This window comes from Leucopleurus acutus (genome assembly GCF_964270905.1).
Source record: "Leucopleurus acutus genome assembly, chromosome: 10".
NCBI lineage: Eukaryota > Metazoa > Chordata > Mammalia > Artiodactyla > Delphinidae > Leucopleurus > Leucopleurus acutus.
Genome location: NC_139153.1, coordinates 79,866,824 through 80,155,181, shown reverse-complemented (window position 1 = coordinate 80,155,181; position 288,358 = coordinate 79,866,824). Strand labels below are relative to the sequence as shown.

The 288,358-nt window shown below is 45.2% G+C and overlaps 3 protein-coding genes across 5 annotated transcripts; 1 reads left to right on the top strand and 2 right to left on the bottom strand.

The window, feature by feature from the left end:
- Positions 1-59,083: 59,083 nt before the first annotated feature.
- Positions 59,084-134,364, top strand: TRAM2 (translocation associated membrane protein 2; the record flags this gene model as incomplete). 2 transcript variants are annotated; one of them, XM_082847842.1, is made up of 11 exons in its annotated part: positions 59,084-59,312; positions 98,102-98,165; positions 115,740-115,849; positions 116,289-116,405; positions 121,945-122,003; positions 123,153-123,237; positions 123,762-123,832; positions 126,361-126,465; positions 126,659-126,802; positions 127,566-127,729; positions 128,827-134,364. In XM_082847842.1, exons 1-11 carry the CDS (start codon positions 59,193-59,195, stop codon positions 128,898-128,900), a joined length of 1,113 nt encoding a protein of 370 aa, XP_082703968.1. In that variant the 5' UTR covers positions 59,084-59,192. The 2 variants fall into 2 exon arrangements, with proteins under 2 accessions (XP_082703968.1, XP_082703967.1); XM_082847841.1 differs by lacking the exon at positions 128,827-134,364 and adding an exon at positions 128,154-128,230.
- A 2,622-nt stretch (positions 134,365-136,986) lies between these two features.
- EFHC1 (EF-hand domain containing 1) lies at positions 136,987-197,183 on the bottom strand. 2 transcript variants are annotated; one of them, XM_082849170.1, is made up of 11 exons: positions 197,052-197,183; positions 188,809-189,030; positions 180,610-180,897; positions 175,986-176,135; positions 174,640-174,832; positions 165,864-166,084; positions 159,974-160,114; positions 156,365-156,578; positions 155,869-156,016; positions 138,596-138,806; positions 136,987-137,197 (listed from the first exon to the last, which is right to left on the bottom strand). In XM_082849170.1, the coding sequence occupies exons 1-11, from the start codon at positions 197,112-197,114 to the stop codon at positions 137,126-137,128; spliced, it is 1,923 nt and encodes a 640-aa protein (XP_082705296.1). In that variant the 5' UTR covers positions 197,115-197,183; the 3' UTR covers positions 136,987-137,125. The 2 variants fall into 2 exon arrangements, with proteins under 2 accessions (XP_082705296.1, XP_082705297.1); XM_082849171.1 differs by lacking the exon at positions 188,809-189,030.
- Positions 197,184-214,262: 17,079 nt separating this feature from the next.
- Positions 214,263-215,342, bottom strand: PAQR8 (progestin and adipoQ receptor family member 8; the record flags this gene model as incomplete). The annotated part of the gene is made up of 1 exon (XM_082847561.1): positions 214,263-215,342. Exon 1 carries the CDS (start codon positions 215,325-215,327, stop codon positions 214,263-214,265), a length of 1,065 nt encoding a protein of 354 aa, XP_082703687.1. The 5' UTR covers positions 215,328-215,342.
- Between the last annotated feature and the right edge of the window lie 73,016 nt (positions 215,343-288,358).

Genomic DNA, 288,358 nt, shown 5'->3' with positions numbered 1-288,358 from the left:
CTGAAAGTAGAAATCTTCTTGACTACTTTTAAAAAATTGGTTTGTTCATCTTTTAATTATTGAGTCATAAGAGTTGTTCATATATTCTGGATACAAGTCCTTTGTCAGATATGTATGTTGTGAATATTTTCTCCCACATATAGTTTGCTTATCCAATGCCCATTTTTTTTTTTTTTTTTTTTTTTTTTTGGCCTCGCTGCACGGCTTGTGGGATTTCAGTTCCCTGACCAGGGACTGAACCCGGGCCATGGCAGTGGAAGCCCAGAATCCTAACCACTAGGCCACCAAGGAACTCTCGTCAGTGTCTTAACAGGGTCTTTTGATGAACAGAAGTTTTAAATTTCGATTAAGTCAATTTTCTCAATTTGTTTCTTTTATGATTAGTGCTTTGCGGGTCCTGACAAAGAAATATTTGCAAAGATAACCCTCTGTGTTTTTTTTCTAGAAGCTTTATGGTTTCTGCTTTTATATTAAAAGCTATGATCCATCTCAAACTATTTTTTGTGTTTGGTGTGAGGTATGAGTTGCAATTGATTTTTTTTTTCCCTAGATAGCCAGTTGTTTCAGCACCATTTGATAGAAGTAGTTTTTTCCCTTATTGAGCTTCTTTAGTACCTTGGTCAAAAATTAATACATGGTTCTACTCTTATACAATGTTCTGATCCAGTGATCTGTTTGTCTGCCTTTATGCTAATACCACACTGTCCTGATTACCATAGGATTTTAGCAATCTTGAAATAGTGTATATCCTCCAACTTTTTTTTTTCAGAATTGCTTCATCTCTTTCAGACCCTTAAAATTTCCATAAAAATTTTATAGTCTATTTGTTAATTTCTACAAAAAAAAGTCTTCTGGGATTCTGATTACAGTTGTGTCAAATCTTTAGGTCACTTTTGGGGAATTGACAGCTTAACAAGAGACAGTAAATATTTCTCTCCATTTGTTTTTGTCTTCTTTGATCCTCTTAGCAATATTTTGTAGTTTTCATGGTATATATCTTACATATGTTTTATTAAGTACATATCTGACTTTGGGGTTTTTATGTTATTCTAAATGGCATTATTTTAAGCTTAATTTTTCAAATGTTTATTAGCTAATATATAGAAATACAACCGAGTTTTGTATATTGATCTTGTATTCTGAAACTTTCCTAAATTCACTTAATAGTTCTAGTAGCTTTTGTTGAGTTGTTTAAGGTTTTCTATGTATAGGATGATGTCATCTGCAAAGATAGTTTTACTGCTTCCTTTATACTTTTATGCCTTTTTTTTCTTGTCTTATTACACTGTTGAAGACCTCTACTAGGAGTGGTGAGAGTAGAATACTTGTCCTGATCTTAATCTTAGGGGAAAAAGTTTTAATCTTTCACTAGTATGTTGCTAGTTGTAGATGTCCTCTATTGGGTTAAGAAAGTTTCCTATTATTCTGTGTTTGCTGAGAGGTTTTATCATGAATGAGTGTTATATTTTGTCAAATACTTTTCCTGCGTCCATGGAGATGATCACATGATTTTTCTTCTTTATTCTGTTATTGCATCAATTTGTATTCAAATGTTAAACTAGTGTTGCATTCCCAGAATAAACCCCATTTGATCATGATAATTATTCTTTTTCCATGTTACTGGGCTCAATTTGCTAAAATTTTGTTAAGGACTTTTTAATCTATGTTCTTGATAATATTGGTCAGCAGTTTTGGGGGTTTTTTTTGTAATGTCTTTTTTTGGTTTTGATATAAGAGTAACTCTGATCTCATAAAACAAGTTTGTAAGTGTTCCCCCCTCCTCTATTTTCTAAAAAGGATTGTGTAGGATTAGTATTATTTTCTCTTTAGATGTTTGAGATAATTCATCAGTCAAGTTTTTTGTGTGTATATGTAACTTACGTTGTTTGTTTCCCTTCTTTCAGGAATTACAGTCCTCCCAGACTATTGTCCAGTGTCTATTTTATATACTGTACCTAGTTTTGTGGTTGTTTATAGTAAGAGGGCTGTGTGGTACCAGTTTCTCCATCATGGCTAGGTCAGAGGTATCTAGTAAGAAGCTTGTCTAAATTGATGTTATTATTAGGGAAATTCTAAATTCAGTAGATTCAGTATATCGCCCCAGTACTGAACCTCCCGCAATAGATTGTCGTAATTGCATTTCTATTGAATCTATCCCCAAATTAAATATTAATGTATATTGTAATGTAATTGTAATGTAATGTATATTGTAATGTAATTGTAATGAATTAGTATAATTCAATATTAGCAAAGACTAGTACAATGAACAGAAGTCTAGATTCAATATTAATAACATTGCTTTTACTTACTTCAATATTGATACGCTTTCTTGTAAGGAGTGCAAAGTAGCAAAGTTATAGGTACAATTATTTTGTATAACTCTGATATGCTTCAGGAGAGTGTTTTGCATTCCATCTATTATGCTTATTAATAGAAGATTAAAAGTTTGAAAGCCATTATTTAGAGACTTACATGTTTCAGACAGGTTATTGCTTAAATGTGCTAAACTTTTCTAATAAAAAAGTGTGTATAATTCTGGTATCTTAGCAGAAACAAGGTGTTTCCCAGTAGAGAACTTTGCCATTACATCTTCTGTGTGGCTTTGTTCCTGCTGCTTCTCATCACGGGATTAGACCATGTAGAAAACATTTTACAAAATGATACATAATATTTAGGTTAAGTGGATTTTTTAGGCTCATATCTCTCTGCATAAGGAACCATGCTGGAAAATGAATACTTTGCTTATGAGGCCTATTTTGGGCCTAAATCTACCTTCTTAGACAATCAAATTACTTCATCTTCCTTTTTGGAATTAAGTGGCAATATTAAACAAATGATAAAGTACAATTAAAAACTACTTGGCAATTGTGGTTCTTGCCTTCAGTTAGGATAGGTGAAATAGTTTAGCCTGTGCTTGCTTAAAGCACCCCACCCTTTGGACAGCCCCAGGGTCTGAAGTCTGCATCCCACTTTTGGGTCCAAAGGAAAATCCTCAGAACTAGGGGTCACCATAGCTATTCCAGTGGGAACTTAGAAGCAGGAGTAGATTAAAAAAATAAAACCCTGACATTACAGATTGTACATATTGTTATAGTGACACTGTAATTAAGGGTAATGTTACATCCTTTGAAAAATCTTCTATGATATTGCAACCGGGAGAACATGTAAGAACAGCCAACTGATTAGCACTGGGGAAAACTGTTTTTTAAAAAACACATTATAATGAATTGAAACAATATATCCCTTTGTTGATAGCACTGGTGAATTCTGACACTGGTAAATTTTAGCTACGATTACTCTAGACCTTTTCCTACCATCTGTCCCCATCAAAATTACCACTAGAGCCATGGAAGTTCAAAGAGTCTTGTTAATCTCTGCCAACAAATTCACAATAAAAAAAAAAGACTGATGGTTTATTTAATGCAGTGGATTACAAACCGCTGGTGCTTCAGAATCACCAGGGTGCCTTTAAAAATTTAAATGCCCTGGTCTCATGCCCAGATATTTGGATTTGATTGATCTGACTAGAGACTAGTCATCAGTATTTTTTCATAGAATTTTTTGAGATATAATTTACATACCATAAAATTCACACTCTCAAAGTATGCAACTGAGTGGTTCTTAATGTCTTCACAGAGTTGTGCAACAATCACTACTCCCTAATTCCAGGACATTTTCATCTCCCCCAGAAGAAACTTGTACCTATTGACTCCCCATTCCTTCCTCCTTCTAAATCCTGGCAACCACTAATTTACTTTCTGTCTCTGTGGATTTGCCTATTCTGGACGTTTCATAAAAATGGAATCATACAGTATGTGGCCTTTGATGACTGACTTTTTTCACCTAGCATCATATTTTCCAGGTCATACTTAACTGTAGCATGAATCCCTACATCATTCCTTTTTATGACAGAGTAATATTCTATTGTATAGATATACCACCTTTTGTTTATCCATTCATCAGTTGATGGACATTTGGATCGTTTCCATTTTGGCTATTATGAATACTGCTGCTATGAGCATTCATGTACAAGTTTTTGTGTGGATATATGTTTTCAGTTCTCTTGGGTATACATTTAGGAGTCAAATTACTGGGTCAGATAGTTACACTATGTTTAGCTTTTTGAAGAACTGCCAAACTGTTTTCTAAAGTGGCTGCATTATTTTACATTCCCACTAGCAGTGTATGAGGGTAATAGTTTCCCCACTTTCTCCTCAGTAACACTTGATATTATCTGTGTTTTCAATTATAGTTTCCTAGTGGGTATGAAGAAGTAGTATCTCATTGTGGTTTTGATTTGCATTTCCCTTGTGACTAATAATGTCAAACTTCTTTTCATGTGTTTATTGTGCATTTGTATATCTTCTTCTGAGAAATGTCTATCCAGATTTCTCATTCACTTTTCTATTGAGTTATATGTCTTTTTATTGTTGAGTTTAAGAGTCTTTATATATTCTTGATACCAGAGTATAGATTTATTGATATATAATATCTAATATATGATTTGCAGATATATGATATACAAATATTTTCTCCCAGTTTTTGGTGGGTTGGCTTTTCATTTTATAGTGCTCTTTGAGGCACAAAAGTTTTTATTTTTATTTATTTATTTTCTGGTCGCGCTGCACGGCATGTGAGATCTTAATTCCCTGACCAAGAATCAAACCGTGCCTCCTACATTGGAAGCACAGGGTCTTAACCACTGGACCGCCAGGGAAGTCCCAAAAGTTTTAATTTTGATGAAGTCCAATTTATCTGGTTTTTCCTTATTGGTTGTGCTTTTGGTATCAAATCTAAGAAACCATTACCCAGTTCAAAATCATGAAGATTTACACCTATGTTTTCTTTTATAGTTTTACCTCTTACATTTATGTCTCTGACGTATTGCGGGTTAATTTTTTATATATTTATTTAATTTATTTATTTTTGGCTGCGTTGGGTCTTTGTTGCTGCGCACGGGCTTTCTCTAGTTGCGGCAAGCGGAGGCTACTCTTCATTGTGGTGCGCGGGCTTCTCATTGCGATGGCTTCTCTTGTTGCAGAGCATGGGCTCTAGGCGCGGGCTTCGGTAGTTGTGGCTCGTGGGCTCTAGAGCGCAGGCTCAGTAGTTGTGGTGCAGGGGCTTAGTTGCTCTGCAGCATGGGGGATCTTCCCAGACCAGGGCTTGAACCCATGTCCCCTGCACTGGCAGGTGGATTCTTAACCACTGGGCCACCAGGGAAGTCCTGGGGTTAATTTTTGTATATGGAATGAGGTAGGAGTCCAACTTCATTCTTCTGTGTGTGGATGTCCAATCATCTTAAAATTCTGATTCTGGTCTTACTTTCGATCACCAACTACAATTCTGCACCTAATTCCAGCGTGTGAGTTTTCCCCCTATGTCACCAAGCAATTCTCTGACACCAACTGGGTGTCCTACAATTCAACTCAATATCAGACCCACAAGTTAAGGGCTCAGTCCCCTAAGACTGCCCCCTCCCTAATTTCAGATGCTAATAGCATGTCCGGATTATCACCTGGGCTCTGGCTATACATCAGAGATTCCCACAACGCCTGCTTGAGTTCTAGTAATTGCTGGAGAAGGTCACAGAACTCAGGAGGACATTTGCTTACTAGGTTACTGGTTTATTATAAAAGAATATGATAATGAAAAAAAAGTCCTCTCCATCTGGTTCTACAAAAATTAAATCACTAGCCACTGTAGTCACTGACCTTTAACACACCCTGAAAGGAGTTCAGGATGGAGATCAGAAATGAGGCACTCTTTGCTCTGGAAAAACTGGCAGAACGGGCCTTTAGATAGTTAGATATTTTCAGAAGAAAGTTTTATGAACCCAATTTTTGCATCTTCTCATATCAAGAAAAGCACTAAGATCACTAACAGAGACATCTGCTCCTTGTTACTAGCAGCAGCCTTCCACCGAGATCTGTGCTTGATGGCATGTACCCCCTTCACCAAATCATGAATATACTGACCTCCATCCCTACCTCTTTGGAGCAGTTCCTCAGAGGCATCTGAAAGGCTGTCTCCACGGCTATAGTCCTCATTTTGCCCCAAATAAAACTGAACTCACAGCTCTTGAGTTGCGCACTCTTTTTTCAGTCAACAGATATAATTCAGGAATAGCCAGGTGGAAGAGATGCCCAGGGCAGGATACAAGTGGAAAAGGGCATGGAAATTCTGTGCCCTCCAGGCGTGCCACCCTCCCTGCTCTCTGGATTGATCCCTTGATCATCATGTAGTGTCCTTCTTGGTCTCTTGTAACAGTCTTTATTTTTAATTCCATTTTGTCTGGTATAAGTATTGCTACTCTGGCTTTCTTTTGATTTCCATTTGCATGGAATACCTTTTTCCATCCCCTTACTTTCAGTCTGTGTGTCTTTAGATCTGAAGTGAGTACCCTGTAGGCAGCATATATACGGGTCTTGTTTTTGTATCCATTCAGCCACTCTGTGTCTTTCGATTGGAGCATTTAGTTCACTTACATTTAGGTGATTATTGTTATCTATGTTCTTACTGCCATTTTGTTAATTGTTTGGGGGTTGTTTTTGTAGACCTGTATTTTTTCCTTTCTTCTTCATTTGTTCTCTTCTCTTGTAATTTGATGACTATAGTGTTATGTTTGGATTTCTTTTTTGTGTATATCTATTAATAGATTTTTGGTTTGTGGTTACCATGAAGTTTTTATAGAGTAATCTATCTATCTATCTATCTATCTATCTATATATATATATATAGGTGATTGTTTTAATTTCAAATGCGTTTTTAAAACCCTGCATTTGATTTGTACTCTCCTCCCCTCACAATTATTGTTTGATAATCATATTTTTCATCTAATTGTTTTATCCCTTACCTGCTTATTGTGGATATAGATGATTTTACTACTTTTGTCCTTTAACCTTCCTACTAGCTTTGTGCATGGATTATTTCCTACCCCGTCTGCATGTTTGCCTTTACCAGTGAGCTCTTCCATTTCATAATTTTCTTGTATTTAGTTGTGGCCTTCTTTTTTGCCTAGAGAAGTTTCTTAACATTTGTTGTAAAGCTGGTTTAGTGAATTCTTTTAGTTTTTGCTTGTCTGTAAGGCTTTTGATCTCTCCATCAAATCTGAACAAGAGCCTTGCTGAGTAGAGATTCTTGATTGTGGGTTTTTCCCTTTCATCACTTTAAATATATCGTGCCATTCCCTTCTGGCCTGCAGAGTTTCTGCTGAAAAATCAGCTGATAGTCTTATGGGAGTTCTCTTGTATGTTATTTGTTGCTTTTCCCTTGCTGCTTTTGATAGTCTCTCTTTATCTTTAATTTTTGTCATTTTGATTACAGTGTGTTGTGGTGTATTCCTCTTTGGGTTAATCCTGTATGGGACTCTCTGTGCTTCCTGGACTTGGGTGACTGTTTCCTTTCCCAGATTAGGGGAGTTTTCAGCTATTATGTCTTCAGATATGTTCTCAGTCCCTTCCTCTCTCTCTTCTCCTTCTGGGACCCCTATAATGCAAATATTACTGCCCTTGATGTTGTCCCAGAGGTCTCTTAAACTGTCCTCATTTCTTTTCATTCTCTTTTCTTTTTTCTGTTCAGTGGCAGTGATTTCCACTACTCTGTCTTCCAACTCACTTATCTGTTCCTCTGTGTCATTTAGTCTACTACTGATTCCTTCTAGTATGTTTTTTTTTTAATTTTTTAAGTTATTCTTTTTTTTTTTTAACATCTTTATTGGGGTATAATTGCTTTACAATGGTGTGTTAGTTTCTGCTTTATAACAAAGTGAATCAGTTATACATATACATATGTTCCCATATCTCTTCCCTCTTGCATCTCCCTCCCTCCCACCCTCCCTATCCCACCCCTCCAGGCTGTCACAAAGCACCGAGCCAATATCCCTGTGCCATGCGGCTGCTTCCCACTAGCTATCTACCTTACTACGTTTGTTAGTGTGTATATGTCCATGACTCTCTCTCGCCCTGTCACAGCTCACCCTTCCCCCTCCCCATAACCTCAAGTCCGTTCTCTAGGAGGTCTGTGTCTTTATTCCTGCCTTACCCCTAGGTTCTTCATGACATTTTTTTTTTCTTAAATTCCATATATATGTGTTAGCATACGGTATTTGTCTTTTTCTTTCTGACTTACTTCACTCTGTATGACAGACTCTAGGTCTATCCACCTCATTACAAATAGCTCAATTTCGTTTCTTTTTATGGCTGAGTAATATTCCATTGTATATATGTGCCACATCTTCTTTATCCATCCTTCTAGTGTGTTTTTTCATTTCAGTTATTGTATTCTTCATCTCTGGCTTTTCTTATATTTTCTAACTCTTTGTTAAAAACTTCTAAATTCTTGCTTATGCATCCATTCTCCTCCCAAGTTCTTTGATCATCTTTATGATCATTACCCCGAACAGTTTCTCTGGTAGATTGCCTATCTCCACTTCACTTAGTTCTTCTGAGGCTTTATCTTGTTCCTTTGTCTAGAACATGTTCCTCTGCCACCTCGTTTTGCCTAAGCTGCTGTTTGCATTTTTATGTATCTGGTAGGTTAGTTACGTTTCCCAACCTTGGAGAAGTGGCCCTCTGTAGGAGACATCCTATGTGTCCTAGCAGTGCACTCCTCTCTCGTTCCCCAAGATATATGCTCTCAGCGTTCCCCCTAGGAGGGCTGCGTGGGTCCGTCTGTTGTGGCAGGCTGACTTTGTGGGTGGTCTGGTAGGCTTGCTTGGCCCCTAGTCTGGTTGGTTACTAGGCCCTGCCTTGTGCAGAGGCTGCTGGCTGCTGGGTGGCAGGACCAGGTCATGAGGTGGCTGACTGCAGAACCTCTGGGGCTAGTGCTGGCTCACTGGTGGGTGGATTCAGGGTCTAGAAGACTCCAGGACAGTTTCCCACCCGCTGGTGGGTGAAACCAGGTCCTGGGATTAGTGCCAGACTACTAGCAGGCAGAGCCAGGTCCTGGAGTCTGGCTGCAGGGCCCAGGGATCCCAGAGCTGGTGTCAGATCTCTGGTGTGGGGGTCTGATTCCTGACACAGTTGGGTGTGGAGTCCAGGGTGTCCCAAAGCTCGAGGCCATGGCCCAGCTGGTGGCAGGGCAGGGTCTGGCCTGCTATGGGCAGTCTGGGTCAGCAGGCTGTGGGACTGTGGTTTTCTTGTGGCTTGTGTCTACCTCCTGGTGGGCGAAGCTGGTCCAGGGGCTAGGGCAGGCTTCCTGGTGGGTAGGGCCATGTCTAGAGGCATATCTAGTGGTTGCTGTGGGCTCAGGAAGCCTTTGGCAGCCTGCATGCTGATGTGGGGTGGGCTGTGTCCCCTCCCAGTTAGTTGTTTGGCCTGAGGCATCCCAGCACTGATGCCTGCATGCAGTTGGGTGGGGCCAGGTCTTGGTGCTAATGAGTATTTCACAGTGGCGCCTGCCAGCACCAGTGTCCATGCTGTAAAAGAAGCTCCCAAGATGGCTGCGGCCAGTGTCCATGTCCCCAGGGTGAGCCACAGCCGCCTACTGCCTCTCCGAAGACTCTCCAATACCAGCAGGTAGGTCTGGCCCAGGCTCCTATCACATTACTGCTTTTGCCCTGGGTCCTGGAGAGTGTGAAATTTTGTGTGTGCCCTTTAAGAATGAAGTCTCTGTTTCCCCCAGTCCTTTGGGACTCCCAAAATTAAGCCCCACTGGCCTTTAAAGCCAAATACTCTGGGGGCTCATCTTCCAAGTGCAGGACCTTCAGGCTGGGGAACCCGACATGGGGCTCAGAACTCTCACTCCTGGGGGACAGCCTCTGTAATATAATTATTCTCCAGTTTGTGGGTCACCCACCTGGGAGTATAAGACTTGATTATATCATGAGTATGCCTCTCCTACCCATCTCGTTGTGGTTCCTTCTTTATGTCTTTAGCTGTAGAAGATCTTTTCTGGTAGGTTCTGGTCATTTTCATTGATGGTTGTTCTGCAAATAGTTGCGATTGTGGTGCGCTCGTGAGAACAGGTGAGCTCATGGTCTGTCTACTCCTCCATCTTGGCCCCATCTTTTCTCTACTCTCTGAATCCTGTCCTTTTGGGGTTTTATGGAGGCTTCATTGCTTAGACATGATGGATTAAATCACTGGCTATGGACAATCGATTCAACCTCCCTGGAGTTCAGGGGAGTGGGACTGAAAGTTCCAGCATTCAAATCACAGGGTTGATTCTCCTGGCAACAGCCACCATCCTTAGGTGCTTTCCAAAAGTCTCCTCATTAACATAACAAAAAACCTTTATGGCTCTCATCACTTAGGAAATTCCCAGTGTTTTGGGAGTTCTGTTTTGTCCAGCAAATTATTCTCAGAGACTGAGATTGTCTTTGCCAATAATTCATTTAACACAGGTTCAAGGCAGTAATATAATTTATAATAGTAATATTTCACAAGCCAATAGCATATAGGATAATGTCTCAATAAGCCAATAAAGAGATTTCGTACTTCAAACCAATGATAGATGAATTACACTACTGCCCCAGGCAGAGGGGAGGTGAGAGAAGTAAGTCCAAATTTAGTTGAGGTGTACCTTTCTACAAGCTGGTTCTCAGTAGAGTCAGCTTAGTCACCTAAGAGCAGATATCCAGCTGCCAGCGCAAACAGAAAGTCCCTTTTGTTTCTAGAGCTCAATGCTAGTGGAGTGAAGGTGCCAGTGTTGGCCAGTAAGGTGGGCTGCTCCGGGGACCCTTACACGACTTGCACCAGTCCTCTGAGGAGTAGCCTCGCCAAGGCAGGAACAGATGTCCCTTCTTTTCCTGAGTCTGCTGCATGGTTTAACACCACTGCTGACCTGGAGTGGCCATGGCAGGAGCCAGTGTCTTAAGCTCTTCGGAGAGCTATTTTGTTCAGCAAAGAATAGCCTTGCACAGACTGAATCCTCTCGGTAAACCTTCAGATACTCGGTATTTAAAGTGTAAATGTCCATCACGTGTTAGCCACTCTTCCACATGTTCTGATCCATGACCCCTCAGCGACACCTCTCAATAGCTGAACTACTGCATGCTGATCCACAGCAGACGTCAATGACATCATCTTGGCACAGCTTCCTCAAGATAAACAAAGTCACCCTTAGATCAAACGACTTCACTAGAGTCATAAACAAGTGGATTTGAAATCATAACCAATCCACAAGTTTTGTGCCAGAAATGGGGATGAAGACCAAACATATCTTAGTGTGAATCACAGTATCACACGTCCTATCACCATTTGTTGAAAAGACTATTCTTTGCCCACTGAATGTCTTGGCAGTCTTGTCAGCCGACCATAGACACGTGGGTTTATTTCTGGACTCTCAATTCTATCCCATTGATTTATATGTCTAACCTTATGCCAGTACCCAACAGTCTTGATTTCTGTAGCTTTGTAGTAAGTTTGAAATTGAGAAGCGTGAGTCCTACAACTTTATTTTTCCTTTTCAAGATTGTTTTGACTATTTTGGGTCCCCTGAATTTCCATATGAATTTTAGGATAAGCTTACCACTTGCTGTAAAATAGCCAGACTGGATTTTGATAGGAATTGCATTGACTCTATATATAAATTTGAAGAGTATTACCATCTTAACAGTGTTAAGCCATCGAAACCATTAACATGAAATGTTTCCATTTATTTACGTCTTCTGTAATTTCTTTCAATGATGTTTTATAGTTTTCAGTGTACTGAAAGTTTTGCAGCATCAATTTTTTTAAAGCTCTTCAGATAGTTATAATATGCAGCCAGTGTTAAGGATCATTGTTTAATGTCCTGAAGATTATCCCCCCAAATCACAAATCTTAGGTTATATGTCCATGTGTGGCTGTGTTAGGCATAAGGAAGTGGGGTTTACTTTGACCAGGATGATCCCCTTCTGAGAGATGTCCGTTTCATGACATTCCATAGGAAAAATGTGGTAGTAAAATTTTATTACACCCTATAGAGAATGATAGAGTTGCAAAATCTTAAGAGGCCTGAGAATTAATTTGTATTGGCCAAGTGGGGTGAGATTCTATCCTGTTTTAATGTCTGCTGAGAACAAATGTCCTTTGAACAATCTTCATCAATATAACCCATTCCAATGTTAACTAACTCTCTCCTCTGAAAATCTTACCCACGTCCCTATTTATCACTAGATTTTTAATCCCCTGGGCTCTCTATCGCATCTGTACCAAAATTATGATATGTCTAAATTCTGATTGTTAAAACTTAAGGCCATTTCTCAGTGATCTGAGGAACAATCTGTTCACCGTCTCTAGTACAAAGACTAGAAGGACTTTGTTGCTTGTTTTTGTGTTGTTGGTTGGTTTGTTTGGTTTAGTTTTGGTTTTTTCCTTTTGGCTCTTGATTGTCACCCTTCTGACACACACTGCCTTCTAGGCTTGACAAAATCACCATGAGATCTAAAGGGAATGAAGTGACCTCTCACTTTAATCCTACATCTTATGATCCCATCAGTGGCTGAGTTAAGCTGTGTATAGCTGGAGGTGTTGACTTAAAATGCTTTCCTGACAAATGGTCAGTCTATCTCTGGGGAAACTGGAACAAGTCAACACATCGACTTACTTGTGACTGTCATCTATTCCTGACTCCACACCTCTCTCCTTCCCATCACTCAGCCTCAGGGTCCCTCCAGGTCCTGACACCATCTGCACTTCCGAAAGTCCAGTCCACGTGAACTGCCTGGAGATTGAGGATCACTCTGGATTTCTGGGATACCGATGTAGAGATGATCTCTTCAGATGGGACTGAAATATAGGCCCAAGGTTCTCATCTTTTTCCTACTGCAACATGAATGATGGGTGATGTTCACAACCATGCCGCTCTTTCATGATCTATCCAGATATTGAAAAATATCTGAAAATATTTTACAGAAAAAAAATAAGAAAGTAGTACTACTGACTTTTTCTTCTTGATTTGACATTAATACAATTTTATCCATCTGATAAATCAGTCATTTGGATTTTTAAAAATTATAATACAACATAGAAAACCACAGCGTTTGTCTAATTTTTAAACTTTATTTACAATGCAAGGTGAGTTGTTTTTCAGCTCATTTCTTTACATGTATATTACAATGGCAAGGAAATAATACAACTGAAGAATAAGCTTAGATAAAACTTATCTTAATATGCCATATGTTGATTTTTTTTTAAAATTAGCATTAATATAAATAACATGAGGGACTTCCCTGGTGGCACAGTGGTTGAGAATCTGCCTGCCAATGCAGGGGACACGGGTTCGAGCCCTGGTCCAGGAAAATCCCACATGCCGTGGAGCAACTAAGCCCTTAGTAGAGCAACTAAGCTCTACTGAGCCTGCACTCTAGAGCCCATGAGCCACAACAAGAGAAGCCACCGCAATGAGAAGCCTGCACACCACAAAGAAGAGTAGCCCCTGCTTGCCGCAACTAGAGAAAGCCCTCACACAGCAACGAAGACCTAACACAGCCAAAAATAAAAATAAATAAATTTATTTATTTAAAAATTTTTTTAAATAAAAAAATGGACCAAAGACCTTAACAGACACCTCACCAAAGGACATACACAAATGGCAAGTAAGCAAATAAAAAGATATTCCAGGGCTTCCCTGGTGGCGCAGTGGTTGGGAGTCTGCTTGCCGATGCAGGGGACGTGGGTTCGTGCCCTGGTCCGGGAGGATCCCACATGCCGCGGAGCGGCTGGGCCCGTGAGCCATGGCCGCTGAGCCTGCGCATCCGGAGCCTGTGCTCCGCAGCGGGAGAGGCCGCCACAGTGAGAGGCCCGCGTACCACAAAAAAAAAAAAAAAAAAAAAGATATTCCACATCATATGTCATCAGGGAAGTGCAAATTAAAATAACAGTGAGATACCACTTCACATCTATCAGAATGGCCAGATTCAAAACACTGACACCACCAAATGCTGGTGAGGATGTGGAGCATCAGGAACTCTCATTCACTGCTGGTGGGAATGTAAAATGATACAGCCACTTGGGAAGGCAATTGGCAGTTTCTGAGAAAACTAAACATACTTGTACCATATGAGCTAGCAATCATGCTCCTTGGTATTTACCCAAAGGAGTTGAAAACTTCTGTTCAACAAAATTCTGCACACAGATGTTTTTTGCAGCTTTATTCATAATTGCCAAAACTTGGAAGCAACCAAGATGTCCTTCAGTAGATGAATGGATTTGTAAACTGTGGTACATACAGGCAATGAAATATGATTCATCATTAAAAAGAAATAAACTATCAAGCTATGAAAAAACATGGAGAAAGCTTAAATGCATGTTGCTAAGTGAAAGAAGAAAATCTGCAAAGGCTACATACTGTATGATTCCAACTATAAGACATTCTGGAAAAGGCAAAACTATGGAGACAGTAAAAAGATAAGTGGTTGCCAGGGTTGGAGGGTGGAGGGAGGGATGAATAGGCAGAGCATAGAAGATTTTTAGGGTAGTGAAAATTCTCTGTATGATACTATAATGTTGGATACATATGGTTAGACATTTGTCCAAACTCATAGAATGTGCAACACCAAGAATGAACCCTAGTGTAAACTATGGACTTTGGGTGATAATGATGCGTCAGTAGAGGTTCATCAGTTATAACAAATGTGCCACTCTGGTGGGGGATGCTGATAATGGGGAGGCTGTGCATGTGTGGGAACAGAGGTATGTGAGAAATCTCTGTACTTTTCTCTTAATTTTGCTGTGAACTTAAACCTGCTTTAAAAAATAAAGTCTTTAAAATTAAAAAAAAAAATAAAGCACACTACCTGTATAAGAACTGAGAGTGATAAACTGAATCTGCTCTGATTTTTAAAAATCCCAATCCAACTTTTTTTTGCACATACCCCTACCATTAAAAATGTGAGCGTGAACATCCCATATGTGTATGTATATTTATTTTAAAAGTACATTCATGTACCACTGTGCTGATGTAGCCTGTACACAGGGGGAATAGAAATTTTTAAAAGGTGACGTGAAAGTAAATACAAATCAAAACTCTAATATGTTCTTGCTCCATCTATATGGATTGTGTTGCACAAACCTTGGCAAGTTTATTTTCCCTCCAACTTTCAGTAAAAATAAAGCAGAGAGAGAGAGTTATTTACAGATCCACCAGGGAATACAGGCCTTAAATTTTGCTCTTTGGTAAAGAACTTCCAAACTACTAAAGAGCAGGTCAGATGTTTGTTTCTTCTGTGTCATCTGTGTTCTGTGGGTGTCAGGAGGACTTTGGGTCCCATCCAGAAGCTTCCAGATTGGATTGGTTTTGACATCTCTTGTGAACTCTGGAAAGAAGATGAAAATGAGTCATTATAGAGACTTGGGATTTTTCTTTTATTTCCGCCTTTCTTTCCATTGTAGGAATAGCACAGAATTTTATGTAGCTTTCACAGTCTTTTCCTTTTGACAAAACATTGAAATGATGAGCCTTTGTCAATTGTCTGTAACACAAGGTGTGTCATGGGATTCTTCATAGATGTCTGCATTTGACTTTGATCTATCTGTACTTTGTTGTTTTTGTTATTTATGTCTCCAGTGTAAATTATATGGGAATTGCAGTTACTTCATCCTCAAAGGAACCGAACCAATGATATTTCTTTCCTAACTTACTTTTTCTGATTATAGATATCATAAGATATATCTATATATCTACATATATCTTTTTATATATATTCTCTACGTATATAATCGTGATTATAAAAAATTTGGAAAATATAAGAAGTAAAAGAACAAAATAAAAATTTCCTATATGTTTATCAGCTAGAGATAATACCAAGCTAGTTTTTTTTATTATTTTCAAAATTAGTATCATGTTGAATTTCCCATTTTATTTCATCCTTATTAATTAATACCTAATGATTATGAGTATTTTTTCATGTAATAAATTTGTTAAAAACCTAATTTTTAATGATTGCAAACTATTTCATCAAGTATATATGTTAATATCTAACCATTCCCTTGTGATGATTACTTAGGCTATTTCTAGTTTTTTGTGTGTGCTTTATTTTTTCTCTGGCTTTATTGAGAAATAATTGACAAATGTAATTGTATATATTTAAATTATACAACATGATGCTTTGATATACATTTACATCTTGAAATGATTACCAAGATCAAAATAATTAACACATCCATCACCTCACATAGTTAACTTTTAAAATTTTTTTTTTAGGGAGAATGTTTTGTTTAAGATCCACTCTCAACAATCTTAAGTATACAGTACTGTATGAATAACTGTAGTCACTATGCTGTACATTAGATCCTCAGAACTTATTCTTCTTTAGCTGAAAATTTGTACTCTTTGACTTATATCTTTGCAATTTCTAATTTATTGAAAGCATTTTTGCAGTAATGAGCATCCTTATATGTATATGTTTTATTAAATCTCATATTATTTGCTTAGGATAGACTCCAGGAAATTCAATTCCTTCCTTAGTAAAGAAATTTAAGAATTATGAATACTTTGGATAATATTATAAAATTGCCTTATAGAAAGCATCCACTAATTACACTCCTATTAATGATGTACAGAAGTGCGTGTCACACAACATAATTACAAGTACCGAGTATCAGCTCCAAAACATTCTCAAGAGGGATTGAGTGGGAGGGGAGCATGAGAGAGTCTGCCACGGTTTTGGAAGTGGTCTGTATCTTGATTTGTGTGGTTTCACTGTGTGTGTGTGTGTGTGTGTGTGTGTGTGTGTTGCACATAGGGGTCAAAATTCATTGACTATTACATTCAAGATTTTGCCCTTTCCTGTATGTATATTATTTCTCAATATGGTTTTTTTACATTGTATTTATGTTTTAAATTTGACAACTTGATGGGAATAGTATGTTTGTTTGTTTGTTTGTTTGATCTTACTAAGTGAGTCATTATGCCTGAAAGAGGAATCACAAATTTCTTTGATTATCAATACATTTTTTTTAACAATTATAATTTCCCACTCTGGCCAATTAGTGAAAGTCTTATTTGTATTGTATCTGCAGATCAACATTAAATCTTCTTGGTGGATGCTACTTTTGAACGTTGTAATTCATTGTCTCTTTCCATCTTATTCATTGCTTTGTTCAAACATTGTTTTGTTATATTCTCCAGACCACATCTATAAAATAATTTTTAAGGGTATCAAAGCTTTGAAACTCTAGGTACAATTTCAGGGATTTTAGAATGTAGAAGAATGCAACTCAAACTTGAATGCATGTACAAATCCACCTGGGTTTTTGTTTTCTGTTTTTGTTTTTCATAAAAGACATATAAAATTTACCATCTTAACCATTTTTAAGTGTACAGTTCAGTAGTGTTAAATATATTCATATTGGACAGCAAATCTCTATAATTTTTAATTTTGTGAAACTGAAACTCTAAACCCATTGAACAATAACTTCCCATTTCCCCCTCCCCCTAGCTCCTGGCAACCACCATTCTACTTTCTGATTCCGTGAGTTTGACTATTTTAGATACCTCATATAAATAGAATAATACAGTATTTGTCTTTTTTGTGGCAGGCTTATTTCATTTAGCATAATGTCCTCAAGGTTCACCCATGTTTTATCATGTGACAGGATTTCCTTTTTATTTTGGCTGAATAATATTCTATTGTGTGTATATACCACATTTTGTTTATCCATTCACCTGTTGATGAACACTTTGGTTGCTTCCATCTCTTGGCTATTGTGAATAATACTGTAATGAACATTGGTGTGCAAGTAATTCTTTTGGATATATTATCAGTAATGGGATTGCTGGATCATAAAGTAATTCTATTTTTAATTTTTTGAGGTACCTCCATACTACTGTCCATAGTAGCTCCACCATTTCGCATTCCCACCAACAGTGCACAAATGTTCCAATTTCTCCACATTCTCACTAACACTTGTTATTTTCTGGTTTTTTGATAGTGTCCATCCTAATGGGTGTGAGGTATGGTTTTGATTTGCATTTCTTTGATTAGTGATGCTGAACATCTTTTCATATGCTTGTTGGTTGTTTGTATATCTTTGAAGAAATGTATATTCAAGTCCTTTGGCTATTTTTTAATTGGGTTATTTGTTTTTTTGTTGTCGAGTTGTAGAAGTTCTTTATATATACTGGGTATCAACTCCTTATCAGATACATAATTTGCAAATATCTTCTCCCATTTTGTATGTTGCTTTTTCGTTATGAGAATTGTTTCCTTTGATGTGCGGAAGTTTTTAAGTTTGATGTAATCCCATTTGTCTATTTTTGCTCTTATTGCCTATGCTTTCAGTGTCATATCCAAGAAATCATTGCTATATCTAAAGTCATGAAGGTTTTCCCCTGTTTTCTTCTAGGAGTTTTATAGTTTTAGGTCTTACACTTAGGTTTTTTATCCATTTGGGTTGATTTTTGTATATGGGGTAAAGTAAGCATCCAACTTTATTATTTTGCCTGTGGATTCCCAATTTTCCCAAAGCCATGTTGAAAGGACAGTCCTTTCCTCTTCGAAGAGTCTTGGCATCCTTGTGAAAAATTCCTTGACCATATATGTGAGGGTTTATTTCTGGGCTCTCTGTTCTATTACATTGGTCATCATATCTGTCTTTATGTCATTCCCATATTGTTTTGATTACTGTAACTTTGTAATAAGTTTTAAATTCATGAAATATAAGACCTCCAACTTTGTTGTTTTTTTCAAGATTTTTTTGGCTATTGGGGTCCCTTGAGATTCCCTATGAATTTTAGGATGGATTTTTCTATTTCTGTAAAACACACCATTGAAATTTTAATAGAATTGCATTAAATGTATATATCGCTTTTGGATAGTACTAACACATTAACACTATTAAGTCTTCCAATCCATGAATGTGGGTATCTTTCCAGGCTTTCTCCCTTTTAAGAATAGTTTTTTTCATATCCCCTGCCTTTTCCAGGCAGTGTTAATATCTTTCATTTTTCAATGTTATTGAACTCTTTATATATTCAAAACATTAACCTTTTGTCATATTGTGACAAATATTTTGCCCAGCAGTATACTAATTTAGACTAAATTTGGGCTATAAATGAGGTCAAATCCTCTTTAAAATGTATTGGACAGTGGTATTTCCTTTTTTGCAAATTATGTTTGTATCATTTTCATTTTTTAGTTAGGGGGTGGCATTTTAAATAATTGATCTGAAAGAGTTAATTTTATATTGTAGCAGACACCTGTTAGCTTGTCTGCATAACACATCTCGTTAGTAATTGCCCTCTCCTCTGCCCATACGGTTGCAACAGGGAAGCCATGATTTCACGTGAACTTCTGACCCACCTCAGTCAGTTGGTCACCTGGCCACAGTCAGTTGGTCCTGGGATAGACATCAATCCAACCAAGTTAATCACAGCCTTCCCCAGGGAGTTGGAATAGAACCAAGAGAGTCAGGTCATCTTCTCCCCAAGTAGCTGGACAAGTTATGGTAAAACTTGGGTGCTTCTGGGGGCTCTTTGACCACAATGTGCTCTGGGAAACAGAGATGGAGACCTGCAGGGAAACATAAGTATGAAGCAGAAGAGAGAGAAAGAGAGCAGTCTCAGATTCTGAAAATGTTCTCATGCTGGTTCTAGTAACTGAGGTCTAGCTGCCTTCCCACCCTTAGTCAATTTTAACTTAAGGTAGCTCAAATGGTTCTCTGTTGATTGTAATAAAAGTACTAATTAATAAGTATATTTATTCTGAGTACTATATGCAGATACTGTTCGAGATGCTGGAAATAGAGACGTGATCAAAGTAGACACAACACCTGCCCTCACAGAGGGTATGTTCAAGAGGCATGTAGACAGAAAACAGAAGAACAAGTAAATATGTGGAACGTCAGTGAGGACTGGTGCCATGGAAGAAAATAAAGCAAGCCCCCAAGGAGGGGTAACCATTTTTAAAGTGACATAGGGGTCTGAAAAAAATGAGGGAGAGAGGCTTAGACAAAGGGAACAGCAAGAGCAAAGGCCAGGGAGTGGGACTGTGCTTGGTGGGTTCAGGGTACAAGATGGTCAGTATGGTTGGAGTGAGAAATAGAGGGAAAGAGTGGGAGGAGGTGAAGACAGAGGTGGCACAGCCTTGAGGCCGCTGGAAGACTTTGGTCTCTGCTTGGAATGAGATGGAGTTCTTGGAAGGATTGAAAAGAGGGAGGTGGTCTCCTATGTTGTAAAAAGATCACTCCATCTGAATCTCTTTGTCATGTATGTTGAAGAAGTGCTTTTCAGTTCTGCCTTCATTTCATTTGGATGGTGGTGGTTTGATATGCAGAAGCAAGGCTGTGGGGCTGGGCAAGCTCCAGCAGTCACCATTCCCCCTTAATCATGTAACTCAGAAGCCCCGTAAAAGAGTTTTACTTTTTTCTATGCTCAAAACATAATCTTTCCTCTTATGACCTCTTTTTTGTTTATGTTTAGAATGTCCTTCTCTCTAAATATCAATTATATCTTAATCTACATTTTCAAATAAAAATTGTATGTCTTATGGTTATATGGAAATTTTGAGGCCAAAATTTCTGGAATTAGGCTTGGTTTTATCATTCTTTTCATATAGCCAATTAAAAATATATATCATCTGTTGAATAATCTTTCCTTTTGTCATTGGATTGTGATATTTATCTCACATACATATATTGATAGAACTGTTTCAGGACAGAAGTTCTATTCTGTTGTATTAATTCTTCTTTTCTTACAACAATACCACAACATTTAAAAACTGACATTCTGTGTTATACTTTAATATGTAGTGGAACAAGAAAAATCTTAATTTTTCTCATCATTCTGTTCTTTCAAGTGAATTTTAGAATCATGTCCTCAAATTCCAACAACAAAACAAAATTCCATTGGGATTTTTTGGTGGGATTGGCTTAATCTTGTAAGTTAATTTGAGAAGGATTTGTTCATCCTTTCCAACAGTTTGTTTTTTTTTTTTCACCCAGCAACATAATCTACCTCTCCATTTACATATTTCTTAATAAAGTTTTGGTCATATCATGCCTGTGTATTCTAGGATGCTTTATGCTCTGCTGCTGCTATTATGAACATAATTTTTTGCATTAGTGTCCTCCAATCAATAATTAATCGTATATTGGAAAACTAAGCATAGCTCTGGATAATTTACTCAATTTCACTTTATTCTATGGGGGGTTGGTTCTTACTTACTTATAAGTTTACTCATTAAGTATGTCCCAGTAATAAAGGTTTTCAGAAAGAAAGTCTTAACAGTTTCACTTGGTTATGTTTTGTAGTCTCAAAACACCAACTAGTGGAAAACATGGTTTCTTAGTCTCAATAACACCAGTGGAAATTCTTCCTTGAGAAGTCTAAATTTCCTTAAGAATTTTTTGTTTTCTTTTTCCTACATGAATTTGGCAGATAGCTAAGTGAGATCCTCAGTAACCCTAAAGCCTGTTGTCTTTCAAGTGAACTTATATTTTATAATTAATACTAATTTATAATTATACAACAAATGCATGAATATATCTGCTTATAAAAACATTATAGGGCTTCCCTGTTGGCGCAGTGGTTGAGAGTCCGCCTGCCGATGCGGGGGACACGGGTTCGTGCCCCGGTCTGGGAGGATCCCGCGTGCCGCGGAGCGGTTGGGCCTGTGCGCCATGGCAGCTGAGCCTGCACTCCGGAGCCTGTGCTCCACAACGGGAGAGGCCACAACAGTGAGAGGCCCGCGTACCACAAAAAAAAAAACAAAAAAAAATTATAAATAAAACTGAAGATCCCACTTTGCCCTCACCCCCTATCCTGTTCTCCTCTCCAGAAGTGATCACTCATCCATTTGCTATGTATCTTTCCAGAACTTTTTCCAATACATTTACTCTCAGAAAAGATATAGCATTACTCAAAGTTAGTTTTACCTTCTCTTTTTTAATACTTAAAGGTTGTCAAACTGTCCATATTATCCTGCAATTTACTTTTTCCACTCAACTGACAAGGAGACTTAGCCGCCTGAGTACTTATTAGTACCCATTAGTACTTCCTTTTCCTCTTTGTACGATATTCCACAACATGACTACACATGGGTCATTAATCATGACCCATGATTAAAGGGTCTTCTCCCATTAATGGATATTTAGGTTGTTTTCTGGGTTTTTTCCAATCACAAGCAATGTTGTGGTAAGCATCTGTGCACTTGCTTCCTAGGGCAGATAGTAAGTAGCGGGATATCAACTGAAATATTGACTTCTCATTGAGTTGCTAACCTATTTTCAAGGTCTTGGATCATTTTCATTGTTTTTTCCATTGTTAAATAGTTAAACAGTGTTGAGGCCCAGAGTTATCTTCTCAGACTGGAATTGGTTAACAAGCAGACTGGGCCGTTGTTTATTGGGCAGGGTGATTCCTGGAAACCTCTGCAAGCAAGCTGCTGCTGTTTGCTTTTTACCCTGGGCGGTTTGACTTGGAACATTTCCGAAGTTGTTCAGTTCCTGCACATCTAAATGAACGGCTGTTTCTGGGTACAGGTTGGTTGGTGGTTTTTAAAACCTGGACATGGGCCTCTGTGTTTGGAGGACTCCGTTCTGTGTACTTGTGTTCTTCCATACAAGGGAGCCTTATGTAAGGAGCCATTCATCACGCCTCCCAAATGGGCCATAGGAGAGAAGCAATTTCCCTCCAACCAACTGGTTATTACTATAAGGTGTGGGCCTGAGTTGAAGTCAGTGGGGGAAGCATTAGTCCTCCTCATTTTGCATGGTTTAAATTCCGCTCACCCGTATCTCATCAGTACAAATCACCCCAAAACACCCCTCACCCTCTTCCCTGTACATCCTTCCTTTACTTGTTTCTTCATCCAACGCCATGTGTATCTGTTATATACCTACCAATCTAGGCAAAGCATAGAGCAGCCTATACACCTGGACATATGAGGAAGGGTGACAGAGAGGAAATATCCTAAAACATCTTTGATTAATACAGAGTAAATTTCAACTAAACAGACCTTAAAATTACCTGTTCTAGTTCTGGGTTCACATTCCAGCTTTCTTTGTTCATAATAAACAAATATTTACAAGCAACCCTAAGACCTCGAGCCAGTTGCTTAAACGGAGTCACTTTTCTCATCACTAAAATGGATGTAGTAGTAGGTATCTCACTCAATGTCATGTGAGTGTATGAGTTTGTAGTGAGCACTCAACCAGCGATAGCTATTATCTTTATGGCAAGAGTTTGATAGGAAATACCACCAGGTGATAGACTAGTCTCTGTATTCATTTAGGCAAATCTCCTATATTATTCTCTTAAGGCCCTATAAGAGCTTGGATTCTCAAAGACTGACTCAGTTGGATTTCTCATACTTTTAGGACTAATGCAGGGAAATTGATCAAACATCTTAACAAGATCATGAACAATAATCCTAGAAAGGAAGACCTTACTTAACGCTCCCAAGCACTCCACTTCGGATTTGTGGGACTCGGGTACAGCATTCTCTAGATGAATCTGCTGCTTCAAACCCATCCAGCCTAAACCTGTTAGCCTCATTGATGAGATCTCCAGTGATCTGGGCTTGCTTCCCTCTTCAGCCTCTCTTGCAATTTCCCTACACACACCACACACACCACACACTTGTTTCATATTCCATTCTGATTCACATTCTCTAAGTTACTCAAACCCAACCTGTTCTCATCACCAGGCCATTGAACACACTGCGTTTTCTGTCTGGTACACACTTTCTTCAACTTCTTGCCTAACTGCTCACTTTAGATGTCATTTTCTCTGAGTGATGTTCCTTGACTTCAGCAATGCTGGATTAGCTGTGGTTCTGTGCTCCCGTCACATCCAGTGCTTAATTCCATCCAGTGTTCCTTCTGTCATTGTCATGGTCAATTCATTTGGCTGTATCCTTGTCTAAAGAATAAGCTCTTTGAGTGCAGAAACTGTACACCATCCTTTATCATAGCACTGCCACACAGAAGATATCCAATTCATTCTGGACTAGATGAATAAATAGACTGGACATAGAATTTTAGCATAATAATCTGACCAATTTGTCTGAGCAGAAAATTTATAATGAGGAGTTGTGGGAAGAAAGATCAGAAAATAAGTTAATTCCAAATTTAGAAGCTCTTGATCTTGAGTTAAATTAAGAGTTTGATCTTTATCCTGTAAGCAGTGAAGAACTATGGGAAAGTTTTAACTCCATGAAATGACATGATTAAAATGTTTATTTAGGAATCTTATTTTGGCCAGTGGAATGCTTGATAGAGAAAGTAGATGAGATTTCAGGCAGGAGATTCAAATTGGACCTTTAGTTTCTCACATGTGAGGAAAATACCTGAGAAATATTTGATAACTGTGACGCTTCAGAAGCTTTGTAAACTTCTTAATGGCGAGAACCAATTCTTCTTATTTCTGTCCACTTCTTAGTCTTATTTTTATCCACTGCAACCAATACAATGGTTTGGATTTCACTGATGCTTAGTAATTGTCACTAAGTAAATGAATGAGGTGTATAAAAAAGGACAAATGCACAGGCTTTGGAAAGGAAGACTTGATAAGACTTGACTGATTGCCTCTGGAAAGGTGTCAAGTAGAAAATGGTCCCTTTGCTAGAAACAGAGGAGACGGGAAGAGGATCCAGTTTATGGAAAAAGTGAGTCCAGAAGTGCACACTTTTTATGGATCTTTTTTCTAGAAGGGATGGACATAAAGCACTACATTCTCATAATATCCTTAGGCCTGAGAAGCCATTCGTAATATCCTCACTCTCCTTCTCACCTTTAATGGCAGGAAGAAAGTTGCCAGACGGTTGAGTGAGTCACCCACAATCATAAAGCCAGGAGAGGCTGTCCTCAGAACAGAAGCACGTTATCCAGGGTGGAGACCATGCCGTCTCCTTGCTTGCACTAAAAAGCAAATTCCGTCTTTAAATAAGCACATCGTCATACTCTGGTTGTGTTACCTGCTCTTCAATTTTTCACCAAGGTTCAAGGAGATGAAACTCTAACTGCCTGCCATCTTAGTAAATGGCAAAAGTTGGAAGGAAAAGGAAATAAAACCACTCACTGCTCTTAGCAGAATCCTCCGGTGGGCTGTTTTCAGGAAATGCTTTCTAGGGTAAAGAAGTGAAATGTGGTAAAAATAGCTAACTTATAACTAAAGGAAAGGGTGCAAGTGAAGCCTGGTGATGTGTAGTCCAAACTGGGATTAAGTAAATGGCAATCACCCTCGATATAGGTTCAATTAGGGGCGTTTCTTTTTCTTTCTTTCTTTCTTTCTTTTTTTTTTTTTGAGGCATAAAGATGTTAATTTTCACATGTATTTGACCAGGGGTCTGTGGGCATTGCCTGCCAGCTGTGAACCACCTGCAGCCCTCCCAGACTGCCTCCTTTTCTCACAAATGCCCCGGCTGGGTCCCCTCGTGTCAGGGAAACTGGCTGCGTAATACACAGGGCAGGCCATGGTTATTCATTCACACACAAATATTTATAGAGTGCCTACTTGCCTGACACTGTGCTAAGTCTAGTGGAAATGGCAAAGAGCCATAACTTCCAATATGGGGAAAGCATTCCCTGAGCCTGAAAGGAGCTTACCATCTACTCTGGTAGTCAAAGGCATCCCCTGAGAAGAAAAACAGTATAAAATTGTAATCAACATTATAAAAACAAGATAAGAGGTGTAGGTGGCCCAAGAGAATATGCTAGGACCTTACAATGTGTGGAAAAATCCAAAGGTAGTTTGAGTTTGTAGGACAAAGACAGAGCTTATTTTTCTGTTGGAAGGAAGATCTTGGGAGGAGGAGAGAGTTGAGCTGGACTCTTTTGCTGTTATTACCCAAACCTGGCCTGAGGCTAAGCTAAAGATGTATGAGTCACCAGAGATAAAACAATTAAACAACAGACTGCCTGGCTTGCACAGCCCAGCATCCGGTCCTGAAGGCTTTGCCTTTGAATGACCAGTTGTTCTGATATCACATAGCCTCAGCATACTGAGGCTATGCAATATGCAATGCATATTGCATCCTTTACTATTTTAAGACCTTAAATTTACTGAATTTACTGTTTTAGGACTGGTACGAGCTTTTAGTTGTTGTTAGGAATTATTAGTCAAATCTCTGCATAGTTACTTAGCAAATGGAAGGCAGCTCTCCCTAGAATTCTGGACTGTCAAGGCCCATCAGGGAGAAACCCAGAAGCCAACAGAACATGCTCGACCTGATGAGTGACCCCAGTCTAAGACTCTGACAGCAGACAGGAGGTCCACTGCCCCTTCTGAAAGGGCCTTGTTTGGGAAGAAATGCTCTAAGGTGGGATACCCAGTGTTCCCTGCTCAGTCCCTCTACTGAGAAGTTTGGAAAGACAGTTTGGGGTCTTCAACTATGTAAAGTTGCTCAACTTCTATCTGAATCCAGGAGCCGTGCGAAATTAAAACCCAATATGAACTTACACTATGGTTGTTATAGGAGCTCCCTCAAGGCCTTTCTACTGCAAGCCTAGGGCTTTTCTTTTAGCCTAGTGAGAGGGGGTACCCCATCTAGATGGTGAGATCTGAGCGGTACAGGGGGAAGGGAGTGATTTCAAGGGCAAATCCTCAGAGACAGGTATCGCCAGGCCTCTTGTTCACCTGCAAACTCCTCTTCACTCAAGCTTCATCTACTCCTGAAGTCTTTTCTGCGTGTGTCCCCTTTGAGCCACCGTGGTTCCCTGCCTTACCCTCTGTAATTGCACATCACATGTAATGCAATGCGATGAGTCATTCACCCACGTGAATCCCTCCTTAGTGAGTTCACGGAGGGAGGAGACTGTCTTAATCACCTTCCTTCATATGCTCAGTGCCTCCCTCATGCCTGATACACTGTAAGGGTTCAGTAAAGGTTTATTGAAAGAATGAGTCCTTGGGAATAATATTTGGCAAAGTTGTGGCTGAGGGACATGTTTCTCCAACTAGGATTGTCAGAGTCCTAGAGCCCCAGAGAGGTGTCTTGGGAACCCTCGTGGGAATGTGGGGAAAGGTGTTCCCAAGGGCACCTTCTCCTCCTGTAACTGTCTGTGATCTGAGTGGTTCTGCTTTTGTCTGTTTTACATATTAGGGGTCTACATCTGGTTTTGCTTGAAAACCTCTAGAAAAATGCTATAGGTGGGAGGAGGAAGAGCTTTTGGGTCTATATGGTATGATATCAGCAGGATATCATCACAAGATAAAGAGGAATGAGGCACTCAGGTGCATCTGAGCATGGTCACAGCCTCAAGACTGACTGCAGGCCAGTAGAGAGAAGACCTCAGGAAGAGAAAAGTGGCCAAAGGGGTCTCCAGGTCACTTCTCAAGGGCCTCCTTGAGAAGGTCACTGGCCATGGGCCAGAATCCTTAAGACAGCAGACAAGGCCTCACTTCCTTCTCTTGCTGTTCCTGTTCTCTCGACACTGCAGCCACTCTTCCCTCAAATACAACACAGTCTTTCCTGCCTCAGGATCTTTGCACAGGCTGTTTCCTCTGCCTGGTAAACTTCCTCCCTTCTCTGTCCTGGGCCAGTCCTTCTTTAAGTCTCCATTGCAATGTCCCTGCCTGACATCCTACCTCCCTCAACCTAGACCGGATTGGAGCTTTTATTCCCTGTATTTCTAACTTAGTGTGTTTATCACCAATTGCAATAATCTATTGAATGTCTGTTCCCTTTCCCCCAGATAGGTTGTGAGTTGTGATGAGAGAAGGGTGGTCGTCACTATATCCCTGGCACCTGGCACAGGGTCATGAAGCTAAGAGGGGCTCAACAAATTCTTAACACATGTGATTGGCAACCTCCGAGATGGCCCCCAAATATCCCCACCTGCTAGTACTCACAGCCTTGTGTATTCTCCTTACCTTGAGAAACTTGCTTCTAGACCATGGGATATGGCAATGTTGAGGGTATCTCAGTTCCATTATAAAAGTGAGATATAAAAGAGTGTAACTTCCATCTTGCTAGTTACCTCCTCAGCTTACATGCTTTGATGAAGCAAGCTGCCATGTTGGAAACGGTCATGTCGCAAGGAACTGAGGGAGGCCTCAGGAGGAGCTGAGGTCCAGTCCAACATCCTGCAAGGAACTGAATCCTCCCCACAACCACACGAGCTTGGAAGTGGATGCTTCCTGACTGGAGACTCCCAGCCCTGGCCGACGCCTTGATTACAGCCTTGTGGGGAGACCTTGAAGCAGAGGACCCAGCTAAGCCACGCCAGACTCTTGACCCTCAGAAATCAAGAGGTCATAAATGCATGTAGTTTTAAGCTACTAAGTCTCGGGGCGTAATTTGTTACACAGCAGTAAATAACTAATAAGACAAATAAATGAATAAATCAGTACATGAATGTATGAAACTGAAGACCTCACCAAAAAAAGGGGAACTTCAGACTTGGGGGAATGAACTGAGGTGCTAAGTCAAAGACAATTGCTAATTCTTCCTGTTTGTTTGCTAATGTTTCCTGTTTGTTTCTCCCGGCTACAGAATCTGAAGGTGGGATTTGGGGGAAAACTCTTCCAGAGTTTTCAGGATCAGAAATTCACCAGGTCAATGGACATCTTATATGCCCAGATCCTATCTGACATCACTCACGAGAATTTGTGTTTGTAGATGAATACCAGAAATACATCCTCAGTGATGCCAGCTTGGATCCAATTTATGTCAAAATGAACAGTCTGGCTTGGAAGGCCTTTATTGTAAATGGTTGTATTTTAAATCTTGATCCAAGTGACCCTCTCAAAGCATCTCTGTCTCATGTGTATTTGGCTGCAAGAAGAGTCTTGTGTGACTTTGAAAATGGAAACAGCACTAATTACCTGGAATGGATTAGTGGGCGTTGATTGTGTATATAGTCTAGATGTAAATAATATAAAATCCTTGATGGAGCTATAAACACCAGCTTTATCAATAGCTCTCATAGTTTATAATTTCCCACTGCATTTCAAGATGCCAACTCTCACCTTTTCCCTAGATTGATTTCCTTGCTTCAAAGTAATAAAAGGATGCAAAAATAAATAATAATAATAAAATAATGATATACTTTAAAGTGCATTTGGGTTCCAACATCTGATTTTAATAGAGGTGTACAAAGAAGTTCCTTTTCCACCTTCTTAAATCTCATATTTTTTTCCTGCTCAGTTTCACATGGAAAATATAATTGCCTATTGAGTTTCCCTGGGTTAAGCTTATTTCAATAGGAACTACTAATTACTTGATCACCGTGGCACTGTAACATGCAACATTTAAAGTTTCTTTGCCCTTGGGCTTCCGTGGTGGCACAGTGGTTAAGAATCCGCCTGCCAGAAATATAGATCAATGGAACAGGATAGAAAGCCCAGAGATAAACCCACGCACATACGGTCACCTTATCTTTGATAAAGGAGGCAGGAATGTACAGTGGAGAAAGGACAGCCTCTTCAATAAGTGGTGCTGGGAAAACTGGACAGCTACATGTAAAAGTATGAGATTAGATCACTCCCTAACACCATACACAAAAATAAGCTCAAAATGGATTAAAGACCTAAATGTAAGGCCAGACACTATCAAACTCTTAGAGGAAAACATAGGCAGAACACTCTATGACATAAATCACAGCAAGATCCTTTTTGACCCACCTCCTAGAGAAATGGAAATAAACAAAAAATAAACAAATGGGACCTAATGAAACTTAAAAGCTTTTGCACAGCAAAGGAAACCATAAACAAGACCAAAAGACAACCCTCAGAACGGGAGAAAATATTTGCAAATGAAGCAACTGACAAAGGATTAATCTCCAAAATTTATAAGCAGCTCATGCAGCTCAATAACAAAAAAACAAACAACCCAATCCAAAAATGGGCAGAAGACCTAAACAGACATTTCTCCAAAGAAGATATACAGACTGCCAACAAATACATGAAAGAATGCTCAACATCATTAATCATTAGAGAAATGCAAATCAAAACTACAATGAGATATCATCTCACACCAGTCAGAATGGCCATCATCAAAAAATCTACAAACAATAAATGCTGGAGAGGGTGTGGAGAAAAGGAACACTCTTGCGCTGCTGGTGGGAGCCGCTATGGAGAACAGTATGGAGGTTCCTTATAAAACTACAAATAGAACTACCATATGACCCAGCAATCCCACTACTGGGCATATACCCTGAGAAAACCTAATTCAAAAAGAGTCATGTACCAAAATGTTCATTGCAGCTCTATTTACAATAGCCCGGAGATGGAAACAACCTAAGTGTCCATCATCGGATGAATGGATAAAGAAGATGTGGCACATTTATACAATGGAATATTACTCAGCCATAAAAAGAAATGAAATTGACCTATTTGTAATGAGGTGGATGGACCTAGAGCCTGTCATACAGAGTGAAGTAAGTCAGAAAGAGAAAGACAAATACCGTATGCTAACACATATATATGGAATCTAAGAAAAGAAAAACTGTCATGAAGAACCTAGGGGTAAGACAGGAATAAAGACACAGACCTACTAGAGAATGGACTTGAGGATATGGGGAGGGGGAAGGGTAAGCTGTGACAAAGCAAGAGAGTGGCATGGACATATATACACTACCAAACGTAAGGTAGATAGCTAGTGGGAAGCAGCCGCATAGCACAGGGAGATCAGCTCGGTGCTTTGTGACCACCTAGAGGGGTGGGATAGGGAGGGTGGGAGGGAGGGAGACGCAAGAGGGAAGAGATATGGGGACATATGTATATGTATAACTGATTCACTTTGTTATAAAGCAGAAACTAACACACCATTGTAAAGCAATTATACTCCAATAAAGATGTAAAAAAAAATAATAATTTTTTTTTTTAAAACAACATAAAAGAATCCACCTGCCAATGCAGGGGACATGGGTTCGAGCCCTGGTCTGGGAAGATCCCACATACTGTGGAGCAGCTAAGCCCATGCACCACAACTGCTGAGCCCGCATGCTGCAACTACTGAAGCCCGTGCGCCTAGAGCCCATGCTCCACAACAAGAGAAGCCACAGCAATAAGCCCATGCACCGCAACGAAGAGTAGCCCCTGCTCACCGCAACGAAGAGTAGCCCCTGCTCGCCGCAACTAGAGAAAGCCCGCGTGCAGTGACGAAGACCGAATGCAGCCAAAAATAAATAAAATTAAATAAATAACTTTAAAAAGTGAAGTTTATTTGCTCTCAAGTAAAGGACATTTTTTTCCTGTTATTTATAATCATTTTCTTAATCTAGCAGCCAAATCCCATTTCAGTTGCTCATTATGAAAAACTCATATTGCTTTGTGAAATGCCGAAATGCATCTAAAGGCATGATGTACCTTTGTGTGTATCCAGAGAGAAAAGGAGAGGGCTCATTGAAGAAATATGGGTGGTGAAATCCTGAACTTAAAGACAGGTTACAGACTGCCTATTTGAGTAACAAACTTTTTATTTATTTATTTATTTATTTTTGGTTGCATTGGGTCTGCGTCGCTGCGTGCGGGCTTTCTCTAGTTGCGGCGAGCAGGGGCTAGTCTTCGTTGCGGTGCGCGGGCTTCTCATTGCGGTGGCTTCTCTTGTAGAGCACAGGCTCTAGGCCCGCGGGCTTCAGTAGTTGTAGCTCGCGGGCTCTAGAGCGCAGGCTCAGTAGTTGTGGCACACGGGCTTAGTTGCTGCACTGCATGTGGGATCTTCCTGGACCAGGGCTCGAACCCATGTCCCCTGCATTGGCAGGTGGATTCTTAACCACTGCACCACCAGGGAAGCCCTGACTAACAAACTTTTAAAAATCATTATTTGCAGAGAAATGAGTTGCACTATTGGACTATGGTTGCGAGACCATGATTCTTAAAGCTGCAGTTTTAGAGGCTACTGTCAAGAGGTAATAGATCAGAAATTAAGATAAAGTGGCTGTGAAGTTGTAATGGGAGTGCACCGGGGCTGGAGATTTATACACATTATGCTCAAGTTAGCTGAGAAAACAACTTTTGACTTCCTCTCAAGCTCTTGCCTACTGACTCACCTTAGTCTGCTGCGATAATTCAAACAATAATTGAAGGAAAATGCTTAGGCTTTCCGATTTTGTTGCCCTCACCTTTGTTTCCCCGAGATGGGATTGCGGGGGGGGATGTGCTGACTGAGTCGTCATGGGACTAGGGTAGAGGGGTTCTACAATCCAGAAGTGTCCCTGGTGCTCGATCCCCACCATTGCCCATCGCCCCTCCCTGCTGATCTTTGCATACAGCCAAGTGGACTGCAGATGCACTCAACATATGGCCTCTTGGCCAGGGTTTGGGGCTGATTCCTGGCTGCCTGGCTTCTGCAGCCTCTTGTTGGTGTTAAACCCTCCAAGCCATGTCCTCTGTCCAGCCCCTGATCAGGGGATTAGCCCATGATCCCTGCTCTAGGGTCACCTCCCCTGGTCACAGTGGGCCACTCTTAACTCAGCTGCTTCTTCTCCTTCCCCTCCACAAGGGGACTTCTGGGGCCCCTCCATGCCACATGGGAACTGAAATAGTTGTGGTGCTACCAGGCTTAATGAGGAGTGGTTACCTCCAAGGTTTGGGGCAGGGAGGTTGCAAGGCAACCTCATCCCGGTGTCCAAGCCATGAATTGAAACAAATAAATGAAATGCCCCTGCCCTTGGCATTCCTCTCCACAGCTCCCCAGACCTCCCCTAAAATGGAGAGATGGAGAGCCATGTGACTCACTTCCTGCCTCACATGACTCTCTCCTCCTCCCTTTATCCATTCAGGTAAGAAGGGGAACTTGTACTTCCCCTTTCTGAATACCTGAGATCTCCTTGCCAACCCCAGACTCAAGGCTGAGACTTAATGACCGATAGACAGTGTATGAGAAAAACCCACTTACCCATAAAGGAACTACTCGGGAGGCATTTGAGAAAATTGTACCTCTTCTATAAGTCAATGGGAAACATATCATCTGATTTGGAATGAAAATTGTATCTTGGTTCTTTAAATCTACTTAGAAATGTATTGGATGTCAAGTATATGCCAACCTTTAAACATGATGAGTTTTCTCCTACATACTGTATGGTTCCATTTATATGACATTCAGGAAAAGGCAAAACTATAGGGACAGAAAACAGATCAGTGGTTGCCTGGGGTTAGGGGTGGGGAGAGGAGGTGATGACAAAGGGGCACAGAGGAACTTTTGGGGGTGATGCATCTTGATTGTGGTGGTGGTTACATGATTGTATGTGCTTGTTAAAACTCATAGAAATGTACACCAAATGGGGCAATTATCGTACATAAATTAGACTTAAATAAACTTTACTTTTACCAAAAATGATGAGCTTTCACAGGATTATAGTTGACATGTATTGAACATTTATTAAATAGTGTACCGTTCTACCACTTTGACTGCATTAGCTCATTCAGCCCTCAGAATAACTCTATTTGGAGGGTACTCTTGTTATCATCATCTCCATCTTACTGATAAGGGAACTGAGACCTAGAAAAGTTAAGTAACTTGCCCAAGACCACACAGTGAGTATAGCTGGATTCACATTCAGATCTGTCTGATGCCAGAGCCTGTCAGTTTCACCGCTATGTTATATATGGCCTCTCCAGATAAGCAAGTTTGGGGACTTCTCTGGTGGTCCCGTGGTTGAGACTCCGAGCTCCTGATGCAGGGGGCCCAGGTGTGATGCCTGGTCAGGGAACTAGATCCCACGTGCTGCAGCTAAGAGCCCACACGCCGCAACTAAAAGATCCCACATGAGGCAACTAAGGCCCAGCACAGCCAAATAAATAAATAAATATTTAAAAAAAAGTTTAGGCTGATAAATATTTAAGAAGTAAACTGGTAATGTTTATGTTTGCCTGTAACTTGCCTTACCTAGAGCCTTTTTCGGTTCAATCACATTTGCTCTCCGATCAGAAAGTAAGTGGTAAGCCCCATCCCCAACACACACACACACAGACACACACACACACAGACACACACACACACAGACACACACACACACACACACACACACACACACACACACACACACACACACACACACACACACACACACACACACCAGGAATGTATTGATATTTCTCCAGTTGCCCCAATCCAACATCCTCAGTTAGTGAGAGACCCATTACTGACAGTGAGCTAAGAATGTGTCAGGGGCTTCCCTGGTGCTGCAGTGGTTAAGAATCTGCCTGCCAATGCAGGGGACACGGGTTCGAGCCCTGGTCTGGGAAGATCCCACATGCTGCGGAGCAACTAAGCCCGTGCGCCACAACTACTAAGCCTGCGCTCTAGAGCCCGCGAGCCACAACTACTGAGCCCATGTGCCACAACTACTGAAGCCTGCATGCCTAGAGCCTGTGTTCCGCAACGAGAGAAGCCACCGCAATGAGAAGCCTGCGACTGCAACAAAGACCCAATGCAGCCATAAATTAATTAATTAAAAAAGAAAAGAAAGAATGTGTCACACTGGGGGACTGTTGGTGAGGAAGATCCCCTGGAAAGTTCCAGGGTCTGTGTGGCCCACCATAGCTCAGACTCCTGACCAGGCCTCCAGCCTATTCTCTCAGCTGGGGGTCTTGCAGTTCCAACCCAGATACCACCGCAGCCTGGTGTAACAACAGTGGCAGACTTCTCCTTTGCTTATAAGAGTTTCCTTCTCAAGTTCTTATTTGCTTGACTTGGGTCTGAGAACTCCAGCTCATGCTGCCTCTGACAGCAAATGACAGTAACTGTTCTCATTAGCTGCTGGTGCAGTGGGATTTCTGAGCATCTTCCCATCTGCTTTTCTCTACTGCAGAGTGCTTTCCATAATAAATTACGGAGCTTGATGTAGGACAGTGGTAAGATATGGCAAACTGTGGGAACTCGGGGCTGGTTCTTGCCAGGGGAAAGGGGCACCTGGGCCCACATCTGGTCTTCTGGTTCTCCCAGCCTGGTATGTATGGTGCAGAGCCCAGTTACCATTAGCAAGGCGGTCAGGGAGTGCACAGCATTATGACAGAGGCTTTGGGCATGTGCTGAAACCACTGCAGGGAGAATCTAACTGGTCGTATATCAATTTGCTCATCCAGGGACCTTGGATCAGAAGTAGACAGTTCAAACATGCTGAAAGGGCAATGATTCACCCCAGCAAATACCACCATGTGTTTCTTCTTATCTGCTTTGCTTACGGAGCAATTTGGTCCTCTGACGCTCCTGGTGAGTCACCGATGTCCGTAGGGCCAGAGGAAGGTGCTGTGCAATTGAGGGAAGATCACGTAGGCCCCAGCTTCACTTATCTGTCATCAATCTTTATGGGGCCCACGGACCCAATGGCAGGGTTGCTTACATTGGGTGATTTGAAGATCTATCATCTCAAAAATGCACTTGTCTTTAATTCTCACTATTAAGGGGCCTGTTGGTACATTTGGTCAACTTATGACAAAGATGCTGAAGGCTGGGGCAAGGTTGGATAAGTTCAGATAGGATGGTGAGAGGGGGAGAGGTATGGGGGTCAGGGTGAGTCTGCAGGTCGGGAGCCTTCCCTGAGGTAATAGAGAGCCTCAGAGATGTGCTCTGGAGGCCAGAGACACCCTGACACTAAAAACAGAGGATCAAAAATAGTCAAGGAGAGCCTTAGGAGACAAATTGGTCTGCTCAGAGTTTGGCCTGGAATGCAACCTCTCTGGGCTACTCTAAACTTACCAGTTGTTCATACCTGCCTATAAAGGAGTTTTTCCTTTTTCTAGAGGAAGCCATGAAAATAAGGGACAACTGATTGGCAGGGTCGTGGGTCTAGGTCAACAAAGGACCCAGAGGAATGAAGACTGGAGACAAAAGAGCAAATGTCACTTATATTGACCTTTGGAGACAAAAGAGCAAATGTCACTTACATTGACCTTTGCAGGATGAAGGGTATTCAAATCTGAGTAGGCCTGGCAAGAAAGCAGCAGAGAGATCGGCCGAGTTGGTAACAGAAGGCCAGTCTTCATTCCTGAACAGAGGGTTGAGGGACCTGAGAAGGCAGCCCTCCTATAATTTTATTTTCTCAAACATTAGAAATTACATGTGTGAAACCTATAAAGCCATCTTATATGTGTAAACATAAAAGAACATTGCTACATTTTAGAGCCAGCTCTTTTCCCATTTCGTAGCAATCCATTTTGTTTTTTCAGACCTCCTAAATCTTGTCTCTTCAATATTCTTTTATTCTGTTTAACAAATAGGTATTGGTGACTGCGTATGCAAACCTCTCTGCAAAGCTTGTTGCTACCAGTGGGAAAAGATGGCAATTTCCTAAAATTGCTCTGTGCTTTATGCTCAGACCATTATGAAAGAAACATTAGGGTATTTTTTAAAAATGAGTATCTAGTGTGTACAAAGCACCCTGCTGATAAGGAGAGGACTGTGTTTATCCAGAGTTACGTGCACTATCTCTTCCAAAGATTGGGAATCCCTGAAGGAAAGGAAATGCCTTGGAAGGGAAACTGAGTTATGAAGTTTCCATTTCCGTGATTAATTCTACCCTCTCCAACCTCCCTACCCCAACCTGCCTTTTCTCATCTATAAAATGCGCACGATCACAGTTCATTGATTTTGGTAGTCTGCTCATTGATTTGTAAACATGGATCAAAATGCCAGACCATCATTTATGCAAACTGGCCTTGCTCACAGACATAGAAACTAAAATAAATCAGACCTTGGGCCACAAGCAGTCAGCATGACCTCAGGAGGCAGAGGCTGGGTGCTCCCCACGCGCTGTCTCCCTCCCTCCTTCAATGCCAAATGGTGACTGAACACCAACCTGCCTTGCCAGCTTGATCTCCTCAACACCAGAAGATCTTAGCCCTCCCTCCATCCCCAAAGGTTCAGTTATCTGCAGAATGTACCTGTCTAGACAGTATCAGCTCTTGAATGTTAAAGATTCCATTCTAGTTCCCAGTACCAGGGAAAAGGCCTGTGCACTTCCACAGTCCAGAATGTTGCAAGCGTAGCCTTTAAAAAAAAAAAAGAAAGAAAGCAACATACGTTCGTTTGTAGAAGATTTGGGAAATACAGAAAAGCACAGAGAATAAAATTTGCCTTTAACCATGTTTTCTAGTCGTTGTTATGCTTATATATCAGTCCAAGCCACCTTTAAGAATGTATTTTAGAGCAAAATCTGGTAGTTTTAATACTGTTGTTTCTGTTTTTTCTTTAAGATTGCCGGAGACTGTCCGTGAAATCGGCTTCATCCTTCACGCTACCCTCTGACCTGCTCTAGTGTAAGACCATTCTTGGTGGGCGGGAGCAGAGGGGACAGTTAAAACCCTAAATACTGTATGGCAGTCCTTTCCCAGTTATTTGGGGTCATGTAAGACACTTCCAGGAAATGCAATTCCCCGGTTTTATTTTAGGTTTTTGGTGGGGGTGGTGTGTGTGGAGGAGAATGCCAGGATGGTACAGGAGTATTTCTTAATCCAGAGGACAAGCCTCAGGGACACGTCGGAAACACAGACTCCCAGGCCCCACCCCAGAACTACTGGTTGAGAATCTGCATTTTCACGAGATTCCCAGCTGTTTCCAAACTGTGCCTCTGAACTTTGAGAAGCAGTGACCTGTGCAACCCCTTTCTGGCCTTCCTCAGGTGGTATTGATTGTCAGGATTTGTATGTAACGTTCACACCTCCTTGATGTTGAAACTAGCAATAAAAATCCCACCTCCAAGGGAGTAAACACCTTTTGCTAAGGCCACAGCCCACATTCTTCTGGGAAAACTCCAAGCGTGTTGCCTTCTCAATGCCCTGGAGAGATGCGGAGTGCTCCACATGGAAATCGAAGGAGGCGGCCAACCTTTTATTTTGCCCTCCCCTCAAAGTCCATTCCAGGGTCAGAGCTGTCATGGTAAGTCATTCACCCAGGGGGGCAAGAGAGATTCAGGACAGCACTCTTCAAATTCTGTTGGAAAAAAATCCACTGTACCCCGCCTTCTCCTCTGCATCACCACAGCTGCCCTATTTTCGGCCTCCACTGGTTCCTTTAACCTTGGTGCATCCACCAGGGGGCCCCAGGAGGCACAGGCAGGGCCCAGGGATTGTGACGACCCTAATCAGGCCGACTGGGATCAAGGACTTTGAGTGCAATGCTGCTGATAGAGGGAGAAGAAGAAACGACAAAAGCCCAAACAGTCGTGTCTGTCTGCGTCACCAGACACAACCACGTGTGTGCATCAGGATGTGTGTCAGCCCAGCCTGGGCAAAGCCCCCATGGGGCTGCTTCCATTAGGTCTCTGCCTGACATCCCCAACCAGGAAGGTGTTCCCAGGTGGCCGTCTGAGCAGCATCCCCGCTGCCCCAGGACTACCTGCACCCAGGTGAAGTGTCATTCTTCTCTCTCCTCACAGACATGAAAGGTGTCACGAAGCCTTTGTGCCCGGGCACTGCAGTTCCCTCTGGGTTCTGGCATCGGGTTCTCCTCTACCTGTTCAGCAGCATCAGACAATCTCGCTGGCACCCGGCCCTGGCCTTGGCTATAACGCTCTCATCTGGCGTCTCTCCTCTCCCAGGGTTGGCTTCCTAAGCTCTGGTGTCAGATCTGCAAATCCTTCCGTGGGAGCACATGGGACACTTAGGATGAAGGATGGTTAGGAATGGCTTCTTCCTGAGCTTACAAATATCACCTAATCCATCCTGGCAACACCTGGTTTATAAAGCAAGCAACTACAGTGGTCATCTTCTTTCCAGAGGTTATGGTACATAAAGGGTCGAAAACTCAGGCCCTGATGCTGCAGAGGCCTGCACTCAAATCCTGGCTTCCCATCACTAGCTGGGTGATTCAGCTCTAAAATGGGGATCCCAAGACCTCACACGAGGATTAAATGAGATGCTGGATGGAAAGCACTTAGCACAGTGCCTGGCAATTACTGAGTGCTCAGTGAAAGGTAGCTGTCGTTGTTGTTGTTACTATTACCTAAAAGGGACAGCAAAGTCAGGCCAGATAACCCAATGAGTCTGTGCTGTAACCCACAAGGCCTGGGTTTCCATTCTGGATCTGCCTAGAATCACTCTTGTGTGCCTCAGTTTCCTCATCTGTAAGATGGGGATGACGCAGTCTGGTGTTCTGATCTTGCTGTAGCTAAGGCTTATCCATGCGAATTGTGTACCAGGCACTGTTGTAAGTGCTTCTCGTGTTAATTCTTTTGATTCTCGGCACATCCCTCTTTGACAGACGAGGAGACCGCGGCAAAGAGGTCCCATGCCCAGGGTCAAGCAGCTGGTAACAAATGGAGCTGAGATTCCAACCCAGGCGGTCTGGCCCCAGAGCCTGCATTTCTACCTTTCTTACTGTGGGGAATGATATATTGATTATGGAACTGCTTTGGGCCTGGGAAGTATGATACAAACACGAGATTAATTCAAGTCTCCCGGTGCTTGGTCTTCATCTGGAATCCTTACTCTTTCCTGGCAGGGCATAGAGTTGGGGGCTACTTGAGGTTTTCCTGAAGCCTTTTAATCACTGGATGTTATGAGTTGAATTATGTCCTTCTCAAAAAATATATGTATGGAAGTTCTAGCCCCTAATACCTCAGAATATGACCATGTTTGCAAATAGAGTCTTGACAGAGGTCATCAAGTTAAAATGAGGTGATTAGGATGAGCCCTAATCAATATGCCTGGTGTCCTTATAAGAAGGGAAAATTTGAGCACAGACGTGCACAGAGGGACGGCCATGTGAGGTCACGGGAGAACGCCACGTGCAGATGGAGGACCGGAGTGATTATCCCCAAGTCAAGGATCACTGAGGCCACCAGAAGCTAGGAGAGAGGCATAGAAAAGATCCTTCGGTGGCTGCAGAGGGAGCGTGGGCCTGCCAGCACCTTGATCTTAAAGTCCTAGCCTCCAGAATTGTGAAGTGAAAATTTTCTGTTGTTCTAAACCATCCAGTCTGTGGTACTTTGTATGGCAGCCCTAGGAGACAAATAACACTAAGATCAAGGGGGAGGAGGTGAGGCGAGAATGGAGATGAATGGGAAAGTCAAGGCTGACGATGGGTGAGGAGAGGCTGCTGAGAGGGGCTCGACACTCCCACGTGTGCCTGTGTGTGTGTGAGCACAGGCGTGTGTACGCTTTGACTGTGAAATCTGATCTGTGGGCTCACCAAGCCTGCAGAACTTTCCTCTACAAGATCACAGGTGAGGCAAAGCAAACATTAAATCTATTCCATCTCCACTGAAGCAGGTAGGAAGAGGAGTCTTCTCTGGGAGAGCATTTCATCGAATCCCACCCCTTTGTTCTGCAGTGGAGGATGTGAGAAGTGGGGAGCTGGGTTCCCAAGACCCTTTCAGCGGTGAACAGCAGCAGTGGGGTCAGAGCCAGTGTCGCTGTGCGCATTGTGCTGCACTGACCCTCAGGGCTTATTTTTGGTTGGCACAGAGGAATTCACTGTTTTGCTGTTACAGGTTACTTCATAAGATTACATTCTGGTTTGTGCGTGTGTGTGTGTGTGTGTGTTTAAAGCAAACGAAGGTTTATTTAGGGAGATACACACTCCATAGACAGTGTGGGCCATCTTGGAAGGCCTGGTTTTTGTGGTTTTTTTAATGAAACTTTTGAATGAAATATTACAGACATACAGACATGTCATAGATCCTAAGTGGACATCTCAGTGTGTCTCCATCTGTGTAAGCAGCACCCAGACAAAGAATGAGTATATCACTCGCACCCCGAAGCCCTCCTGCCCCTCCCAGGCACTAACGCCAACAAAGGAACCACTATCCCGAGTTCTAGCAACACAGATGGATTTGCCTGTTTTCGAGCTGATATGAATGGGATTCACAGGCCTCCTTTGTGTCTGCTTTCTTTCTCTCTACCTTATGTTTGTGAGGTTTCTCTGCATCTCGCATATGGAGCAGTTCATTCTCACTGCCAGAGAGTAATTCATGCTTCTTGTCTTTTGAATCAAATCAAGAGGTGCACAGAGAGAGAAGTGTCCTGAAATAATTCAAACTGGTCCTTTAAGAAAAAAGTTAAAACCATCCAATTGCTGAAACAACAGCAAAACTAATTAATTAATCTTTACAAATTGGATCCAATTTATTGGCCATTTATTAAAAGCCACTTTCCCAGATCACTTCCAACCCACCCTTTCCTTTCCCCTTTCCCTGGATTCCCAAGGCCCAGTTGTGTCACCCTGGGCTGACCCAGTCTGGACCTAGGGGATGAGGTTGTGGGTTCACTAGCTGGGGTTTACCTGGGTGAACCCATCTTGACCCCAGAGTAACTGGGAGCCTGGACTGTTACTGAGTGCACCGTGGCCGAGAGTCACTCCCACAGCTAGCTCAGGCTCTGGCCTGCTCCCAAGAGCAGCTTGGCTGGAAAGGGGCGGCACCCCCTTCCCTCCTCGGTCCACGCCAGACCACAGTTGGCCCGATTTCTTTATGCTGACAAGCCTTACTGGGGTCTTCCCTTTTGCTGGTAGCAATGACCTAATCCCAAAATGCAATTTTCAGGGAGCCCCAATGCAAATCAGCGGGACTGCCGTCCTGAGCCTGAGTCCATATATGGTGCAATCTCTGAACCGGGACAGGGATAGTGCTGAGCAGTGCAGCACAGCTGATTCTCCAGCTGGCCCTCTCCCTCCCTAAGCTGTGCCTGCCCACTCCAGTTTCCAGTGATGTCAGCGCTGTACCCATAAGGAAACCTTAAGGCAGTCCCAGCGCAGCACTTCTTTGTGCCTTTGGGAGGAGCAATCTAGTTGTTACTTCTTTTTAGGCTCTCCAGTTCCTGGGGGGGGGGGGGTGCTGTACTTTCTGGAATGTGATAGAATAACAAGATGACTGGTGCTTTTTCTTCAGTACTGCTCTGGCTGTGGGTGTAGTCGGAGAGAGGACAGTTGCTCAAACCCAGTTGCCAGGACTGTTTTGAACTGGAAGCAGTCACAAGGCCCCACCCTGGCACTGGGCAGAGATCAGTTTTCACAGACCTTAGTTGGAGCCTTGGCTGTTCTTTGGTCGCCACCCTCAGCTAATTTTTATTTGTTTGGCCTTCTGTGTGAGCGGTGGAACTAAGGCATTCTCAGACATGGGAAAGAATGCTGAAGTCTGGTTACCAGCTCTGTTCCAAACTCATTAGTGGATGAGCATGTTCTTTTTATTAGCATACCCACCACCATCCTAGAACCAATTAAAAGCAAAGCCTCGGACTAGACTCCAGCAGTGGCACGCTGGAGCCGGCTCTAACCAGTTAGGAACCTAATTGTTAAGTTTCCAGGAAACTTGCAAGGCGATTGTTAAACACAACAATTTTAAAGATTAAGTTACATAAAATTAAAATAGAAGCAACAGGATTTAAAACAAAGGTAATAAATGATCAAAACTCATTCACTTCCTAATGATTTTTACTACATTTTGCTGTTATCTGTGCTCTCTTTTTTAAAGCTATTAATTTTTTAAAATTTATTTATTTATTTTTGGCTGCGTTGGGTCTTTGTTGCTGCGCGTGGGCTTTCTCTAGTTGCAGCGAGCGGGGTCTACTCTTTGTTGCGGTGCGCGGGCTTCTCATTGCAGTGGCTTCTCTTGTTGTGGAGCACGGGCTCTAGGTGTGCGGGGTTCAGTAGTTGTGGCACACAGGCTCAGTAGTTGTGGCGCATGGGCTTAGTTGCTCCACGGCATGTGGGATCTTCCCGGACCAGGGCTTGAACCATGTTCCCTGCATTGGCAGGCAGATTCTTAACCACTGCGCCACCAGGGAAGTCCCTATCTGTGCACTTGAGGTTACTCACATCTGTTGTATATCTGTACGGTGGAAACATCCTATAACACTGTGCACTGTTCACTCTTCCCAGCCCCTGGTTCAGTAAGGTCACATTGGGACATTGAAATCAGCCACTATGGGGTACTTACCCCATAGAAAACACTACAAATCAGGGCTCCCACCTCCAACCCCCAAGCCAGTTTTTGACCTTGACCTGCACACCACTGACTCTGGGGGTCAATAAGGAATGACTCACTCCTTGCCCTCAGGGTGTTTATAATACATGGAAGGGGATAAGTCCTTCATGACTTGCGTTGGGCAGTGTCTTCTCTAAAATGTCAAATGGGGGAGTCAGAGGACATGGACATTGAAGTCAGAGAGACCTACATCAGCATCCCAGTTCTGCCACTTGCTGGCCACATCCCCTTAAATACGTTACCTAATGTTTTTGAATCATTTGTCAGATGGGAATAATAGCATCACAAGATGGTCGCGAGGATTTAATGGTGAAAATATGAGAGTGTTGAAAGAGCATTTCCAGTTGAGGGACCAGCATGAAGGAACAGCGTAGAAGCAGGAAAGTGGAAGGACTATTCAGAGAATGGCCAGCAGTCTAGGATGTTTGGATATTACGATACACCAGAAGCATCAAAGTGGGAAGAGCACAGGTAGGATGTGACCCTGGAAATGCAGGATTAACAGGGAGGAAAGAGCTGAGACTCCTTGGGGCAGGGCTGGGGAGACTGAGCCACTGGGAGGGCAGCCAGCAGTCCAAGCCACCAAGTTTGAAGGATACAGCAGGTTCAGGCATAATTCAGACAATCCTCTCAACCAGGAGGTGCAGTCTAGCAGGCAGCATCAGGCACTATGGGCAGTCTGTTCCTCTAAGACGAATCCCCAGCCGTAACTGGAAATACAGGGTCCTCCTCCAGCCCTAAAGAGGGGGCCAGTAGGAGCTAGGTTAAATATGCTAGGTTGGTTCAGTGGCGCAACACTGTCATCAAAAGGCCAAGCACTCTTTTCACTCTGATATTCCCACTACTATTCTCTGTGTGTCAGCTTTTATTCTTGGTGTTGATGCCTAGTGTGGCACAATGATTGCCATAGCTCATAGCCCCTCAATCAAAGCAGGTAAGAGTGCGGCAAGCCTCAGAATCGTTATATCAGGGAGCGAAATCTTTCCCCAAGCCCCAGCAGATTTCCCCTTGTATCTCATGGGCCAGAGTGGGTCACATGCAGTAGCAGGCAGACAATGGCCTATAAAGACCCTCACACTCTTGTCCGCTGGAGGCCGTGAATTTCTTACCTTACATGACCACAGGGACTTTGTAGATTAAAGGTAGGCTCTCGGGGGCTTCCCTGGTGGCGCAGTGGTTGAGAATCTGCCTGCTAATGCAGGGGACATGGGTTCAAGCCCTGGTCTGGGAGGATCCCACATGCCGTGGAGCAACTAGGCCCGTGAGCCACAACTACCGAGCCTGCACGTCTGGAGCCTGTGCTCCGCAACAAGAGAGGCCGAGCTAGTGAGAGGCCTGCGCACCGCGATGAAGAGTGGCCCCTGCTCGCCGCAACTAGAGAAAGCCCTCGCACAGAAACGAAGACCCAACACAGCAAAAATAAATTAATTAATTAATAAACTCCTACCCCCAACATCTTCTTTAAAAAAAAAAAAAGGTAGAGTCTCTCTCTTTTTCTTTTTCGTTTTATTTATTTATTTATTTATGGCTACGTTGGGTCCTTGTTGCTGCATGCAGGCTTTCTGTAGTTGCAGTGCGTGGGCTTCTCATTGCGGTGGCTTCCCTTGTTGTGGAGCACGGGCTCTAGGCGCGGGCTTTGGTAGTTGCAGTGCGCAGACTCAGTAGTTGTGGCTTGCAGGCTCTAGAGTGCAGGCTCAGTAGTTGTGCCGCTCGGGCTTAGTGGCTCCGCGGCATGTGGGATCTTCCCGGACCAGGGCATGAACCCGTGTCCCCTGCATTGGCAGGCGGACTCTCAACCACTGCACCACCAGGGAAGTCCCAGTCCCCACTTTTAAAAATATATTTATTTATTTAGCTGTACAGGGTCTTAGTTGCTTCGTTGCTGCAGGCGGGATCTTTAGTTGTGGCATGCGGGTTCTTAGTTGCAGCATTTGGGATCTAGTTCCCTGACCAGGGATTGAACCCGGGCCCCCTTCACTGGGAGTGCTGAGTCTTAACCACTGGACCACCAGGGAAGTCCCAAAGGAAGACTCTTGAGATGGGGAGTTCAACAGAATCACATATGGGACTTACCGGTGGTCCAGTGGTTAGGACTCAGAGCTTCCAGTGCAGGGGGCATGGGTTCAACCTCTGGTCGGGAAACTAAGATCCCTCAAGCTACGTGTAGTAGCCAAAAAAAACCCCAACAAAACAAAAAAAACAAACCATAATCACATAAACCCAGCTGAGTGACAGAGATGGCCGCAGGAGGGGGATTTGTCGCTGGTTCTGAGAGTGAGGGGGCTGTGTGTAAGACCTGGAGAGAGGCCACGAGACACTAATAGAGGCCCCTGCTGACAGCCAGCAACCTCACTCTTACAGCTGCAAGAAACTAAATTCTACCAATACCTAAAGAGCAAGGAAACCAGTTCTTCCCCGGAGGCTCCAGAAGGGAACTCAGCCCTGCAGACACCTTGATTTTAGCTCAGTGAGATATGTACCCGGCTTCTGTCTTACACAACCATAAGATAATAAATTTGTGTTGTTTTATGCTCATTTGTTACAGCAGCAAGACTAAACTAATATACATGCCCATCCCTTAAGCCAGTAAAGGCAAAGGAGACTGAGATAACTATGCCTGGCTTAATCCAGTTGGGGATTTTCCCCTGGGCCTGGGTGACAGGCCACGTTCCCTGAGGGTGCAGGCAACAGTCCATAAAATCAGGAAAGAGTACCACAACCAGGGTGGGGATCAAGTAAGCTCCAGGACAGACATGCCAGTGGTTTTCAGCCTCCTGTTTTGATTGGTCTAGTCATTAAACATTTTAAGGATCACCCGTGGTTGCAACCAGAGATCCATAAAGGCCCCCAGAAATCACCCCCATTACACCAGGACCCAGGCCTGATTGGGGGAAAAAGATGCAGAGAATGGGCAAGCAGCTTCCCAGTCTCTGGCCAAGCTTCCAGAGCTCAACCCTGGAAAATGCTACGTACCATACTTCATCAAACCCGAGATGCCTTCATTTGTAAGCTACGTCGTTACTCCATGAACCAACAAAAGAAAACAGTGCTGCCAGATAAACAACAACATGCCATCGATTGCATGATCAGTGTTAAATGAGTAAGATGTTAAAATGAGAAAAAGGGTGCATCTTAGACTCAACCAAATAGGATGCTACAAATCTGCCACCAACAGTAATAGTTAATTCTTTTTTTTTTAAATGAGACCTCTCTATTTTTATTCATTTTTACAAATTTATTTATTTATTTGTTTATTTTGGCTGCACTGGGTCTTCGTTGAGGCGTGCAGGCTTTCTCTAGTTACGGGGCACAGGCTCTAGCACTCGCGGGCTCAATAGTTGCGGCGCATGGGTTTAGTTGTGCTATGCGGGATCTTAGTTACCTGACCAGGGGTCGAACCCGGGCCCCCTGCATTGGGAGCACGGAGTCTTATCCGCTGGACCACCAGGGAAGTCCCAAGAGTTAACTCTTATGATGCTGCCAGCTCAGTCAAAATTGGCAGGGGTGGTACTTATGAGTTTCTAGGGAAGATGGAGGCCAAGGTGGGAGGGTGAGAGTGTGCCTATGGTGTTCCTTGAAGCCAAGACAAAGGATGTGGGCTTCCCCCTGTAGGCCATGGGCAGTCACTGAGGGGCTTCTGGCAGGAAGGAGGGGAGTAGGACATCTCTGGTCACACGGCCCCTAGTTTCTGAAACGGTATTTACAATTCCATCTCATAGCAGAGCATGAGAGACCATTCCCCTTTTGCCCAAGAGACTTGGCCTAGAGCAACCTCTAAGCTCACCTTTGACTAGCACTGGTCACCCCTGGCACAAGTGAGGACGCATTCAAAGGATAGCTCTTTTTTAATAAGGAGCTTGGGTTTACCCATCCTGATGTGCATGGTCTGTGTGTCCTCTGAGTTATTAGGTGACGGACAAACCCTCTTTTCCCCCACCCCAGGACTCTGGGGCCTGGAGGGGTAGGAGGGATTGCACCAGAGGCCTGGTCTGGACAGAGGGAAACATTGCAGATGGAGCCCTGAGGGGTCACCAAGCATCAGTTTTGCCACATACTCCATCCCTTTACCTGGGGTTGGCCCCGAATCCAGGAAGTTTGGAGATCTGACTACCGTTATTTTATTTTAACTTTTTATTTCATATTGGAGTATAGTTGATTAACAATCTTGTGATAGTCTGAGGTGTACAGCAAAGTGATTCAGTCATACATATACATGTATCTATTCTTTTTCAAATTCTTTTCCCATTTAGGTTGTTAAATAATATTGAGCAGAGTTCCCTGTGCTATACCTGACTACCTTTATAATTAGGAAAAAAAAAAAAATCACAGCGTTACCACCTGAAAGTGCCCCAAGAAATCACCTCATTCTCTTAATTTTTCTGATTGGGAAAGAGTGCAGCTGGCCTGAGGTCACCCACCTGCAGAGTGGCAGAACCAGGCTGGAATCCAAATCTCCTGCCACCCCCAGGGCACGTCTGGAGAGGCAGGGATGGGGACAGGAGTGCCATCCCCAGGCACGCCCTGCTCTGCCTCCTACTGGCCTGGGGCCTTGGACCTGTTACTTAATATCTGGGCTTCTATTTCCTCGTATGCAAGTTGGGGCTACCAGCAGTACCTGTAGCCGAGGCTGTTGTGAGGATTAAGTTTAGAAGTTCGTGAGAGGGCAGAGACAATTGCCTGCCAGCTAGTAATTGCTCCACCCAGAGCGATCGCTGTTGCTGTTATTTTTCTGTGCTATCTCAGGCCGCCTCCATCACTTAACTCCTGCTATCAAACTGGAGGTCTGAACTTTGAGACTTTGGAACTGAGGCATCCGTGGAATTTGCTCCCCTTGCTAATCTGGCAAAGTCAACAAACCCTTTCCGTCCAACCTGACGGGAGCCTCTTGGAGATGTTAGGTCATGGCATGGAAGAGTTTGGTGTGAGGGCCCAGGGAGCTGGGCGGAGGGAGAGTGGGCAGCCCCACTGGGGGAAAGAGGAGGCTTTCCAGGGGCTGGGGGAGACCAGCTGAGGGTGCAGGAGCCAACAAGCGCTGGGTGGGGCACTTGGCATGTGAACTGAGTGTGGAAGGCCAGGAAGGGGGGTGTGATTGGGCCTTCATGCTAGAAAGGAAGGGGACTGGAGTCGATGAAAAGAAGCATTTTCTGTGGCGCTCAGGAAGGGCCTCTCACTGGGGATTTCCTACCCGGGGCCGCAGGCCTTGGCTGCCTTCCCGGGGAAGGTGGCGCTGGTCATGAGGAGCTTGCACACTGCGAGGCTTCCGTCTAGGGACGGAGGGTGTCCACTCCTGTCTCTGGCGCTGCCGGGCTCCCTGGGCCTTGTTCAGCTGGGAACAAAAGGCTCTTTGCTTGAACCGCACACTTCAGACGTCTCCATGCAAGACAGGGACACTGAGGTCCAGGCGGAAGTGGAAGAGGGGACTGGAGACGATGAATAGTGGGGAGTAGGGGAGGTCAGGGCCTCGCAGGGCATGCCTTGGAGGCTGAGCAGAGGGGCTGTTTCCAAGGAACAGGGCTTGGCACAGGGTCTAGCGTGGCCCTAAGACTGCAGGCCAGCCCCAGACCACTGGTCATGCCGACGTGGCTGGTCCAAGGAGCTCGATGTGGTCTAAGGCGAAACCTCCTTGGAGAAAAGAATTTCAAAATTAAAAAAAAAAAAAAGAAAGCACAATCAACTCCCTTTTTCTCTTTTTCCCAACCGCAGTCAAAAAGTACTGTATCTGCTATTGAAAAATCACATCTCAGAAGCAGCACCACTTGCTGACAGCATCTGCCAAGATTTCCGATGAGGCTGATGGAAACTCGTTCCATTTTCATGCTGTATAATGAGTAGACAGAGTCCTCGCACATCTGCTCAGGCGAGATAATGATGATATTATTACTAGAAGCATTGTGCTGCAAAGAGAATCTATTTTTTTCCTCTCTCCTACCCCCTGCCTATATCTAGCCTCACTTTCTTTCCACTCTTCTCTCTTTACTGTCCTGTGTCTCTCCGCTTCTCGTGTTTATTTTCTTGCTCTCTGTCTTCCTGTTCTTTCTTTCTTTCCTCACCTCAGTGCCCCACCCAGCTTGTGGAAAGCCAGGGGACAAAGTGAGGAATTCTTCTCCTATGGAGGAGGGGCCGCTGAGAAGGCGCTGGGGCCAGGGGCTGGCTGCCGAGATCAGGGGAGAGGGGTCTTGGGTCCCTCCTCCGAACCCTGGGGCCGCCTGCATTGGAGGGCCCTCTCCCACTCCCCAGCAAGAGCCCTTCTGCCCCGTCAGAGAAACCTCTGGGCTTGCCCTGTGCCCAACCTCATCAGCAAAGAATCAAGTGAGACAGCAGTGTGACCAGCTCACTTCTGCCAGAGAGACAACAGATGGAAAGGGCTTCATGTATTTAGCATCCAGGAATATTTTGCATCATAACTGGACACTTTCTGGATACGTGACTGATTTACAAAGGGATGAAATTTTCACGTTGGAATATAGTAACAAAAAATCAGAATGTGGGGGGGAGTATCAGGATCGGGGGAGCCTTCCTTGTGTTTCTCAGATCATTCATTCATTCATTTTTGTCAACAGTCTCTCAGCACCTATTCTGCAGTAGGGAATGAGCTGGTTGCTAAGGCCCACAGATGGAAAGCCATGGTTCCCGTCTCCCAGGGCCTTAAATCTACCCCACGGCTAAGTTCTACCCAACCCAGATATATCTTTGTTCTTGAACATGCCTCCTGTGTGGAAGCAGGATCCCCTTGGGGCCCCTTCACTATGCAGTTACCTTGGGCACCAGTATAAAGATGGAGTGGTATGAATTCCCTCACGTTGATCCATTAATCCATCCGTCCATTTGCTCATCTACCTACCCATCCAACCATACACCCTTCCACCCATCCATCCATCCATCCACCCACCCTTCCACCCATCCATCCATCCATCCACCCACCCTTCCACCCATCCATCCATCTAACCACCCACCCTTCCACCCATCCATCCACCCACCCACCCTTCCACCCATCCATCCATCCATCCATCCACCCTTCCACCCATCCATCCATCCATCCACCCACCCTTCCACCCATCCATCCTTCCATCTACCCACACTTCCACTCATCCATCATCCTTCCAAGCATGCAGTAGGAGGTCAATTAACAGCTCAGTGAGGAGCGGGGCACCCCTAAACCATTATTGTGGTTGGGAGCGAGGCAAAGACACACCCAGTAGTTGCATGTAGTGTTCATGATTGACAACTCGCAAGTGAATGGTTCCTGAATCCTGGTCTGTGATGTGAGAAAGAGAGATGGGATGAATTTCAAGGACTGATTACAAAGGTTCACAGGGAGCTGCTTAAATTTAATCAAAAGAGTGTCTGCCTTTCTCTCCAGACTGGGCGAGAGCTGCTCGGGGAAGGCAGAGGCTCGTGTAAACTGTCCTTCCACAGAGTTCTTGCTGTGGAGCTTTTCCTCGCAGTGATGCCCACTGCATCACAGAGGTGCCATTCTGATAGTTCTTGCTTTCTTCTTAAACAAACTAAGGCTAAGTTCCCCAGAGAGTTTCCATTGAAAGATGCCCCCCAAATTGGAGAACTCGGTGGAAATCAAGATCTGAAATCATTCCTTTGCTCCCCAAATGTTGTATTCCAGTATTTTCCTGGTTGCAGGAATTCTGACTGAAATGTACTCATTTCTTTTCTTTTCTTTTTTTTTGGCCGAGCCGTGCAGCACGTGGGACCTTAGTTCCCCAACCAGGGTTCAAACCCACACCCCCTGCATTGGAAGCACGGAGTCTTAACCACTGCATCACCAGGGAAGTCCCCTGAAATGTACTCATTTCTAATGTTAATTTGAGTTGTGTCTCTTTTTAAAAATGCCCCCCACTTCCCTTCTGAATGTCAGGTGGCACACTCATTAGTCGTCTGGAATAAGTCTGTCTCCAGCTGAATGAGACTTGGAAAGAGGAAATAGGGGGCAATGGTTAGAGCCCTGAGTGGTCAGGAGTCCTGGTTCCCATGTCTTACTCTGCCACTGAGTCACTTGCTGCCACTGGACAAGCGACTTGGTTTTTCGGAGTTACCGCCTAACTGCCGAAGGTGAGTGAGTGTGGCAAGCAGGCATTTTGTACTCTGTTACTGTTGTCTTACTGCTTTACATTTTAAACAAAAATAAGAGCTGCCAGTGGTCACAAAGAATGACAGAATTAAAGTAGCAAGTTCTGTTTCTTCATCTATAAAATCACTGTTATCATTGTTTGTTTCCAATTTGTGGTTCAAACCCAAGCTTCTGTCACAATGGAGACCTGGCTGTGCTGGAAACGAGCTAGGCTGATTCCAGATGGGTATGAACTTACTGGAAACAAATATGTGCATCTGAGACCCTGTGTATTAGGAGTCGGCTGTATATATGAGAGTTACTAGAATTAACTTTCATGTAGGATGCAGTGTTTATTAAAAGATAAATAGTAAAAATGGGCAAGGTCGAAATTTACATACATATTATTAAAACTCAACAGCAACAACAATTGTTTAGAATTTAAACCAAAAGATTTGGGGAAGTATTTTTACCTCTAACATTGTTTAGAATTGCCATGGTGGTAATTAAAAAACAAAGAATTTTAGTCACTTTTGTCATTTAAAATTTGTTTCTAACTTTGAAATAATTTTGGATTTACGTGAAAGTTGCAAAAATATTATAGAGAGTCCTCATAAACCTTTCACTCAGCTTCTGTAACCGTGGTACATTTTTCAAAACACAGAAATTAACATTGGTACCATACTATTAACCAAACTACAGACTTTGTCGGGATTTCAGCCATGTTTTCACTAATGTCCTTTTTCTGTTCCAGGGTTAAATCCAGGATACCACATTGCCTTTAGAGGTTTATCATTGTTTTAAAATTCTTTATAGATCATGCAACGCCTTCATGCATGCCCCCAGGGCTGACTGCTTCCACTGCCCTGACCTTAGTATACCACTGATTCCACTAAACCGCTGTGGTATCAGAGGCAAGAATGTTGTGCCTGATATAATATGCTGGACCCTCGGAGCACCAACACTACACTTTGTCAAGCTGGAGCTCCATCAGCGAGACACTTCAACAGTGACTGGTAGGTGTGTGACATTTGCAAAGCTCATGTGTCTACTGTACGGAAACCAGAAAGCAAGACTCATTTTGGGCAAGAGTGCCATGAGTCCCTTGAGGAAAAGAGGTGAAAATATATAGAGTAAAAAGCCCTGACAAAAATTATGGTGCAGATGCTTCTGGATGCCTGCTCCATACTAGTTCCCCACCTTTTTTCTTGCCAGGACCTAGTCAGGATCTTCAAGGCAGGCTGAAAGTCTCCTCAGCTCCTCTGAGGATGCCTTCCTGGTGAGGTTAATCTAGTCATGTCAGTTCTACTCACCTTGCCAATGACTGGTTTAGGAATGGGCATGTGATGCATTTCTGGCCAATGAGGCATGAGGGGAAAGTCGGATTTCTGGGAAAGTTTTCTTCACTCTTCAAAATGCCCCCCTCTTTCTTGTCTGAATTTTGGGTCTTGTTGTATGAAAGATAGAATGCCTGGAGCTGTTGCAGCCCCTTTGTAACCATGAGGGACAAGTCTGAGGCAAAAGCAAACACAGAGTGGCAAAATGGCAGGACAGTGAGAATCCAGGTTTGGATGAATCACTTACCCCTGGGAATGAACTAATTCAGGACTTCTTGTTATATGAGAAAAGACATTTTCCATTTCCTGGGGTTAGTGGTCACTCTTATACCGGCCATGGCAACAGCATCTCTCTTTCAATCGTTTATTCACTAAAACAACACTCAGTGAGAACACACCACGTGGGATTATTGTGTTTGGTGCTGATGGAATATGAGAGCGAATGGCTAGGTTCCTGCCCTAAAAGATGACACCATCCAAAGGGTGTGTAAAACTCATAGACAAATCCACTGATTGCAGGAGAACTTGCTGCTACCTGAGAGGTGTGCACAGGTGCTATGTGACCCCTCCAGCCTAAGTGCCCTGAAGACAGCTTTGTGAAGGAAGAGGTACACACCCTTTATCTTCAAGGATAGTTACCTTATAGGCAAAGGGACATACCACAAGGGCCTTGTGAGAGGAACAAAGACACAGAGATCGGAAACTGCAGGGTCTGTTCTGGAAAGAGGGGCTACTCCAATTTAGTTAAGCATTGGTGTTTCAGAATTATCAGCTGCCATGATGGGACAGGTGGGGAGAGGCAGATGGTGCTCACTTGATCACTGCCATGCTCTAGGAAGCCTGAAAGGCTCCAGTTTGGGTGGGCAGAGGGGGCCCTGTGCTGATCTCTAGTCTGAGTCCTGTTTCAGCTACCTGCTAATTATGTGGCCCTTTGTCTTTCATGAGTCTCAGAACAGCTATAAGAAGGGGTTGGTAATCACTGTCTTTCCTCCCTCACAGGGTAACTGTAAAGCACAATAGAAACATGAAAGGTTATTATCTCCTCCACGTCCAGACCTAACTATAGATTCACCCATCTTAGGTTGTTGCCCCAGCCTCAGAGGAGTGACCCTCTTGCCTCCTCCTTGGTTTCATCCATGATCTCCCATATTTCTAGTATTTTAAGTATTTCCCTCTCTCTCTCCTGAGTGTTTTTTCTCTGTCTCCAAATGCTCTGATCTTAAAAAATAAAGATCCTTCCTTGGATCGTCTGTATCTCCTAAGACACTATCCATTTCCCTTGTTCTCACCAAACTTCTTAAAAGAATAGACTATTTTCTCACCTTTTCTCATCTTCTACCCACTGTTAACTATGCCTCCTCCAATGTCCAATTAAGAGTGGGCCCTCAGAACTCTCCTACAGTGTTGGTGGGAATGTAAATTGATACAGCCACTGTGGAGAACAGTATGGAGGTTCCTTATAAAAAATTAGAATTAGAGTTACCATATGATCCAGCAGTCCCACTCCTGGGCATATATCTGGAGAAAAACATGGTTGGAAAGGATACATACACCCCAATGTTCATTGCAGCGCTGTTTACAATAGCCAAGACATGGAAGCAGCCTAAATGTCCATCGACAGATGAATGGATAAAGAAGATGTTGTATATACACACAGTGGAATATTACTCAGTCATAAAAAAGAATGAAATAATGCCACTTGTGGCAACATGAATGGACCTAGAGATTATCATACTGAGTGAAGTAAGTCAGACAGAGAAAGACAAATATCATATAATAACACTTATATGTGGAATCTAAAAAAATGATACAAAGGAACTTCTTTACAAAACAGAAATAGACTCACAGACATAGAAACAAACACGGTTACTGAAGGGGAAAGGGGGAGCAGGGATATATTAGGAATGTGGGATTAACAGATACACGCTACTATATATAAAATAGATAAAAAACAAGGCCCTACTGTATGGGACAGGGAACTATATTCAATGTCGTGTAATAACCTATGATGGAAAAGAATCTGAAAAAGTATATATGTATATATATATATATATATAACTGAATCACTTTGCTGTATACCTGAAACATTGTAAATCAACTATACTTCAATTAAAAAAATTTTTTTTAAAAGAGTGGGCCCTCAAAGGCCATAATGCCAGCACCTAGGGGCTTCATCCTCTTATCCTGCCTGGTTTAACCTGCCCTGGTGAAATGCTTGCGTTATGGCTTCCTCAACCTGCCCCCCTTTCCTTTTCCTTCTCCCCCCTTCTCGGAGTTGGGGGTCCCTCAGATTCTGCTGACCTCGGGCTTTTCCTCACTCAGCACACTCTCCTGGGAACACTTAGTTAACCTCATGGCTTCCACAGTCCCCTTGCAGATGAAGCACAAATACCTTTAATTCTGACTTTCTCTCCCTTAATCCAGTCCAATGGTTTCCAACTGACCTGTCAAAGCATCGATTTGAACATCCTGAGACTCCTCAGGCTCAGCTTGTGCAAAGCTGAGGCCAGCTTCTCCTCGCTTATGACTGTTCTTTCTCTTTTGTTCCATATACGTGTTTTTTTTTAAATTTTATTTATTTATTTATTTATTTATTTATTTATTTGGCTGTGTTGGGTCTTCATTGCCGCACGTGAGCTTTTTCTAGTTGTGGAGAGCAGGGGCTACCCTTTGTGTGGTGCGCGGGCTTCCCATTGCGGTGGCTTCTCTTGTTGCAGAGCACGGGCTCTAGGCACGAGGGCTTCAGTAGTTGTGGCTTGCGGGCTGTAGAGCGCAGGCTCAGTAGCTGTGGCACACGGGCTTAGTTGCCCCATGGCATGTGGGATCTTCCCAGACCAGGGCTCGAACCCACGTCCCCTGCATTGGCAGGCAGATTCTTAACTGCTGTGCCACCAGGGAACTCCCCATATATGTTTTTCAATGGTCCCACCATCGTTTATGTCATTGTAGCCTAAAGTTTTGACTCCTCCAAATCCTATACATCATATATTAAAGCAATCACCAAATCCAATTAATTAACCCGTACAATTGTCCCTGAAATAATTCACCTCTCTTTTATTCTTATCGCCACTATTCTTTGAGAAGGGGTTTGTTTTGTTTTGCTTTGTTTTTTTTTTGTTTTTTTTTTTTTTTTTGCGGTACTCGGGCCTCTCACTGTTGTGGCCTCTCCCGTTGCGGAGCACAGGCTCCGGACGCGCAGGCTCAGCGGCCATGGCCCACGGGCCCAGCCGCTCCGCGGCACGTGGGATCCTCCCGGACCGGGGCACGAACCCGCGTCCCCTGCATCGGCAGGCGGACTCTCAACCACTGCGCCACCAGGGAAGCCCTTTGCTTTGTTTTTAACTGGGCTGTTCTAATAGTTTCTCAAGTGGTCTTCCTGATACCACTCTTTTTACCTTTTTTTTTTTCCTGCGGTACGCGGGCCTCTCACTGTTGTGGCCTCTCCCGTTGCGGAGCACAGGCTCCGGACGCGCAGGCTCAGCGGCCATGGCTCACGGGCCCAGCTGCTCCACGGCATGTGGGATCTTCCCGGACCGGGGCACGAACCAGCGTCCCCTGCATCGGCAGGTGGACTCTCAACCACTGCGCCACCAGGGAAGCCCAAGATACCACTCTTTTTAAATCAAAACAATCTTTCACATTCCTGATGGTTCTCTCTTTCAAGACAGATTTGGTCCTGCTTAAAAAATTCCCATTGTTTGCAAAAAAATTTTTTTCAGCTTTATTGAGGTATAATTGACAAATAAAATTGTAAGGTATTTATGATACACTGAAAGTCACAGTGTATTTATGATACACTGAAACCTGTTACAACCTAGCTCCATCTTAAGCCTCCAAAATTCATCTCCCACCCTGCTCCTGCATTCTCTATCAGTAAGATCCTACCAGATAAAGGTCCAGCCCAAATGTCCTCTTCCCATTACCCCAGACAGAATTAAGTTACCTTTTCTTTGCACTCATAGGGTATGTATTTCAAGTTGTTCTTAGAGTCACCATCATCACACTGAATTGTAATGATGTCTCTGTCTCTTCTAATAGATTATAAGCTCCAGCATACCTCTTGCTGCATAACCAGTGACAACAAGATTCAGTGACTTAAAACAGCAGATATTTATTAGCTCACAGCTGCTGTGTGTCAGGAATTCGGGAGTGGCTACCTGGCTGGCTCTGGCTAGGGGGTCTCTCATGAGGTTGCAGTCAAGAGGTCAGCAGGGCTGTGGTCATCTGAAAGCTTGACCGGGGCTGGAGGATCTGCTTCCAAAATGGCTCATGCAGAAGCCTGGCAAGTTAGCACTGGCTGTTGGCTGGAGGTCCTGGTTCCTGTCCATGTGGACCTCTCCCTAAAGCTGCTTGAGTATCCTCGCAACATGGCAGCCCACTTTCCCCAGAGCAAGTGATCAAGACAAGAGAGAAAGGAGAAAAACAAAATGCCTTTATGACCTAGTCTTGGAAGTCACACACCATAACTTATTCTGTTTGTTAAAAGTGAGCCACTAAATCCAGCCCACGCTCAAGGGGAAGAGGGGAATTAATTGCTATCTCTTGAAGGTTGGAATATCAAAGAACTTGAGGACATATTTTAAAACCATCAACAGGGGTTGTCCTATCTTTGTCTTCAGTAACTAGCACAGCATCTGGCACTTAGTAGGTGCTCAGTAGATGTTTCTAATGGAAAGATGTGCTGAAGGGGGAGATACTGGAGGCAGTGTAACCATGGGTAATTTGTGTGGGCCCCGTGAAGAGTGGTGGAGGTGAGAGTTGGTGGGAGAGATTCTGAGGTAAGAATTCATGGGACTCCATGACCGAGCATGAGAGGGGTTGGGAAGAGATCCATTTGGGGTTGAAGGTCTTGAAACTAGGACTTAAGAGATGGTTGCGATGGATGAAGTAGGCATCTAGGACTTCCTCCTTGGGGTTTCAAGGTAATGAAATATTAAATCATACAGCTAAGAACCCTGTGTCTAGTTGTTCAATTATATTTGGAAGGGTCTGGAGCTGGCGGTCATCAGTATGAGCCCTAAGTCATCCCCTTTATTTCATGTTTCTCATTTATAAATGTGGAGGTTCTAGTACCTAACTATGTCCCAGGACTTCCCAACTAAACTCTTAATGTTAAGGGGATAGCAACATCCCACCTTTTTCTTTTTTTTTAGCATCCCACCTTTGCAAGAAATTCCCACCACCACATCCTCTACAAATGGTCATGTGGAAACACAAGGGAACTATTAGGTTGAACCATCTGAAATGCTGGTGTTCTGGTTTTGACCTATAAAGAAGTCAGTTTCATAGGGTTCAACCTAATAGATATGGCTGCAGTTTGAAGATTTGAACACCTTTTCACAGATGGAAAGTTGAGATGTTCCAGAGTTCTGGATCTTTCTATTCCTCACGAGATTAAGGTCCAACTTTAAGAAAGGTCAGTCTTGAAGTTAAATTAGCTTTAGTCAGATATAGGTATTACTTTCTCATTTCCTTATGTCAGATAAAGGAATTAAAGACCAAAGACTAAATACTGGAGTCAAGAAACTTAAGATGGAAAATTTATCTCGGAACTCCAGATAAGTCCAGACTCAATCACATTTCATACACTGTGCCATTTCTAAGAAATTGTATTTACTTAGAAGTGAAATAGCTGTGGACCTAATAAAAAAGGGACTAGGAATTAAATAGTGCTTTTCTCATTTTGTACCTCTGAAAAGTGATTAGTTGACTCCTTCATTACTGGTAGGACTAAATCCAATATTTGCCAATTTAATTTATGAAAAATACCTTTTGTCCTCCATGAGTAGTTTTTTTTTAAAATTTATTTATTTTAGGCTACATTGGATCTTCGTCGCTGTGCACGGGCTTTCTCCAGTGGCGGAGAATGGGGGCCACTCTTCGTTCGGGCACTCAGGTCCCTCATTGCGGTGCCTTCTCTTGTTGCGGAGCATAGGCTCCAGGCTCCCGGGCTTCAGTAGTCGTGGCTCGGGAGCTCCAGAGTGCAGGCTCAGCAGCCGTGGCGCACGGGCCCAGGGCCCAGCTGTTCCGCGGGATCTTCCGGGACCAGGGCTCGAACGTGCGTCCCCTGAATTGGCAGGCGGATTCTCAACCACTGCACCACCAGGGAAGCCCTCCACGAGTACTTTTAAAACTTAATATTAAACAGAAACTTTCAATGAGAAAGTTCTTTTCTTCTTCAGTGTTTATTCTTCCACTTTTTCGGATCAATTAACATCGAAGGTAGACTTTGGGTAAAACGTGTAAAACTAATTTATAGTAGCACAAAGTTCTCAAAAGTTAAGAGAGCACTCCATTCCCGCCCATTGGAAAGCAAGTTCCCCGAGGGCAGGGTCTTTGCTGCATATTCCTAGCAATCTGAACCGTGCCTAACTAACCCTCTCTAGCTCTCAGTGAATACTTGGTTAACCGTCCATTCATTATCATGCGTGCAGGCCGCTGTGGCCAACGAGGATGCCGGCCAGCACCGAACCTGAGCGGCTCTCAGCCCCTCAAGGCCACAGCCCGCACCTCCGGAAGCACCGAGCTGAGCTGCCCACCCCGCGGCCAGCCCGCGGCCTCCGCGGCCCTTCCCTTTCCGCGGAGGAAGGAGCGGCCGCCGAGGAGTGGGAAACCCGGGCCCACTTCCTGTCCGGGTAGGGCCGTGCGTCCTTGCGCCCCTCTGCCAGCTCCCGGCCGGGAGAACGCGGCGGGGCGCGAGCGCCGGGCAAGGGGAACCCAGCCTGGCGCACCGCCCTCCGGCCCCGCCCCGGCCTCCGGCCCCGCCCCCTCGCGTCCCCGGCGGCGAAAGGGTTAAGCGCGCGGAGGGCGGGGCCCGAGCGAGCCAGGAGCACCGAGTGCGGGCCGCGGGCGGCGAGGGGGCTGCGCCGGGGGCGGTTCCGGACGGCGGGGGCGGGGGCGGGCGGAGGAAGGGGGCGGGCCCCAGAAGTTGTTGGGCGCTGGGCCGGCGGCGGGAGGGCGAGAGGGCGGCGGGCCGGCGGGCGGAGTGGGCCTGGGCTCGAGAAGTTTGCGCGGCGGCTGGTGAGCGCCGGGTGCGGGCCCCGCCGGCCGTGCGCGCCCGCTGCCATGGCTTTCCGCCGGAGGACGAAAAGTTACCCGCTCTTCAGCCAGGAGTTCGTCATCCACAACCATGCGGACATCGGCTTCTGCCTGGTGCTCTGCGTCCTCATCGGGCTTATGTTCGAGGTGAGCGACAGCGGGGCGGTGAGCGCCCCTCTCGCGCGCCGCCCGGCGTCCCCCTGCGGGTCTCCGGGGTCCGCGTCTGCGCCTGGGCGCCCGGCCGCCGTGTCGGTCCCCCGCACCCCCGGCTTTGTGCACTGTGCGCCCCTCGGCCTCCTAGTCAGCCCAGACACCGCCACCAGCTCCGCGCCGTGCCCGCCTGCCCTGCCGTCCTTTTGGGCACCTACCGTACCCTGCAGCTCTCCCTGCAGCCCCGAATCCTCAGCCTGGCCTCGAACCAACCGCAGAGCTGCCACCCGGCCCGCCCAGCGCGGGTTCCTTTTTGGTGTCCGGGAGCCAAGCCCGGAGACTCCCAGACCCGCAGTCATTGCACAACTGCCCTTCCCAAGCCGTGGCTGCTAGCTCCTCTGGGCTTTTCCAGTGGGAGGGACCCCGGCCCTTTTCCTCCTCCCACTTGATTTTCGGGGTCTTTTGCATCCTCCGCTCTGGGCCAGACTCGGGGTGTTCACGTGTGGCCCTGACCCCATCCCAGCAGTGCACTTCTGCCGTCCTCCCGCCACCCTCCCCACCCCCCCTTTTTTTTTACTCTTGCCCAAAAGGCCAGTTTTCATAAACCCTGTTTCACTCTGTGAACTGTTCATTCAGATCCATCTGTGGTGGACCCAGAGCTTCTCCTGTGACAGGAGCAAGGCGCGGGCCAGGGATACCCTCTGCTTTTAGGGGAAAGGTGATTCTCTCAAAGCTATTCGGGTAGGGGGAGACCACGGGGTCCTGCTCAGGACAGCTGGGGCAGGCCTCATAGAGCAGGGAGTTTTAGTAAGCCCGAATGGGGTCAGAAAACAAGGGGGCTGATGGGAGGGATTCCCTACTCCCGACAGCCAGAAAAATGTGATATTCACAAGTAGGGAGAACTGGCAAACGCTGAGTATAGGACTTGCTGTGGTCTGTCTTGTCTCAAGGGTCAGATACGTGAGTGACACTTCGTGGGCAGCTTATCTGCATTCTCAGGAATGGGTTAGGAAGCTGTAACTCTCTATAAATTGCCTTGAAGATGGAAGATTCCTGGCGTGGCTAATCACCTCTTCTGTGTCCCTCTGTCTCTGGGTTCCCTATCTCCTCTCTAAGGATGACAAGGGCCCTGCTTGGTCAGCGAAGCTGCCCTCAAGCTGGGGACATTCTTGTGGTGGCCGAGTCAGCGTTGGATGTCTGCATGTGTCCTTGGCTGGGCTTCAGGGTCTGCAGGCCTCCTTTACTCCTTCCACCCACCCCGACAGCTCTCGTGGTGTATCGGCGGCGAGGGCTTTGTCAAGCCAGGGTGGTCCGCGTGTCACGGTCCCTGCTCTGTCACTAATTTGACGAAATAAAAAACAGATGCAGCCTCAGTTTCCCCATCATTACAGATGAGTAAAACCTGTCTTCCTCACAGGGTTCTTGTGAGGTTTAACTGAGATCACGTGAGCAGCAAAAGCCATAACAGGTTCTACCAATGTGAAATCAGGTCGTTTGCTCCTGAAACCCTGTTATTGTTGATCATAATAGCTTAGCGGGATAGGAGAAAATTTGTTTGGTCCAGCCAGTGCTCTCAGTGTCTCCTTGCTGTCCTCCATTCTAAGAGGCCTCCCAGTGCCTTGTCACCAGACTTGGAGGGTGTGGTTGGAAAGACACGTGACAGCTGTAGCCCTCACAGCCAGCGACGTCTCTTGCATGGCCTGGTGGGTCTCTCTGCTGTGTGTCTGGCACTCATTAAGGATGGTGGCTCTACCTGCTTTTACCTTTGCTCAAAGAGAGCTGCCGAGCATTTGAGCTCGGTACCTCCTTCCCTGGCTGCCTCTGGTCTGGTGGAAAGTCCTGTTGGTTAAACCTGGCCGTCCATGGGAGGTGGAAAGTGCTAGGAGCCCTTAATTCCAGTACATGACAAGAGGAAGGCCCAGGGTGGGAAAAAAACCCCGAAAAAACTGCCCTGCCCTCCTCCCCCTTTTGGGATTGGACTGGGGAGTGTGGAAAGGGCCAGGGCTGAAATGCCTGCCTCACGGCTCCCTGTCCCACCACCCTCTTCTGGTAGAACCTTCGCCCCGCGGCATCTGTACGTACAGGACAGGTTGTCTCCTCAGGAAGGTGCACTGGAGGTACGTTGTGGGTCGGTGCAGGCTGGTCTGGGAGGAGGAGGGCCGTGTCCAGACCTCCCTTATGAATCACGTGTGTTCTGCTGCACTTGGCACACAGTAGGTCTTCATTGTCTTACCTACCAGCTGACTCTCCACAGAGACAGGTATCTGCGGGGGGAACTCAGATTTCTGGAACTCTGCTCTCCCTACCAGATGAGAGCAGGACCTCAGAGAAACACATGTGGGCATCCTCACAGTTGGGGTAAACCAGCCAGGGACTTACAAGCTAGCACTCAGGGTCATCTGGGTTCTTCCCTGGAGGAGTGGTGTGTATGTGTGTGTGTATATAGGGATGCAGATGGTGGGGGGCAGGCCAGCACTTAACACGACTCACTTTTTCTTAGGAGTGAGGACGGAAGGAGACGGAAAGGGGAGGGGAAGGCAGGGAGAGAGGATGGCAGGCTTTTGGGTTTCTAACTTGGGCAGGGCTAGGATGCCTTCATTCAGAAGCTGAATCAGGAAAACTCAATTATAATTCTTCCCACAAAGAGCGAGTCTCCTGGCTACTTCTCCCTCTGGGGTCCCCTGCCCAGCCTCTGCCAATGAGCTGAGGCCCTCTCCCCCCCCACCCCAGCCAGCCACAGCCTGGCCCTTGCATCTTAACTGGTCTCCACTTCTTCCCTGCCTCACCCCTTCCCCAACTCACTGGTCAGCTTACCAGCGTTCAGAGGGGCTTTCGTTCCCCCGCAGGAACCCCAGGACTTTAGTTCTTTCCCCTGGGAGATGATGACTCCAAGTTCCTTCCCTTGGGATCACTTCCTTCGGGGAACACACATGAAAGGGTTGCCCTCCCACCTCTGTGTGGTTCAGTTTTGAACCCTCCTGAGGTTCCTTCTCCCATTTCCGAGGCCAGGGGCAGGCTCTTCCTCCTGAGCCCAGGTTTTCTTTCCATCCTGCGGGCTGTTTGGAATAGAGCTGTTCTGTGCAGCCACAGCACTTGGCTAAAAAATGTCAGGAATGTGGAGCTTTATTTTCCCCCCTCCTTCCCTTCCAGCTTTCTCTTTCTTGACTCTGCTGGGGAGAGGTGGTGCAAGGGGGATTTCTACTCCACACTTCGGTCTTTCAGGCCTGTCTGAGGTGGAGCCCGGCCGGAGCGGCCTTCAGGGTGTGGGCAGCCAGTGGGGTGTGTGTCAGATTTGAAAGCCGCCTCCCCTCTCCTTTCCCTTTCCAAGGTCCTGTTCCTTTGGTGCCACAGTGCCACGTTTCAAACTGAAACAGGCAGGGGGAAGAGAGAGGAAAAGGCGCTCATTAGCGAGAACAGAGAATGAGAACAAGGGGGCACATCCAGCAGAGAGGAAGCCACTTGTACATTACCTACAAAATGCCATTTCGAGACAGACTTTTTCTGTTTGTTGCAAAGCTCATTTGCAGGCGCTGCTGGCTCTTCAGCACGGAAATGGTTCTGAAATTCTGGGCCCGTCATTTGGAGGTTGGGTTCCTGTTTGGTCTGTGATGACTTTAAGAATTTAGGGCCCAGAGAACTTTGGGGGTAGTGGTTGGTTTTTGCTTTTTAATTGTTTTGGAGACAGATGTGGTGGAGCCACCTTTTCTCCAGGAACTGCCTTCTTCCCGGTTGCTGACACCACGGTCAGCTTGTCGGGGTGATGTGTTTGCAGCGTGCACGGTGGGAGCCCGTTGTGTCACGACCTGGCAGGACACGGGTTCCGTGGCACCAGTGCACATCCTCCCAGGCATCCCTGCAGACATCACAACCTGAAGGGAGGCTGCTGGTCCTGCCCCTTAGCATTAGTGCTGTAAGACAGCTCTGCTTACATTCTGTTATTACAAAGAGCCGTGCACATGGCACAGATGTACATCTGAGGGCAGATGTCGCTTTTACTTTAATTCCTAATCGCTTTTGAAGATGTTCTTCTGCCAGCTGTTACAGTTCCTGACTTACGCATCTTCCTCTCCAGCCTCTGACGTGGCTCATCAGTGGCGTTCTAGAGAAATGAGTCAGGGGAAGCCGAGAAGGGCCACTTAGTCTCTTAGGTGCCCTTGTTCTGTGGTTGGATTTTTACCCGCATTTCAGTGATCTGAACAAAAGAGCAGAGATTTGGAACTAGTGTACCTCCTGGTCCAGCCTCAAGTGTAAGTAACCCTGTCCTGTGGGATGTAAGGGCACCTCGGTGATCCCCGTTTCTTCTTTTGGCAAAAATGTGACATCCAGAAAGGTGGTGTTTATCAGTGAGTGAGTTTTTAACCCTCACAGCACGATGAAGGTACAGGTGTCCCGCACTGGGCCTGGCACACGGGCGCTTAATTGCTGGTCTCAGCAGCCACGCTGGTGGCCCCTGTTACTGGCGTCATTGCTGGGTGTGTGAGAACACCTTCCGCCATCAGCCTGGCTTGAATTTCAGTTTAGATAGGACCTGTTTTTTCCATGGGACCTTTCCCCCAAGTTCTCCAGTGCCAGCTGTCTGCTCCAAAGCGGGCGATCACTCTGCCCTGGGTGCCTCTTTCCCCTGCTCCACAGAGAACATCTGTTGTCCCTGTGCCATCCGTCTTATTGGAAGGTGGGCTGGGGGTGCTGGAGGGTCTCAGAGCTGCCGCTGTCAGCTGCCCCGCCAGCTCCATCGGTGCCACTTTCCTCTTGCTCCCTCTGTTGTCTGCACCCTCGGCCGCTGCTTCCTGGGGGCACTGTCCGGCCCGGTCTAGTCCTGCCTGTTTGCAGAGTCGCATGTGTTGCTATGGAGAAAACTTCACTCTGGCAGGCATGAGCTCCTTTCTGATCTGCTTCGTCGTGGGCAGGGGCCCCAGAAATCAGTCTGTGGCAGAGCTGATATATCTCCCGTTCCCACCCTGATAAATGCCTAAGCTGGAGGGTTGATAAGAGCGGATTAGAGTTCCCAAACTCCAGAAGTGCTTTCTAATCAGCCAGAGTGCTATTAGCAAGCTTTGGTGGGAAACTTTACTGATACGATCTCTTAACCTTTTCATCCAGCACTGTGTATCTGGTGTCCATTGGTACCTAATGGTTAAAGAAAAGGGGACAAAAAAAGGGAAAAGAAAACAGTAAAGCTACTACCACGGCTCCTGACACAGCCCGTCTCGTTTCCCGAGCAGACCTTTGTCTCTCACACAGCCTGTTGCTTTGCCTTGACTTACCTCAATGTCTCACGTGTCCCCAGTGGAAGGAAACCCAGCCCAGCTTAGTCACCACTGGTTAACATTGGGAGTTGACGTTGCAGTTTGAAGAGCTCTGCAGGCAGGTCTCCTGGACAGTGTAGGTTCACACAGCTTTCCTGCGTGAAGGAGCGGAGCCCGATTGGGAGTGGGGGACTGGGAGGCCCCTGGAGGGAATTTGGGGGCACGCAGGGTTAGGTGAGCCGCTGCTCTGTGGCTCTCCGCCCGAGCCACGTTGCCTCTTGACAGCTCCCCTCATCTGTCTCGAGGGGTTGGCAGCACTTTGCGTCTGTGAAATGCTTTACTAGCCTCACCCTGTAATCTGGATGGTTTATGGGGGTTGTCATACCCATCCAGAGCCTGGCTTCTAGAGGAGAGACTTGGCCAGGGACCATCCGCTCCGAGTTAAGAGTTGGAGCCAAAACAAGAAGTCAGCCACGTCTGGCTCGCATTTAGAGCTCAGCCCCGATGCTTCCACCAATGGGGCGTCTACAGAATGTAGCCACAGGCCGCTTTAGTTTTCTCTGTCTGAGTGGAATCTGTTTATTACCTGGAAGTAATGTCTGCGGGTCACTGTTCCACTTGGAGGCTTTTCTGTCTGGAAGAGTCGTTGCCATTTGCAGTGACTCCCTGAAAGACTCCAGAGAGTGACCCAAACGTGTGTATCACGTGTGACCGTGGGCGAGTGGGCAGAGGCTGTACCTCCTGTTAAAGTTACTGTCTGCTGTTAGCCCACATCTGCGTGAGAGTTGCTGCTTCTGCCTGCTGTATCTTCATTGCCCGTATCATCAAGTGAATATCGTGGCCATAGCTCAAGGGCACATCTTTTCTTCACGTTTTACAAGTCTAAGGGCTAAAGGGAAACCTAGATGTCATCTACTATGTTTACAGAAGAGGAAAGTAAGACCCCAGAGGTTGGGTGATTTGCCCAGGGCAGCAGAGGGAATTTCTGGTAAACTTGGGGCTTGAACCCACATCATCTGACTCAAGCCCAGTGCATTTTTGCACATCTGCTCACTGGCTTTCCCGACGCTGCCTTTGAATGCCGTTGTGTGTGCAGAAGCCTCGAAATTGACAGATCCTTCCTAAATGTGCTGCGTTTGTGGACTGGGTGCCTGCCGTGTGCTTGTGTGGAGCTCTGGGAATGCAGATGAACCAGGTGGGGTCCCTGTCTTCAAGGAGGTCACGATGTGGTAGCTTAAAGCTGATAGACTGTGGATAGAAGTGAGGTCTTGAACTTGATGAAAGTGGCAGGTGCAACTGACAGATCATTGGGCCTCACCCTCAAGCCATTGCCGTTGGTGGAGGGGGGAGTTTATTGAATAGAGACCCAACACCCTGAGTGGTCAGCAGGCAGAAGACAAGCACGGCGGTGAGTCCTGGGCATCTCGTGTGTCACAGCCTTGCAGATGAGTGAACTGACCAAAGGCAGTGAGTGTGTATGTGTGTGCAAGGTGTGATTTCTGGCACTCGGAGGCCTTCATTGATGGGAACCTTGCTTGAGGTTCAGAGAACTCTTCCATAGGGTTTCTTAAGATTTCCAACATCAAACCCCAGCGGGATCTGTGATGTGCCTTTTGGGTTAGTGGGGGTGAGAGTCGCACCTGAGGTGAGAAAGGACATCATCCTCAGAGCCTCAGTTGTCCTGCCTTTGAAGAGGGTTTCTTAATAAAGCTCCTTAAGTTTTAAGGACAGAGCATCATTAGTTTAATCAGTTTGTTCTTTCGTTTTTATCATAAAGGTGCAGATACTCTCTGTTTTCACGGAGAACTTTAAAAAGAGACTTTATAATGATGAAGTCTTCCGTGGCTCTGGGGAGGGAGAAGGATGTGCCTCCCTATGGGCAAAGCGTGGGGATGTAACATATAGCAACATGCCTATTCCTGCTCTGTTAACCTCTGCCCCCTTGCTTTGAGGAAAGCCCGCGACCTCACTGGTTAGTTAACAAGTGTTTCTGGTCTGTTGTGCCTGCCCAAGCGCAGTGCTGGCATCTTCGAAAAGATAGCATTGAGAGTCAGTGAGAACGTGGCTTTGGGGTGAGAGGTGACAGGGGATGTATTATCAGCTCCTTTCCTGAAGGTTAAGGGCAGTCTGGGGGCTCCTGACCTGGAGGAGCGATCCCAGGATAGGCAGGCCTTCGCTCCGCGATTCCCGGAGTCCTGCGGGGAGTCGCGGCGTCCCTTCACGATGCCCTGCAGAGAAGGATCTCCTCTCCGAGGGACTTCTTCCTTGGGACTTGGGACGGGATGGGGCTTTTCAGACCCAACACTTGTGGAGTTCAGAGTGTTTGGTTTGCTCTCTGACTTTGTACTGGGTCAGCTTTTGACCTCGATGGGCAGGGAATAACTTGTTTGTATGCTGTTTGGAAGAGGGGGTGGAGGTGGAAAGGAATGAGGGATCGCTGATTTTTTCTTTTCTGTAATTGCAGTTTGGTCTCTGGTTTGGTGTGATGTGCGGGCACGAGCTCCTCTTCCAGGATCCCCGCGACAGAGCCCGGGCAGGGAGCTGTGCGGTGGAGGGGTGAGGACTGGGCCCTGGGGCCTCTGCCCCTAAGTAGCTGTGCGGTCCCTTCTCCAGTCTGGGCCCCGCTGCTTCCTGGGATTGTCAGTTGCTCTGCGTCTTAGTCATGCCTTCCTAAGATGCTGATGCAGAACAGGGCTGGGACATACGGGTAACACTCCAGTTGAAGGAGCACCTTCCCCACAGCCACACGGATTCAGGGTTAATGAGAAAAACGCCCTCCACTACCTTCTGAAGTTGAGGTAGTGGTCTCAACTTCTGCTTTTGGTTTCATTTCTTATTTGAGTTGAAATCTAGCCTGAATTTGGGTTTGACATGTCATGGAGCTTAGTGGAACCAGTGGTGAGGGAGGAGAAAACCCATATGTTAGAAAGGAATCACCTGGGATGGGAGAGGGGGTGGGCTCTGTCTGTGACTTTGGAGTCAGAGGCCGTGTGGCCCCTGCCAGGCTGACAGGGGACCTGGGAAGAGCTAGAAGAGGTCTCTGTCCTGGGCAGCACGGCCAGCGCCTGCCCTGCCCGCTCAGCGTTCGTCACGCCGGTGCTCAGGGTGGTCCGGGGCCCTGGCTGGAGCGTGTGTGCACGTTCAGGGACTCGCTCGTTCCCGCCACCCCTCGCACCCCTAGGGGCCGGTTTATTTCAGTCAGTAGGGTGAGCCTAGAGTGTGAAACGCCCCCCAACCCCACACCTACAGCAGTGTGCTTAAGGCGTTGCCCAGCCAGCTGATAACACTCCCACTCCATCTGCAAGGCCTGCAGCTCCTCTACCCACGGGCATGCTTTCTGCCTCGAAATTGTGAGAGGGAATTAACACCAGTACTGGAGGGGGAGAGATGTTGTGAGGAGATGCATCAGCACTTAGTGACTTCCTCCTGAAGCCTAGTTTCAAGTAGGAATTATCTGCTATGGTTAATGTTTGAAATGTCACAGTTTTGGACTCACCAAATGTAGGCCTCACCTGTGCCATCCAATAGGCAGCCACAAGCCACACCTGGCTATTTATTTATTTAGATTAATTAATTTTTGACTGCACTGGGTCTTCGTTGCGGCGAGCAGGGGCTACTCTTCATTGCAGTGCGCGGGCTTCTCATTGCGGTAGCTTCTCTTATTGCGGAGCATGGGCTCTAGGCATGCGGGCTTCAGTAGTTGTGGCACATGGGCTTAGTTGCTCCGCGGCATGTGGGATCTTCCCGGACCAGGGCTTGAGCCCCTGTCCCCTACATTGCCAGGCGGATTCTTAACCACTGCGCCACCAGGGAAGCCCACACCTGGCTATTTAAACATAAGCTCGTCAAGACGAAATGAAACGAAAGATTCAGTTCCTCAGTCACACCGGCCACATTTCAAGTCCCCAGTAACGCTGAGATGGAACATTTTGATCATCACAGAAAGTACTGTTGGACAGCACTGGTCTCCATGTCGCTTCCTGAGAGTTTGGTTTTTGTTTGTGTAGTAATAGGTAATGAGGGGTCCTTGTGGTGTGGTTCTGTTAGGGACTGTTAGAGGCATGGATTATAGGGCTGAGGTCGTGGGCCTGGAGCCACATGGCCTGGGTCTGAATTCTGGTTTTCCATGTCCTAGCAGTGTCATCTTGGTAAATTATTTAATCTCTCTGTGCCCCAGTTTCCTCATCAGTAAAATGGGGATAATACTATGTCTGAGAGTCGTTGGGAGGATTAGAAACATCAACACAAAATACGAAATGTTAATACAGACACAGCGCTCAGAAGACGGCCTGTTGCAGGGTGAGAGCCCAGTGCGTGTTCCCCATCGTTCCTGTTACACTCGGGAGGTGTTGGAGCGATGCCTCGACCGTGTGGGGCTCCCTCAGCATTTGGAACACAGCTGGGAACGGGATGCATGGAGAGGTCAGCCCTGTGCCCTGTCCTGTGACCTCCACACCGGGCGAGTCACTCAGGCCCTTGCTGACAGCCACCTGCACTCACTTTACGTACAGTTACAGGAAGCTTGGGTATCTGGTCCAAGGTTACAGAAGAAAGAATACGTTAAGATGGGAGCAGTGGCTGGGGCAGGTGGGTGGTGGTGGCCGACAGCTTGAGACTTTCTCCCGGAGGCAGTGGGGGTCTTTGAAGACCTTCGGGAGTACAGTGATGTGAGGCTGTGTCCCCTGTTCCGGAGATACATGGAGGTGAGATTGGAGGTGAGTCTGGTGAGGAGGCTGTGGCACTGACCCCCAGGAGAACTCCCCCAAACCCCCGACACAATTTCAGTCTCCACCCCAACTGAGAAGTATGCCCCGGGACCCACACACCTGAACTCCCTGGTGTCCACTCGGTGTGGCAGGCACGCTGTGCGACCCGGCAGTTGTGAGGGTCAGACTAGGGCGGGGGTGAGGGGCAGGGAGGGAGGAGGGCTCCGCCTGGGAGCCGCTGTACCCCGAGGCTGCCCGGTGCGGGGCTGTCCTTGAACTCCGGTGTCTCTGTGCCACTGTGTGGTGCCGGCTTCGCGTGGCTTTATCACCAAAGTGTCCTTCAGACTTATTCAAACAGTATGTTTTGCATCTAATGTGATTTCTGATTTTTTAAGAAGTCGGGCCTCAGCCAGGTGGAACATCTCCCCCCCGCCCCCCGCTTTTTTCTTTCGGCTGCGTAAGCCGTGAAGAGGCTTACGCTCAAGTATGGTGGCCTGACCCGAGGAAGCCGGGTTTGTTCCGGTGTCAGAGGATGCGGAGGGCGGGGGGGCTCCTCTGGGGAGGTTTCCTAGGGATGGGCGGCAATGGGGCTGCAGGGGGTTGACTGGGGACAGAGGAGGGAGTCTTGGCCTGTGTGCAGCTCCGTTCACAGAGTTGCTGCCCTCACTGTACGTGAGGGGCCTCCCGCGCTCTGCCAGGCGGTGCTGACAGGTGTCAGTCGTCATTCTTTGACGTGTGCTGGGCAAGGTGAGGGCTGCCTGATCTGCCACGTGCCTTCCATCTCTGAGCTGGTGCCAGGCCCCTGGGAACAGAAGGAGGAGATTTGCCCCTTGTCTGATTTCTCGCCCCCTGGTGGAACCCTGGGAGGCTTCTTCCCGAGGCCTGGGGGTGATCACCCACGATTTTATTAAATCCCCCTGACCCCCAGTGCCTGTAGTTTACCTGGTGTGCAGAGGAGGGAAATGCTTCAAAGCAAGTGCATGTGTCAGAGCAGACCCCCGCGGTCACTGCTCCCTTGGCCTCACCCCCGCATCTGGTCACTAAGTCCCACCAGCTTGACCTTCTGCACTGCTCTGTGTACCCGCTCGAGCGCTGCTCTTCGGCCTTGGCTCAGACCCTGGGCCTCTCTCACCTGAACAGTGACAGTGAGTCCTACCTTGGTCCTCAGCCTGTTGTCTGGCCTCCCCTCTGGCCCCTCCTCCACGGAGCTTCCGCTGATGTCCTCAGACTCGGAGCTGGGCCTGGGTCTCCCTCCCTTACAGCCCTTTGGTGGTGCCCACCCGAAGTCTGGGCTGCTCGGCATGGCATTCAAGGCTCCCCTGGAGTCTGACCAGCCTTTGTCCTCCGCGCTCGGCCCGCCCCTGCCCTGACCCCTTGTCACAAACCATCTAGTGGTTCCTGAACACTTTTCTTTCATGCCTCCCATTTGCTTATGCACCCTTCCCCCATCTTCCCTCTCCCCCTTTCATTGGACTGACTCGCGCTTCTCCCTTGATGCCCACCTCCTGTATCGCACTGGCACCACCTGCTCAGACGCTCTCCCTGGCCCCTAACAGAGTTCACACTTCCTTGCCACCTGCCTCTGTATTTCTCTCGTTTATTCGTTGAGCCCGACTCGCATTGAGCATTTGCTCTCTGCCACGCACTGTTCTTGGGGCCAGGGTCACAGATGATGAGGCAAAGATGCTGCCGTCACAGAGCCCGGAGTCCTCTGGGAGGGGGCGGTATCGTCGGTGCTCTCATGTGCACGGGTACAGTGTGAGTCAGAGGAGGGTGCAGAAGCCCCCGGAGAGTTGGGGACAGTTCACTGTAGACAGGAGAAGTTTGCGCTGGGCCTGGAGGCCTGAGGGATGCTGGCCGGGCAGATGGGCCGGGGAGAGGGTGTTCCAGGCAGAGGAGGGACCTGTGTAAAGGCCAGAGAGGTAAGGGGGTGGAAAGTGGCTCTGTGTTGCCAAAGCTGGGGAGGTGCTTCAGGAAGGAAGTTATGGAAGATGCGTCTGGACTGGCAGGCAGGGCCGCGGAGGCCCAAAGTTTGGATTTACTCCCCGGCTTAGGTAATAGGGAGCCACTGCAGATTCCTGAGCACGGGAGTGACTCCATCAGAGTTGTACCAGGAGAGTCACAGGCAGAAGGGACAAGGCTGGCTCCTTGCACTTGCTATGAGTGCCCCCCGGAAGGAAGGGTTGCTTCACATTTTCTCGGTGTCACCCACTCCTCTGTGCCTGACACGTAGCTGGCGTGAAACGATCAAGGCTGGGCCAGCGCACACACAGGGGAGTGCGTCTTGAGCTGCCTTTCTGCTGCTACTGGTGGTCGTTTGCAGCCTTTCCAGCCACGCTTTCTTCTCTGGGTTCTCAGCTGCTCCTGAGCTCACTAGGAATGCTGGCTACTTTAGCGTGTGCGTACAGACGGAGAGCCTAGAATCCTGGCCTTTTAAAGCTTAAAAAAAGAATGTTTTTGAATAGGTGATATTTGGCAATACAGTCACATTGTTCAAAAATCAAAAACATGTAAGAAGAATAGATTGAGAAATGTCCCTCCCCTACCTCTTCCCATCCAGCTCCCTTCCCCTGCCCCCAGGTAACCACTTTTATTAATTTTTGCATATCCTTCTTAGGTTTTCTGGAAAGCCCCCTTTGCCCTGGGTGGGGTAGTTGTTGCTGCCTCAGCGCTCCGGCCCCTGTGCCCCCCCATCTCGGCCCTTACTGCCCCACCTCCACCGTCTGGGACAAGCAGCTATAAATATATGATAGATTTTCCACATACACACATGTATATATGTATGTGTATGTTATATGTGTATGTATGTATATATGTGTATATACACATACATACGTATATATAGCGAGAGGTATATGTATACGTATTCCTGCCTCCTTTCTTACATGCCTTGCCTTTTTCTGCTTGCACAATATCCCTGAGATCTTTCCGTGTCAGCACACAGAGAATTTCCTCGTTTGTGTCCAGGGTTGCTTAGTCTTCCATTGTATAGATTCTCTGTACTTCATTTAACCAGTCCCCTTTAGATGGACACTTGGGTGGTTTCCAGTCTTTTGCTCTTATAAACAATGCTGCAGTGAATATCTTAGTACGCACATCATTTGGTACCTATACAGGCATATCTTGTAGCATATTTTCCCGGAAGTGGCATGATTGGTTCCAAGCATAAGTTCATTTGTATTTTTGATAGATATTGACAGATTTGTCCTTGTCCTTTTAAAATACCATGTTCAAACCAAGGAATCAGTTAGCCGTGGCCTATTTATCCTGTAGCCGTGAAAATACACGTTACATACTAAAAGCTGTGCCAGTGTCTGCATAGATCTGGTTCCCTGTTGTATTCTCAGCATCTAGCCCGATGCCTGGTACATAACAGGAGTCAAGTACTTGTTGGATCTTTAAATTACATCATTTGGCACGTTTGAGTAACGAGGCCCTTCCCTATTGGTTATCTTTCAGCCCCGCTGTGAGGTTTCTCTCGCCTCTGTCGCTTCATACAAATTCTTCCCTTAGGACACTCTGGCTTTGCATTTGGTCAGCTGGTGCTCGATCCTCAGGCCACAGCCCTCTTTTTGTGGAAAGCCCCCCCTTTGCCCTGGGCAGGGTCGTTGCTCCTGCCTCAGCGCTTCGTCCCCTGCGCCCCCCCATCTCAGCCCTTACTGCCCCACCTCCACCGTATGGGACCTCATCACTAGGGCGGGAGAAGGGCTTGCTCACCGCGTCTCCAGCACCCGGCCCAGCACTTGGCGTTCCAGTGGTTTGCACGTCGTATTCTTTCAGTAAAGAAGTGGTAAAGTAGAATCACCTACTATAACCAGTTTTGAAAGAATCTTTTTTGCATATTTAATGGAGATATAATTTGTATACTATAAAATTCAGCATTTTAAAGTGTATAGTTCAGTGGTTTTTTTGGTATATTCACCATGTTCTGCAACGATCACCGTTATCTAATTCTACATTTCCATCAGCCCCCAAACAAAGCAGTTAGCAGTCACTTCCCATTGGTCTTACTCCAGCCATGAATCTACTTTCTTTCTCTTTGGATTTGCCTGTTCTGGATGTTTCATGTAAGTGGAATCATATAACATGTAGCCCGTGACTGCCTTCTTCCACTTAGCCTAATGTTTTCAAGGTTCATCCATGTAGTAGTGTGTATCAGAGCTCATTCTTTTTGACGGCTGAGTAATATTCCCCTGTGTGCAAATGCTGCGTTTCCTTTATCCCTTCATCAGTTGGTGGACATTTGGACTGTTTGCATCACACCACATGAATAATGCTGCCATGGACATTTGTGTACAAGTTTTTGTGTGGACATAATATTTTCAGTCTTCTTGGGTATATACCTAGGAGTGGAATTGCTGGGTCATCAAATAATTTTAATATGGGAAAGCAGCCGGCATGGAAACTATATTGAACTATTTGTCTTTTTGGTCTGAGAGTTAAATCTCAGGGCCAGCACTGCAAATATTGCCCACTACTATCCAGGCTTCACACAGCAGCGCTGGCTTTTGAAATTTATATTAGGTGGACTGCATCCCAGTGACCATCTGCGACCCAGAGGCAAATACTTTTGGAGTTTACACAGTAGGATTTACTGAATTCTCACCATGTGCACAGTGCCACCTCTCTGAAGATGCCGAAATAGAGGGCACAGATCTTGCCCCAAAGTCATCATTCATTTGAAACAACCTAAGTATCCATTTATATTGAACCAGTTAAGTAAATTATAGTATAGCCATATGCTGGAATACTCTATAGCTGTTTAAGAGAGAATAAGGTCAATCTTTATGTATTGACATGGACTGATATCTGAGGAAAAAAATAGATTAGTATACAGAGCATGAGTCCATTTTAATAAAGAAATTATGTTTATATATGCAAAATCTGGAAAGATCACAGCAGACTGTCAACATTGATTGTCTCCAGGAGGTAGTTTATAGAAGACTTTAGCTTTCAATGTTATATCTTTCCCTTAAAAAATTTTTTTTACAGTAGGTAAAAAAGTAGCTTTTACTTATTTTTATTTAAAATTTATTTTATTTTTATTTATTTTATTTTTTACTGCATTGGGTCTTTGTTGCTGCGCGCGGGCTTTCTCAAGTTGCGGCGAGCGGGGGCTACTCTGCGTTGCGGTGCGTGGGCTTCTCGTTGCGGTAGCTTCTCTTGTTGTGGAGCACGGGCTCTAGGCCCGCGGGCTTCAGTAGTTGTGGCTCGCAGGCTCTTGAGCGCAGGCTCAGTAGTTGTGGCTCACGGGCTTTAGAGCATGGGCTCAGTAGCTGTGGCGCACGGGCTTAGTTGCTCCGCGGCATGTGGGATCTTCCTGGACCAGGGCTCGAACCTGTATCCCCTGCATTGGCAGGCAGATTCTTAACCACTGCGCCACCAGGGAAGCCCCGTTTGTAGCTTTTAAATTCATTTAACCCCCCCCCCCGTTATGTTTTGGAAAAAAAGGAACTTGACATAAGATTTCTTCTATCTGAATCACTAGATACCAATGTAGGATATAATACTAGACATCAGTGTATGCCTAAACGCCAGATACATTTGTGGTGAATATAGTGGTCTTCCACACCGCGTAAGCCTGGAGGTGAGAACGCTTTTAGATTCCCGCAAGGGAAGCTTCATAAGAGAAGAGTGGGACTTGGCTTGGGCCTTATAGGATGCTGACATTCATATAGCACTTTACAGTGTTTAGGGTCAAAGAATGAAGTGTGTTGAGTGCTGACCTTGTGCCGAGCACTGCAGTGAGCACTTTCCCTGTATCCTGTCATCCCACCCTCACTGTCACCCCTGGGGTGGGTACCGTGACTGCTCCCATAGTACAGTGAGAGAACTGAGGTCTAGAAAGACCAGGGAACCTGACCAAGCTTCCATTGGTCAAGAGGCCAGAGACAGAATTCACAGCCCACTTGTCTGATTTCAGAGCCCGAGTCCTTACTCCATTCTAAAGGCAAAAAGACTGAGGCTGAGAGAATTCAAATAACTGCCGGCCATCACATAGGTAGTAAACCGGGGAGCCAGGTCTGCACTTACCGATATTCAGAATAATTCGTCACGTCTGTGACACTGATGTTTCCTGTTATGAGTTCCAGGCTGTTGAAATCCCCGGGGGTGGTAACAGGAGGCTGTAAGGTTTTGGGTCACAGAGGTACGTGAAACTCTTCCTTCCAGGCCCCCTTCCTTGGAGATTCATACACCACATATACTTATTAAAGAAGCAGAACATCTCAGACCTATCGGCCATCTCTTTCCAGTAGGATTTAGTAACATCCACAGATCTGCTCTGTGGAACGCCACCCTCCCGTCCTATAAGGAGATGGGAGTGAGGGAGGTTTGTGGACAGCTTTCTCTCTCTCTCCCGTCACAGGTGAGAGTGCCACCTCTAAGGTCTGCGGTTGGCAGGCTGTGAGGAAGAGTCCAAATTCTTGGGTGGATTTGGGGCCTCCTCTCTAATGCTTTAGGACACCAGGAAGGACCTACTGAGTGTCGTATTTGACATCTGTTTGTGACATTTTGTTTCAATGAATCATGATTCACCATTGATAACAGTTACCTAATTAAACCCACCCCATACTTCTTAAACTCCAATTATTCAACCCACACAATGCCAGATTTCATACAATGAGTATTAGAAGTATCTGAGTGCCACCACCGGGTTTTTTCTGTAATACGTGCTATTACCATTTTCTTTAAATTGTGGTAAAATATATATAACATAAAAGTGTCTTGCCATTTTAAAAAGTTTTAATTATATTTAATTGAATGAAAGATTCTTTAAATTCTGTAGTGCTTTACAGTATTCAGAAGTTTCACACTCATGATTTCATATAACCCCATAATAACCTTTTTCCCCCTACTCCTATATTACCAGTTTTCAAGTGTACAGTTCGGTAGCGTTAAGGACATTCACATTGTTGTACAACCACCACCAGAACTCTTTGAAATTTATTCCCTAAATATTTATTGAGCGCCTGCTAATTGAAGGTGCCTGGGACCTGGAGATGGTTGAGACAGGCTCCGTGCTTGGGCTCATGCAGGGAAGGGGTAAGAAAACCAGTGGTTACCGTTCAGTGTGGCCATAGTCATGAGGGGCTCTGTACAGGTTGAATCCTTGCGGGGCTCTGTGCCTGGGGATGGGGCCACGTTTCCACCTCGTGCTGCAGGGCTCCCTCCCTCCTGGCTTCCTATTGGCTCCGTGCTGGTTGGTTCTTACCCCATCACTCCCTGGAGTGGTGGTACTACCTCTGCTTCCCAGAGCCCGGGGAAGAGTCGGGGATTGTGCCTGCGTGAGAGCCAAGCCCTGGAGCCACGCGGCCTGGACGGGGCGGGTGGGAGAAGGGTGCTGCCGCCCAAGCCAGAGCTCTACCAAACCCCCAGTCAACAGTTTGCCCAAATACCGTATCCTAGCCCTTCCACCCGGCACGTTTAAGTTAAATAGACTGTGTTTCAGCTTGCAAGCTCTGCTGCCTCCAGGAATGACTTCTGTGATTAGTCATGACTGCCTTCGCTCCACTTTACTGCTAAAAAATGACCCTGGTGACGTGGCCGAAGTCCCAGACGAGGGGCACGTGTAAACTAAACTAAATAGATCGGAGAGGACTGGCTCTAGGGCGCATTTGGGTTTGTGCATTTCCATGGTGACCTCCTGGAAGTGAAAGGCAGTGGTGGATTTCTTGTGTAGGTTTATTACGATGGTTCGCTCCCAGGCTCTCCTCCCCCTGGAAAACAGACTGCAGGTGTGAGGCTTGGCTGCCTTCGACGTCTGGGTGGGCACCCCGATTCCCAATGTCACGTTGCTAGATCGTGCCGGGCTGGTAAATACCATGAAGTGTGTACAGGTTGGGGGTGCAGGCTTTGCGTTCACATTGCCTGGTCCTTTACCAGCTCCCACACTTCGCTAGATAATTTAAGTTACTCAACTGTACCCCATTTTTTTGGTCAGTAAAATGGGAATGAAAGTAATTGTGCCTACCTCATTGAGTTTTTGGAAGGATCAAGTGAGCTAATAGTGCCTGTACATACAGTGTTTTTTTTACAGAGCTTGATATCAAGTAAGGACTCCATCGATGATTGTTATTCGTGAATATTAATTAATTCCATGACCATTGCAGCCGTCATTAGGCAGCTACTTTTCTGTGCCTCTCATTTTCATGTTACAGTTATATATAGTCCTGGTGCATCCATGCCACACCAGACACGCCATGTGCGCTCAAACGCTGCTTCCTGGGCCACCAGGACTGCTGAGAAATGTGGACGTGGAGTCCATTTGCTGAGGGTTTCTCCTTGGTGGGCTCTGAGCCCCCAGCCCGTGGTTCAGTGGGCTCCCTCAAGTGCTCAAGCCTCAGAATTACCCCTCACCTCTTCCCCTTCTTCTCAAAGATCATACGGCTTCAGACCACTGTCTCCTTTTCCCCTTGGGAAGAAAACTGTGAGGTCCAATGAAGTGGAGATCAGCTGCTTGAAATATTTTATACTAAGGCGTGACCTATCATAGCATTTTTTAAGATAATGAGGCGTTTGCGTTTTACGAGTTATTTTTGTTGAACGACTTTCTTTGCTGTTTGAATACCACTTTTATAAACAGATTTCTTCGTGCTCTCCCACTTAGCACAGTTGGTTTAATTATGCCTGGACACTATGGTTTTTCATGATTGTAATAAAAATGCACAGACCAAATTCTGACTTTTCCCCCACTCAATGGTATATCCAAATATTTTGAGATGTTAGCATTTTTAAAAGATGAGCTTGTTCCTAAATGCCTACCAGCAAGGGATTGGTTAGATCAGTTGAAAATGGTGACATAAATCTATATGCAGTGTCACAGAAGGATTTCCATAACGTATGGGTGTGCGGGTTTTTTTTTTTTGCTTTTTTTTAAAGCACGTTATAGAATGTCATGTCAGTGTGGTCCTCTCTAAAAGTTTGGATTTGTTTTATTTTTATAAAAAGACAGCTGTAAGGATAATGATCAAAATATAGTCAGTGGTTTTGTTTTCTACGTGTGGTAGAATTTCAAGTAATTTTAATTTTTTTCCCATGCTTGTATCTATCATACATGTATATATTTTCAACGAAATATATATCGTTTTGCTAATCAGAAAAGGCACATTAAGGCTGTTATCATTTTGTAGATGGAAAGAAGGAAAGTTTGGATTGGTGCAGAGCCTGTTGCTTGGAGAGCAGGAAAGGCGAATGGAGAAATGGGAGAGGCTGGAGGTGGAATTGGGGTGTGTGTGGGGGGGGGAAGCTGGAGGAGGGTGTCCGCAGAGTAGCCAGGGGATGCTGTAAAGATACGCTCGGCCCGGATCTTAGAGATGTCATTCCCACCTGCTATAAATAAACATCTGCTTTTCAGAAGCCTTTTGAAGAGTGGCTCAGAGGGTGAAATGGGGGTATTTTAAACCGTTCAGAGAAGCATCTACAAACGCATTAAGAAAAACACAAGTCGGGATTGACCAGAAGTGGAAATGAAACTTCTCAGTTCCAGTTATTAACTGAACAAGTCACATGAATGAAAAGGCCTGTGGTGAAAATTTAAGCTTTTAAAAACAGCAGTTGAAAAGTTCAAGTTTAAACCCTAACCCGCACGGCAGCCCGGGCCTGTGGAAAGGGGCCGCCCGGTCCACTTTTTGGGTGAGACCCACTCGCTTTGGTTTCCTGAGAGCCTCCCCACCCTTCCAGGGTTGCAGAAGGTGGACAGGTGGTGGGGGGCAGGGCAGGATGGTAACGCCTCGGGGGAGGGGTTCTGGGAAGTTATGGGACTTGACTGCCTTGAAGATTCTTTGGACAGCCTCTCCTCAGTGCTCATAGCCCGGGGCTGCTGAGTCCTCTTCCCTGCCCAGGGGTGCACTCACCTGCTGCCTGGTGGAAGGGGAGCTGTTGGTGGTGGTGGTGGCCTTATCAACACATTATTTGTTAAACCTGATTATGTAGAGGGGGTGGTGGGAGAAGCCTTGGGGCTTTCAGTGGTTTCCCATGGAAAAGACGCACAGAAAATGATAAATGACAAAGCATTGATAACAACTTAGAAGAAAAATGGCTAATTGTTACTTAGTGAATGTGTGGTGTGCCCGGCCTTGTGCTAGATCTGACCTTCTAATTGCACTAATCCCCGTAACAGTTCCTTTTAATAGATCCTGTTATCTCTGTCTACACAGAGCAAGCCCAACAGCTCCATCTGAGTTGCTGAGGGCAGAGCTGGGATTTAACACAGTCTCTCTGAATTCAGAGCCCAGGCTCTTCACTGGGCCTGGCAGTGCGGGCTTCCGGGGTGATGGAAGGAAGCAGCATGGACGGCAGGGTGGGCAGAAGGCTTCCAGAGGAGGCGAGGCCAGAGCTGGCCCTCAAAGGGAAGTCGATCGAGGCAGAGACACAAATGGAAGGCAGAACAGAGGGCTGGCGTTCTGGGCAAGAGAAGGCGTTCAGAGAACCGAAGAAAGCAGTTAAATAGAGGAAATGCTACAAAAGTTCCTGGGGCCGGGTAGTTTTGGGAAATGTGAGGCTAAACAGATTTATTTACCGCAGGACTTGTCAGAGCCTTTAATGTAGTAGTAAGCAGTAAGGAGTCTTGTATACCTGCACCAAACATATTTGTTGACCTTGGAGAGTATTTCATGGAGTAATATTCTAGAATATTTTTTAGGACATCCGGGGCTGTTGTACTGAGTTTGGGGGGTTGTGATAATCAAGGGTGGAAAGGGAAGGAGGTTCAGGACTGTCAGATTGAAGGGTTAGACATTATCTTGAAAGCAGAAGGGAGCTTGGAAAGGGGTTTATATTGTTCATATTATATATAGCGTGGCTGTTCTATCTAGGATGGTGGGAGGAGAGGGAGGAAGGTTGAGTCCTAAGGGAGAGAATGCAGTTAGAAACCTCTTCTGTAGGCTGGTGAGAGATGAGGGTGTGACTGGAAATAATGGATTTAATAACATAATAAAGGAAAAACCCAGCAGGTGGCTGTAAGGGACGGTGGGACTCCTTGCCTGCAGCCCGGGACATGGGCAGATATAGGGATGTCTCTTGGGTACCAGCTTTTGGAATAAAGATGCATAGCTTGATTTTTGGCATGCCGAATGGAGTTGATGGTGTGATGTTTAGGTAAAGATGCAGGAATGTCCCCCAGCAGAAGATCTGAGTAGGAAAAGTAGATTTGAGTGTCACTGGAGTAGAGGTGGTCACTGGGGCAGGATTTCTAAGGGAGAAGGGCCAAGCCTTGAACCCTGTACCTTGCGGGGGGTGGTGGTGGTGGTGTGAATCTCTGTCCTGGAAGCATCTGTGTGTGAAGGAATCCGAGGGAGCAAAGGGACTTCAGAGAACACCCTTTAAAAGAGGAGATGGGGCTTCCCTGGTGGCGCAGTGGTTGAGTCTGCCTGCCGATGCGGGGGACACGGGTTCGTGCCTCGGTCCGGGAAGATCCCACATGCCACGGAGTGGCTGGGCCCGTGAGCCATGGCTGCTGAGCCTGCACGTCCGGAGCCTGTGCTCCACAATGGGAGAGGTCACAACAGTGAGAGGCCCTGCGTACCGCAAAAAAAAAAAAAAAAAAAAATAAGGAGCCCCCCAAGGCCTTGTGCGTGGGGTAGTAGCCTGAGGCTCACGTCTGGTTTGCGGCTGAGCTCCTAGGAACAGCCCCCCTCCCTGTGCTGTTTTCCTTCTGCTCTGCAGGGCCACCTGCTTCCTCTTCTTGGTGGTGTGTATTGCGATGTGGTGACATGTTTGCAGGTGCTTCAGGAGGGCTGCGGGTGGCTTCCTTGCAGGTGTGGCCACCGGTACCCACCAGGACTTTGGACTTGGGTCACTTCTTGTCCCCCGCACGCTCCCCCTGGGCAGCAGAAGGGCGTGAGGGTCTGGTGGGCTTGTGGTCTCGTCCAGTGGCCCGTCTCCTCCAAATCCTTGTCTTCTGGACTTCGCATGGGGGAGGCTGAAGCCTCTGTCTTTAAGGCTGGAGATGGGCTGGCCGCTGGGACTGCGGACTCTCTGTGCCCTGCCTGCCTGGCCTCGGGCTGGGGCCCAGTGTGGCCCGGGGCCTGCTTGTCAGCACGGGCTTGGGTTTCCGCGTTAACGTTCCCACGTGGGGATCGCAGAGGATCGAGTGTCGAGCTGGCTGATCGCGCTGAGCCTTCTGGAGCAACCAGCTGTGGAACTTCCAAAGGGCCATGTGTAACCGGCTTGGGAGATGTGGTGGGTGCCAGGGGCACCGAGATGGGGACAAAGAAGCCAGTTTGTAGAAGGAAAAAAATAAATGAGCATAACAGTCTTGGGCCGTTTGGGTGGGGCACGGTGCTTGGGCACCTTGGAACCCCTTTCCTCTTCCCTTCGGATTTTTCCGCTTCCAGAGCCCCCTTTGGCCAGTGACCCCTGCAGACCCCCTCTGGGTAAATACAGCCCCTGTCTCCCACCACATCGCTCATTACGCATTCCTTTAATCTGGCCCATCTCCAGGTCGCCAGCTGGCAGAGACTCAGCAGATTCCAAACCCCAGCTGGTGCCAGAGTGTTTACACGGGGAAGCTTGGCAGACAACTTGCCCCCAGGGTGCTCAGCTGGAGGAAAAGGTAGAAGGACGTCCCAGAGCTGAGGGCCAGTTTGTTTGCAGACTTTCCCTCCTCCCTCTCTCCCCCTCCCCTCTCCCCACCCTCCTTCAAGGCACACTCTATCCCCACAAAGTAAAAGGGAAAAGAATCCCCTGTGTCTGAGGAGGTGCTGAGCTGGGGATTCCCCGGCTCACCCCTTCCACCCACTTTCGTGCAGCGCTTGGAGCACATGCAAGCCGAGAGCCTTTTACTTCCTGTCTGGAGCAGATTGGATTATTGAGACCTTATTTGTCAGTGTAAAGTCAGACCCCAGAGTGGGTGTGACTTTCCAAAATCAGGGCTAGAAGCTCTGTGGTCGAATATCTGTGGCCTGGGATTCCTTCCTGCAGCCTGAGGGCAGTGGTGTCCTCAGTAAAGGCCCCTGAACATGCAGGCGGGTGGTCGCTGGTCCACGGCGGGGGCTTGTCTTGATGGGACTTTGTGAGAAGCCAGTCCCAAGGCTTCCTGCACAAAGAAAGCGGTTTCTCTTGGTTGTCAGCATCGTTGGTCATTGGGAACTCAGAGAGTGACTGTGCCTGCCTCCCCCTGGTTTCCCAGGTAATATTCCCAGCATGTGTGGATGGGAGAGCATTTTGCTGATTTGAAGTGCCCTGTTGCCAGAGGTTGTATTGATGAGGTTAATGATTATCATGTGGTGTTAGTATTAAGCCTTTTATTTGAGGAGCCAATCGGCTTCCATCAGGGTCCCACAGGAAACAGATGGGGTGATTGAAGGTTATTGAAGGCATTCTTAACAAGGGTGGGGACGGGATGAAGCAAGACAGATTAGGGATGGTAAACCCCCAGGGCTTGCAATCGTGGAAGATAGCCCTAAACCTGAAGAGACCGGGGATGGAGTGGATGCAGAACTTGTTGAGATGTAAAGGAGAGGGAGAGGGAGAGGTCATGGCCACGGGAGCTGTGGCTGCAGGAGGGGGGCTGGACCTTTGGTACTGGATCTAGCCACTGCCACATCGCCCAGTGGGGAGGGAGCCAGGCAGTGACCCCCCTCCTGGTGCCCTCTCACCTCCTGTGGATTCAAGCGAAGCCAGGGGTCCAGGAAGCCCATTGCTGCACTCCATAAAGGTCATCCGCCCTCTGCTCTGGGCCCCGGGCCAGGATGGAGACTCATGCAGCCCAGTAGCAGTTGCCGATTCTCTTCCATCTCCTGTTTGAGTCCTGCCTCCTTTATGCCCACGGGCAGTCAGAAACGGGGTGGGGAGGGGGCGAAGCGAGACCGGTGCTCCTGAAATACTGCAAACGCTGACAACAGCCCTTTGGGGCAGATGTTTCCTAATTGCAATAAGCCAAACCATGTAACGTGTTTACTTTAAGCTACTTATTACCCTGATCTCTGGTGAGACCAGAATCGTCCTGGCTTCAGAAAAGTGGCAGCGCGTCAAATGCTTCCGCATCCCCCTTTTGCCCCAGTTCAGACAATACTCAAGTACCACTTAAACCCATTTCCTTCTCGGCCAGTGAGTGCTCTGTACTCCCGGCCCTCTGGGACCAAGAGGAGGTTCCAGGGGAGCATAAATAGGATTCTGATCATGTGTCCGATTACCACTCGTCTTGGAATATCTGTATCCATTGGGAAATTACTTCCCTGACAGTTTCAAGTGGGGGAGCTCAGACTCACTAGACCGTCAGGTAACTGATAAAATTTAATTGGTAAATTATGAAATGCGGGACAGCCTGTAGAGTGTTATGACTGGAAATGGAGTTTGAATTTTTATGTGACAGTGTTGCCTCCCTAATTGAAGGAAGCAGTTGTTTTTTCATCTGGGCTTGGCTATTTGGGGAAGCAAGATGTTGAAATGCCCACGATGCTGGAACGGACAGCATCCCATTGATGAACTCAGTAGGCAAAAAGTTGACTTTGGAGCCCGGTAGCTTTTAGAATGAATGGATGCATGCAAGCTCCAAGGGGTCTGAGGGCCAGATTTCCTTTCCGCTTCCCGGTTTAGACTAGCTTGTTTGAAACACAAGGGGATCTCAGCTGTTCTGAAGTTGGCCCATGCAGTAGATGGCCCCCAAAGCCGCCATGATGCACTAAGCCAGCTGGTTCTATGTGGAGGCCTCCCGCACTTTCCCAGCACAATCGTGATTCTTCTCACCCTCCCCCTCCCCTCTACCACAGTCTTGTACATCTTCCTGGCTCAGCTCACCCCGTCCCAGAAGTCTTTCCTGAGGAGATCCATAGATCTCCATACCCAGAGCACTTACTGATATTTACTGAGACCCTCCTTTGTGCCAAGGACCCTAGGGGTGCAGAGATGAATGAAGCCATGGTCTACTGCCTTGGGGAAGTGAAAGAGCCCCGACTTGTCCTTTGTCTATTCATGTCCCGATTCATGACATCTTTTCTTGTTGTCTTACAAATAATTCTTCACTCGGCAAAGTCTCCATCATTAGTTTTCAGGCCCATTGTTCAGGGGTGCACGTGGTTAGGAGTCCACAGGTCGCAGTCCGGTGAACCTTGGGTTCCAGTCCCACTTCTGGGGCGTATTAGCTGTGTGCCTTTGGGCAAGCTTCCGAAGCTTTTTGAGCTTTGATTGTTCTGTATAATAGGGCTTCTGGGAGGATTAAATGAGAGAGTTTCTGTTAAGTGTTTACAGTGATTCCTGGCACGTAGTAGGAGCACGATAAATAGTAGTGGTAGTAGTGGCAGTGATAGTAGCAGTAGTAGTTTCTCTCAGAGCTGGAGGTTAAATGAGGTGAAGCTGTTTGGTGTTTAGCACAGGGCCCAACCTTTAATGAGATCTCACACATTCAATGTTGTTCCTTACAGACTTGTTGAGGTAATCACATAAAATGCCTCAACCTGGTCCGACTTGCAGTAAATGTTCAATAAAGGGCGGTCAGTTTTGTCACCTCTGAAATTGAGGAGTTGCGCTAGGTTGATAGCTTCGCTTCTGATTTTGGTCTCTGAGCCTTTGAGGGAAGGAAGTGGGTCTTAGAATGTTTTTCATCTCCAGTGGCGTTGTGCCTTGCCCAGGGCATGCACTCAGTAAATATTCTGTGATTGACAGGTTGATTTTACATTTTTAAAAGTTTTTAAAATTCTTTGATTTTTAATTCTTCAGTTCTAACCAAAAGTACGTTTCTGGGGTGTGAAAGTCTTACTAGCCTGCTTTGCGTGCACACGTGTGCGCGCGTACATGCGGACTTCTAGTGCTTTCCTGGACACATCGTTAGAAACCCCGGTGGGACCATTGGCAGATCCAGGAGAAGGCCCCAGGAGTCCCCTCCGTGGCAGTAGTGACAGGCACTGCAGGCCTCAGAACGAGGACCCTGGCCCTCGGCCAGATGCTTATCTGCGTGTCTGAGGGCTCTGATTCCGAACCCCATCAGCCCGGCTAGAGATGGTGAAGGCTGATGGAGGGATGGGAAGCCGGAGGCCTCCTGTGGCCAGCACCCTCACGATCCCCCCGGAACCCGTGGAACAAACATCGTCCTGTGAGTCCATCCAGGTGGCCCTGCCTCTCCCTCTCGGGCCACGACTGAAGGTGAAGCGATGGCCTCGGAGAGGGGCAGAGGAAGCGATTGACGAGACAGAGATGGTGCCTGGCCCTACACAGGGAGGGGATGTTAGTTTGGGTTTTGCCTCTCCCACCACGTGCTCCACAGCCCTTTGACTTCCTGTTTCCCCCTCTGAATTACATCACTTCAAGGCGTGCTGGTGGAGCCTCTTCTCTGGATCTAGACAAGTGTCAGAACTTCAGAGGGGGCAGGGCCTGAGGGGGGAGCTGCCCAGGGCCGGTGTTCCCCTCGGCCATCCCTCTCCTGTGGTCCTGGAGCTCATTCCCTGAAGAGAGCCCCCTTGAGTAGATGTATTCCTTGCAGCTCTCCCGTTTCCTGCATATCCAGTCCCTTTTCCTCAAGCGGTCTCTCTCCTCACCACACGGAGGTTCGGAGGTTCGGAGGTTCGAGCTCTTGCATCCCTCCCTGACCTCCCGACCGCTGGAACAGGCGGTGCAGGCTCATTTCCCCTTCTCTCTCCCCTTCACACTCACCCCATGCACCAGCTTCTGCCCCCTCCTTCTCTGCAACATTTACTCAGCAAGGTCCCTGATGACCTTTCCATCCCCAGATCGGATAGACTCTTCATGTACTCTTTCATTCCACAAATATTTATTGGGCTTTCGCTGTTCCAGCTGCTCTGGATCCATCAGAAAAAAAAAAAAAATTAAGACCCCAGCCGCCTGCAGCAGGCATCGCAGCGCCAGGCTGACTGGTCCTCCCGGAGCCCGGACTCCTTCCGCCGCTCTCCTCCCCTGGCTGCTGGGCCCCTTCTGCTTCCTCCTGCCTCTGTGACTGGTCCTCCTCGGCCCACTCCCTCCCTCCCCTCCCCCTCCCAGCCCTGGACCACAGCTGTTTTCCCTCTCAGTTGATGATCCCACCACGTGCAAGGTTCGGGATAGCCATCCTAACGCCAAGCACATCTCACTGACGCTATAGGTTTCTACGACCGTTTCCTGAGCAAGACGAGAGCACTGCTCCTGGCTACTCCCCGCCTGAGCTTACTGTGCCAGCGAGCCCTCGGAGGACGACCCCACGCCGCCTGTGTGTGTGGCCGTCACCTTCACGCAGGCCTGTGTTATCCTTCCTTCCTACTGGCTTCCTGCCCCCACGCTTCCCCAGCCCGTCCTCTGCGCCCGGAGCGGCTCGAGCTCTCTGCAGTGGAGACCTCATCGTGCTATGCCTCGCTTAAAGCCCCCTGCAAGTCGGATAAAGCCCAGTTTTTATACCTGCCATAAAGGGCCCTTCACAGGACCTGGTTCTTGCCAGCCTTCCCGCCTCATCACCTTCCTCACACAGACCATCTCCCGGGAGGGAGTCCTGTTTCTTCTGCTTCTCTGCCTGCCTGCACGCAGCCCCTTCCTGCCTTCTTTCAGCCTGTCCATCCCTTTAGGATACAGATTGGGCAGAACCTCCTGGCTGAAGTTCTCCACGGCAGGTGGGACCCCCCCTCTGGTCTCCCGAGCTGCTGTAAGGTACCCTCTAATAATGACCATGTTGTGTTGCAAATGAGCTTTTCCATACTGATTTGTCTGGCTGGGCTCCAAATTTGGGTAGTGCCTTTCCTGCCTGGGTTGGCGTTTGGGGCGGGGGCATTCCTGTGTCTGGGAGTTGAAGGGGCAAAGCTTAGAAAGCTGAGGTGGGGTAGCTGTGGAGTCCTGGGATCCAGGCAGGGGTCCTGATTCCTTTGTAGGCACCAGGGAGTCATGGAGGACTCTGGAGAGGGGCCTGTGGTATTTTAGGAAGGCAGATCTGTGGTCTTTCTCAGTCAGGGAGGCGGCGAAACAGTACCCAGGGTGGTTCCCCTCTGCAGGCCATGGCCTTGGTTCCTACCTTAGGGTGTGGGTACAGAGCAGTGGCTGAAGAGCTGTCCCCTCTCCCAGGCCTCGGCAGGGAGGAGTCCCCCCGCCCCCTTGCGTGTGCCTGTGTGCTGCGTCCTCCCCTCCTGCCCCTTGCTGTGTGGTTGTCTTGCAAGGAGATCATCTGTGCTTCTCGGCCAAAGCTGAAGGTCACTGGTGGCCCTGGCGGTTCCTGTTCCTTCTTGTGTTCCCCTGGAATAGAGTGGGGCACACCTGGCCCCTGACTCTTGCTCCAAGGCCTGGCTTCACCAGCAGGTGCGGACGGGGCATTGCACACCGAGCGTCGGATGAGGGTGCCTGCAGCCTCCCGTCAACCTCTGAGGACCCACTGTGAGTTCAGACTCGGTCCAGCCTCTCCCTCTGCGGTGTGGCTTTCTTCCTGGGCTGCCTTCGCCTGTGTGAGGTCACAGGCAGCCTCCTGGGGTGCTGAGAGGCTGTGATGGAGGCTGGCCTCCGGGGCAGAGAAGAAACACCACACATTTTTAGCTGTCATTTAAAATACCACTTTCAGTTAGTAAAATGAGATTTTGTACTAACATATATAGCTTTATCTGAGTGTGCGTATGTGTGTGAGTGTGAGAGAGAGAAAGTATCTTAGAATACAGCATGTAACCTAGATATCAGCGTTTGCCTGGGCTTTATTCATTCAGTTGAGGGGTGTGGAGGGACTCTTGCGGCAAAGTGTGGGTAGTGTTTACCTCAAGCAATGCCTCTGGGGTTCGATTTGTATTTTCTGTTTATCTGTAGCACATTTTTCTGGGAACTCTTGCCTTTTATGTTGTTATTTTCCTTCTCCACTTTGAAGACGATTTGGGGCATCCCCTTGTGAATATTATTGGCTGACAAACAGGGCTGTTTGAGTGCTGGGTGTTTCTTATTCACCTTGATGGCCTTGATTGAATTCACCTGAATCGAATCATCATCCGTTAAGTCCTCTCAGGTGCTCTCCTGAAGGGGGTCTTTGTAGACTCAGGCAGGATAGGCTGGATGCCCGCCCAGGGCGGGGTTATAAGGCACGTCCCGCGAGAGTGGGAAAGAGGCAGTTCAGAATTAGGATGCGCAGAGCAGAGCTCCCGGCCTGGCCTCAGTTTCCTGCGAGGGTGGAAGGTAAGGCTGGTATGAGGTGGCACCACAGAGGCCGTTGCTGGGGCCCGTCACCTAATCCCTCACCCCTCGGTGGGGTAGGGGTGTGCAGATACGGGACGGCAGAGATCACACATCCTCAACGCCAGAGGAATGGCGTATTGTAGAAACTCGCTTATTAGCCGTAGTTTGCTCAGTTTGAGCGTGGGCAGAGGTGGACAGCCTGGGTCAGGGCCCTCCCTTCCTGTGTCCAACACAAGCCAGAGAGGCATCTGAGGGTTCCCGTGGGAATCAGCCTCTGCCCCGCTGATGGGCCTGGTTGGTGGCCCCTGGAGACGCTTCTTTGCTGTCTCAAGTTCGTTTTTCTAGCAAGCGCCGCTCCCCACGCCTGGCTCTTTCGTCAGAACTTGGGGATGGACGTGCTGATGTTCTGAGTAGGAAACTTTCCAGACGGTGGAGAATAATTAAACATGGTGGCCGTCGGTCACTGTCTGCCTGCTCTTTTCCTCCTAAGTTGTAAATAAGCAAATGAAGGCAAATCCACCTGGGCCCCGCCTGGTCCAGCTACCTGGCTCTTCAGAGCTCCTGGATAATCCTTTCGCTTCCCCCATGCCGGGCAGCCTCCCTTGACAGTTGCCAGTGATAAGTGCCTGGCCGTTGCAGACACATCTGTGCTGGTTAGAATTGCCCCGCTCTTTGTGCTGATGGAGTTAAAACTTCTTTAGAAACTGAAACTCAGACAACCTGTGATGTATTGGTGCCGTGGTTCCTTTTCTGCAATGAAATCTAAAATGTTACTTAATCGGAGCCCTCCAAAAATCACTCGGAGCCTAAAATTCTACACTCCAAAACTCTTTTTTTTTGTTGATTTTTAATTTATTTTAAAGATCATATTGCATCTGAACAGGTGGCTTTTGCCCAAAAGGTAAAGATATTTTGTCCTGACCCAGATGGGTGTTTTAGGAATAGCCACAAAGAATCTGAACTCTGCTATGTGGTGCAAGAGAAGCACATTTTAAGAACACTGACATTCTAAAAAGTTATTTTGTGTGAACACTTCCTTATTTTGTTGTTATTTTAAAAATTTTAATGACCAAGTGCTTCTTTTTTTCTTTAGGTTTTAGCTTCTGTGAGGAATGGTTTATGAGTATATGCTGACCCACCCAAACAAGCGGAAAGTTCCTGGGGTTGGGGGTGAAATATATAATCAAGTAAGAGTGTTTGAAATATTGACCCAGGGCTCTTTTTTGAGGGAGCAGGTGAGAGTGTATATATCTTAAGGCCTCCAGAGAAGAAGTATATTTATTACATGCAATGTAGGTATTTTATCTAAGGCTATCGGTAAGGCACATAGTAGGTCAAGTTCAATAGGACTCGGTGCTTTCACTGCCGAGGGCCCAGGTTCGATCCCTGGTGGGGAACTAAGATCCCATGGCGAGGCCAAAAAAAAAAAAAAAAATTAAAAGCTCAACTTCAGAGATTTTTAAAACTCTATAAGTGACCCTTTCTAAATTCCTCTTGATCCCAAAATAAAGTTTAGACCTTGGAACCAATGAATGTCCTAAAGCAAGCACTATTGTTGCATTGCAGCTGCTCCGATGATACAGGTTTTTCTCATAAATATACAGTGTCGTTTTTTAATCCGATACAAAACTGCAGTCGTGACCGTTAATAGGGAGTCTTCTCAGCCTGGTGAACACAGGCTTGTAGAGAATCTGTTTTGTGTGTTTGGGTAGCTTTGCCTAGTTCTTACATTAAGGCAGTTTTTCAAGTGAGAAAACTGAATCTCCAAACGTTGCTAAAAGCCACCCAGAAGGTCCTGTCAGCATCCTGCCCCTGGCTGCAGGCACTCGGCCCTCCCTGCCAGCCCCTGGTCATCCAGACGGAAAATTTCAGAAAGCAAGCATGAAAAGCATCTTTGTCTCAGCTGTATCTGCCTTTTACTGAGTGACAGTGAGGCTGCAAACCTCATACCTCAAGTACTGGCCCTAAAAAGGTGTGTGCAGGTGACCAGCCCAACTCATAAAGCCAATACTTCAGGAGAGAAGGGCTAAAAGACTTTTATTAAAAAGAAAAAGCCAAAAAAACCCTTCCTCATCAATTGGGCATGACTTTTATTTATTTTTTTAATCTTTTTTTCTTTTTTTGCAGTTTTTTAAAATTGAAGTATAGTTGGTGTACAATATTATATGTTACAGGTGTACAGTATAGTGATTCACAATTTTTAAAGGTTATACTCCATTTATAGTTATTATAAAATATTGGCTATATTCCCCATGTGGTACAATATATCCTTGTAGCTTATTTTATACATAATAGTTTGTACCTCTTAATCCCCTACTCCTGTGTTGCCCCTCCCCCTTCCTTCTCCCTGCTGGTAATCACTAGTTTGTTCTCTATACCTGTGAGAGGCATGACTTTTTTTTTTTTTTTTTTTTTTTTGCTGTACCCGGGCCTCTCACTGTTGTGGCCTCTCCTGTTGCAACGCGCAGGCCCAGAGACCATGGCTCATGGGCCCAGCCGCTCCGCGGCACGTGGGATCCTCCCGGACCGGGGCACAAACCCGCGTCCCCTGCATCAGCAGGCGGACTCCCAACCACTGCGCCACCAGGGAAACCTGAGAGGCATGACTTTTAAATGTTCTCCTGTCTGACTGAAATTTTTCTATCCACCGCCTGGGCAGAAAGATGCAAAATCAATTTTGGGAAATTCTGAGTGGGGGTCGTTTGGCTTCCTGAGAGCAGGCTGGGCCGGGAGAGGGGGACAGGTCACTTGGCTCTACTTGTGCCCCTGAGGACCAGAGCATGAGCATCTCTCAGTCAGAGGGGTTCCGGGTCAGCCACTTGGACTGTGTTTCAGCCCCGGGGTGAGAGAGGCGTTGTTCATGGCGCCGAGCAGTGTGGAGAAGGGCTGCCTTGAACAGGGGTCCTCCTCCCCGCTCCTGTCCTTGGGCTCGTCTTGCAGCACAGCCCCTTGCAAGGACCAGTGCGTGAATGTGGCCAAGAAATAAACAATAAACCAAACCAAAGGTCAAATACTGCTTACCAGGAAAACCATGAGACTGCCTTCATGACATCTTTCCTTTCTTATCTTTGGTGCCCAGATATCAGCTTGCAGTGTAAAAGGGCAGATTGGGGTATTGGGAAGCCCAGGTGTGCTCGGTATCTGGGGCTTGCGGGCTGGCAGGTTGACTCGAGAGGCCTTGTTTTCTCGCTGTTGTATACAGATGACACCTGGGCCTCATCTTCACAACGTGCAGAAGCAGGAATATATTTTAAACTTGTGGGAAGACCTCTCAGCAGGCTGTCAGCGTGAGGCTGTGTTTTTGGCATTGACAGGGAGTGGAACCAGGAAATGATAGCCTTTTGGAGCTGAAGGTGGAGAGGACCTTTAAGGACATCCGTTCTGACCACCTGCTCCTTTCTATGCTTATCTGTAAAATGGGAATGTTACGAGTGTCTGCCTCTAGGGTGGTTGTGAGAACCGCCTCAGAAGTAATTTCTGTAAAGCACTTAGAAACGTGCGTGGCACTGAGTAAACCCTTGATAACATTCACAGCCATTATTTTTGTTGTTCATGGATGAGAAGACTGGGGTCCAGAGAGGTAAAATGCCTTGCCTGAGGTCTCCCAGCTGCCGCCCCAGCAGAACTGGGACTGGAGTCCAAGTCCACTGTGCTCTTCTGGCATCCTTGGTCTAGCTGCAACTGAGAGCTCAGATTCATGTGCCCCTAATAGAACATGGCATGTGGAACGGTTTTGGTTTTGTTATGGCTACACAAGCATGCTCGGTGTCACTGCCTTTGTGCTTGATGCCCTGTTTGAGTTAAAAGTTCAGTGAGGCTTCCTCTGTGTGTGCGTGCGTGTGTGTGTGCGTGCGTACATGTATGTGTGCGTGCATGCATGCGTCTGTGGTGGCCCTGCTACATAATTTAGTGTTCTCCTTTGCATTAGTGTATTAGCATGTTTCCACTTTTAACCTTTCACCCACTGATCCAGGCATTTAAAATGCTTTAAACTCAATAATGTTTCCATCAATAGCCTTAGAGGTATGGGAAATAATTGGAATGACATTTTTAATGGGCTCCTGTTTCTCAGCCCTCTGTGTTACACAAACCCAGCCAGCACTGGCAGAGGGGGGCTTGTTGGCCGTTTCGCCCCTGGTCTGAGGTTGGGAAGAGTTGGGAGTGAAGTTTCGGGGTGCCAGAGGACCTTTTAAAGCACAGAGAATGGTTTTTGTGCTGGAAAGGTAGAGTTGCTTTTTTAGGGCAGTCTTTCTTGTTTTCTTATTAATGGGCGAGGTGAATCCAGGAGCTGATCCCTGCTGCCTCCTGATGGCTTCGAGAAAGCTTAGGGCCAAATTTCTGGGGACCTTTAGCCAACAAGTTGGACTTTCTTGAATGAGGTTTTGTGGATCAGCCTCATTCCGGCTCCTTTGCCTTCAATATATATTTTTGGTTGTCCTCTCCTGCTTCTGTTTTAGGTCACCGTTCTATTTTATGTGCCGTATTGTGTGTCTCCGAAATTTGTTTTTGGAACACAGTTTTAAAAAAATCAAATTGAACGTTGTCTTTTCTGTTTGTAAAGTTGTGAGGTCCTGCTGGGGAGGGGACCTCTCTGTGCCCCAGGTTTAGCCTCTTCATCCATAAAACAGGGAAATGGACATTATCTTAATGAGACGTGTAACGTGGGAGTGAGCACAGCTGCCTGAAAGAAGGTTGCACGGTTTGGAATGGTTTCACCTGCTACGATGAGGGGCGTAGGGATGGAAAAATGCTGGAATCTCAAACTTTTTGCTTTAATCAGAGTCCCAGGTCCTATTCTCTTAGAATCATGTTCAGAGAGCATTTGTTAAGCATTCGTCTGCGGTTATTAAATATTATAGCTGCTTGCAGTATTCGCTTATCAAATAGGCATTTATGAGAGACCTACAACGTGCCCAGCACTGGGACGGACCCCAGGGAGAGAGAGGGGACATGCACAGGGGAATGAATGAGGGCAGAGGACAAGCTGAGGGTCAGGTGACAGTGCAGTACTGGCTCCCCTGCTTAATCATGTCTGCATTTATCAAGTGCTTGCCGAGCACGGGCCGTTTCTGGGCACTGTTGCAGGCAGTGGGTTGAAGTTAAGATGAGTGAGATCCCCACTTTCTTAGAACTTACATTCCAGTGAAGGGAGAGTTTAAAAACGAGGAAAGACAAACCCCATAAAGCTGTCTACTTACCAAGGGTGAATTTTATGGTGTGTAAATTACACCTCAATAAAGGTTAAAAAAGAAAAAACCCTCGGCCCTCGTTGGCCTTTGGGTTTGCCGCAGGGCAGCGACCCTCACTCTCCCGCGCCTCTTGGGTGTGCACTGGGGCTGCTCGCTGACATGTATATGTGACCTCAGAACCTGATCTCCGGGTTTTGCGGTATCTGTGGACGTGCACAGGGCGGTGAGATGTGTGGCTCACCCAACGAGATGTCCCCGGATGAAGGGGAACCCGGCGACACTCTGCCTTCCTGGTCCAGCTCCTTCCGTGAGCAAGTGGCTTTTTGCCGTCTGTTTAGTGCCACGTTCTTGCATCTTTGTGCCTTTTGTCAATGACTTGGCCGCTTATAAAATGGCCCTCACGCATGGTGCTGGGCCGCCGCCTCGGGGTCCTGAGCATGGGGAGGCCGGGAGGGGCCTGGCGGAGAACAGAAGCGTGTTAGAAGGGCTTCCTTCAGGTGCGAGCCCCAGGTTCAGTGTTCACACTTCAACAGCCTGCGTTCCATACAGCGTCTTTCAACAGGAACACACGTAAACCAAGGTTACATGTTGATTGGTTGATGGAAATGGACCAGAGGCCTTTAGGAACCTAACCCCTAGGAGCAGGGGTCCTTTGTCGCTGGGATCACGGTAACTTCCAGAACAGAACGACTGGGAGTAACAAGAATTGACTGGATATGCAGGGCCAGACCAAGGGCATCTGTCCAGCCCATATGCCAAACGGCTGTCCTCATTAAAAAAAAAAGGGGGATTATTCTTCCAGCAGTTACAGGCTGATGCTCTGTTGTGTTAACTCCTGTGTCAATAGCTGTTCCCCTTAATTCAGGGTACAACTTCTTGTGTAGGACAGCATTACTTCACATACCATTTTTGTGGGTGTTATATATCTGACTTGGGGCTAATTGAGACAACACAGCTGCGTTGTGGTCTTTGTTGCTGCGCACGGGCTTTTCTCTAGTTGTGGCGAGCGGGGGCTTCGTTGTGGTGCGCGGTGTGGTGCGGTGGCTTCTCTTGTTGCAGAGCACGGGCTCTAGGTGCGCGGGCTTCAGTAGCTGTGGCTCGAGGGCTCTAGAGTGCAGGCTCAGTAGTTGTGGCGCACAGGCTTAGTTGCTCTGCGGCATGTGAGATCTTCCCGGACTAGGGCTTGAACCCGTGTCCCCTGCATTGGCAGGCGGATTCTCAACCACCGCGCCACCAGGGAAGCCCACAGCTTTTTTTAAAATTGAAGTGTAGTTGATTTACAATGTTGTGTTTCAGGTGTACAGCAAAGTGATTCAGTTATACATATATATATCTCTCTATATATTCTTTTTCAGATTCTTTTCCATTATAGGTTATTACAAGATATTGAGTATATTCCCTGTGCTGTACAGTAGGTCCTTGTTGATCTGTTTTATATATAGTAGTGTGTATCTGCTAATCCCAAACTCCTAATTTATACCCCTCTCCCTGGCTTTCCCCTTTGGTAACCATAAGTTTGTTTTCTAGGTCTAGAAACACAGCTTTTTAATTTGTTTAAAACAGACTTTCTGCCTGTTGCATTTTGTGCTTTTAACCAATTAAAGAAGCCAGTGGCATTCTTAGTTTTATCTTGTCTATGTTTTCCACTAGTATATCCCTGTGATTTTTTTTTGTGCGCTTTGTTAACAGCCATCTTCTAAAATCTTTTTCAATAAAAAGAAAGGATGCAAAAAAAAAAAAAAAGTCCACACATCTGTATACACTTTCACAGTGAGCCCGTTTTATTTGGCCAAGCTTTTCAGTGTTAAACATTAGGGGTAGCCCTGTGGGAAACAGTAATGAAAAGCACTAGTATGTATAGGAAGTTTTTATTATATAACCACTTATCTCTATGTTGACATCAGTAAACGAAAGGTTGACCTACATGTTTTCTGTGTCACTATACTCTGAATACTTTCATGTACTCTGAATATTTTTGTGCCTTGGTCTTTATGTTCCTGTAACAACCATTAGATTAACAGAGCTAAGAAAGTGATTTAAATAGTATTTAATAAGTTGTAGCTCTTATACTAAATAAGTCAGGAGGAGAAAGACTAATACCATATAGTATTGCTTATATGTGGAATCTACAATATACAAGTGAACTTATTTACAAAACAGAAACAGACTCACAGACGTAGAAAACAAATTTATGGTTACCAAAGGGGATATATTAGGAGTTTGGGATTAGCTGATACAAACTACTTTGTATAAAATAGATAAACAACAAGGTCCTACTGTAGAGCACAGGTAACTATATTCAATATCCTGTAATAAACTATAATGGAAAAGAATTTGAAAAAGTATATATGTGTATGTATATGTTTATATATGTGTATATGTATATCGCTGAATCACTTTGCTATACACCAGAAACTAATACAACATTGTAAATCAACTATACTTCAATTAAAAAAAATTAGAAAAGAAAGTTGTAGCTCTTGTCAAGTGGCATAAACACAATCCAAGTTATAATGTCAGAGTAAACTGAAATAAATTCCGAGCATAGAAATGCATGGGAAAAGCTCTCAGAACTGACCCCATCCATGTGGAGAGAGGGAAACCAAGACCGTAGAGTGAATATTTGGTTTTTAACTTTACGTATTTCTGAATTGTTTCACTGTTTAAAAAGTATGTTTCTCTTGAAGTTAAAATAAAAATTGACCTAAAACATAAGTTGATTAAATGAAATGAATTCTCTGGAGGACAGAGACAGTGACTGGCCAGAGAGGCCTGCTTTGCGAGGCTGGTGAAGGTGGGGCTCCCATGAGGGGCTCCCAGGCTGGGCTACGTGTGGGCTGCTCTGGGGAGCTTGGCAGCTCCCTGATGCCCCTTAGGGGCAGGGTTGATTGGCTGGGGCAGCCCAGGCATCGAGATTCTAGAAGCTCCCCCCGGGGTTCGAATGTGCTCTACGCGTGGGATTCTGATGTCTCTTAGGAATGGACTCTGGCCAACTTCAGGAGGCCGTCTGGGGTTCATACAGGTGATGGGGTCTGTGCTCCAGGGCAAGGCTGTGGGAACCCCAGCAGAAAACTCTGGAAGGCACTCAGGGCTAACCAGCTCTTCCTCCATCCCTGCTCAAGATTCAGAGCCCAGGAGAGGGGGTCTGATGGGCTGGGGAGAGGGTCTGCTCCCTGTATCCTCCTGGGAGGGCCGTGGTCACCACAGGGACACCCTTACAACACACAGCTGGGGAGAGTTGTCTCCTCTGGAGGTCCTGGTATGTTGGGAAGGGGCAAAGGGGTACTGTTCAGCCAGAACCCCACAGAGGTCCACGTCAGCCCACCAGCTTAAAAGACGAGTGTGTTTCCTGAATGAAACTGAAGGAGAGATTGTGCCTTGAGCATGGTACAGCGTTTGGTGGAGGGGCTGGAAGGCATCATCCAACCATTTCTCTGCTGCTTCTGCCACAGTCCAGTGCGTTTCCTCCACACCCACAGTGCACCCTTCACATCTTTTTGTTTAGAGGAGAACCAGTAACGCTACTGATGAGATGTCCCCAGGGGCCTCCCAGAAAAGACCTGGGGTCTGGCCGCCCCTCACCTGGCCTCCGCACCTGCTCCAGAACCGTGTGGGGGCGCTTCTCAGCCCCAGCTGCACGTCAGAAACATCTGGGGAGCTTTAAACAATGCTAACGGCTGGGCCATCGCCACCCAGACCAGCTGGAGTAGCACAAGTATCCCGCCTTTAGAGACACGGGAAGTGAGGCTCCAGGTGTAAGATCACGGCTCCTGGTTGCGAGGTGGGCAAATGCAGAGGCAGCGTCTGAACCTAGGCAGTCGGTTCTTGAGTCCAAGCTTCGAATCCTGCACCTTGTACTCTCTGCCCTGCAGGCTGAACTGCAAGAGGACTGAGCTGGCCACTAATAACAAAGTGACGACCTCAGTTCTTCCACAGCACAACCGAGATTTGAAAGGCAGCTTTCGAAATAAACAGACCAACAGAGTGGAGTGTTACGTCCTGCCCCCTAATAGGGTGTATGTGAGATTAGCAGCTGGAATTGTCTGTTTCTGAGGCTCAGGCCTCAGAAACTTTGCGGGCTGCCGCCCACGGTGCAGTTCGCCAGCGTGCTGGGGAACCTCGGCGAGGTCCTAAGTTCTGGAAACCTCTGGAAGGCCGTGACCTTCATCTTCTGTTAGTTTCTGACTTCACCAATGCTGGGGACTTAGAACCAACTTGATAAACACTTGAATGAATGGATGGATGAATGAATGAATGGCAGACAGATTTGCACCCTTTGCTGGTGAGCTCTCAGCCGGCCGAGCACACCTTGTTGTATTCCATCTGCAGCGAGTACAAGTCTAGATGCCATCCAGGACTTGGGATTGTTTCTTTTGCTTTTAGTGCAGGTATTGGGAGGGATGTCATTCAAGAAAATGGGAAAAAAACAAATGGTGCTAACTTGTGCTCTAGGTGAAACCCTTCATTGGAGAGGCCTGTGGGTCTGAGATGTGAAAGGCGTGGCCCGAGGGCTGGGAACAGGCTTTGCTTGTTTCTTTTGATGTGGACAAGAAGCTAACGTGGAACTTTTTCCCTCTATTTCACAGGTCACCGCCAAGACTGCCTTCCTATTTATTTTACCTCAGTATAATGTTAGCGTGCCTACAGCAGGTAAGAAAAGCACTGGTCTCCATCTTTCCCGGGCCCTGGTAACCCCCAAGTTCTTGGAAAACGTCCTTTTCCTGTGTATGTGTATGATCATTTTAGATACTTAGACTCAGCATCCAACTCCCTGTTGCTGTGAAGATGCAGCTTCGGGCCACGTCTAGCCCTCAGCCCGAGGCTCTGCAAGCTTGAGGTTCTCGGGTCCACCTCCAGGAACTGGGCATCGCCGGTGCCCTCACGGTGAATAAAGGTGGAATGTTCTTCACTGAGTCCAGCCCTCCCCTCTTCATTCTGCAGTGGACAGGCGAGTTGTCTGGACTTGGAGGTCAGATTCCTTTCCTGGCCTGGCTCCACCAGCGGCTAGCTGAAGGTCGCTGGGGGCAAATCCCTCAACCCATGGTCTCTGCAGGACGTGGCCGGAGTCTTTCCTGTACTCTCCTGCCCCTGCAGTCCCTGTAGCCAGGCTCTGGGGGAAGTCACCCCTCTGGGACAGCCAACTCGGCCCTTCATCTAGAATCAGAGCGAGGGACGCTGGCAGGAGAGGGACAGAACTCCACGCGCGTGAAGGAAGAGACAGGAAATGCCATGGCCAGCGCCGTAGTCAGGAGACTAGGCAACACCAGCTCATCCCCAGGCACACGCCAGCCTGGCAGGCACACACACTGTCTTGTTTGATGCCGTGTGGTCCAAGGTCAAATTCAGCCTTCTCTACTCCTGTCTCTTGAAAATCCTAATAACTAGGACACCTCTAGACCCAGCTGTACTTACGATTCATGGATTTAAATTTTTCTTTTAAGTTTTTTTTGGTTTTAAAAAAAACTGGGGTAAAATACACATACCATTTACTATCTTAGTCATTTTTAAGTGTACAGTGACATTGAAGTACCTTCACTGTGTTGGGCTGCCGTCACCACCATCCATCTCTAGAACTGTTTCCATCTTGCAAAACTGAACTCTACCTCTTAAACAGTAACCCCCACTCCCCCCTCCCCCACCCGCTGGCAACGGCCATTCTACTTTGTCTCTATACATTTGACTCTTCTAGGGCCTCATATAAGTGGAATCATATAGTATTTGTCCTTTTGTGACTGGTTGCAGTTTATTTTTAAATAAACATTTTCCAAAGTATATTTATGACTCTCACAGGAAATTTCTAAAATACAGCTAAACATGAGAAGATAAAAATCACACATGACCCCATCACCCAAAAACTACAGTTAGCATTTTGGAATCTTGAGTCATAAGCAGTTTTTTTGCTGTTAGCAGATGATGAACCCTTTTACCATGTCCTTCAGTATTCTTCCATTCAATAAGACATTTTGAAAAGCTACAGAGTATTTATGAATAGGGATTACTACAGTTACTTATTCAATCCCATATTGTTGGATATTTCTAGCTTTTATAGTGCTACAGTAAACATTCTTGTGACTTCCTGCATTCATGATTATTTTTTAGGATAAATTTCTATTACTGGAATTTCTGGGTCGAGTAGTATGTACATTTTAAAGGTTTTATATATGTATTGCCAAAATACCCTCGGTCATCTTATGACCCATAAATCCCGTTTTTTGGTAAATATAAAATGCATAGGCTTTTTTAATGCCAAAATGCCAGTTTATTAATTGATAAAGAGATAGCCACCTATCAAAGGTTGTGCTCGTATTTTCATTACATTTCTGACCAAAGTCAATTTCCTTTTATTAATTTTAAAATAAAAAAATTTTTTTTGGCCACGCCATGTGGCACGTGGGATCCTAGTTTCCTGACCAGGGATCGAACTCGTGCCCCCTGCAGTGGAAGCGCGGAGTCGTAACCCACTGGACCGCCAGGGAAGTCCCTGGATTTAGAGGGGATGCGAGATCATAGCCCAGCACTGCTTTGTTAGCTACCAGGAGGAAGTGTTGTCCTGGGGACCATGGCAGTTGAAGTACATGTGAGCGGGACATGCCTTTATTGTAGGAAGGGCCTGTTTGTAAAGCCAGATCATGACCAGAGGGTTGATTTTTTTTTTTTTTAGTTTGAAAAAAGACTTTCCCAGAGAAATTGGGAGACAAGTGATATCCTAAACGCTTCCCTCTCATGTAGCGTGAAACAAAGGCTTCATGTGAAGCTCCAGGGCTGCGGCCAGAGCTTCTGAGCAGGAGTGTCCCCCCAAGTTCCTATCATGCCCTCAATTTGTTTGTTTTAACTAATTAATTAATTGATTAATGCAGACAAATATTTGTGTGCCTGCTGTGTGTCAGGCCTGGACTATAAAGTAATTATAAAACATGTCTGATCGGTGACTCACGAAACTTACTGTTTATTAGGGAGAGAATAGATAATACACAGCAAACACTAAATAATTATAGTTGTGATAAGGGTAGTGAAGGAAATATACAAGGTTGTGTGGTAAGGAAAAATCAAAGGGTGATGACCACATGTTTCTGGGAAACTGCCTTTTGAACCGAGCGTGTGTGCAGGTGGTGTAGGGGGGTTTAAGGAAGGGGTCTGGGCAGAAGAAAGAACGTTCCAGGCACAGGGATCAGCATGTGCAAAGGCCTCAAGTGAGGCACAGACACCTTGGCGCACGCTAGTCGCTGAAGGAAGGCCAGTGTGACAGGAGCCTGCAAGGTTCGGCATTTGTCTAGGGTGGGGCTATGCAAGTCTACCCCTAGAGTCCTCCTCCAGGCCAGAAGAAGGCCTGGGTAGAGGTGAAGGGACATAAAATCCATACTGAAAGAGAGGATCAACTATTGCTACGGAGCCTGACTTCTATTTAAATCTTGCCATTAGGGGCTGTTTGAAATAGGACAAGCAAATCATCCAGAGAGACGGTGCAATCAGAGTAGCCTGTTTAATTTTGTTTTGAGCGCCTTGATCACCAAACCCAGGGTGGTGATGTTTGGTTTATAAGTTGCAGAGGAGGGCAGATTTCTCACGGGAAAGAAGCGGTTCATAACCGAGGCCCGTGGAGGTTGCGAATTTAAAGCCCTCCCCCCACAAATCGCTTTAAGGCTGCAGGTGCCTGGGAATGGATCCTGTTTGTATAACCAGGGTCAATTCTGATTTCTAAGGCTTCTTTAAGTGGCCTGTAACTCGTTCAACTCAGTGTTTAAAATGTGAATTTTAGGAGAGCAGTAACGGTTTTCATACAACGTGATCTACTGTTTCTAAATCCCTCATCCTCCCTCAGCAGAGGTTTTCAAGTTCTATAGAGAATAGCCAGTGGGAATGCTGATGAGGTTTTTTACCTGTTTCCTTTCCTCCCTCTCCTTCTCTCCTGTCTTCTTCCCGGCTCCCAGCATGTGCTTATAGGCCAGTGGTGACAAACATACCACAAGGTGAGTGGCTTAAACAACAGAAATGTAACGTATTGTACAAGTCCAAGATCAAGGTGTCAGCAGGGCCATGCTCCCTGGCTTGTGGCAGCGGGACACCAATCTTTACCCTGTGTCCATGGTAGCCTCTGCGTCCCGTTTCCCCTTTCTAAAGGGACACCAGTCATATTGGATTAGGACCCATTCTACTCTACTATGGCCTCATCTTAACTCTTTACATCTGCAGTAACCCTAACTCCAAATAAGCTCACATTCTGAAGTGCTGGGGGTTAGGAATTCATGGGAGTTTTGTGGGGACATGGTTCAACTCATAGTACTAGCTGTAAATATATGATTCTCTCACATTATAATAGCTAGTTAAGAAGATTAAGCTCCGTTCAGAGAGATGAACTCAAAGAGGAGATGGGCACAGTTGTTGCAGTCAGAAGTTGTGCATCTCGGGGCAGTGCCGGCGTCCTTGGGGTTTTCTTTAAGGTCAACAGCGATGAAGCAGGAAATGTTTTTTTTTATTTATAAATTTTAATTAATTAATTTATTTATTTTTGGCTGCATTGGGTCTTCGTTGCTGTGCGTGGGCTTTCTCTAGCTGCGGCGAGCGGGGGCTACTCTTTGTTGCGCTGCGCGAGCTTCTCATTGTGGTGGCTTCTCTTGTTCTGGAGCACGGGCTCTAGGTGTGCGGGCTTCAGTAGTTGTGGCACATGGGCCCAGTAGTTGTGGCTCACGGGCTCTAGAGCACAGGCTCAGTAGTTGTGGTGCACGGGCTTAGTTGTTCCACGGCATGTGGGATCTTCTTGGACCAGGGCTCGAACCCGTGTCCCCTGCATTGGCAGGCGGATTCTTAACCACTGCACCACCAGAAAGGTCCCTAAGCAGGAAATGTTCTTGTCACCACATCCTGTCTCTCATTCCCACCTGTTAGGGTTGCCAGACTTAGCAAATAAAAAATCCAAGACCACCTGTTAAATTGGCATTTCAGATAAACAGCAGGTACTTTTTTTAGTGTAAGTATATCTCAAAGTATATGTGGGGCATAATTATACTAGAAAAGTATTCTCTGTTTGTCTGGAATTCAAGGTTCACTGACCGTCCTGTATTTTATCTGCAACCATACACCCAGCCCAGCTCCGGCAAGGAATAAAATGTCATGTGTCTGGTCTTGCCATTACACTCCAAGTCTTTCTGATTCAAATACCACAGAGTATCTGCTGTTATGGCCAGAAGTATATAGACTGTAAAAGGTCAGCAAAGAATAGAGGCTTGAGTCTTCCCACAGACAGACTCATGGCCTGCTGGCTCCCCTTCTGATGTAGAACAGGTGACCCCAGACAGGCTAAAATGTACCAGGTTCTTTTGAGTTGTGCCACCAGTTTGCTGAGTTGTCTTTGGCAAACTGTGTAGCGTCTGGGTCTCCATCTCCACCTGTCAAATCGAGGGTGGAGGTCGCTGTGTCAACCCCAGCGATTCCTTAAGACGGGAGTCCAGGAGGCACTTGCTACGCAGGTTGTCCACAGACCAGCATCACCTGGGAACTTGTTAGAAACACAGACTCCAGGCCCCACTTCAGACCTTCTGCACCAGAACCTTCATGGTAACGAGATCCCCAGGTATTTGAAGTGCTGCTGCCCTGGGTGAAAAGCTCTAAGTAGACTTGCGGATGACCCTGTGCTTCCAACCCCAAAGGTAAGAGAGGGAAACGCCGTAAATCCAGTAACTCATTTGCATCTTTCTGTTCTCGTCCAGTTTTGGTTTTGCTATAACTGTTGCATCTAGGAGCGGGGGTGGGGGTGCCACCACTGGGTGGATTTGGTTTCCAGCTGGGCCGCTGCTGCCCAGAAGTCATGGGCACCTAGAGCGAGACGGCTGGGCGCGAGGGGCGTCTTGGAGAGAAGGGTTGGTTTCACAGTAAGCAAAGGGGACAAGGACCCATCCCCTGGCTCTGTTGGTCCCGGTGGTTTTATCACCACCAGCTGCTGTGTAGCATTTAGCAGCTGGAGATGAAAAGCCCGGGACCCTCCCACACCATAGCGTGGCCCTTGTTCTCACAGCCCTTCCAAGATGAGACACACGGCCCCATCAAAACAACCTCAGACCGATGGTTTTTGTTTTTTTTTTTTTTTTTTTTTTTTTTTGCGGTACGCGGGCCTCTCACTGTTGTGGTCTCTCCCGTTGCGGAGCACAGGCTCAGCCGCTCCGCGGCATGTGGGATCTTCCCGGACCGGGGCACGAACCTGCATTGGCAGGTGGATTCTCAACCACTGCGCCACCAGGGAAGCCCAGACAGATGGTTTTAAAGCCTCATTCAGCGAAGGCCTTTGTCCAGGGCTCAGAGTGTGTTTTGTTCCCTTGCTAGCTGGTGGGAGCTAGTCTTGTCTTGTGCTTGTATCATGTACTCGGAAGATTGGCATCACATATCAAACCGAGCCCCTGTTTGTAAGATGAGCTTGTGGGGGACAAAAAGGGAAGAGACAGGCGGACGACAGGGGCTCCGGAGGAGGAAACCTGACTTGATTACAGACGAAAGCTGCCCAACCCGGACCTGTGGTCTGTCCAGCTACAGGAGACTTGAGACTCAAAGAGCCTGGCCTTGTCCTTTTATACCAAGGGAGAGAGTTGCTGGACATTCCCAAGGATACAGCAGTAAGGGCAGAGGAGGGGGCTGGGCCCCTCACACCCCGTGCAGCACCAGGACCCAGGGTAGCTGTGGGAAGGTTGGGTTGCCAAACGGGCTGGTGGGCATGGCCCAGGGGACCCAACGAGGAAGGCAGAGATCTGGGTCCATCCTGGGCCCTCGGGCCAAACAGTGGCCAGGATCCCCTTTGGCCCTAAGGTCCTGTCCATATGGATAAGAGAAAATAAACCAGAGTCTTCACTGCCGTCACTGTATTGGCTGGCATCTGAGGAAGAGGGGGGCTTATAGCCAGACCTGGACGTGATCTTTTATTTTATCAGTAAGCAGAGACTACTTATTAAACTTCCTTAGTCTGTTCAGGCTGCTATAACAAAATACCGCAGACTGGGTGGCTTACAAACAACAGAAATTTACTTCTCACAGTTCTGGAAGCTGGACGTCTGAGATCAGGGTGCAGCCTGGTCAGGTGAGGACCCTTTTCCAGGTCACAGACTTCTTACTGTGTCCTTACGTGGTGGGCGGGTAAGGGAGCTCTCTGGAGCCTCTTTTTTTTTTTTTTTTTTTTTTTGCTGTACGCGGCCCTCTCACTGTTGGGGCCTCTCCCGTTGCGGAGCACAGGCTCCGGACGCGCAGGCTCAGCGGCCACGGCTCACGGGCCCAGCCGCTCCGCGGCATGTGGGATCCTCCCGGACCGGGGCACGAACCCGTGTCCCCCGCGTCGGCAGGCGGACTCTCAACCACTGCGCCACCAGGGACGCCCTGGAGGCTCTTTTTTAAGGGCACTAAGTCCATGCATGAGGGCTCGCTCCATGCTTATGGTTTATAAACACCTCCCCAAAGGCCCCACCCACTAATACCATCATCTTTGGGGGTTAGGATTCCAACATGTGAACTTGGCAGGGGACACAAACATTCAGACCATAGCAGTTATTATTTAAGTATAACAGTCGTGCAGGAAAGTGGAGGCACTGTAAGAGGTCACCTCCAGGTAACAGCACCTCGGAAGTGTGTCCCCTTCCCGCCTAGACTTGATTTCTGTCCAGTCCCCTGTTACAGCCCGGAGAATTTATCCCACGTGGAGCTTCTAGAGGTTTCAGCAAGAACCACTGAGTTGAGTCACTGTGGCTAATTGTTAACCAGCTGAAGCTGACCAAGCCGGTAGCATCTCTGAACGGCTGCCTCCCCTCCCCTGCACTCCCATTTCTCCTGATCAAATCTTTTCTTCTCCTGTCTAGCCAGGATCATGTTTTTTCCTTACTCGGTTGTTCTTACTGAAATAGTGTTTTGTCCTTAATTTAACAATGAACTTGTTGATGTTATTTTTATCCAAGTTAAAAAAAGGCTGTGACTTTAGACATTTTTTGGTATGTGATCTCGAGGAGCTGTTTCCTCTTTATGGCTCTCAGTGAATTAACAGAAAGTTCACACTTTCCGCCTCGCAGGTGCTCTTCACGCGCTGCATGTTGTCTGCCCAGGCCGGTTGTAAGGAGAAGCCTCAGACTTAGAAACAGCCGTGGGGCTGAGTGTGGGCCTGGCACCAGGAGTTACTGAGATATTTCTTTCTTGAAGGCCACAGGCCGGGTTATATTAGCCTTATAAAAGGGAATGGTACATCAGGAAAACTGCGTAGAGGCTGGGCACTCTTATTTCCAAATTCTCTTTAGTGCATCTCTCATTTTGCTACATCTCTCATTTTTTTGCTACATTTTTACATCATAAAAATATCCTTGTCTTCCTACCTTCTATAAAACTGGAGAAAATAGATTACAAATCATGCAGTCTGGGGTTAAAATGGTAGCTCTGCAGATTCTTTAATTCTCCGGGCAGCCTGGGAGAGGGAGGGAGGGAGGGAGGGAGTGTGTGTGTGTGTCTGTCTGTCTGTCTCTGTGTGTGTGTCTGTGTGTATTAGTTTGCTAGGGCTGCCATGATAAAGTACCACAGACTAGGCGGTTTATACAATAGTAAAGCACACACAGTGTGATGAATTTTTACACCTGTGCGCACCAGGCGGGGAGACAGCGCTCCCGACCTTCTCAGGCCCCTGCAGTCAACACCCCCTCCCAAAGCAACCGCTCTTCTGTTCTCACGTTTCCTGCTTAGTTTTACCTGTTCTTGCCCTTCATTTCTCCCTGATTTTTAAAAATGGCTCCACTGTTTATATCAGTACGTGTGTCAGAATCCCCTGGGGAATTTAAGCACAGATCCCTGGGTCATGCCCAAGTTCCTGATTCACTGGTCCTGGGGTGGACATACATGCAGCAGTGTGCACCCCTGGGATCCACAGAGAGGCTGGCACTGTGGTCCACAGCCACAGCTTGTTACAACTGCGTGTTATAAGCCCCCGTGTTTATAACTCTGGGCTGTTTACCTGGTCCTCCCTAGATGAAAACTTCTTGGGTTGTTTCCATCAGTTTATTGTCAAAAACCATGCTGCTGTGTGCAACCTTGTGCATGTGTCATTTTGAACGTGGCAGGTACGGCTGTGTGATAAATTCCCAGAAGTGGAATTGCCACATCCAAGGGCTGATGTGTTTGTAATCACGATGGAAATTACCAAATTGCCCTTCCGAAGAGGTGGTCCATTTTGCATCCCACCAGCAGTGTGAGAGCCTCTTTCCCCCCAGCCTCAGCAAGAGTGTGTGTCAAGCTTTGGATTGCTGCCAATCTGATAGGGATGACGTGGTATCTCATTGTAGTTGTAGCTCATTTCTCTTCTTTTTCTATTTTTTTAAACAGCATGTTACAGAGAAGAGTGGCATTTTTTTTTTATAATTTTATTTATTTATGGCTGCGTTGGGTCTTCGTTGCTGCGCGCGGGCTTTCTTTAGTTGCGGAGAGCAGGGGCTACTCTTCGTCATGGTGCGCGGGCTTCTCACTGCGGTGGCTTCTCTTGTCGTGGAGCATGGGCTCTAGGCACACGTGCTTCTGTAGTTGTGGCACGTGGGCTCAGTAGTTGTGGTGCACAGCCTTAGTTGCTCCACAGCATGTGGGATCTTCCCCGACCAGGGCTCGAACCCACGCCCCCTGCATTGGCAGGAGGATTCTTAACCACTCTGCCACCGGGGAAGTCCAGCATATTTTTTTTAAGTATATATTTTATTTATTATTTATTATTTTTGGCTGCCTCGGGTCTTAGTTGCGGCACACGGGTTTCTCTCTAGTTGTGGTGTGTGGGTTTTCTCTCTCTAGTTGTGGTGCGCAGGCTCTATAGCGCGTGGGCTCTGTAGTTTGAGGTACGCAGGCTCTCTAGTTGAGGCGTGTGGGCTCTAGAGCACAGGCTCAGTAGTTGTGGTGCACTGGCTTAGTTGCTCCGCAGCATGTGGGATCTTCCTGGACCAGGGCTGGAATCTGTGTCCCCTGCACTGGCAGGTGGATTCTTTTTTTTTTAAAAAACATCTTTATTGGAGTATAATTGCTCTACATTAGTGTGTTAGTTTCTGCTTTATAACAGTGAATCAGCCATACATATACATATATCCCCATATCTCTTCCCTCTTGCGTCTCCCTCCCACCCTCCCTATCCCACCCCTCTAGGTGGTCACAAAGCACCGAGCTGATCTCCCTGTGCTATGTGGCTGCTTCCCACTAGCTATTGATTTTACATTTGGTAGTGTATATATGTCCATGCCACTCTCTCACTTCATCCCAGCTTACCCCCACTGGGGAAGTCTGGCATATTTTTAAAAAATATTTATTTATTTATTTATTATTTTTGGCTGCATTGGGTCTTAGTTGTGGCACGTGGGATCTTCATTGCAGCATGTGGTGTCTTTCATTGTGGCATGTGGAATCTTTCGTTGCAGCACGTGGGCTCTTCGTTGCGGCATGTAGGCTTCTCTCTAGTTGTGTTGTGTGGGTTTTCTCTCTCTAGTTGCAGCGCATGGGCTCCAGAGCTCATGGGTTCTGTAGTTGTGGCACGTGGGCTCCAGAGCATGTGGGCTCTGTAGGTTGAGGTATGCAGGCTCTCTAGTTGAGGCGTGCGGGCTCAGTAGTTGTGGCGTGCGAGCTTAGTTGCTCCGCTGCATGTGGGATCTTAGTTCCCGGACCAGATATCCAACCCCCGTCCCCTGCATTGGAAGGTGGATTCTTTACCACTGGACCACCAGGGAAGTCCCTTCATTTCTCTTCTGTGTGAGGTTGAGCATCCTTTTAAATGTATAAGGGCCATCTGTGTTTCTTTTCTCTGTGAACTGTCCGTTCATACCCTTTGCCCATTCTTCTGTTGCGTTTGTTACCTTTTCATGCTTAGGTTCTAGGTGCTCTTCATACTTTAGCGAGATTAGCCTTTGTTTATGATCCGAATTGTAAACATTTTCCCCTTGGTCATCACTTGCCTTTTGATTTTGCTTATGGTATTTTTTCATACCTAAGTTCTGGATTTATATATATTGTAAGAGATTCAAAATAATGGGAAAACAGAGTTGGCCAAAAGCACAAAAAGCAATAGAAAGTAACTTTTACAAATCCAGGTTTGCAGGGCTTAGGAAGAATGCCGGGAGAGAAAGGAGGCATCCACATTGTGCGGTGATGCTCTTTAAGCCACCAGGTTTTCGGACAAAGGCAGAAGCCTCGTTGGCAGGTGCCCAGACTTTAAGGGGATGTAAAGAGCAGATGAAGCGTCAGCCACAGGTGGCCACGGGCCAGCTGAGGTCCCGGGGAGGAGGTCAGAGACTGCACAGCTGTATCCGGACAAGATGGGACCTGTGAAGGCATGCGGGAGAAGCTGCTTACAGGTGACACCAGGGGAAACAAGAAAATGTCTATTAGTCATAGGAAACAAAACAGGAGGCCAGTAAGAGTGCTGCTCCTAAAGGGCCAGCTCCACCTGAGGTTGTCAGGACAGCCAGGCCCTTATTGATCACGTTGACTCTCTTTTTAAACTTTGATCAGAGATAAACAAAGCAAGTGTCACTTTTGAATGAAGACAGGATAACATCCACAGAGGGTGGGTCGTTATTGAAGGTGTTCCTTCCAGGGTGAGGTTATCCCTTCAGGGGAATATACTGACCTACTCCATGGTGTTGCATAGGAAAGAGGACTCACAGAATATGGGTGTTGGGAGGTGTCAGGGGTCGTCTGGGCTAGGGATTGCAAATTGGTGGCCTGTGGTCAGAGTTGGCTTGTGTATTTTCCTGAGCCAGTTTGGTGTTGGCCCATAAAGTGTTTTTACAATTTTGGAATTAGTCACCGGCATTTTAAAATCAGATGATTCACGTAGGGATTTCTCTCTTTGCTTTGGAAATATGGGGCCACGCCCCTCCCAGCGCCTTCCCCACTCCTTCCTTCACCCCTTGGGACATGCACTCTGCACTTTGCCACAGTCTCCACTCCTCTCTAATGTCTTCCCGACATTAAGACTGCCTGGCAGCCACCATGTATCCCAGTTTGAATTGTTTTTCTTTAAGTAAGGTTGAAATGGAAGTGGATCTTAAACTTGTTTCTCTCTCAAAGTGGAAATGTGGAAGACAGACCAAGAGGGCCCTAGAGCTAAGGAAAAACAGTGGGGAGCATATTGTGGCACTGAAGACCGTTCCCTGTTTAGTGCAGCGGCCTCTGTGCTGAAAGGATTTATCTTAAGACGCACGGACCACTTTGCTCATTGCATTCCCCACCTGGTCTCTGCGGGCGTTTTGCCGTGACTCAGGGCCAGAATCGCTTCTCTGGTCTAAGAGCTCAGAGATGTGCTGAAACATACTCTTCTAAAAAATCACAGTCGCTCACTGCCAGGCCATCGCCGTTCTTTCTGAGAGCTCACGCAGGATGGGGCACTGCTTAGAGGGTCAGAGCTCTAACCTGGGGAGTGAGAGGATTTTTATAAGAATTAGTGAGCAGCCAAAAATTTAAAAAGAAAAAAACCCCAAAATATCCATTTGTTTATAGCCTCTCGGAAAAACACAGAGTTCCAACCTCCACAGCTCTGTGGCGAGCAGAAGGGGCCAAACCACCCTGCTTTCCTGCCCTGTTGAAAAGCAGGCAGGCAGCAGACAAGGGGCAAGCAGTAGAGGTAATCTGCATGCAGCAGAGCACAGCTCGTGAGTGTCTGGATACCATGCTGCTTGTTCTGTTATAGGGAGAGAGAGATCAAAGCAGCAGCTTCTTACCAGCAGGGGGCGGGGCGGGGCGGCCGGACACTGGGAGATCTGAGAAATGGCCCCTGTCCCTTTACCCTGTGAACCCTGTTTCTTCATCCCCTCTGCCCACGCTGTGGGTGGTTACAGGGATCAAATGAGACAGCACGCTGAAGCATTCTGAAAGCACGGGGGCTACAGAGGGCAGACAGATGCCAGAGGGAACTTTAGGGTCTTTCTCCACGGCCAGTCTGCCAGCTGGTCCTTTTGGTTCCATCACCCACACCTCTCCCAACTTGTCTTCTCCACCACACTGCCGCCATCTGAGTGCAGGGCGCTCCCACCCCCCAGCCTGGGCTCCTGTGAGTGCCTCCTGACTGCCCTCCCGGCCCCATTCCGGCCCCCCAGCCCATCCACCTGGCAGGAAGAGTGCGTCTGTGACTCAGTCCTCCAGAACCTTCCCTTGCCTTTGGAAGCGTGACTTACCACGACCTGTCGGGGGAGCCCCCCGTGGCATGGCTTGCCCACCCCTGCTCTGCAGGTCACGCCAATCCTCTGTCCAGCTGGACCTTCCCCGGATGCCTCCGCCCGGACCACTCCACCCTCACCAGCTCTCTGGCCTGCGTTCAGTGACCCTTCCTCCCCAGGGCCCTGCCCCTCCTCATTTCCTGCCACGTCACAGCACTGATCACACCTGGCCTGGTGTTTTATTTAAGTTATAGTGAAATACATGTACCGTGAAATGGACCATCTTAATCATCTGAGTGTACGGTTCAGTAGTGTTAAGTACATTCACACTGTTGTGCAACCTCCAGAACTCTTCATTGCAAAACCGAGACTTTGTATTCGTTAAACAGCAACTCCCCATCCTCCCGGCCCCCAGTCCCTGCCAACCGCTGTTCTTTCTGTCTCTGTGAATTTTCCTCCTCTGGGAAGCTCCTGTGATGGAATCATACAGTATTCGTCTTTTAGTGACGGCTTATTTCCCTTAGCGTTATGTCCTTTAGGTTCATCTCTGTGTAGCATGTGACAGGATTTCCTTCCTTTTTAAGGCTGAATAATGTTCTGTTGTGCGTATAGACCACATTTTGTCTTTCCATTCATCTGTTGATAGACACTTGGGTAGTTTCTACCTTTGGCTGTTGTGAATAGTGCTATGAACATGGGTGTACAGATATTTCATCAAGATCCTGCTTCCAGTTCTTTTGAGTCTGTATCCAGAAGTAGGATTGCTGGACCATCTGGTAGTTCTATTTTTAGTTTTCTAAGGAATCATCTTGCTGTTTCTGATAGTGACTGTACCATTTTACATTTTCACAAACAATGCACAAAGGTTCCAATTTGTCCACACCCTCGTCAACACTTGTTATTTTCTGTTTTTTGTTTGTTTGGGTTTTTTTTGTTTTAAATTGTGGCTATTCTCATGGGTTTGAGATGGTATCTCATTGCGGTTTTGATCTACATTTCCCTAATGATAGTACCCCGCGCTATACAGTAGGACCTTGTTGTTTATTTTATCTATAGTAGGTTGTATTTGCTAATCCCAAACTCCTAATTTATCCCTCCTCTCCCTCTCCACTTTGGTAACCATAAGTTTGTTCTCTGTGTCTGTGAGTCTGTTTTTGTTTTGTACATAAGTTCGTTTGTATCATATTTTATTTTATTATTTTTTTTTTTTTTGCAGTACGTGGGCCTCTCAATGTTGTGGCCTCTCTCATTGCGGAGCACAGGCTCCGGACACTCAGGCTCGCTCACGGGCCCAGCCACTCCGCGGCATGTGGGATCTTCCCAGACCGGGGCACAAACCCGTGTCCCCTGCATCGGCAGGTGGACTCTCAACCACTGCGCCACCAGGGAAGCCCCTGTATCATATTTTAGATTCCACATATAAGTGATATCACATGATATTTGTCTTTCTCTGTCTGACTCACTTCACTTAGTATGATAATCTCTAGGTCCATCCATATTGCGGCAAATCTTTGCCCATTTTTCAATCTGGTTGTTTTTTGTTTTTGCTGTTGCTGTTGTTATTGGCCTCTGGTTTTTAGGTGTAGAGAATTTGGTGTGCACTGGCTAAGCTCTGAGAGGGCAGGGCCATGCCCTCGTACCCTGCTGTCCCCCAGCACGGGGCCCTGCACGTGGTTTATTAGTGGATGAATAAACATGCAAGGAGCTCTCATCAGCAAAGGAAAAAAGAATGTATTAGTCTATCCATCCATTCTTGTTTCAAGAAGGTTTTAAGGCTCTGGTCACATCTCTTTGGAACCATAGTATATGGGGTGACGAATGGAGGTGACTTGAAGAGGCTTTAAGATGGATAATCCAAAGTCTTGACACACGTCATTTAACTGCTTTGGGACCACGCTCGTTTGATTGAGGATAAATCCTATTTTGCCTCATAAGGCTGGTCTCGATGGTGAAACTTTGCATGTGTTTAGTTATTTTATAGTTTCAAAATATGCTGCCATCTAATTAGTCTCCTTTGATCATCCCTTATGAAGAAGGCAGGGCAAGGGTAATGCCAGCCCTATGATGGAAGGGCAGGAAGGAGAGGCTGACCCATACGCCCATCTCTTCCCTTCCTCGCATGTTTCCTCCTCGGTCCTCGGTGCTGATTCCCCTCCCTGATCTCAGTCCCTTCCCGGGTCAGTCACCTAGTCTTACCAGGTCTCTGCCTCTGATGGCCCTCCTCCCTCCCTGTTCCGTTTTCCCCTTTAATTCAGGTCCCTGTGGTTCCTTACCTGCATCACTGGTGTCTACCTCCAGGCACGATGCTGTTTACTGCTGCCAGAGTAAACTTTCTGAAGCCCAGATTTGTTCATTTTCCTATTGAGTTTGAATTCTTTGATGTTTCCACCTTGCCTTCAGGATAAAGTCCACACCCCTTGACGTGGTACCCTGGCTGCCTGCAGCACTGCATCCTCCTTGCCTGCATCCTTAGCAGATGCTGCGTCCTCTGCCCAGGATGCCCTCCTCCCCACACCTGACTGCCCCAGCTTGTTCTCAAGTTTCTATATCTTCCTGTTTACCCTGAGGGGCTGCCCCAGCTGGAGTCGGCCCTCCATTGCCTTGGCTCCCTGTGTGGCTGTCTGCCTGTCTGTAGGTCATTGTACATTTATTTGTCAGTCTCCCCACTGGTCTGTGCTCTCTGAAGCCAGGGCAGCGTCTTTTATCTCTGTGTTTCAATAATTAGCCCAGTGGCTCTCACAGAGTAGGGTCTTTGTGGAAGGTAGGAGGGAGAGGAAAAGGGAAAGCTTGTCTCATCTCAAAGTTCATGCGCTCCATGTCTTTACTGCCCCCTCCCACCCCACCCCCACCCCCCAACCACCAGTGCATTCTCCCAGTGCAGGGTGGCGGGGTCATGGGTTGACTCCCAGAGTGACCCAATCAGCTCTGCTTCGCTCTGCAGCCACCCTGAAACTCACCCACCCTGGCCTGCCTTCTGGTAAACGCATCCCAGCAAAGAGAGATGACTCGTGTGTGACTCAGCACGAAGGCAGCACAGCTGGAAAGGGGGCCAATGTGTCTGCTTGGGGGAGGGCGGGCCACAGAGCACCAGGGATCCAGGCCTGCCAACTGGAACGAAGGCACGAATCCTCCTCTGTCTGCGGAGAGAGAGGCTGTAGTAGCAGAGCTTTACAAAACTTAGATACCTGGGATTCCATCTAATTTATTACTACTAAATAATATTTTATTAAACTACTATTTAGTGCATGCCTACCATGGTTATAGGCACTGATAAGTATCTTGCATACAGATTATCTCGTTTAATCCTCACAATAGCCCAACAACAACAAAAGTAATAGCAAATACATGTATGGCGCTTACTGTGCACCAGATACTATTCTAAGTAAGCACTTTGCACTTCTGAAGTCACCTCATTCTCACAGTAACCCTGCAGTACAGGAACTGCTGTTATCCTCATTTTACAGATGAGGAATCTGAGGCACAGAAAGGTCAGAGGTGCTCCAGAGTCACACAGGAAATAAATGACATTTTCTTTATCCATTTGTCTGTTGATGGACACTTAGGTTGCTTCCATGTCTTGGCTCTTGTAAATAGTGCTGCTGTGAACATCGGGGTGCATGTATCTTTTTGAATTAAAGTTTTCATCTTTTTTTTTTTCTGGATAAAGAAGGAGTTTTATACACGCACACACAATGGAGTATCACTCAGCCATAAAAAAGAATGAAATAATGCCATTTGCAGCAACATGGATGGACCTAGAGATTATCATACTAAGTGAAGTAAGTCAGAGACAAATATGGTATCACTCATATGTGGAATCTAAAAAATAATACAATAAATCTGTTAACAAAACAGAAACAGATAGACATAGAAAACAAGCTTATAGTTAGTTACCAGAGGGGAAGGTGGTGGGAGGGATAAATTAGGAGTATGGGATTAATAGATGCACACGACTATATATAAAATAGACAAGCAACAATAGCATTTAATGGATAGCACAGGGGACTGTATTCAATATCTTGTAATAACCTATAATGGAACATAATCTATAAAATATATATAGCTGAACCATTTTGCTGTACACCTGTAACTGACACAATATTATAAATCAACTATACTTCAATTTTTTTGAAAAAGAGGGAGGTGTGGGTTCCCTGGTGGCCTAGTGGTTACAATTCCGGGCTTTCACTGCCGTAGCCTGGGTTCAATCTCTGGTCCAGGAACTGAGATCCCACAAGCTGCGTGGTTTGGCAAAAAAAAAAACCCATCAATATCAAAAAAATAAAAACAAAGAGGGAGGAAATAAATGGCAGAGCTTTGATACAAGCTCAGGTTTCTGAGTCCACACTCTTTTTTTTCAAAAATTATTTTTATTTTTGGCTGCGTTGGGTCTTCATTGCTGCGCGCTTTCTCTAGTTGTGGAGAGCAGGGGCTACTCTGTGTTGTGGTGCGTGGGCTTCTCATTGCGGTGGCTTCTCTTTGCTGCAGAGCACGGGCTCTAGGTGCGCAGGCTTCGGTAGTTGTGGCTCATGGGCTCTAGAGCACAGGCTCTGTAGCTGTGGCACACGGGCTTAGTCCACGGCATGTGGGATCTTCCTGGACCAGGGATCAAACCCATGTCCCCTGCATTGGCAGGCGGATTCTTAACCACTGTGCCACCAGGGAAGTCCTGAGTCCACACTCTTAACCCTGCATCATGCTTCCTCGATGAAGTATAACTGCAATCCCATTTTTACAGGGAAGGCGATTACGGCTCAGAGAGGTTGGTCACTTTTCTATAGTCACACAGCCAGGGAATGATGGAGGTTGGTGGTCTCCAGTTGCTGGCTGCAGCCACTGTGCCTTCTTGCCCAGATCAGGAGACATCGTCATGATATGCCGTGTGCTGGCTTCTCCTTTCCCCTCTGCACTGGTGCTCCCAAGGGCCAAGTCCAGAGGGTGGGTGGGGTTCTCGGGAAGAACATCCTCTAAGTCTGGGGTTACAGCCAAAGGGAAGCATTTGATAGCACATTCTGCTCCAGATCTCCTTTCAGTTTTGGGTCCCAGAGCACTTCCTCACCCAGGGATGCTGACGTGGCTCTCGTTGCCTCCACAGATGGCGAGACGGTGCACTACCACTACGGGCCGAAGGACCTGGTCACAGTCTTGTTCTACATTTTCATCACCATCATCCTGCACGCTGTGGTGCAGGAGTACATTTTAGACGTGAGTGACGTGTCTGGATTGCGAGATGGGAAGCTGGGGGGATTCGGCGGGTGGAGCGGCTGCAGCTGTGAGGCTTCCGCTTTGTTTGGAGGCCCTGGTTGGTCCTATAGCAACCGGATCTCCGGCACCACACCACCCTCAAAGCCTTCGTAGCACGTGGGACCACAGTGTTTATTACACGGGAGGGAGCTGCCTGACGTATGACGACACGGTGTCCTCGGGTCGAACACAGCAACCCTTGGGGGATGTTTTCTTTACATCTCAGCTAAAGACATTCATCTCGCCACTTTCTCAAAATGCTTGCCTTAAACTGAACACTATAAGCACACACGAGGCTTCCATGAAATAACTTGGATGAGGCTGGCTTCAAACTTCAGCCCTTTTGTGGGGAGAAAACAGGAGTTATATGTTAATACGCAGGGTTCTCTTTATTCTTTAGAAAATCAGCAAACGGCTTCATCTCTCCAAGGTCAAGCACAGCAAGTTCAACGAATCTGGACAGCTGGTCGTCTTTCACCTCAGCTCGGTGATCTGGTGCTTCTACGTGGTGGTGACGGTGAGGGGTCCTAGGGGCTGCTGATGGCTGGGGCCCGGGCTGCCATGTTATCGCCGGGAGAGAGGAGTCAGTGGTTTAGATGCTGTTTAATAGCTGGGGAGCGTCCTCTGTCCAAAAGTAAACACTTGTTGTCGTTATGATGTGATGTCACGGTGATGACAGCGTATAGCTCCATAGCTCTGTGTTCCGTCCTGGGGCCCTCGCACGGTGCTGTCCCCTGAGCTGAGTTTTATGTTCATTCCGGTACCTGTGTTATGGACTGAAGAAATCCAAGCTCAGATTTCACAGTGGCCCCATGGTCACGTGGCTCTGAAGTGGCCAGGCCTTGGACTTGAGGGTCTGGTTCTGTTGCACCACACTGGCCGAGCCTCCCCCTGCATGCACGTCAGGTCCCGTCAGAGTCAGTGCTGTTTCTACGAATGCCTGGAGGACCAGACAGTTGACTCACCTCCCCTTTTGCACAAGAATACTCTTATTTCAAGCAACCTTTGCTACAGCAAAATTCCTTCGTACAGAGGAATGTGGACAGCCCTTCGGGGTCCTTTGTAACAAGCCTGTCGTCCTAGGAAGTGTTTAATCCCCTCCATCCCCCCCAACCTGGAGCACCTCCTGTCTGTAACCGGGTCTCTTCCTCAGGAGCTAGAATTGTCCTGTGAGAAATCCAGGGCCGGGGCTTGGAAAATTCAGCAACCCTGTGACCTCCTAGAAGCTTCCTTCCCTGCCTCCCCTGACCTCTCACCCCCTTCCCCTTCCTTAGCAACAGTGATGAGCTTTCCCGTCCTCAAGACCAACCTATCTGTCTTCGAGCTGAACGCTGAATCCATATTCTCAAAGCGGGACTCAGCATGCCCTTTTGTATATTACCTTTATTTCTATTATCATTTAATCACAGAACAATAGGAATTTTAAATGCAGGGCCCAAGGCCTCTGTGCTCTGGAGCAGGCCTGCTACATTATACTCCCCCTGGGGCAGACTTTGTGTGTGGTCTGTGTGAGTAGCGCCCCCTACCTTTGTGCAGCACACGTGCGGCCCCGGGAAGTCTAGGTACGGCTGGGCTCAGGCCTCTCCCAGCCACTGGGTGTTTGGTTTACGCGGCCTCTGGAGACCCCGAGCTGCCTTGAAGCAGAACAGCCCTCGGGTCCCACGGACATTTAAGTGCTCTTGCAGGAGAAGCGTTGCCTCATCTCTGAATCACTTTTGCCCTTTCTGCCTCAACCCACCGTCCACCCCAGCTGTGACCCAGTTTCACCAGATTCGCAGGCCAACAGCCAAGGGACTTCCCCCCAGTTCCAGAGTGTGCAAGGCTCCCGGGCCGTCCAGGGCTTAGAGATGATGCTTGTTAGTCTGGAGCTGCCACGCTTTTCTGGGGACGTTTATAACAGGCTTTTACCACGGTGATAGCCGGGTCTCCACTCCGCATCTCCAGAAGGAGAATAGAGACCACGGGAGCCTGGAAAGTTCCAGTGACCCCAGGTCCTGATACATCGTGTAGCTCTCAGACCTCACCTGCTCCCTCCAGGCCATTCTGCACGGAGTGAAGGTGACTGAAGAAGAGAGGGTCGTTTTGTAAAAGGAGTGAAAACAGCTGGTTCTTTAAATCCTGTTTCTGTTATGATGAGCTTGTTCTCGATTCTTCTCTTTCGCTCTCCGGTCAGTCCGTCGGCAGGTTCCCCCACCCACTGCCACCAGCACATGGAGCGTATGTCGCTGCTCTCTGCCTGCACCTCTGCCCCCGGGCCCATGGGTCTCTCCAGGGGATGCCTTACAATATGCTACCAGCATCTCGTGGGTCGAGGCCAGCGGTGCAGCAGAATGTCCTGTGGTGCCCAGGACAGTCCCCACAGCAAAGACAGTCTGGCCCCAGGTGTCACTAGTGCCACGGTCAGGAGGCCCCGAGCTGCATCTCTTGCTGGACCACTTCTGGAAGGAGGCCGTTTCCACTCCTGTGTCCGCTCACCCCAATCCATCATCTGCCCAGCCAGACAGATCTTTTTAGAACATAAACCAGGTCTCGCATCCCCTGCCTCACATCCCCTGTCACGCTCGTGCTGAAGTGGTTCTCCCTCCTCACTCCTGTGCTCCGGGTGCTGCTGGCCTTATCCGTCTGGCTCACTGGCCCCAGCCCCACTGTTCCTCTGACTCTCCTGGCTCTCCTGCCTCCTGCGCTTTGCAGGGGTGCTTCCTCTGCTGCAGTGCTCCGCCCCCTGACACCCCGTGCCATCCAGATCTCCACCTACACGTAACCTCCGCAGAGAACTCCCCGCGCACTTGTGTCTGCTGCACCACGCCTGTTGCTGTGGCGTTTTCTTGAGCTGTGTGTTCTCTGCTGCCTGCCTCTCCCTCATACTAGCCCCCGAGCTGCTGGGAGCAGGCACCGTGCTCACTGCTATCCCCCAAGCGCAGTTCCTGGTGCACGCTAGGTGCTCACTCAATATTGTCGTGAGAGGGAATAAGTCGACTGCGAATGCCTCTTCTTGTTCCAACCTTCAACAGTTTTTAAAGTAATGAATTGCTTGTTTTTATGAACATCATAGATGATCATTTAAAAAAAAATAAGCCATACATAAAAGTTTGAAAAAGAAAGTAAAAATTGACCCTAAATCCCTCCCCCCACGAAATAACCAGCTTGATCTTGGTGTTGAATTCAGACATTTCTCTCTGCCTTGATCCAGGCAGGGTGATGGGGTCGTAGATGGGCCAACTGATAATTTAATAAGAATGTCGACCTCCTACCTTTAGTCTAGCTCTCAGCTACTGTTCATCGTTAGGGGAAGCAAAACGCTGTACTGGGAAAGCAGGGTGGGAGGGTGCCTGGCTTCCCAGGGTGCCTCCCTTCACAGTTTAAACCTGCAGCCCAGCGCTCAGCGGGAGCGCCTCTGAGGCAGGGGCTCAGGTAAGGGCTGCCTTCTGACACACAGACTGCCTGCAGCAGAACCTCAGCAGTGGGTGTTCCTGAAGGACCACTGGGTCCAGGCAGCAGCTGGCTGTGTCAGGACTAGATGCTGCTCTCTCTTCCTGTGGTGCTTTTTGTTCATCCACTGGAAAGGAAGGCTGCAGGGGAGGGGAGGGGGTGTGCCAGCCCGCTGAGGCCTCCCTTGCTCCTGGTTGATTTGTAGAATCAGCAGAGAACAGAGGATCTTAAAGGCCGCCCCCCCAGACGGCAGGCCCACTGGCGGGTGGGATCTGGGGGCGAGCCCACACTCGGTGTGCTGTGCTGAGCTCCGAGGGGCCCCGGCCCAGCCTCCCTGGGCGGTTGCCTGGCCCGAGGTCTGGAAAAGACTGTTCTCAGTGAGTCATTCTTCCTCTGGCCGCCCTGCTCGCCTCCCTCCGCCCGGGACTGCCCCTCACAGGCCGGCAGCATTGTTCTGGGGCGTTTTCTCTGCTGGTTGGCTTCACAGTTCTGATTTCTTTGTCTCCTAAGTAAAGCGCCAAGCTGGGGAGGGTCCCTGTTTAAAATCACAGGATCGTCTGGGCTTTTTGAGCTCTTAGATTGCTGTCAGGGCTGCTTTTCTTGGCCAGTCTATTTTTGGTGGAAATTCTTCTCCCACTTCGATCCCAGAAGTACCATTTTCATCCTTAAATACATTGGTGTTTCCTCTAGGAAGGAATGGCCTCCCCACTTCGGTTTCCCTGGAAAGGGGGTAGGGAGGGTGGAAGGCCGTGAACCTGTGTGCCCGGGGCTGGCATCTGATGCAGGCGGCGTGTGGGGGGCAGAGAGGGGTGGCCCCAGTGTGGGTGCGGAAAAGCCCTCTCCTCCCACCCCCGCGCGCCCCAGAGCCTCCCACCTCTGCCGGACTCTGATGGGGAGATGGAATGTGGCCGGGAGGGTCTGGTGGGGAGACCCTTTCCTTCAAACCTAAGTTACTGTGACTGCCCTGGGGCCTGCGCCTGATGGGACCCGTCTGTTGAGTCATTGTGCTAATGAGGCCCTGGTCGTATCTGAAATGTCCAGGGGCACTTAGGGACTCAGGGTCTGGGTGGGAGTATGGCTGAGGCTCCAGTAGTCACCTGGAGGCTCCTCCCCGCCCAGGGCAGCCCCGTCCTCAGTCCTGGTGGGAACATCTGAGGCTCTGGGCCTCCTCATCAAAGCCACCAGTCGGTTGGTTTATTTCTGACTCACCAGGACAGCCAGGCCTGGGGCGCTTGGACCAGGAGGCTTGAGGCGCAGCTCAGAACTCAGTCGTGCTGCCGAGAAGCCCCCTTGTTTTGGGAACTCCCTCCTTTCCCTGTTTCTAAAAGGTCAGGCTGGCGTCACCTCCTCCGCCCGCTCTGAGTGTCGTGTGGCGTCAGCCTCCTTTTGCTCGTGGTGGGCCGTTTCCGCGTATGTTCTGTAATCTTGGATTACAAACTCATCTTTGGCAAGGTTGTGTGTGTGAGAACCCTGTACGTTCTCGGATGGAAGTACGTCCCGGTGGCCTCACCGGCCCACAGATACTGTTAATACCAAGTTCTTAGTGTGAGGGCGCCTAGACACACAGGTGATGTCCATTTGAGCTCCAAACCCACGTGAAAGCGAATCTGAAGTTACAGATTTTCAGGGGGTCATATTTTTGTTTCCATCCTGAGCCCCGGGTGAGCAGACATGGTCCTCTTCTCCCTGCCTTGCTCGTCGGACCCTGCCTAGTCTCCCTTTTCTCTGGGGTGCTGGCCCTTTAAGGGTCTTCTGTTCCCACGCAGGCGCGAAAGCTCTGGCCCTACAGCCTCACCTGCTCAGGCTTTTAGCTCCCTACCCTCTTGGGCCCTCGGGTTTTCCCTTTCTTATTGTGAGCTCAGCTTTGCATTGAAAAGAACATTTGTTAGACTGCATCCAGCATGTCCAGATGTTTTGTAACAGGAGGGTTTTCAGGTCACCTCCCCTACTCTGTAAGAGGACCTGGGCTAGATACTGGAGATGCAAGGAGGCGCCAGAAAAAGAAGCCAGAAAAGAAGGCACGAGCAGAGCCCTGGCGGCCGGCAGTGATGGTGCTATGTGATAAGTGTCACACGTGAGGCCCGTTGGGGAGGCCTGGGGGGTCCTGCCATACTTTTTATTTGTGGTGGTGTGAAAAGCCAAAGTAGGCTTTTCGTTTTTCCGGGGGACGGTGGCTCTGGAGTCCATTTGCTCATTCACTCTACAAGCATTTCCTGAGTGCCTGCACGCCAGGCATAACACTCGACGCTGTCACGTAAACATAAACTGTCACATTTATTTCTAACAATAACTCTGGAGGGTATTTTGATCCTCGTTTTACAGAGGAGCCAGCTGGAGCCCAGGGAGACCGACTCGCTCAGAGGACGCAGCTGATCAGTGTCAGACCCACAGTCAGACTCGGGTCCTCTGACCCCAGAGCAGGGCTCTTCCTCCTACATCACGGCTCTCTTCCATAGTAAAGAGACGGGCCAAGTGCCAGAGGGGTTCCATGTTCATGTTTCCTGTTCCTTCCTCATGCTGGCAGCTGGGGACTAGGTGCAACCCTGACCCTGACCCCTGACCCCCGGGCCCGCCCAGCAGGCCTCACGTTCACATTTCTAAACGCCGTCTCTTCCCGTCCACTACAGGAAGGATATTTAACAAACCCAAGGAGCCTCTGGGAAGACTATCCGCATGTGTACCTCCCGTGAGTATTGTCACCCTCGGTCCCCAGGGAGGAGCGGGCTGGTGCACTGGCTTCTCGCCCCACAATGTGGGCAGAACACAGGCCGGCGGGCCTGAGGACCAGAGCGCCCCCGAGCCTGGCAGGGCCCAGTGTCGTGGAGGCAGACGTCTGGGAGCTGCTTCCTCCCCCTGTTCTTATGGGCAATTCCTGAAATGACACGTCAACTGCAGGAGCCCGGGCACAGGGTCCTGTCTCTGCCCAGGCTGCCCTCACAGAGCACCGCAGGTGGCAGGGTTCCCAGGGGCTTATGAGCAGCAGACATCCCTTCCTCACAGTTCTGGAGGCTGGCAGACCCAGTGTCTGGTGAGGCCGCTTCCTGCTTCATGGATGACATCTTCTGTGTCCTCACATGCGGAAGCAGAGAGGGGCCTCTTTCACAAGGGCACTAATCCCACTCTGGGGGGCTCCAGCCCCGTGACCTAATCACCTCCCAGAGGCCCCACGTCCCGGTACCATCACCGTAGGGGTTAGGATTTCAACGTGTGAATTTCGAGGGGGTGCAAACATTGGGTCTGTAGCAGGTTCCTACAGCACCTGGGAGGGACGGGGAAGCAGAGCCTCTGCACGGAGCTTTCTGGGCTGCGCCCTCCTGGCACCTGCACACGTCTGCACACATCTCCCCTCAGGCCTCCACGGGAGGCAGTGCCCCTCCTCTCCTGCGCCGACAGGACACCGGGAGGGCAGAGCTGGGCCCACATCCCCCAGAGACCACGGCCCTTAGAACAGCAGCACTGGGGACTGAGCAGAGTTAGGTCCTCCCTCTGGTGCTGAGACCCCTTTATTCCTCAGCTCATTCCTGCCACCTGCCATCTCCTGCCCCGACAGCGCTCTGGATTCAGCCCCCTCCTCAGCCTTCCCTCCTCTGCTCTCTCTTCATCCTTCTTGTCTTTTCATGGACTTCCCATGTCCCTCCACGTGCATGGTCTTGTGTGTGGAGCAGTGTCCTGGGCTCAGGGGCGTGGAGCTCACCATCCCCCCGCCCCTCCATTCCTCCCTCTCGGCCCAGCTCCTCACACTGCCTGGCCCTTGCCACCACCCCACCCAGTGCTTGGCGAGCACCTGTAGGAGCTTCTCTCCATCCCTCTGGGTGACTGGCCCCCTTGTCTCCAGCTTCCAGGTGAAGTTCTTCTACCTGTGCCAGCTGGCCTACTGGCTGCACGCACTTCCTGAGCTCTACTTCCAGAAGGTACGGAAGGTGAGTACTGGTGGCCCCTCTGATGCTGCTGGCCCTCCCTCTGGCCGCCCACGTGTGGGGGTGGACACGGGGGTGTGTTGGCGGGTTGAGTGAGATGCTGAGCCAGTGCCTGTTGGAATCTCCCTGATGACCTCCAGGAGGGGGGCTGCCTTGTCAGACTCCCGCCTCCCACACGAGACATGTGGCTTTGGGGGGCCTGACTCATCTTCGGGGGAGCGGATGGAGAGTTCTTTGCCTTTCCTTCAGTTTTGTTTTTTTTAAAGCTTCTCTCTGGCTGATTTCCTAAAGCCCTGTTCCCCAGTCCCTGTCTCTTCTTTCTCAACCTAGTCCCGCCCCCTGACCACTGAGTCGCCTTCAGACTTTGTGCAGCCAGGTGCGCGTGTCCCCGGTGGGACCTGGGGCTGTCTGGCAGCCCCGCTCCGCAGGCCTGCCATGTCCTTCTGCACTCCCCCTGTTCCTCTGCCTCCCCCTGCATCTCCAGGTAGGGAATGAGCACATGTCCTGTTTGCCTCTCTTGTCTGCAGGAGGAGATTCCCCGGCAGCTCCAGTACATCTGCCTGTACCTGGTCCATATTGCGGGCGCGTACCTCTTCAAGTGAGTGACGCCCGGAGCGGGCCAGATCTCCCTGCCTTTTATGTCTGTGCCTCTCTCCACACAGTCACTTAATCAGGAGGCATTTCTTAGACACTTACTGTGTGCCGAGCACCATGCTAAGACCTGGGCATACACAGATGGATAATGGAGGGTTCCCTTATGTTTACTGGATTCTTCTCTGCCGAGCAGGAGAGACAGTTACAGACAAAGGTAAAGACGGTTAGTGGGATGAGCACTGTGCTACCGTAGGGACCACCTGCCGTGGGAACCCAGAGGAGCGACTACCTCAACCCGAGACAGGGCCAGGGAAGGATCCCAGGGACGCGGGCCGTGAACCAGGGCTTTGCAGGTTGAGGGCAGCCTGAGCGGGGCTCCTGCCCCGTGCATCCAGCTGGCGGCGCTGTCAGAGCCCGTGGCCCCGGACTCCCCTTCCCTTCGATTTGTAATGAAGGGTAGAGTCGTCACTGCTTGGTTGTCCTCACGTCAGCAGAGTTGCTGTTGCCTTGAGTGTCTCTGTTGTGAAGAGAAGCACTGCTGAGCAGGACCTGTCCTTCTAGTTTGGACTTTCTTGGGCTTGGCTCTTGCGGTATAGGAGAGCACGCGCTGTATAACCTGCTCAGGTGCCCGGGGTCTCCTCGGTCCGCATGGCAGGCATCCCGTGAGAATGACTGACCCGGGGGACCGGAGCCGGGTCTGCTCTGTGGTCTCTGGAGGCCGAGAGCGGCGTCCGTGCCTGGCTGGGCCTCTGAGGGGCAGAGGCCGTGTGGGTGCAGCTCTGCTCTTGTGTCGCAGGCTCCTGTACGGGTGGGTGTGAGGAAGCTGTGCCGCGAGGATGGGGACGGAGAGGAGCAGGGCAGGGTCTGACCCTGTTTGGGCCGAGTTCTTGTTCTGGAAAGAGGCTAGAACAGAAGGCGGAGCAGCCAGTCCTTCGCAATCATGCTGGCCCGGCCCCAGCGAGGCCGGCCCGGCTCAAGGTGCGGCCGCCTCTCTCCACTCCTTTTTTTTTTTTTTGCGGTACGCGGGCCTCTCACTGTTGTGGTCTCTCCCGTTGCGGAGCACCGGCTCCGGATGCACAGGCTCAGCGGCCACGGCTCACGGGCCCTGCCGCTCCGTCGCACGTGGGATCCTCCCGGACTGGGGCATGAACCCGTGTCCCCTGCATCGGCAGGCAGACTCTCAACCACTGTGCCACCAGGGAAGCCCCTCTCCACTCCTTTTAATCTAGTTTTCAGAAGTGAGTGAGTGTGGGGAAAGGAGAGACCCTCGGCTGCAGGATTTCCCAAGGAAGACAGACCTTTGAAGTGGCCAGCGATGCGGGGTCTTGTTTGGGGAGAGCTGGGCCCTGGGGGCCTTCACTCACCCGTGGGCCCACCCCTGCTTCAGGAGGGGCAGTTCCATCTGGGTGAAGGCAGACAAGGCCCTGCTCTCCTGGGCTGTCTGTTCTAGTGGGGCCGGGGGGTGGACCATAAATAAGGAAATGAGAGAGTTTCCCCAGGTGGTTAAGTGTGAGGAGGAAAGTAACGCAGGGTGATGGGACGGCTGACTCGTCCACTTGGCCCCCTGTGGTGAGAAGAGCTCTCTGAGGAGGGGACTCGGGTAGAGGCGCAAGTGACAGAGCCAGGCAGGTGGATACCTGGGCGGAGCTGTGCAGGAGAGGGGACCACAGGGTCAGGGCCCTGAGGTGGGAGGAGAGCTGGGCGGTAAGGCTTGAGATGGTCAAGGGCAGGATCCTGCTGGCCACCTTCGGCTGTGTGGAGACACTGGGTTTTCACATCATTCTCTTGACCGTTCTCAGAATCCAGTGACTTTCCTGAATGACTCCACACTTCTTTGGTCCCCCTGGGTGGAATCACGGGGTCCCTCTTCAGCATGGCCTGCGGGTTTTCCACCCAGCCCCCCAGTATCTCCCTGAATTCCCAAGGCCCTGCCTGCTCAGCAGCACCTGTAACTTCACTGTGCAGCCTTCTTGCGTCTGTTTGAACCACAGCCGACCATCGGCAGCAGACTGCCTGGGAAAGTCAGTAAGAGCATCGTGACCGGAAGTGAGCAGGGGGCATGGGAATGGGGTCTCGTGTTTGAAGAGGTTGGTTCACTAGCACATATTTTGATGTTGTGTTGAGTTTTGCTTCTTCGTATACCTCTTGGCTGTGAAGACTTGGATGACAAAAAAAATCAGACTGTAGGAATCTCCTCCCGCCAATCCCTCATATTTCTACACGCAAAGCTCAGCAGTTTGTTCTGAGCACCTTTTCTGTGCGTGGTCCCGTGCCAGGTGATGAACACAGAGTGACAGGTGCTGCGAAGGCAGCCAGGGCCACAGTGGGAGCAGGAGGGGCGCTGGGCCCAGACGGGACAGGTGACATATCGGTATTAAGGAAAATTCTTGAAGGTGTGGCAGCAGATCTGAATCCTGAAGGATGAGGCGGGGCTCGCAGGGAGGGCGGGAGTGGAGAGAGGAGCCCAGGCCCCTTGCCCCCCGCTCTCACGGTGCCTCGTGGGGACTGTGAGGCTTGTCTGTGTCTCCACAGTCTGAGCCGCCTGGGCCTGGTCCTGCTCCTGCTGCAGTACTCGACCGAGTTCCTCTTCCACACGGCTCGGCTCTGCTACTTTGCAGACGAGAACAACGAGAAGCTGTGAGTGATGTGGACGGGCTGAAGCCCGGCGAAGGGGAGGGCCCCGCGCTGGCGGTAGGCAGGGCCCTGGGGTTTTTTCCTGGAGCGTCTTACTCTGGACACCTCATCCCTCAAGCACCCTCCTCGGCCACCCTTGGACCCTCTCCCCACTTGCTGCCTGAAGGCTGACGTACGTCCCCCGCTCCTCGGGCAGGTTTAACGCCTGGGCTGCTGCATTTGGAGTCACCCGCCTCTTCATCCTCACCCTCGCCGTGCTGGCCATTGGCTTTGGCCTCGCTCGCGTGGAAAACCAGGCCTTTGACCCCGAGAAAGGGAACTTCAACACGTTACTTTGCAGGTGAGTTGGGCAGGAGCCTCCCGAACTCGGCACAACTTCTGCCGAAGGTCAGGAGGCCGCAGACCGCTGGGTCTCCCGCACCGTGATGTTCAGGGGGGGATCTCAGACATCTGGCCCGAGGGGAGAAGAGATGCCAGCCTCCTGCTTCCATCACATCCGTCTTCCCTCCCTGGCCCCGGTCCGTCAGGCTGCAGGCCTGGTGCTGGTGCCGCTGGGAGCTCCTCCCCTGGCCTGTGCCTCACTGGGGGTGCCGGGTTCACGTCCAGCCTCTCAGTTGGCTGTTACAACCACGCGTGGGCTCTTTACAGCGTGTTCTCAACGGTGTGGCCAGTGGCCTCGCACAGCGGCCAGGAGGGCAGCGAGGAGGCCACGGTCTCCATGACACCCGGGGCCCAGCAGGGGTCAGAGGTTTGTCCAGGTTGCTCAGCTTCTACGTGGCTCGCCGGGTGAGAAGCCGCACTTCTAGAATTATTTCTGCTGCATTGTAGTTCAGTTCACTTGAATCCTTCCGACGTACACGGGGCTTACATGGGCCGTGCTCTGCGCTGTGGGTCCAGCAGGCATGGGGTGGTGTGACAGGAGCTGGACCCACATCTGTCACCTCCTCCCGCTGGTCCCTCCGCCCGCCCTGAGGCACTGGAGCGGAGCCCGGCACGGGCCACGCTCTTCCCGGAGGTGGTGGTGGGCCGGGCACCGCGGGGTCCTGGCCTGCCCCCTGCCCAGGGCACGTGCAGCCAGAGCCCACCGAGCCCTCTGCCCACAGGCTGTGCATGCTGCTCCTGGTGTGCGCCGCCCAGGCCTGGCTCATGTGGCGCTTCATCCACTCCCAGCTGCGGCACTGGCGCGAGCACTGGAGCGAGCAGAACGCCAAGCGCAGAGTGCCCGCCGCGCCCAGGCTGGCAGCCAGGCTCATCAAGAGGGAGTCGGGTGAGTGCCGGGTCCGGGCGGGGCGGGGACCCCCCCAGGGCCCTGGACCAGGCCTGCCCCGTCCCACCTCCTCCCAGGCGCCGGGCTCCTCGGCTCGTGCCAGGGCCTGACTGGCACGTGGCCGGGCGCACACGGCTTGTGGGTGGGGCTGGCCGACGCGGCGGGGGCCCTCGCGGCCGCGGTGGGCAGGGCGGCGGCTGGGTGGGGAGCTCTGGCTGGAAGCATGTCCACAGGGTGGCCTCGGGGACCCCATCAAGGGCGGCTGATGCTCTCTGGGTCCTCACCCGCCCCCATGCTCCGCATCTCGGCCTGGCCGTCTCCCAGGATGCTGGCTCTGCCTCTCTCTTCAGGGGTGGCCTGAGGGGACACAGTGCTTGGGGGGCAGCGTTCGGGAGACAGCCGCTTCTCCTCTGGCCCCCGCCAGGTCCTGGGGCGCTCGCTGCCAGCCCCGCGCTCTCTGTCCAGCCTGGGGGCCTGTCTGCACCAGGCTCTGTTTCCTGAGTCGCCGGCCTCTCTCCAGGTGTGGCCTGCTCGGCAAGGGCGCGTGCGCGGCTGCGTGTGACAAGGAGTCAGGCCCGGCTGGCGGTGGGGCGGGTACGGGGTGGGGGGGGCTGCAGCCAGGTGTGCCTGACTTTGAGCGAGCAAACGCGGTGTTTAGGGCAACAATGAAAAGCACACTTTTGCTGTCAGAGGAGCGCCAGGTGAAGAGTAAGGCCTTGTCCCTGCAGCCTCTCTACCTCCTCCTGACCGTTCCGTGTCCTGGGACCTTTGCTGAAGGGGGCTGGTGCCCCGCAGGGGCCCGAGAGGAGCTGAGGCCTAGGCTCTGGCCCCACCTCAGGCCCGGGCGGGTGGCGGGCGGGCCTCTGCCTGTTCCCTGGTGGCTGTGTGTCATCCAGCCCCTCCCGCGGAAGGACAGTCGGAGACCACCCACCTCAAGTGAAGCAAGACCCTGGGGGGGGGGGCAGGAGCCCCTGGGAGCCGCCTGCTGGTGCCCTTTGCTGTGGGGGCTGCAGCCTAGGTCCCCTCGGCTCATCCTGTGCGCAGCCTCCCGCCCCTGCCCCAGCGGAAACACTGCGTTTGTCTCCCTTCATTCCCAGGTTACCACGAAAACGGAGTGGTGAAAGCAGAGAACGGAACCTCCACACGGACTAAGAAACTCAAGTCTCCTTAGGGCCGAGGTGCTGAGAACAGGAATGCTCTCGCGGGCCCAGCAGGGAGGCCCCCCTCCTGCTCCGATGCCCCATCTCACACAGCAGAAACCTGTCTTCACACAGGGCCTTTTCCTCTTCTTTACGTCTTGGCTTTCTCTTCTTTCTCTGTGAACCATTCTCAATAAAACCAAAAATCTTCCTCTTTCCCTCCCTCCAGCCACCTCACATCCTCACCTCTGTCCTGTGTCGGGTTTTCTAGAAGCCTGGCCTCTCACGGTTACCTTTCTGCTGGCCTCCTCTTTCTCTTCCTTCACAGCTGTTTCCTTCTCTTTTTACTTGTTAATTTACCTTACTGTGCAATTTTTCTGTGTCTGATTTTTACAACGAGAGGAGGCGAAGCCTGTAGTGCTGGCCGTCCCCCACCCAGATCCCCAGGACCTGTCCGGGTCGGCAGCCTCGTGCTGGGGAGCCTCCACCAGGGCCGGCGGCAGATCCCCGTGCGGATGGGCAGCAGGAGGGGAGACTGGCCCTCCTGGATCGTCATCTCCTAGGTGCTGAGGAACTGACGAGAGTATGATTCCAGTTCTGCGCGCACCATCTTGAGGCCCCGCGGGGCCGCTGCTAGTTGGAAGCGCCAAGGCATTTGGCTTTGGGACATGATGACTCAGTCCAGAAGGATGGTGCTGTCTCGGGTCCCATGACTCGGGAGAGCTCACCAGTGGCCGGTCCTGGACACCAGCCCGCTCTCTCTGTCGGGGATGTGCTGAAGGAGGGTGAGTCTTCCCACTCTGCAGCAGCGGCAAAGCGACCAGAGCGGCGGGCCCTCCCGGAAAGTAACGCAGCAGAAACAATGGAGGCGCCAACCTAGCCTTTCTTCGGCAGGTCCAGCTGCATTGCTCTTCCCACTGTTCACCAGCGTCCAAAACCAAACCAAGCAGCAGTTAACAAAGCAGCCTGGCCGGGGACATGCTGGTGCTAAACCCCAGGCCCAGCAGCCCAGTTGGGCGCCGGCCTTGCACCTGACTTCATCTCTCTCGCGGCAGGAACACTATGCCCCCCGTGGCCCCTGGTGCCCCAGGGTCGGTCACCTGGGCCCCCTGTCCTCTGGCCTCACTTGCTGAGTGTCCTTTGGAATTGTCGTTGTCCTCTGCTGAGCACACCCACAGCGTTTTAGATGGTTTGAAACCAGGCTGACTCAGAATCGCTCTGCTGGTTAGATGGGCAGACACAGCCGTGCTGATGTGCCTATTTTGGCCCCCTTCCCGCACATGGTCTCCCCCTCTCCCCAAAGACAAGGCCTCCAGCAAGGAGCTAGGCTCTCAGCAAGGAGGCCTGAATGCTGTGGGCACAAGAATGTTAGTGTCATTTGATGTGCTGGTCCTCTTCCTGACATCACAGTAGAAACCAAACTGGATTATTACCCAGAAGGCAGGGAAGTGGGTCTTTTCATCAAGGCAGCTCCCTTCTCCAGATCACTTGCATCAGAGAGAAGTTTTAATCTACCAGTGCCTGGGGACTTGCTTCCTGACACCCTGGTAGACCCTCATCTCTCTGTTCAGGATTAGGCCGGGGAGATGGGAAGATCTTCTCTTATTTTGATTACCCTTAGGAGAGGGACAGCGCTTTTGAAAATGCGAATTCTTCCCATCTTTCCTTCTCCTTCCCTGACACTTATCTGGGCTGCAAAGCAGAATGTTGGTGGAAGGGCGGCTTGTACCAACCCCGCAGGCCCAGTCTGGAACCCCTCAGCCATTCAGTCAAATGGTCCTCCCTCCCCGCTCGAGGCTGTGGCTGTGACTGTGACTGAGCCGGTGTTCCTACTTGGCCCAGGGATGCTGTGCAGCCCACGTCAGCCTGCAGCCTCCTAAGCCTGGCCCAGTCCTCTCCAGGCTGTGTCCCTGGCCTTGGCACTGCTCCTGCTGCGTGCAGGAGGCCGCCCCCCCACCAGGGAGCACTGCTGAGTCATGCCGTCAGCGGGTACCTGGCCTCCTTGCTGTGGGCTCGGGAGGTGGGAGCTGCAGCCGAGGTCCTGCCATCGGGCAGTGACTCTTCTCACATTCAGAGGTGATCGCCGCCAGAGCACATGTGCTTGGTGTGCCCTTGGTCTCCTGTAAGTTGGCCCCTCATACCGTGCGCCTCCTCAAGGTAGTACCACCAGCCCGGGGCCGGGCTAACTCTCGCCACCTCCTAAAGGACGGGGTTGGGTCCCTGATTGAGAGTTGGGAAAATCTTTCCTGCTGCGTGAAACCCCTGAGACCATGCGTGAGGCTAGCGTCCCACCGGCCAGTTTCAGGAATGGTTTGAGGGGAGGGTGAGAGGAAAACTGTAGGTGTTCTGTCACCCCGGGCGTGCCTGGCATGTTTGCTTCAGAGCAGAGACAAGCCATGGCAGGCTGGCTCGAAGCATGTTACCAGGGGCCGAAAGAACTCACTTCCAGTTCGTCCTGAGAGCCTGTTGGGTTGGCTTGTCCTGATTTGGCCGTTCTATGTTCTTCAGTCTTAAACACTCTCTGTGAAAGCCCGGCCAGACCCCCAAGTTTGAGAGGCCACTCAGTGCCATCCGCCAGGAGGAGAGCAGATGCTAACCTACCTCAGCAGCCCCCGCCCTCCCAGCATCCCTGGCTGGCACGCGTGCAGGGGCGCCGGGCAGGGTGGCGTGGGAGAGGCTGGGGGATGGACGGGTGATGCCAGCTGCCAGTGCCCCTCCTTGGAGGCTCCGTGATGGGAAGTTATTTTTATCCTCCAGGCTCTGATAGCTACACTATAGTAGGTTACAGGTGCCCCTTCTGAAGGCAGGGCAGGTTCTGGGGGAAGGAGAAGCAGGCCGAGCCAGACCTGCATCTTGGGGAGAACCTTTTCCCTTCCTGTCCCAAGGTGGAGCTACCAACATTTCAGAAACCAGACTCGACACCTGTGCTCTGGCCACCTCTGCAGATGCTCCTCTTGACTTGAAAGCCTTGGCGCCGGGCGGGCTGTTCTGGGATGCATGCAGCTGCGTTTGCTGTGGGGACCTTCTTTCTCCGTACCTTTGACTTTCTCCTAAGTGCTGAGTAAGACGTATAGGGGCGGAGAGGGCGCCCTCTCCCGATTCCACACAGAATTCTAGTCCCTGGGAGCCTTTTTAAATTCAAAGTGGCGCGAAGCCCCACCACCACTTAGGGTTTCCTTCGGGCTTCAGCCTCCTTGGTGGTCTGTGCTAGGCCGGGGGGCCAGGGAGGCAGGGAGGTCTGCACGGGACTCACTCCCCTGCTGGGGCGTCAGCGTCCCGGTGAACAGAACCCGTTCCTGATGGCCGGGGCCTCTGCTTCTGTGGGGAGTGGCCTTTCTCCCCCTCCCGGCTGCCATCCTAGCTCACAGCCCAGCTCCTCAGGAGGGACTGGGCAGGACTGGAGAACTGGGTCTTGACAGATCACTTGGAACTTAGGCCGAGTCTCCGGCCCCACGAGGAGCCTTCACCAGCTCCCCCCTGGAGCCTAGTTCTCTCGTGAACAGTGAGTCCTCTCAAAGGGCTGACGGTGACCGCCAGTCCCCTGCCCCCTCCCCCCAGGGGCTCGCTCTCTTTACGGAGGGCCCCGAAAAGCACGGGGATTCCGGCTCTGTGCGGCCCCTTTTTGCCCCGAGCTGATCCTGTATCTTTTTGTGTCAGAAGTGCCTTATGTGCCATGGTCTCCTGGCCTCCACTTGCACTGTGTGGCCAGCCCCCCGGGCCCTGGCACAGTTACATGTTAAAGGGACCGGATTGTGACAGTTTCACCTCATTCATCTTAGCCTCACCGCCACTGTCCGGGTCTGGTGGTGGTGTCCGGTTTCTCCCTTGTGTCTGGTGGCTGTGAGGGCTCCTTCACGGGCACCTACCTGTCAGAGAAGCTCGGGGTTCCCGGGGGCACCAGACCTCCGCGCCTCGGCCCACGTGGTAAGCCTTGCTCATCCAGCTCCCCTTGCACGTGAAAGAGGAGGCACCCTGGCTCTAGCCTCTTCTCATCCATACTGCTTCCCGTTCGACCCCGCGTTTCTGCGGTAAGGTGTTTACTCTCACTTCCCGGTCACAAGCGGCGCTCACAGGTGCCCGTCTGACGTGGGTCCGGGGGGACTGTTGCAGGGCACCCCTCCCCCCCACGCGGTGTGCCCGCCCCTCGCCTGCCTCGTCCTTGCTCTTCCGGGTTGTGCAATACCTCTCCTAGCCAGTGGTCTTTCCCACAGGCCGTCTGTCCCTTCCAGCGCCTGGCCACTGGGGTGGACAGGACCCACGGGAGGGTGGTCGTCATCCCCACAGAAGAAAGTAGCCACGCTCCCTCTGTTGCTGTCATTCTTGTGACCCTGGTGGCACTCTAAGTGGAACACTGTAGCATCATCTTTGAAGTCCATATAGTTTTAAAACTGTTGAAAAGGAAAAACATCCTCATGATGGGGCATTAATAAGTCAGCATCTGGGAATAAGATCCGTGTGACACCTGAGGCATCACCATCAGTTCGCTGTAAGGGTTCTAGAGTTTCTTGTTCGTGTGGAGAGGAAGGAGGTTTTCCTGGGAATCGGCCACACATGGACAGCCCTGGTCATCTGATCAGATCTGACTGGTTGTAAGTACCACCATTTCCTTGGGTACAGATTCAAGTGTTTATGTAATGAGACTACACACCTCATTTTTTCAGTTCCTCTTGTTTAACAAACATCTGAAGGATGAGCTGAGGCTGCCAGTGCCCTGAGCAACTCATAATGCAAATGTGGACAAAGCGTTTTTTTGTTTTTCTACTTTAGCCTGTTCGTGTTATGGACCAAATTTCAACAAGGAACTCAAGGAAAATTTGTACCTGCCATATTTATGCTTTCATGTAAAAGGGTTTTTTTTTTGGGGGGGGGCTCTTTTTACTTTCAGTGAACATTTTTCCAAATCCTTTTTTTTTCTGTCCGGTTTTAAACCAAATTACGGTTTTGTATGGATTTTTTTAAATGTACATTTTGAAACAAATGATCGACAAATATTTTTGAAATAACTGAATAAAAGGCCTTGAATTATTCGCCTGCTTGTCTCGGGTATAATTCCTTCTATTCCTTTTTATCTGGATGCTCACATTTGCTTTTTTTTTTTTAAGTTGCAAGCATTATTTTATTCCACCTCTTAGATGGCTATCTGGGAATTGATTAGAGTATCTTTCTCCCCTGAAGACTGAAAAGGATAAGAGCGCTTTAAAATAATGATATTGCTGGCAGCTTTATTAGTTGCAAGACTTTGCATCAACTAGTCTTGTTTGTATTGCTCTCATTTGCTTTTATATGAAGAACGAGTTTGCATCAATTTCAGCCTCATTTCTAACATTTTTCACTCTGTCATTTCTTGCATATCTTTTGAGATATATATTTGTTCGTGTGGTCATGTGAGTTAGGGAGTTGGAATTAAGGACGGAGAAGGAGTCAGTTACATTGAGTGGTGGGTAGTAATAAGCCTCATTTTTACTGGTGTCTGTAACAGGGAAGTGTGAACGTGGAAAGGAGTGTGGTGACATGGGGTGTGTGGGCAGGAAGCGCCACAAGGAGGCGCACTGTGCCTGATGCCTGCTGTACGGCTGCCCCCATCATCCATGGGAATGTTCCGAGACCCCCCCCCCCAGTGGATGCCTGAAACCCCAGAGAGTTCTGGGCCCTAAATATGCTATGTTTTTTCCTACACATACCTACCTATGGTGAAATCTATAAATTAGGCACAGTAAGAGATTAACAATGATAACAAAATAGAACAATTATAACCATATACCATAATGAAAGTTATGTGAATGTGGTCTCTAAAAACATCTTACTGAGCTGCACTCACCCTTCTTCTTACGATGTGAGGTGACTGAGTGCCCAAGTGACAAGGTGGCGTGAGCTGGATGATGCAGACGCTGTGGTGGAGCGCTGGGCTCTACTGGCCTTCTGATGACGCGTCAGGAGAGGATCACTTGCTCCAGGTGACCGTGGATCACTGAGCCCTGACAATGCCGACAGCTGGGGATCCCGGGAGGGACAAAGTGGGAGGGCGCAAGATCTCATCACGCTACTCAGAATGGCACACAGTTTAAAACTTAAGAATTATTTCTGGAGCGTTCCATTTAATATTTCCAGACCATGGCTGACCATGTTTAACTAAAAGTGGAAAGTGAAAGTGTGGATAAGGGGGACGACTGTGTTATGGTGTCACTTGGCTAGGAGAGGATGGGGCTAAGTCTGTGTGTAAAAGCCACCAGATGTCAGTGGAGGTGCTGAATAGATGCTGTCTGAGTGTTGGTACCAGCAGTGGGCACAGGACACTGCTGGCATCAGATGGCCTGTTGCCCATGGCTGTCTGCTGTTTTTCCAGAACCCTCTCCAGAGAGAGCTCAGGAGATGAGTGCAGTTAGTTGAGGACAGGCATGGGCTATGAGGACCCGACAGGAACCATGTACCTGAGACAAAGGCACGGTGCCAACAGAGCAAGCAGCTCGGCCGGAGAAGCTGGTGGCCTTGGGCAGTCGGCCCTTCCGAGCCTGCTGCTCATCTGGGCTCAGCATTTGGGGGGTGTTGGCTGGCTGGTTTGCTTATTTTCACAGGGAATGGTGGTGGTAAGATTTAGGGATAGTAAATGCTAAGTTCATGGTTCAAATAAAGCACTCAATAATTTCTTATAGGAACATGCTCGTGCTCCTACACCAGCAGGCTAGTCACTCACCCAAGTGACCCTTGATTTTCTGGAAACATCTAGAGACATCTTCTCAGGTACCCCTAAAGCCTACAGATACGGGCTTGATACACCCTAATTAGATGGTATTTTCAGGCCCCTGGTGGTACAGACAGAGTACAGGTAGGAAGGAATCAGAGACAGCATTTATAAAGATGAAGTTGGTGGCTGACTTCAACTAAGGAGCAGCCCTGCTTCTGAAAAGTCCATCAGAGCTCAGTCGACAACCAGTAGCTGCTACTAGTCTTTTCTGCCTATCTTGAGGCCAGGCTCTCTAAAAGCAGTTTTTCTAAATTTTTTTTTTTTTTAACTACAGCCCACATAAAGAAATGTTTTACATCATGACCCAGTAAATACACACTCATTTGAAACAAAAGTTTCATGAAACAAATCAGTGTACCACACTGTGATATTTTCTATTATCACAGTGTCTGCCTGCCAATGCAGGGGACATGGGTTCGAGCCCTGGTCCAGGAACATCCCACATGCGGCCACGCAACTAAGCCCGTGCACCACAACTACTGAGCCTGCGCTCTAGAGCCTGTGAGCCACAACTACTGAGCCCGCGTGCCTAGAGCCTGTGCTCCGCAACAAGAGAAGCCACTGAAGTGAGAAGCTCACGCACCACAACGAAGAGTAGCCCCCGCTCGCCGCAACTAGAGAAAGCCCACACGCAGCAACAAAGACCCAACACAGCCAAAAATAAATTTAAATAAATAAATAATAAAATGAAATAAAATGCAGGTCTACTAATGGGCCTAGAACTGCAACTGGAAACCATGGTGTCTACTTCCCGGCGGGGCAGGCAGCACTGTCTGCAGCATCACACCCGACTTGATGTCTGTCTGAGCGAATTCTATGCATCCTCCTCCTGATCTTGGTCACTCTACACCTGCATTAGTCAGGGTTCTTTCTCCAGAGAAGCAGAACCGATAGGCTGTGTATATAGAGAGAAAGAGACTGACGATTAAGGAATTCGCTCCTGTAACCGAGGAAGCTGACAAGCTCCAGTATCTGTAGCCAGCGACCTGGAGGCCTCTGAGGGCTGACGGAGTAGTTCCTGTCTGAAGGCCAGCGGGCTGGAGCCCCAGAAGAGCCGATGTCTCAGTTTGAGTCCAAAAGCAGGAAAAAGCCGATGTCAAAGCAGGCCGGAGGAATTCTCTCTCATTAGGGAAAGGTCAGCCTTTTTGTTCTATTCATGCCTTTAATGGAATGGGTGGGGCCCACCCACATTGGAGAGGGCCATCTGCTTTACTCCATCCACCAACTCAAATATTAACCTCATCCAGAAACGGCCTCACAGACACACCCAGAAATGTCCAGGCACCCCATATCTAGTCAAGTTGACACATAAAATTAACCATCACAACACCCCTATCTCCGCTCCCTAAATAAGGCACCAACCTTAGCTCCTACAAGATCCAATTTAATTTAGACTTCAGTGGTAAAAGAACCAAAAAGGAAATATAATTTCAAGAGCTCTGTAAATGCCTCTATGAAGAGTACAGGTATACGTAGGCCCAACCTCAAAATACTGTGCTTTCTGTCCTCAGCAGGTCAGTTGGAGAAAGCACGGATGAAGTTATAGTAGTCAATCTTGTCTTCTCCGTGAGAGCACATCCTGATGAGCTGTGGGAGAGAGAAGGGGAGCCCGTGAGAGACAGATGGGCTGCCTTCAGCTCAGCTGCACAGCGCTCTTTAGTGCCTGTCCCTGCCTTTGTAAACCAGCTCAGGCTTTTTATATATCCTTGGCTGATTCTGAAATGATCCTGTAAACCGGGAAGGTAGGTCAGAGTATCCCCATCTTCACGAAATCAAAGCTCAGATGGAGTAAATGGCCTGCCCAAGGTTTCAGGTTTGACATTTATAAGAGCACTGTCATTTCCAAAGCATTTTTGTTCTTATATTCAATTACAAGACTTTGTCCATCCAGTCAGCACAGAGTAAGACTTAGAATAGCAGAGGTTGCTGCTATCACAGCCTAAAAGAAAAATCTAGTCATGTCACTGCTCAAACCAAGTCCCCTGAAACACCTGTGAGTGGCAGTAAGCACACCGATCTGCTGTGGCTACTTTAAGGACGTGTGCAAATCCATCCCGCCCCTGCTTTCCCTGTCCCACCTCCCCCGACTGCAGCTCCTCTCTCCCAGGTCAGGTCACAGATAGCACAAATGACTTAAGAAATCGAAGGCTGGGTGTGCTGTCAGCCTGAGACTTGGGAAGCTAGATGGGCATTTGGCCCACTTGAACTGTTATCCTTCTACCTGCCTCCCTCACTCCTTGCTAATGTTCCCATCTGAAAAACCCTCATCTCCAACCTAGTCACACTGGCCCCAAACAGAAGGCTTCCCTAAATGAGACCTAACATCCCTTTTTCCTAACATATCATTAAGAAGGACTACAGCATCACAATGTTCTTAATCAGTGAGAATGTCTCAATAACATTAACCACCATCGTTGGCAACGGTGGGAGAAAGTTTGTCCCGACTTCTAGGGGAACCATGGTCAAAGGGGTTTATAACGAAAAAGAGGTATGAAATGCCCTCTTCAGCTCCCTCATGGAAACTCTCGGAGAGGATCGTCCATGTCATCCCTCCACTGGCAGCTGACCATGGACCCCTACTGGCGGATGCTGCTGTCCAGGGCAGCGGTCACGCCCTCTCCCACGCCAGCCCTACTGATGGGCTAACGTAGGCTGTGAAGGTGTCAAAGGTTCCCACCATCCTGCTCAGTCCACCTTTTCAATCTGCCCTTGGCAGCCACCCTCCTTTAGCCCTGACATGGTTCACTGGCCGCTCTGTGCTGTCTGGCCCCTGCCCACTTAAAGAGATGCCCTACAGCAGCAGTTAGGAAAGGATGCCAATGCTAGAGTCGAGGGCAAATGCCATAATCAGGACCAAACAGCAGATCTGATGTGAACACCCCAAGTCTTCCCCAGTTAAAATGAAACACAAATGCAACTGCCTTTGGGAACGAGTGAGCGGTGCCCAGCCTCTGCAATCAACCCCAAACAGGAACTCCTACTCACCTCCTTAACCAAGGAATCATCAACTGGGAGGTGAAAAGAGTCACAGATTTTAAAGAATGTCTCCCTGTCCACATGTCCTGTAGCTTCCTTGTCATAAATTTGAAACATTTTGCGGATGTTGTCCCTGCACGGGTGATCTTTCCCTTGCCTCTGGATCGTGTCTATCAGGGCCTCCAGTTCCTGCACGCCTGGGTCCTCTTCCGTTTGCTGGCTGTGGAGAGAGGAGATGGATGGATGTGGTGTTTATTCTCGAATGGTCTTACCTCAGTGACCGAAGTTCTCACTTGGTGAAGTTGGGGGAAGCATCTGACGACAAACAGCTCTGATGCTGAGCCGATCAACACTTGCCTGCAGGGGCTGGCAGATGGCTGAGCTCACGGCAGGAACCTTGACTAGGCTCAGCCTCCCTTGCTGCCGTCTATTAAATCCCCGCAAAGAGCCAAATCTACCAACACTACCACCCCCAAGTCTGGTGTTTGTGGGAGTCGCATGATTGTCATCATCTATGTTACAGAATCTAAAAATAAATGTTTTAGAAACAGACTTAAAAGTAGTATGATGGGGACTTCCCTGGTGGCGCAGTGGTTGAGAGTCTGCCTGCCGATGCAGGGGACACGGGTTCGTGCTCTGGTCCGGGAAGATCCCACATGCCGTGGAGCGACTGGGCCCGTGAGCCATGGCCACCGAGCCTGCGCGTCCGGAGCCTGTGCTCCGCAACGGGAGAGGCCACAACAGTGAGAGGCCCGCGTACCGCAAAAAAAAAAAAAAAAAAAAAAAAAAGTAGTATGATGAAGAAATCAAAGAGGATCAAAAGGGAAACAAAATATCTAGAAGCAAAAATGGAAATACAGTTGACCCTTGAACAAAGCAGGGTTTAGGGGCATCAACCCTTCACACAGTCAAAAATCTGCATATAACTTACGGAACCACATATTCGGAGGGCTGACTGTATCTGCAGATTCAACACATTAAGGATTGTGTAGTAGTATAATACATATTTACTGAAAAAATGTGCATATAAGTAGATGACACAGTTCAAACCTGTGTTGTTCAAGGGTCCCTTGTACTACACACCAAAATTTATGGGATGCAGCAAAAGCAGTTCTAAGAGGGAAGTTCACAGTAATAAATGCCTACATTAAGAAAAAAGAGGGAGTTCCCTGGCAGACCAGTGGTTAGGACTTGGTGCTTTCACTGCTGTGGCCTGGGTTCAATCGCTGGTGGGGGACCAAAGATCCTGCAAGCCGCATGGCACAGGCAAAATAAATAAATAATAGAAAAAAGAAAGATCTCACATAAACAACCTAGTTTATACCTCAAGGAACTAGAAAAAGAAAAAACTAAGCCTGAAGTTAGCAGAAGAAAGGAAATAATAAAGATCAGAGCAGATATAAAGAGAGACTAGAAAAATTATAGAAAAGATCAGTGAAACTAAGAGCTGTTTTTTTAAAAAAGATAAACAACTGACAAACTTTTAGCTTGACCAATTTTTAAAAAAAGAGAAAAGACTTAAAATCAGAAATGAGAGGAGACATTACAACTAATACCACAGAAATACAAAGGGTTGGAAGAGACTACCATGAACAATTACACATCAACAGATTGGATAACCTGGAAGAAATGGATAAATTCCTGGAAACATACAACCTACCAAGCCTGAATCATGAAGAAATAGAAAATCTGAACAGACCAATAACAAGTAAGGAGATTTAATCAGTAGTCAAAAACCTCCCAACAAAGAAAAGCCCAGGACCAGACAGTTTCATGGTGAATTGTACCATACATTTAAAGAATTAATACCAATCCTTCTCAAACTCCTCCAAAAAAGTGAAGAGGAGGAAACACTCCCAAATTCGTACTACAAGGCCAGCATTACTTTGACATCAACACCAAACAAGGACACTACAAGAAAAGAAAATTACAGACCAATATCCCTGGTGAACACAAAAGTCCTCAACAAAACACTAGCATACTGAATTCAACAGCACATTAAAAGGATCATACATCATGATCAAGTGGGATTTATCCCTACCATGCAAGGATGATTCAACATACACAAATCAATATACCACATTAACAGAATGAAGAATAAAAATCGTATGATCATCTCAATAAATACAGAAAAAGCATCTGACAAAATTCAATATTCTTTCATGATGAAAACTCTCAACAAATTAGGTATAGAAAGAATGTACCTCAATGTTATAAAGGCCACACATGACAAGCCCCCAGCTAACTTCATACCCAGTAGTGAACAAGACAATGATGCCCACTCTGTAAGATCAGGAACAAGACAAAGATACCTACTCTTGCCACTTCTATTCAACACAGACCTAGCCAGAGAAATTAGGCAAGAAAAAGAAATGAAAGGCATCCAAATAGGAAAGGAGGAAGTAAAACTTTGTTTCCAGATGACATGATCTTAATACCATATATTAGTCTTTAGAAAATGCTAAAGACTACCAAAAAACTGTTAGAAGTAATCAACAAATTCAGTATACAAAACCAACATACAAAAATTAGTTGCTTTTGAACTTCCCTGGTGGCACAGTAGTTAAGAATCCACCTGCCAGTGCAGGGGATATAGGTTCGAGCCCTGGTCCAGGAGGATCCCACATGCCGCAGAGCAACAAAGCCTGTGCGCCACAACTACTGAGCCTGCACTCCAGAGCCCGTGAGCCACAACTACTGAGCCTGTGTGCCACAACTACTGGAGCCCACACACTTAGAGCCCGTGCTCTGCAACAAGAGAAGCCACTGCAATGAGAAACCCGTGCACCACAACAGGGTAGCCCCCACTCGCTGCAACTAAAGCCCGTGCGCAGCAACAAAGACCCAATGCAGCCCAAAATAAAATAAATAAAATTTATTTAAAAATTAGTTGCTTTTCTATATACTGACAATGAACTATCGAAAGAAAAATTAAGAAAACGATTTACAATAGCTTTTTAAAAATTACTTAGTAATAAATTTAACCAAGAAGGTGAAAGGCCTATACATTGAAAACTGTAAGACATTGATCAAAGAAACCGAAGAAGGCAAATGGAAAGATATTTTGTATTCTTGAATTGGAAGAATTAACACTGTTAAAATGTTCATACTATGCAAAGCCATCTATAGATTCAATGCAATCCCCACCAAAATTCCAATGGCATTTTTCACAGAAATAGAAAAAAAATCCTAAAATTCATATGGAACTACGAAAAACAAAATAAAAATCCAAATAGCCAAAGCAATACTGAGAAAGAAGAACAAAGCTGGAGGCAACACACTTCCTGATTTCCAACTGTATTACAAAGCTATAGTAAGCAAATCAGTATGGAACTGCTATAAAAACAGACAAATAGACCAAAGGAATAGAACAGAGAGCCCAGAAATAAGCCCACACATATATGGTCAACTAATCTTTAACAAGGGTGCCAAGAATACACAATGGAGAAAGGATAGACTTCAGTAAATGGTGCTGGGAAAACTGGATATCCACATGCAAAAGAATGAAACTGGGGGCGGAGTCAAGATGGCAGTGTGGGAAGACACAGAGTTCCTGTCTCCCCACAACTAGGGTGCCTGCTGGACGCTGGTGGGGGACCTTGATGCCCAAGGAGACAGGAAGAACCCCCAAGCGAACTGGTAGGACATCAGGGGACTGAGTGGGGAGGAGAAGTGGAGGCCAGACAGGACCAGAGCCCCTGAGGGGCGGCTGAGGAGGGGGGAGGGGTTCGCACACCTGGAGGCACCCTCAGGGGCTCAGATCGGTGGGGAGGGCACCCAGCATTTCCCCTGCCCAATGGGCCAGGGAAGTCTGCCCGACTCTCAGGCCAGGTCCTATGCCCTCAGAGGACCCCTGCAGGCCGAGGTGGCCCTGGGGGTGTAGGGGGAGAATAGGAGAGGCAGGTGGGAGAGACCCTCCAGGACCAGTGGGTGTCTGCCCCACCCACTCGAGCCCAGGAAGCCTACTGGGCTCCCAGGTGGGGTCCCCTGTCCTCTGAGACTGGAGGCAGGAGGGACGCCTGGGCCCCCTCTGTTAAGCCTAAGCCCCACCCCCAACAGCCTCCAGGACCTTTTCCAGCCCTGTGGGTCCTAAGCATAGGCCCTGCCCACCACCCAAACCCCACTCCTGTTTAGGCCCTGCCCTCCACAGCCAAGGCCTTTTCCACCTTTTTTTAAAAAAAATTTTATCCTCCTCTTTTTTACTATTGTGGTTCTGTTTTATCTTCTGGTTGTTGTTTCATCTATATTTTTATTTTTATATTCTTTCTAACATATCTGTTAGTTTCCTAGTCTAATTATATTTTTTACTTTGTTATTGTTCTCCTTTCTTTTGTTGCCGCCCCGCACGGCTTGTGGGATCTTGGATCACGAGCCGGGGTTCAGGCCGAAGCTCCTGTGGTGGGAGCTCTGAGTCTGAACCACTGGACTAACAGAGAACCTCAGACCCCAGGGAATACTTATAGGAGTGAGGCCTTCCGGAGGTCCTCATCTTGGCACCAAGACCCAGCTCTACCCAACAGCCTACAAACTCCAGTGTTGGAAGCCGCAGGCCAAACAACCAGTAAGACAGGAACACAATCCCACACATTAAAAAAAATGAGATGACAAAAAAATATGTCACAGATGAAGGAGCAAGGTAAAAACCTACAAGACCAAATAAATGAAGAGGAAATAGGCAATCTACCTGAAAAAGAATTCAGAGTAATGATAGTAAACGTGATCCAGAATCTCAGAAATATAATGGAGGAACGGATTGAGAAAATACAAGAAATGTTTAACAAAGATCTAGAAGAACTAAAGAAGAAACAGAGATGAACAACACAATAACTGAAATGAAAAATACACTAGAAGGAATCAATAACAGAATAACTGAGGCAGAAGAACGAATAAGTGAGCTGGAAGACAAAATGGTGGAAATAACTGCTGAGGAGCAGAATAAACAAAAAAGAATGAAAAGAATTGAAGACAATGTCAGAGACCTCTGGGACAACACTAAACGCACCAACATTCAAATTATAGGGGTCCCAGAAGAGGAGGAGAAAAAGAAAGTATCTGTGAGAAAATATTTGAAGAGATTATAGTTGAAAACTTCCCTAACATGGGAAAGGAAATAGTCACCCAAATCCAGGAAGCACAGAGAGTCCCATGCAGGATAAACTCTAGGAGAAGCACACCAAGACACATATTAATCAAACTAACCAAAATTAATTTCAAAGAAAAAACATTAAAAGCAGCAAGGGAAAAACAAAAAATAACATACAAAGGAATCCCCATAAGGTTATCAGCTGATTTTTCAGCAGAAACTCTGCAGGCCAGAAGGGAGTGGCAGGATATACTTAAAGTGATGAAAGAGAAAAACCTACAACCAAGATTACTCTACCCAGCAAGGATCTCATTCAGATTCGATGGAAAAATCAAAAGTTTTTCAGACAAGCAAAAGCTAAGAGAATTCAGCACCACCAAACCAGCTTTACAACAAGTGCTAAAGAAACTTCTCTAGGCAGGAAACACAAGAGAAGAAAAAGACCCACAAAAACAAACCAAACAGTTGAGAAAACGGTAACAGGAACATACATATTGATAATAACCCTGAATGTAAATGGATTAAATGCCCCAACCAAAAGACACAGACTGGCTGAATGGATACAAAAACAGGCCCATATATATGCTGTCTACAAGAGACCCACTTCAGACCTAGGGACACATACAGACTGAAAGTGAAGGGATGGAAAAAGATACTCCATGCAAATGGAAATCAAAAGAAAGCTGGAGTAGCAATACTCGTATCAGATAAAATAGACTTTAAAATAAAGACTGTTACAAAAGATAAGGAAGGACAGTACATAATGATCAAGGGATCAATCCAAGTAGAAGATATAGCAACTGTAAATATTTATACACCCAACATAGGAACACCCCAATACCTAAGGCAAATGCTAACAACCATGAAAGGGGAAATCGACAGTAACACAATAATAGTAGGGGACTTTAACACCCCACTCACACCAAAGGACAGATCAAACAGAAAATAAATAAGGAAACACAACCTTTAAATGACACAACAGACCAGATAGGTTTAATTGATATTTATAAGAACATTCTGCCTGAAAGTAGCAGAATACACATTCTTTTCAAGTGCACACGGAAGATTCTCCAGGATAGATCACATCTTGGGTCACAAATCAAGCCTCAGAAAATTTAAGAAAACTGAAATCATATCAAGCATCTTTTCTGACCACAACGCTATGAGACTGGGAATCAATTACAGGAAAAAAACTGTAAAAACACAAATACATGGAAGCTAAACAGTGCGCTACTAAATAACCAAGAGATCACTGAAGAAATCAAAGAAGAAATAAAAAAATACACAGAAACAAATGACAATGAAAACACAACAACCCAAAACCTATGGGAGGCAGCAAAAGCAGTTCTAAGAGGGAAGTTTATAGCAATTCAATCTCACCTCAAGAAACAAGAAAAATCTCAAATAAACAGTCTAACCTTACACCTGCAGCAACTACAGAAAGAAGAACAAAGAAAACCCAAAGTCAGTAGAAGGAAAGAAATAATAAAGATCAGAGTAGAAATAGAAACAAAGAAAACAATAGCAAAGATCAATAAAACTAAAAGCTGGTTCTTTGAGAAGATAAAATTGATAAACCCTTAGCCAGACTCATCAAGAAAAAAAGAGAGAGGACACAAATCAATAAAATTAGAAATGAAAAAGGAGAAATCACAACTGACACTGCAGAAATACAAAGGATTATAAGAGACTACTACAAACAACTATATGCCAATAAAATGGACAACCACGAAGAAATGGACAAATTCTTGGAAAGGTACAATTTTCCAAGACTGAACCAGGAAGAATTAGAAAGTATAAACAGACCTATCACAAGTAATTAAATTGAAACTGTAACTAAAAATCATCCAACAAACAAAAGTCCAGGACCAGATGGCTTCACAGGCGAATTTTTTCAAACATTTAGAGAAGAGCTAACACTGATCCTTCTCAAACTCTTCCAAAAACTTGCAGAGGGAGGAACACTCCCAAATTCATTCTACAAAGCCACCATCACCCTGATACCAAAACCAGAAAAAGATATCACAAAAAAAGAATATTACAGACCAGTATCACTGATGAAGACAGATGTAAAAATCCTGAACAAAATACTAGCTAACAGAATCCAACAACATATTAAAAGGATCATACACCATGATCAAGTGGGATTTATCCCAGGGATGCAAGGATTCTTCAGTATACTTAAGTCAATCAATGTGATATGCCATATTAACAAATTAAGGAATAAAAACCATATGATCATCTCAATAGATGCAGAAAAAGCTTTTGACAAAATTCAACACCGATTTATGATAAAAACTCTCCAGAAAGTGGGCATAGCTGGAACCTACCTCAACATAATAAAGGCCATATATGACAAACCCACAGCAAACATCATACTCAATGATGAAAAACTGAAAGCATTTCCGCTAAGATCAGGAACAAGACAAGGATGTCCACTCTCGCCACTATTATTCAACATAGTTCTGGAAGCCCCAGCCATGGCAATCAGAGGAGAAAAAGAAATAAAAGGAATACAAATTGGAAAAGAAGAAGTAAAATTGTCACTGTTTGCAGATGACATGATACATAGAAAATCCTATACCACCAGAAAACTACTAGAACTAATCAATGAATTTGGTAAGGTTGCAGGATACAAAATTAATGCACAGAAATCTCTGGCATTCCTATACACTAACAATGAAAAATCAGAAAGAGAAATTGAGGAGACAATCCCATTTACCACTGCAACAAAAAGAACAAAATACCTAGGAATAAACCTACATAAAGAGGTGAAAGACTTGTACTCAGAAAACTATAAAACACTAATGAAAGAAATCAAAGATGACAGAAACAGATGGAGAAATATACTATGTTCTTGGATTGGAAGAATCAATATTGCGAATATGACTATACTACCCAAAGCAATCTACAGATTCTATGCAGTCCCTATCAAACTAACGACGACATTCTTCACAGAATTAGAACAAAAAATTTTACTATTTGCATGGAGACACAAAAGATCCCGAATAGCCAAAGCAATCTTGAGAAAGAAAAATGGAGCTGGAGGAATCAGGCTCCCTGACTTCTGACTATCCTACAAAGCTACAGTAATCAAGACAGTATGGTACTGGCACAAAAACAGAAATATAGATCAATGGTACAGGACAGAAAGCCCGGAGACAGACCCACGCACATATGGTCACCTAATTTACGACAAAGGAGGTAAGAACGTACAATGGAGAAAAGACAGCCTCTTCAATAAGTGGTGCTGGGAAAACTGGACAGCTACATGTAAAAGAATGAAATTAGAACACTCCCCAACACCATACACAAAAATAAACTCAAAATGGATTAAAGACCTAAATGTACGATCAGACACTATAAAACTTAGAGGAAACATAGGAAAAACACTCTGACATAAACCACAGCAAGATCTTTTTTGACCCACCTCCTAGAGTAATGAAAATAAAAACAAAAATAAACAAATGGGACCTAATGAAACTTAAAAGCTTTTGCATAGCAAAGGAAAACATAAACAAGACAAAAAGACAACCCTCAGAATGGGAGAAAATATTTGCAAATGAAACAATGGACAAAGGGTTAATCTCTAAAATATACAAACAGCTCATGGAGCTCAATATCAAAAAAACCAAATAATCCAATTAAAAAATGGGTGGAAGACCTAAACAGACATTTCACCAAAGAAGATATACAGATGGCCAAGAGGCACATGAAAAGATGCTCAACATCACTAATTATTAGAGAAACTACAGTGAGGTATCACCTCACACTGGTCAGAATGGCCATTATCAAAAAATCTAGAACAATAAATGCCAGAGGGGATGTGGTGAAAAGGGAACCCTCCTGCACTGTTGGTGGGAATGTAAATTGATACACCACTATGGAGAACAGTACAGAGGTTTCTTAAAAAACTAAAGTAGAACTACCATATGACCCAGCAATCCCACTACTGGGCATATGCCCTGAGAAAACCATAATTCAAAAAGAGACGTACGGGGCTTCCCTGGTGGCGCAGTGGTTGAGAGTCTGCCTGCCGATGCAGGGGACACGGGTTCGTGCCCCGGTCCAGGAAGATCCCACATGCCACGGAGCGGCTGGGCCGTGAGCCATGGCCGCTGAGCCTGTGCGTCTGGAGCCTGTGTTCCGCAACGGGAGAGGCCACAACAGGGAGAGGCCCGCATACCGCAAAAAAAAAAAAAAAAAAAAAAAAAGAGAGACGTATGTACCACAACGTTCATTGAAGCACTGTTTACAATAGCCAGGATATGGAAGCAACCTAAATGTCCATCGACAGATGAATGGATAAAGAAGATGTGGCACATATATACAATGGAATATTACTCAGCCATAAAAAGAAATGAAACTGAGTTATCTGTAGTGAGGTGGATGGACCTAGAGTCTGTCATACAGAGTGAAGTAAGTCAGAAAGAGAAAAACAAATACTGTATACTAACGCATACATATGCGATCTAAAAAAAAGTGGTACTGATGAACCTAGTGGCAGGGCAGGAATAAAGACGCAGACATAGAGAATGGACTTGAGGACATGGCGGGGGGCGGGGACAGAGGGGGAAGCTGGGGCAAAGTGAGAGTAACATCAACATGTAACAGTTAGCTAGTGGGAAGCAGCAGCATAGCACAGGGAGATCAGCTTGGTGCTTTGTGACGACCTAGAGGGGTGGGATAGAGGCTCAAGAGGGAGGGGATATGGGGATATATGTATGCATATGGCTGATTAACTTTGTTGTACAACAGAAACTAACACCGTATTGTGAAGCAATTATACTCCAATAAAGATCTATTTAAAAAAAAAAAAGAAACTGCATCCCTATTTTATACAATTCAAAAAAATTAACTCAAAATGCATTGAAGACCTAAACGTAAGACCCGAAACTGTAAAACTCCTAGAAGAAAACATAGGAAAAAAGGTCCTTGACACTATTCTTGGCAAGGATTTTTTGGATATGACACCAAAAGCACAGGCAACAAAAAACAGAAATAAACAAGTAGGACTACATCAAACTAAAAAGCTTCTGCATGGAAAAGGAAATAATCGACAAAACAAAATAATCAACAGAGTGGGAGAAAATATTTGCAAACTGTCTTCGTCCATTCGAGCTGCTATAACAAAAAACTAGAGACTGGGTCGCTTATAAACAACAGAAATGTATTTATCACAGTTCTGGAGGCTAGAAGTCCAAGATCATGGCGCCACAGATTCCATGTGGTGGCTAGTGAGGGCTCTCTTCCTGATTCATGGCCAGTGCTTTCTCATTGTGCCCTTGAAAGGTGGAAGGGGGCTAGTCAGCTTCTGAGGCCTTCTTTATAAAGCCATTAATTACCTCCCAAAGGCTCCACCTCTTAACAGCATCACATCAGGACATCAAAATGAATTCTGGGAGGACACAAACATTCAAACCATAGCACAAACCATATATCTGATAAGGCCTTAAGATCTGAAATATATAAGGAATTCACATGTATCAACAGCAAAAAACCCAAACAATTCGATTAAAAAATGGGCAGAACTAAAGAGACATTTTTCCGAAGAGGACATACAAATGGACAATAGGTACAAGAAAAGATGCTCAGCATCGCTAACCATCAGGGAAATGGAAATCAAAACCACAGTCACACCTCTTAGGATAGCAATTCCCAACAGTGGTGGGAATTGGTGCAGCCACTATGGAAAACAGTAAAGAGGTTCCTCAAACAATTAAAAATAGAGCTACCATATGCTCCAACAATCCCACTTCTGGGTGTGTGTGTATATATATATATATATATGAAGGAAACAAAATTAGTATCCCAAAGAGACATCTGCACTCTCATGTTCTTTGTAGCATGATTCACAATAGCCAAGATATGGAAACAACCAAACTGTCCCTTGAGAGATGAACGGATTTAAAAAAGAAGTCCTGCCACTTGCAACAACATAAATGAACCTGAAGGACATTATGACTAGTGATTTTAGACATATTAAAAAATGCTGAACTCATAAAAACAGAGAGTGGAAGGGTGGTTGCCAGGGGCTGGAGAGTAGGGGGAAAAAGGAGATGTTGGTCAAAGGGTACACTCAGTTACAAGGTGAATAAGTTCTGGGGACCTAAGGCACAGCATTGTGACCATATAGTACTGTATACCTGAAATTTGCTAAGAGAGTAGATTTTAAGCATTCCCGCCACTCGCCCACAAGAATAAATGGTAACTATGTGAGATGGTGGATGTGTTAACTGACTTGACTGTGATAATCACTTCACAATGTATATGTATATCAAATCATCACATTGTACGCTTTAAATATATACGGTTTTGTCAATTATACCTCAATAAAATTGGCAGAGGAGAAGTAGTATGATGAATTTGGAGCCAAGTTCCGGATGACTGGTCTGGTCACTGTGTGCAATGGATTAAGGAAGAGCGTGGAGGTGGGCAGATGAGTCAGGAGGTGCTGTGGGTGCCTCAGCAAACACTGGTGGGTACCTGCCCAATATTCACTCTCTCCTTTTTCCTAACAGAGCCCTCACTTTGTCTGGAGCGGCAATCAGGAGCGGCCGAGTGATACAGCCCAGACAATGAGATGTAAGGAGAAGTTGCTAGGTGGTGCTTCTGGATAAGCCCTTTAAAAAGAGGAAAGACATGGCAAGATTGGCTTTTCAGTCTCTTACCCCTTTGTCCTTCCCCTCTTCCTGCCTGGAATATAGATGCAGTGCTGGAAATGGAACATTCACTTGTAACCACAGAGAGAAAAGCATGAGGACAAAAGCTACTTGCTCAGAATATCTGAGGAGAGAGAGAAGTCAGGTCTCTGTTGGGCTGGGAAAGCTCTGGACCACTGACCTCCAGACATTGTGTTCCATAAGAAAACATAAAACTCCACTGGGTTAAGCTAACATAAATTTGTTTCTGTTGTTACTGCTGCTGTTGTTAAGTTCAGATAAATGCAATTCCAAACTGACTGAGTGCTTTAAATTAGGAAATGGTGGTGAGAATGAAAAGAAGTCAGAGGCAAGAGATATTGTAGAATAAAATAAAAGAACTTAGCAGCATATTGAATATGGTGCAGAATAGAAGAGGAGGTTTCAAATCAAGGTAAATGGAGCCTTGAGGTGTCCAAGAGAAAGAGGGGAGCTGACATTCACTGCTTGCCTCCTGTGTGCCAGACACCAGGCTGGTGCTTTACACACATTATCACAACTCACTGTCATCGCCACTTGATGAGACAGATGAACAGAAAGAAGGAAGAAGGATGAAGGAACAGCAGATGTGCCAGGAAGGTGAAGACAACAGTGGTCTCATTTTTAGCTGTACGAAGTGAGAGGTGCTGGTGGCTCAGATGCATGGAGACCCATCGAGCAGGCAGACAGGAGTCTGGGAGCAGAATCAGGAGAACGTCAGGATGGAGAGCGACTTATTCAGATACTCTACGATGTGATGAGATCGTCCAGAGTTTAGAGAAAGAGAACAGGAGGACCAAAACCAGAACCTTGAGAAACACCAACCTAGTAGACAGAAATAGGAAAAAGAACAAGCTTCCAGGGAAGTAGGAGGAGTATCAGAGACTCTGACTTTCTAGAACTCAAAAGAAAGGGTTCCAAAAAGGGGGTGGTAAAGAGTAATTTACATTATATGTAGATCAGAAAGGCTCAACACTAGACCAGGGGGTTGGCCCAGAGGCCAAAGCCAGCCGGCAGCCTGTTTTTCTAAATAAAGTTTAATCAAAATACAGCTACACCTACTCATTTACACATGGTCTATGGCTGCTTTCACCCCACGGGTGCACAGCTGAGTAGTTACAACAGAGATTCTGGTATGGCCTACAAACCTGAATTATTTACTACTCGTAGCAAAAAAGTCTGCCAACCTCTGCCCTAGACAGTGAGCTCCTATTCCCTCACCTGGCTGCCTAGATGTTTATTAAAGTCTGGCATATGGTGCAGGCGCCAGTATCACTGAATTAATGAATGAATGACAAGAGACCATTAGATTGGAAAACAATCAGTAACCTCAAGTAAACAACTTCTGAAGAGTGTCTGGATACCAGAGCAGTCAGAGAGGAGGCGGTGACAGACACAAAAGAATTAAATTTGGAGAAATGGGAGCTACTTAGCTGTGACAAGAAGGTAAAGAGATAAGTAAAGAAACACTCTAAGGTGAAGAGTAGGAAAACAGAAGCAGCTCACACTGGATCACTGGGTCTGTCTGAGACCATCTGCAAAGTGAATATGGAGGCGCTTGGGGCTTCAAGAAAATGGAAAAGAAAGTGAGAATATTTGGAAATGCCTATATGGGAAAAATTGCTGGAAGTGAAAAAGAGAGGATGAAAAGAATCGTCGAGCAGGGGAGGAGGGTCCTCCTGAAGCTGAAGAGCACAGACGGGCAAGTCAACCAAACAAGGACAAGATATGCGAACACACGGGTGTTCATGCTCTTCACACGGGGAGGGTTTGTGCAGAGGAGTGGGCTTATGAGCAATCTGTTATCTGTAAGTCTGAGTTCAGTGTACAGCAATGAAGACACAAGCCTGAAAAGAACTTCAGATGAAGTCAATACTCCAACCACTTGTGCACTGTTTTAATCTTCCAGCTCAGAGAAGGAAGATGGCTAACTGCAAATTTCATCATCCTGTAACTAACACTTGATATAAAAAGTTCTCAGGCCTGACAAGTACTCAGGATCCCTTTTCATTATTCTTAGCAATGATTACTCAAATACAGGATTTGTATTTCCTTAGAGCATGACCTTTGTATTCATATCACCTTCAAGCATCTTCTCTCATTCACCTATCTGACCCATCACAAGAGAAGAGGGGTAAAGTGAGGATCAAAACAAGGATAGCCATGGATTTCTTAACCCAGAACTTGAATTTCTCTTTATCTTATTCTAAGACACCAATACCTTCTCTTGACCCCACTTCGCCGGCCAGCTACTCCCCCATTTTTCTGTTCCCCTTTGCACCAACTTCCTCAAGAGGGGGCTATACTTCCAAGCTCGAATTCCTCTCCTCCCATTCTCTTAAGCCCACTCCCGCCCCTCCTATTCCAGTGGAAGTCTGCACTGAGGTCCCCAGTGTCCCCTACACATTGCTAAATCCCCATGTGACACAATGAATCACTGTCTTCCCTGATTTGCAGGCAATTCTTGTTTTTGCAAGGCTCAGATATGCATGAATTTCACTTACCACCATCTGGTTAAATAACCCAGTCCCTCAACAACACAGTTCAAATTTCAGTTAGTAACTGTGAGTAACTGCCTCAAGTGCAAATTGTCAGATTTTCAGTCCACGAATCATTACACAAATAATAGATGTGCATCACAATCAGCGACAATCATATCACTTCTTTGAAAGTCTGTCAGTGACTGATCACTGGGCATCTGTTTTTCAAGTCACACACAGACAGCAAAGTGTGTAGCTTATGTTGCCTCCTTTTCTCTAAAGGATAAACTCAAGTGACATTTTACAAAAATGGATAACTGAAGAGAGAACTGGTCAACAAAGATGAGAGCGTGGCAAAGAAACCAAAAGAGGTAGAGCTAGAGGCAGAATTCAAGTCAAACACAACGGAGTTAGAGAAGAAATAGCTGACCGTGGGAATGCTGACACTGCTGTGGTTTAAGAGACTCTCGATGTGCAGGCAGAGGACCCTAGCAAAGGCTGGCTTATTGACATAAATGAGGGAAGTGGTCGTAACGAAAAGGATGAAGACACATGCCTTGGAGCAACTAAGCCCGTGCACCACAACTACTGAGCTTGCACTCTAGAGCCCTCGAGCCACAACTACTGAAGCCCATGCACCTAGAGCCCATGCTTTGCAGCAAGAGAAGCCACTGCAATGAGAAGCCCGCACACCGCAACGAAGACCCAATGTAGCCAAAAAAAGAAAAAAAAGGATGAAGATATCCCAGATGCCAGCAAACAAAAAAACTTCACATTAAAAGAACTCTGAGATATTTCACTCATTAAAGGAACTCTAGGATGTATTTCGCAACATTGAAAGCAAAAATAATAAAATGTTGGAAGTCAATCCAAACTTGGAAAGGAATATGACAATTTGCCGAGGCACAGAAAAGACGTTCACTCTGTATCATAAGTTACATGACAAGAAGGCAAGCACTGTTCCAACTACTCTTAATATGCTTTTTATAAAGAAATAAAACACTTTTAATTCTCAGTGTTGCCAATGTCTTAAATTACAGTGCACTAATAAAACTCAATTTTACTATTTTTCATTTCCCTATACATTTATAACCATCAGAGCTTTTCATGTTTTGACAAAAATTTTTTAAAGTTGCAGAACAGTAGTAAATTTTCCCATTGGTGCTGAGATTGTTCTCATGGTCACGTTTACAGTCCCTACTGTGCAAAAGGGGACAGCCTGGATTCAGGACACCACACCCACTTGGTTTTCTTCCTGCCTCACTAGTCGTCCTGCTCAGTTTCTCTTCCCAACTCAGTGCTGGAGAACCCCAGAGCGCAATCCTTGGAGCTATTCTCTCTTCTTTGTCTATAATGACTACCTGAGAGATTTCACCCAGTCTCATGGCTGAAAATATCATCTATATGCCCACAACTCCCACAGCCCCAGACCTCTCACCTGAGCTCCAGATTTATATATCCAACAGCCCGTTTGATCTCTCTACTTGAATATCTAATAGGTATCTTAAACCTAGTACATTGGACTTCCCTGGTGGCGCAGTGGTTAAGAATCCGCCTGCCAATGCAGGGGACATGGGTTTGGAGCCCTGGTCGGGGAAGATCTCCAGACCCATGGAGCAACTAAGCTCGTGCGCCACAACTACTGAGCTTGTGCTCTAGAGCCTGCGAGCCACAACTACTGAGCCCGCGAGCCACAACTACTGAAGCCCGCACACCTAGAGTCCATGCTCTGCAACAAAAGAAACCACTGCAACGAGAAGACTGCACACTGCAACGAAGAGTAGCATCCTCTCGCCGCGACTAGAGAAAGCCTGTGTGCAGCAATGAAGACCCAACGCAGCCAAAAAATAAATTAAATTAAATAAAAATTAAAAAACAAAACGAAAAAATAAAAAACCCTAATATATCCCAAACTTAAATCCCTCCTGCCTCCGCCCTGCCAGAAAAAACCCTCCCCTACCCACAGTAGACTTCTTCCCCATCTCAGTTGGTGGCAACTCCTTTCCAGCTGCTCAGGCCAAAAACCTTAGTCATCCTTACCTACTCTCTTATCTCCCCTATATCATCTGTCTGAATCCTTATTAGCTCTACCTTAAAATATACCCCAAATCAGACCACTTCTCCCCACCTTCACGGATACTACCCTGGTCCATGCACCGTCATCTCTTGCCTAGATCACTGCCACATTCTCCTAACTAATCTCCCTCTGAATCTATTCTTAACACAACAGCCCCTTCTTTTAAAACACGTGTCAAATGGTGCCCCTCCTCTACTCGGAAGCCCCATGGTGGCTCTCGCTTTCACTCAGAGGAAAGCCACCACCCTTCCAGAGACCTAGCAGGTCCTACACAACCTGGGCCCTTGCTAACTTCCTACCTCCAGCTTCTGCTTCTCTTCCTCACTCCTCCACTGCCGCCACTCACCGGCCTACTTCTTGCCAGTGTTACCTGTGTGCTCCAGGTGTGCTAATACGTAGGGTCTTAGCACTCACTGCTCCCTCTTCCTGGAAAGCTCTCCCGCCACACGTCCACGCAGCTGACTCCTTTACCTTCACGTGTCTGCTCAGTGCCACCTTCTCAAGGTGTGACCACCTCCCCCAACCAACTGCAACCCACCCTCACCTTCCAGAACCCTTATCACCCTTGTTTTGCTCCACTTTCCCACAGCACTCATCACCCAACACACTGCATAACTAACTTACTGGTGCTGTTTATTAGCTATCTCCCGCTGCTTAGAGGGTCAACTCCATGAGGGCAGCAACTTCTGGTCTATTTTGTTTACTGATAAAAGCCTAAGGGCCTAGTGATAGTGTCTGATACATATAAGGCACTCAATAATTATTTGCTAAATATATGAAGTTGAAAAAGTTCTAAGTTACTAGTTATTATATTGGACCCCGGTAACCTAGGTTGTCTAAGACCTTCCATTGGTGAGGGAAATCTGAAAATCTAAAATGTGATCATCCATTCATTTTAAGAACTGCTTCCTGAATATCTCATTGTGCCAAAGCCAAAATGGACCTTAGATGGTCAAACATACTTGTCCAATTCTGGTGCAGGGGCTTCTTGCTTTCGAACACGGCTCTGAATTGACAGGAGTGCTTCTGGTGAATACTGGGCAGCATTGCTCTCCATGTATTTCAGAACACAGTCATCTGCATCAAGGATGACGAACCGGTGGCCAAACACTGGGGAAAGGGTAGAAATACACTTTGCCTGGTTATGTTCTTATCAGGCAACTAAGAGTAAAAATTCACAGATATGTATTTGTGACCTAGACTAATGAACTTTCAGTTGCTCTCTAAACTAATATGCACTAGTTCGCTCGGTGTTTAGGGAGCTCAGAGTTTCCATCTACAGCCAACAAATGCAACCAATTTACAGTTTAATTGATAAAGGAGATTTAGACACTATACCACATGTACAGCTGGACTGCAGACTAACTGCTTCCTACAAGGGTTAACTGAATTAAATTCCCAATAAGAAGAACCCATTCACTTGGCCAGAAAGAGAGCCTAAACTGTGTTGAGACTTACCCTCAATCACAGCACCAATGAAGAAGTCACTGGGGCTATAATAGATGGGGTTTTCCACCGAGGAGCCTGGTTTGACAACTTTAGTTCTGCCAAGATACTTGCCCCCAATGATACCAGAATTGCGAACAGGAGGCTCAAAGATACTGATCATGTCAGTGGCTAGAAAATAAGAGAAGACAAATCGGCGGTCTTTGTCTTCTGGGATGGGGGATTCCTGGAAAGGTGAAGAAAAGAGGATATTACGAAGGTACGTGATCTACGCAGAAGCCTCAAACTGAAATATCTACGGGGACTAGGGTACAATATAAGCCTAACATATGAAGTATAATATAAATGAACAGTATGGGGTGGGGCTCCGGGGGCCGGGAAAGGACATACCTCATCTAAGGAAGGCTGCTGCCATGTGGGAATGAATATAGGCCCATGAGAAAACAGAAATCTGGATTACTATATAAAAACCCTGACTTTAAAATGTTGACTTCAACACTTTAAAAGCACCAGGCAGGCCAAAGAAAACATATAGGCTACATTCTGTCCACAGGCTGCCAGTCTGAAACCTCGTGGCTGACATTATGTTCAACTTCGAGGACACTAAAGTGATTATGCAAAGCTTATGCCTTTAAACAAATCCATTTTTATACATAATTTAAAAAAGAAAATTTAAGAAGGGAGGAAGGAGTAATATGTCATAGAGTTGAACTGATTCTGAGAAACTACGTTGTTAAGACTTTTCCTAAATCAAATTACCGAGAAACAAATTCCAGACTGAACAAGCCTAAATACAGACATGCTTATTCTTGACTAAAATCCTCTCACATCACAATTTCAGCACACACCTTCTCATTCAGACCATGGAATTATTTGTGTCATAATTTCTCATTTAGTTGAGAAAGTCATTGGATTTCCTCTTAGTAAAATAATTTCCTCATACCATTCCCTAACTGACAGTCTCCAAACTTTTTTTGTTGAACACCCTTATAATAAAAAAAATTTTTTTTAACAAATAAAAATAAAATCACATCATTCCTCTCCTCTCAAACCTCCAGAGGATTGCCATCACACTTAGAATAAAATAAAGTTCTGAGCAGGACTACAGGCACGGGTGTACAAGGGGGTTGGGAGCAATAGCTCACCCTGGCAGGAAGGAGTATTTAAAAATTTTTTAAAAATTGTTTTTGCCATTTTATTTTGAAATAAGTTTATCAGACTTACAGAAAAGTTGCATAGTTGAGAATTCTCGTAAGCCCATCACCAAGCCTCACCTAACAGTAATATCTTACATAATCATAGCACAGTTATCAAACCCAGAAAATGATGGTATAATGCTTTAAATAAACTACTGTCCTTATTCAAATTTCACCTGTTTTCCACTTATGTTCTTTCTCTGTTTCAGGATCCTATACTGCATTAGTTGTTATTTCTCTTCAATCTCATCCAATTTGTGACAGTTCCTCAGTCTGCTCTTGTCTTTCATGACCCTGACATGAGTACTGGTCAATTATTTTGTTGACTGTCCCTCATGCATCTCACTTTTGCATCTTTGGCAAAAATACCACAGGGGGAAAAAAAAAAAACCACGTCCACCTCTGTGCATACCAAGGAGTTCATGATAACAAAACATCTTTTTATTGGTTATGTTGAACTTGATCACTTGGTTAAGAAGATGCCTGGTGGGTTTCTCCCCTGTAAAGTTACCATCTTTCCCTTTGCAGTTAGTAAATATCTTGAGGGAGATACTTTGAAACCATGAAAATCTTGTTTCTCCTCAAAGGTTTTCCCACTAATTTTAGCATCCGTTGATGGACCTTGTCAGCAACAAGGACTGCTGAGGTGTGTGCTTAATGGTAATTTTCTATTGCACTCTTCTCTTCTCCATTTGTTCATTGAAATTCTACTGTATGATAATCTCCAGGTCCATCATGTTGCTGCAAATGGCATTATTTCATTCTTTTTTATGGCTGAGTAATAGTCCATTGTATGTACATATGTGTGTCTGTGTATATACATACATACATACATATATATGCCACAACTTCTTTATCCATTCATCTGTCAATGGACATTTAGGTTGCTTCCATGTCTTGCCTGTTGTAAATAGTGCTGCTATGAACATTGGGGTGCATGTACCTTTTCGAATTATATTTTTCGTTAGGTTGAGCGCTAGTCCTGCCTCTGTCTAAGCAGTTAAGACCTGGGACACACCAATTAGTCTCTGATTCTTATGTTTTGAAACATAAAATGAGTATATTATATTGCCTGACTCACAGATAGTGTATGTGTAAATAAATTCATTTACCCATTCATCCAACAGTTATTGAGTGCCTACAAAGTCTAAAGAGACATGACCCCTGCTCTCAAGGAGTTCATAGTTACTGTGCCATAATTCAACAAACCTCTTGAACTTTAACAGTAACTCAAAGAACTTAGCAACAATGCAAAACCTTCATTAATCAGAATTCTTAATGTATGGAGTGTTCTAGTTGACCTAGAATTTGCTAGAACTCCCTTGTTTCAAAGCGTTTTCAATATTTAAAAAATACATTAGTCAACTATGTTCTCATTTAATTTTTATTTTTTCAAATACATTTCTATTCCCAAAAACTTATTTCAATTTCTATTTATGTCTATATTTCTAAATAAAGTGGTTATATTTCTATTTCTGCTTTTTTTTCTATTTTTAAAGACATTATCCTTTGAATTCTTATCAGTAACTTGCTTCAGGTAATTCAGCCAGTGAGTGGAACACTCAGGATTTGAATTTATGTCTGTTTCCAAACCTCTTAGCCACTAGCCATATGACCTCTCAAAGTTCACATCTATTAAATTAGTATGATTCCATTTGTTACATTTAATGAATATAAAATACATCAAGCTAGATATCACCAATGATAAAAATTAGTAAGACATGGTCCCTACCCTCAAGAAAATCACAGTGCACTGGAAAGGCACAAAAATAGATAATTTGAATGTAAGTCAAGCTTTCATAATTGCTTAATAAAAAAGGCCAAAATGCCTGTCAAAATTTGAGGGATAGAGAGATTAATGATTTAAGAAAGACTGTGAGGGCAGATAGGACTTGAGCTACGTCTTGGTTCAGGGGCACCATACTTAATACTATCCAACCTGCCTGAAGGTTGGAACCAATGGTTGTTTAAATAAACACATAACTCTGACAGCTGTTACTCTAGAGCTTACAGACAAAACGGACAACTATGCACAGTACTGAGACAGAACAGAATCTTAGGATATAAAAATTGTCCTTGGGGCTTCCCTGGTGGTGCAGTGGTTGGGAGTCTGCCTGCCGGTGAGGGGGACGCGGGTTTGGGCCCTGTTCCGGGAGGATTCCGCATGCTGCGGAGCGGCTGGACCCATGCGCCGCAGGTACTGAGCCTGCGCTCCGGAGCTGGCGAGCCACAACTACTGAGCCCGTGTGCCACAACTGCTGAAGCCCATGCACCTAGAACCTGTGCTCCACAGCAGAGGCCTGTGCACCACAACGAAGAGTGGCCCCTGGTCACAACTAGAGAGGGCCCACGTGCAGCGGCGAAGACCCAGTGCAGCCAAAAATAAAGTAAATTAAATAAATTAAAAAACAAAAATTGTCCTCACCAGTGCAGCCAAATAACGAAGCACCTTGTTCTCATTCATCAGCATTTTAATAACATCTTTTTTTGGAGGTTTTGGAATGAGCGCAAAGCAATTCTGAGCAGAGTCTTCAACTAGTCCATAACCGTTATAGGGAGGTAATTCCTGAAGAAACACAGAAAGCAAGAAATAAAGCAGATGCTCTGTGTTCTAAAAATTAAAGGTAACTGTAAGTTTCTTTTTAAAATCTAGAAAACATTTATTTAAAAGCAATTTCTACATATACAAATGTAATCAGAAAAAAATAACATATCACATACTCCATTCCTCTTTATAGATTTTACACCATGATCACTGCTCATAAAAGTGACTGATGATGCTACAAAGTAACCCTCAGGGCTGGATTTAATCTATCACTGATGTCCACTGACCCCTTACTGCCAAAGCAGAGCCTGGCCCTGCTCCCAGCCCCAATCCTGGCCCCTGTGGCCCTCCAGCACGGTGAAGCCCATGGGTCTGTCTGTGACTTCTTTGTCTGGGGTGTGGGTCTCAGCCTGGCAGATCTGGAAACTGTTTTCTCAATTCACCCAAAGTGGGCACGTGTGTGTGTCGGAGGTAGGGGTAAGGTGGGGGTGTCAGGACTTGGTTCATGCTACTTACTTCCGAGTTACCTCCGTATTTCTAATATTTTAATTTCTTTTTAAAAAAATTTTAATTTTATTTATTGATTTTTGGCTGCATTGGGTCTTCGTTGCTGCGCGCGGGCTTTCTCTAGTTGCAGTGAGCGGGGGCTACTCTTCGTTGCGGTGCACAGGCTTCTCATTGCAGTGGCTTCTCTTTATTGCGGAGCACAGGCTCTGGGCACGTGGGCTTCAGTAGTTGTGGCTTGGGCTCAGTAGTTGTGGTGCACAGGCTTAGTTGCTCCGAGGCATGTGGGATCTTCCCGGACCAGAGCTCGAACACGTGTCCCCTGCACTGGCAGGCGGATTCTTAACCACTGCACCACCAGGGAAGTCCCTATTTTTATTTCTTCATTTTTGCCTAAGAGAATGATAGCCATACTTCACTGAGAACTCACACCCCCCTGTCCACACAGGATTCCCCTTTCCTAGTGAAGGAGCAAACTCATGGAACTAAATTCCAGATGCAAAGGTTATTTGGTGAGTGTGAAAATTTAGGATGAACCTATGTTTTTCATTTAGGTTCCATGAAGGGCTGAAAGCACCGCTATAGGATGCTAAGATTTGTCTAAAAACTTAAGTAGAGGGCTTCCCTGGTGGCGCAGTGGTTGAGAATCTGCCTGCCAATGCAGGGGACATGGGTTCGAGCCCTGGTCTGGGAAGATCCCACATGCCGCGGAGCAACTAGGCCCGTGAGCCACAACTACTGAGCCTGCGCGTCTGGAGCCTGTGCTCCGCAACAAGAGAGGCCGCGATAGTGAGAGGCCCGCGCACCGCGATGAAGAGTGGCCCCCACTCACTGCAACTAGAGAAAGCCCTCGCACAGAAATGAAGACCCAACACAACCAAAAATAAAAATAAATAAATTTTTAAAAATAATAATAAAAAATAAAAAATCATGTATCTAAAAAAAAAAACTTTAGTTCAGAGGTTATTTTCCTCCCTCTCATCAATGCTAGGCGGACTGCAGCTGAGTTCTTTTTCTCTGACTCCTTTCTGCTATGCTTTCTCAGCAAACTAGCTTGTACCATGCTTTTACTTGTAGATACCCTCCCCAAATCTTTTAATATACTGTATTCAGGGACTTTAACAAGTTAGTCTATATGAGCCCTGCTCCATCTGCAACAGGGGACTCCCTCAGAAACCAGGGACTCTGCTATGTTCGTCCAAGGTGGGGTGCTTAGAACACTGATCCTTCACCCACTTCCTGGGCTGTAGTTAATGTGATCTTCATGGCTGGAATATGACTAATGGATCCAGTAGATGGACGATGACTTAATTTGCTCCAAATACAAAACCACTACTCAGTGAATATACACGGTTGCCAATGGACAGAAGGACTTGGGGTGAGACACTGCATGCTAAGCTCTGACTTACTCTGGAGGTGGGCGGAAATGCACAGTGGTGGAGTCCAATATCAATACGCAGTGAGAGCAGCCTGGTTGGGAGGTGTGGGGGGAGGTTAAGGAGTTTTAAAATAGGGAGGTAAGTTCCTGAGCACCTTCCTCTCAAATTCCTTTTGTTTTAACAGGCTTCTACCTAGTTTTCCCAAGTTGCATCTCATTTCCTCTGCTTGGAATAAAGACCTTCTCTAAATATCAGCCCCTGTGCCTGTGGTGCTGGCACCATGCTCTTCATGCTCCAAGCTACCGCCTGGGTCCTGTTCTAAACTAGAACCATTCCTCTGACTGGACATTATCACGCCTAGACACTCCTATTTGTATGACCCACCTTCCAGAGCTTCTGCCCAGGCTTTCTTAATGATGCACACACACACACAGTCTTACAGTCCCTCATCCTTCAGATGCTGCCTTCAGAGGCCAGCTCCACGGCAGATGAGCTCTCCTGGTCCTGGCTTCTTCCTCCTTCCTACTAACATGTCTCCAGATGGATCCAGCACATCTGGCTTCTGGATCCATGTGGACTTACTCCTGATCTGGCAGATCAGCCTGACCTGGGTATCGAGATTCTCAAATTAATATATGCACTGCATATCCACTTCTGTCCCTGCCCATCAGCTTGACTCTGGCTTGGTCCCTCTAGAACCTGCTACGGCTCTCATCCCTGTGTTCCAACTACATTGTGTAGAGTTCAGATGACTGAGAGGTAATGATTGAGGAGAGCTAAAAGGTATTTGCTGCTTGGTAAGTGGAGCTTTCCTACTCATTTCCAACAAAGACTTTCATGGACAAGCAGAGAGGATTTATTTGTAGCAGAATTATTTATTATAGAGAAAATAAACTGACCAAACACTATAATTAATGTGCCATATGTAAGGATGGAGAAATCATTGTATTATACAGAGTAACTGAGACAGGGCAAAACAAACCAAAATCTATAGTGGTTCTCCAGTTCTCTCTGCTCTCTAGCCAAGTCTTCCCTCCCTTTCTTTAGAAGACAAGTTTGGGGGGTAGAAAGGTGATAGTAACGAGGATGGAGAGCAGGGCTCTTCTAGGACTCAAAGCTTTTATCAGCTCAAAACACAGATCAAAGCCGTCCACTAGGAAAAGTGCACCAGTGTGCTACAAGCCCTCCCCATCCTACTTCCTGGTTAGGTGAGACTCCTCCTTATGAGAATGTTTGACATTTAACAGGATTACCCTTGTACTTTTCATTGTGATGCCTGGACTGCAACTTCACACAATACTCATCTATAAACTCAAGTGGTGGAGTAGTTTGGCTGATTAAAATCTAGATCTGTTCACATGGTATTTTTCCTGTAGACTGCATCAAATGCTGCCCCCAAAACTGGGGCATAGGGACATCGGTTTTATTATAATTCTTAATCCATGAGCACAGTCATGGGTAAGGAGTTCTATCAGAGGAAAAACTGACAGCAAGAGGCACTATCATCACCCACACTCCCTTCTGGAAGTTTTATTGCCCCAGGAACGCCTAGCACCAAAATCCAAATCCTTCTTTGTAATTGTTTTTATGAGATGTTGCTTCTAAAAGCCTTGCCTAAGATATCACTTGCCTTTGAGGGGAACAAATACATACTGCCTAGGCAGTCTTCTTCAGTCTATCCAGGAAACACACCACATACCTCCTATTTGCCAGGCACTGTGTTAGGTGCTAGGAGCACAAAGATGAACAGTGGTCCTGCTGTCAAGGAACTTAGTCTCATAGAAAAATTCATAAACAGATGTTTTAATACGACAAGTGCTAGTGGAGGGAGGCACAGAGTATCCCAGGAACACAGACGATGGGGTGCGAGCCCTGCCTGGGACTTCAGAGAAGCCTTCTTGGAAGAGAGAAAGCCTACACTGAGTTGTGAGAGTTAAGAAAAAGCCGTGTAGAGAAATGATGGAGAAGTGGTTCAAGCAGGAGAAAGAGCATTAGCGGAAGTCCAGGGGAATAAAACAGGATGCAGAACCACCTGTAATTCAGTAGAATTGGAGGCTAAATGCAAGCAGCATGGGCAGCAGATGCGGGGAAGGCAGGGGCCCAGGCTGGAGGAATTCAATCATTCCATCATTCCAGTAGTGTCTTTCAAAAAGAAAAAAGCCCACGGACATTATTTTATACACACGCTGGCAAAATAAAGATGGGCCACAGGTGCTAACACACTATTTTATACATGGGCAACAAAGAGGTTGTTTGAGTTGTTCCTGCCCCAAATAGGTACAACAAGCACCAGTGTTTTGGTCTACGACACTGTGGCCTTAATACTTTAGATGCTTGTTGAATCTGCTGTGTAATGTGGAATTTTGAAAACATGCAATTGTCATTTCAAACTCTAAAATATGTGGCTGAGCCACTCTGAAGGTTCAAGTTTATTAAATTACTATTTTGGTGCATTAAAGACACCATGAACTTACTCTGAGAGTGGACTTTGAGGTGCACAGAACTGAATTTTGGGGTTCTGTGTGAGTTTAAGGAGAGCGATGTTGCAATTAAAGAACACCGTCTTCCAACATCTTCAGTGAATCAGTTTTTGTTTTGCTCCCAATCACTTTTTTTTTTTTTTTTTTTTGTGGTACGCGGGCCTCTCACTGTTGTGGCCTCTCCCGTTGCGGAGCACAGGCTCCAGACGCACAGGCTCAGCGACCATGGCTCACGGGCGCAGCTGCTCCACGGCATGTGGGATCTTCCCGGACCAGGGCACGAACCCGTGTCCCCTGCATCGGCAGGCGGACTCTCAACCACTGCGCCACCAGGGAAGCCCTCCCAATCACTTTTTAAGTAAAAGGGTTTGATAAATAGGCAAGAAAAAATGAAATGCCTTAGGGGTCTGGAATTTTAAAAGATGTCCTTTTTTTAATCAAAAAGTTTTTAAATTATTAAAGTAACACAAGGCTTGGTATAAAAACTGAAACTGAGGGAACTCCCTGGTGGTCCAGTTGTTAGGACTCCATGCTTCCACTGCAGGGGACATGGGTTCAAGCCCTGGTCAGGGAACTAAGATCCCATAAGCCATGTGGCATGGCCAAAAAAAAAAAAAGCAAAATTACAACCACACAGTACAGAAAGAAAGCTCCCTGATCATCTCCCACTTCCCTCCCTCCCTCCCCTTCCCACGGTGAACTAACCACTGTTAATAGTCTGGGGAAACATTCCTCCAGGTCTTTTCCTCGGTAATATACACAGATGTTGTATACAGTAATCTACAAAAATAGTGCCATGTCATGTATTCACAATCCCTTAAAAATGTTATGGACATTTTCTCATGTTAATATGCATAGACTCCCTCTTTTTTTAACAAGTCTTATAGTCCTCTAATTATATGGATGGATATACTATAATTTATTCTGCCAATGTCCTTACACTTTATTATAAGTAATGCTACACTACACATCCTCACATATATCTATTTATAATCCCCAAACCAGATTTTCTGGGTCAAGAGATACGTGATATTTTATTTTGAAAAAGTTTAAATGAGACAAACTGCCCTTCAGAAAAGTTTTTCTCATTGTTCGCCTATTAACAGTACACGATGCCTACTGCATCACACCAGGGCAAACACTGGATATTGTGAGTCTTTTTAGAGCAAACAGATCCTAAACCTCATTATTTTCATTTCTCTTTGTTTGATTATCAATTGAGGGTCTTTCCGTCTGTTCATTAGCCATTTGTAGTTCTTCTTTTGTGAACTGCTCTATTTCACATGCTTTGTCCATTTTTTTTATTGGGTATTCACATAAGAGCCTTTTTTATCCTTTTCCTTAAATTTCTATTAATGCATCAGAAGATGAACTCTCTCTCTAACCTCAGAACCAGTGTCCTGTTACCTGTTTCACAGGAGGTGGTTCCTTCTTGCTCACATCAATGCGTGGTAAATCGGAGATTCCAAATTTTTCTTTGTAATACTGCCGAGTAAATGGATCACAATCATAAATGAAGAAAGTTCTCCCAAGTATAGTGAGTGGCTTCCCAACAATGAAGTCTTTGGCAGTATACCATTCCAACACCTCCTTGTCTGAGATTTCCAGCACACATCGAGGGAAGTTCTCTAACAAAAGACAGCAGGGAGAGGAAAGAAAAGGAATGAGGATGAGAAGAAAGACTGACACACGGCAGCCAGGCATTCCTGAGAACCAGAGGGAGTGCAGGCTTCAGCTCTGACCGAGGGTCAGGGACTCCTCCACACTCCCTGCAGAACACAGGGCTGAGTACTTCCATCTGCGAACAGGACACATAAATAATAACCCAGATTGTTTCTGTAAAGTCTCTCTCCCATATTCGGCTTGAACTATCCCTAGAGGTCACCAATCTTAGTAGAATTAATGCTTAGAAGGAATCATTACAAGAGAAAAGAATAAATGTCCTTCTATAAAGACAGAGTATTGGATCTATGGTGGGGGGTCCAAGTCATTTACTTCAACCACCCACCCATTTATCCGTTCATCTAACAAATTGTTAGTGACCACATATACCGTGTACCAGGTACACTGCTGAATACAGAGATTATAACAATTAACAGTATGAATAAAATTCCTGCCTTGATGGAGAAAACATTCTATTCGGGGCCACAGACCCTAAACACACAAAACATGGTTTCATTTCAATTGTGGTCACTGCTACGAGGGCAGTCTGATCTAGTCCTGTGCCAAGAGGCAGGGACAGTCAGCACAATGGTTCCGGTAATCCGTTCATCTGGGAAATCAACAGATTTTCAAACGTAGAATCAACCTTCCATTTTTGGAATAAATCTAATTTGTCACACTCTCTTATGAAAACTAGGTGTTGATTGTTTAAGACTGATTCCCTGCAACTTGGCCTCCATGGAAACCATAAGATCATCAGTCAGTTCTAGTAGTGCCACACTTTGTAGCTGGAACCACAAAGCTTGGCCCCAGAACTTTGATGACAGGGAGCATGAGAGGGGGGTTGGTACTATCCTAACTGATAATTGCTAAGAAAATAAGGAAGGAGACTCAGGTTCTGCTACAGCATTCAGAAAACCTAACGTTCCAGCCCTTGATTTGCCAAAAGAAAAGGGTTGGCTGCTTCCCAATCACACATCTTAAACGCCCTATAGACCAAAGGTTCCTTCTCCCAGTGTCTAGTGCCCAACCCTACTAGAGCTCTCTGAGTTACCCCAGGAAGTGATGGGCAGTGGAGGACACAGCTCATGACTCTGTGGCATTGTTTTCTTTTTTTTGGCCACACCATGCAGCTTGTAGGATCTCAGTTCCCTGACCAGGGAACAAAGCCACGCCCTTGACAGTGAAAACACAGAGTCCCAGCCACTGGACTGCCAGAGAATTCCCCAATAATTATTACTTTAAATGTAAGTGGACTAAATGCTCCAATCAAAAGACATGGAGGGGCTGAATGAATAAAAAAACAAGATCCATCTACATGCTGCTTACAAGGGACTCACTTCAGACCTAAGACAGACAGACTGAAAGTGAGAGGATGAGAAAGGGTATTCCATGCAAATGAAAATGAAAAGAAAGCTAGGGTACCAATATTTATATCACACCAAGTAGACTTTAAAGCAAAGCCTGTAAAAAGAGACAAAAAAGGGCATTACATAATGATAAAGGGATCAATCCAAAAAGATGTAATAATTATAAATATATATACAGCCAACATAGAAGCACCTAACTACATAAGGCAAATATTAACAAACAAAAGGAGAAACTGATGGTAACACAATAATAGAAGGGGACTTTAACACTCCAGTTACATCAATGGACAGATCATCCAGACAGAAAATCAAAAAGGAAACACTGGCCTTAAATGACATTAGACCAGATGAACTTAATAGAAATATATAGAACATTCCATCCAAAAGCAGCAGAATACATTCTTTTCAAGTGCACATGGAACATTCTCCAGGACAGATCACATGCTAGGCCACAAAACAAGTCTCAGTAAATTTAAGAAGACTGAAATCATACGAAGCATCTTCTCTAATCACAACACCATGAGACTAGAAATCAACTACAAGGAAAAAAAAAACAAACTGTAGACCTTGAGATTACCTTACTAGTTAAGTCAGAAGGAGAAAGACAAATATCATATGATATGACTTATATGTGGTATCTAAAACACGACACAAATGAACCTATCTACAAAACAGAAACAGACTCACAGACAGCAAACAGACTTGTGGTTGCCAGGGGCGGGGTCGGGGAGGGATGGATTCTGAGTTTGGGGTTAGCAGATGTAAACTACGATATATAGAACGGATAAACAACAAGTTTCTACTGTATAGCACAGGGAACAATATTCAACATCCTGTGATAAACCATAATGGAAAAGAATATAAAAAGAATGTGTGTGTGTGTGTGTATATATATATGTATATATACGTATAACTGAACCACTTTGCTGTATAGAAATTAACACAACATTGTAAATCAACTATACTTCAATAAAAAAAAAGAAAAAACACTGTAAGAAACACAAATGTGTGGAGGCTAAACAATATAGTACAAAACAACCAATCGGTCACTGCAGAAATCAAAGAGGAAATAAAAAATACCTGGAGACAAATGAAAATGGAAACACAATGATACAAAATGCTATGGGACACAGCAAAAGCAGTTCTAAGAGGAAAGTGTATAGCAATATAAGCCTACCTCAGGAAATAAAAAATCTCAATCTAACCTTACACCTAAAGGAAGTAGAAAAAGAAGAATAAGCAGGATCCAAAGTGAGTAGAAGGAAAGAAATAATAAAGATCAGAGAGGAAATAAATGAAATAGAGACTAAAAAAACAACAGAAAAGATCAATGAAACTAAGAGGTGTTTCTTTGAAAAGATAAACAAAATTATAAAACTTTAGCCAGATTCATCAACTAAAAAATGAGAGAGGATCCAAATAAATAAAGTCAAAAATGAAAGAGAAGTTACAACTGATGCCATAGGACTACAAAGAATCATAAGAGATTAGTATGAACAATTACACGTCAGCAAAATGAACGACCTAGAATAAATGGATAAATTCCTAAAAACACACCATCTCCTAAGACTGAATCAGGAGGATATAGAAAATATGAATAGACTGATTATTAGTAATGAAATTGAATCAGTAATCAAATAACCCCAAGAAACAAGTCTAGGACCAGAGGGCTTCACAGGTGAATTCTATTAAACATTTAGAGAAGAGTTAACACCTAACCTTCTAAAGTATTCCAAAAAATTGAAGGAGGAGAAATGCTTCTGAACTCATTCCATGAGGACAGCATCACCTTGATACCAAAACCAGACAAAGGCACCACAAGAAAAGAAAATTGTAGGCCAATATCACTGATGAACATAGATTCAAAAACCCTCAAAAAATATTAGCAAACAGGATACAACACTATGTTAAAAGCATAATACAATATGATCAAGTAGGATTTATCCCAGGGGTGCAAGGATGGTTCAAAACCCACAAATCAATCAATGTGATTAACAAACTGAAGAATAAAAATCATATGATCATCTCAATAGGTGCAAAAAAAGTTTTTGGTGAAATTCAGCATCCATGTATGATAAAAGCTCTCAACAAAGTGGGCAGAGAGGGAACTTTCCTCAACTTAATAAAGGCCATACATGACAAGCCCACAGCTATTCACACTCAACAGTAAAAAGCTTAAAGCATTTTGTTGAAGACTAGAAACAAGAGAAGGAAGACCACTCACTCCAATTTTATTCACCATAATATTGGAAGTCCTAGCCATAGCGATCAGACAAGAAAAAGAAATAAAAGGAATCCAAGTTGGAAAGGAAAAAGTAAAACTGCTACTGTTTGCAGATGATATGGTACTATATATATAAAATCCTAAAGGTGCCACAATAAAACAGAACTAATAAATGAATTCAGTAAAGCCATAAGATACAAAATATACAGAAATCTGTTGCAATTCTATACACTAACAAAGAACTAACAGAAAAAGAAAACAAATCCATTTACAACTGCATCAAAAAGAATAAAATACCTAGAAATAAATCTAACCAAGGAGGTAAAATACTTTTACTCAGAAAACTGTTAAGACTCTGACGAGAGAAACTGAAGACAACACAAACAAATGGAAAGATACACTGTGCTCATGGATTGGAAGAATTAATATTGTTAAAATAAACATATTACTTAGCCTGCAGATTCAATGCAGTCCCTATCAAAATACCAATGGCATTTTCCACAGAACTAGAATAATTCTAAAATTTGTATGGAAACACATAAGGCTCTGAATAGCCAAAACAATCTTGAGAAAGAAAAACAAAACTGGAGGTACCACGCTCACTAATTTCAAACTATACTACAATCCTACAATAATCAAAACAGTATGGTACTGGCACATAGATCACCTAGATCAATGGAACAGAACAAAGAGCCCAAAAATAAACCCACACTTATATGGTCAATTACTCTATGACAAATCAGGCAAGCATACACAATGGGGAAAAGACAGACTCTTCAATAAGTGGTGTGGAGAAAACTGGACAGCCACACGTTAAAAGAATCAAACTGGACTACTTACTCACACCATATACAAAAATTAACTCAAAATAGAATTAAAATTTACATGTAAGAATTAAAACCATAAAACTCCTATTAGAATACATAAGCAGTACATTCTTTGACATCAGTCTTAGAAACATTTTTTTTTGGATATGTCTCCTCAGGCAAGGGATACAAAAGCAAAAATAAACCAATGGGACTACAACAAACTAAAAAGCTTTTGCACAATGAAGGAAACAAGGAACCAAACAAAAAGGCAGCCTACTGAATGGGAGAAGCTATTTGCAAATAATACATCTGATAAGGGGTTTAATATCCAAAATATAGAAAGAACTCATACAACTCAACATCAAACAAAAAACCCACCTGATTAAAAAAAATGGTCTGAGGACCTAAAGAGACATTTTTCCAAGGAAGACCTACAGATGGCCAACAGGCATATGAAAAGATGCTCAACATCACTAATCACCAGAGAAACACAAATCAAACCCACAATGAGATACCACATCACACCTCTCAGAATGGCTATTATCAAGATGACAACAAATAACAAATGTTGGCGAGGATGTGGAGGAAAGGGAACCCTGTGCACTGTTGGTGGGAATGTAAAATTAGTGCAGCTACTATGGAAAACAGTATGGAGATTCCTCAAAAAATTAAAAACAGAACTATCATGAGATCCACCAATTCCACTTCTGGGTATTTTTCTGGGGAAAAAAACCCCACTAATTCAAAAAGATTTATGCACCCCTCTGTTCACTACAGCATTATTTACAATAGCCAAGATATGGAAGCAATCTAAATGTCCATGGATAGATGAATGGATAATGAGAAAGTGCTGTACACACACATACACACACACACACAATATTACTCAACGATAAAAAAGAATGAAATCTTGCTATTTTTGACAACATGGACCTAAAGGGTATTATGCTAAGTGAAATAAGTCAGACAGAGAAAGACAAATAATGCATTTCACTTGTATGTGGAATCTAAAAAAGTAAAACAAAAGAATAAACATACAGAAACAGACTCACAGATACAGAGAACTAACTGGTGGTTCTCAGAGGGGAGTGGGGTAAGATGATGAGTGTAATTGATGAGGAAAACTAAGAGGTACAAACTTTAGTTGTAAAATAAATAAGTCATGGGGGTGTAATGTACAGCATAGGGAATATAGTCAATAATACTGTAGGGACTTCCCTGGTGGCGCAGTGGTTAAGATGCCATGCTCCAAATGCAGGGGGCCCGGGTTTGACCCCTGGTCAGGGAACTATATCCCACATAAACGCCACAACCAAGGAGCTGGCAAGCCGCAACTAAAGAGCCCACGTGCCACAACTAAGCAGCCAGTGAGTGGCAACTAAGGAGCCTGTGAGCCACAAATAAGAAGCCCACCAGCCACCACTAAGGAGCACACGTGCCACAACTAAGACCCGGCCGCAACCAAAAAAGTAAATAAATATTTTTTAAAAAAAAGCCTGGCTATGCATTAGAGTTGTCAGGGGAACACTGAAAATAACAATAATACTACTGCAAAAACTTTGTGTGGTGACAGATGATAACTAGAATTATCCTGGTGATCATTTTGTAATGTATAAAAGTATCAGATCACTGTGTTGTACACCTGAAACTAATATAGTATTGTAAGTTAATTTTATTTCAATAAAAATAAATAATCCATAAAAATACCCAAACATTTTTCAAAATTTGTTCTTTTTTAATCCTATCACTGCTCCAATATCATTACTGTAATATACTTTAATTTTACTTTGGTATGTTTTAAGCCCCTCAAATTTAACATTGTTCCTTTAGTTTGTATAGTCAATGTTTATTTAGATTTACCTACATTTTACCATTTTCTTTATCACTTCTTATATCTCAGATCTTACTTCTAGAATCATTTCCTTTCTATACATTAGATTTTTCCTAGTTAAGGGTCCATTGTTTAGGTCCACACCCAGCTTTCCTGCAAAGCCTTTAGTCTTTCTAGCTCACACCTCTTCTTCTGAGCTTTGTCTACATGACATAACTAGTTAGCAATCAGATAATCTGGAGCACCTGTGTTACTGTTTAAGCGCTTTGAGTATTTATATTACTTGTCTCCCCAGCCGCTAGAAGTGACTGAAGGACAGGGATTCTAGGTCTAGGAGTTACATTTTCATCTTATCCTCCATAGCACAGCACTTAGCACATGACATAGTTCCCATAGCAGATATTTAACCCTTGTTTAACCGAATTCAATAAAAATTATCCATTGGATTAATGCCTCTGGGAGTCAGTCAGACACTTTAACACCGTGGTTCCAGTTAAAGGAATTATTTAGCTGATGGAAGCTTAGCCTTTTCTATCTGCAAGACTAACAATAACTTTCACAAAAAGATATGTGTCCTACCTTTTCAAAGGACCCTACATAGGTCACCAGGCTGCCTTTCCATCTACCCCTGCTGAAAATTGTTAAAATTTGGAAAGTTATAGATGAGGATGATTACATCTTGAAAAGTCTAAACATAGGCCACAATGATAAGGCACATTGATAAGGCAGACACAAACATGGAACCTGAGAGTTCAAGAGATTTACTGACACTTTTTTCATGCCATCCTGAATACATCCCCATTCTTCTTCTTAATCATAACTCTGACGTTTGTTAGCTCCAGATGGCAGGCATTGCAGGCTCATTTAAGCATTCTGGAAGGCCAAAATTAGTATATTAGTCCCAGTGTCACAGAACTCTAAGAGGGTTCTATGGGAGCTAAGTAGAAGAAACACGGCAGGCAGCAGCCAGACTAAGTTGAACTAGGGCATGGATCCAGTTATCGCTATTTGAGAATGTAAACTGTGTTAGCAATTATTCTCATTTCTCAAAAAAAGAGGTGCTTAATGTTAAGTCTCTTAATTTAAAAATGACAATTTTTACTCCCTTTTATCCTTTTCCCCAATCTCATTCTCCTCTGCCTCACATGCAACCATGCTAATGAGCAGCTTTCTGATTATCTGCATATTTACACTGTTTTGTGTGCATTTTACTTCATGTAAATGGTATTGCGTTATACATCTCCTTTTTTTTCTACACAGCACTATGCATTTAAGATGCATCCATTTGCTTTCTTGTACATTTTCCTTCTATTACATATTTATCAGGATATACCTTCACCACATTCTGATTATCCACTCTCCCAGTAATGGAAATCTCCACCTCCTTGCCCCCAGATAACTGCATTTTTAAAAAACACTGTGCAGACCAAGCAATACATGTGAGTAGGCTGGATTTAGCTTTCAGACGGCCAATTTGTTTATAACCTCTAAGACAAATCTCTTGCTCAATACCTGGAATTTCTTATCTCTTAGTTCCAAAAAATAGAGTTAAAAAACAAAACAAAAAAAACCCCGAAGTATTTATTACAGAGTTCTGTCAGCCATCCAAACATTGGTCATTACATGTGACCAAGATGACACTTTTGTAAGAGAAAATTCTTAAACTATTAAGTCAATAACTAAAGCAGGTCTACTTATTCCAGAGAAGTAGTGACAGACAGCCTGTCTCAGCTGCACTTTGTTTGCATTCTCACACTCCCATTGATAAGGTTATTTTATATCAACAAAGAAAGACCAAGGGTTGATACAATGGGGACCCACCATTATGAACCACAGACATGCCTTTTCCCATCTGAAGTTATCCCACATAGAAACTTCCTGATTAGGAAGTGGTTGAGGTGAGAAGCAAAGTCTGAAAAGCACATAAGGAAATGGTAACCTGTATCTCTGAATGAAAACAAGCTTGTTTCAGAAATGCATTAAAAATCTGACATGAAATTGCTTCAGCTCAGAAGCCTTGCTCTTCCACACTTCAAATAAATCTTCCACTGCTCTTTTGGTTTTGTTCCCCTGATCTCGGTATCAGTCATCTCTGCCAGACCATTTCAGATACAAGCTTGGATCGAGGGGCCAGTAAAGGAGGGAAGTTATGGGAAAGCCGCTTTTTGAGTACCTAAGAGAACACAGCAAGCACCTCCCAAGTGTAAAGGGAATGACCACACTGATTAACTCCTTTGAGATCCAGGAAAGGTCCCAATTAACAGAGGATAAACTGAATCACACATACTTGCATTCTCCACCAAAACCTTGGGCATGCGCTGGCGGCTCATGAGGAGTGGGAAGGGATCTCGTCCATCATTCCGTTCGTGGACCTCTCGAATTTCCACTGTATCATCCATAAGATAGTAATGAATAATGTAGGTCCGACATTCACCAAACATGCTGTCTGTATCATCCCAGATCGCATAGAATCGAAGAACCTTTGAGGAACCCAAAGCAGTGACTTAAGTAAAAATTCTACAGGTGGAGAGTTTAACTTAGCTACTTTGGCATTTCTGTATCAGACAATGATGAAAAGATTAACCAGAAAGACTATGACATAATCTCAGATGGTTAAAAACAAAGTATTCACCAAAGATACAAAAACATCTGAAATCATATGCCAGATGTCAACAGCTGGAAAGTATTAAATAATAGTCTTACAAGCTTGTGCTGAGAAAGAATGATTCATTTTGATCCAAAATATTAGTCAGTGAAAGAGAAGCTGAATTAAAAGAGCAGTGGGCCCTTTGTTCAGTGCTTTATGCATATTAATAAAGGTACATGTGAATGGTTTGTATATAATTAGTATGGAAAGAATTTTCATTTATTAATCAGTCTTTTTTTAGTTCTTTCAACTGTTCTTTCTAGTAACAGTATCAACAATACAATCTTTAAATACAAAATAATGACAGACATATGACTGATATAAAGAATGTTCTTAAAAGACCTTGCTAGTGCTAGGTAAAATTTTCTGAACTAAAAGGAATTAGATGTCTGAGAGAAAAAAGCAGCAAAGAAACACTGAGGGTGATCTGTTTTCTCTTTCCCTTTAGTACAGTAAAGGAGAAGACTCAAATACACCAGTCCACAAGGGGAAGATAGGAAGGTTGGAACAGAGCTGGAATATACCCAGAACATTCTGTACTCACACATCAATATAAAATTGAACAAGGAAGCATCTGCAGTGGGAATGCTGTGAAATTACTAGTTTAACACTAGAAACCTACATATATGCAATAGCTTTGAAATATCCCAATAATTCATTTAAGGTTTCCCAGAGGATTCTTTGATATTAATTCATATTTGAGAAAAGAAGTAGGTGGTTAGAAGTAAAAAGCAGGGAGCAGATGTTGCTCAGCAATTGCTTTAAGATTTAAAAGTTTGGTGGAGCTCACAAGACTTAACTCCACAATCATCTTTGAACCTCTGATATGAAATTTAGGCATTCCTGTACCTCTAACCCCAGAAAGATAGCACTGTATCTGACCAGTTAAATTACAGATATAATGTTTCAAAATACACATCTACCAAAATAACTTGCTAATAAGCAGTGCTGCATTTGGAAACAAGTAAACCTACTGGGTCACTTACTTGTTTGTCAAAGGTGAGAAACTGCTTGAGTTGATCAAAGTCTGTTGGGGTCACATACTTACGAAGAGGCTGTTTCCGGAGTTCAGTGTAAGGATCGAGAGCCATCTTCTCTGGTGGATTTAGTTCAATTCCTTGACTTTCCAAAAATACCTACATAATTCAAAATTAATAATGATTATCTTTCTTGAAGCTTCTCAAAGTAAATATTAAGTGATGCTGTAAAAATAAGTATAATAAGAATTTCTAAGCTACTGCCCACCTTAACCATTAGTTTGCAGCTTGAACATGTCTTAGCAGTACTAAGCCTTTGATTGACCCAGTTCTATAATGCAGATAATAATTGATAACTACCTTAAGTATAAATGGAAGACATGATGGTAAGGTAACTGGCTTCAAATATGAATTCAGATCAATTAGATTTAAGTAGGTGCCCAGGAACAGAGGGAGTACTAGGACTGCTCACATACGTACATCGGGAACCTAACCATAGTTTGAACAAAACGTAATTCATATCAGGTTTGGGGGCAAGCTGCAGAATGGCAAAGTTAAGGTGAAATCAAATCCCCAGCTTTCCATCTCATTTAAAACAAATATATGATTAAGTACTTCCCGCAAAAAAAAGAAAGCATACCCACTAATTATTTTAGACCAAAAAATATTTCAGCCAAATAGGAAAGACGAATCAAGTGCTCAAATCTCACTAAAAAAGTTAAAGAAAGCATCTGAACTTGATGTGATCACTGAATTTTATTTTGCTAATTATGAGTAAATAAAATATTTTAAGTCACTATGTATTTTAATACAACTTGACAATTCTTCTTAAAAGCACAATAAACTATCTTTTTTGTTGACCAGAAAAGAACAATTTCCTGGGATCTGTTTACATTGTGGAACTGGAAATTAATCTGAAATCTGGGTTTCTTTTGGGAATTGTGTGGTTTGGTTTTGGACAATAGAAAATATACAGAACTCAGGGCCAAAATACATGGGTTCTAGTATCAGCTCTGCTAACTAGCTTATAATCTTAGTATTTAAAGTTTTATTAGGCAGTCGCCAATATCCTTTCTTTTTTTAAAAAAATTATTTATTATTATTATTTTTTGGCTGTGTTGGGTCTTCACTGCTGCATATGGGCTTTCTCTAGTTGTGACGAGCAGGGGTTACTCTTCATTGTGGTGCGCGGGCTTCTCACTGCAGTGGCTTCTCTTGTTGTGGAGCACGGGCTCTAGGTGCGTGGGCTTCAGTAGTTGTGGCAGGGGCAGGCGGGCTCAGTAGTTGTGGCTCACAGGCTCTAGAGTGCAGGCTCAGTAGCTGGGGCACACAGGCTTAGATGCTCCGTAGCACGTGGGATCTTCCCGGACCAGGGCTCGAACCTGTGTCCCCTGCGTTGGCAGGCAGATTCCTAACCACTGTACCACCAGGGAAGTCCCCCCAATATCCTTTCAATATTAAAATATTATGATCTCAACATCTACTAAAAGTACTGAACTGCAGATGACAATAAAATTCTCCCCTCCCTTGAGATGGTCTACTAGTGTAGCAGGATTATTGACTGAGAAATTTAATGGGTGTTTTACTCCTTTTTGTTGCTTACAACTGATAACCAGGCCCTTTGTTAACCTTACTTTAGGGATTTCGGGAGGAATGTAGAAGCTTCCTGAAGTTGACTGTTCTTCCTGTCTCTTAGAAAAAGCCTAAACTCTTTGAAGTGATTATTCTAAGATGTCCCAGGACGAGGGGAGAGAAGGGAATGTCTTTGAGGGCAAGAAGACAGAAAGAGGGAGATTCCCCCAGACTGGAAAACAGACACAGGTTGGTGGGCCTTAGAAGAGCAAGACTCCCCAGGTCTCTGCAGGGACGCTCGGAGAACAGGTGCAGCCAGTCAGCACAGGTGCTCAGAGTCCAGTCTCTTACTCAGCACCAAGCTTCAGGGAGGTGCCCTTGGTCACTGGACAACCTAGGGACCCTGCATAGATAACCCCTTTGGGTCTGCGAGTGCTGCTGCTTACTTGCTATCCTTAGGGCTTAGAATCTTTGGCAAAGCTGAGGGCGAACAGAAACACCAGGTCAGTTTGACTGGGGCTCAATTAGGTCTTAAGTTACTTTTAAAAAACAAAATAACATTTCTTGTGCACCTGTATCTGTGGAGTAGGATTCACATCTGTGACACCAGCAGTAATACTTTAGTGAAAATAATAAATTCTAGCTGAGTTCTGGAGCTCTATTTTTTAATGTGTTCAGTTCATTCTGTCTATAGGACCATTTATGTGGAGCCATGAGTAGGGGCGTGAGAAGGGATGGTGATGATGATATGTGTGAATGGAGGTGGTTCCTTGTCCAAATCACACTATAAAGCCAGTCTCCTCCTTATCCACTCATAGGTCCAGCTGTAGTGAAAACCATCAAATTAGATAAGATGTGAACAAATCTCAAACTGTTATAGAAGCCAACTTGTAACCTAACATCAGTTATTGAAAACATAATTCAATCTAATCATCAGTGCCTGAAATACTCAGCTCTTGTCTATCATTAGTAATTAAAATACAGCTGATCCCCATTATTCACAAATTTCTGCATTTACAAATTTGTCCGCTTGCTAAAACTCATTTGTAATCAACCCTTGTGGCGCTTTTGTGGTCCTTTGCAGCTGTGCACAGAGCAGTGAAAATTCTGAGTTGCCAGCTGAGGCTGAACAACGTGAAGTTCTGCCTTCTTGTTTTCAGCTTTCCTGGTGAAAAAGTGTCCTTTTCATGGTCTACTTGGAGCCACTTTTTCTCACTTAAGTGCTTTCTGTTGGTGATTTTGCTGTCTGAAGTAGCCCCCAAAGAGCAGCGCTGTTTTCTGTTCTCAGTACAAGAAGACTGTGATATGTACTCAGTGCCACTGAACTGTACATCTAAAAATGGTTAAGGTGCTAAATTTCAGGTTATGTATATTTTACCACAGAAAAAAAGGCAGCTGTGATGTATCTTAAGGAAAAAATACAAGTGTCAGCTAAGCTTCATTCAGGCATGACTTACAGTGCTTGGGCCATGACCTCAATGTTAATGAATCAACAATATATTTTAAATATGGCGTCTGTAAACATAAAGAACACACAGAACAAGGTAACATTTTGACCAGAGGCTCGTAGGAACCTAACTCTGTATTTCTCTTAGGAGCAATGGTTCAGTATTTGCTAACTCAGTGTTGGTGGCGACTGCACTGAACATAACTACCATTAATAATGAGAACTGACTGTAACTGGCTTAGATCAATGGCTCAGTGATCAACTTGCAAATGTTCAAACTGTCTGTAAAGACACAATTGTAAAAACAATTGTAATACCTTAAATTTATACATTTCATAATTTTTCACTGTCGGCACAATTCTGGAACTGCCTATGATAAAAAGAACTTCAAAACCTAAAAAATAAGAGATCAGAACACATTTGAAGGGGACAGTATCTCCAAGATGGTCTGGCACCTCCACCTTCTATATGGTTTTCTCGGCAGCTCTGGGGCGACAAGCCAAGGATGCCATGGCTCCTTTCCTCACTGCCCTGAGGTCCTGTCCCTGCATCATCTCATCAGTGAGGCCCTCCCTGCCCAGCCTTTACATATCGTGCCCCCTCCAACTCCCACCTCCTTTACTCTCTTTAGTTCCTTCCATAGCTCTTAGCAGCATCTGACATATTATACATTTGTTTGCTTATTATTTGTCTCCTCCAACCAGAATGTAATAACCTCCATAAGGGCAAATACTTATACCTGGCACCTAGAACAGTGCCTGGCACACAGCAGGCACTCAGTAAGCATTTGCTAAATAAATTACTAAATGAAAAAAATAAATGAGTGAACTCACAGGAGCTCAGTGCATGGTAAAAATTAATCACATTTGGCATTAGGTCACATGGGATTAAAGGCATAAAAAATTCAGGAACTATATTTTTGCTACTAAAATTTATTTTAAGTGAAACAAATTTGGAATTGATTTCCTAATACCTACACTTTGTGCTAAAGAAAGTGCTCTCTCTCGCTCGCTTCTTCCTCTCTCTCTCTCTACAATTAAGTATAAGTTATCAAAAAATCCATATTTATGAAATAGAGAAATGGAGGATTTTTCTCACTATAAAAAAGTGTTTTCCTTTAAAAATGTTTTTATTCCAGGAATTCTTTAGATAGCAAGTTTCCCTAGAACAAAGCAAGTATGAGTTACGGAAAAAATACGAATTGTACAAAAAATTTTAGGCTCATATCTGCTAATAGTGGTAGTGCTATTTTTGTAAACCCAAACTTCAGCTAAATTGCCCAGTGCCTCTTCCATATTTCTACCCCATCAAGGGAACTAGCTCCCCTATTCTCTATCTGAACTGGCATGTGAACTGATTTCTTATCAAATGATTCAGCTGTGAAGGGAATTTAACTTTATTTGAATGGATATGTAGCAATATCATTTTGAAAAAAATGATGTCACTACATAGCGATGGCACATAGGACATAGACAAATGCCAAATTAACCTACACGATAATCCACTCAGGACAGATGATCAGTGCCCTCCTCTTACCCTAAACAAGTGACATGCATCCTTCCGTAGATTAGAATAATGCCTAAGCACCACAGCTTCCAAAAACATATACTATACCTGTGTGAACTTGTCACAGTCAACAATGCGGAAAGTTCTGCCATAAATTGTGATGTTTATTCCTCGGTTTAGGTCTTTCCAATGGTAATGGTCTCCCCGGTCATTCTTGGCTAGGCGCTGCCGTTTGATTAACTTGCCTTGAGGGATCCCGGAGTTTTCCACAACAGGCTCTATGACAGACATGCTGTCATCTTCCAGATGGTAGTAAATGTTCACTTGGCGGATCCTGTAATGTTCCTCAGTTGACAGAGGAACATCTTCTTGGAAATAGGCATCAAATTTCAGCACCTGTAATACAAAAAGGAGGGAAAAATGGTGTATTAGTGTCTCATCCAAAAATACCAAGTACCTTCCTGTGCCAAGAACCACTCAGGGAGATTCGAATACTCATCACTCCCATCTTCTAAGTCAAGGGCTGCCAAACTATGATCATGGGACAAACCTACCCCTGCCACCTGTTTTTGTATAACCTGCGAGCTAAGAATGTTTTCATATTTAAATTGTTGAAAAATCAAAAGAAGAATAAAATTTCAAAACACATGGAAATTATACGAAATAATTAACACGTAATTGCTAATGGTTGCTTTCCCATTACGAGGGCAGAGCTGAGTAGCTGGGCTGCTGCTATGGACTGAACTGTCTCCCACCCCCACAATACTCATATGTTGGAACCCTAACCCCCAACGTGACTGTATTTGGAAATAGGGTCTTTAGGAGGTAATTCGGATTAAATGAGCCCTAAGGGTGGGGCCCTAATCCGACAGAACCGGTGGCTTTGTAAGAAGAGGAAGAGAGCTCCCCGCTGTTAGCCCACAGGCACTGAGGAACGGCCACGTGAGGACACAGCAAGAACGCATCTCTCTGGAAGCCAGGAAGAGAGACTTCACCAGAAACCAAATTAGCAGGAGTCCTGATCTTGGACTTGAAGCCTCCAGAACTTTGAGAAAATTAATTTCTATTGTTTAAGTCACCTGTTTGTCTGTATTTTATTATGGCAGCTCGAACAGACAAAGACAGCTGCAAAGCCCAAAATATTTATTATTTGGCTCTTCACAGAAAAAGCCTGCTGGCCTCTGCTCTAAATATTCAAACTATGTGTAGACTGTTTATTAACACGTTCCTTGACAAGATGGCTTAAAGATCTTAACTCTACTAGCTTTACTGCAATGTCAAAAATCCCTCTTAGAATTTCCAGAAAGAATAAGAGACTATGACTTTTGGTTTCAAAATGAAAATGAAGTCTCCAGTCCGTTTCTTTAGGAGTGCAGTCCCTTGTAGATGCACATTAATGACATATTCATTCTTAGAGACTTTGTATGAATGACTCTCAAATCAACAATCCACCACAGACTCTTGGGTGGCATGTCAATACCCTCATTGTGCTCAGAAACATCTATCCTAGATGAAGCAAATCCTAGGTCCTCTGGAAGCATCAGCATCAGTGTAAAGTCAAAATGACACATCTACTGTACATTTGAAAAAACACTTAAAAATAATATAAAAAGCTTATGTTGGGAATTCCCTGGTGGTCCAGTGGTTAGGACTCTGTGCTTTCACTGACAAGGACGCCGGTTCGAGCCCTGGTCTGTGCACTAAGATCCTACAAGTGGCGCGGCGTGGCCAAAAAAAAAAAAAAGCTCATGTTGACATGCGTTGGGATTTTTAAATGTCTATAATTCTATTTTTAATACTTCTTTTCAGGGCAAGAACGTATTAGAATGATGCTTCAGGGAGGCAAGAGTGTTAACCCAAACCTCTACTAGAGTAAGAGGAACAAACCAAGGAGACTCTTTAGTGAAGACAATTATGGTTCAATGGATGGGAAGATGAGATAATGTATAATGTCTGCTGTGGAAGAACAAGATAAAAAGCAAAAGAGAACGGGCAGTTGCATAGGAGAAATATGAATATAATGGAGTCAAGACCTTAAAACTCCTAATAAAAAGATGAGATGGATGAATGTAATGGAATGTTTAAAGGAGAAAAATCATATGGTAAAAGCAAAAGACAAAGATCCTTTTAAAGTAACATTTTACAACAGTTGCAAAGAATTGAAAGGGGACATGATCAGTAATTCACGTACGAAATGGTCTGTACCTGAGCCACAGGCTTACACAGATTTACCTGAGAAGATAACTCTGTAGAGCAGACGGTGAGCTGGATTTTAGACTTCCTGAATTCAGCATGCACAGTTACTGTGGCAGGAGGCAACCTGAGACGCAGGGCTGGGTTTTGGGAAAGAAGTCAGTATTAGAGGAGAATCAGGATGACTCAACATTCTGACCTGAGCAACCGAGAAAATGGAACTGCTATCAATCTGATACAGAGCAGAATGCAGTGGAGCAGGTTTGGGGGGGTGGGAAACAAAATTAGGGGTTCGGTTTTGAACACGTTTAGTTTCAGATATCCATTGAACATTCAAGAGGAGATGTCAGATAGGCAGTTACATGTAGAATTCAGGACACAATTCACTGTGTAAAGCAGGGGTCCAACCCCCGGGCCGCACAGCAGGACATGGGTGGCTGGCGGGCAACTGAAACTTCATCCGTATTTACAGCTGCTCCCCATCGATTGCGTTACCACCTGAGCTCCACCTCCTGTCAGCAGAATTATTTCATTATATATTACAATATAATAATAATAGAAATAAAGTGCACAGTAAGTGTAATGCGCTTGAATCATCCCAAAACCTTTACCCGCCCCTCTCCCCGGGGTCCGTGGAAAAACCGTCTTCCACGAAACCGGTCTGAGGTGCCAAAAAGGTTGGGGACTGCTTGTGTAAAGGACATTTCAAGGCATGAGTCTGGACCAAAGTAGTGAGCATAGACAAAGAAGAAAACGAAAGATTGAAGCCTGGGGCACCTCCAGTTTCCTATGCCATCTGTTTTCTAAGATGAAGGGGATGAAAATACCTTTGGCAACAGGAACCCGGACTCAGAATGGGAGGCTGGGAAAAGATACACACACATTTTAAAGGCTCAAATAATCAGAATTTTTTGCATTCTGTTTTTTAAAATGTTAATGATAATGAGTTATTTAAAAACAAACCTTATAGACTTATGCCATGTGATCAGTACAAGTGAATCCTAATCTCCTATCTTTGTACATTTACAGTAGTGAATTGTGACCACATGATCACTTTGTAAAATCCAAAACATTCCTTTTGAAGCAAAGAAAAATTAAATAATGCAAAATTAATGCACAGTAAAAGTGTTCGCTTTATATTCATTCTAGTACATTCAAATTGTGCAGGGAAAAGAAGTAACTGATTATGTATATATGGTATATTTGGCATTTATTGAAGAAACTGACTATTCAGTTAACTAGGGCACTAAATTATGTTCTCGGTTATTTGGGAGTTTGTTGTCTGACATAAACTGTAAGTGGTAAAAAATTTTACCCATTAAAAAAAAAAAACCCTAGAAGTTTTTTTCTGTCTGTACATTTATCTCTGATTTTTTAATATGAATCAGTTTGTGCAATAAAGTACTTGAGTTTCCTCTGGCATATGATCTATACGTATGGCTAAAACTACATGTTTTCACCACGTAAGTCATATTACAGAGAGCCAGACCAACATGTGAAGACTCAGGAAGAAATACTCTAACCCTGAATGTACTTATTTATTTGACTGTTAATCAAAAAGGCACTTAGCTACTTATTAAGAACAGAATTAAGAGTTCTGTGCTCCACCCAGAAAGAAATGACTAGGAAAGAGTTAATCTAGGAAAACTGTTTAGCAAGTAGTTAAGATAACATTAGCTTTCCCAGGTAGAATAAGAAGGAAATATATTATGTAAAAAGGAAGGAAAAAGTAATATTTAGATACTGTGTTTAAAAATTTATTTTTCATGGAATTTTACAGCTGGATAGATTCCTACATGTATTCTAACTAATTATATAGATGAGGACACTAAATACTGAGAGTCCTCAAGGTGCCAACACAACACCCAGAATTAGAATCCAAGTCTCCTAACTCCCAGGAAGTGCTCAGAATGCCCCAAGAAACTTGGAACTATTCGCAATGATGTCAAATTGATGGGGAAGATGCTGAATATTTTCATATCACATACAATTATAAAAGCCTAGGTACACTTTTAAAATTATTTTTTAGTTTATTATATCTGTGCATTGCATGCTCAGCTTGCCAATTTTCAGCAGTGACACTAATATGTTAATTTTATTTCTTAAATAATGATTCATCTCATTTTTTTCAACTAATATTTACTGAGTACCAATCACAGAATAGACCAGATGAGTCCTTGCGCTAATGAAGTATACACTCAAGTAGGACAGATAAACACTAAACAAATCAGCAACACAAACTGTAATACACTAGTGTGAAGGAAACAAAAAAATGATAGAGAAAAATACGGAGGGACCACCTTAGCATAATGGCCAGAAAAAGCTTCATAGTAAGTCACACTGAAGGATGAGATGGAGTCAGCTGCTTAAGAGCAGAGGGAAAGCTATTCCAGGAACAGCACATGCAAAGGTCCTGGGGTGGTGTATTACAATCTCAAGAAAATAAGGAAAATAAATCTAGTGTGACTGAAACACAGTGGGTGAGGAAAAGAGAGGCCCAGGAAAAAGCTGCAGAAACAGCAGGGAGGGCCAGGTCTCGTGGTGACTGCAGGGAACCTGTACAGTTGTATATATGATGAGAAAGCCGTGGAGAAGTATTTTGGTCAGTACGTGACATGTTCTGATATTTATTTTTAAAAGACAGGCCTGGTTGTTCTGTGGAAAATGAATTAATGTTAATAGTGGAGTTGGAAATATGTAAATGGATTAGTTATATATTTTAGAGACAGAAATGACAGAGCTTGATGATAAGATTGGATGTGGGTTTTGAGGGAAAAGAAGAGTCAAGGATGACTTTCAGGAAGTGGGGGATAAATTAGGAGTTTGGGATTAACAGATACATACTGCTACATGTGAAATAAATAATCAACAAGGACCCACTGTATAACTCAGGGAACTATACTCAATATTTTGTATAATAACCTTATAATAATGAGGGAAAAGAATCTGAAAAAGAATAGATATATATATATATGTATAACTGAACCACTTTGCTGTACACCTGAAACACACATTGTAAATCAACTATACTTCAATTAAAAAAATAAAATTAAAAAAATTTTTTAAAAAGGATGACTTTCAACTGGGGGCTAGAGCAGCTGGGTAGTGGTAATGTCCCCCCAGAGAAGTGATATCATCAGAGCTGTGCTTTGGGGAATAAAGCAAGCAGTAGACCTGTTATGAGCATAAAAAACATGAGACTAATACAACAGTTAACGACATGTTAGCTGTTAACACGCTGCTTGTCTGAACTAAGATAGCGGGAGAGGAAAGGGAAGTGAGAGATACTCGACTCGGCAAATCACTGAATGTGGGGAGTGAAGCAAGAAAGAGCCAAACGCGGCTCAGGTTTCAAGCTCTTCAAGCTTGGATTACCGAGGGGAACACAGAAAGAGCACATTTGTGGGAAAAGGTGATGAGCTGAGCTACAGACACACAGACCCTGAGGTGCCAACAGCTCATCAGGTTAAGAGATTCCGCGGCAGGTCTGGAGTTTCAATAAGGTCAGAATTGGAAATAAACATTGATAGTTGTCTACCTTGAGATGACAGCTGAAAACACAAAAGTGGGTGAAATCTCTCAACAATACAGAATAAGGAATGAGAACAGAACCTTGAAAACACTTACCGTTAATAAATGAGAGGAGGAAGGAAGGCCAGAGCAGGAGCATTGAGAGAGATAGAAGAAAACCAGGAGAGTGAAGAGTCCTGGTAGCAAAAGAAAAGCAGAGTTTCAAAGAGGAAAGGGGGTCAGCAATGGCAGATGTTGTAAACAGGTAAAAGAGAATGCTGGTAAAGAAAACCTCTCCAGATCTGACAAGTAAAACAACACTGGCTACTAAGAAAAAGTAGTTTGGGGCTCGAGGGTGAAGAAGTCAGCTTCTAAGTGAAATGACAATCAAGTGAGGAAAAAAGTTGCTTAAAGGGTTACAAGTAGAAAGAAGGTTTCTTAAGACAGGATGGTATGACCCTAGGTAGAGAAATACTCACCTGAGTGTTTGAAATGGCAGCAGGATGGAAGTTAAAGATGAAGAGGATGAAAGAAGAACACCAGGAACACAGAGTGGGAAGTTAGCCTGGGAAATGGATACAGTGGGTGATGATGACGAGAACCGTACGGGAGCAAAAGAGAAAGATGCAGGCACTCCTTGGAGATATCCTGGTCTTTATAATCTATGTAAGAAATACTTACATTCTAAGGATGAGGAACGGTACAAAGAATGTCCAAAACATGGACAAATATGTTGGCTAGTATGTGGACTTCTGGGTATTACCAAAAAATTTAAACTCTGATCTAATTCAGAAAACCCATAGTTTTCTTATCACAAAAAAAATTCCTAGTTTCAAAACCATGCATTTAACTACTCTACCTCATTATCTATGGTAAGAATCATTTATAGAAAATGGTGATGATCCAAGTAAAACGAATAGGAAAACAAAAATGTAAATATTCAAGAGCACTATCTTTAAAGAAATGAATTACAAATAATATTTTAAAAGTATAAATTAAGTAATGACAATTAGCATAAAATTACACAGAAAGACAAAAACTGAGAAGCTTATTTCCTATTCTGGCACAATTCTCCCTCTTTGAATTTCATTAATACTTTTTTTCTTAAGTCTTTACTGAATTTGTTACAATATTGCTTCTGTATGTTTTGGTTTTTTGGTCGCGAGGCATGTGGGATCTTAGCTCCCCGACCAGGGGTCGAACCTGCACCCCCTGCATTGGAAGGCAAAGTCTTAACCACTGGACCATCAGGGAAGTCCCTCATTAATACTTTATCACGTTCTAGTTTACGATAGTTATTTGCGATTGTTTTCAGTAAAAACTGAACCTAACCATTTGTATCTTGATAAACTGTTAAATGCCTATCCCACTCCTCTCTTGTATTTTCCCCCCTTTCCCTTTTCTACTGGTTTTGCAGTGCCTGTCACAGCTGTAAATAAACAAGAGAAACAAGAAAAAGGTAAAGAAATACCCAATCATATCATTGATATGGATGTTTAGGTTCAGCCTATAAGTGGACATGTCAACGTGTTTGTATCAAATGAGTTAGTTGAGATGGGGAAGGGGAGATTATATAGATTATGTCTGATACATTAAAAAAATTTTTAATTAAGTGATTATTAATGTAAATGGCATATTTTCACCACTAGATTATTTTGTACCTTCCAGCCTCTAGCTTCAACAGAGGCTGGAAGGTACAAAATACCTTTATTAATAAATTTTTATTTATTAATAAAGATTGGCCAGCTGGATGAAAATGGTATAGACATTTAACAAAAATAATAAAATGAAATGTAAGACCAAAAAAAGAGAGAAATAAGATAGGCTAGGAGTAAATGAAGAAAGCTAACTTATAAAAACTAGTCAGTAGTTCTCACAGCCAGTTATACACAAAAATCATCTAGAAATTAGAATCAGTGAGGGCTGGGGCAACATTCAAGTTTCTTAAAAGTCCCACCAGTAATTCTGCTGCATGGCTAGGGTTAGGACAAGCTCACCTTAGTGAAAAGAGGAAGCTCAGTGACAAGGAAAATCAAGGATGCTGTGGAAATGTTAACAGACGGAAATAAAGTAACTCACATTACAAAAGCATAAGGGTAAATAAGACACAAACAAAAATGTTATACTACCCTTTGGTTATATTATGCCAAATCTGAAATGTTCCCTGAAAAACAAAACTTATGGAGACAGCCTGGAGAAAACCAACAACAGATGAAGTCATTGTCACGATGACACTCTGCACTACACAGAGATTAAGGATTTGTCATTACTACAGAATACAGGATTTTTAAAAAGTAGAAAACACAGAACAGGTAAACATAGCAATATGAACTCAAGAATTCAGAACTCATCCAACTTTTTTAAACTGTATTTAGAAAATATTTCAGTGACGTCTACAGGGAATTATTTTCTGTAATCGGCTTCCTGAGTAAAGAAAGGGTCTTTCAATCCTGAGTTCAGCTGTCTATGACTAAGGGTTGAGGCATTTGAACAATTTTCTCCTCAGAGTATCTGGAAAGGCTGTGGTTTACTGTTGACTTTTCTGCAAACAGTTGGCTCTCAGAGATTTGAATTCAAGGGGTACCCTTCCATCCCAGATGATACCTTTTTGTCGAAAGCCACATAGGCAGGAATGAATTCTGCGCGCGGGGCCTGCTTGGGCTGGCTGTACGTGAGGACTGGTGCCTTGCTGGCCAGCTTGTCCAGCTCAGCCTGAGACAGCTGGCTGACCTGGAGCCGGTCTCCGCTGATCCCAACTGTTGGATGTCGAACAACTGCATAGCCATTCCTATAGCCAAGCGTCTGGCTTCTAGGAAATGCTGTTTTCTGAAGAAAAAAACGAAGTGTGTCTTTATATTATAAATATTTGTTGGGTAAAAAAGCTAACTTTCAAAAATATAACTTCAACCTTTGTTTATAAACATCCACAAACCTTACATCAAAAAGTTTACCTACTTTAGAAGGTTCTTGTATTTTAAGCTAAAACACTCGGCCAGAAAGGAGGAGGGATGCAGCAGCCTGAGCTTAAAATAAAACTTAAAGTCCTGCTGCTGAAAGTCCAATTTAATTACCAGCTCACTTTCCACAAAAGGCTAAAATATTATCTCACGTATACTCCTAATTTTGTACTAGTCTTCCCATGTTTTTCATTTTATCTGGTGGTCATAAACCATGGAACTGAGAAGATCTAGTTCTGTGAAATGAATTTTTACCTGAAATGAAACAATGGCCCTCTTGCTACAGTGATGCTAATATATTCATATAACTTTTTGGAAAGCAAATGGATATTACAGACTTAAACTGAACAGACTTGAACTCAATAATTCCACCCCCAATCCTTTAAGGATATAACCCAAAATTACAGGAAAGAACAATATGCCTAAGGCTGACCATTATAATGTTCAATAGTTATAATTATAATAGTAAATTATAATAGTTATAATTACAATAGTAAAACACGCCATGGGAAACAATCTAAAAGACAAGCATGAGTAACTGATGGAAAGCTCACCTAACGGGTTATTATGCAGCCATTAAAGACCATGTGGTAATCTGGGAAAAATATTTATGATTTAATAAGTCCAAAAAAGCAGCTTACAAAATTATATGCATATTAATTATAAGCATGCAAACACGTGCACAAAAAAGGCTAGACTTGGAGAATGTTCTCTGTCTGTACTATACATTTCTGAATTATGGTTTCTTTTTTTTTTTTTTACAATCAACACATTTTTATTGGTAAATGGAAAAAACAAAAGATTACAGAAAAAAAGTGGAAAGGAAATATTTTTGAAGGCAGAGGAGACCAAAACAGTGGCATAGGATACCCAGCCTCCCCATCCCTCCACAAAGATCAGTGGTTGGACAGCTGTCCATGAACACCTCTGGAAGAGGTCCAGAGTCCATTCAGGAGGTTTCAGCAACACAGTAAAACAAAAAACTGAGGATATTCACACAGCAAGAGAAGGAAGACAACCCATTTTCTCTGCATCATCCCATCCCCCAAGCCAGCACTGTTCAGCCCCAGGAGGCAACTTCCCCTCAACCAGGAAAGGAAAAGCAGGGTGGGCAGTCAGCTCTCCAGTCGTTTGGAGACACTGCATGAAGGTCCCACCTCAGTTTCACCCCACAGACTAGTGAAGTAGAAGTGTACAGAGCCAGTTAGGAACAAGGAAGAAAAAGGTAGGGGCTACTGGCAGCACCCATTCAGTGGGAGCCACTGTGGTTCACAGAGACCTGCTTGGCAGACAAACAGCAGATTTTGACCCACAGCCAACAGCCAGCATAGCTGCAGCTGCCATGTAGCCCCTGCAGACTTCACCAGCTTTTGTCCCACAGGCATTCAGGGTTGCCCAGGCCACCACCTGAGTCCCTCCTGGCTCCCTCCTCTCCCCTGTCCCCAGCAGAGCCCAGGAACCACACAGGCAGCCAGCTTAGGCCTCTAGAAAGCGATGAAGAAAAAAACTGCCAACCAAGAGTACTTTACCCAGAAAAGTTGTCCTTCAGAAATGAAGGCAAGATAAAGACTTTTCCTAATAAGTATAAGCTAAAGGACTTCGTCACCACTAAGTTTGCCTTACATGAAATGCTGAAAAGAGTTCTTTGAGCTGAAACAAAAAGGTGTTTATTAGTAACATGAAACTATACAACACACTGGTAAAGGTAAACGGAGACACCCTAATACTGTAACATGGTGATGTGTTATCTACTTTACTATAAAGACCACTTAACCCTAGCTTCAACAATTTGTTAATGGATACACAATACAAAAAGATGTAAATGGTGACATCAAAAAAATAAGGGGCGGGGAGTAAAAGGGTAGATTTTTATGTGAACAAATACGGTTGATCTGAAGGGCGAAATAGACAACAAAACAATTATAGCAAGGGACTTCAATACCCCACTCTCAACAATGGACAGATCAGCCAGATAAAAAAAATCAACAAGGAAAACACTGCACTTGAACCATACATTAGATCAGAGACCTAACACACACATACAGAACAATCCATTCAACAGCAGTACTCTTTATTCTCAAGCATGTGCAAAACATTCTCCAGTATAGATATGATAGGCCACAAAATAAGTCTCAGCAATTTAAGAAGACTGAAATCATACCAAGTGTCTTTTCCAATTACAATGGCATGAAACTAGAAATCAGTAAGTGGAGGAAAGCTGGAAAATTCACAAATATGTGAAAATTAAAAAACACACTCCTGAACAACCAATGAGTCAAAGAAATCAAAGGGAAATTTAAAAAATCTTGAACAGATGAAAATGGAAGCACAAAAATGAAAATCTACAGGATGCTGCAAGAGCAGGTTTAAGTTTATAATGATATATGCCTGCATTGAGAAATAAGATCTCAAATAAACCACTTCGCTTTATACCTCAAGAAACTAGAAAAAGAAGAACTAAGCCCGAAGTCAGCAGAAGAAAGGAAATAATAAAGATCAGAGCAGAAATAAATGAAATAGACACTAGAAAAACAATAGAAATGATCAAAGAAACTAAGCTGTTTTTTTGAAAAGACAAACAAAATTGACAAACCTTTAGCTAACTGATTAAGAAAAAAGAGAGAGGACTCAAATAAAATCAGAAATGAAAAGGGAGACATTATAACTGGTAGTATAGAAATACAAAGAAGCATGAGAGTCTACTATGAATAATTACATGCCAACAAACTGGATAACCTAGAAGAAATCGATAAATTCCTAGAAATGTAAACCTAGCAAGATTGAATCATGAAGAAATAGAAAATCTGAACAGACCAATAACAAGGAAACTGAATCAGTAATCAAAAACCTCCAAATAGAGAAAAGCTTGGGACCAGGTGGTTTCACTGGTGAATTCTACCAAACATTTAAAGCAGAATTAATGCCAGTCCTTCTCAAATGCTTCCAAAAAACTGAAGAGGAGGGAACACTCCCAAACTCATTTTATAAAACTAGCATTACCCTGATACCAAAGCCAGATAAGGAAACTACAAGAAAATTACAGACCAATATCTCTGATGAACACAGATGTAAAAATCCTCAACAAAATACCAGCAAACCAAATTCAACAGCACATTAAAAGAGTCACACACCATGGTCAAGTGGGACTGATTTCTGAGATGCAAGGATGGTTTAACATGTGCAAATAAATAAATGTGACACATCACATCAACAGAATGAAAGATAAAAATCACATGATCATCTCAACAGATGCAGAAAATGCATTTGGCAAAATACAATATCCTTTCATGATAAAAATGCTCAAAAAATTGGGTATAGAAGGAACATACCTCAACACAATAAAGTCCATAGATGACAAACCTACAACTAACATCATACTCAAAGGTGAAAGGTGGAAAGCTTTTCCTCTAAGATCAGTAACAAGACAAGAATGCCTACTCTCACCATTACTATTCAACATAGTACTGGAAGTCCTTGTTAGAGCAATCAAGCAAGAAAAAGAAATAAATGGCATCCAAATAGGAAAGGAAGAAGTAAAACTGTCTTTGTTTGCAGATGATATGATCTTATACTTATAAACCTTAATGACTCCACCAAAAAACTGTTAGAACGAGTCAACAAATTCAGTAAAATTCCAGGATACAGAAATCAACATACAAAAAATCAGCTGTGTTTCTACACACCAACAGTGAACTACCTGAAAGAGAAATTAAGAAAACAATCTCATTTATGATAGCATCAAAAACAATAAAATACTTAGGAATAAATTTAACCAAGGAGGTGAAAGGCCTGTACACTGAAAACTACAAGCTTTTGATGAAAGAAACTGAAGATAACACAAATAAATGAAAAGAAACGCATATTCATGTTTTGGAAGAATTAATATTACTAAAATGTCCATACTACCCGAAGCCATCTAAGAGTCAATGCAATCAGTATCAAAATTCCAATGGCATTTTTCACAAAAATAGAAAAAAAAAATCCTAAAATTTTTATGGAGCCACAAAAGACTCTTAATAGCCAAGCAATCCTGAGAAAGAACAACAAAGTTGGAGGCATCCTGATTTCAAACTATACTACAAAACTACAGTAATCAAAACAATATGTATTGGCAGAAAAATAGACACATAGACCAATGGAACAGAATGTAGAGCCCAGAAATGAACCCTCACATATACAGTCAACTAATCTTTGGCAAGAAAGCCAAGAATACACAATGAAAAAAGGATAGTCTCTTCAATAAATGGTGTTGGGAAAACTGGATAACCACATGCAGAAGAATGAAACTGGATCCCTATCTTACACCACTCACAAAAATTAATTCAAAATGGATTAGACTTAAACATAAGACCTGAAACTGTAAAACTCCTAGAAGAAAACATAGGAAAGCTCCTTGACATTGTTCTAGGCAATGATTTTTTGGATCTGACAACAAAAGCATAAGAAACAAAAGCAAAAATAAATAAATAAATGGGATACATTAAACTAAAAAGCTTCTGCACAGCAAAAGAAACCATCAACAAAATGAAAAGGCAACCTACAGAATGGGAGGAAAATGTGCAGATCATGTATCTAATAAGGGGTTAATATCCAATATATAAAGAACTCATACAACCCAATAGCAAAACAAAAACAATCCAAATAAACAAAGTCTGGTTAAAAAATGGGCAGAGGAAAAAAAAAATGGGTGGAGGAACTGAATAGATATTTTTCCAAAAGAAGACATACAAATGGCCAAGAGGTATGTGAAAAGGTGCTTGACATCACTAATCATCAAGGAAATGCCAATTAAAACCACAATCAGATAACATCTCACACCTGCTAGGATGGCTATCATCAAAAAGACAAGAGCTAACAACTGTTGAAAAGGATGTGGAGAAAAAAACCCTTGTGGGAATGTAAATTGGTACAGCCATTATGGAAAACCGTGTGGAGGTTCCTCAAAAAATTAAAAACAGAACTACCATACAATCCAGCAATCTCATTTCTGGGTATATATCCAAAGGTAATGAAAAGACGATCTTGAAGAGATACCTGCACCTCCTTATTCAATACAGCATTATTCATAATAGCCAAGTTATGGAAACAATCTGTTTCAAGCAATGGATAAAGATATGACATATATGTGTGTATGAATGTGTATATACATATTTATACATGTATATACAATGAAATAGTATGCAGCCATGAGAAAGAAGGAAATCCTACCATTTCTGACAACTTGGATGAAACTTGAGGGCATTATGTCAAGTGAAAAACTTCAGCAAGAGAAAGACAAATACTGTATGCATGATATCATTTATATGTGGAATCTAAAAAATCCAAACTCATAGAAACAGAGAGTAGAGTGGTGGTTACCAGGGGGTGGAGGTAGAAGAAATGGGGAGAGAGTGGTCAAAGGATACAAACTTCCAGTTTATTCAGTTATAAAATGAAATCATTCTGAGGATCTAATGTACAGCATGATGATTATAGCTAACAATGGTGTATTATATACTTGAAAGTTGTTAAGAGAGTAGATCTTAAATGTTCTCATCACAAAAAGGAAATGGTAATTATATGACTGGATGGAGGTGTTAGCTAATGCTATGGTGGTGATCATTTTGCAAAATACAAGCATATCAAATCAACAGGTTGCACACTTTAAATTTATACGTCAATTATATCTCAATAAAGTTGGAAAAAAGTGGAAGGGAAAATTAGAGATTATGTTAATTTTATGGAAATTTTTTTCCTTTTTCTGTTCTTCGCAATGTTGCTTTCAAAATCATATTTACACACATACATATATATACACACATAAATCATAAAATGTTTTTTATGAAAAAAATTACTGACTTACCTACCTAATTTCTTTGCAGCCCAACCAACCATCTCTCAGGATCTGTACTAGCATAAAAGGTACAATAGAGTAAACTTCTTTTGCTAAGAGTTATGGACTGTGAACTTTATTTTATGGGTTGTACATTCAGGGTCACATATCAGTTGACAGGACATAACACAAATGACACAGAACAAAATGGGCTGAGTTGACTTCATCACTGGGTAACCTGTGTAACTTCAAGCTCCTCTTCTCCCACCTCTAAAGACAGAAGCAACATCAGCTGCTTCATTTGCTTTTCCCGTTTGAGACAGACATCTCTACCATCACTCAGCTATACGACCTTTATCAATGGACTTCAAGGGCACCCCAGGCAAGGCCACCTCAGGCTCCCCACCTTAGTTCCTGTGGTTCATCTTCTGAAGGTCTTGAGAGTTACACACACCTAGTCTTTCAGGGCTGAAGATAGTGATCATGTTTTTCACATATCAAAATAAGGCAAATTGGCTGACACTTGGCCAGTGTATTTAAAATCTGAAATATGTCCAATGCACAGTTCATCTTACTCGTAGTACGGCAATATATGTTCTCAGAGCCTGGCACCTCCAACCCACACCTCTGTAATCCCAAATCAAATCAACCCTGCCCCATGGGTAACCCACACTCACCAACAGCAAATGGTAAGCTGTCCCTGCACAGGGCAGGAACGTGCCTACAACATTTTTAAGTTTCATAAAACTGAAAAGTCCACTGAAGCAAAAAATCTACAATGCTGTGTCTTAATGCAGGAATAACTATGAAGAAGAGATTCAGAATCCAAATTCCCTCACCAAACATTCAATTTCAATTCATTCTCCCAAAGAAAATAAATTGACTATGTATTTTATCTGACCTTCATGATCAGGGAGAGGAACTTATAGTTTAAATTATTAAACTATATAAATATAAATTATTATCGTTTCATCTCTGATAATCAGCCTATCGGCCTACTGAATCTTAATGTTGATATTCCAACATATATTTCAGTAACCCTGAAATTTCAGAATTAAATAATAATTTTGTCAAGGGCTAAACTATGTCAGAGAAAAAAAACACAAGCCTATTTTTTTTTTCTCTTCAATTTTGTCTACAGGATGCAACTAAAAACACAAAGTAGGGGAAGAGTGAAACAAAATCTAAATAGGAATCTTTTATAAAAATGTTAAAGCGAAAAGAAAAGGGCTAGGAGAAGAAAAAACAGCAACGAATCAACTGTAGTGGAGGGAATTTATGTGGAATTATCTCCTACAAAGCACCTGAGGATGGTTTGGGAGGAAGACGGCCAAGTGCTGAAAGCCTAACTGTTGGAGAAAGAACAACTGGGAAAGAAGGTTAAACAAGAACAGGGTGAAGGTGGGACCAGACTGTAGAAAAGGGATGAGGTGTGGTAGACGCATAAGTAAGAAGGGAGGAGACTGCAATAAAGGACCTGGCAGAAAGAAGCCAATGGGTGGAAGTGGTAAATAAGACAGGAAATGCAGCTGGGAGTGGGGGCGCTTACTAGGTCTAGGATTCAGAAGAGGAAGAACGCGGGCGGGAACGATAGGCCTGGGGAGAGTGGGTGGGATGGGGCTGTGGAAATAAGGATGAAGGTGTAGAGAGGCTGAGTGGGGGAAAGGGCCCAGACTAGGAGGGAGGGTTTAAGGGTGGAGCTCATCAGAGAAGGGTATGCGGTGGGAGAATGAGCTAGGGAGAGGACCGAGGGAGAGCTCGGGAGCAAGGCGGGGAAATCAGTGATCTAGAGGAGGCAGAGGCTTGAGGAGAGCAGCAAGTAAGAACGCTGGGAGGCCAACGCACTGCCAGGGGGGAGTGGAAAAACTAGAGAGGGATGGGCGGAGGGCAAAATGGGACAGGGAGGGTGAGGCTGGGTGAGGGAGAAAAGAGAACAAGGTTGGGGCAGCGGGACGGGTTTGAAGGGAAAGAGGACAAACTCGAGCGGACGAGAAGGGAGACGCAATCTTTCGAGCAGCTGCAAGCCCTCCGAGGCCGCCCGGGGGTGGGGGCAGGGGGTTGGGCAGAGAAGTCCTCACCGTGGAGTCCTTAAAGGACATGCCCGGGAGACAGGGCAGGCCATGCACTGGGTTGGACATCATCGCAGCCGCTCTCGCCGCGGCCACCTCGGTCGGGTTTGGTCCTCCCGCCTTGCCGGGGGGGCCAGCGGCTCCTTGGTAACGCCAAACATTCCGAGCGCTCGCGGCAGAGCGCCCGGGCCTGAGGCGCAGGCGTGCTGGGTCTGCGCGTGCGCAGCCCGCGGGACTGGGCGCTCTCGCGGGAGTGTGGCCTAGGCGAGCTGGCCCCGCCCCTCCCCTCTCGGGACACAGCGACGTGAGAGCGGGTGGGAGGGGCGGGAGGAGGCTGTTGTGATGACGGGATGGTTCTCGCCTTGAGGTCCAGGGTCGGGGCGGGCCCTTAGATCAGTTAGAGGGGAAGGGGCGGTCCTTCCTTCGCTCCAACGCAGTCCTCACCGCGCTCCGCCCGCTCTCTCTTCTCCCACCTGTGGGAAAAGGGCTCTTGTCCCAGTTCACACTGAAGTGTCAGTGGTTGGTTCCGGTTGAAAGTGTTACCTTTCTCGGACCCGTGCTTCCCTGGGGCCAGGGGTTGCGGATTATTCGTGGTTATAACTCTGTTGCTCAAGGATGTTCAATGAACAAATGCAACCATCTGGTCCCTAATCCTCCCACTACAGCATTCTGGTTTTTTCCACTTTACCTTTCTTTATTCTACTGTCAATCCCTGCACTTCTGCACCCTCCCAGTTGTTGGCCGGGCCTTTGGGTCTTACACATTCACCGCAGGACACTCAATATTTGTTGACTGAAGAGCTACAGGGCGCTCGTGTCAATTCTCCACGTCTCTAGTATCTACCTACTTGCAGCTGTAATGAAAAGATCAGAACCAAGAGGGGAAACGCATCTCCTTCAAAGAGAAAACTAAGTCATAAGAAAAAAGCAAATAAGTGTGGCGACATATTATCAAAATCATAGGTACTCTTTTTACAAAACTTGTTTAAATTACTATCCCTTAAAAGAAATGTAATCCTATTCCTGAAACATTTTCAGGAAAGAAAAAACAAGCTATCCAGCAGCACTGAGGAGCTTAAAAAGAAAAAAAGCAAACAAAACCCAGCTGCCCAGACATTGGATTCATCGGGTCTGAAATGAGTCTCAGGCATCTGATTTTTATAACAGCTGTTTCTGATAATAAGCCAGTTTAGGAACACGATAAAGTAACAGACCTCAATCAGAAGGCATCCGCGTCATGGGGTAGTTTACTGCCAATACAGACACAGCAGCTTTAGTTTTACTGCTTCTTGTCCAAGCAAATCCCCCTGTTGGGTTTCACTAATAGGTGTAAACCTCATGGGGCCCAGGACATCAATCCACTAGTGGTAACTGAAGCAGTTATTGGTGGCTGTCCCCACACCCTGCCCAAAGAATTTCTTTCCTTTTTTTTTAATTAATTAATTTTATTTTTGGCTGCGTTGGGGCTTCGTTGCTGCACGCAGGCTTTCTCTAGCTGCGGCGAGCAGGGGCTACTCTTCATTGTGGTGCGTGGGCTTATTGTGGTGGCTTCTCTTGCTGCGGAGCACAGGGCTCCAGGCACGTGGGCTTCAGTAGTTGTGGCACGTGGGCTCAGTAGTCGTGGCCTGCGGGCTCTAGAGCCCAGGCTCAGCAGTTGTGGCCCACGGGCTTAGCTGCTCTGCGGCATGTGGGATCTTCCCAGACCAGGGCTCGAACCCGTGTCCCCTGCATTGGCAGGCGGATTCTTAAGCACCACGCCACCGGGGAAGCCCCGAGTTTCTTTTCTAATAACACTTCCTCTCCCCAACTACTTCTAGTTCCCATTTTTGTCCCCTCTCTTTTTTTCACCTTTACAATTTTATTTAATTTCTACTGGTGTAGTACCTTAATGTAGGTGTTTAAAACATTTTTTTTTAAAAATCAATGCATTGTTGAAGATACTGAAGACTTTTTTTTTTTTTTCATACGCGGGCCTCTCACTGTTGTGGCCTCTCCCGTTGCGGAGCACAGGTTCCAGACGCGCAGGCTCAGCGGCCATTGCTCACGGGCCCAGCCGCACCGCGGCATGTGCGATCTTTGCAGACCGGGGCACGAACCCGCGTTCACTGCATCGGCAGGTGGACTCTCAACCACTGCGCCACCAGGGAAGCCCCTGAAGACATTTGAAAGTATCTGTCCATTGCATCATATCTTAGCCACTGACCTAGAAGGGAAGTGTGGACAAAGCATGTCACCTGCCATATCAGTAAATAACGGATGTCTCCAACCATCAAGTCAGCAGCCACTGCATCTCCCCACAACTGTGCACCCTGTGGGAATTCAGGATGGAGAAAAGCAGGCTACTGGCCCAAATAGCTAAGGTGCATATAAAAGGAATGAGTTCAATGAGCCCAGACTCTGGCACCTTCCGATACAAAGAAAAGCACTAAATTCATTAACTTGAGATGTCTGCGTTTTGTGACTAGCAGTAATCTTTTTTTTTTTTTTTTTTTTTTTTTTTTTTGCGGTACGCGGGCCTCTCACTGTTGTGGCCTCTCCCGTTGTGGAGCACAGGCTCCGGACGCACAGGCTCAGCGGCCATGGCTCACGGGCCCAGCTGCTCCGCGGCACGCGGAATCCTCCCAGACCGGGGCATGAACCCGTGTCCCCTGCATCGGCAGGTGGACTCTCAACCACTGCGCCACCAGGGAAGCCCTAGCAGTAATCTTTTGATGTTCCAAATACCTGGCTTTTGTTGCAAAAACTATGTATTTGGGCTCCTCCCTTACCTCTTTGGAGCAGTCCCTTGGAGCTATCTGAGAGGCTGTCTTCCTGGCTGGAGTCCTCAGAAAGTCCATCGAATAAAACATAACTCTCAACTTTTAGGTTGTGCATTTTTTTTTTTCATTCAACAGAAGCCAGCCACTGGGAGAATATTTCAAAATGGCAAGTTCAACCTCAGAATCACTGGGAACTGTAATCCTTGCTGACTCTTCATGGTAACCTTACTCTTCCCAGTTACATGATCCCTTCCTGCCCTTTCTCTTAATAAAAGTAAATCCATGGCATTAGGATACACTCAGAAGAGCCCTCCTGGACTAACTGCAGGGTGGCACTTGGGTCTGTATTCCCTGGGCTGGATAGGGAAGGAGCCAGTGCGGCTTGGAAAAGGTGAATCGTGCCTAAATATATTGTTCTTTGTGGCATCTGTTTCTATTGGAGGAGTGCCTTCTGCTCAAACGTCTTTCTTTCCCAGAAGAGCACACTAGTTAAATGGTTAACAGAGCGTTTTAACTACTTTCGTACACACGTAGAAATGTAAGGTGAAGGAAAATTCTCTTGGCCTGCGGCCTTGTAAAAATGCCATCACCTCTGAGGAGGGGAAGCCAGGCCATACTGCATCAGTGCTAAAAAGCGCAGGTACAGGTCTGTGAAGAGGAGGGAAGAAAGGGCGTCAGAAAACTGCTTGAACCCTGAGAAGGGTGGGTGTGATTAAGAGTTTACAGCCTACTTCTCCCAATCAGGATGACTCAGCATGGATTGCACTCACCATCAACCTGCACTCACCACTTCCCACCTGTGGAATATATAGGAGAGGGCGGGAGCCTGACCATCCCCAGCAGCTAAAGTAGAAAGTGTGATGTTTGGAAGACTGTACATAAAGCCTGGACTCAGAAGGCCACAGGGACGTTGCATGACCTTAGAGGGTGCTACAAAGCTTGGGGAATGGAAAAAATGGGAAGATCAGACTGGCAGGAGGCCAAACCTGAAAGAGGGCCTCTCTGGGGCTGGATGACATCTCCCAGGGACTCCTGATGGGAGGGGTCGGAAGGCAGAGGCTGCAAGCAGCCACCTAAAATAAAAGTCTCCTTTTTCAGCATTTTTCCCGGAGCTCGCTTTACCTAGAATTTGTTTAAAATCCTGGGACATCCTTATTCTTCAGTACCTAATATCACAGGACAGATATCAAGCAGGTTGCATGCGCGCGCGCGGGGGGGCCTTTCTGCAGTGATTGTGGTGCGTTACTGTCCTCTGCTGGAAAAAAGCGGTACAGCAAGGTTTCTGGAAAGCAAACTCAATGACCCACCTGCAGGTTTGGAAGTACTGGGGGTGTGGCTAGTGAGTGACTATGGAGACGACACCTTGCAAGGGCGTGTCCCTCAGTCAGATGCTCTCTACCCTTCATTTCTATCACTCCGTGGTCTCTGGAATCGATTATCTGAAAAGCGTGCCTGTCAACCACTTTGGTCTTTGCAATGGAGAAAGGTGAGAGAAGCCCTGATTTCCAAGCAGATTCTGGAACAGATTTAGGACCCACAGGATATCTTCATTTGACACAAAAATCACACAGTTTGGGTTTAGACTATTTTAGTTTTGCAGTGGGCTCCTGCCAGGGGGTTGAAAAAACTTGTGTTTCTGACGCTTTTTCCTCTAAGTCAAACCCATTCTATGACTTTAGCTGATTTACTCAGAATTCCCTTCCCTCTGAAAAATCCTATCAAACATGACCTCACAGAATTAGAGTTTCCATAGGATGTAAGCACAGGATAAGTGCTTTGTTTTGTTCAGTGCCATTTTCTCAGCTTCCACCACAGTGTCTAACACCTCTTAAATACTCAATAAACAGTTGTAAAATGACTGACCAAGTAAATGAATAAATGATGACTTGAAAATCACCCAGTATTTTTCAAATAGCCAGTGGATCCCCATTACTAGGTCTTAAAACCATCTTAATGATTGTGACAACAATTAGAATTTTTTTAAAAAAGAAATAGAGTATAAATGATCAGGACGCATCCCATGTTGAATGGGTAAGAATAATTCAGTGAAAAAGTATTTTAAGATGTATAAAAACATACGCGTTGGCATCATGGATATTAGTGCGGTCAGAGTCAAAAAACTTGGAAAGTGATTAACACAACCCAGCCCCTCATTTTACTGATGAGAAATCCCCAGATCAAAAGAGATTAAGAAACCATGGGTTAATGACTGGTTACTAATCGGGTATTTCTTACACTCAACCTCAATCGTCACACAGCTGGGAAGGATATTCTTCCTTCAGCACACGAGGGATCATTGATCTTAGCATCCAGCTTGTAAGACATCTGTGCCTTAATCAGGTTCTTCACAGGACGGAGAAATAGAAGTGTTAGAGTGATATGGCAGTAATATTGATTACAGGTTTAGATTCCAAATGTGGACAGGGCACGAATCCATTGATCCAGGTCAATGGCAACCTTGAACATGGGGAAATGCCTCTGATTCCTCCTCTCCCTCTGAATATCTCAATCCACTCATCCTTCTCTCCTCTCACATATGCGGCATGGAACAGAACGTGAAATGCCCGTTTGGGAGTCCTGAGGGCTACATTCATGTCCTCACTGTGTCTTGAATATTTGTGTGAGCTTGGACAACTTACCTACCTGCGTTTCTGGTTTCTTCATCTCTAAAATGAAAAGCCTGGACCAGAATTAATGATCATTAATCGTTTTGAAAACCTAGTGAAAGCTATGGGTCCTGTCTCCCCCAAATGTGCATACTCACAGGTATAAATGTTAGTTATGATTTTATGGAGCCCCAGTGGGTCTAGGGTCTAGAACTGTTCCCTGTCTGAAATACAATACAGAAGGAGTCCGTATCATAGCTCCCCAGAGGCGGAACGACGTGTAGGTAGAGAGTACTGACTGTAGGAAGCTCTTCAGGACAGATGACCCTTTTTTGCCAACAAATGAATTGCAGGGAGGAGGGCAAAGAGTGAAGCGGAAGGGAAACCAATAGTTTAAAAGAGACAAATAACAAGTCGACCGACTGCAACTTGTGGGCCCTGTTGAGATCCTGATTCAAACAAATACACTTTAAAAGTAACAATGCCATTTATGAGACCGCTGGGAATTTGAGTGTGAGAATGTTAAGAAATTGTTCTTCAATTTTTTAGGCATGATGGTTTTGCAAGAATGTCTTCATCTTCTCTAAAACCTTTTAGAGATATATACCCAAGTGTGTGTCATGGAGAAAATGATAAGATGTCTGGAATTTGTTTCAGAATAATAGGAGAAGGAACAAATAAGTGAGCATAGATGACACCAGACTGCACGTGAGTTGACCCTTGTTGACATGACTAAACGCTTCATTAAACATTTCTGTCTACTTTTGTATATACTGAAATTTTCTATAATAAAAAAGTTAAAAAAATAAAAAGTATGGACTCTGGAGCCAGATGGCCTGGGTACGGGCCCTGATTCTATCACTTACCAGATCTGTGAACTGTGGGAGTGTCTTAACCTTTCCTTACCATAAACATATAATAATAATTATTTGCAACTCATAAGGCTGTTGTGAGCATTAAATGAGTTAGTATATGTAAGTATGAAGCATGGTGCCTGGCACATAGGAAGTACCCAGGGACTGTTTGCCATTAGTGTGGTCGAGGAGACTCTTCTGAGTGGACTGTTTGGAGAGTGACTGGGGACTTGGAAGAATTGTGGATGATCAACTAAATACAGGAAGGTAAAAGGAAGACAGAGAAGGGGGCAAGTGTGTTAGGCCTTTTAAAGCCTGTGTAACATTTAGAAGGTTTGGCACATATGACTTAGGTCTTTCCTCTTGTACCCTCCAAACATCTCACAGAAACAGACACACACACACACAGACACAGACACACACAGACATACACACACAGATAAACACAGACACGCAGACACAGAGACACAGAAACACAAAGATACACACAGACACAGAAACACACAGATACACACAGACACACCCAGATACAGACACAGAAACACACAGATACACATAGACACGCAGACACACAGACACAGACACACACAGATACACACAGACACAGAAACACACAGATAAACACAGACACACACACACAGATACACACACACGCAGATTCACAGACACACAGGCACAGACACACACAGACACGCAGACACACAGATACACATAGACACAGAAACACACAGAGACAAACACACAGATACACACAGACACACACAGATACAGAGACACACACAGACATGCAGACACACACACAGACAGATACACAGAGACACAGACACACACAGACACACACAGATACAGATACACAGACACACAGACACACAGACACAAAGATATACAGAGATACACACACACAGATACACACAGACACACAGATACACACAGAAACACACAGATACACACAGACACACACAGATACACAGAGACAAACACACAGACACACACAGATACACACACAGACACACACAGATACACACACAGACACAGATACACAGACACGCAGACACACACACAGATACACACAGACACACAGACACAGACACACACAGGTACACAGAGACACAGAAACACACAGACACAGAAACACAGACACACACAGACACACACACGCACCCCAGATCCCTTTAGGGGGTGGGGCTCCAAACTCTCCTTGCGGTTTGGGTTACAGAAAAGCAGCAGCCTCCTCCCGTGTGCTGTGGAGGAGACTGGGGACCGGAGCTTCCCACAGCGCCCCGACCTTTGCCCTGTTCCTGTGGTCACCACCTCCCTTCTGTCACCACTGGGATGGAGAGCAGACCGTGGCTTTGCAGCCTCTGCAGCCGAAGGTGAAGGCACGCAGGTGGACGGGTCGCTGTGGGAGCTGAGAAGAGGCAAGGACCTGGGAGGGAAGCCGCCACGGGGCCCAGGGGCCCCTGCTTCACTGGGTGGAGTACTGAAACTGGCCTTTTGGAATTTCTTCTCTGTATTTAACCTCCTGCCACAGAGGTGCTACTGCATCACACCAGTGACAAGCTTCCCAGGAGTATTTCCACTGAGTTCACCCATGAGACCACAAATCCCATTTCTCCCTTTAATGGAGTGTGGGTGGGGACAATGGGGTCTCCACGTTCTCTCCTCCCCCTGAGGCCGCTGAGCCCAGGGCCACTGGACAGCCAGATTGTATCAGCTGATAGAAGTAAACAATGAGAACAGCCTTGAACCAGGTGTTACTTTCCTAGGGCAGACATCACACAGCACAACGGAGGGGCTTAAACAGCGGAAAGTTCTGCTCCAACAATTCTGGAGGCCAGAAGTTGGACATCATGGTCCCAGCAGGGCCACACCCTCCCTCCTGGCCTCTGGTTGTTCCCGTCCACCCTTCACCCTCCCTGCCTGCATAACTCCAGCCTTGGCCTCTGTTGCCGTGACTGTTCTCCCCCACGTGTGTCTCTGTGCTGTCACGGGGCTGTGCGTCCTCACCTTTTCTCCGTGTCTCTCTCTTCCTATAAGGACATCGGTCACCTTGGACTAAGGGGCCACCCTACTCCAGTATCACCTCCTTACATCTGCAGCTGCCATTTCCAAAGAAGGCCACTTTCTGGCTTCTGAGGAGACCGTGAGATGCAGAGAATGCTTTATTTGATATCCAAGGACATCCACGATGTACTTCTTAGCCCCCAAAGAAGTGATACGACCCTGGCTATTCTCCGAGGACATCAACATATCTTTGGGGGGGGATGTAATTCACAACATCACGGATGTAAATCGAGAAGTAAAAAAGGAGGGGAGGGATAAATTGGGATTGACATATACACACTACTATATATAAAATAGATAACTAATAAGGACCTACTGTATAGCACAGGGAACTCTACTCAATACTCTGTAATGGCCTATATGGAAAAAGAATCTAAAAGAGTGGATATATGTATATGTATGACTGAATCACTTTGCTGTACATCTAAAACTAACACAACATTGTAAATCAACTATACTTCAATTAAAAAAAAAAGTAAAAACAGTGAGTGGAGCAGTGGGGTTTCCTCCATAGGCTGAGAACCCCTGGGGACCACAGTGTAAAAGGACCAGACTGCTAACCTGTCCAGGTGGGTCTGGCCACTGCAGGAAGGTTCTCTGCCGATGCTTGTGAGGGTCTGTGACATGCAGACAGAGTGACGAAGGAGGAACTCCCACCCAAACACACGCAGAACCCTGGGGGAATGACACACGCCTGAATCTGTCATGGGTGGAGAGCGACCCTTCCCCAGGGCAGTAAGCTCCCACTCTGGAGAAATTTCGGGAGCTCACCGGGCGGGTGGGCGAGTTTGCATAGAACCCACAGTTCCCTGCTCAGGGGAAGTGGTGGAAATCATAACAATTAAGACAATTGCCACTTGGAGTGATTGAGCACAAACTTTGTGCTGTTTTTTCCCCCAGGAGCAAAATTAGTCAGATTCTGAACTAATTTGTTCTTGTTGGAAAAAGAAAATACACTGAATGGAGATGTTTTGCATGTTGCTATTAAGTTGCTTTTAAGAAATTGTTTTAACTGGAATAGTGTTCTGATTGACTTTGAGGACTATGGTATTTTTAACAGGTTCTGAAGGCAAAGAAGGCTTCATGGGAGAAGCATAGGGAAATGATGTGAGGAGAATCGGTGGTTCTTCGAGATGCCTGGAGTCCTTGGAGGTCATCCAGGTGGTTACAGATGGCCTCTGAGACTAATGTGACGGCCTCTGAGACTAATGTGATGGCCTCTGAGACTAATGTGACCAGGTGTGTGTTGGAGTCCAGCACAAAGTATATTTAAGAATCTCACCATTGGCATCACATCAACGGTCACAGCCTAGGGAATGTTCTTGGCCAAAGTGTCTAGAAATGAAACAAAAACTGCCTCTTTCGGTTTATTTCATTTATCAGAGGAAAAAAAAATCCTCATTACATTTCCCTTTCATTCTACAGTTTTTGCAGTTCACCCAATTGGTAAAGGTCTGAGTTTCTGTGAGATTCTATTACTTAATAGCAGGTAGTTTGGGGGAAATTTATTTAATCTACCAGTTTCCTCATTTATAAAGTGGGAGCAGTAACAGTACCTACCTCCCGAGGATTACATGAGGGTTAAAGGAAAGAATCTAAGCAAACAGCTCGGTGAAGGACTTGGCAAGGAGTGAGCACGAAATAATGTACACTGTTCACGTTGTTATTATTCCTGGTTTGCAGATTCTGCCCTGGATGTTTCACTGCATTTCTGCCTGGAGGATTACCCAGAGCGCAAACCGGGGTCAGTAGGACTTAAGGAAGCATTCAAAGCCTGCCTGGAAAGTGGAGGTCAGCGTTCTGTAAGTTTAAAAAATGCTCTGAGAATTTGGGAAGAATCGTGAGCACGAGACTGTGTCCACAGGAATGCAACCTATAGGGCTAAGCCCACAAGGAGAATAACTTAATGATAACCTGGTTTTGGGTAGATGGCAGGCAGCAGAATTTGCTCTACATTCTGCCAGCAAAGGTCATGTGCAATTAGTAATTAGTCCACATAGATAAATGGCTACCCTGCAGTTTTCTTGGGCAGGATTCTTCCCCAGCATTCCCCATCCTGAAGTTACAGTAAAAGCCGGGTCCTTACAAGGATCTCACAATCTGTCCTCACCTGTCTGACTCCTCGACCCCTCTCTGTTCAGGCAGGCTCTGGCCTCAGGGCCCTTGCAATTCTTCCCTCTTCCCCAGGGGAGAAACACACACACACACACCTCTTTCTGTAGTCTCCCCTGATTCTGGTTAAAGTTGCACACTCACTCCATCCCTCTGGCCTCTCCTTCCTTGCTTTCTGTTTCTCCTTGGCACCAACACCTTCTAACACCTTAACTCTCTGATGTATTTCTTTGGTTTGTCATTTTTTTTTGGCCGCGCAGCTTGTGGGATCTTAGTTCCCCCACCAGGGATTGAACCCATGCCCCTTCGCAGTGAAGGCACAGAATCCTAACCACAGGACCGCCAGGGAAGTCCCGGTTTGTTGTTTATCTTGCCCTCACCCCCCACTGCTGAGGGTAAGGCTCTGTCAGGGCTGGGATTTGTTTTATCCATGGCTATATCCCTGGTGCCTAGAACATGGACTGGCACCTGTGGGCTCAGTGTTTGTGGAGTGTGGGGCTGGATTCACACAGAGTTCTTTCAACTAGAGATAATGTATCATTGGCTGTGTTTCATGAGCCCTTGTCCCAGCCACAGCATCAGCAAATTACCTTCGTAAATGTCAGAAGGGAGTGTCATGTGACTGTAAACTGAGCCAGACTGTTGATTGATTTTTTTTTGTACTTTACAGAATCAAAGTATTAGGTTGCCTAAAAATTCCTAACTTCTGGCTTTTCAGGAAGCTTTATATCACACTGCTAATTTACGTATTGACAACATTTTGACATGGGCTTATTCTTACTCTGAAGGGACTCATTTTAGTGATGTGTTCATGAATTATCCTTTTTCTCCATTTTTTAGCATTTTCTTTAATAAGCCTTTATTACTTGGAAATGAGAAATAACCAATGACTTTCGAGGGGGCCTTCCTACTAATGTGTGCAAAACTCTTTTATGAGGCAGAGAAACATTACGCGGGCCTTTCACTGTTGTGGCCTCTCCCGTTGCAGAGCACAGGCTCCGGACGCGCAGGCTCAGCAGCCATGGCTCACGGGCCCAGCCGCTCCGCGGCATGTGGGATCCTCCCGGGCTGGGGCACGAACCCGCGTCCCCTGCATTAGCAGGCGGACTCCCAACCACTGTGCCACCAGGGAAGCCCCCAGAGAAACATTTTTAAAGTCATTGTCACTTGTCAGAATCCCTGGGAGAGCCAATCGTTTGAAGAATTGACAATCCCAGTGAAAGAGCAGAGGGCAGGGTTGTATCATCTTGGCGAGATTATCAATACTTGGTTTCTCTTCCCAGGATTCAAAGGTGTTTTCAAGAAGCCATGACCGGAGAGTGAGATTTGACTTTAAAATCTAGGCCACTGAGGGCCTACAGCCAACGGAACTTTCTGGCTTCTGAGGAGACCATGAGATGCAGAGAATGCTTTATTTGATATCCAAGGACATCCACGATGTACTTCGTAACCCCCAAAGAAGTGGTATGACCCTGGCTATTCATGAGGTATTTAGGAACAAAAGTTAAAATGAGATTAGGTAAAGTACACACAATACGTTAAAAAGTGCTTTACACACTGCAAAGGGCTCTGCAAATACTTGGTGTTGATGTTTCGATTTAGCTGACCCCTGAATTTATCTGAAGGAAAAAGGACTTTGAGTTTAAACATTCCTAGTTGTGTGACTTTGAAGCAATCGTTCTACTTTCTCAGTGTGTTTTCCGGTTTAATGGAGCTCTTTCTGGTTTTACCTCACATGACTCTTTAGGAAAGCAAATGGTTGTGGAAATGTTTGGGGAAGCACAGTGCTCTACATAACCTGAGCTGTTATTCTGGAGCCTTTGAATTGGCCAAGGCCTCCTAGAGTCTAAAATACAGTGCATAATTTCCTATGAGAATCATGTTGGTAAGAAGTGCGCTTACCTTATATAGATATGCTCCCAAAGTTAATATCTAAATGAATTTTCTCTTTAATGCAATGATTTTCCTTCTATATTAAATATTTCTAAAAAAATTCCATAAGGGATAAGGTGGATTTTTTTTTTCCCCAAAGGAGGCAGCCAGGGTGTAGCATGCTGTTTCCAACTTACCAAATCAGGAACTTGCACTCAGGTTGGAACCCTACATCCCTTTCCCTAAAGGATGGGCTTTATGGGAAGTCTATACAACCTGTGGAAATATAGGGCTTCTCTCTGTGTCTGGCTGTGTCAAGGATTCCCCAGGACTGGATTAAATCAAATAGAGGGCAGGAAGATGGGCTGGGGAGGCAGCAGGAGTATCAAGAAAGGTTGAGGTGACTCTAAGGTGACAGCCTTGCTGGAGTGGGAAGTGTTTCCAGCCTCTGGAGGGGAAAGGAGAGAGCTCAATCCTTTTGAAAAGGGGCTGGCCCAAAGCAGGTCCCAGCCTCCTGTGGGTTTGGCAGGCCATCTGACCCTCAGGCTGTGACTGGAACCAAGTCCTGGAGTGGGGCCCCCGTCATGGCCCAAGGTGGGAAGACACTGGTCCTCCGTTACCATGGAGGGTCCCAGTTTTTTACCCTCACTGTGGTATCTCCAGAGCCAACATGGAGTCTGCCACCAAGAGATGCTCATAATCAGTAACTGAATCAGTAACTGAAAAGTGGTTAAACTATTAGCAGTGACAACAGAAGTATTTGCAAACTGCCCAGGGTCCCTACTGGTGATAAAAAGCATTTGGGCGAGAGGGGTATCCATAATTCTATCAGTGAAACCTCTAGCCAGAGAATGCTGTTTTCTTCCTGTTATGGTGATAGTGGAATCACCTCTTCCACAGCTATTTAAATCTAATAGTTAAGGCCACAGAATCCTTTGGTTGACAGGTGCCACATTTCACAACCATAGTACCTGTTATGGTATAACAATAGTATAGTTCATAATTTTTAGGTTTCAAAAAATACAGTCTATCAATTCAAAAGTTTGGAAGATTTAACACTATTGTCCATGAGATTAAAATATTTATTCAATTAGACTGAAAATCCTTAGAGAAATCAACTCCATAGCTTTTGGGGAGGGGGCCCAATTTGATCTACTCACAAGTGGGGATTTGGGGGAGAATATTTTGAGATTTGGGGTACGGAGATTTTTTTCAAAGCTTTTATACTTTCCTACTTCCAGGTGGCTATGAAGTGTCCTGATCTCCATCTGGTAACGTTTGTCTAGATAAAACCTTTTTTTAAGATAGGCCTTGTCAAAGACACAAGGTAGCTGTTGAGAGTACAATAATGCATTTACAAAATCTGTTAAATGGTCATTTGTGTAAGTAGATTTATATAAACAGAAAATAGCTCTATTTTTTCTTTGCCAAGCAATCGAGCAAAACCTGAGGAACAACAAAATGAGGCGGAGGCCTTGGGGACAATGGCCATGCCCTCTCTGAGTAAGACATAAGCACCACCTGGAGGGCCCATTTGAAACTACAGCATGGCAACTGAAGAACCTAATGTTTTCAAGCATCAGGGTACAACTGGTGAACAGGTGGGCAACAGAGGCAGGAAAGAACTACCTCCATTCCATGGCTTGAGCGCCTACCATTTCAAGCTTCCAGTAGAGGACTGAGAATAGTGTTACTGAGTGAGGTACTTTCAGCCAAGGTGGGAGATGAAACCCTAACATCTGAAGAGTATTAACATTAGCTCCCTAGTAAATATAGGTCAGGAAGTGCTTGCAAGAGGGAAACAAACAGGCAAATAGGTCCCCAGTTCGCTGCATCCTGTTATTCCCTCTCTTTACCCTGAGTAGGGGGCCACATACAATACGCATGTTATTCCCAAGACGTAAATGACTAATAGTTTAGTTTAGATTTTTTCCCAGAGGCATTTACATTTTAATAGGTTGAAAGCCTTAGTAAAAAAGAGCAATGACAGCAGAATTTCCAATAGACGTCAACTTTCGGCTTTGGTGGAATAAGAAGAACCATCCCCTTTATCAAATACTTATTATTCCTTTTAAACAAACTAGGTCTCTTCCTTACTGATTCAATTGTTTGAATGAAAATGTTTTAAAAGGAGTATTTAACCCTCAAGAGTCTGAGTATTTAAAAATGCCTGCATCTCCTGTTTCTCTATTTCTCATGAGATCCTGGAATTTCTAACCAGATAGTAGTCCCTCAACTCAACACTTCTCAAATATCTCTGGTGAAAAAATTTTTTTTAAATTTCCAGTACTTGAGGGACCAATACTTGGGTAAATTAAAATCAAAATGTTATGAATTTTATGTTCATATCTAAGAGTTTAGTGTCTCTCTGTACGTATCTTGTCACAGACCAATAAGTGTGCAGACTGGCACTGGGCTGCGGATGGCGTTGGAAGATCACTGCTATACCTTGTATTTTCTCCCTTAAAAAATACCTGCATTTGGCCTAAAGATCTCTGCCCACCATGGCCACCACGGTTACATGCAAGAGCTTGCCTTACATCTTCCTTCCAATTTTTAAAAGAAGATAGTCTCTGAATCCATAATTACAGACATTTCAGACACTTTCTCATCTCCATTTAAACTGACCCTCGGGCTTCCCTGGTGGCGCAGTGGTTGAGAGTCCGCCTGCCGATGCAGGGGACACGGGTTCGTGCCCCGGTCTGGGAAGATCCCACAGGCCGCGGAGCGGCTGGGCCCGTGAGCCACGGCCGCTGAGCCTGTGCGTCCGGAGCCTGTGCTCCGCAACGGGAGAGGCCACAACAGTGAGGGGCCCGCATACCACAAAAAAAAAACAAAAAAAAAACTGACCCTCTACTTGCAGTGTTGTGTGACACAACTTTCCATTCCCTTGTTCATCAGTTCAACCGGTTTGGTGTTGCTCACTTTATTGGCGGTGAATTTGGCCTGGATGCCAGAAGCTCGTGTAAGACACTTGGGTAGCACAGAAGTTCAGGTATTTGAGGATTCCCAGGAGAAATCCATCTAGGAAAACAACATAACTGACAAGACATATGCTTGCTTTTTTTTTTTTTTTTTTTTTGGCCACCCCATGGCATGCAGGATCTTAGTTCCCCAGCCAGGGATCGAACCCGCACCCCCTGCAGTGGAAGCGGGGAGTCTTAACCGCTGGACTGCCAGGGAAGTCCCGACATACGCTTTCTTGATATAAAGATTACAGGAAAGGCTCAGTTGAATTTTTCCCTCCAAAATATAGGTTGAAAGAGTCTTCTGATGGATAAGCAATTCTGATATTCATAAGTTTTTTCATCCATGGTTTGGAAGGCAATTAATTCTTTTTTTCTTATCCCTATAACCCCAAACTGAAAATTCCACAAGGCCATGTATTAAGTGTATTAAGTTCGTACATTTCCATTTATAAGGCACAAACCCTACACATCTCTCAGGAGAAAGGAAGAAAACAAAGATATGAAGACAACAAAGTAATCTAGGAAGAGAGGAGGTTCATCAAACTGGAATGAAAACCCACCTCCCTTTTTAGTAAACAGACCTTATATTGATAGGAAATACAGCCTCTGGGGAGGGTTCCAATGCAGTCCCCTTCACTGGATCAGTGCAGAAGGCAGTCCTCAGGGGGGCTGCGTGGCCAGAACACATCAACCGCAAGCCTCCCTCACCCCATAGAAGCTGCTGGGCAGCTATGTCCTAAACAGAACATTCTGCCTACAGGGTGCCCAGTTCACCATCCTCACCCAAAGGAGCCTTCAGGGACCAATCCATGAATGCACACATATGCCTGTCCTGGGGCTTGATTAAGTTAAGCTGCTCTAAGCTGAGGTAAAACTGCCTCCCCGAGGACCCTGAACCAGGGTAGTTATGCGGGTCCTTCGTGGGGCAGCATCTATTTAAGAGGCTGGACCTTGAGTTCCTCTTGAAATAATCAGATCCCTAGTGGGACTCTCAGAACCAATTCACTCTACCAGGGGCTTTTTGAACATGCTGGTCAAAATCTGGAGAAGATGCTCTGGAGAAAGCTCCAGATCTTCTGGCATGTAAGGCAGCCCTAACAGATCTCAAGTAATCCTGCAATGCACAGGTATAAACCAGAAGGGTCCCATGACACCAAACGGTATCCATGCTTGCTGGCTGGACCTCCTGATGGCTCTTGGCACTGTATTTTCTACTACCGTTTCCATTAGTATTATATGAGAGTAAGTTTCCTGAATGTCCACATGGATCCAAGCATTTCCTGAAAGTATGACTGCTTCATCATCCTCTCTATCATCATGCAAGGTACAGATGGGAGTGAACAGCACTTGGGAGAAAACAGCCAGGCAGACATCATCCTGAGAAAAGGGTCGGTGCTAGAGTGGGCCAGAGAAGGGACCGGAAGTGAGACGAACCGAGTAATTCACGAGGTCTGAGGGTGTTACGGAATCTTCTTGAAGATTCTGACTTCTCCACGCAGGACGATCTGAAATCCAAATGAAATCGGGTCCTTGGGTCAATGTACCCAATTACCAAAGACCAGCATCACAGAAGAATGCTCATTTCAATACAGTGTGGTCCAGCCACCTCCTAACTCCCCCAGTCCAGCTGGATTATCCCTTTACACCAGGCCTTGCCCCTGGCGGCCACAGTCGGAATTCTACTAAATTTTCAGGCATGAAGATGGTTCTTAATTCAGTGTCCGATGAATCTTAGCCAAGGTCCCTTCCCTTCCTGTGTCTTGTAAGGCTACAGCCCAGAGGATAAAGGGATACTTTCATTCACAACAATAACAGCAAAACTCTTGGACCCTTTGGCTTCCTAAGGCCATAGCCACAGCCACCCTTGGAAATATGTACTCATTTAAAAGCCTGCTCTAAAAAACAAAAAGTCAACTCCTACTGCTGATTCAAGTTTTCCCCAAATCATATCAGGCCAACTCCACACCGCACCCCACCTGCCGGCCTCAAGAATCTTTCTTGGTCAGTCTGGCCTTGATTTTTTGCCTCAAGAAGGCTGCAGTGGCTGCACTGCAGGTGACCAAGAAGAAGAAGGAGAGGCAGGCCATGTAGATGGACAGGGGGCTGTGGCGTTGCAGGAAGATCTCCTGTCGCCCCCTGTAGTCTAGGAGGATGGCCTCCAGCTGCGACAGTGTGCAGACAGACAGAAAGGCGTGGAAGATCTGATGCCCGTGGCCCACGATGTCACAGGAACCCGGGAAGTACTTCTCCGGAACCGGGCAGGAGAAGAAGTAGGCACTGACCAGGAAGAAGACAATCTGCAGGGAGTGGTACCAGACCGCCTGCTCCTGGCAGCCAGACAGGTGGCACAGAACCACGCGATGTGCCACGGGGCTGATGTCCAGGATGAAGGCCAGCCCCGCCGGCACCACCTGACAGATCTTCCTCATGACTGGGTAAGGCCTGTGGTACCGGTACTTAGCGTAGCAGCAGCCGGCGCAAGATAGCCAGCCACAGAAGGCGGCTGCGGGCAGGAAGAAAAGCCAGAAGTGCTCGTACCAGGCCTGGTCGGAGGTGTAGAAGAAGTGGACCAGGGCACTGCCGTACTGGTAAACGCTCACGCCCACGTAGTCCACAAAGTAGAAGGTGTAGTGGGAGAGCTCGGACTTGGACTGCAGCAGGTGGGCCAGGAGGCTGAAGGTGAGGTAAGTGATGGAGGACAGGACGTAGAGGAGCAGGGGCAGGGCGTGGGCAGAGGTCCACGGCAGGCCCTCGGCCTCCACAAAGGCCCAGAACCGCAAGAGGACGGCCAGAGCCGCCAGCAAGTGGGTCCAGACGTTGACCACCTCGTTGTGTTTCTGGAAGAGGCTGAAGAAGTAGTAACGCCACTCATGGCCGGTGGGGCGGTACCCAGCATGGATGTAGGGCTCCCGGAAGAGCTGGGGCACGTCGGTCTCCAGGACGGTGCCGGGCATCTTGGGCAGCCCATCCTCCAAAATCTTGGGCAGGCGGCGCAGATGCTGTCCACTCACGGACAGGGTGCTCAGACGCTCCAGGATGGCAGTCGTCATGGCTACACGGGGATGCAACCTACAGGAAACAGAGTAAAATGGGCAAAGATGCGGTGAGGGGCTGCTGAGCAAAGACAGCAAGGGAACTATGGGTTTGCTAGTGCAGCTGGGGAGGCGGGACTGCAGACAACTTCTTTGAGCCTCCTTTTTTTTTTTTCGTATGTAGAATAATAGAGTTGGACCAAGATCGCTTACTGCTCTGACATTCTGACTTTGTCTCTACTGTTCACTACAGAGTGAGGCAAAGTCACATCTTGTAAAATGGGAATGTCAGCCACCCCATTTTAATGACATCTAGAAGGTAAGTGAGGGTACCTTTAAAGCTTTCGAGTTTGCTAGATGACATTAAAATGTAACCCTCAGGCCTTCCCTGGTGGCGCAGTGGCTAAGAATCCGCCTGCCAATGCAGGGGACACGGGATCAAGCCCTGGTCCGGGAAGATCCCACATGCTGCAAAGCAACTAAGCCCGTACGCCACAACTACTGAGCCTGCGGTCCAGGGCACATGAGCCACAACTACTGAGCCCACGTGCCACAACTACTGAAACCCATGTGCCTAGAGCCCATGCTCTGCAACAAGAGAAGCCACTGCAATAAGAAGCCTGCACACCACAATGAAAGAGTAGCCCCCGCTCGCCACAAGTAGAGAAAGCCTGTGCGCAGCAATGAAGAACCGACATGGCCAAAAATAAATTAATTAATTATTTTTAAAAAATCACAGTGGGGCTTCCCTGGTGGTGCAGTGGTTGAGAATCTGCCTGCCAATGCAGGGGACACGGGTTCGAGCCCTGGTCTGGGAGGATCCCACATGCCGCGGAGCAACTAGGCCCGTGTGCCACAACTACTGAGCCTGCGCGTCTGGAGCCTGTGCTCCGCAACAAGAGAGGCCGCGATAGTGAGAGGCCCGTGCACCGCGATGAAGAGTGGCTCCAGCTTGCCACAACTAGAGAAAGCCCTCGCACAGAAACGAAGACCCAACACAGCAAAAATAAATAAATTAATTAATAAACTCCTACCGCCAACATAAAAAAAAAATCACAGTGAGCTACCAACACAAACTCACTAAAAATCGCTCAAATAAAAAAAAATGTAATCATCAGACAGGCTCTATCAATACAAAAGTTGTTTTTTTTTTTTTAAGGAATGGTATAGCAAGAGACACTGTTCCATTTTATTTATAACAGTAAGAAATTGGAAAGAACTTCCTTGTCCAACAATAGGAAACTGGTTTTAAAAAATCATAGAACCATAATTTAAGCCGTAAAACAGAATTGTGAGCAAACAATAGAAATATGCTGTGAATGTATTTAATGACATGAAAAGATCCAGCTGTATATTCATTGTCTATTATCCCAATGTCTTCCTAGTGGAACCTAGTAGTTTTCTCTCTTCAAATCTCCTATACTTCTTCATCCATCCTCGCTCAGCCTAACCTTCTTCCTATTTTATTGAGAAAATGCAATCAATCAGAAGAGACTTCTGCAATCTACTACCACAACATTTACCCACCAGCCAGCATTTCTGTCACATATGCTCCTCCCCTGTTTCAATGGCTGGAACCATCTTGGTGAAGACCAACCCTTCACTTAGACATTATATTCTGTCCCTCGGTGCCATCCATTGTAGAGTTGCACATCATTGTAATGACACAAGAGGGCGCTTTAAATGAGGGATCTTGTAAACCACTCCAAATCAAGTCTCAAATAGTCTTGAACTGGCAAAGACAAAAGCACTCTTCATCCATACAAAGCTTTTTTATGTATTTTATTTAGTACGAAGTATTATATCGAAATACAAAAATTATCAATGTTGATATTAGTAATGAGAGCCTACATTTCTTGAGCACCTAATCTTAAATTACCCACTAATTTCACTGGGAACTTGAAAATCTGAGATAAGCAATAGTTACTTGAACCTCAAGGTCAAATGAGTCATCAATCAGGTTGGTAAAAACCAAGGCATATTCTGAGAAATCTTTTTTTATAATTAATTAATTAATTTTTGGCTGTGTTGGGTCTTCGTTGCTGCACGCAGGCTTTCTCTAGTTGTGGCGAGCGGGAGCTACTCTTCGTTGTGGTGCATGGGCTTCTCATTGCAGTGGCTGCTCTTGTTGCGGAGCACGGGCTCTAGGTATTCAGGCTTCAGTAGTTGTGGCACACGGGCTCAGTAGTTGTGGCTCATGGGCTCTGGAGTGCAGGCTCAGCAGTTGTGGTGCACGGGCTTAGTTGCTCCACTGCATGTGGGATCTTCCCGGACCAGAGCTCAAACCTGTGTCCCCCGCATTGGCAGGTGGATTCCTAACCACTGTGCCACCAGGAAAGCCCTATCCTGAGAAATCTTAAGAGCTGAACAAAATTAACATGTAGCCTAAATTTAATGAAATCTAATTGCAAAGACTGTGTGTGTATTTTTTTTTTTTAATTATGCTCTGGAAAGCAAGTGGTTTTGGACTTGCCTCTCCTGAGAACCCAAATCTGTATGCAACAAATTTCAGCCCTCACAAATGTTTAACTTGGGCTTCCCTGGTGGCGCAGTGGTTGAGAATCCGCCAAGGACATGGCAGAAGTGTCTGTGTGAGAGGTACCAGAGGCAGAAAAGGGGGCCGATGGTGGAACCCTGGGGACAGACGCCACAGTTGACAGGGTGATGGAAGAAGAAAGCAGAGGTGGGACCACAGAGGGCGGTGTCACTTAAGCCAGGAGAGGAGGCACCGGTCTATAGCATGAGTCCCCCGAGCTCAGGTGACATAAGGATTGAACAAGAAAAAACTCCAGGGATGAGGCTTCCCTGGTGGCGCAGTGGTTGGGAGTGCGCCTGCCGATGCAGGGAACACGGGTTCGTGCCCTGGTCTGGGAAGATCCCACATGCCGCAGTGCGGCTGGGCCCGTGAGCCATGGCCGCTGAGCCTGCGCGTCCGGAGCCTGTGCTCCGCAACGGGAGAGGCCACAGCAGTGAGAAGCCCGCGTACCGCAAAAAACAAAACGAAGCAAAAAAACCCTCCACGGATGAGAAACCTCCCCTCTTCCTTCTGCAACATCAAACCTAAACTCACGCCACCCGCCGCACTCACTTCCTCTGTCTTCCGCAGCGGCCCCTCTGCTCGTGGGCCCACAGAGGCCGTAGCATCCTGGGTCGTGTTCTGCCCCTTTCCTGGAAGGCCCGCCCCTCACCCCTTCACATGTGTAAGTCCTATCCTCCCAGGCGCAGCTCTGCTCCGTAGAGGCCTGTTTGTATTTCTCTCCAGTTAACACTCCGTTACGTGCGGTCTGGTGGTGGCTGTTGATTCGTGAAGTTTGACTCTTCTTGGAAGTGGCTTGAGGTAGGTGGTCTTATTTTATTCTTCCTCTGTGGCCTTGGTAGCCTGGAATATTGTTGAGCAGACAGTCCTTGCTCTGAAAAAGCTCTATGGTTGATCCACATTCTTTTTTTTAAAATTATTAATTAATTAATTTATTTTTGGCTGTGTTGGGTCTTAGTTGCTGCACGCAGGCTTTCTCTTCAGCCAGGCCCTGTTATCATAGGATCCCCAAATACATGCCTCCAGCCAGATCTTTCCTGAGTTTGGATTCAAATATCCAGCAGCTCTAGTTTTGTCCAACTGAATATCCCACGGGCATTTCAAACTCAACCTCTTCAGCCTCCTCCTTCAGCCCAGACTTGACCTGTCCCTACCTCTGATCAGTCATGGAGGCCTGCTGATTTTATCTCAACGTTTCTGGAATCCACTTGTCCTTTCCATTTCTACCGCTCCCCCTTGATTTGGGCCTTCAAGATGAACTTGTGTTGATGAGGAAAACAGCAGTCTCATAACTGACCTTTCTTCCTCAAGAGATGGTTCCCCCACCTCGTATCCCCAAACCCGCCCTCTAGTCTCCAAACCACTTCATGGTGATAGTTTAAAAGCGGAGACTGATCACTACTCCCCTCCCCAAAGTCCCTCAAGAGCGCACCATTGTTTACCACACAAACTCTCAGCCTGTGCAAACAGGCCCTTCTGTAGACCTCCTTCCCAGGTCCTGTTCCAGCCTCCTTTCCCAGAGCCCACACCCAGGCCACTTGGATGGCTTGGATCATAACACTGGGAGTTTTTCAAAGGTACAACACTCTCTATCTCCCCTGTATGCTTCTGCACACAAGGGCGGCTCCAGCAACCCCAGCTCATCAACACTCTGCCCAGGCGCCAGCTCTGCCTGTGGGCTTTCCTAACCCCAGGCTGGATGAGGGTGCCCCACCTACCCTGGCCTTGCCTCCCCATCACACTTCTCTCCTGGGGCCCTGACCCTTGGTGATGAGCTCACTTCCCACCACACCTGGCTGCTTTAAGGGCAGGGGCTGTGTGGCATGCAAGTTCCTATGTCTGAGATGATATGTGGCATATAAAATAATCATACACCTAATCATGATTTACTGAACAAATAGTTCTTTAGGCCCAGACGTATGGCACCAATTTCCTCCTGTTCTGCCAGGTTAAGGGAAAAAAAGAAATAATGGTTTGCAAGTCGGGAAGTCTGGCTGTTAATATTTGCTCTATACAATGAGCTATGTGGCCATGCCCAAGACATTCAGCTACTCAGGGTCATTTTCCTCATAAACAAGGGTGGGTGGGAGATGATTTCCTGTCTCTCTACCTCTCAGGAAATAAAGAGAGTGGATAATAATAAAATGGGCAGTGGCTGAATGATGCTTTGAAAAGGCAAACCATGCACATTAAAGTACCAGCAATATTTGAACTAAAGAACACACAGAAGGGTTATAATTAGTAATAAATATATATATATTTTCTACCTTATAATTGATTTTAATGCAATCTTTGAAAATTGAAAAGGAATTTAATGTTTTTGGTTACATTTCTGGGATTCTTCCAACTGCTTTATTAAGAGCTTTAATTAGATTTAGATTATAATGGTATTGGAATTAAAAGTTCTATTTCTTGAGTACAACAACATCTACACCATGAATTCAGTTAACATTCACAAGAAAGTGTTATAAAATGTTACATCATGCCTTGGACTATTTAGGGGTCCAATCTTAAAGTTTTATCTCAGGTCCTCCTTTAAAACTATTAATAATGCTAATAGTTTTACACCTAGAGTACGCCGTCTAAAAAAAACTAAAAGCTCCATGTTTGCGAAACGGACATAGTTTGGTACTGATGACATTTTATCTGGAGGCCAAATAGAGGACTCTAAAGCAATGGTGTTCCCTGATCTATTACAAGGGCCCTATGGGAACTCACCACAAACTTGGAATAGCTGATTCCCTGGAGAAGCCCTGGATGAGGAATTAGCAGTTCCAGCTCTACCACTGACTATGGGATTTTAGGCAAACCACTCAACTTCTCTACCCTTGTGTCTTTGTCCATAAAACTGAGGGTATCATCTCTATACGTTCTAATGCTAAGAAATTCTATAATTCATCTGGACTATGTTTTGCTTCATGCTGAAGATCCAGCAGTGTGCTGAAGTCACCAACAAACAGATCCTGTGACATCACCTCGTGTCACGGCCTCATGCAGATGTCAGGAAGGTGGCCTGCTGGTTGCTGGACAGAGAACAAAAGAACAGCAATTTCCATCAAAGACGGCAGAGAAACTCTTCCAGAATCCACAGAAGCCCAGCTTCCCACAATGCTGCAAAGCCATAAATGGCTGAGAAGGAACAGAAGCCAAAATGCCAGCTTGATGCCCATTTATAAGACCTGGAACCCTGCTGTGAGCAGCCTCTGGTCTGACCAGAGACAGAGGTGGACTTGCAGTGGCCTCAGACAACCCCAGGACCTCCTCAGTCATCCATCAAGTGAGAGGCTGCTGGGCCCACACTGATCTTTGCAGCCACATCTGCCAAGTATCATACCACTGTTTATAAAGTCATATTTTAAAGAGCGGCAGAATCCTATTAAGAGCGGATACAATTTTAACATGGATTCAGATCCACCCACCGTTAATGCATATCCACTCCGTATTTAAGAAAACCTAAAACACAAACAGCATTTCAGCATCCAAAAATGGGAGATCTGATTTAATGATGATAAAATCTGTACAATAGAATACTACACACCCATTAAAAGAATTACGTAGATATATTACACTTATTGTTATAGAGAGATACGCAGGACATAAACGTGTGCTCCGTTTGTTTCTCACTGCAGTCTCCCCGACACTTAAAACAGTGACTGACCAGCACATAGTAGATGCTCAACAAAGATTTGCTGAATAAATACATGAATGAAAGACATTAGTACAAGGAAGAAGCAAATTAAAAGTATGCATCCCATTTTTGTAAAGATATACCTATGGCACAGAAAAAGTATGGAATTGCAAATAATCAAGACATTGATACAGATATTGCTAAGTGGTGGGATGATGGGAATTTTACTTTTCATCTGGAGTCGATATTATTGTTATAGTACTTTTGATGATGAATATTTACTACTTTTGTAAATGAAGTTACTACTATTCAACAAATAGGAATATTTGACAGAAATCTGTAAAAACTGGTAAAACGATTAATTAGTAGAAATCTGTAAAAACTGGTAAAACGATTAATTAGTACAGTTAATTAGTACATCCTACCCCCACCTGCCAAAACACCCCAGCATTATAAAGGAATACATACTTATTTGTATGATTCTGTGGATTCTGAGCTCAACTAGTTAGCAGATCATGTAATAAAGTTATTGTCAGGAGTGTCAACTAGAGGAAAAACACACAACCTAAAAGTTGAGAATTATGTTTTATTCAGGGACCTTACTGAGGACTATAGGCCAGGAGTCAGCCTCTCACATACTCTGAGGATCTGCTCCAAAGAGGTGAGGGAGGAGCCTGGATATATAGGAGTTTCTGTTGGAAAAACAACAACATGTAGCAGAACATCGCAAGATCACTGCTAATCTCGAAAAACAGACATATCAAGTTAATGATTTTAGTGCTTTTCTATGTATGGGCAGATGCAAGAGTCTGGGCTCATTGAAATTATTCCTCTGATATGCATCTTAACTATGTAGGGCCAGTATCCAGTTTTTCTCCACCCTGAATTCCCCTCAGGGCTCACCGCAGGGGCAGCTGCAGTGAATGAGGGCTTGATGGTGGACAACATTCACTGTTTACTGGAATGGCAGGCAACACTTTTTGTCCGCAGGAGTAACCTAGCTATACTTGCCACCACGGATGTAAGCTAATGGTCATGGGGTTGGGGGCGGGGGGGGGGGGGTTAAAGGGGAAAAAAATGTGTAACATCTGCTGGTAAGGCAGCAACCATGTTCTCTTAGCTTGGGAAAACCAGTATATGCAATATTGTCACAAGACTTTTCCCGCAGCACACAAACCCAAACAGAGTTAAGAAGGGAGTCAATCCCCCACCTTGTGGGCATCTGGCGCGGCTGAACCCTGCCTATAAAAAAAGCGAGGCACACCTCTGTGCCAGTGTGCCAGGAACACATGTCACCTGGGCTCAGTGACCCCTCCACCTCTGAACCTCTTCCTCTGTGGCTCCGCCTAACATGGACAGGAGAAAGAAAAGACAGCCTTATAATTTGCTGCTCTGCCCTGGGGATTTTTCTCTTTCTCCAGTTGGAACTCTCAGCTGGGATTCCTTGTATTTTCTTTTGTGTTACTTCCCATCCTTCCCACATCTCAGCTCACCTCCTCACTTGAGCAGGTACTATTTTCAAAACGCATCACTACAGACCCAGAATGCACCACCCACATGCAGTTAGGAGTATCTGTGTTTAATTCTAGCGGGAGAATTTGGAGGAGCTGGGAACAGTTTAGAATGCGTTGAGCAGTCTAAGGTCAACGGCCAGGCTGGCTGGTATGGTGATTCCTTTCCTTCAGAGACTGCTTGTTTGGGTAAAGGTAAGCTCTGATGTCAGAACGGCCTGTTAATTAAAGCCTGGGGACAGGAAGCCTCCCAGGACTTTCCACAAGAGTGTAACCACTGGCTTCATTCGGCATGGTCTGGCTTCAGCTATGCAGCCTCTCGCCTGTAGGAAGCTTCATCACCTATCGGCAAACCTGCTGGCACCCGGGCCAGCCCAGGTGAACTCCGAAGAGAGCCACAGATTGCCATTGGCAGGAAATCAATATTGGAAATGTACTTTCCATAGAAGAATCTGATAACCAAGGAAAGCCGGGCTGGTGCGCTGTGTAAGGAGTCCGGCGTTTCCTAGCAATTCAACGTTAACCCCTTTGCAGCTAATGCTGTACACTCTCCTGGTGGTCCCAAGACCCCAGCTCTTTATTTGCTACCAAGAATCAAGCAGGTCGCTTCATTCTCAGTTTCTCTTTAGACAGCCTCAAGGCCTTAGTTCAATCCCACATTGGTCATGAAGTTTTCTCCAGGTCATCTTAATTTCTTTCCTCCCAGAGTGCTTACCTACCTACTCCACACGTTTCGGTTAGCAGAACGTCTGCACTTATGTGCTACTTCCCTGCTGTGTGTGCAGAGAGTCCTCCTGGGTTGCAAGTTCCCTGAGACAGAAACACGGACCTGCCCATCCTTTATTCCTCCTATCAGCAATTATCAGAGGAAAGGTGGCCCAGAATGTGTCAATGGATGATTGTTTAAAAACAGAGTGAAAGAAGACTCTCCTTTGGCCCTCTTTGCTTCTAAAGGTAAAACCGGTGAGATTTTAGACAAGGAACATGTTAGGGATTTTTCAACAGGAAACAACATCTGACTTGGATGTTGTTTATCTGGGTGTAGTTCATCCACTTGGGAGGTATCCATAACAATATTTAAATTGTTCACCGGATTTCCAATCACCAGATGACTTTTAGTCTATTTCCTCCTATCATTGGTACTTTTGTGCCCAAGAATGCCTAAGCAAAGATGCAGGGAAGGGAGGCCAGGCAGAAGAAAACTAAAGTAAAAGAACATTGAGGCAGAAGAAAACTAAAGCAAAAGAACATTGGAGCAGGAGTTAGGAGACCTAGTTTTTTATTCTCATTGCATAGAAAAAAGCAGAACAGACTGTCCTGGTTCCCTGAACAAGACACACACTTTGCATCGCCAAGTACCCCTCTATGCCTGGCAAACCCTGCTTCTCTCTCAAATCCAGGCTCAGCTATAACCTCCTCTGTGAAGTTTAGCAACAGACTCAAGCAGAATTAATCACAACCTGTTATACATCCCCTTAGCCTCATGATATAGCTGGTTGTACGTGTGCCTTCTTTACATTAAATTGTGAAATTCATTGAGTTGCACAAGGAAGTCACTCAAGGCATTAAAAAAATCTATGTTTGTGTTACTTAATTGTGAGAATAACAGGCATGGAGAATTTTTCTTGAGTTTCCACTATTATCTTTTTATGTATATAAAAATTTGCATTTTTAAAAAATAATTTTTATCGAAGTATAGTTGATTTACCATGTTGTGTTAGTTTCAGGTGTACAGCAAAGTGATTCTGTTATACATACATATATATATTCTTTTTCAGATTTTTTCCATTATAGGTTATTAGAAGATATTAAATATAGTTCCCTGTGCTATACAGTAGGTCCTTGTTGGTTATCTATTTTATATATACTAGTGTGTACGTGTTAATCCTGAACTCCCCCGCCCCGAGACACAGAGAATCGAAGTGATCTATTCACAGCTCTAAACCGAATCAGCCCTAAGGTAGGGGCGCTGCTTCTGACTTTCGTGCTCAAGAGCCCAGCCACCTAGGTCTCCGAAAAAGAAAGCCCATAAAACACAAATGGAATAGGAAGAGCTGGATAAGACGTGGGAGCCCGTCTGCCTGTGAGCTGACAGCAGGCTAGGAATCCTGACTCCCGCTGGGACATCTGGCTATGTTGTCCAGAGCCCTCTCCCAGGACACTCCAGGAGGCTCTCCTAAGGGAACCCCTCTCCACTATGGCCTTTTCTACAATTTGAAGGAGAAACTCATAATCAGTAGCTGAGCTGGTTAAAAATCCTTAGTTATTCCACAGGCGAGTTTCATCGGAAAAGTTGATTATTCAGTTCAGACCAACAGCTGTGAACGCTTGCACTGCTCTGGTCTTCATCTCCATCCTGTTACAACCGGCTTGCAACAAGGCGGTAGTGGTTTCTCACTCGGGGTTACTCGAGCTCCAGGATCTCAGATTTGACATTCCTCCTTCCTGATCACAATGCTCCTAATTTCCACCTGGACTATTTCCTCACACCAGTTCACACGCTCCAGGCTCCTCATAACCCCAGCCCTTCTGTCTTACTTCACATGCTTCACCTGCCCCACTGCCATCCCAACGTGCCAGCCCCTTTGCTTCTACCCTGGAGCACTCCACGCCTGCCACCCAGCCCCACCCTGATGACATCGAATTTTTCTGTTTCCCTCACCAGTACTGTGTACTGCTATAAAAAGGCATCAAACATTATGAGACCATGTTGTATCCGTGCCTTTTAACCTCAACAAGACTTCACTTTATCCATCTGGAGATCCCATCAGCATCTTAAGCTTTGTGTGTTTAAAACCAAACTTTTGCTGGGACTTCCCTGGCAGTCCAGTGGTTAAGACTTCACACTTCTACTGCAGGGGGCGTGAGTTCCATCCCTGGTCAGGGAACTAAGATTCCACATGCCGAGTGGCACAGCCAAAAAAAATACATAAAAAGCAATCAAGGGCTTCCCTGGTGGCGCAGTGGTTGAGAGTCCGCCTGCCGATGCAGGGGACATGGGTTCGTGCCCTGGTCCAGGAAGATCCCACATGCCGTGGAGCGGCTGGGCCCATGAGCCATGGCCACTGGGCCTGCATGTCCGGAGCTTGTGCTCCGCAATGGAAGAGGCCACAACAGTGAGAGGCCCACGTAACAAAAAAAAAAAAAAAAAGCAATCAAAAAAATCAAACCTCGGCTGTGCCTAGTTCTGTTACCAGTATGACCAATCTCCTAGTCACCAAGCCTTGAAATCAAAGTGAAATTTCTCCTTTTCCTCCTTCCCTCACATTCCAGTCATCAAATCCTGCCCCCTCCCTTTTTGTTTAAATTGCAGTATATTCCTTCTCTCACTCCCCTGCAGGCTGGTACACTGTCCCAGCTAAACCATGATGATAACCTCCTAAACGACCTCGCCTCCTCCAATCTCTGGCCACAGTTCCGTCTGATTTGATTCAGCTAAAGTTCAGCTCTGATGAGGATAATGCCCCAAAGCTGCCGGGAGCCCTCTCCTCTCTGCCAAGTAAAGCTCAAATCCCTGAGGCTGCCGTCAAACTCTTCCCTGCCCTGATCCACAACATTATCCACTGTCGATTTCATGAAGAACAAAACAGAGTGAAGAGAACAGAACATGTCAGGGTGCACCTCACACATTAAGGATAAGTACTGTCATGAAACTCCTGGTTCCTAAAATAAAATAGATCTCTTACTAAGGGTCACATTAAAGTTCGAAAACCACTGATCTATATACCATTTACTATTCCTAAACATGCCCTGTGACTTTCATTTTGAAATTACAAAATACTTCAAATATACAGAAAAGTATAAAGGATGATACGACAAACAATTGCTTGTCAAATCTTATGTCATATTTACTTCAGATTTTATTTTTTAAAAAGTTTTTTAAAGGTATTTAAAAAAATTTTTATTTATTTTTGGCTGCATTGGGTCTTTGTTGCTGTGCATGGGCTTTTTCTAGTTGCGGTGAGCGGGGGCTACTCTTCGTTGCGGTGTGCGGGCTTCTCGTTGCGGTGGCTTCTCTTGTTGCAGAGCACGGGCCCTAGGCGCCTGGGGTTCAGGAGTTGTGGCTCGTGGGCTCTGGAATGCAGGCTCAGTAGTTGTGGCACACGGGCTTAGTTGCTCCGCAGCATGTGGGATCTTCCCGGACCAGGGCTGGAACCCGTGTCCCCTGCATTGGCAGGCGGATTCTTAATCACTGTGCCACCAGGGAAGCCCTACTTCAGATTTTAAAATATATTCATGATCCAGAGAAAACTCTAATTCGAAAAGATACATGCACCCAGTGTTCATAGCATTACTATTCACAATAGCCAAGACATGGAAACAACCTAAATGTCTATCAACAGATGAATGGATAAAGAAGATGAGGTAAATATACAATGGAATATTACTCAGCCATAAAAAGAATGAAATAATGCCATTTGCAGCAACATGGATGGATCTAGAGATGATCATACTAAGTGAGGTAAGCCAGAAAGACAAATCCCATATATTACTTATATGTGGAATCTAAAATGTGCTACAAATGAATTTATTTACAAAACAGAAACAGACTCCCAGACATAGAAACAAATGTACGGTTACCAAAGGGGAAAGGGGTGGGGGAGGGATAAATTAGGAGTTTGGGATTAGCAGACACAAACTACTATATATAAAATAGATAAGCAAAAAGGTCTCACTGTATAGCACAGGGAACTATAGTCAATATCCTGTAAATAAACCATAATGGAAAAGAATATGAAAAAGAATGTACATACATATATATATATATATATATGAATCACTGCTGTTCACCAGAAACTAACATAACATTGTAAATCAACTATACATCAAGTAAAAAATATACATATGCATGTATATAAATATATGCGTGTACGTATATATGTGTATGTGTGTGTATATATATGTATGACCGTGCGTACGCATGCCTGTATGTATCATCTATGCCTATAACGCAGGTAACTGGGACCTAGCCTCCTATAATCACTCATTCCTTTCCTTCCTCCCCAGCAGCAGCCACTATACACTGAACCTGGTGTTTTTCATTTCCACTAATGTTTTCATATGAAAACATTATGAGATTATAAAATTATATAACTACATGTAATGATATAATAAAAAATCATAAAATTAAAAATCCAGGGCTTCCCTGGTGGTGCAGTGGTTAAGAACCCGCCTGCCAATGCAGGGGACACGGGTTCGAGCCCTGGTCTGGGAAGATCCCACATGCCGCGGAGCAACTAAGCCCGTGCGCCACAACTACTGAGCCTGCGCTCTAGTGCCTGCGAGCCACAACTACTGCAGCCCATGCACCTAGAGCCCATGCTCCACAACAAGAGAAGCCACCACGATGAGAAGCCCGCACACCGCAACGAAGAGTAGCCCCCGCTCGCGGCAACTAGAGAAAAGCCCACGCGCAGCAACGAAGACCCAATGCAGCCAAAAATAAATAAATAAATTTTTAAAATTAAAAATAAATAAAAATAAAAATCCATAAACTATATATATTGTTTTGGATATTTTAACCTTTATATAAATTTTGCATCTAACCTCCTGCAGCCTTCTTTCTTTCATTTAATGTTTTGTGTTTTTTCCATATTAATTGCTACATGATTCTCTAATTGATTCATTTTCTCTGCTGAATATTTTCCAAATACCCCAATTTATTTATCCATCCTCCTGTGGACAGACATGCAGGTTATTTCCTGTATTTGCTATGACAAACAAGGCTGCAGTGTGGTCTTCTTAGCTGTGGGTCTACAAGGGGGATTCCCCTTCAGGTCTTAGGCCAGGCTGTTCCCTTTACCTGGAAGGGCCTTCTCCCTATCTCTACCTTAGAAAACCTCATCCATTCCTGAAGGCACCTCTCAGAGGGTGATTCCTCCACACCTTCCGATCTACCCAAAGCAATATCCCTTCTCCTGCAACCTGCAAGTTTGTGTCACAAAATGATGTCATCACATATAACTTTGTCCTGTGGTTGTTTGGGTACTTCTATATCCCTAGCAGGCCTTACGGGCAAGCACTGTCTCATATGGCATTAAATTCCCTCCCCACAACTTAGAGCCTGGCACGTAGACTTGCCCAGAGTAGACCCTCAATGAATGAATGTGGAGTCCACTGAACTTTCCTTCCTTCTTTTGCTACTAAGTACTGCTATCACCACGGAATGACTTATATCTAATGACAACAGTATATACCTAAAGGGTGCTACCTTCCCATGAATTATCATTTCACCACCAAGAGAAGCCTGTCTCTACCGTCCACACTCTGTGTTGGGAGAAAATGGATGTAGAGGGGGACACTCAGCTTGATAACTACCAAGGGCCAAATGCCTGTAGGCAGCTGCTTGTACATAAAGATCAAGGAAAATATTCCTCCTCCTCTCTTCAAAGCTCCCAAGATACCACGTTTATGCCAAAAATTTTATAAGAATTTTGTTCAGGGAGTTCCCTGGTGGCCAAGTGGTTAGGATTCCGGGCTTTCATTGCCGTGACCTGGGTTCAACACCTGGTCGGGGAACAGAGATCTCACAAGCCGTGTGGCATAAAAATAATTTTGTTCAGAACTAAAAGCAAACATTGGGCAGATAAGAGTGTTACCAAAACACGGGTTGGGGGGTGAGGATGGGGCTAGTTTTGAGCTTGGTGCTGTGCTTCTTCAGTCAACCTATGCTCACTGCCATCAGCATAGACAGGACTTAGAGAGGAGGTATGCTTCTCCTCCCTTCACCTCGCCCCTGCAACTTTAGCAATGATCATGCAACTTTAGTCTGGGGAGAGAGTCACAAACAGCATGTGTGTTTTCAGTGGCTGCTGGTGTGGCTTCAGAATCCTCGCCTGGGGCCAGGATCGTGAAGGGGCAAAGGTGCCTGATACCTACAGATGTTCATCTCCCCTCCAAGTTCAGTGCCGTGGAGGTGGGGGCATGGTGACAGATTTCTTCCTGATTCCAAAGTAGAGATTCATGCTCATTGTACTTCTTTTTGATGGAAAAAAGATTAAAAAATGAGATGTGAAAAAAATCAATTCAAGAATCCACTGCTGCAAACCTCTTTCAATTTTTTTCATGAGTACAAAGTAGTGGCTTAAATGATGGTAAGTTGATACCTCTTTATACCAGCCTCATAAATTAGTAATGTAACATGTCCAGATCACAGGATTTTTCTAAGCAGCTCACCATTCCATGCCATATGACCTACCAGATAGAGAAAAACAGAAGTAAGTACTCTTGAGCTGCACTGCCTAGTTTTGGGTTGACAGAAAGCTCAGCTGAAGCCCTGAAAATCCTAGTCTTATGGAGTTTAAAACATGTATTGGAAATGGGCTAAACAACAACATGCAAACTTCGGTGTAATTAAAAAATCAAACTCCTGACTGTTGTTTCTAGGTTATGGAGTTTGACTGTCGAAAGGGCCAAGTATAAGAACAACCATTTCTCTTTACTGTAATATAACCTCAAGTCTCAGATGACATCTGATTATAATCTGTGCAAAGTGCTACCGGAGTGCCTGGATTGTTTTTCCAGTTGAGTTGAAATGCCCATGTCCACAGTTTCTGCGTCAGCTGCCCACCGCTCGTGAACTTTACAGATACACACCACGTGATCATTGCCCGGGCCTCGCCACACATCATCTGGGGGCCCTGGACGATCTAGACACCAACTGTAATCACAGCCGAGGGACAGACAACTCCTTCCAGGCCTTGCTCAAATCTCACCTTCTCAAGGAGGTGCAGACAAAAAATGTTGCCTGCCACTGCAGTAAACAATGAATGCTGCCCACCAGCAAGCTGTCAGTCACTGCAGCCGCCCCTACAGTGAGACTTGAGGGGAATTCAGGGTGGAGAAAAACAGGATACTGGCCCTACAGAGTTGAGATGCACATCTACGGAATAAGTTCAATGAGCCCAGACTCTTGTATCTTCCCATGGATAGAAAAACACTGAAATCATTAACTTGAGATGTCTGGTTTTTGTGACTAGCAGTGATCTTTTGATGTTCAACTACGTGTTTTGTTTTGTTTTGAGCAAAAACTCCCATATATCCTGGCTCCTGCCTTACCTCTTTAGAGCAGATCCTCAAAGCTGGCTGAGAGGCTATCTCCTGGGTTATAGTCAGCCCTCGGTGAGGCCCCTGAATAAAACTTAACTTGCAACTTTTAGGTTGTGCGTTTTTCTTCAGTCGAAAGGGGCCTCCCCACTTCCCTATTGATCTAATACTGCATTTGCACCCTCCCGAGCTCTCTAGAACCCCGATACTCTGCTTTACTCTTTTTTTTGGTTTTCTATTGTACTTTTCAGCTTGTGACCTAATGTATTATAGTCTTTCTCATACTTTTTAAAAAATTGTGGTACATACACCTAACATAAAATTTCCCATCTTAACCCTTTTTAGCCGTACAGTTCAGTAGTGTTAAGTACATTCACATTGTTGTGCAACCATCACCAACATCCATCTCCAGAACTCCCTTCATCTTGCAAAACTGAAATTCTATACCCAGTAAACAACGATTCTCCAATTCCCACTTCCTCCAGCTCCTGGCAAACATCCTTCTACTTTCTGTCTCTATGAATTTGACTACTCCAGGTACCTCATATAAGTGGGATCATACAGCATTTGTCTTTTTGTGTCTTATTTCACTTAGCATAACGTCCTCCAGGTTCACCAATGTTGTAGACCATGTGTCAGAATATCCTTCCTTTTTAAGGCTGAATAATATTCATTGTATGTATACACTATATGAATATGTATATACTTATCCACTGATGTACCTTTAGGGTGCTTCCACCTTTTAGACTATTGTGAATAACACTGCTATGAATGTAAGCGTGCAAGTATTTCTTTAAGATTGCTTTCAGTTCTTATGGGTATATACTCAGAAGTGGAATTGCTGGATCATTGGTAATTCTATTTTTTAAGTTTTTGAGGAACTGCCATACCATTTTCCACAGTGAGTGCACCATTTCACATTCTCACAATAGTGCAAAAGAGTTCCAACTTCTCTGCATCCTTGTCAACACTTGTTATTTTCTGGCTATTGACTGTAGCTACTCTAATGGGTATGAGGTTAATATATTATTTTTATTTATTAAGTTTATTGTCTGTCCTAGCCCTGCTGCTGGCCCAGAATATAAGCCCCATTAGCAGAGGTATTTTTGTCTGTTTGTTCACTTATGTATCCCCTGGTACCTAGAACATTACTTGGCTTATACAAAAAGTGCTCAGTAAATATTTATTGTAAGAATGAGTGAACAAATGGATGAATGAAAGAAAGACATACTAAAAGTATACTGGCTTTTACCTTCCTTGTTTCTATGTCAAAATCTCAACTTTGGCTTTGACCATCATAATATATATATATGAACCTCCATGGATGAACCTGGAGGACATTAGGCTAAGAGATGTAAGCCGGAGACAAAAAGACAAATGCTGTATGATTCCACTTATATGAGGTACCTACAGTAGTCAAATATATATATATATATATATAGATGTGTGTGTGTATGTGTGTGTGTGTGTGTATATATATATGTGTGTGTGTATGTGTATATATATATATATATATATATATATATATATATATATATATATATATATAAAACCTTTATCCAAGCTACTTAGGACATTTTTCTTTTGGCTGAGCCATGAGGCTTGTGGGATCTTAGTTCCCTGACCAGGGATCGAACCCGGGCCCCCTGCAGTGGAAGCACGGAGTCCTAACCACTGGATCGCCAGGGAATTCCCCCTTAGGACCTTTTGAAAGCATTTGCTGAGTTTACTATGTGCCGTTATTATGTTCAATATTATTCAGATGGAAATTCTGAAGCACCTGGAGTTTAATTTGTTTTTGACAGCTCACAAGAAATCCATAAGAAAACCAAGGAGAGAACCCGTAGTACACAGAAAACTTAGTCATTACATGGAATGGGGCTTATTTAATGCCCACAAGGTTATCTCTGCTCAGCTGTAACAAAGATACCTCAAAATGAATACAACCCACAGAGAGAATTGAGCTTCCTCCACTAAACCTATTTCTATCCCATGTTCCTTGTTTCTGTTCAGTAAATCGCTTCAGCCAGGTGCTCAAGTCAGAAACCAGAGATATATTTTTACCTCATCTTTACCTGGTGCTCCTCTTTATCTAGTCGTCAGTAATAGTTATTATAGTAACTCAGTATAAGGAGCACTTATTCTACGCTGGGCACCGTTCTAAGTTCTTTGCATGTTATTAACTCACAATCATTCCTTAGAACTCTATGACATGGGATTTATTCTTCCTACCTACTGTACAGATGAGGAAAGAGGTTAAGTGTCTTGCCCAAGGTCACCTAGACAGGAAGTAGTGGAGCCAGAATCCAGAACCAGGTAGGCTCACTCCAGAGGCCATGCCCTGAATGTCTACCCTATTCAGGAAGTGCTTTCCATTCCAATCTCATTTATTGAACATCATTCTAAAATGCATTAGTTCACTTTCCTAAATGTGTAAGTGATAATTTTGATAATTCAGAACTGTCCAGGTCCTTCATCTCCTTCTGGATGTCAGCAGTCATGACGCAGCTTGGATGATGGAGGTACCAATGGTCAAGAAGACTGGACGGTGCCTGTGGTTAACCTAAGGATTTACTGGGAAGTTGTTCTTAAATAAAAGTTCTAACAGGACTTTATTTTCTTGTGTTTTGATGTTTTTGTCTTCAAAGTAGAATATGTCAGTAAATATTAGCTTAAGTGAAGACTTTGATTAATCAAAGCTACCCTGAAGTAGATACTCGGTCATTAATATCAACAAGCCACAGCCATTATAAACACCATTAAGAAACAGACAACTTCTCCTTCTTTGAAGTTGTATTGATCTTGGAGGTAAAGTGAGCTGCAAGGCAGAAGGCCCAAATCCTACTCTCCTCAAATTAAATGAATCACATACTTAAAAATAAACCACAATCCTTCTGGCACCAGTAGCGCCATCTGTAAACTTAGAATATTAAAGGCCAACAATTTGATATTTCTGAATTAAAGTTGAAGGAAAAAAAAAAAGAATGTCATTACAAGCCTAAGACAAGATGACTACAGGTCCAAAAAGTGTCACTTCCAAGTTTTAAGCTTATTCAGTGTCTAATAGCCAATTATATAAGCTCACCATCAAGTCAGCATTCAAATAAGATGCTTTCAAACTCCAAAGAGTGCGTTTTCAAGTCCCAGGGTGCCGGTAGAAAACAAAAGACACAGTACCAGCCAGAAGCTATTCCAGCAAGTTCCACAGATCATATGGTCTTGGGAAGAGACAAGCACTTATTGTTACGAGAAAAGTTCAAGGTCAGCACAGTACTTGCAGTTCCACTGCCCCAGTGCTCCCTTCCACAAAGGATTGTAGTATCTACTGAAAAGTTGCAATTATTCCCCAGCTCGCTATTTCAGCCTCACAGGCCACTTATCCCCACCAGAGAATTCAAATACTTTGGACGTTCCTGAATAACAACAGCAAATGATGTTTTTTGGCTTATTTTATATGATGTCCTAAAAGACGGAGAAAGTAAAGAATAACAGTAAGCCAGGGGCTTCCCTGGTGGCGCAGTGGTTGAGAGTCCGCCTGCCGATGCAGGGGACACGGGTTCGTGCCCCGGTCCGGGAAGATCCCACGTGCCGTGGAGCGGCTGGGCCCGTGAGCCATGGCCGCTGAGCCTGCGCGTCCGGAGCCTGTGCTCCGCAACGGGAGAGCCCACAACAGTGAGAGGCCGCAAGAAAAAAAAAAGTACACACTTAGGAGAGGGATTCTAAATCTAACCTGATTTTTTGAAAAATACCTTTAGAATACTTGGTCAATCTAATGCGTTCTTTGACCTATACGGTTTTCCCCCTCTCCCTTCCTCTGCCCTCACTATACTGTTGAGATTTCTGAAATGGAAAAAGTACCTCTGCCGGTCCTTGCTGGTAAGTCAGAGCACTCCAAAATGAGCTTTTTCTTGCGAAAAGACTTTTCTTGACGTTTTCTTGTAAAAGAATGTACTGTTGATTAAAACAAGAGAAAACCACACTCACGCACACCAGCCTGATCTTAACCTCCCAGACAGCAGCTCGGCATCCTCTGTTAACCATCCTGGAGACAGCCAGGCCTGCAGCAGCCCTTGCAGCTTCTGCCTGACCAGCTTATCAGAGGGTAACAATTTCTGGTGACTACAGATGGGCCCAAACCATTCCTTACAGCCCTGTACATTATCTATAATATGGTCATAAATACTTATAACATCTTCTGTCAAGGAAGTCCTGTTGCTGCACAGGCATTATCTTAATGCCCTCCAAATGTCTTCAAACGGATGTTAGTCAGCTGAGAGTGAGTTAATTATAACCAGGCACTAAATTTCTCCTTGCATCTCATTAAACTACACTGAATCTAAATTCAACTTAATACAACTGCTCTACCAGATTAGGAACTCCTGAAGGACAGGCTTTGGGCTCCCATTTCCTTTATATTCCCCTTGGGCGTTAAACATTCTGGTTCTCCATAAAAAGGATGACTTTAATTAGTCTTACTGACTCACCAACCAAATTACAAACCCAATCTACAAACCCACTATGGGTTGGAAAGGAAGAGTCATGACCTCCAATTCCTCCGTGAACCATCAATGTTTAAAACATTTTCCCCATCATCTGCTTTCCAGAAAGGGTTTAGCATGCTTGAGTGGTGACACATCCCCTCCCTTTAATCTGATTCTTGGTGAAAGAGGAGAGAGCTGGTCCCTTGCTGTTAGGGACCCAATGTGACCACAGGCAGAAAGGCTCAAGAGATTTTAGTGTGGGAAGGGCTTTAAAGACCAGTTACTTAGGAAAGGGCACAGAGGTGTCAACCCTAGGCCACACTCTTGGTAACTGGCTTCCTGGGGTCCCGCACTGAGAGGCATTCAGGCCCCGGCGAGCTCCAGAGAAGATGCTGTGATCGATGTACAAGTCTGCCACCGCTCCTGGGGGACACCAGGCTCAGAAGAGGGCCGTGGCACAAAGCCATGTATTTGCCATCCCTGAGCTGACTCTATGATGAAGAGCTAGCAACTCACAGTCTACTATTTCCCTTAGTTTTCAAAAAGTAGAAGTCCCAGCAATCATAAAAAATTATTTCAGGGACCTCCCTGGTGGTCCAGTGGGTAAGACTCTGTGCTCCCAATGCGGGGCCCAGGTTTGATCCCTGGTCGGGAAACTAGATCCCACATGCATGCTCCAACTAAGAAACCCGCATGCTGCAACTAAGAAGTCCACATGCCGCAACTTTAAAAAAAAAAAAAGATCCCACGTGCCACAACTAAGACCTGATGCAGCCAAAATAAATAAATAAATAATTTCGAAGATTTGCAACAGCAAAGGTTTAAGGAAAACAGATGTTCCCTGAAAAAGACACAGGCTGAGGTCCTCATGGACCCAGAAATTGTTACCGTTTGATAAAGTGGTCTCATGGTGTTCCCAGAGAGAGTCAAAGGTGGAATTTCTAGGCTCGTCCTCACCTGCACCCTGACAAGGACCACCATTTAGTGCTTCACAGGAGAGAGGATTAAGAAGGGCTGGGTAGTCCTCCAGTGATTACATGGCTTCTGTGATTGGACTTCATGGGGAAGGGGGTAAGAAAAGAAACTGAGGTTTGAGAATCACTTAAAAGTCAGCGATTCCCAAAGCCAAAGGAAAAGTAGTAAACAGAAAAGTCAGTGTGATGCTTGTTTTGATAGGAAAAAATGGAGAATCAATTCCTTGAACTTGAACAAGCAAAGCTCCTTGATCAGCCAATCAATAGTATTCATGTGTTTTCTGCTCTGTCCTTAACCCTGATGGGCCAAAAGGGTAGCCACAAGGCAAATGACACGGTTCCTTTCCCCACCAGCTTATATAATCCCTCTCCCTCTCCCCTGAGGTGGGCTTGGACGCCTGAGGCCAGGTCAGATCTCTGGAGAGACAGGTGGCCTCCCAACATCTACTCTGTGTTGTCAGCCAACCGCTCCCAGGTGAGGGGAACGTTTTTTGGCAGCAACCGTAGTACACAGCAGGCAAGATACCTTAAGAAAAGGCCAGGGAGAGGAGGCAGACATGTGATTCTGGAGACAAATAAACACAATTAGCTGTGCTAGAAACGAACTGAAAAGACTCAGTGGGAAGACTATGATTCCTTCTGCCAAGGGAGAAAACCAGAGGAAAATTCATTTTAAAAGAAACCTTTTACTTCCCTTGGCAGCCAGAGCATGACAGTCATATTCTCTGTGAAGTCCTTTTCATTGTGGGTTTCTCCACCCTTTCAAACACTAGCACGATAAGGGTTTGACTGCTTTGTCAGATTTGCTGCCCAAAGAGGATCCATTAATATTTCAGGCCAGTCCTTTCATTCCTTGAGATGACAAGTCTAAGACTTTCACAACCATTCTAACCCTGTGCACCTAAAGAGACCCTGCTTGCAGCAATGACTGGGTGGTTGAATTCACAGAAATCAATAGTGTTGTCCCTGGGAGTTTATTTTCCTGCTTCCAGGATCCAATTCCACAGTGTAGGATTAGCTAGAGCAGAGGGGTCTAATGGCTACCTTAACACAGTGTGGTGGTTAACAGGACAGGCTTTGGAGTTAGGCAACTTGGGTTTGAATCCTGACTCTGCCTTGGATGACCTTGGGCAAATAATTTAACCTCCTTGTGTCTCACTGTCTTTACCTATAAAATAAGGATAGAGTGGTACCTAATAGGGTTGTTGTCATGTTTAAAGAATTATGATAAAAGAGCCCTCATCTTTTAGAAATGCATTCTGAAATGCTCCCAAATCATGAAATGGTGGCTTGGGTTTGCTTCAAAATCATTTGGAGGTAAGGTGTATGTAGAGAAGTTGGCCATGAGTTGGTAATTGTTGAAGTTGGGGATGGGCACATGGAGGTGTATTCTACTATTCTGTGCACCTCTGTCTGTCTGAAATATTCTATAATAGAAAGTTTAAGAGAGAGAAGATAATATAGGTAAAACTGTTAGCACACAACATGTGCTCAACCAATGCAATCTGTCCTAGACCAGAGAGGGTCTTGAAGCTGTCATTTCTAGGTTCAAAAGGAACCAGGATCACAGCTTGCCTCTCTAGAGACATGAATTGGCTCTGGGGCCAGCAAGATGGGGGGTCAGGGGGTTGCAACTGAGAACTTCACTGTCACTCTAGGCCATCCATTATTGCCCAATCTTTTCATCATCAAACCTGTTTTTTTTTGTTGTTGTTTTTTTTTTTGGCCAAACTGTGAAGCATGTAGGATCTTAGTTCCCTGACCAGAGATCAAACCTGTGCCCCCAGCAGTGGAAGCGCGGGGTCTCAAGACTGGACCACCAGGGAAGTCCCATGAAACCTGTTTTAAAGTGATTATTATAAGTTCTCCATGCTTTGAAAGTTTTCTAAATCAACAACATCCATTAAATGATTCATCACCCTGTATCTTTCAGCCAGATACACCTAATCACAGGCCAGAGTTTAGATGAGCTGGCAGGTGGCTCCAAATGAAGCTACTATCACCCCAGCCTAAAGCAAAGGACTTTCAAGTTTTAATGGTCTGTGCAGCTGTTTGACACACATATACAGCATGTGGTTTTGTAGGCATATGAAATCATGAAGACGGGCTCAACGCACTACCCCCAGCCCCTGCCCCCCTGAGCCTATGCTTTCAATAGGTTCAGGGAACCACATATATAAATTTAGTAACTCCGAGCTTCCGGAATCCCTTAAATAGGGTGATGAGCTGGGCGGACAGGAAATCCCACCCTGGACCCATTCCAGGTTACAGATGCATTGTAAGGGAGCCCTTTATTAAACCCAAACTCATCTATCTGCCCCAGGCCCTCTCAGAAATGAGGACTCTGTAACCAGCTCTGATACTTACTAACTGTAGTGGCCTTGAGCAAGCCACTTCATTTCTTTTTCTCATTGGTAAACTGGGATCTCTCTCTCCTAAACTTGTTTCGGGGAGTAGAGATAAGGTTAAAAAAAAAAAGCGCATTGCACAATGCCTGACACACAGGAATTGTTCAATACACAGTAGGTATTTTATGTTTCTGTATGCCTTCATGCACACGTGGGTGTATTATCATTACCCCCTTTGGAATTAGGTCAATATATCTAGACACGATGGTCCTCCACGCCATAAGACATATCACAGCCACATAATTATAAATAGTTTATTTTTTTTTCTTTCATGGGACAAAATTGTGCACGTACTTCATGAATTAACCTGAACCTCTTTGCCACAATGAGATTTGATGAACCAGTTTCTACCTGCCTGAAATGCTGCCCAGTTTCAATGAAATTCTTGGTGCTTTACCTGAACCTGTCTGTTTGGGTGACATTCTACCACTGCAGCCAATTCCAACCCAAGCCTTAGCCCATGCATGAAACTGACTAATGGTACTTTATAAAGTGCTCAGGCTTCCTGGCAACTCAAGAGAACAATATTGATGCCCTTATCTTGCTTAAGTGCAGGACTAGAAAAGCTAAGATGAGACTCCTGGAATGAATTCTTTGGATGGAGTGAAATACACCAGGGAGAATATAAATTTCCTAATTCAAGAGCCACTACACTCATCATTGATTTCACATCCTCCTCCTTTTTCTTCCATATTTTATACAACCAATTTGAGTCTAAAAGGAAAATGAGAAGATAGTTTTCACCAACAAAGTTTCATTTCTCACAAAAGTACGATCTACAGGCAATATTCAGCAGAGTATGTGTATTTTCATTCCATCTTCAAGTGGTTTGGGTAAGGGTAGCCCTTCTCCAGTTTCTAGACTGTAGACTTATCTTGAACCTCTTGGGAAATTCTCTCAGGCTCCAAAGAGCAGGTGCAAGAATAGGGCAAATACATAGTTTCAAGCTACTGGTGAAAAGCAACAAATTATCTATTCCTTAAGAATTGAGGGTTTTTTTTTTCTTCTTTGCTTTTCTTAATCTTGGACTACATCACCCTAAGATGCCCTTAATGCTAGTGTCTCAAGACCAACAAAAACCTCTTAAATCAATAACCCTAGCTCTGATCTCCTTTAGGTTCTTACAGTCCCTACCAGCTCAGCCTGGAAAGGGGGGAGAGCTCGGTTCTTCTCTGGGTGTGTTCATCTCGAAATCTTGAAGTCTCCCATTACCTCTATCATAGACTAACATTTATTATAATTATTATTAATTCACTCATTCAACAAGCCCTGCTCTGCTATAGTATGGAGTCTTCGTCACATAAGACAACAGGGTCAGTTTATTAGCAATCTAGATGGCTGGGAGCTTGTACCCTTCCAGACACGCTGAGGATGAAAGACTTCCCTAAGCCCCAGGTTTAACTCAACCTGATTGTCCAACCCAGGTGACTTCCAGCAGAGGGCGGTTCCCCACCTTTGGGGAAGTGGGGTTCTGAATGTCATGTGGGATAACATGAGGTCTTTTTTTTCTTTTTTAATTAATTAATTTATTTTTTAAACATCTTTATTGGAGTATAATTGCTTTACAACGGTGTGTTAGTTTCTGCTTTATAACAAAGTGAATCAGCTATACATGTACATATATCCCCATAACATGAGGTCTTATTCTTCCACTCTAAGCTCCTGAGTATAGCCAACCAACACCTTCTACTTACACATGGCCTGAGCTTCGCTTCAGCTCTGTGCACAGGTATGAAAAAGCCTTGAGGAATCCTTTCCCCACCTACCTCTGAAGCAAAACATCCTCCCTACAACTCAACTCCAAACTGTCACCTCTGTAGGGGCAGGGACTGCATTTGGGTTCAACATTCCATCTTTACCCCGTGTTCAGCATAGACCCTGGCCCTGGTAAGCCCTTAATACTGATGAATGAATGAACAAACAAACGAATGAACAAACAAGATATCCTTTGCTTCTCAGACCACTTCCCAGAAGTCCATCAAATCTCACTCCACAGGGTCACTGTTCAGGTTCCTTCTCAGCCAGGACTACCCAGGCCACACATAAGGTTGGCACTCCTAACCCCCAGGTTGCTCAAGGGTCAACTGTACATTTCCTGACATCAGTAGATGTTCAGTCAATAGTTATTATTTTGATGTATTATTTGAAGTTGCATCAAGTTCATGCTCCATCTACATCAGAAGAGACAGAAAGGTGTGGTGGATGGAGCCCTGTAGCAGTAATCGGAAGCTACTCAACCTGGGTTTGAGTCCCTGTTTTTGCCCTTTTCTCACTGTGACTTTGACAAATTTCTTACCATCTCCAGCCCCAAGTTTCCTTCATCTGTTAAAAAAAAAAAAAATCAATATGATATCTGCCTTCCATGCCTCACAGGGTGGTTGCAAAAGTTGTATCTGACAAGGTATATAAAAGCACTTTGAAAACTGTCCAGCAGGGCTTCCCTGGTGGCGCAGTGGTTGAGAATCCATTTGCCAATGCAGCAGTCACGCGTTAGAGCCCTGGTCTGGGAAGATCCCACATGCCACAGAGCAACTAAGTCCATGTGCCACAACTACTGAGCCTGCACTCTAAAGCCTGCGAGCCACAACTACTGAGGCCCACACGCCTAGAGCTGGTGCTCCAAAACAAGTGAAGCCACGGGAATAAGAAGCTCGCACACCGCAACGAAGAGTAGCCCCCGCTAGCTGAAAGCCTGCATGCAGCAACAAAGACTCAACACAGCCAAAGATAAATAAATAAATAAATTTATAGAAAAAGAAAAATGAAACCTGACTTGGTTCTGTACACAATGGGTTCAAAAGCCAAAGCTGTCTATTTAAAGCATAGTCCCTGGATTTACCAACCAGACATAATACTAAGAGTTACCATTTACGGGGCACCTCTGTGAGCTAAGTACTTTATATACACCATCTCACCTATTCCACAATAGCACTTCAGACTTGCATTTTATAGACACTCAGGTTAAGGAACTCACTCAGGGTTGTTCCAGGATGCTAACCCAGGTTGGCCCCCACTCCAGGTCCCTTGCTCTAGTCTAGGGTCTCTCAGCGCTACTGACATTTGGGGCTGGAAAATTCTTTGTTGTAAGGGGATGTCCTGTGCATTATACTATACCTAGCAGAATCTCTGGCCTCTACCCATTAGATGTCAATAACATCTCTCCTCTTCCCAGCTGTGAAAATCAAAAACATCTCCAGACATTGCCAAATGTCCTGGTGGGTTGGGGGGCGGGCGGATGCGAAAACACAGCCACTGCTCTTTATTAAGAACCACTGCTCTAGTCTAAACCACGCTGCTGTATTGTTTTCTGGGTGTAAACCACCATTCAGAAGAGAGAGAGAGCAAGGGCCAAACACCGCTATGGAGGTGATAATCAGAACACTCTGGGAAAGTATGGAACAACAATAATAGCCCCCTATCCTATGGTTATACAGTGATCCCTCAGTATCTGTGGGGGATTGGTTCCAGGACCCTCCTCAGATACCAAAATCTGTGGATGCTCAAGTCCATTATACACAATGGCATAGTATTTGCATGTAACCAACCCACATTCTCCCATATACTTTAAAACATCTCTAGATTACTTATAACACCTAATACAATGTAAATGTTATGAAAATAATTGTAAATACAATGTAGATGCTATGTAAAGTAAATGCTACATAAGTAGTTGCCTGCGCATGGCAAATTCAAGTTTGGTTTTTTGGAATTTTCTGGAATTTTTTTCCTAAATATTTTCCGATGTTTATTTCAATTCACAGTTTAAGGCAAGACAAGAAAATTTTAAACATGAAATTTTTCTCTGCCCTTTGGCCTCCTCCCTCCCCTCTACCGTGCATTGTGCATCTGCATTATGTATTAACCAGACTCCCCAGTGGCAGAAACACCTGTTCAAACATAAACATCAATTGTTCTTCTGACTGCCACCTAACTCTTTAGAAGATAACATTCCTTTGTCAATCCTTAAGGGGTCATAATAACACACCCTCACCTTATACCTGCAGACATCTTTGGGGAGCTTTCTGTACAATACCAATATATCATTTCCCTTAAAGACAGCGATTGATGCAGAACAGACTGCTGAGATGACCTGGGGAGATACTGGGCCACACCTAATGGAAGCTCTTCACTTAAATACTTATGACCTTGTTAACGTTACTAGCTATATTACTCGTATTCTGCCTATTGTACAGGATTATTGTTTCTTGCATTACCAAATGTGTGACTGAGCCTCCAACAAAATTAATGATGATTAGTCAACTTGAAACGACTGATCAAAGATATAGTTCTACAAAATCAATGATTACAATAGTGTAACTCTAGATGTGGGAAGAAGCAACAAGAGGGAACCATTTCCTGGACCATAACAGAATGTAAGACAGGTGATCCAGAGGCTTTTGGCCACTGGTAACAGGGCCTAGTCCAGTAATAGCACACTGAGTGGCTTATCAACCAAATCCTCGCCTGACCTGGGAATGAGCATTCCTAGCGCTGTGGGACAAAATGATCACGAAATGCCTCCTAAACCTTGATCAAAATTAAGACTAAAAGGGAAGGGAGTGTAAGACGAAGAATGTTGCCACCGTCCATTTCTACAAGGAACAAGTCATTGGCCACTGCAGTCGCTGACCTATGCAGAACACCCTGAAAGGAATTCAGGGCGAAGATCAGGATGAAGCCTTTTGTGCTGAGGGAAAACTGACAGAACCGGCCCTCAGGTAGTTAGATATTTTCAGGAGAAAATTTTATGAATCCAGTGTTTTGCATCTTCCCATACTTAGAGGAGCACTAAAACCATTAACTAAAGTACCTGTTCCTCGCAAATAGCAATCACCTCTACCAAGATGCGTGCTTGGTTGCACGTACCCCCTTCTCCAAAGTCACACCTATACTGGCCTCCCCCTTTACCTCTTTGGAACAGTCCTCAGAGCTCTCTGAGAGACTGTCCCCTGGGTTATAATCCTCAGGTTGGCTCAAATAAAGATTTTCCATTTCTTTCTCAGATTGACTATGGATTAATTTTTTTTAACATCTTTATTGGAATATAATTGCTTTACAATGGTGTGTTAGTTTCTGCTTTATAACAAAGTGAATCAGCTATACATATACATATATCCCCGACTATGGATTAATTTTTTTGACATTTCCATCCACAGTTGGTTGAATCTGAGGATGCAGAGCGCCCCCCCCATCCAGCCCCCACAGGGAAGGCAGACTGTGTATCACTTTACAATTCACTAAATACTTTTAGAGCCCTTATCTCCTTTTATGGCATGTGAGTGCATAGCAGGATCTGATCCACGTCAAAAAATATGAACACTATTGAGAGATCTATATACTTAACCTTCTCCAAGAAATTGAGGGAAAAGAACATGCAGTGAAATCCATATTAATCCTTAGCCCTATAAGCCATTAGGAGAAAAAATACTCTTGCTAATGCATTGTCCTAAGAGAGCACATTATGTGAACTTCTGGAGGAAGAAATCTGTTTCTTATACCTCTGTCTCCTGAACAAACTTCGCTGAAATGCAGAGAACTCTCACTAAATGTCAAACATTCCATGAAACCTCTATTTCATAGTAACCCCGAACCATTGGATTAAAAATTATGATAAAATTATTTGTATGCAAGTATTTTTAATAAAATTCATAAATCTGCAAAAGATTAAAGTCGATATTTATGGAAGAGCTGAGAACATAGTTCCAGGTTCTTCCTCCCTATCATTTAAAAAAAGCAGAACAAAACTCCAGTTTAACTGAAACAAACGTTCCCCAGAATCATCCCTTTCAATATATGCCAAGAAAACTATAGCTACGTTGTTAGAATAATATTTTATTGGATCAAGGGAAAAAATTATAGGAGAAGCTTTTAAACAATTTTCCTTCAGCTTTTGACCAAACTCTTATACCTAACACACAATCAAAACAGGACTGTTCGTTTTTTAAAATATCAGAATTCAAAATAAAGTAGCTAGCTCTGGTTGCAGTAAAGGTGACTGTTTAAAAACTCCTGAGAGGCTAGGAGAGTAAAAACCAGGTGTTCTCATTGACATGTTGATTTGCAAAGCCCAGCCAAAGGGAATGTCATTACTTGGAAATGATAAATTTCTACATGGCTTAAAAGGAATTTTAATACAAAACTATCAATAAGCACTATTAATAACACAAAGAGCAAGACTTTATGTATGGGGCACTGATCTCAGGGCTCTATATGCATAATCTTATTTCATCTTCATCACAGTCCCATGAGGTACCTACTCACTATATCTTCATTTTAGGGTAGAAAAACTGAGGCCAAAAGAGATGAATAACTTGTCCAAGATCACAGCTAAATCAAGATTCAGGCCATGGCTATATGAAGCTTTGGGTTAACAACCTGAAAAAAAATTGGGAATTTATGGAACCAATGGCAGAAAAAGGATATGTTAATTTTTCACGCTGTGTGCTATGGAATCACAAAACTGAAATGGATTTTCAGAAATCATTCTCTTCCGCTTGATTCTATATAGATTCTTTCACATTAAAACTCAGGTACCAGGCATTAATGACCCATGGGGTAAGTGACTTTCTGACTACATTTTTTTCTGAAAAAACAAGTCTTTTTTTCATCTTACTTTCTGTAAAAATGCAAAGGGATGGAAACTGCCTGGTAAAGAGTACATGGAAGGGGAAAAGAAAGGCTTATTTTCTCCAGCCCAATAAGCCACAAGGTATAGCAAGGTACTATAGGGCCAGTTTTTTACACACATGCCAGAGCACGAACATCCAAATGAAGGTTGCATTTCACAGCAACTGCTTTACAATCCTAAACACATACATATACTCTTTACTGGATGACCCCTGTAGACCTGCTAGTCCTTCAAGAAGACTTTCATTACCTTAATGGACATACTTCCTATTACAACCTCGATTCTCCACCACAGTTGGCTCCACACAGTGCTTGGCTGTTTCCCAGCTTCAGAAGGTTTGCCATCACAGAGGCAATTCAGTCACCGTGTTGCCAGCTCTGAAGGCAACTCCAAAGCAGGAGCTCCAAAATTATTCTCAGCAATGACAGCATCACTAGAATTAGTACACAGCTGGCCAAGCCGAGGCTTCTGAAGGGGAGAAACATGCATTTATTTGAATGTATAAATACTGGCATATTTATCCTAACATTTGGATAAAGAATTGGAAGAATCAGCTAGCTCTACGTCCAAGTGGATAAATACGCTAACGCAATAATAATAATGCAGATTTTGGTTCAAGGTTCTGACCACCCCCTGGTGAAAATAAAAGAAAAGCTTCTCCTGAAATGATACCTGTGAAATGAATAGATCACTCTTCCACTAACTTGCATAATTACTGAAGAGCTTTCCTTTTCATGAAGGGGGGGGAAAAAAAGGGCCCAACATATGCTAGTTGCCAAAAATCTTTGGTCCTCCCAGGAAGCTCAAATCTCAGTGTGCATCAGAAGATGGACCTATATCTAGAGCAGAAAAGAAAGGGAGTGGGAGGCATCACTCACCCACTGCCCCTTAAAGCCTAGGAACCTTCTAAGGGAGAAATCCACTTAACAGGATTCCCAGGGCCCTGGGTCTTCCGGAATTAGCTGTTATATCAAATAATTAAACTAATTACAACACATAATTAACCATACAGGATATGTTAATATGTCAATATTATTAAACTAATTAAAGGGAGCCAGGCACCCAAGACAAACAACAGAAAAAAACAAACCAGACAGGGTACGGGTCGTTTGTTTATCTTCAGAAAGACTCTAGAATGTCCATCCACTGAGGTCCTAAGCTGCCTAGTGCCCTGCCGGGTGACTTGTTCAAGGGTGTAGCAGCTCCAGGGTGGGTATAGGCTGTGCACATCCTAAGAGGGCAGTCAAGGGCAGTCCACCTTCCATGCAGGTAACTCCTATTAACTTCAGTAAAGGGAGCCCTCGCCAAAAGAAACAATCCAACACTGTATAGCACTCCTCGTGTTTACTCGGCTGTGGAATGCAATGCATTTGTGGGCGGTTCGGGTGTGCATGTGTGCATGAGAGCGCCTTCCTGATTTTCTTCCAGTTTTTACTCAGAAACTGCCTCTCAAGAGTACAGGAGAGGGGGCAGCAAGTAGCACATGTGCGTCTAAAAATTACACACACACACGTAGAGCTTACCTGTACATTTGAAAACTCACTCCAGAACTGTTCTTTTAAGCCCAGACTCTTCTCATCGGATCCCTGGGCAAAATCACTTCTAACCCAGCTCAGAAATACGAGGTGCAACCAAAAGCCCGTCCGGCCCGCGGGTCTCCCTTTTGTGAGTCTGTGCCTGAGGGCCCACAGACGCACAGGGCGCTGCGGTGCCCGCGTGGGGTCAGCGAGGTTCGCCCCCCCTGGTCCCCCCGCCCAAGGTCCCAACACTCCCCGAGCTCGCTTGGTGCGGGATCCCAACCTGCCCCCGTCTGGGGTGGCCCGTCTTGCTCTCTCGAGTGGGTGCCCTCTCGAGATTGCCATGACCCCATTCCACCAAGGGGATTGCGTCCCCTAGGCCGAGATGTTTCCTGAGTCCCCGACGCACCCCTCAGCCCGCCACCTCGGACCTCCGCCGCGGCGTTCCGGCCCTCCAACCCCCTATCCTCCAGAACAGAACCCCAGGCTCCCCGCACGACTCCGCTTCCCGCGCCCGCCCTCTCGGAGAAGCCCCCTCCATCTTTCCCCGGAGAAGCCACTCGCCTCGCCCCACCCTACGCTTTCCGGGGCTCCCCTCCCGCCCCGCCCGCCTCGGGCTTCCTCTCTCCGCACTCCCTTCCCGGGTTCTGCTCCCCTCCGCCCGGAGGAGGGCGCCCCAGGAATGCCGACAGGGCACCCCTCATTCCGCAACCCTCCGGACCTCTCCAACGTCAGGATCCTGACCGCTCAGTCCTCCAGGCTCGGGCTTCGGGACGCCCCAACTTCGCCTTCCTGACCCGCCGCCTCGCCCTCAGGGCTCCCGGACTCCCCAACCCCGGGGCACTGACTCCCCGCCCCCGGGCTCGGGTTTCTCCACATCGCGACGCTCCTCCGGGCTGGGGTCTGGGGCTCCCCAACGTCGCAAGCCTGACATCCCCGAGCTTGCGCCCGGGGTCTCCCCACAGCCCGGTCCTGACGCGCCTCCCGCCCCGCTCCGCGCCGCCCGCCCCGGGACTCACCGGCAGCGGCGGCCGAGCCCGTGCACTCAGCCCAGCCCGCACTCCCGGCCCGGGGTCCCGGCTCTCAGCTTCCTGCAGGCTGCAGAGTCTGAGGCCAGCGCTTCTCAGTGGAGCAGCAGGGAAGAGGGGACCGCGGGGGCCGGGCTCCGCCCGGCTCCGCCCCTTCCCGACCCGGGGGCGGGATGCGCAGACCCGCGCTCCCACGGCCGCCGCGGGTGCAGCCGGCGAGGAAGTTGACTTACGCCTCTTCCTTCCAGGCCGGTGTTAGGTCCGCGCAGACCCCTTAAAGGCCCAAGGGGACGGGAGAAAAAGAGACTAGTCTACCGCTGTCCTGTTCTTTCCAAGACCCATCCCAGGGGGGCACTGCCGAAGTCTTTCGGGAGGGGGAACAAACAACAAACTTCATCTTTTATCTTAAGACTGAATTCAATCTACTCTCACCACCCGAATGTGCACATTAAGGGTCATTCTGCCTATGAAATCATGTTTTGACACACCCAGGAGGGCTCTTGCAGACACACTTTCACACCCCTGAGATACACCCTCGAAGGACTTATGCACCACAGGAACACACCTCTTACACTGACATGCTAGCACCCACTTCTATACTCCTGTCTCTTCTAGCGGGTACCGATAACAGTGACCTACTTAAACAAGGGGGGGAGGGGTGGTCAGGAGAGGAAATTCCACATTTGGTCCCAGACTTGTCCTCCCCACCCACAATGCTGTCCATATTTTACCATAAGAAAAATACACTTAAGATATAGGAGCATCGGTACATCCCTGGCGGTCCAGGAGTTCAAGACTCCGCACTCCACTGCAGGGCGCTCGGGTTTGATCCCCGGTGGGGGAATTAAGATCCCGCATGCTGCGCCACGTCAATTAACATATCAAATTGGCTTTTCTGTTAAAAAAAAGCAGTCTTCATTATCCGGAAAAAAAGAGAGGCCCATCAGATCCTGGGAGGATGGTCCACACCAGCGCTGTTCTAAGAGATTCATTTAATTCATTTCATGACTCTGCTGAGACAGGCAGCCCCGACTCTTGTCTGTTGAAACCTGGCACTTTTCCATTATATACTGTATGAAATCACTTACATGTGGAATCTAAAAAATAATACAAACAAATGTATATGCAAAACAGAAACAGACTCACAGGTATAGAAAACAAACTTGTTACTGAAGAGGAGGGGCAAGATAGGCCTATGGGATTAAGAGATTCAAACTACTGTGTATAAAATAGATAAGCAACGAGCATATACTGTATAGCACAAGGAATTATAGCCATTATCTTGTAATAACTTAGAATATATTCTTCAAAAATACTGAATCACTATGCTGTACACCTGAAATTAATGTAATATTGTAAACTATACTACAATTTAAAAAATTGAGATCAGGCTTCCCAGGTGGCTCAGCGGTTAAGAATCCGCCTGCCAGTGCAGGGGACACGGGTTCGGAGCCCTGGTCGTGGAAGATCCCACATGTCACGGAGCAACTAAGCCTGTGCGCCACAACTACTGAGGCCACGTGCCACAACTACTGAAGCCCACCCGCCTAGAGCCCGTGCTTCACAAGAGAAGCCACTGCATTGAGAAGCTCGTGCACCGCAAGGAAGAGTAGCCCCCGCTCGCCACAACTAGAGAAAGCCTGCGCGCAGCAACGAAGACCCAACACAGCCAAAAATAAATAAATAAAAAATTTTTAAAAAGGTAACTATCCTTTAAAAAAATAAAAAATTGAGATCAAACCAAAAAGTAACAACAAAAATAAAATTTGCTTTGCTAAATACACATAACAAAATTTAAAACATTTTAATTGTGGTAAAATATGCATAATATAAAATTAACCATTAAAAAAATATACAGTTCAGTAGTGTTAAGTACTTTCATATCCTTCATGCCTTTTAAAACTACTTGGATCTCATACTGGCCCCTTTCATTTCCTACTCTGAGATGATGGCCCACTTTGGTAACTCTGGAAAAAAGAGTGACCTTATTATTATTTTTGAGTCATTATAAGAGGCTCTTGGATCTTTCATAAAAGAGATGACATAAAATTCATATTTTAAGCCAAGAAAACTTTAAGCATAAACCTTTTCCTCTGTCCTTTGGCCTCCTCCCTCCCCTCTACCATTCATTGTGCATCTCCATTCTGCATTAGCTAGACTCCCCAATGGCAGAAATACCTGCTCAACCATAAATGCCCGTTGTTCTTTGGATGCCAGCCATGTAACTCCTTAGAAGATAACATTCCTTTGTCAATCCTTAAGGGGTCACAGTGACCCACCGCTCACCTTGTACCTGCAGATGTCTTTAGTGAACTTTACATACAATAACAATATGTCATTTCCCTTAAAGACAGCTATTGATGCAGAGCAGACTGGCAGACTGGTCGGATGACCTGGGGGGATACTGAGCCACACCTAATGGAAGCTCTTCACTTAAATACTTATGACCTTGTTAATGGTACTAGCTATATTACTCGTATTCTGCCTATTGTACAGGATTATTGTTTCTTGCATTATCAAATGTGTGACTGAGCCTCCAACAAAATTAATGATGATTAGTCGACTTGAAACAATTGATCAAAGATATAGTTCTACAAAATCAATGATTATAATAATAGTGTAACTCTAGATGTGGGAAGAAGCAATAAGAGGGAACCATTTCCTGGACCATAACGGAGTGTAAGACAGGTGATCCAGAGGCTTTTGGCCACTGGTAACAGGGCCTAGTCCAGTAATAGCACACTGAGTGGCTTATCAACCAAATCCTCGCCTGACCTGGGAATGAGCATTCCTAGAGCTGTGGGACAAAGTGCTCACGAAATGCCTCCTAAACCTTGGTCAAAATTAAGACTAAAAGGGAAGGGAGTGTAAGACGAGAAATGTTGCCACCATCCATTTCTACAAGGAACAAGTCATTGGCCACTGCAGTCGCTGACCTATGCAGAACACCCTGAAAGGAATTCAGGGCGAAGATCAGGATGAAGCCTTTTGTGCTGAGGGAAAACTGACAGAACCGGCCCTCAGGTAGTTAGATATTTTCAGGAGAAAATTTTATGAATCCAGTTTTTTGCATCTTCCCATACTTAGAGGAGCACTAAAACCATTAACTAAGTTACCTGTTCTTTGCAAATAGCAATCACCTCTACCAAGATGTGTGCTTGGTTGCACGTACCCCCTTCTCCAAAATCACACCTATACCGGCCTCCCCCTTTACCTCTTTGGAACAGTCCTCAGAGCTCTCTAAGAGACTGTCCCCTGGGTTATAATCCTCAGGTTGGCTCAAATAAAGATTTCCATTTCTTTCTTAGATTGATTATTGCTTAATTTTTTTTTATCCACAAAAGACAGAATAGTCTCTAGTATATAGAAATTCATAGGTAATGTCCCTCCATGCAACACTCTCATATGGCAACAAAATTTTGACTTGTGGTTTTTCAAAAGCTGGAAAGAGGCCAGATCTTGGATTGCAGTGTTTCCTCTAAAATAAGAATGCTAAACTCTTACTGCAATCCACATTCTATCAGACACAGTGCCCTTTCAGACTGCTCTTGAAAGCCACAGAACAGGCATATGCAACATGATTAAAAAATAAATATGCAAGACTAAGGGGCTATTTTTGTCCCAAGCTCTAAGGAATTAATTTGGTCCATTTTATACTGTGTACATACCACACTGACAGTGTTTTTCTGTCATTTCTACTGTGTGTTTATATAGAATTGCTTTTCCAAGAAGTCCAAAGTGCAAGTGATGACAACATATCCCTAAACTTCATAATTTTATGTAAAGTAGGAAAGGGATAAGAAATGTTAGCCTTACTGTAACACGGAGACATGGAAGTGTGATGTAGTTAAACCATCTGCCTGGAATGTCTGGTATACTCGTTTATACTGGTCTATCCTAAAAGAAGACCAACTACAAGACCTACTTGTGAAAACTTACACAAGAAACAGAGCTGTTTAAAAGTCCTAGTTATTATTGTTTTCTTTTCACATCTAACAAAAGACTGAGGGCCATTGACTTCTTTGTGATGTTGGCAGAGAAAAAGAGAGGCACTTTGCGATGAGGTTAGAAGTGTGGTCTTGGAAGTGAGACCATTCTGAGTCTGTGACCCAGCCCCACCACTTAGAGCCTTTGGTAAAGTACTTAACCTTTCTGTGGTTCAGGCTCCTTATTTGTAAAATGGAAATAATCATAGCCACTTCATGCAGTTATTGCTAGAACTGAATGAAAGGCACACATTAGACACTCAGCATTGTGCCTATCACATAATAAGGGCTTGATAAACGTGTGTAAAAAGGCAATAGTTTCATGTAAGTGGTTGCTTATAGGATCCCTGATCCAATTCTACTTGAAGGAAAGATGTAGGGAATGGCATGGGAGGAACTGGGGAAACTTAAAGATCTATATTTTTAGCCTGTCAACTGAAATAAAAACAGATAATGTGAGTTTCAGTTTTATTTGGGGACTTACTGAGGACTATAGCACAGGAGACAGCCTCTCAGATAGCTCCAAGGAACTGTTCTGAAGAGGTCAGTGTCGATGTGATTTTGGCGAAGGGTACATGCAATCAAGCACACATCTCGGAGAAAGGGCTGCTAGTCACGAGGAACAGGTATCTTAGTTAATGGTTTTAGTGCTTTTCTAAGTACAGTATGAGAAGATACAAGAATTTGAGTTCATAAAATTTTCTCCTGAAAACATCCAACTATCTGAGGACCCGTTCTGCCAGTTTTCCCAGAGCACAGAGTGCCCTGAATTCCTTTCAACTTGTACTGCATAGGTCAGCGACTGCAGTGGCTACTGACTTGATTTTTTTTTTTTTTTTGGCTGTGATGCATGGCATGTGGGATCTTAGTTCCCCTACAAGGGATTGAACCCGCGTCCCCGGCGGTGGAAGCACAGGGTTTTAACCACTGGACCTCCAGGGAAGTCCTGACTTGATTTTTGTAGAACTTGATGGTGACAAACACTCTTTAGCTGGCAAACCCTTAAGTCAAATCTATCTATTCCTTAACATTCCACCATCAGATAGCTGCCCGTACTTAGCTTTTCTATTTATATTCCCTGCCATCTGGCCAACTGGGAAAGTGACCATGACACTAATTTCACCAATTTCACACACAGGATGCTGATGAGCCGTGGTTGAATCAGATTGAAAATGAAAATAATGATTTTCTTATATTGTGTGTCTATGTTATCTCATTTAATAGTGGAATGATAAGTTTCATTAAAGGCTAGCTTGATTTCATCTGGTGTGGTTCATTCCTTTTAATTTTTTCCCTTTTATTTCTTTTCCTTTTTTTAAAAATAAATTTATTTATTTATGGCTGTGTTGGGTCTCCGTTGCTGCAAGCAGGCTTTCTCTAGTTGTGGTGAATGAGGGCTACTCTTCGTTGCAGTGCATGGTCTTCTCACCGCGGTGGCTTCTCTTGTAGCGGAGCACGGGCTCTAGGCGCCTGGGCTTCAGTAGTTGTGGCACGTGGGCTCAGTAGTTGTGGCACGTGGGCTCAGTAGTTGTGGCACGCGGGCTCTAGAGCGCATGCTCAGTAGTTGTGGCACACAGGCTCAGCTGCTCCGCGGCATGCGGGATCTTCATGGACCAGGGCTCGAACCCATGTTGCCTGCATTGGTAGGCGAATCCTTAACCACTGTGCCACCAGGGAAGCCCCTATTTTTTCCCTTTTATTTCTTAATAATAACTATTAATTAACAATTCCGGGAGCAAACCAATTAACACAGGTAGACAAGAGAGACAAGATGCAGAAATTGCTCCTGGGACCTCAGTAAACCTGAGCATGTTTGAGGTTGTGTGGCATTGCATCTGATCTCCCCTCTAGGTAACTAGTTCCTGGTTGAAGAGTTACCAATGGCAAACTGAAAAAAAATGAATGATAAAGTGACCAAACAGGAAACCTTCATATTATTAATAAAATAACATGAATTGCTAAATCCCAGCAACATTTGATGTGTACAAGGGTTAATTTTAACATTTGTTCCTAAATGAGACTTAAATTTAAGACACACAGTATGTAATTGGATCAATTGGATCAATTGTAAATTACCATTTACAATTACAGTACGTAATTGTAAATGGTAATTTAAAGGCAAATAAACATGTGGATATTAAAATATGAGGCCTTTTCTTACTCTTCAGTAGAAATTTGCAACTAAAAATCCTCAGAGTAAAAAGCCCCAATGGCTCCCCTCTTCAAAGGTCCTGAAAACTGTGTTTCTTCCATTCACTTTGCTCCTGATTCTTAATCATTATATCCTGGGGTAGGAGTGTGTGTGTGGGGGGTAGGGGATGGGGAAAATCAGAAAAATTGAACTTCAAAGACTGATGTCAAAAGTTTTGAGAAGTAAACGTTTTTCAGCCTGCCCAACTCCAATTCAATTCAGACTGAGTTCTAAACGAAGATTTTGGAAGGAAATTTCTCAGATTTACTAAAGAAAGAAAGCCATGTGAATTTACCCAGGATGGAAAACTGAGGTTGAACCTTTGGACTTTGCCACTCCCTCGTGGTGTGTTGCTAGGGGTGGTATACATACCCTCTGATGGCTCATTTTGGTCAATCATCTGTCATCTAAAATAGGCCGATGAGCAAAGCCATCCACCATCCTCTGTTGAACAGCTGGGGCTCAGAATCCCCTGCAGTGGCAGTGTTCAGTCCATAGATTTTTAGCTGATTTCTGTCTGGAGGACTTATCTTGGCTCTCAGTTCCTTTAAATAGGATGGAAAAATGAAAACGGCAATTTTGGGCAAGAAGAGTAACAATTGCACTATTCATGCTTGATTCTGGTTTGGTTTCAGAGTTTTAATGATTTAAAAAAGAAAAAAAAAGCATTGCATCAATTGACCAGTTTAATTCAGCTTGTGTTTACTGAGTCTCTTTTCACTGCCTAGGGGGGAGCTAGGGGGCAGAACTGGCCTGTCCAGATGAGACTGGGATGGGACAGATAAGTGTTGGAATCTTCTCCAGTTCATATTTATGCCTCTCTGGATGAGCTCAGGGACTTGGGTAATGAGACATAGCATCTTTTTTTTTTTTTTTTTGAGACATAGCATCCCGAGCTGACTTCTCTTACATCGTTACATCGTTTTGTAATTCCCCATTTACTTCTTTAGCTCCTCCATTGGACTGTACGCTTCTAGAGAGCAAGGTTTATGTACATGCTATTAATTGCCAAATCCATGTGACCTAACACATAGTACACGCTGGAAAAATATTGTTGAATGAATGAACCAAATAACATGAATGCTTAGCATATTTGGAATTCAGTTAGACGAGGAGTCCACGATCATTTACCTCAGAACTCTTAGAGGATGCTAGAACGATCTAGAAATGGACTAGAAGGGGATGTGTCCTAGGGGTGGAAACGACGACAAGAAAAAGCAATTGAGGTGAAATGCTTTCCCATCTGGGAGGAGGGGAGAGAGAAGGACAAGTAATGAACAGGGTTAATTCTGGGTCCCTAGTAGGATGTGCTGCAGAAAAGACCACTCAATTTTTTTTTTTTTTTTAAGTAACGAACTGAACTGAAGTAAACTGAGTTGTAGGCATGCAGCCTACAGAAGGGGCATCCAGAAGAGTTCCAACTAAAGCAAAAATCTCCTTCTTGGTCGAGTTGAATTTCTCTATTTCTCTGATTACCCTTCCCACTAAGCTGGGATCCTTCAGCCCTGAGGACAACAGGGAGGAACCTGAAAGCCACTCATGTGTGGGACCCAACTTCACTAGGTCTTTCTCCCCAGATGTTCCTGAGAGACTCCAAGAATGATGTGACAGCCTGGGGGTCTGTACCAGAGCCTTAGAATCCTGGCAATGCCAACCAAAATTTCTAGAAAGAAGCTTACAAGGCAAGTAGTCCCTGGGATAAGATATAACCACTGAGGGAGGCCTGACCAAATTAACTAGGGTCCGTGCATGAGACGGAATGCTGTACAGTCTTCAAAAATTGTAGGGACTATATGGCACAGAGAAACACACTCCTGCAGTTCTGTGGTTTGGTAAAACAAAGCAGGTTATAGTGAAGTGTGATCCAATTTTTTTAAAGACATATATGTGCTACAAAAAAAAAAAAAAGAAAAAAGATTGTACCCTCATAATGATTATTTCTAAATGGTGATATTCCCAGAAAACGTAATTTTCTTTTTTATAATTTTCAATATTTTTCAAAAATAGCCTTAATAAAATGAATGCACAAATGAATGGCTGTTGTTCATAGTTCTGTACCAAAGTATACTTCTCATGGACTATAATTAAGTGTAGATTACTACAGGACAGAAATATAATAAAGTTAATTATAGCAATTGTAGGGTGCTTTGTGGGCACTGTGCTTCCGAGCTCATAACAACAACAAACGAGAATCTTTATTCTCTTTTTTAAATAGACGTTAAAAGAGGTAACCTGCTCAAGGCAGCAATGAACTGTGTCAGTCACTTCATCATCAGTGGTACCACAGGAGCAGGTGGCAGGGAGGTCAGCCTCAGCGCGCTCAGATTCCAGGATCCCGAGGCTCTTGGAGGGGACATGCATGCAATGGGCAATGTGTCCCTTCTCTTCATAGCCACTAATGGGCATGATTTTCTCCTTTGACCTGCTCCTTTGGATCCCTTCCTCCCACATACCCTGTTTTTGTTTTGTTTTGTTTGCGGTACGCGGGCCTTTCACTGTTGTGGCGTCTCATGTTGCGGAGCACAGGCTCCGGACGCACAGGCTCAACGGCCATGGCTCACGGGCCCAGCCACTCCGCGGCATGTGGGATCTTCCCAGACCAGGGCATGAACCCGTGTCCCCTGCATCGGCAGGCGGACTCTCAACCACTGCGCCACCAGGGAAGCCCCCCACATACCATTTTAATGGTGCATTCAACACTTGTCCCTCTATTAAATCAGGGCTGGAGGACAACTGTGCCAGCTGATCCAATTTTATAGAGATTGAGTCCAGTAAACTCTGCAGCAAGATGAGGCTTGGCTGCTTTAAGTCTCTCCCCCTCATCATTCTCTTCCCTCTCTCTCTCTTTTTCTTCCCGTCTTCTGTTTAGACAAATCCAATTAGCCCTGACCCTTCTACATTTCTAATAAGGGGGTCAGCAAATTGTTTAGGTGAGAAGGGAAGCTCCTTATTAGGATGCTGTGAGGATACTAAATAAGATTTAGTCTGGTAACAAAGGGATATGTGGCAATCATTCAATACGCAGTATTCTGTTCTTAATTCTTTCATCTCTTCAGAAACTATTGAAAATGACCTAGGTTGCTAAGAGCACTTTGCTAAGACCTAAAGATAAAGAGATAAACATGATACAACCCCTCAACATCCATCTAGTGGAGAGGACACACAAACAAATAATTACAATACAGTGTTACAAGGGCTGTAAGAGAGGCACACTGGATGTTACGGAAAAAGCAGAATAGGTGCTAGTCACCTAGCTTTTTAGTGTTAAGAGGGTCAGCAAAAGCTCCAAGGTGAGCCATGAAGGATGAGGTCGAATAAGCAGATAAGATGGGAGGGGAGCATTCCAAGCTGAGGGAACAGCTGGTGCGAGAGCACAGAGGCACACAACAGCCCGGTTTACAGGGAATGGCGATGGCTAGAGTGTGGGCACATATGGGTGCAACCCCTGCTCACACCCCTCAATGGAAGGATGCGATGGTACTGTCCACAACCAAGTAGTTTTAGTGTTCCTAGCTATCAACACACATGGATCATAAAAGAAAGTGAAAGCAGTTCTTTGCTTTGGGCATGTTCCAACTTGTATAAAATCCTCAAGAGAAGAGATGTTTTGGGGGCAGCTCTTCTTACCCAACCAGTTCCTCTAAATTGCATCAGGACTCAGTGTCAACATGCCCAGCGGCCACATGGTCCACACCCAGAGGAAGCAAGGGCAGGGAGCCATCTCTCCTCTTCCGGTTTTCTCTGTCTCCTCTCTCCTGCCTCCTTTCCTTGGTCCATTTAAACTTTTCTGTTTCTTCCTCTCCCTGCACTGCCCAGTGTCCCTCCTCTTCTTGAGCTGAGTCTTACGGAGGTAGTCAATCACTCAGTCCCATCCACTTCTGCTGCTGGACTGGATGGGGGCTTCAATCAAGTGGATGGCGGATAGAGACCATGAACTGGCCCCAGGGTCAAATATCTGAAAGCTTTTCAGAATTTTAATGTGGCCTTAGTTCAGCTACCTGGCAACAAAGAATTGATGAATTTTTATAATAAGTCTATCAATGTCTCTGCCTCAGGGAGCATTCTCAACTTGGTGATGAGTAGACTATGGGGATTGGGAGAAACTGGAGAAAGAAAATCCATCCTCCAACCACATGGGAGGAGCCATGGTAGTGAGATTGGAGAGGTAAGCAGGGGTCACCTTATGAAGGACATGGCATGTCCTGGGAAGGAATCTGAACTACACAGTGATTCTCCACCAGAGTTGAGGAAGAGGGTCAACCCTCTTCATGTCATACGTCACTCTAGCCTTTTCTCTGATGGGAGCATGTTAGAGCCTTCAGGTGTGTTGGGTCACTACAGGAGATAGAATATTATAAATAAGGAAATTTCATGAGAAGGTGTTTTGTTTTTGAATGATCTTTCTGGCAGCAGGGTGGGAGAAGGATTTGAGACTAGCAAGGCTGGAGGCATGAGAAACTAGGACAAGGAGACCAGTTAGAAAGCAGCTGTGGTCATGTAGACTGCTGATGAGGCCTTGAAGGAAGGCAAGGCTGCTTTGAATGAGGAGCAAACACCAGATTCAAGAGGTACTTAGAAGGCAAAATCAATAGCATTTGGTGAGTAATTAGGGGTAGGAGTCAGCTCCCTGTACCCCCGGGCCATTGTTTTCATCTCACTGTGATTAGTCTCCCCAGGGCCCTCCACAAGGGCCAGAACTATGTGTGTCTCATTCCCAGCTATGTATCCAGCACAGAGCCCTGTGCCTGATATGTGACAGGTCTTTTTAAAAGATTTGCTGAATTGATACACAAATGATTGAATAAGGAATGACTCACACACGGATGGCTTAAATGACAGGATGGTCAGGGGAGCTATCAACTGAGGGAGGAAATACAGGAGGAAAAGGAGGTTAGGGTCCAACACTGGAATTTTATTTTCATCAGGTTGGGTTTGAGGTGCCTATGGGATCTCTAGGGTGTCAGCTGCAGGGGAGTCCTAGGCTGGTGTAACAGATTAGGGAGCTGTCAGTGAATAAACAGACATCCACACACAGGTGTAGGTAGGACAAGTATAGCAAATGAAGCAAAGAACAGAAAGAAGCTTTTTCTAATCAGAAGGCTGGTGTTTTTTAAAATTTGTCCTTGTATTGTTTTTGTTTTATTGAGATATAATTCACATACCATAAAATCCACCAATTTGAAGTATACAGTTAAATTTTTTTTGTATGTTCGCAAGGTTGTACAATAGTCACGACTAATTCCAGAATATTTTCATCATCCTCAAAAGAAATCCTGTACCTGTTAGGAGTTACTCCCCGTTCCCTGTTCCCTCCAGCCCCTGGCAACCACAAATTATCTTTCTGTTTCTATGGATTTGCCTATCATGGTTATTTCATGTAAGTGGAAACATACAGTATGTGGCTTTTGTGCCTAGCTTCTTTCACGCAGCATGTTTTCAAGGTTCATCCACGTTGTAGCATGCATCAGTACTTCATTCTGAAGGCTGGTGTTTCATCTTGAGAAAGGTTCCAGCGCAGTCCCACCTTTGACTTACAAAAAGCTCTCTCGGACCTTTTGAATATAACCTTCAAAGTCCAGATGGGGGGACTTCCCTGGTGGCGCAGTCGTTAAGAATCCGCCTGCCAATGCAGGGGACACAGTGTCACGCCCTGGTCCAGGAAGATCCCACATGCCGTGGAACAACTAAGCCTGTGCGCCACAACTACTGAAGCCTGCGCCCCATGGAGCCTGTGCTCTGCAACAAGAGAAGCCACTGCAATGAGAAGCCTGCGCACCGCAACAAAGAGTAGCCCCCATTTGCCACAACTAGAGAAAGCCCGTGCGCAGCAACGAAGACACAATGCAGCCAAAAAAAAAAAGGTCCAGATGGGGTCCCTTCATTAATCTATAGAATCTGGAAAATCTTTGTGCTGAAAGGAGACATAGAAAGCATCCTCAGCCACTCCCCGATGGTGTCCCTGACTCTCTGGTCCACAGGGAGCTCTCCTCTCTCTGATTCCAGGGCGCTCACTGTGCGCCCTGTACAATTAATGCCTGGTTCTGTAAATTTTTCGTGTCTAGAATGAAAGCTCCTGAAGGCAGAGGGTAGGGAGTGTCCTGTGCTGTATTTTTCTTTCATTGTTTGCAACACTTCGCACACCGTTGTGCTAATAGAAACCAAAATGGCACTTAAATAATCCCTCTACTTGCTAAAAAAAAAAAAAAAAAAAAAATTCCAGGAACACTATTACTTTGTTTTTAACATGGGCTTGAATATTTTTTTCATAGACTCTGGACAGACCACTCTTGGATTAACAGCCCAGTTCATGATTATTTTTCATTTGCTGCGAACTTGTCCTCTTCTTTCCCCATCCCAGGCTAGACTGGTCCAGCTGCACTGACTCTTTATGGCTGATGTCCATTCTCAATGACTGAAGCCCATCTCACACCAATTGTTAAGTATTTTCAATATTGTTCCTGTGCTATCATCCACATTGTAAGAGCAACAGGCTCCCAGTGGCTATTTTTTTCCCAATATGATGAAACCATCCTGGTCACAGGTATATAGTCCAGGAAAAGGAACCCGACCCAAGCTTTGCCAGTTAGACCCCTTTCAAGAGGAATTTGGATTTGGTTCATCCCTAGTCTACGTGATATTTAGAACATATTTATTTGTTGGGTCTTCGCTGCTGCACGCGGGCTTTCTCTAGTTGCTGCGAGTGGGGGCTACTCTTCGTTGCGGTGCCCGGGCTTCTCATTGTGGTGGCTTCTCTCGTCGTGGAGCACGGGCTTTAGGAGCGCGGGCTTCAGTAGCTGTGGCTCACGGGCTCTAGAGTGCAGGCTCAGTAGCTGTGGCGCACAGGCTTAGTTGCTCCACAACATGTGGGATCTTCCCGGACCAGGGCTCGAACCCGTGTCCCCTGCATTGGCAGGCGGATTCTTAACCACCGCGCCACCAAGGAGGCCTCTGTACATTTCTTGCAGGCAAATACTCAAATATATACTGTATACTATATATACTGTGTATCAAATATATTTCTGTATACCGCCAGGATAAAAGCATTTAAAAATCCATTAAAACCTTGAGTAGAACTTCTTAATGATACCTCAATTCAATTTAGCAGCAGTGTATCAGCTCCCTTCTGTAGTGGTGGTAGGTTTCTACTTGGCATCTTTTCCTTTAGAAGCTCAACCTCCCTCGCATGGCAATGCTGACAATCACATTCTCCACTTTCCCTGGCCTGTGGGTCAGGAACGGATCCGGGCTGGCCAATCAGAGTTTCCTAACCCTTGGCAGCAGGGATGAATACGGAACCCAAACTGGACCATTTGGTGTTTTCTCTGGGACTAGCAGGACTCACTAGTAAAGAGACACTTTTTCTCTGCATCACCTGCTTAGCAAGGACCATGTAAACTCAATGTTGCCTTTGGGATAATGACTGCCATTTTGAGAGAATCTGTCTGAGAATGAAACCATGTACCTCGTTCTGGCCTATGCAACGTAAAGAAAATCTGCTAGACTTGGCTCTGGAAAAATTTCTGTTAGTAAAGGAGACGGTCATGGTCCCTTTTAGTTTTCTCTTCTGACCTGAATGCATATGTTATGACTGGAGCTGAAGCAGCCACCTTGAGATCATGAGGGAAAGACAAAGGTCATCACAATGACATCAGTCCTGACATCTTCAAGCCACCCAAACAGTAACTAGCAACTACCTTACTCTAGTCAGGGGTTGGCAAACTACAGCCCTCAGGCCAACTTTGTGTTCCTATGCTTCAGAGGTACCGTAAGCTGTGGAGACCAAGCCGGGGCCTCATCCTCTGCCCCTACTCCCCCATCTGCCCTCCTCACGGCACAGAACATCTTGAACCCCCTGTATCTACAGCGACTGCAGCTCAGAGCGGCAAAGCAATCTCATTTCTCACTCTTGTGAAGAGAGAAGCTTTTTGACTACAACCAGCATTTTTTAAAAGAATGAATGTTGTAAATCAACTATATGCCAGTAAAGATTTAAAATGAAATAAAATAAAATAAAAAGAATGAATGGAACAAAAAAAAAGATAGCGTATTACACATAGTAAGGGTACGTATTGTTTTGTAAAACTTATCTTCTAGTTTTATGTGTGTATGTACATATATATAGGGTCATAATGTAAAAAATACACATATATTACATATATACATTTTAATTATAAATTATATATATTACTTTATACATATAATATATATTGTATAATTTTATACTGCATATATGTTAGATATAATATATAGTTAAACATTATATGATATATAAATATATGCATATTATGTGCATTTTTAACATTTTGACTATATATATAAACACATATGTAACTAAAACAAATGATTTACAAAGCAATGTTTACCCTTACTATATATAATACACAATCTTTTATCCTTTTTATATATTCTATATTTTATATATAATTTATAGTATTATATATTATGTTATAATATTTCTTGTTGTGGGTAATGATAAAGTGAAGAGTGTAAGAAACTCTGTAATAGAAGATGGTGAAAAGGTAGGCTGGTGCTAGATTGTAAATGTGAGTCTGAGGAGTTCTGGCTTAAAGCTGCCTTCCATGAGGTGCCCTGGGGGCTTTTCAGGAAGGAGATGGTGTAACCAGATACACAGAAGCAAGAGACTGAGGGGGAGAGAGACCTACTAGTGGGCAGTAAATTCCGCAAGGGTACTGCAGGTACTAGAAGGCTGAAAAGAGAGTGTAGAATTTGAGGTTCTTTCTGTGAAAGTGATAGAAATTCAACTCAGACCCAGGGAAGCAAGAGTTGATTTATTGCTGGCACAGCTAAGAAGAACATGCTGGTATTCCAGAGAATCAGATGGTATGAGCTGCAGGAAAGCAGAGCTTTGGTGACAGTATGGGGACTCCTTGCTGCTGAGTCTCTCCTTCTCTCTCTGAGTTTGGCCTTGCTCTTTCCTCATTTTCCTTTTCTCTATGAGTTTGGTACAGAAGCCCTCCGAATGTGGTGGTAAAGACTGTTTCCCCAGCTTAGCAAGCCTACAGGACTTTGTCCAGAATCGGGACGTCAATCCCAGTAAATGACTCTGAGAGGCCCTGCTATGGTCGCATGCCCATCCCTTGTTCTGAACGTTTTACAAGGTTTCAGTTAGAGTGTTTTGGGCTGGAAGCTGTAGAACATCCATTTTAAAGTGATTTAAATATGAGGATAACATCATTATTTTACTTACAAGAAATTCTGAGGCAGGTTACTGTTTGTTAAAATAGCGATTCTATGATGTCAGGGTCCCAGGTGGGCTTCTCTGCTGTTCTTTTGACTTTCCCTCAAGGGCAAGACAGGTTGCTGCATTTCCAAGAATCATTTCCTTGTATAACAGGTCCAGGGCAGGAAGAAGCAAGTCCTTGACTTGCATCTATATTTAGGATGAAGAAAGCTTCCCAGGAAGAACCCTCTTCAGTTTTGTTTGTTAGAATTGTGTCATAGACCCGTGTTCAACCAATCAATCATTGGTGAGGCAAATGGAATAAATGAGACCGGTTTAGACCAATCAACCTATACCCCATAGGGTTGGAGAGGGACCCATAAAGCACATGGTGCTCAAACCTGAAACACAGTTAGTGCCTGACAGAAAGAACATAGGGGAAAATGGCTGATAACCAACTCACATATTTGCCATGCAACAGGGAACGGGATACTGCATTAGTTTTCTACGGCTGCATAAAAATTTACCACCCATTTAGTGGCTTAAAACAAGACACGTGTCTTATCTCGCAGTTTCTATAGGTCAAGAATTTGGGCAAAACATCACTGGGTTCTTTGCGAAGCTACAATCAAGGGGTCAGACAGCACTAGGTTTTCATCTAGAGCCTAAACTTGGGCAAGGTCTGCTTCACTCAGGTAGTTGGCAGAATTAACCATCTTGCTATTGTGGGATTGAGGTCCCCGGTTTCTGGCTGGCTATTGGCTGGAGGCCACCCTAGGCTCCTAGAGGCCACCCACAATTCCCTGTCACTGGGCTTCCCCAACACGGCCACTTACTCATCAAACCTGCCAGAAGAATCTCTACAGCAAGTCTTCTAGCAAGACAAGTCTTATACAACACAATGTAAACATGGGAGTGACAGCTCATAGCCTTTTGCCATAGTCTGTTGGGTAAAAGCAAGTCACAGGTTCCACCCACACTCAAAGAGAGGAGAACACACAGGGGCATGAGCCCAAAGAAGTGGAGACCATGAGGGGTCACGCTAGCATCTGTCTGCCACAGACATCATGAGTAGCCATGCCTGGGTCATATACCCGCTCAGTTACCAGAAGAAGATGGATGGGAAAGCTTTCTGGGAAATAAAAAAATATGGCTCCTTCAGTTCACATGAAAATGAACGAGATATTCTGAAAATGGAATTGCTGAGACTTGGCAACCATCGAGTATGGCACAATGGTGTAGGAAATGGAAGACAGAAAGGTGACTCAGGGCTTTAGAGTCCGTGACTGGAAAGAGGACAGCGCTATGACTGAACCTGGGGATTCGAGCAGAACGAGAGAGAAGGAAGATGAAGAGATTCATCTGATGTTCCCATAGGATATCCCCATGGAGTTGTGTATCTGGAGCTCAGGACAGAGGCCTGAGACTTAGATTTGGATATCATCAACCTGGAAGAAGAAGACATGTACAGTTGTGGGAATGGATGAGGCATTTGTGTACACAGCAGTGGGTGACCATGTCCACACACTCCCCTGCTAAAAGCCTTTCATATTTCCACTCACACTCCTTAAGCTTGCAAGATCCTTCGTGGTTTAGCTCTTGCTTATCTCTCTCCACTTTTTTTTTTTTTTTTTTTTTTGCAGTACGCGGGCCTCTCACTGTTGTGGCCTCTCCTGTCGCGGAGCACAGGCTCCGGACGCACAAGCTCAGCGGCTATGGCTCACGGGCCCAGCCGCTCCGCGGCACGTGGGATCCTCCCGGACCGGGGCACGAACCCGTGTCCCCTGCATCAGCAGGTGGACTCTCAACCACTGCGCCACCAGGGAAGCCCCCTCTCTCCACTTTTGATAGACCCTCTCCCTAGAACTCTATTGTACTCCCTACAAGTCTCCAAAATGGCCTGCTACTTTCCCTGAGCGTTGCTTACCATTTTCCCACTGCATGAAATACTCTTCATCCCTCCCCCCTCTCATTGCCTGGCTATGTATCCTCTGAGTCTCCATGTAGATTATACCCCCAGAAAGCTTCCCATGATTCCCTGAGGCAGTTTACGTGTTCCCTCTTTGTGCTTCCATAACATGCTGTACAAACCCCTTCTGGAGTACTAATGGCACTATCTTGTCATTATCTATTTACTTGTCTCTTACTAGCTTACAGGCTTCTTGAAAGCAGAGATAGGGTGTAGCTTACAATGGCCTCCAGGTCCTAGCTCAGTCCTTAGCACAAAGAAGATACTTGATGAGTATTTGTGGTTGACCGGGAAGTGAACGTTAATGTACCTCTCTCTCAGTTAAAATTCATTTGCTTCTATGTATCAGAAAACTCAATCCAAAAGGGGATTAATGCTTAAGCAGAAAGGGGACTTAATGGCTCATGGAAGCAAGGAAGTTCAAGAGTTATGTTGCTTTCAGGTGTGAGCTGATGCAGAGGCCCAAATAATGCCACCAGAACCCAGGTTTTCTTTCACTATATTTTGGCTCTGCTTTCTCTGGTTATAGCTCCATTCATTGGCTAGGTCTCCCTCTTGGGAGCAGGATGGCTGCATTTGTATCTGGTCTTAAATCTTCAGGCTTTCAAGCCCAGTGGGAAAAAAGGGCCTCACTCCCAGAAGCCTCAGTAGATATCTCAAGGACTGCAATGATGCTGTGGAGTCTCCAGGCCATTTCTGAACCAAACACTATTTGTCCAGGAAGCTGCAAGACTCTGACTTGCCATGCCCAGATCTGCTCCATCAAAACTCACAAGGGCTTCCCTGGTGGCGCAGCGGTTGAGAGTCCGCCTGCCGATGCAGGGGACGCGGGTTCGTGCCCCGGTCCGGGAAGATCCCACATGCCGCGGAGAGGCTGGGCCCGTAAGCCATGGCCACTGAGCCTGCGCGTCCGGAGCCTGTGCTCCAAAACTGGAGAGGACACAACAGTGAGAGGCCCGTGTACCACACAAAACAAAAAAAACACAACCACTCACAAAAGGGTGGGGGATAGGAGGAGGTCAGGCAGGGGGGAGGTTGGCAAGGGAGAGACTCTCCAGGCAGAAATCTTGGACTTGCCCTGGATTTTTGGTGAGGGGACCCCCCCCCAAAAGCTAATTTCCACTAAGCAATGCCTGCAATTCAGGGGGATTGGGAGGATAAAGATCCTGCAAAGAAATTCTAAGAGAGATTAAAAAAAAAAAAAAACTAAGAAGACTGTGTAGTGTCATCAAAGGAAAAGAGACTAATATTTGTTTAGCATCTACCATGTGACAGGAACTTTTCACACAATATCTCATTTAATCCTCACAATAACCCTGATGCATAGAATTTTCAAATTCCCAGTCAACAGAGTCTCAGGGTAAACATCCCACAAGAGGGCTGGGACAAGTGAGCACAAAGGTGAGGATTGGACATTTGGAAATAGGAAGTCCCAGCTGATGTTCCCGATGGTTATTTCTGAAGAGCTAGGAGGGGGCCACAGGGCGTGAGTAATGAACAGGTGGTTATTCTTCCAGGGAGTTCGACAATGAAAAGAAGGATAAAGGTGGCACCAAAATACACAGGTTTAAATGTGCTTCCTTGGGGCTTCTCTGGTGGTGCAGTGGTTAAGAATCCGCCTGCCATTGCAGGGGACACGGGTTTGAATCCTGGTCCGGGAAGATCCCACATGCCGCGGAGCAACTAAGCCTGTGCACCACAACTACTGAGCCTGCGCTCTAGAGCCCTAGAGCCACAACTGCTGAGCCCGCATGCCACAGCTACTGAAGCCCATCCACTTAGAGCCCGCGCTCTGCAACAAGAGAAGCCGCTACAATGAGAAGCCCACGCACTGCAAGGAAGAGTAGCTCCCGCTCGCTGCGACTAGAGAAAGCCCATGCACAGCAATGAAGACCCAATGCAGACAAAAATAAGTTTAAATAAATAAATAAATAAATAAATAAATGTGTCTCCTCGACCACAAAGTGGTCTTCTTAAAAGTCAAGGGTCTTGGGCTTCCCTGGTGGCGCAGTGGTTGAGAGTCCGCCTGCCGATGGGATCCCACGTGCCGTGGAGCGGCTGGGCCCGTAAGCCATGGCCACTGAGCCTGCGCGTCCGGAGCCTATGCTCAGCAACGGGAGAGGCCGCAACAGTGAGAGCCCAGCGTACTGCAAAAAAAAAAAAAAAGTCAAGGACCTTATCTGTTCCTATGTCTCCAGCCTAGGAGAGGGCCTTGCCCACAGTGTCCATCACTATGTATTTGTTAAATTAATGAATAAATGAGTGAATGAATGGAAGAAGAAAAACAGTATCCCAAGAGGAAAGGAAGAAAGAGAAAGAAATGTAGAGATAGGTTAGATTTAAACATGTTTCTAGAGCAAGTGCAAAGAGGTTGACAATGAAAGAGAAAGTGGATGAATGAAGCAAAATCCCCTGTGAGGTTCAAATCCCATGGAGGCATAATTCTCAGATAAAGATTTCCATTTTCTTCCCCCAAGGCAAGAGGGAGGGCTATGATCTTCAGAAAGTCTAGGGTGGAGGGGACAAAACCCAAATGCACTTGTGTCTACTGCCCTCAGTCTTCACTGTGAAATAGTAAAGGTGCTTATTTGTCTAACTCTGTTGAAGGTACTTTCAAGGCAGCCCTAATATTTTAATTCATGTCTCACTCCCACAGTGCCGGGCATAGAATAGATGCTACAATAAATGTATCAACTCAGTGAGTTGAGTTGAATAAAATTAAATTATCTTTTATAAAAGTTTGAACAGAGCCTGCAGAAAGGACAGCCACAATATAATCCTGATTTGGTGGCTTGTAGGGACTTTGTAGATGTGGGAAGAGGGAGGCAGGCAGTGCAACGTGCACATGTGATCTGCTCTCCAGAATGTCTCTGATGGGCAAATAGCTCCTTATCGTTGTGTTTTTTGTTTTTTTTTAGTACAAGCTTACACCCCATTTCTTCAGAACATTTGGGCTTTAGCTGTGATTATGAGGTTGAGCATTTGTAATCACAGGTCTGTCTTGGGAAATTATAGGATGTGAGGTCTCAGAGGTTCGCAATCAGGCGGGATTTACTAAGCCTCTTCTGGGACAATGCCAGGGCCATCCCTCTTAACAGACTGACTCAGCCATCATTGCCACCTATTCAGCAGGTGGCAGAGTTGGTCACACCGCCTCTGCCCACATGCCCATTCTGCCCGTCCCCTCAGGGTCTCCGACACCAGCCAAGTGAGTAAAGCCTAGGGCTGCAGGGTACCTCCAGCTGCAGGGGGCAGCTTCACCTTGAACTCTAACACGGCTTTAAATGTTTCACCTCATAGAATGAGGTGACCGGGAAGATGGATGATTGCTGATTAGAACAATAGTGAATTGAAAAAATAAAATAATCCACAGTGAAAAACTCACTCTCCCGGCTGTATTTAGTCTCTAACAGGTACAAGGATAAAGTAAATGGATGGAGTGGGGGTGGGCTACAAGGTGGGGTGGTGACATCAGGAGGCCCCCTTTGGTGTAGGCACCTTTATGGATGTGTTCCTGGGAGGAGAAACAAGGAAAGGAGGCTGAAGAGAGTGGAGCTTAAGTCCACCCCTTTGCGGTCGTGAATGGTCAAGAACAGGCTGGGCTGGGCAGGGAAGCAGGAAGTCTCTTGCCCACCTCCAGGGATTTCTGCTCTTCTTCTCTGTACGAGCAGGTGGTTTACTTCCATGTAACCTATTTTGAATTTTTACTTTGTACAGAGTTGATGTGTCTTTTCTGCAGAGGCCCAGAAAGAGGCAGGGAGGGGAGGGAAGTCTGGCATTGAACCCAACCAAGATGGGGTTCTGGATGTATGACTCTTTCACCTAATTTCAAGTAAATATATCTGCTCCCTTTACTGTTCCACTTACCCAGCTCTACCAGGCAGGGTTCCCATCTGTACCAACAGGTGTACGTTCATCAGTTGCCCGTTTATGGGGGAGAGTCTATTATCAAAACAGGGGCCAGTCCTCGGAAAAACTGTACAATGATTGAAATCCACCTCAGTTCCTCCCTCTCCTGGCCCTGCCCTCCCCACCAACGCCCTAGCACAGTCTAGTTGTCAAGGAACTCAGTCAATTCCTGGTTGAAGAGGTGACCTTTCTCATTGTCTATATTCATTCTAATAATAGACCGTATACTTTGCTTTCCTGTACATTATCTCATTTGGCAGCAACCCTGTGAGGAAGGCAGTCATGGTCATTATTTCCCAAAAGGTATTTCTGACCACTTATGAAATGAACTGTCATTTACTCAGTACTTTTTGCGCTCCAGACCCTGTGCCAAATGCCTTACATACCTCGATTAACCATCATAACCGCTCTCAGAGGTTGACAATATTATCCCTATTTTACAGAGGAGAAAGCTAAGGATAAGTAACTTGCCAAAGGCCATGAAGCCAACTAGTGGCAAAACCAGGATTAAGGCCTGAGTCTGGCCAAGTCCGAATCCTGTGCTTTTATCTCCTATGCCATTCTGCCTGTGCAGGAGGCAGGCTAGATATTAGTACATCCCATTTTAAGGGATCTTTTTCTCTTTTAAAAATGGAAGTTCAGAGAATTGTTTTATAGAACCTGGTAGAGCTGGGGCTAGAGCCCCCTCGAATAAATGATACCAGAAGACAAATTACTCCATCTAGAGGGATTGGACTGCCGTGTTGGATTTCACGGTAATAAGCAAGGAATAGGGACTTCCCTGGTGGCGCAGTGGTTAAGAATCCACCTGCCAATACAGGGGACACAGGTTTGAGCCCTAGTCCGGGAAGATCCCGCATGCCGCGGAGCAACTAAGCCCGTGCACCACAACTACTGAGCCCGCGCTCTAGAGTCGCGAGTCACAACTACTGAGCCCGCGTGCCACAGCTACTGAAGCCCTCGCACTTAGAGCCCGTGCTCTGCAACAAGAGAAGCCTCCGCAGTGAGAAGCCCACGCATCGCAATGAAAACCCCGCTTGCCGCAACTAGAGAAAGCTTGCATGCAGCAACGAAGAACCAACACAGCCAAAAACAAATAAATAAATAAATGTATACGAAAAAAATAAGCAAGGAATAATCTTCCTTGTGCCTCTCAAATCATACAGTAATGCCTGACTATAATACCTTCCTCTTGCTTCGTAAGTTGAGTCCAAACAAAATAGAAGAATTTCCTAAACCTCCTGCAACTGGCTTCCTTCCCTACTATGTTCCACTGAAATTGCTCCTGTCAGGATCACCTGTGACCATCTGGCTGTGTTATTCTACCTTACATGTGTATCTCTCTTGGCCTCTCTGCAGCATCTAATTGCTGACCACTTATTGAAATTCTCCCCTCCCTTGATTTGGGGGCAGCAGTCTGTTCTGGTTTTAGTGCTATTTCTCTGGCCTTTCCTTCTCAGCCTCTTTCAAAGGCTAAGGTTTCTGTGACCATACCCGTGGTTTAGGTGCAAAGGGCAGAACCCACCCTGGCTAGTTTAAGCGGAAAGGGATCATTACAAGGTATTCATTGGCTTATAGAATCCATGGGCGGCTGAAGACCCTAAGTTGAGTTACTAGGAACAAAGATGTTAGGACCGAGTTGCCAAGGGAATTGCAGCTCCTGCCACAACTGGGAAGTGCCTGCTGAACCAGGAGACTGCTGGGATGGTCACCCACCTGAGAACTAGGGCCGCGCCCCCAGCACCAGCAAAACGGGTGCCTCCGCCCTGCCTGGCCCCACTCATTCCACTTGGCAGTTGGAGTCTTACATGAGGGCGTCTAATTGGCAGAACCTAAATCACATCCTTGGAAACCCTAGCTGCCAGGAGTCTGGGAAATGACGTTTTAAGCTTTCCAACTTTGCTGTACAGGAAGGCACGCTAAAAGGAGATCCAAATAGGCATTGAGTCACATAGTCCCTTATATTTTGGTATTCTTCAGACTTATGTTCTTGTCCTTTTCTTTTCTGGTGCTGAGACGTGTCAATTCATGGCGTCAACCACCAGCTGGGTTATCTCTAACCCTGGGCTCCAGATCTGAATGTGTAGCTGGCTACCAGATAGCTCCTCTTCCTCTGAAGTCAGTGTTTTCCATCTCAACAAGTGGTACCACCATCTATACAGTCATCCAAGCTAGAAACTGGGGACTTTGCTCTGCCTCTCCTCTGCCTTGTGAAAAAGGTTTTTGGGGTATGCAGTTGGTCTGTGTTTTCCAGTCTTCCTGCAGTTAGGTGGAGCCATGTGTCTGCATCCTGGCCAATGTAGTCTGCACATAGGTAGTCTGAGCAAAGTCCAGGTGAAACCCATGGAAACCTTTCACGCAGTATCTGCCAACTGAATGGAGAGATCTTTAGAAACCCGGAGGAGGGCAGAGCCATACAAATAAGGAGCCTGGGTCCCTGAATGACTTGATGGAAATCTGCAACTCCCAGAACTGATCCGCATGAGACCAATGATGAGGTGGGTGTGGGGTCATGAAAGCATGCTGTTCAGATCTCCTGCTGGGGGGAACAGATGTACTATGGCTTCAGCTCTGCCCCACTGGATCTATCACTGTGTTTGTGCCAAGCCTATACTTTCCGTGGGCTGGTCTCTGACAATGACAGCCTAGTAGGAGTACAAATTTGGACCCATTCCTGCAAGACCTGGGATCCTCCAGCAGGTGACTTTGACTATGGATTCTCCATCAGCCTGGCTGAGTCTTTCTTGGGACTACACTGAAGTCCAGAAGGCTTCCTACCCATCCTCCTTTCTTGGCTTTCTCCTTTGCAGGTGTCAGAGCTTCACTGTGGTCTGAAAGCTCTCCTTGCCTCCCCTGGCATCCTCCTATTTATCCTTCACAGGCATTTCCCCCAGTAAATCTCTTGCATGTCTAATCTCATCCTGGCATCTGCTCTCAGAAGATCCGAACTAACACAGAGTGAGAAATAAAAACTTTATTATATTATACGATAGAGATTTGGGGTTTGACAATAGTTAGGTTACCCTAATGTAATCATCAAGTTTTGAATATTTCTAAAAGGTATTCTCTTTCCTCTCTGCAACTGCCTCCTGAGCTAACTGCTTCTATTATTAGTAAGTCTTCTGTATCTAATCTTGGTAAGCAACCCAACTTCAGAATCCACATCCGAATCACCTTCACAGTGATCTTTCTATTAACCACCCCTTTTTTGTTTGCTTATTTGTTTTCTCTTTTTTTTTGTTTTTTTGTTGTTTTTAAATTATTTATTTATTATTAATTTTTACTTATTTCTTTTTAGTTTTTTGTTTGTGTGTTTGTTTGTTTAACCGCTACTTTTGAAACACCTATACAAGGCTCTGAATACATGTTCTTTCACTTACCTCAACAATCTTGCAAGGAAATTATTATTAGCTCTATTTTACATAAAGGGAACAAAGATTTAGAGAGGTTAAGTATCTTGCCCGATGTTATATCTCTGGTAACTAACAGAATTGGTTCTTGAACCCAAATCTGTCTGTTGCCAAAATTTGTCTTTTTCTTACTACCCCATCAGTGCTTGGATTTAAATGTTTTTTCCTGTTGCAATATACCATAACAAATGACATTCGCAGGCATTATCTACTCCTTTGAGTTGACCTAAATTCTGACGCAAATTTAGCTGGAAAGTAAAGCAAATAGACCACAGGCTAATCAGGGAAGGGGCATTATATTCATAAAAGCATATTATAAATACGTGAGTAAATAAAGTATCCATTTAAGGATATTGATGCTCTAGGCGTGTTTTCTTCATTAAAATTTTCTCTCTGTTTTAAACTAAAAATATAATCATTAATAAAACTAAAAAGAAAGTGGGGAAAATGTAAAATGAAAAACAATCCCAATATTTGAATCTCCGCTGGTATTAGGGGTTGCATTAGGTGCCAACTTGAAACATTGATAAGCTGGATGTGAGGTATGCATGCTACACCCAGGGCTCTGGAGTTCTTTTGAACTCCATTCAAAAGAACATTTAAAAGCAAGCAGCTCAGAGTGCTGTTATGTAAAGGTACAACCAAGTACCTATTTGAATGCATTAAAAGCAAGTCATTTATCATTTCCATTCATTATTATTGTTTTCAGGGTTTAAAAGCGTCTGATAGAGAAGCAATCTCTACGCATAGGCCTGAGTACTAAAACACACTGCCAAGCCACATGCAAATTTGATGACAACATGCCCTGATAAATAGCTTTCAGAGGCTCCACATCACACTGAGCTTAAGGAGTAAATTCCTGAGACCAGCACTGCAGGCCCTCTGCGAACTGACCCTTACTTCACCTCTCGCGACAGTCTCCATGGCCACGCTCCACTCCAGCCCAAACACAGCAGTGACAAGCTCTCCTGTGCTTCCTCCTGCCTCTGGGTCTTTGAGAATGCTATCCCCTCTGGAGGGAAGATCTTTCTCCCACTCTTGTCATCTGAAAGCTCCAACAATTCCCTAAGATACAGTTCATGTGCCTCCTTGTCCAAAAAGCTCTCCCTGAAGCCACTCAGCCATATCCAACTCCCAGGCTGAATTCGGTGCCCTCGCCACCGACACCTCCCCTCACCCCTTTCTTTCCTGCTCCTCCAGGGTCCCTGTCACAGCATACAATTGTAATTGTCTATTTAAACATCAGTCCTACCCATTAACTGCCTTGATTCTTGAAGTTGGAGATTGATTTTACATAAAGGTGTTACTCCAAAATGGTAAGTGCTTAGCAAGCAAATGTTTGTGAAATGAATGAGTGACTAACAGAGGGAGGAAGGAAGGAATAGAAATGTTGGCTTCTTTGGTACACAATTCATATATGCTTTATGCAATTTATAAGGGCAATTCATTTGCCAATAACCAAAAAGAATGGATCTTTTATCTTGTCGTGGGCATCCAACTGTATTTTAGTTTGGCTAAAATTTGGGGATCAGAATTTTAGGAACTGAGAGTTCGGCAAAGAAAGTAATTAAGTGGTTATTAACAGGGATTTATTCAGGGGTCCCGAACTCACTGAAGTTATATGAAAAACTTCATATAACTTGTGTTTGTGTGTATATGCATGATGGAATAAAAATTCATACTTTAAGACAAGAAAATTTTGTTTATTTATTTATTTATTCTGGCTGCGCTGGGTCTTAGCTGCCGTACGCGGGATCTTCGTTGCAGCATGCGGGATCTTTTAGTTGCGGCATGCGAACTCTTAGTTGCGGCATGCATGCGGGATCTAGTTCCCCGACCAGGGATTGAACCTGGGCCGCCTGCACTGAGAGCATGGAGTCTCACCCACTGGACCACGAGGCAAGTCCCAAGACAGGAAAAATTTAAACATAAACTTTTCTTTGCTCTTTGGCCTCCTCCCTCCCCTCTACCATGCATTGTACATCTGCATTATGCATTAACCAGACTCCCCAATGGCAGAAATACCTGCTCAAACATAAAGATCGATTGTTCTTCTGACGCTAGCCACATAATTCCTCAGAAGATAACATTCACTTGTCAATTCTTAAGGGGTCACCATGACTCACCACTCACCTTGTACCTGCAGACTTCCTGGGTGAACTTTATGTACAATAACAATGTATCATTTCCCTTAAAGATAGCAATTGGTACAAAACAGACAGGTCAGATGACCTGGGGAGATACTGGGCCACACCTAATGGAAGCTCTTCACTTAAATACTTACTTATGACCTTGTGAATGCTACTAGCTATATTACTTGTATTCTGCCTATTGCACAAGATTATTGTTTCTTGCATTATCAAATGTGTGACTGGCCTCCGATAAAATTAATGATGATTGGGCGACTTGAAATGATTTACCAAATATATGGTTCTATAAGATCAATGATTGTCATAGTGTAACTCCAGGTATGGGAAGAAACAACAAGAGGGAACCATTTCCTGGACCATAATGGAATGTAAGACAGGTGATCCAGAGGCTTTTGGCCACTGGTAACAGGGCCTAGTCCAGTAATAGCACACTGAGTGGCTTATCAACCAAATCCTCGCCTGACCTGGGAATGAGCATTCCTAGAGCTGTGGGACAAAGTGCTCACGAAATGCCTCCTAAACCTTGGTCAAAATTAAGACTAAAAGGGAAGGGAGTGTAGGACGAAGAATGTTGCCACCGTCCATTTCTACAAGGAACAAGTCATTGGCCACTGCAGTCGCTGACCTATGCAGAACACCCTGAAAGGAATTCAGGGCGAAGGTCAGGATGAAGCCTTTTGTGCTGCGGGAAAACTGACAGAACCGGCCCTCAGGTAGTTAGATATTTTCAGGAGAAAATTTTATGAATCCAGTGTTTTGCATCTTCCCATACTTAGAGGAGCACTAAAACCATTAACTAAGGTACCTGTTCCTCGCAAATAGCAGTCACCTCTACCAAGATGCGTGCTTGGTTGCACGTACCCCGTTCTCCAAAATCACACCTATACTGGCCTCCCCCTTTACCTCTTTGGAACAGTCCTCAGAGCTCTCTGAGAGACTGTCTCTGGCTTATAATCCTCAGGTTGGCTCAAATAAAGATTTTCATTTCTTTCTTAGATTGATTATGAATTAACTATTTTTGTAGACAGTGCTGTTGAAACAGGATTTTTAGGAACTATAATTTTTTAAGGAAGTATGATAAAACGTCCTTGCACACTTTCACCAGGCTTCAGTGAAGACATAAATAATTTTTCAAGGTCTAGCGTGTCAGATTTATGCTTCCTTTATTGTGGGTGCCACTTCTCCTTCTCCAAGCAGAAGCTCTCAGGCCTCCATGTGTCTGTTCTGGTCACACAGGTTTGCCTGCTTGTCCAGCTACGGAGCAGCCTGGTGTCCACGCCCAATGCACCTGTTTCGGGTCTGGGTTGGGTAGATTAGGGGCAGGTGAGTCATGCCAGGCTAACTGACCCCTTATCACAGTTTCACTGACCAGGCCTCTCCCAAGTTTCTATTTATTTTATGGGACGTCTGGACCATTCTTTAGGTGGGGAAACTTCCCCAGGACAAACCATGAAGTCTCTGTGGACAAAATAACTCAAAGGATGTCACCATTTTTCTCCTGAGCATTTTTTTATGACTTGATTTTTTTTTTTTTACTACTAAAAGACAATTATAACAACTTGAAAAAATGTAGTAGTGGACACTGTAGTGTGCTGCCCAAATCCAGCTCCTCCTTTCACACCTCTTCCTCCAGCTGCTTGGAGGCGGAGGGTGGATGGCTGGCAGATCCCATCGAAGCCCCCCCTCCCCGACCCCAATCATCCTCTGCTGAAGTGAGCAGCTTCATCCACATCTATTTCTTCTTCCCAGGGACAGCCCATATCCAAAGCCTGGTCCACGTCCCCAGTTTGAGGACAGCTCTGTAGGACCCTCACAGAATCTGCTGAGCCCTCTGCAGTGACAGACTCACGGGCTTCCTTCTCTGCTCAATCCTGCTTCTTCACACCCCTACAGATGTTGCTCCCAGAGCACCCCCCAGATAAATCTCCTGCGTGCTGATCTCCACTACAGAGTCTGCCTCTCAGGAAACCTAGCTTGTGGTGGCAGGATTGCATGCAAGAAAGCAGATGCTAAAGCTGGGTCACCCACCAGATGGCTGGAAATAAGGATCCCGTGGTGGGCGGGTGGCAGAGCGTGGGTAAAGCCAGGCACGCAGCAGCAGTGAGATTGGTGGCGCTTTCTGGGAGGACATGCCTTTGGAAGGGCATGCTTCGGCTGGGGCAATGGAACCAGTATTGGAGAAGCATGAGCAAGTTAGTAATTGTAAGGATAATGGTATCGGATAGCTGTTGCTGGGGGCAAAAGAAATTCTGGAGAAAGACAAGGAAAGGCCGAGGGTAGGGTAGTGAATGAGCAATTAAAGGCCAAGATGAAAGCCAGGGCCTCCTTGGCAGACTGCAGTGGGACTGGCATCTCATATAGCTGGAGGGCAGACGAAGCAGAAGCGCGGGCTCAGGGTTTAAGCATAAAAGTAGCAGGCTCAAGAAAAGACTGGATTCCCCTTGGCAAGGCTGCTACACCTAAATCCAAGCTCTCATTGGGCAAGAGTGAGGCCCTGATTCAAGGGATGTGGATGTTTGCGTGGATGCAATGGAAGTCTTCAATTTGCATATTCCCTGAAGCCTCTTGGCCTCCAGAAACAGCCCACTTCTTCCTGTCAGAGGCTTGTGCTCCTCACTCACCTGAGAATGGTCTGGAGGTCTCTACACTGGAAGACAACATGTGGCCCCATCAGGATCTGCCACATTTCCCTTCCCGACACGAGACCCATCCTAACCCATCATAGCCAATAGCATAACCCTCTATTCAGAACGAATGCCATCAGGGATATACTGGGTCTGCCGAGGAGAAAAGGGACTGTTCCTTGAAGGAGCGGCAGGACATGGTCGATATGTACCAGCAGAGATAAGAGAGCAAGTGTGGGGTAAAGGGGAGGCAGAATATAAAGTTGGCTATGAGAGTGTTAATTGATATGGGAGCATTCTTTTAGGCGATGGGATTCTTTTTTTTTTTTTTCTTGGCTACTCCGCACAGCTTGCGGGATCTTAGTTCCCCAATCAGGGATTGAACCCGGGTCCTCGGCAGTGAAAGCATGGAAAGCTAACCACTGGACCGCCAGAAAACTCCCTAGGTGATAGTATTATTAGAACCTGGCAGGACCCCAGCACACACTGCTAAGATGGCTCCTTGACACTTGGAGAAAATGATGCCCACACTCAATGAGTAATAAATGCCAAACTTCTCTTGCAGACAGTGGAAAAAGGAACCAAATGTCTCATAGGAGGGGGTATGCTTGTGTGGATTTATTAGTTGAGGCTGGAAAAAATTTTAAATTAATTAATTAGTTGAGGCTGCGTTGGGTCTTCGTTGCTGCGTGCGGGCTTTCTCTATTTGCGGTGAGTGGGGGTTACTCTTCCTTGCGGTGCATGGGCTTCTCGTTGCGGTGGCTTCTTTTGTTGCAGAGAACGGGCTCTGGGCGCGCGGGCGTCAGTAGTTGTGGCTCGTGGGCTCTAGAGCACAGGCTCAGGAGTTGCGGCGCAGGGGCTTAGTTGCTCCGTGGCATGTGGGGTCTTCCCGGACCAGGACTCGAACCCGTGACCCCTGCATTGGCAGGCGGATTCTTAACCACGTTGCCACCAGGGAAGCCCGAGGCTGGAAATTGAACCAGATGACTATTTACCATGTGAGGGCTAAGAGGACCCTCCATTTACCAAAGCATCAAGGCAGGATCTGGTAAGAGGGATATCAGATTCTCTGAGAAACGTACTGGTGGCTCTCCTTTATAGTCCAGAGCTCATGGTAAGCGATGGCATTATAGAACTGGGCTCTTTGATGGGAATAATAATAGCCTGAGATATTAGAGATCACAGGAGTGCTTTAACCATTGGAAGCAAAGTACGTTCAGTTGTTGCAGTGAGAGGCAAGGCTGGAGAGGCAGCAAGAAGGGCCTGACCCACAGAAAGCTGTGGAAATGGTTAACAGAACAGAGCATGCTTATGGGCAAGACAGATGGGCAGCCAGCAAAAGTATTGTTCAATATTCCCAATCACAATAATCAAGGATGAATGATCAAGAGGCTAAGGGCAGCTGCCCCAATACAAACTCATAATCCCTCACAGTTTCCATATCTGAGTCAGTTTTCGTACCCAGAACTCTTAACTAAACTACAAAAGAGCCTAAGCATTAAGTAGACAGAATGACTCAGCCAGTTGACATCAGCCAGCCTCTTTGTTGAGCCTCATCTGTTGGCACAAGAAAGTAGCCACAGTTTTAGGCTCAATAGCACCAGCTCCACTCAGCAAACCTGCTCTAGCTGCAGCTGCTACCAAAGTTCCAACCTGCCAGGGTAAAGACCAGCTCTATGTCCCTGATATAGTACCACCTCTTGGAGAAGACCCACCAGCCATTTAGTGGCAAATTAACGTCATTAAACTCCTACTCTGGAAGGGGCAATAATTCATCTTGACTGGAATCAACAAATATTCCTTGGGGGGAGGGATGGATTTGGCGTCTGGGGTTAGCAGATATAAGCTATTATATATAGAATGGATAATAAACAAGTAAACAAAAACAATGGGTAAACACCAAGGTCCTACTGTACAGCACAGGGAACTATATTCAATATCCTGTGATAAACCATAATGGAAAAGAATATTAAAAAAGAATGTATATATATGTATAACTGAATCACTTTGCTGTACAGCAGAAATTAACACAACATTGTAGACAACTATACTTCAATAAAACATTTTTTTTAAAAACCTAAATATTACAGCTCTGAGTTTGCCTTTCCTATTTATAGGGTCTGTTGCCCTGAGACAAACAGACTGCCAGATATTTCTCCAGCAGATGTGTTGATTCAGATCAGCAGAGAACTGCAGTTTGGGGTCCACGTGGCAAGCCACATGCAAGTCCCAGCACAGCAAGGGAAGGAGACCTCTTTTATAGAGGGGGAAAAGGAAGTAAGGAGGGCTGTAGTAAACAAAGAGTCTGAGGCTTTTCATTGGCTGAGTCCTTGCCAGGAAAGAAGAGGAGTCTCGTCTTCTTCCTGTTGGGCTCTGCTATCATAGCAGGGTGTGAGAGCTCCCCCTTCTGGTCTCCCAACTCTACTTCACTGAGGTTTCTGTTTATTAAATTTTTACAGGCCTCAGCACTATTATCCAAGGGCTTACAGAATGTTTGATCTACTAGAGGAGATCCCATAAAAGATCACATTTGAATAAGGGACACACTTTGTAGCAAACAAGGTGTGATAGTGGATGCATGACCATGGGATCCGTGGCCCTATCCCGAACTGCACCACACAGAGCAATGGAATGGCTTGTTGAGATGCAACTGAGAGGCCAGCTGGGAGGTGGTACCTTAGAGTACATTCCCTAGATCAACCACCATTCTATGGTGCAGTGTCCCTAATAGTTAGAATACACGGGTCTGAGAACCAAGGGGTAGAGAGGAGTGGCCCTGCCTCCCCAAACTACCAGAGACCGACTGGGAGTACTTTTTCTCCTGTTCCTGAAACTCTGGGCTCTGAGAGTTTACAGATCTTGGGTCCCAGGAAGAGGATGTTCCACTAGGGTGCAGCGCACGAACCCCATTCAAGTTTTGTTTGATGCCCAGTCACTTCAGCTTCCTCATGTCAAGAAATCATCAGGCTGGGAAAGAAATCACCTGCTGAAACAGGACCCTGTTCTGGAAGGACCCTGTTGTTTATCCATTTTTTTGTTTATTTGTTGACCCATTCTATATATAATAGCTTATATCTGCTCACCCCAGACTCCAAATCCATCCCTCCCCCAAGGAATATTTGTTGATTCCAGTCAAGACGAATTATTGCCCCTTCCAGAGTAGGACTTGGACCCTAATCGTCCGGAGGTAGGCACGTTGCTATATAATGGAGGCATGGGAGACTACATTTGACCTTAGATGATCCGCTTTATGCTCCCTTGCAGCAGCCTTAGCCTGAGAAGGGCAAGGTGATCAGGAGCTCAGGCCCTGAAGGCATAAGAGTTCTGGTCATCCCACTTAGGAAAGCCACCTAGACCAGCGAAAGTGCTAGCTGGCGGGGAGGGGACCCCATCATGGATAGAAGAGGGAGATAACTGACTACGACGTGGGTCTCGAGACCAGCTGCAGCGGTGGAGACTCTAGTTTTTCCCATTAACCTTCCTCTTAGAAGTTTCCCCCAAGGAAAGATGCCCACTGGGCTGGAGAGAGCTGCCTCACCCAAAGCCACTGCTGCTTCCCAGGGCCAGCCCAGCTTCTGAGCTCCTCCTGGAATTCCACTGCAGTCCAACTTTCCCTCCACCCTCTTCTGCTGCCATCATTCCCCCTCAGGTGCTGATCCTAAGGGATCAAGAGGTAAAAAACCTCTTGCATTAAAATTTCCATCTCTTCTCTCTCTCTCTCTCTCTCTACACACACACACACACACACACACACACACACACACACACACACACACACACACACACATATATATTTGGTTGTTTGTTATCTTTGTGTACATATACTTTTGTGTTTCTTATTTTCTAACTTAACACTATGTCATAAAGCACTCTTTTCACATATTATTACATAGTATTTCTAATTACAACTTTAATGTTCATATAACATTCCTTCATTTGCTGTAGCACAATTTTTTAAAACCATCTTTCTATTGTTGGGCATTTAGGTTTATTTTTATTATAGAGTACATCTTACATAAAGTTAATATCTTCCTTAAGATGGCTATCTTCTTCAAATGACTTAACTCCTTATATAAATTCTGCATACTCAAGTGATCCAGTGGAAGGGTGTGAACCACCTATCGAGGCCCCGTGGTATCTGGTACCAAAGTGCTTTCCCCCAAAATGATAGCAATTTATCTTGCTGTCTCAAGGAGGATTTTGGCATAATCTTCCCATCATTAGAAATGATCACTATAGAATTTGCTGCTAGTTTCATAAATGTAAAATAGTACCTCATTATTGTATTACTTTGTTCTTGGTATCTTTTTGGCAAATTGTGGCTGAGATTATGTTTGCTGTTATTTGAATTTCCACTTGTGTATTACTGTTCCCGGGAATACTGACATTTTTATAAATTGGAAGGCACACTGTCACCTCCATCGCCAACTTAGTGAAAAGGTTTCTGATGAGTAAAATTCAAGTAGAAGCAAATTCCCAATCTATTGGAAAGAGTGCTGGACTTGGAGTCAGTGGACGTAGCCTTGAGTTCTGGCTGAGTCAGCTACTACTTGTGTTAATTTGAGAATGTTTTAGACCACCAATAAAATGGAGAGACCTCAAAGTAGGCCAGGCCCTATTTTGATTCCTTTTATTTTCAAAGAAGGTTGGGAATGACAGAAAACAAAAATAGAAGCTGTTCAGAAGGATTTCAGTCTCCCTTTTTGCTCTGCAAAATGCTGTATCAAGCAATACCCAGAAGTACCCTCATTATTTCTGCCCCCTACCTGGAGGTTGGAGTTTTCAACTTTCCATGTTGTCCAGGGCCCTGGGGCTGACCAGCACAGCTCACTCAGTCTTAGGCAGATAGCGTTTGGTGATGGAGGGGTTGGTGGGCATCTGACGTGGACACTTTGTTGGCAAAACAGAGAACTAAGCTAAGATGGGAAGGTGTTCTGACCTAAAAACATTATTTTATATTCCACGGTCTCAAAACATTTAAGAGAAATAGGGCTGGTTGACATTAATGTCAGTTGACATTAACAGATTTTGCAAATGACAATTATTTTAGCCTACTTAGGATTAGAGTATTGGTTTTTAAAAAGTTTTCAACAAACATTTATTGAGGCACTAAGCTAAGTGCTAGAAATATAAAAAGGAATAAAACAGTCCTCTCCTCAAAGAGGATCATTAAGTAAACAGTGGAGACCACCACTTGAAAGATTATAACTACAGAGAACTCCCTGGCGGTCCCGTGATTAGGACCAGGTGCTTTCACTGCCGTGGCTCCGGGTTCAATCCCTGATCAAGGAACTAAGATCCCACAGGCTGAGCAGTGTGGCCAAAAAAAAAAAAAAAAGATTATAACTACTATATGTAATTATAACTATAAGACAGTGTAGTAACCACAGCTGTCAAAGTATACTCAATGACTTTCTTGTTGTGAATTATATAGAGTTCTAGTGTTCTAAAATATCTTGTACTTTGGATTGTTAATCAAAATAAAGAAATCTGAGGCTGAAAAATTGGAAAAGAGGCCAAGATGTCGTGATCCGAAAGTGATAAAACTGCATATCTGAAAACCCTGAGAATCAACTAAAAAACTATTATAAGCAATAAGAGAATATAATAAGGTGGTTGCATTTAAAATTAATATACAGAAATAATTAACCTTCACATACACAACCAGTCAGAAATACCCAGAAGAGACCCCACTTACAAAAAAAAATTTTTTTAAGATAAAATAGCTAGGTATAAATTTAACTATAGCTACATAAAACCTACATAAAGAAAACTTTAGAACACCACTGAGGAACACAAAAGATAATTTGAACAAATGGAAAGTCAAAGCACATTCTTGGAGAGGACGATGACTCTACGTCATAAATATGTCTGTTCTCTCTAAATTAATCTCTGAATTTAATCCAGTCACCACCACCCCGATTTAATTAGCAAGCTGATCTACTAATGACATATGCCATTGGGAGACAAACTCAGAGTAGGTGGGGTGGGAGATGCATAGAGGCCCCTAAGATAGTGCTCAGTTTGTTCATTTCATTACAGTTGACCCTTGAACAATGTGGGCACCTACACTACTGCAGTCAAAAATCTGCATGTAATTTATAGTTGACTCTCTACATCCATGGATTCCACCAACCTCAGATTGTGTAGCACGGTAGCATTTACTATTGAAAAAAATCCACGTATACGTGGACCCACACATGGGTTCAAACCCATGTTGTTCAAGGGTCAACTGTATTCTGTGGCTGGTTCTGCGACGTGCTAGTAAGAACATAGAGGCTTGGCAGCGATCCACACTGATAACTATACTCCAAGGGCATTGCCATGGGACTAAGGTAAGAGAGAGAGGCATGCAAGGGATTGGAGGGCATTGAGAGACTGCAGTCCTTTTTAGTAAAAATGCTAAGAAGGAAAGAAAAGCCAGAATCCCACAGGAAAGGAGCAACGCAAGGCAGGCGGCCCCATCACAGGCTGGATTCTAAGCCCAGGCTCGCTCGCTCTCTGTTCGTGTGTTTGTCCTTGAAGAAGTTGCACAACCTTTCAGATCTTCAGTTTCCTCATTTGTAAAACAGAGATGTAGCAGTGCCTTCTGCACAGAATTCTCACTGGGATGAAAGGTTATAAAGCATCTAAGTGTCTGGCCCAATCCCAGGCACATAGTGTCTGCTCAATAAGCGCTGGGATTTTGTATTACTATTACTTTTCTCTCTTGTTTTAAAAGTAGCGTGATGGTGCAATGGGGGACATTGGTGGGGCATTTCCTCTCTCACAAGCAGCATATAACAGTGAAACCACACTTCAGGGGTAGACATTCCTCGCAGATATCCTGAGAAAATGGAAGTTAGACCCCAAGGCCGTGACCGAAACCAAGACTTGGGTGTCTGAAGACCATCTATTTCGCACCCTGTCTCTCTAATCTGAAGCCAGCAGAAGTGAAGGTATCTTAGTGACTTATAACAACCATCTGCATGGGGGACAAAGGTGCTTTCTGCTCTGGTGGGAGGAAGAATTAGTGAGCTCTTTTGTATTGCAAACCTCGCAGTCAGAATGTCAGAACTGGCTCCTTGCCTTGTGCCTGAATGGCCACCAATAACCCATTTTAATGGATTAAATCCATTATATTTAGTCCCCTTTAAATTCTTAAAAGCTGCTTCAATGCCGGTGAGGGTTTGGGGGGCAACTTTTGAGCCTTAAATATGCACAAATAAATTAGGTGGCTATTTAATATTGGGCTTGTTAGTCTGTATTTATAATACAACTGATAGAATAGATACATTATTTACAGTGTCCTGTGGATTCAATTTTGTAAGATTTATGAGATGGTGGATGTGTCTGTACTTGAGTTAAATTAGAAATAGTGGTCATCATCTATCATGTAAACTTAACTTAAATCTCAAGGCTGTGCTTTCCCATTTTTTATAGCCAAGTATGCCTTTATCCCTCAAGATTATGCCAAGGTCACCAAATTACGTCCTGGTTCAGCCAGGATATTTCACTTCCACTAGGTGGTCCACATGGAAGACTACTGAATCTAAATGTCATCAGGGATGTCTGTTCTGCAGTGTGGTTTCTTAGCCTGGTTTTTGTACTCTGGAAAATTCTATGAATTTCCCAATATTAAAAAAAATAAATCCCTTTTGTGCTTACATTAGCCAGAGTTGGCTACTGTTGCTTACTACAGAGAATCCTGATACATAACTTCTCATCCATCAGGTTTTTTTCATGTAGAATGTGAGTAGTGTTAATTAAACATTACTAACCCTAAGTTGGGTATTCAAATGTTAAGTAGGTTGTCTAATTATCTTTCTTGCAAATAATTACCAAGAAAATTACTGCACATTTAAAAATGAAATCAGGCCACTTTGCTTCTTTCTTCTTCTATTTTCTTTCAAAGAAATCTATAGGTATTAAAATAGGAAAAACTAATGTCTTTTTTTTTTTTTGGCCGTGCCACGCGGCTTATGAGATCTTAGTTTCCCCAACCGGTGATTGAACCCGGGCCCTCCACAGTGAAAGTGCTGAGTTCTAACCACTGAACCAACCACTGGACCACCAGGGAATTCCCAAAATAATGTCTCTGAGTGAGCTGGAAAGTCACTGGTTTTTTACAAACAACTGTAAAGTATTTTGGTAATAAAAATATTACAATACCTTGAACACCATGGATGCTGAAATTCTGATTAATGAAAGAGGTATTATTTTTAAAAAACTTTTAAGAAGCTTTGATTTTCCAGGAAAAAGATGATAAAAATATAAGCTATTCTTATGTAAAGATGTTACAATAGACATGTAAAGGACTTAGACACATATCTGTACCCAGCTGCAAGAGAGAGCATGAAAAGTAGTCTTTATTCCTAGTGGCCATGTAATCAGTGATCACTGAGGGTTCGCTATGTGGACCAAGGGGAGGATGGACATGTGGGTCTCTGCCACATGGGTTTCTTCCACATCAAAAAATACAAACAACATTGTCATTTTTAACAAATGCATGGACATTGATATTTCACAGTCTCCTTTAATTCAATGCCATTTTAGTATCAGCTTTATGTTTTACATGGAGTAAGAATTTTTCTCACCTCATTAAAGCTTTGTTTCAAAGAGAAACTTTTAAGGAACTAGACAAGAAGAGGAAATATATGGAGATGCTCAGTCACAGAGGCCAGTGGTCAATCCAGCGGCTGCCAGAGCCTCTCTATAATTAGTGATTAGTGTCCAGTGGGCAGGTGATGCTGTATCAGGCAGCATGAGGCACATGGCAGCAATATTTGGGCAAGAAACACAAAATACAGTCCTGACTCTCTCCCTCTGTTTTCCATCTATGCAACAAGGATTGAGAAATTATCTCTTGATTTAGAGAGAAAAAATGTAAACTCATGCTCTAATTACCTCAGACACTTGATGATAAAAAAGATAAATCCATGGTTCAAATTGTGCTGAAGTTTCAAAGGAAATATGTGCTTGTTTTTTCACATTTTTTCCAGTTAAAGATTATTTAGTGTATTTATGTCAGAGTATCTGTGCTTTCTCATCTATGTCCGCTATGGTTCAAACCTTGAATGCTTAGAATTTAATAAGGTGTAGTGGTGGCTATAAAGGAATAAAAAATAGGATCCCTGTTGTTGAGGAGCCCTTAGAATGTCAGCCATGGAAAAGGGGTCTGTTAGCTGATCTCCTCAAACCTTGTCTCTGTTCTTTGCCCAGTTCACCATCGACCTTGCACTGCATCTCCCACTGCTTTCATCATGTTTTCTCTTAGAATGGCTTTCAAGCCCCTCCACAGTATGGTCTAAACCTTCCTACCCTAGTTGGCCTTTCACCATTTCCAAGGGAGAAACAGGCAGGCAGGCTAGTGTTTCAACTGTTCTGAGACCAGCAAACCTATCTTTACAGCCCAGGCTTCTCATGGTGCTGCCCCAACTCAGAATGCAGCCCCCTCCTCCATCTACCCAAATCCTGTCCATCTCTCCTCTTCCTTGAAACTCTCTCAACTCCTCCCTTATATATACATGTCTCTTTTCTGGTTTCCTTTTTTTTTTTTAAGACTTTAATTTTTTAGAACAGTTTCAGGTTCACAGCAAAATTGAGAAGAAGGTACAGAGATTTCTCATATACCTCCTACCTCCACTCATGCATAGCCTCCTCCATTACCAACATCCCCCACCAGAGTGGTACCTTTGTTACAAGTGATGAACTTATGTTGACACATCATAATCACATCATTCACAATTTACATTAGGGTTCACTCCTGGTGTTGTACATTCTATGGGTTTAGAAAAATATACAATGACATGCGTCCACCATTATAGTACCATACAGACTATATACAGAGTCTTGTTAGTTCCTTTTAATTCTAGGCATTTTTGCATTACCATTTAACTGCTTTAGGAGTATATGCCTTTCCACTCTCATTTATTAAACAAATGCTTAATGAACACTTATTGTCTGCCAGACACCATGACTTGAACTGGACATACAACAGTGAACAAAAGAGGGCCAGTCTCTACCCTCCTAGAGGTTAAGTCAGTGAGGCAAGATAGACTATAAGTAAACAAGCAAACAAACAAACATAAAGTAATTTCAAATAATAAGTGCTGCAAAGGCGAAACAAAAAATCCCCCAAACTTTAGGAAGTTATGAAAGAGTAATTGTGGGGGTGGGACCTAAATTAGATGGTGTGGAGGGTGAACGCAGGGTGTGGCCAGGGAAGTTCTCTGAGGAAGTGACATTTAAACAGGTAACTGAAGGGTGGATAGGAGTCAGGCAGCCAGAAGAAAGATGGCAGGAAGACTATTCTAAGGAACAGCATCTGCAAAGGTCCTAAGGTAGGAAAGAAGGAGCTCAGGGAATTTGAGGAACTGAAAGACGCTGGGGAGGCAAAGGAAAGATGGGAAAGATAAAGCCCACTTCCTACCAACTAGACCTTGAACACCATAAGCCAGGGGACCCCTTTTTATCTTTTGTCTATCACCCTTCACTCCACCCTGAGTACTGAGCACAGTACTTATCACACAGTAGGTACACCAACACATTGAAGGATTGGACTACCTATTGATTTATAGTCTTACTGAGACATCGAGAGTGACATAGGAAATTATAATAAAGTATGAAATAATGCATAATCAAGCAGAGTTGTTTTAAGACTCTGGTAGGTCCCAGGCACTCTTATTCTCAGAGGCCCTACTACCCTACATCACTCAAAACATGTTAAAATGAACCTACAATTTACATCAAACATTATTTATATGTTACCACCTAAGACTAGAGTTGAATTGAAGTTGCTTTTCATAACGTTAAATTTGTGGACATTTAAAGACACATATATTAATTTTGATTTTGCAAGTTTTTTTAAGTCAACTTTTTCCTGGTCTCAAA

Coding starts and splice junctions, on each gene's coding strand:
- EFHC1 (XM_082849170.1), bottom strand. CDS start 197,114: ATGATGTCCAACCCAGTGCATGGCCTGCCCTGTCTCCCGGGCATGTCC. Junction 156,579..159,973: donor TTCGTTATTTGGCTGCACTG/GTGAGGACAATT, acceptor TCACCTTTCCAG/GAATCCCCCATCCCAGAAGA. Junction 137,198..138,595: donor ATGATTCCTTGGTTAAGGAG/GTGAGTAGGAGT, acceptor TCTCTCCCACAG/CTCATCAGGATGTGCTCTCA.